A 247,528-nucleotide genomic window follows, 5' to 3' on the forward strand; every position below is an offset into this window, starting at 1 on the left:
TTGTGGCACCTTCAAAGCTTTCAAACTTTAGGCTGCAGCCCTGTATATATTGACCTAAAAGTAAGTTTCGCTGAATTGAAAGGGGCTATCATCTGAGTAATTATGTACAGGACAACATTGTTTTAGCATAAGATTTAATGAACTGGAGTCCATTTAATCAGATCTATGAAGTGAAGTCTTCAGTTGGCAGGTATATATGCATATGGGTGCAAAGAAAAATATGTAGTTTTAAAGATATCACAAGATTCTCTTGTTTTTACTGCAACACCTGAGCTGGTTCACACATCATGCTTGCCAAACTATAGCTTAGCACAAACATGCAAGTATGAGGGTTTCTGGAGAGGAGATGGCCACTGGGCTCCTCCCCTGGTCCTGCTACTTATGCGCCGCTACCGCAAGCTAAGCATGGTTTGCCTTAGCACGTGACGTCCAAATCCAGGTTAATGGTTGGTCTCCTCCAGCAAGGAGGATGGCACATTAAGCCAAACCATGACTTGGCTAACGGCAGCAGCCAGACCAGAGAAGGAGCAGAGCAGACAGGATCTTTTCCTCTCCAAGAGCCTTCAGGTTCATGCATTTGCGCTAAGCCGTAGTTTAGCACTGCCAGGACTCTTAGCATAGAGTAGCTGGAGGATAGGTGCTTAGAGGCCAGAGAAAGAACTGTGCATGGAGGGGGTCTACCATTTGCCGTTCTTTAGGCTTCCTGAGAAATTATCCTAATCAAATGTGCTGTGGCCTGGAACTGTGTGTGTGTGTATATGTGGACAGCAGCAGACACAGACTAAGGAAGTTCCATTAACCTTGGTGCCTTAACCCGAGGTGCCACTGTAATGGTTTTATTGTGCATTTCTGTAACATTTGTTGTTTTAGTTTTCTGTACACCCCACTTAAGTAAAATTTTGTATATTAATCGGTGTACAAACAGTCAAAGTATATAAAGTGCTGCTGAGCCTCTCCTGCTGTTTCTGCCATGGGAACATTGCTAAATCATGAAAAAACACAGCAAATAACCCTTTCAACATTGAATTTACTGCCTAGCCAACAGAGAGACATTTAAGGTTCATAGCACAAAACTAATGTAAAGAAATGGGTTAAAAATAAATAAATGTAGCCTCACATTTAAAATGAAAAACACAACAGCTTACCATCAGGCAGAGTTCACTGATGAGGGAAGCACCTCGGGCAGCAGCAGCCCTCAGCCACTCCTTTCAGTAGGAAGATAGAGCTGTGTTTGGGGAGTACTGCACTCCCTAAACTAGCCTTCAGGTGTCTTGGAGGATGCTATCCTGTTGCTGGTGTTGGAGTAAGATTCAGCTGCCAGCTGGGATGGAGAGAAGCAGCAAAGGGCTTTTGGCAATAAGGAAAGTGAGAGGAATATGTAGTGTTGGATAACACTTGCTTTGACACAAGTCTAGCCTCCCCACAAATTGGAGTGAATGCTCATTAAATGGCAAACACCATCTAAACTCCCTCCAAACAAATCAGAAAGAATGCTCAATGAACAGGTTGTCTGGCAGCACCCTCTGTTCAACATTTCAATGAGGCTGGACCCAGGAATTCACATTTGGCACACTGTGCCTGAGAAAAGTTCATTCTCTCCAGAACTATGACTCAGCAATGGCGTGATTCACATACAGGACGCAATTCAAAATCATACCACCTTTCTTTCACAATGGAGAGCCTGGCACCAGCTTCCTAGCAGTCAAGGCCAGGTTAATGCTGGACAGTAGTAACCTGGAAGTTAGGAAAGTTCATTGACATCTTCTTAGCAGCGCTTCATAGCAGAGTGCTATACTAGGAGTTCTTAAACTGTGATCCACGGACCGCCAGTGGTCTGTGAGCCTCATTCAGCTGGTCTACAGTGTGTCTGTGTATTTGTGGTTGAAGACTGGAGATGGCGCATCCATTGCATTAAAATATTCATGTTGATTTAGAGTTGTATTTGACTTGCTTCTTATATTTCTTATCTTATATTGCAATTTGAATTTCATGGGACACAATGACATACAATAAAAGAAGTATCCAGCACAGAACATAACAATTGCTGTGGAAAGGCAGAACAATAGTTAAGGGGTCTGCCAAGTCCCTTAGTAAATTTCAAGTCGTCTGTGGTGGCAACAGTGGGGAGTTTGAGGAACACGGACCTGTACTTTGGCATGGAGTGATCCCCTCCTTGTCTTCTTGAACTACAAGAGCTGCCAGCTGCCAGTCTCCAACTTTCAGTTTCCAGAGGAATTGTCTGTTCATCTTTCGAAGTGATATATGTCACCTGTGCCCTTCTGCTTTCTGCACAGACAAGCAGGTCAGGGATTGGGCACCTGTGGTGTGGTGAACAGAAAAAAACAAGCCACTGACTGAGCCCACCAAGATCTTTGCACATTCCCCTCCAAGTTCTGTCCTGAAGCCAGCTCACATCTGGATATGGGAAAGGGCTCCTTCTCTACCCACTCTAATGTGACAAAGAAACAACCCATATGGCGATGCCAAAGCCTTTATTGCATCTGGAACAGATGAGATCATAAAAAAGCAAAGGCATGGGTAGGATTGCCAAGTCGTCTCTTGGACATTGATTTGACAGGCAGCAGAAGAGTAGTTGCCGTCTCCCTCAAGTCACCAGGAGCAGGTTAGGAACCCTTTTCACAGTATAGCTGTCTGACATGGAGCATACAAGGGTGCAGAGCTTGCCTGGAGCAAGCAGGTCAACAGCAACAGCAGGGAGCTTAGGGCAAATGCACACCATACATTTAAAGCACATCCAAGCTCATGACTTCCCCCAAAGAATCCTGGGAATTGTAGTCTGTTAAGGGTATCAGGAATCATAGCTCTTTGGAGGAACTCTAGTTCCCAGTATTCTTTGGGGGAAGTGATGTGCTTTAAGTATGCATTGCATGTACTTTAAATGTATGGTGTGGAACTGCCCATTGTCACTGTTGCTGGTCAGTTTCTTGGGGAGAGGGATTGATAGTTAAACCACTCTGAACTGTAGCTCTGTGAGAGAAATAAGGGTCTCCCAACAGCTCTCTGCACCATTAATAAACTACAGTTGCCAGGATTATTTGTAGGAAGCCTCCTTGACTGTTTACAGTGGCATGATACTCTTTTGAATGTATAGTGCAGACGGGGCCCTGCTTGAGGTATTGAGTGACATCACATTCTAAGCTCTGCTGTCATAGAAGGAAGTGGGCACAGTTAAAAAATAAAATAAAATCCCCTCCCACTGACTTCCATGGGAAGGAAATTACATACCCCATCTCTTTACATGTTTCAAAGTTGTGCAGTCAGTGTGAATGTGTTGTTGCAATGAAGGATGTGACATAACTGCATTATGCCCATGACGCACTCACATCCCCACCCGGGTTCTGCTTGCTCTGTTGCTGTTACTTCACCAGTAGAATATCTATGCCAGCAAGAGGGCTTTTTGTTGTTGCTGCTGGAATACCACAAGAGTTCCATTGGCATATTATTATTATTTATTAGTAGTAGTAATAGTAGTACCCTTCCCATCTGACTTGATTGCCCCAGCCATTCTGGGCGGCTTCTAGCATATATAAAAACATAGTAAAGCATTAAACCTTAAAAAGCTTTCCTATACAGGGCTGCCTTCTGCCAGCAGTGTCTTTCTACTGGCATAGCTCTGTCTCTACCAGCAGAGTAGCACTTATGCTACTTCCCTAAGGCAGGTCAGCCCACATTAACTGTAGCATAACATTGTGCCTTTACACCATAAACCTAAAACCATTATGTGGTAGTTCATTCCACTTAAATAAATGGGTCCTCTTCCAAAGTAAATATATTTAGGCTCAGAGTGCCATTCTCTTTTTAGCAAATGAGAAGCTTTTGCCTGGAGATAACCTTACTATGTTCAGCCAAACACCTTGGCTAAAATAAGCCTTGCCTAATATCACACTACATTTTGTAATAAGCTGGCTGCAAATTATTAACAGGGAAATAACTTGTCCTGGGATTACACTTACATGTTTTTTTCTTGTTTGTTTCATATTTTTCTTCCAGGAGTTAAGACAATTTAATCTAGAAAAGAGATTTCTGTCTGGTCTGATGTTTTTAGCTCTTTTTTCTTGTTGCTGCTGCTGATGGCTGTTCACTGTTTATTATAGCTGTAAGCTACAATAGCATGGATCATGAATTGTCTTCATAATTTTTTGCATATCATTTGTGAGAATTGCAGAATATACAAGTCACTGGGTCACCCCTTCCTGTTAACTCCTTCCTTTACCTGTTAATTGTGATGCTGCAGATTCCCAAAGCACCAATCCTGATTAATTCACTGTGCACTTTACAAATCAACATATGCCAAAAGAGAGAGGACCCTGCCATGATTGATTTTTTTTTTAGGCAGGGTAGTTGCACCATCTACTCTCCATCATCTGCCAGGAACTGGGCACAACTAGAAATACCCCAGCAAGTCACTGACTCACTGGCTGACCTGCTTATCACTCTCTGTACAGTATTTGAAACAGGGAGAGTAACCCCATTGTTTTCCTTCAGCTCCTCCTGTGTGTTTAGCAAACCCAATGACCACATACACTCTTTGATCCTATCCTAAGACAAAGACAGTTGCCGCAGCTCTCAACATCTTCCTAGCAGGCCACCAGGATGGGCAAAGTCAGATTCCCTGATAAACTTTGATATATTAACACACTGTAGATCATCTGCCACCTGCTGGAGCAATTAGATCTCAGCATGTAATGGTAGAGGATTTGCATAATCATCTACTGAATTTCTTACCCTTCATCATAAGGTCCAAGGGCAGGTTACAACAGATACAAGTATTAAAATTAGTTAGAAGAATGATCAGAAGATAAGGTAAGTCCCAAAATATGTTTATTTCAAGTGCCAAAGGTCAGGGCGAAAAGGTATGTCCTCTACATGTGGCAGAAGCTGTACCATGTTGATGCTAGACACATGTCTGTAGGGAGGGAATTCCACAATTTAGGGGCTGCCACAGAGAAAGTCCTCTCTTTGGACACTATTCCCCACACTTCAGAGGGTGAAGAAACTCTCAAGAAAACTCATTGTGCTAATCTTAACACCCGAGAGTGTTGGGAGAAACAGAGGAGGTCTTCCAAGCTTAAGCAGTGTGTGTTATGATTTACATTCATTATTCTCTTTCTTCATAAAAGTGACCTAAAACAACTTACAAGCACAACAACAATTTAAAAATGCTCCCTTACTTTGATCCTGTATATTCAAGTTCCTTTCTAACACTGTGTGGTGTGTAAGCACATGCCAAGAATAAATTTTGGTAGTGGATGCTGAGAGTATGAGATAGGGAAATTTCCATCACAAACATTTCAGCCAGACTCTCCCACTCATCACCACCTCAGCCCAAATTAGCTGCATGTTCGCTCAACATTCAAGCAGCAGCCCTACACAATTTGTCAGTCTAGGTGCAGATTCAGCCAAGTCAACTTGACATAGGATCTGTACACAGTGCTATACCTGTAAAGCACATTTGAAGCTCATTCTTTACCTCAAAGAATTCTGGGCACTGTAGTTCACCTCTTACAATTGCCAGCAACCCTTTAACAAACTACAGTGCCCAGAATTCTTTGAAGTAAAGAATGAGCTTCAAATGTGCTTTGAAAGGTGTGCGTACACAGCTCTAGTCATGGGTTCTCCTCATAACCTTGCTCACACATTCACTGAGTGTGGGGAGGCACTATACTGACAGTGCCCTAAGTGAGATGGTCTGTAACCATGGCAATGTGTATTCCACAGCTCACAGATCTGGCATGCATATTTGACTTCCTGAAAATTGTACGTGCATTTATTTCTGCAGTCTGCTGTCAGAGGAATTGTTTATCATACATTTTCTGTATGGGTAGCAGTTTTTCCCCCCAAAGACATTATTTTGGAGTTAGACATTGTTGCAGAAACCTAAAATGACGTCTGAATGCGGAAATTTATGTAGCAAGCACATTTGGGTTTCTTTGGTACAACACGAGCATTTATTAAGAGCAAATAGTGTTTGTGATGAGGGCGTTTAAATGCTGAAGGAGTTCTTATCAGATTTGTCCACCCTTTTTATATTCCTAACTCTCATACAGACTCTTTGCAAGAGTTTAGGAATGTTTCTGTGTTTTGAAAGCCAAGCTTTATTGGTCTATGAGGACTAGAAAGAAATGTACTTGGAGCTTCTTAGAAGAAAGTTCGCAAGGAATGAACAAAATTACATAATAACTACTGAAATTAGCAACACTTTGTAAGACTGTTGCATGAAAATATTTCCTGCGCTTCAGTTATATTACAGTGAAGTAGACTTGTCTAGCAGGCAGGGCTACCCAGTCCCTGAAGGCATTTTGAAATTGACTGTAAAGTATGCAATGCATCACGTAGGAGCAGAAGGAAGCCAAGTTGTGTGACAAAGGACTGGGCATTAGTCAAAATAGTGGTGTGACAAGGGAACTGTCAGGGACTGGACAGAGGAGGAGTGGTGAAGATTGCCTCCCCAGCCTGAACCTTCCAGAGAAGAGGGAGACAGTTCAGAATTACAACAGTGGTTTGCAGGAGATAGCTCCGAGGCAGATGAAGGACAAAGTTGGGAAATAATGGGAGAGGCGGAGGAGGCAGAGCCAGAGCAGCTGGCTGACACGTTATCACTAGAAAGCATTCCAGACCCCCCCCCCTTCTTCCAGAACCTGGCAGCATTGAAAGTAGGAGAGCAAATGGCTTGGAGACAAATGACCCTAAGCGGCCACCGTAAGGTGGGTGGTGCTGTTGACGATTGAGGAAGTGGAGAGAAGGGGGGGTGGAGATTTACTCGGAGCAACACCATTATTCCAAGAGGCTGCATTTCTAAGCCTCTCTGTGTGAATATTGAATAAAAGACATTGGTAAGAAGTTCCCCTGTCTTATCTATTCCTGGCAGCCTACCGTGGGGGGATCGGATTCCCTGATTCCTGACAGGAGCAGAGTTATTGAGGTCTTGTTGTTGGCACCCATCTGTCTTGGGAGACAATGGAGGAGTGCACTTTTGGGGGTGGAGTCAGACTGTCAGAAGGTTATAGCGCCTGTTGTGGCTGTAGAGACCGATACAGGAGAGACATGTTTTGTTGCAGCTGGAGCAGATGAAGGTCTCCAGTTGTGCTGCTGCAGATACACCATGGCATTTTCTCCCAACAGTCATTCCTCCTCTGGTCACCACTATGGCTGCACAACTGATGGCCTCTGTCTCCAGGCAACTGTCGTCGTCTGCAAGGGATTCCCAGCCTTCACGTCACATTTGCAGACTGTGGAAGTCTTATATACTTGATGGGGTTCCCTTTACTGCAGTACCCAGACTCTTGATTCTTGTTTTTTGGGATGGGAATCAAGTTTTTAAGGGCTGGATTTAGATTTGTGAGTGTCACATTCAAATCCCATCTCAGAAAATGTTTAGGTGACCCTAGACAAATCATTGTTCCTCTGCTTAGCCTTCCTTGTAGTGAGGATACAATGTGGGGGATGAACCATAGTTGCTAGGATTCACTGAAGTGTATTTTAAATGTATGGTTTTTGCACAGCCAAAGGTAATAAATACAGAACACTTTAAAAAGAAAAGATTTGGCTTTGCTAAGGATGTTATGCTGGCAACCTCATGTGAACCTTGATGTTCTTGAACTGGCAAAAGTTACTTCTTCTTGTCAGCCTTTGCGGTTTCTCTTTCTCTGCCCCCACCTCCCCAGCTCAGAAAAGTCTGGACATAACATAAGAATAGACTGCTGGATCAGGTCAACTGTCTACCTAGTCCAGCATCCTGTTCTCACAGAGGCCATCCAGATGCCTATGGGAAAAAAGCAAGCAGGACCTGAGCGCAAGAGAACTCTCCCCTCCTCTGGTTTCCTCCAGCTGGTATTCAGAAGCATTGCGGCTTCCAAAACTCTGCTGCAGAACTTTGCTGTAGCTGCCTGCACTCTGCGCCTTGCTGTCAACAGTGGTTTAGGGCTGATCACATCCTTCTGTTCAGTATAGACTGAAATGGCTGAGAGCATTGCTCAGGACAGGACCTTGTCACTTAATGTGGCTGTCAGACGCCAGCAGCTGCATTCACATAAGGCACCTTTGAGAGCTTAATAGAAGGAAGGGAGGGGGAGCTTCCCCAGGACTGAAATAGCCTGTGTGATGCACCTGAGGACTTCTACAAACTAAAGAATTAGATGCAGAGATGTTACTCCTTTGAATTGGAGATGAGAAGAAAAGTGCAGCACAAGTTTGAGTGAGTTGAGGAATAAAAGATCAAGGGAACTGGAAGGAATTCAGACTGACATCGGCAAATGCTTGACATGACTCCACAGTTGGGAACTATTGAAAGGCCAAGCTGAGCCTCTATGAGATGGTATCAATTTACTGCTTGGACAGTGAAGATGAAAGGACACTGTCAAGGTTAGTTAAGTGAAATAGACTTGTGTTTCCATTGTCTCTTCTGGTAAGTTTCCGCTCTTGTACGTGTGGAAGCATGTAAGAAAAATCAAGGGAGCTTCTTGTGAGCCTTCTTGTGAGTGGGAGCATCTAGATCCGCCTTTCTCAACCTTGGGTGCCCAGATGTTATTGAACTACAACTCCCATCATCCCTGACCACTGGTCCTGCTAGGCTGGGATGATGGGAGCTGTAGTCTAACAACATCTGGGGACCCAATGTTGAGAAAGGCTGATCTGTATCAAAGCAGAATAGCAATGCACAGTGAAGCTGAGTGGGGTGGCTGGGTTCTTGTTTCCTGTGGATACTAGAGGAAACATCACACCCAACAGCTTCTGGAGGGCAACAACATTGATAATCCCTGAAGCCAGCTGGGGCTGGTGGAAGTCCTACAACATCTGGCAGACACCACATTGGCTATCCTTGCTCCATACCAATGGCATAAATACAGCCTTCCTTCTTAACTGAACTGCTGTCCAATGTAATTACTGTAATGTATTCCTTCCACACATCCATCCCAATGGCATGAACGTGGTGCACAAAAGATTTCAAAACAAAGGCAATAGATGGAAACACAAAGAGACAGTGAAGTGTCTGTCAACCTGACTTGCCTTTCCGATTACTCCTTCCTGCCAACTTCCTGAGTGGGTGCATGAACTCTCTTTGCCCAAAATGCTGAGGGAGGATAATGTTATGGCTGGGGGGGTCATGTGGCCCCCAAGTAGCTTGACCAAGGAGAGCCTCACTTTATTTATTTTTTTGCTTAGGTACCCAAAGGAATGATAAATAATGCTGGTTTCCTGATTTTAACCTTTCATTTGGCTGACCGTTGTTTCTCTGTGTGTAGAAGATAAAACTTTCAGCAGGATTGCAGGCAGGGCTTTCATATGGTCGTCCTTTTTGCAGGACTGAGGGTCAATGGAAACAGCCTAATGCAGAGCTGAAGAGAAGAGGAAGAAGAGTTTGGATTTGATATCTGCTTTATCACTTACCCGAAAGAGTCTCAAAGCGGCTAACATTCTCCTTTCCCTTCCTCCCCCACAACAAACACTCTGTGAGGTGAGTGGGGCTGAGAGACTTCAAAGAAGTGTGACTGGCCCAAGGTCACCCAGCAGCTGCATGTGGAGGAGTAGGGATGCGAACCTGGTTCACCAGATTACGAGACTACCACTCTTAACCACTACACCACACTGGCTCTACATGCTTAACTCTTCCCCTCTAAGTCATTCTGCTCTTCCATTAGTTTTAGATCTTTTTTTTCTGGACTCCAGAACCCAGGTGGGAGAAAGTGGCTTTGGGGAGACATTGGCAGATAGGAAGAAGGGGGTGTGGGAAGGGCCCAAGGTCCGTGCAAACGCATCTGTGTTGCAGACATCCACACTGTGCACATAGATTCCAGTCTGCAGTGCAAACCTGAGCATCATCTGTAGGGCTGTTGGACTCCCCCAGGGCTGACCTGAAGTCTCCAAATTTGCCTGGCCACTACCAAGTGACAGGGAGAGGGCTTAAATTTCCCACTGGGAAGGGTGCCTCTTAAATTTGGATTTATTTATTAGGGGGACTGCATACAGCTTTGGGCCCTGAAATCCCAGGGTCTGGGATGCTCTTGACCTGGCAGCCATAGACATAATAGAATCATATAATTGTAGAGTAGGAAGGGGTCCCAAGGGTCATCTAGAATCCCTGGCAGATGGCCATCCAACTTCTGTGTGAAAATCTCAGATGAAGGAGTCCGCGTTCCATATGGCAGCCCTTAACATATTTGAAGATGGCTATCATATCACCTCTCTTGTCTTCTCTCCTCCAGGCTAGATGTACCCAACTCCCTCAACCGTTCCTCACAAAGATAGAAGTGGGGCTAGTTAGCATGGCTCCTTCACACATTTCATCTTCACGATTGATCCTTCTGAAGAAAGCTTTTGTTGGCTTTGCTGTAAAGCTGTCAGTCTTAAGAATCTGGACTGAACACAGCATCATCACCTAACTCTCTTGCTTCTTTCTGTTCTGAAGTAATCAGCTACCAGAATGTAGCTTTTTGACCAGACACACTTTCTGTAGAAGTGCACAGAGGAGAAGTTTGTATAGGAATGGCATGGTCAACAGAAAAAGTGGGGGTTTACTGCCCTCTGTTGGAGAAACACAGATTCTGCAGGAAGGCAAAGTATTTGACGAATTGGCTTAAATGCAAGCTCTTCAACAGGGGTCCCCCAACTAAGGCTCGCGGGCCAGATAAGGCCCGAGGGACATGTTTATCCATCCCGCGGTGACCCCCGCTACCGCCGCCCACTCTTACCGGCGCTGTACTGCGCGGCTGCCCACTTCCGGGTCGGAGGAGCACCGGAAATCGCTTGTGCACATGTGCAAGCGTTATTTCCATTGCACATCCAGGTTGGAGAAGGCCTGTGCACATGCATACAAGCTATTTCTGGTGCTCCTCCGACCCAGAAGTGCGCCGTAAATAGTGTGTGCGCACGCGTATGGGCACATGCTCCCCCACCCTCTGGCCCGCCGCGCGTTCGATGCTGGAGACACTGGCCAGAGTTTGCTGATCACTGCTCTTCAACCTGATGACGAAATGGCTCTTCAACCTGATGCTTAAATCACCTTTGAGCCTCTCTTATGCTATTCTTATCTGATTGGTGTTTTTAGAACACTAAGGAAAATTCTTCTGGCAGAGGTTTGACAGGCATCCTCACTTCTGACTTGCAGGCATCTCTTGAAAACTTTTTTATGTCAACAGGCCTTTGCGGCTGTTTACAAGTTTCATGAGTAGGCAATCATTTTAATGATTGTTCTGTACTGATTTTCTTTCTTTCAGAGTTCTTATATTGCTTCACAAATTTATGAGAGGAAAGTATATAAATACCTTTATAAATCAATAAAGATACTATAGTGTTATGAAGTACCAGTAATATTTATAAATGCTTAAAAATAAATACAACCAGATCCTGTTATTATTTGTTATTATATGTTTTTATGCTTCTGTTTTATGTTGTACACCACTTAGAGATTTAAAAAAAATATTAAGCAGTTTATGTTAGGATATTTCCGTTCCATATAAATGCAGCTTTTGCTAGGATAGTCTGCACCTGAGAAGTATGGCCCAAAGAGACCATATAAGATTTTCCATTTCAGTATAGTAACTCAGGGCTTATCCATACCATCACTTGCTGTGGATAGTAAGCTTCTTATACTGACATTAATTTTGTGTCACAATGTCAGGCTGTGTTCACTGTGGGGCTTGGTACTATACACAGCTAACTTGTGCCTTGCAACAATTTTATACTCCACCACAGAGCACAGAAAGCCTTGACAAACCCTAGTTTGTCACCTAGTTTGCAGAGCCTAAGGCAGAGTGGCTGGGGCAACTCAGAAACATGGGCGGGGTATATATAATAAAATTATTATTATAACCTGTTTGAAGGAAGGTTGCTTATGCTGGCTGAACGCCAGGGGGCAGTGCAGAATTAGAAATTTGTTTCACATACGTCCTTTCAGATGGGATTTTAAGAACAGGCAGCAAGCATGTAATTAGCATTTTCACTGGACAGCTTTGTGACTGTGCTTACTTTATTCCTGGCCAATCCTCACGAATGACACAAAAGAAATACATAACCAGTGACTCAGAGGAAGTTTCAAGCTATAAGCTGGTGATTTAGTAAAGTACAACCATAGAGTGCTGTTCATTAGGATAGTGCTGCTGCTTGCTGATATACAAGGTTGTGTGGGGCAGCAGCCCCCTCATTCCACATGCAGAATCTGACCAGGCTGCATATACCTCATATTCTTCATATACCTGAGGAAAGAAAGCTAGCTTACGGGGCTCTGAAAGGGCAGGGGTATATATTATTATTATTATTAATAATAATAATAATAATAATAATAATTTATTTATACCCCCAGTTTCCAACAGAATATTAAAATACAGTAGTCTGTTAAACATTATAAACTTCCCTAAACAGGGCTGCCTTCAGATGTCTTGTAAAAGTCTGGTAATTGTTTTTCTCTTTGACACCTAGTGGGAGGGTGTTCCACAGGAACTTGGCTTCTTGCAGCGAGGGAACCGCCAGAAGGCCCTTGGCACTGGACCTCAGTGTCTGGGCAGAACAATGGGGGTGGAGTCGGTCCTTCAGGTATACTGGACTGAGGCTGTTTAGGGCTTTAAAGGTCAGCACCAACACTTTGAATTGTGCTCGGAAACCTACTGGGAGCCAGTTTAATCTCATAGAATAATAGAGTTGGAGGGAACTGTGAGGACCATCTTGTCCAGCACCCTGCAATGCAGGAATATGCAGCTGTCCTTTGCGGAGATTGAACCTGCGCTGCTGGCATTTGCCACCTGAGGTATCCACCTCCCTCGGTCTAGTACAGGAGTGGGGAACCTCAGGCTCAGGGGCCTAGTGTCCTCCCAGGCCCTCCCCAGCCCCACTCACTTCCCCCAGGAATGGTCCTTCACACCTCCCAAGGGTGTTTGTGCCTTGCTGGGATGTGTATTTAAACTCTGATCATCCCTCTTGGATGGAGGATAGGGAGGTGTGTGTGTGTAGAACATAGCCTACAGAACAAGGGCAAAAAATTACATTTGTTGCTCCTCCCATCTTTGCATCTGGCCCTTCTATGGCATGTGACCGAGAAGCGAATGCGCCTCTTCTTGGGCTGGGAAAGGTTCCCCAAACTTGAGCTGATGGCAGGGCATCCCTGTGTGGCAACTGTTTATATCTTAGTTATGCAGTTCACATTGAACAGATGTATTAGCCGTAAGCAGAATCTTGCTGTCCCTAAATATACACACAGGTTTTGGGTCAGATGCAAAATTGCAGCTTTCACTTATGGCAAACAATTCAAACGATCTGTTTGCCACGAGCAACAACATCAAAAAAAAGCCACGTCTTCTGCCAGTTGCTTCATATGTCATCTGTGCAGAAATGCTCACCCTTTCAAGTATGTAATTTTATATTATATTTTGGCCTTTAGGTTATGTCAAGGTCACATTTCAAGCTTTATTCTGTATCAGCGCTTCCTAGGAAAAAAAACTCCCATTAGGTCACAGTTCAGCAGAAAACAGTAGCTGTTCTGAGATTTAAACCCAAAGTTTATCTGGACATCTATATTTGGTTTAAATATACAAACAGGGTAAGACTTAGTCTTTTGCCACACCAAGCAACTGCCGCACATAAGCATCTAATATTCTTTGTAATATCACATAGAATGATTTGTTTATGTGATTGTTTTGGATACTAAATGAATCTTTGATGAGATTATTATACCACTGCAAAGATTATGAAGGGCTTTGAAACAAACTCACATCCTAAAAAGCCTTCATGAATAAAATAAATATTAACTTGGCACTGAAAAAGTAACAGAGGCAAAGATGAGTGAGCTCTCTGAGGAATGAGTTCCAAAGGTGGGAAATTACAATAGAAAAGGCCCTGTCCCGGATAATTCCCTGCAGCTACAAGGATCCACTCAGGGTCCTGTAATGTGGCTCTTGGCAGGTTTGCGTAGGAAATGATGGTCCTTGATATAAAAACTGTTAGGACTTTGAAGGTTATAATCAATAACTTGGCCAGGCAACAGATTGGAAGTGAGTGAAGCTATTCCAAGGCTTCTGAGATGTGTTCCATTTGTCTGGTCCCAGTTAGCAATCTAATACAGTAGGAAGAATAACTCTTGGTTCCTGTGCACTCTGACACAGATGGCTGTAGGACATGACCCGAGTTTTCCTCTCCCTCTTAACCCCCTTTTCCTTTTGTGTTGTGGCTTTTAGATGGTTAGCTTTCAGGCATGGATTTCATTTCCCTTGCTCTTACATAAGCCACTCTTGTGAGCCTTTTCTCCTGAGAAGCATTAAAAAATGCTTTAAATCACACACACACACACACACACACACAGAGACACAGAGAGACAGACATATATACACACAGAGTGACAACCAGACTCCCATATCTTCATTCTAGAATATTCCTCTGTCCTCTCTAGTCTAGTATAAGTCATGGAATGGACTATCTGTGATTACTGGCTTGGGCCAAGGAACAGATCTGCTGACACAAACTTTGCACTCCCCATTTATGGCAAATGTGTCTCCTGACCCATTGACAAAGAGAACTAAAAATCTGCATGCCATTTCTTAGCCCCCCCACTAACTGGTGCACAAACAACATACATCATCATCATCATCATTAGCTCTTGCTGATCAAGCCAGAAGAGTCCCATTTGCCATAAACTGAGTCAGGAACAGCTGTCAGATTGCAGGGAAAGAAAAAGAAAAAGAGCTGGGGTGGGAAGAAAGAAAGAGAAAGAGAAAGAGAAAGAGAGGAAAGGAAAGGAGAGGAAAGGAGAGGAGAGGAAAGGAAAGGAGAGGAGAGGAGAGGAGAGGAGAGGAGAGGAGAGGAAAGGAAAGGAAAGGAAAGGAAAGGAAAGGAAAGGAAAGGAAAGGAAAGGAAAGGAAAGGAAAGGAAAGGAAAAGGAAAAGGGGAAGGGGAAGGAAAAGGAAAAGGAAAAGGAAAAGGAAGAATTGTACACAGTGGTGACTAGTGCTGGTGGAGACTGGAAGGGTAGAAGGCGAGGAGGTGGTGCCAGAGCCAATGACAGTGGTACCTCTGGTTAAGAACTTAATTCATTCCGGAGGTCCGTTCTTAACCTGAAACTGTTCTTAACCTGAAGCACTACTTTAGCTAATGGGGCCTCCCTCTGCCGCCGCGCTGCCGGAGCACGATTTCTGTTCTCATCCTGAAGCAAAGTTCTTAACCCAAGGTACTATTTCTGGGTTAGCGGAGTCTGTAACCTGAAGCGTATGTAACCTGAAGCATATGTAACCTGAGGTACCACTGTAAACTAATTTTAGTTTTGTCCCTCTCATACTTCCTGCTGAGTTACGCAGGGGCAACACTGAGTCTGGAGAGGAGGAAGCTGACAGGCAGTGCCACGCCCTGAACTGCTTGCAAATAGGGCAGCAGGCTGGTGGGAGGTGGTGGACGGAAGGCTGAGTTAGTGGGGCAACGATGGGCCTCCACCAGCTGCATGTCCCAGGCCTGTACTCTTGCTCTCCTGTACCATGCTGTGCTAAAACCTCACAATTATTCTGGCCACCCTAACCTAACCCCTGTCAAAATATAGCAGGTGAAACAAGGCAGCTGTTGGGTATAAAGGCCCCCTCATTATTCTGCACCCCTTTGCTCTTCTTCTGGCTGTCCAGTCCAGTTCCAGCTCCAGTTCCTCAGGCTGGCCTACCCTGCACCTCTCTTTTGGATTGTTTTCTCCTCCGCTGCCTGCTCGCCATCGCCTTTTCAGCTCTGTCAGGTTCCCCACATTTGTTTTCATTGCAGCTGAATCCAAAACAATCACCTCTGTTTCTATGGAAACAGATTTGGTGGCTTCTATGGAAACAGGAGCAAAGGAGAAATGGAAGGGGTTGGGGGGGCGGGAGAGCTGAAAATCCCTGTAGAGTTGTGGCTTTTAGAATTGCGCCCACCCACTGCTAATGCAGCCGCCTGAATGAATTGATAGAGAGGTGTTGCTGCTTCCCTAACAATAATCTTAACAATAATCTGCGGCGCCTGGCCCAGTTGTGTGGGGATAGCGAAGCCCCTACAGCCTCCCTCCCAGCGGCTTCATGTGTGACTTGCCGATACGGGGCTTCCCCTGCATTTCCCCTGGTGGAAATACTGTCCCACTGCCAAATTACCCACCACAAACTCTTACAATATACTACTGGTCAGAGGCAGGAGCTACTCCCTTCTATTGTTTATCTAGGTATTCCTCTCAAAGGGATGCTCTCACCATTCACTGGCCATACCAGGCTAGGAGGCAAGTGACAACCCTTTTGGGTGGACTGAATTTGCTTTTTTGGACTTCAGTGCTGTATGGGGATTTAAGATGACACACACCATATATTTAAAGCAGATTTAAATCCCCTTACTTTCCCCCAAAGACTCCTGGGAACTGTAGCTGTGAGGAGTAAACTACAGTTGCCCCAATTTTTTGGAGAAAGTCATGCGCTTTAAATGTATCGTGCATACCAGGGCTTGCTGCTGCTTTTTAAAAAGGAATTTTCATGTAAATTCTGTAGAACTTGCATCATTTTTTATTGTCATGTGAAAAACTCCCATTAAACAGGAACTTTCTTACTGGGATGTTCCCTTTTTAAGTTTGCTTGAACACTTCTCAGCATGTTCAGCATTTTAGCCATTGTCTTGCTACTCTGAAGAGCTTTTGTTCATTAAAAATAAACAATTCTACCCATTCATAGTTCTTCCTGTGGAGTAATCCTCATCTATAGTCAAACTGTTCTATTTTGCAACTGCTGCATTAGTGATTTAGATTAGATACAAGTACTGTATGTGCATCTTCCTCTGGGTTGGGGGTGAATATACTTTACTTGTACTAATCATCTATATTGGAAGCAGCAGCCCAGGGCACTGGTGGAAATTCCTTCCCCGGATCCAGTTTCTAAATTGTTCCAATTAAAATAAACTATCTAGTGTTTGGCCACTCCGCCTCCCAGCACAATGCTGAGATTAAGGACCTATACAAATTTTGCCCGGAGAGCAGGGATATAATAAGTAGTCCAATGGCAAAACAATCCTGCTTGGATTATTGAAAGGCCCTCTGTGTGGGGCAGCCCTTGCCCATAAGCTGCAGCCGGTGCCAATTTCTTTGGCTCACCTTTTAAGCTGAACAGAGCAAAGAACAGAGTGGCACCCGCCCTGTGGAACGCCCTCCCACCAGATGTCAAAGAGAAAAATAACTACCAAACTTTTAGAAGACATCTGAAGGCAGCCCTGTTTAGGGAAGCTTTTAATGTTTAATAGGTTATTGTATTTTAGTGTTTTGTTGGAAGCCACTCAAAGTGGCTGGGGAAACCTAGCCAGATGGGCGGGGTATAAATAATAAATTATTACTATTATTACTTATTCAACTTTACAGAGGACAGTCCTCTATCTGAAGTGGTGTCCAGTCCACATTAGGTTTACAAGAAACACAGGAAGGGAAAGCGGGGTCTTAAAGTTGCCCATCAGCATTTAGCAGCAGGATGGCAGACTTGTGTGCCACCCACGGAGAGGCATTGTATCTCTACTTAAATTATAGTAATTATTTCCGAATTTACATCTAACTTATGAATGAACTTATTCAAATCAGTACCATCTTTTTGATAGGCAAGCGGTTGCCCTAGGATACCATGTTCCTCCATATTTCGCCTTAAAGAGCCATCTTTCACATACAGTGGTGCCCCGCAAGACGAATGCCTCGCAAGACGAAAAGCCCGCAAGACGAAAGGGTTTTTCGGTTTTTGCGACGCTTCGCTAGACGATTTTCCCTATGGGCTTGCATTGCAAGACAAAAGCCCATAGGGAAATCTCGGGGACCGCCAGCATTTTAAAAGCCCCCGGGACAGCGGAGGACTTTTCCGCTGTCCGGGGCGATCTTAAAATGCTGGCGGGCGGCAGCGAAGGCTTCGCTGCCGCCCGCCAGCATTTTAAGATCGCCCCGGGACAGCGGAAAAGTCTCCGCTGTCCCGGGAAGGCAGGCGGGGGGGGGGAAGCAAAGACTTTCGCCCCCGCCAGCCTTCAGAAGAGGTCTGGGGACAGACTGTCCCCAGACCTGGTCTGAAGGCGGTTCGGTTTCCATAGGAACGCATTAATTGATTTTTAATGCATTCCTATGGGAAACCGTGCTTCGCAAGACGAAAAACTCGCAAGACGAAAAGACTTGCGGAACGAATTAATTTCGTCTTGCGAGGCACCACTGTATTCCTTACCATGCACTGAGGTCCACTGAGGAGACTCCACTTTGGATTCCAGCTTTCGAGGTTGCACTGCTGAATGTTGGAAGCAGAGCCTTTTCCATGTTTGCATCCACACTATGGAGCTCCTTGCTCAGCAAGAGCAGTCTGGCCACCACCCTGTTCTTTTTGCTGGCAAACGAAGAGCAGCTGAGTCCATTCTTTGCACCCATCTTGCAACAGATGCAGAGAGCCAGGAGCAAAGTGACTATATGCAGCAGATGTGCTTACCTTTTATTTTTCTCCTTTGTTATCTGGAAAGAATACAAACTACCTATGAACCCCATGTGTGCTGCCTTGGAGGAAGGAAAGGATCAGACTCCAACCATTTTTAAAGAACTGGGAGGTAGGATGCAAGATTGTTATATGTAGTTGCTCCCAGCCACAGCAGCAGCTCATTATTTCCTACTTCGCTAGTAGACTGAGAGCAGTGCTAAAGCAATTTTTCTCCTACTACTCCATGCACATATTTTGTAAACCAGAAATGGTGAGATTTGTTGCAACATTTCTTAGCACATATTTCTTTTTAGAAAAGCATAGTTTGCTGTTCCAAATGCTTAAAGTGCTAATAAAACATTGATATATAATTTAAAAACAGCTTCACTGCAGGAAAATTTGCCTGTTTGTTGGTTTAGTGAATTTGGCCCTGTACTGTGCCTACCTATATGTTTACATTTTCTCTATAGCTTTGTTTGCCATAGAACAACACTGGTGAAGAGACCTAAGTGAGTCCTTCTGAATCACAGAGGATGTCTCTAAAAAATAATGTATGTGTGGGACTCCATATAACAGTTACTACAGCAGTGATATTTCCTGGGTATTCTACCTCTTTCTTTCATGTATGAGTGATAGAATCCTAAAGGTACCACAATGACACCAGATGTCAGACCTGAGGTTGAAAGCAACAACATAATGACTACTGAAGTAAAATGACAAAATGGAGACAGGTTTTTTTTAATAGAGTTTTTTTTAATGGCTCTTTCAACAGATTTTAGACTCTCATTTTCTACAACAATTCAGTGTAAAACGCCCCGAGACCATTTACAAGTGTTTGAGAACTTGGAGTTGTTTTGTTTTGTTTTTTTAAAAATCCAGCTTGTGGACATTGAAGAAATTGACCAGACAGGAGAAATTCAACCTAAAGACTGGAGAAACAGCCTCCCACAGAAACCCTTTGCCAAAACAATGGTCAAGACATGCCCCAATCCAAAGTGAATATTTACAATCCTCTTGGCAAGCGAAGGCATTAGTTGACTGGGCACATGGTTGCCATCTTCACACAAAGCTAGGTCAGAACCTAACAAGAAGGTGCAACTACCAGGAGGGCCAATTTGAATCTCTGGACTATAGCAGCATGGATCACAGCAATAGTGGAAATGGTTTCTCTTCCAGACTGAAGAGCTAGAATTTTGGAGGTGGCATCCAGACACCGTGCAAACAATGGAACTCACTACCACAAAGTGTAATGATGGCCACTAATTTGGAGGCCCTTCTTATTGTGAATTTGTGAGTATTTGTGCTCATGGTACTATCAACCAGGTAGAGGGAGCTCTGGTACAGCTTTAAAAGGGGATTAAACCGATCTAAGACTATTAACAGCTACCAGTACTGCAGGAAGGATGCTTCAGAATACCAGTGCCTGGGAACATGAGTAGGGGAGAGTTATTGTGTCCATGTCCTGCTTGCAGACTTCCCACAAGCAGACTGTTAGGCCTTTGGTCTGATCCAGCAGATCTTAGCTGGGAATCATTAAGAAACCATAAGCATGAGCTGCATCCTACGCTTAACAGCACAAACAACCCAATTGTTTCCAGAATGTTAGATTAGGTGTCCTCTTTTTAAAGAAAACAACTCTAACAGGAGCTGGAAGGGACTGAAGACACGTTTGATTTTTTGTTAAGAGACGCATGTGTATGCCCTTCTTACTTGATGGGGCATGTTTTTTCTCCTTGGACATGTGCCCCTAGTACAAAATGTAAAATATCAGCTATTTTGTGCTAGCACTGATGACATATTTTGGGAGTGTGGCTTTCCAGGAAGAAATGGCTGCCTCCTACACCGGAATATGGACAAAGGATAATTTACAGAGTGGTGCAATGCATAACAAGACAACCCTTTGTGCAGTGGGAGTGTGCAATAAATGCTTCCCCTATTGCACAGCACAGGGGGTGCCTGATATGGATGACTGTTAAATCTAGCCTGCAGTGTAATGAAAGTGGCGTGCTATTTTGATCAGGGCTTTTTTTGAGCTGAAGCCAGGAAATCAGGAAAAGAAGAGAAATTAAGAACTTGGAAGGGAGGGAATTGCCTGCTATTCAAAGCTGTCGGAGGAGTGATGGGAAATATGGAATAGTACTATTACAGGCTAATTTTAGAGAGAAACTGTATCCCTGGAATAACAGAAATGTGTAAGATCTGAAATACGAAGAGGGAAATGGAGGGGTGCACACATGGACAAAAGGAAATGATAAGTGTGTGTTTGTGTGTGTTCACTACCAATGAAACTGAAGGAGCACAATCACCAGCATCACAGAGCAGAAAAGAGATGGTGGACCAAATAAGAAATGCAGAAAGAAGAGATACAAGAGCATCTGAATATGAACAAGGGGACTAGTATAAGTTGGGAAAAAATCAGGGAGCAATGTGGGACTGGGGAAGCCAGGGTTAAGGCAGAAGGACAGTGGAAAAGCGCAGAAGGGAAACGGAGATACAGAAGTTGTGTGCACGGAAGATGCCCAGAGAAAAAAGCAGGATAGAAGTGTTGAAAGCAGTAAAGAGCCTTGGAGGGGTATTTTGAAGGATAAAGAGAGGAAAGATGGGAGGAACCACAAGAATGTGAGAAAGATAAATGACTCAAGGAGAGTTGAGATGCTTTGTGGAAAGTGACTGATAAATGAAATGAACAACAAGACAGACAAAAAAGAAAGGCATTTGAGGAAGGGTTGGGAATGTACTCAGGGAGGGAGCAGATGGAAGACAAGGGCAAGGGGGTGAGACAATTCAGGACTGCCAGGGCCTCTGGACTGAAATTAAATTAAATTAAATTGAGGAGCATGAAAGCATGTGATGGGCAGAGGGAAATTGGGATGAGAACAAGGAGACAGGGAAGCACAAAGTGAATGACTGGTGAACGCTGTGAAAGAAAGAGGCATAAAAGCCATGCACTGTATGCAATGCAGAAGTTGAAGTCAAAACAATGAGAAGAAATGATCAAGTGCAAGGAGGGAGTAATGGAATTGTTGAAAGAGATGAGGAAGCACAACATGCTCTCTGAAAATGTGGAGCAAGCAAGCAAGCAAGCAAGCAAGCAAGCAAGCGTCAAAGGTGTTGTCAGACTCTGGAATACAACTGGGAGTAGTGATGCTTGAATAATTTGGTGGTTCTGAAATCAAAAGACAACTCAGCTTATCTGCACCAATATGCAGATTGGAATGTGGTCTGCTTTGGATTCTACACCTTTACCAAATTCCACAAGGTGCTCCTCTGCCTGGCTTTGCACATTATTTTTAACTGGTAATGGGCACTTGGAGTAGCTAGAAAACATGGCTCTGGCTGTACGTGTTGAAAATGGAGCAGCAAATGTCCCTGGGAGAATGGGGATAGGATGGTGTGCTATCCTTTCCAGGGAGACTGTTAAGGAGGAAAAAGCATGACAGCACTCATGGACCCATTGTGCAAAACAAAAAATGGCTACCCCTATGGTAGTAGCCATGTTTTCCCTCATACCATCTCCCTGGGAGGAATAACTTCTTATTATGTACCATTGCTCCCAGGGACACTTGTAGCTCAGTTTTCAATGTGTATGGCACGAGTTGCTCTGGGTGGCTATGACCTGTTTAAAAAGGAGCAAAATGAGCAAAAATCAGCCCTTGGACTAATTCATTGATGATAGATAGATAGATGATAGATGATAGATAGATAGATGATAGATAGATATAGATAGATAGATAGATGATAGATAGATAGATAGATGATAGATAGATAGATAGATAGATAGATAGATAGATAGATGATAGATAGATAGATAGATAGATAGATAGATAGATAGATAGATAGATGATAGACGATAGATAGATAGTAGATAGATAGATGATAGATAGATAGATGATAGATAGATAGATGATAGATAGATAGATAGATAGATAGATAGATAGATAGATAGATAGATAGATGATAGATAGATAGATGATGATAGATGATAGATAGATAGATGATAGATAGATAGATAGATAGATAGATGATAGATAGATAGATAGATGATAGAGATAGATAGATAGATAGATGATAGATAGATAGATAGATAGATAGATAGATAGATAGATAGATAGATGATAGATAGATAGAATTGGTGCAGATTTTTGGAAGGGTTGGGGATCCACCATCTGGAAACTGGATGGAGCAGATTTACAGGTGTATTCATGAAAGAAACACAAACCAATTAGGAATGATTCAACCTTCTAGGGAACAATGATTTTAAAGCCAAGGACCATGATTGGTGGTCAAGCAATAATGGATGGAAGGCATATGAGGTGGAAGAAAATGCTAAATAAAAAGTTGCAAAGAAGAACAAAGGGCTGAAGAAAAGAGAAGCAGCGACAGAAAAAGAAAGATGAATGGTAAGACAATGGAGCAAGTGGTGATTAGCAGGAAGAAAAAGAAGAGGGGGTGGATCCAGGACCAATTCAGGAAGATACAGAGGGAAGAATGTGATACATAACATACGAGGATTAAAATAATAAAATTGGAACATTGAAATGTGCATGTGAAATAAAAATTAGACATATACATTGCTGGGGACTACAGAGCTCTGTTCACACTGCTGAATTTGCCCCTGCAGTTGTGTGCTAAAAATGCAGCCACAATCAGAGAGTCAGTTTACATGTACATGGATCGTGTGGTGAAATTTAGTGATTTGAATCAGCCCTGAGACAGCACAGTGGTGCTTATGGTGGAGATGAGGAGTGCCAATGGGACTTCATGCCAAGGAACATAAAACATTAGGGAAGTGGAAGAGGGCTACAGCAACCTTTGCCAACCAGGTGTTTTGGACTATAACTTCCTCCACCCACAGCCATGCTGGCTAGGGGGAAGATAGGAGCTGAAAACATCTGGAGGGCACCAGGTTGGCAAAGGCTGAGTGAGAGGAAGGCAAATAAAGATTAAATGATCAAGCGAAAGAAGAGAAGCAACATCAAGAATGGAAGGAAAGCTCCACTGCAAACAAGGAAGTGAAAACAAAGGAAGAGGCACCTGCCAAATCAGAGTGGGTACAAGCAAAACCTTGCAAGAAAAGGTCAACAGAACAGATGAGGCCAAGACTCAGTGCTTGGTAATGCAACGAAGGCAAAAGGGGGAAAAAAGTGTTTGAAAATCTGTGAAGGGATATTGCAAAATCCAAGGGAATGGGACCTGGTTGAAACACGATGACAACACATTAAAGACGACAACACAAGAGTTTACCCATGTGGCATTCCACTAGACAGACATCACTGTTTAAACAGGGACACCAGTCACTTAGGCATTTAGCATAGGTAAGATGTAAACCCGGGCCATGGATCCCTGGCACACACCTGAAAGGGGCAGTAAAAGCTGTCATATCATGGCACTAGCAGTATGCAGTGTTGTGTGCATCAGTTTGTCTTGAAAAGATGCCAGAAACGTGTTTCAACTGGGTATGAATAGGAAAGTGAACAGGGTAAGAGGAGAAATGCCTCTCCTTAAAAGTCTAGTCTGAAAGCTAGGATAGACTCTTGTTTCCACTTGAGGCTCTAGGAATTCTTCCCTTACACGACAAACCCCCTTGCCTTTATTCTTTTTAGGGAATGGGAATGGAGATGGTTGTAACAGGAGTTTGGCCATAGCCTGACCACTTCTAAGCTCTAAGGTGGCAACATGATAAAGTGTGAGCACCTGTTGTCACTTGACTCCCTTTTATTAGGCGAGAGGGGAGGATTTCCCTATAAAAGCCAGACAGCTGCAAGTGCTCCATGTTCTACCAGCAGGAGGCACAAAGCTTAGGGTATGGTCTGCTTGTGGTTAGCTATATTTAGGACCAGCGTTCAACAGTAGTGCCATGATGAAATTCCAGGGGAGAAAAAACCCACCCAATGTCAGTAGGTCACCTAGATGCACACCCACCCGACTGATTAATAGTATTGTAATATGGAAAAGTTCCTCTTCTTCTAGTTTTGTATGTGATTATTGTGCCCTTCAGTACACACACTGGTCTTCTTATCGCACCGTTCAGTGCTACGTACATGAGTAGCAGTGAGCTCCTCCCCGGCTGCAGTTGCCTAAGGAGACTGAAAGCTTTCCTTTTCATTGTCAACAAACTGTGGTTGTTCTGTCCGAACCTGGACAAACCGTGCCTCACGTTAGTTATGATTTAGGGAAATAAGCTGTCTTCAAACCACAGTTACCTATCCTAGCTTGTTTCCCTACATCACAGTTAACACAAACCACAGTTCTCAGTTCAGACATAATGAGTAATGTTGGTTAGCTAAAAATGAAAGTGAAAGTTTTCTGTCTCCTCCACGGGAGAGGAAGCAGGAGCCCTTGAGCCTGAGACTCGCTGCTGTTTATGGGCACAGTGCTGAACTATGGTTTAGTAGTAGCCACTTCCTGTGATCTCTGTTCGAATTGGTTTTGTTGTGCTTCAAAAATCCGGCGAACCCATTTTACTATGGCAGGATGGGAAAGGGGGCAGATAAGTGTGCATAATACAGGCATCTATGGCCCTTTCAGACTTGGGAAATTTATTGTGTGTACTCGGCCCCAGACTGTTGAAGCGGCAAAGTCCTCACACAATTAATTTATTGCCTCAGTCTCATATGGGAAGCTGCTTATGTGTAAAGAGTTGTAGTGGTGATGACTTAAGAAGCCTTCAACACTCCGCTCTTTCTAAGGTGCCATTTATTTTTCCTTTTACTCACAAGAGACCAGCTGGATCAGACAAACCAGTGCTGTTTCCCACAGTTTCTAAACCAGTGCTGTTTCCCACAGTGGCTAGCCAGGTAATTATGGGATGCCCATAAGCAGGGGGTGAAGGCAACAGCTCCCCCCTCCCATTTCCTTTCAGCAACTGGTATTCAGTGACATAGTGGTATTCAGTGGTATTCACTGAACTGGTATTCAGTGACATAGTGCATCTACACATGGGCGTTCCATTATGGCTAACGGTCACTGATATAAAGATCCCCATTCACAAATTCATTTACCGGTAATTGCCTTTTGAAGTTAAACAGTGGCCATCAGCACACACTGGGACAGAGAATTCCATATAATAATTGTGTGTAGGGTGGAGATGTTTTGTTTTCACCTGTGAGTTGGGCTGGGGGGGGGGGTTGCAGAGTGAGCAAAAGAGGTGACAGAACAGATGAAAAGAGTTGGCAGGTACCTGTGGGAAGACTGCCCCAGTTTGGGAAGAAATGGTTGCAAACCAGCTTTCTAGCAGAAGCAAGAGAAAATGGCAAGCAGAGCTTTTTCAGACAGACCCCTGACCCCCTCCTCCCCTACTGACATGGGCAAATGAAAAATTGTATGTAAAGTGCCCCCCCCCAAAAAAAAACAGACAGTTGCAATTTTTTGCAGAGTTGCGGGAGAAGGAACTCAAATCTTTCACTGTGGATTTTGCTGCTCTGCCCAAAATGCCCCAAGTTGCTTCATCCTTATGGTGCTCCAGATACTCATTTATCCTTGTATATATACATCTGGAACTGCTCATGAGGAAAAGCAAGGAGGCAGTTCTGAGCAGGAAGACAGCTGAAATGGAAAGGGTTAAGTATCTCTCCCATTTATTTGACACTCAGAATTGCAGCCTCCTGAGGATCCTTTCTATAAGAATTATTTTTTTCTTGCATCTATATGCCACCTTTCACCCATCATCAGACACCCCTCCCAGGGTGGCATACATACATGGGGGTTTGGAGATGGTCACCCATCCATGCACTGACCACATCCAGACCTGCTTAGTTTCAGCAAGATTGTGGCCTCAGCTGCCTTCAGACCATACACAAGTGCTCTGTTGCACACAACTCAGTTCAAAGTCATTGCGCATGCACAGAGCTAGGATCCCTGCAGGAAGCATGAGAGCAAGGGGTGAGGGACAGAGATTTCAGCATGAATTGAACTGGCAATAACTAATAATCCAGCTGTACATTAAGCGCTGCAGGATTTTGCATGGGCTGAGAGCACACATGGGATGCATGGGAATGGAGTAAGGCCAAGACCCTCAGCTATGCACAGATTTTCTTGGAGACAGGGGGGGACTAGAAAATAGGACGGGACCAACTTAACCAGTTGTGAGCATAGGAAACTTAGTAGTTGAATTAGCTCCTGTAAAAATTGGATAGCGCAATTTTTACAACAGCCAATCCCCCTAGTTTCTGCTGAGATTCCTTCAAAGCTGTGGATCAGATTGCACCCTCTGTCCACATCTCAGGATGTGCTCAGTCACAAGCCTTCCACACCAACCTTGCCAAGGTGAAGCCCAACTGCTGTGGGCATGGAGACATGTTGCTGATTGGAGCATTATTGGCAAAGGGGCCGCTGCATGTTTTCTCTTGCCTGGGGGCAAGAGCTGCTACTTGCTAATGACAAAGTGTCTCAGGATCCATAAACTCCAATACTCAAGAAATATCCAGCACAGTTATTTACAGAGTAAGACAAACTTTTAAGAATATACAAATAATTAAAAGGCATTTTTGTCAAAATGGGGGTGGGGGTGGGAATCACAATCCAAAAAGTAGAAGATTCTTTTTAAAAAAGGAGTTCCCAATGAAAATGCTAAAAACCATCTCAAAAGGAAGTATTTACACCAGGAGTTAGCAAGCATGTTTTAACCCCCACTCCCTGCCCACCCCGTTTTACAAACTCATGCAAGGAATAGAAAGGGGCTGCCCCAGAAAATCCTGCCCAGCCCTGAGCCGGACAAGCTGCCAGTGTCTGCTTTGCATTTCTGCTCTATTGATGAGAATAGACCCAGCTTCTGCCCAGCTCTGCATGTGGAAGATAGCAAGAGCAAGGCAGACCATCTCCGTTCCCCTGGCACAGTAAGGCGCTTGGTGGTGACGGCACAGCCTAGTTGCTACAAGCTCTGTGTTTGCTAGTGGTAACAAACACTCACACAGTTGGATGGAGACAGAGAACAAGGCCACAGATGTGATATTTGCATGGATCTTGCTGGCCTGCCAAAACGAAGCAGCTCAGCCACCTAGGAACAGGCTGCAGCAGTTCACAGGAATCAATGCTAAATCGGCTGTGCTGAATAAGTAACCTTCTGAGCCCACAGCCCTGAGTCCCACATTATTGGGGGTGGGGGAGCTATAATGTGCTTGTTGCAGCTCCTGCCTGAGTCCATTCCTTGTGTATTTTGCCCCAATGTCTTTCATTAGCTGCACGCTATTTTGATTTTGACTTGCAGTGCTTACCAAGAGTCAATCCTCATGTCACTTTAAATGTGCTTGCCTACAGAAGCAGTAATGCCTTGGGATTCAGATTCCCTGCAATTTCGTCTCAAAGGGAATGTGGAAGGCCCTTGCACTTCTGCAAGTGAATGCCGTTCAAGTAATGCAGGAACTGGCTTCAAGAGAATCCTGTACCTGGCAATGTGGTGCTGACCCTTTTTTTCCTTTGCTCTGCCAAGGCAGTGTTAGCAGCCTGTCCGTTAAGCCAAGCAAGTATATCCAGGCAATTACCAGCATACAGGTTCTTAGGCTGGGAATGTCTGGCCGCATTCCGCAGAGTTGCTTCCAGCCTCCTCCAGGCCCCTGAAATAATTTTTCACCAGCTCCATATTAGACGTCAGGGCTGATTTTCTCCCCTGAGAATGAGCTAAGTATCCCCGTGAAACACAATCAGCAGATCCACAGACTGTCATACAAGGACAGTGCCCCCGGCTTTGCACCTGCAATCTCATAATCCAATAGGTATTTTTATTTTAGCTCATCTTCTGCCTGCATCACCTAGCTCCCTGCTCCCAAATTTAGAGAACAGCAGTATTTAAAGAAACTCTTTCGGAGATCAAGGATTTAAAGTTACATTGGTTTCTCTGTCCCTTGGCCAGTGCTCAACATAGCCTGTTGCTGCGTCAAAACAGGAAGCAGAGAGATGCTTTCAATGAGCCTTTGCCAGGATTTAGTTTAACATCACTAGCTAATACATTCTGAAGGTGTCCAAAGCACAGGAAAAAAGTATACTAAACTGATCAGTTGGCTGCAGGGAATACCAAAGCTTCTGTTATGTAGCTCTGATGTTGTTTTGCTTTTCCTGCTTTTAATGCAAACAGAGACATCTTGGAGAGCAACGCTATGGGGAGTGAAACTGTTATGTCTCCCTTCGGCTGCAATCCTATGTGCGCATCTTTGAAAGCAAGCACAAAGAACTCAGGTGGATGAAGTTGCAGGTCCAACTGAAGCATCTCTGTTGCTAAAAATAGCAACATGGGGTAGAATTCAATACAGCACAATGGAGGTCACTCCATCAGCACAAGCATTTATTGCCCGACAGAATGATCTCCGCTTTCCTCCCGTCGTACACTGCACTGACCTTGCAGAGCAGATCTGGAGGAAGGCATGGGGGGGGGGAGAAGAGCAGGGAGAAGCCCCCATGTGCTAGTGGGAGTCCTTGCACTGACTTCCGGTGGCGGAATGGGCTAGCTGAATCCAACCCATGGACCTTTAATAACAAACATAATAGACGTGCACTTCAGGACAAGGAAGGCTGCAGGAGGATCAGGTGCCCATCACTTGACGAGAAAGCAAGCAGAAGTTTTCTGTAGAGTAAGAGGCACTCAAGACATGATTCCTAGAGGAATCATTCATTCCTCAAATACCATTTTATGAATGGCTTCTTGGTCTCTTTCAGCTAATGTTTTTGTAAAGAAACAATAGAGCTTACAATTGAAGAAGATTCAGTGGAAGGACCAAGGCAGATTGACTACGATGTGTTAATGATAAGTGAGCTGCAAATATTTGAGACCAATCAGAAAGAGTCCTCGTTGGGAATGGGGAGAGACTGCAACAGCAAAACCTCTCAGTTCTAGATCATATGAGGGCCACTCTAGGCCTTAAAGCAAGGGTGTGCATGAAAGTATATGAGAAATGGGATGAGTGGTCTTAGTTAATTCTGAGAAGCAGAGGATAAGGGGCTGAGCTGGATCTCCAGGTGCCAGGGTGAAGTCACCCTGTTCTGCCCAGACCTTTGCCCCTCTCCATGCCTTGGAGAAGCAGAATAATAGTAGGCAAAAATAAGCAAATATAGTCAGCAGAATTTATTCACTGCAAAATTCAGCTTAGCTTGGTGCAGAATTTAGAAGGGAAAAAAAATAGCACAAAGTACACCAAGCCATTATGGTCTCTTCAATTGTAAACATGTCAAAAGTTTACAAAAAATAAAATAAACAATATTTTTCCTCTTTTGCAAGTTATTTTAAATAATATGATGTCACAGACATTTACATTGCTGCATTACTAATTAGCTACATAATGAATTGAACTTCTGAATTTTATCACACATATGACAAAAACCTAAATCTCAAATTAAAAATACAAATTTAAAATTATGACTTGCAAGGTATCAATTGAAAGTCAGCCAAAATGCATGCAGGTTTCAGAAGATTTGTTTTTTAAAAAAACGTTGCCTGCTTGCAAAGATTTGTGGGTTTAAGAAGCTTCATGTTCATTTCAGCTTTCCAAGCCTCTTTTTTAATCTCACCGATAGAGGTGGCTGTGATAATCTTCTCTGCAGACTATAAGGATGACCTGCTGTTTTAGAATTATAACAACAAAAAACTGACCCACTGAGCTTCTGATATGGATCAGTCAGGTTCTACTGCACCTCTAAAGAATATTCCTCCCAAATCCTCTCTGAAGGCTGATGTATATTTTTAAACAAAAACTAAAAGCCACATAGTACACAGCCCTTCCATGTGATTATACCACTTCACGAGTGGGTGACGTGGCTTGTTTAAACAATTGCTCACATCATGTGTCCTGTCTGTGGAAAGCAGACATGTCAGAGGTAGAGTGTGTTCTAGCTGATTATTCTGCCTGACATTCAAGTTTTCTACCGGCAGGGAGATTTGAGTTGCTTTTTCTCTTTTACATGGACAACCACTCTAACTTCTGATCCCCCAGCTGCATTCTCAAGTGGTACAGTTCCTGAAGAGCCAGCTCTCTCTGGAAGGGTACTTCCAAGGAAGCCAGGGCTTGCTCTCGCATATTGTCCTACCTTTCAGATCACATCCCTGCAGAAGTGTGACCTGCAAAGAGTTGCAATACACAGAAATCTGTGCTACTGAACCTGGAGGTGGGGAGCAGCAAAACCTGCCTGCTCCCCAAATCCCTCAGCAAAGCAGAAGAGTCAATGAAAAGAGAGATCCTTTGCTGGAGCCCTGAAAGTTGTTTGTATGAGCAGATAATGCACTGCACTGGATGCTGGAGGATCCCCATTAATACCTTTTCTCTAGAACAGGGTTGACTCACAGGAACTAGCAACCATCAAAATATTTAGTAGAGCACTGGCAGCAACCATTGGAGAGTGTGACATAGGAGAAGCTCTGCCCTGAGATATGCAGCAGGCACACAACCCCCTGCCTCCCGTGGAACTTGGAATGTTCTGCAGCACTGAAAAGATGGTACCTCTTCTACCCATTCACTGTCTCATCTGTATTTTCATTCTATGGGCTCTGTTAAACTATTATTACAGAGGCAAGTTGATCACAAAGGGTTTTGAGATTTCCAGTTGAAAAACAAGCAACAGCAAATGACAGAAGCAACTCTCCTTAGGAATAGCTACAGATACCCATTGTATGGGGTACGGAGAAATGGAAACAGACTGGAATTGTAGACATGGAGGACTCAGCATACCCTTTCTGTGAACTCCTGGTGCTCAACTGCACCACAGCAGCCAAGCACAGAGGCTGATACAAAGCAACAATTGTTCTGAGCCATGGAGATGGCATCAGAGGCCTGAAGAAGAAAAAGACCAGGTCTACTGATGCATTTGAGTAATCATGGGAAGTTTTATGCACGTGGACAGGAAGGCAACACAGACCATGCTTGCACGGCTGTTTCCCACAGGTCAGGTGCAGGAGAACCGGTAGTGCGAAACCGTACTCTTTGTTTTATCAAGAGTGTCAGCACTCTGAATAGACCATACTGTGCACCACAGGGCAGGCTGGGCGCATGGCCCAGTGCTGGTATTTTATGCTGGGCACACCTGGGAAAAACTATCCATGCAAATATGGTTGCAGAGCAAATCCAGGGCTTTTCCAATCTACTTGTACACAACGGCCCGGAGCACTTATGCTATGGTGGCATTTCCTGGTGGCAATTTTGCTAGCACCCTCCCCCCGCCCTCTTTCTCTGTACACCATATTGAATGCCTCGTTCTGGGGAAATCCTATAGTACAGCTGTTCTGAGAGGAGTTCTTAAGGCTTTGAAACCAGCTGTCTAGTGTTTCCTGAAGGACTGCTGTTTTCCTTCCCCACCCCTAGACCAAGGCAGGGAGGGCCAAGCAGCTTTGTTGATACTGCACTCCCTAATCCCTCACTGTGATGCCTTTTTCACAAAGAAGAGAGATGCATCTCCTCAAACTGGCGACACACACACTCTCTCTCTCTCACACACACACACCCGATGCCATGGAAACAGCATAGACTGCTTCACAAGACTCTGGCAACGTCCAGCTCTTGTAGGTCATGTTCCCACTGAGAGGGGGGAGGGACAGAAAGGTTTCCAGTGACCGAGAAACCACACCTCTAGCAAGACTCTCCCACTCTGTCCCCTGCCCACGTAGCACAGCCTCTGTGCTGCCGGTATCCCTGTTGAGCTAAGGTGAGACAGGAGATGCATGGTGTCACCCTGGGTATCTAAGAGCAGAGCCCCTCATCTGCAGCTGGCTCAGAAGTAGCTAGTCCCAGAGGTGCCGGAGGGACTGGCAGTTCCAGCGCATAGGTTGCTCTTCCATCAGCACAGCAGCAAGCGCAGCCCTCTCACTCACTCAGAGGCCCTGCTTTCTCTTCTACCCGGCTGCTGTCAGAAGGGTGCAGCTTGCACCTGGAAGGGGAGTGGCGGACAGCTGAGCGTGACGGCCGAGCAAAACAGGAAGTCAGCGACTGGGAGCTGCAATCACAGGCTACGTCCTGCAAAGAGAGACAGAAGGAAAGGGTAGCGTGTGAAAAAGGATGGGCAACTTGAGATCTGTCGCAGGGTGGCGGTTAAAGGACCTTGTTCAAATCTTGCCCCAGCAAGAAACTCCCTACATGGCCTTGTTAAGGTATACCATTATGTTCTGACCCACCCCCTGCAACCAATCTGCAATATGGAGATGATAATGCAGTAGGACTTCACAGGGATGATATAAAGATAATGTATTTGAAGCATGACGAATAGCTGAAATGCATCATTAAAAGCCTAGCAACAGGTGAAGTGCTGTTTTTAACTAAATAGTTTTGGACCAGGTTATCGCCTTCTCCCACACATACCTGCTTAGAGTTCCCCCTCAGAATGACGTGAGGCAGGTAATTACCAGGGAGAGGGTCTTTTTGGTAGTGGCACCCTAGTTATGGAACAGAGAGGTTTGCCACTGGGATTTTTCTAGAGCAAGACATTTCTGATTACCTGTGCCTTGTGTAAGCTGGGCTGACACAGCCCAACCCTCTGGAACATGGCACACACAGGAAGAGGAGAAAGCAGGGAAGTTCCACTTGCCAAACCTGACCCCTTGTCTCTTTAAGCGCTTAGTGGCGGCCAAAGCAATATACGATGGTGGTTGTTGACATCCTTGCTTCTGGCCCTTGAAGTTTGCAGTGGATAGGAGATAATGCTATGCTACATTTCAGCTCACAGAAGGGCTGGAGGCAGGGGCAGGTTAGCGGTGGGGAAACTTTTGGTTGGAACAACTGATGTAAATTATACTTTTGTACAGCAGGCTAGTTTCTAAACATATACACACCATCCTTTATCCAGGCAGCCAAAAGGGGTAATCAGAGTTCAGATACTTTTTAACCAGGCAGAAACACTTGGGGTGTGAAGAAGGGTCAGCAAGGGGTATATTCTGGTTCTGAGAGCCAGGTAGAGAGATTTGGTCCCCAGGCCTGAAGTCTCCCACCCCTGTCTTAAAGCAAGCAAGCACTACCTCATTGGCAATAATAGCAGAGATGATGTCTGGCTCCTTTAAGGCTCTGTCCTTGCCACCTTGGCCTGGGATGGACAGCTTTGGTTCCTCGCTGCAGCTCTGCTTCAAGGGCTTTTTGTCAAGGACCTTGGGGGCGTTTTCAGACAGCTGGAGCACAACTGAGGAGGAATGCTCCGGCTTCTTGCTGCTGCTGCTGCTGCTGCTGTTGTCTCCTCCTACCAGGTCTTTCTTCTCTGGAGCCAAAGTGGGGCTCTGAGTTCTGCCACACACATTCCGGAAAAACTCCTGCACTATCCCGTACTTAGGAGTTTCTGGCTTGGCTTTGCTTTCCTGGCATCCTGGCTTCCAAATGGACTCTGTGCTCCCAGAATGCTCCACAACATTGAACAAGCTAGACAGGCCATCATTAATGTTGCTGAGAACTGGGCTGTCTCTGGTGGTGGTGGAACGAGCCCAGGCTGAGCCATTCTGTTTTGTCTGATGAAGGTTCCACAGGCTTCGGTCCTTGGAGTTGTCCAGCTTAGAAGATGATCTTCTTTGGAGTTTCGGAGAGCCGTACTTGGGGGAGCAACAGGGCCGTTCGATCCTGGAGTGGACTTTGTCCAGAGAGGTCGAGATCTGCTTGCTGCGAACGGATATAAGGGAGGAGCTTCGTGGGGACCAGCTCTTGCTGCTGTGTATGCTGCCCCTGGGCATGTCTGTCTGCAGACCGATGCTGACAGACTGGGTAGTCTGGGTACCAACACTGGCCAATCCCACTGTCTGGCTGGAAGTGCTCTTAACCTTTCTCTCCAGGGAGCTGGAGCGGATAGCTTGCCGGACGCAGTTGGTGATCTCCTTCATGTCATCACTCATGTTGCCAGAGATCTCAAGGTCATGCAGGGAAGGCGGAAATCTGGGCACAGGGGCCACAGCTTTCTCGCTAACAGTACTGCTGTCAAGCAGCTCTCGGTGCTGCTTGGAGAAGTTGCACAGCCACCGGCTGTACATGTTTTCGGAGCTGTCCGATTCTTCCTTAGGCTTGGCCATGGTGAACAGGAAGCCAGGCTCAACCATTATCTTCCCGTCTCTCTTGTGGACTAGGGGCGATTCCAACCTACGTACCACCGGTGGGCTATAATATATGCGGATCCCAGTCTTGTCGGGAGCAGTGTAGCTTCTCTGCACATGTTTCTGGGCCTGATCCTGCACAGAGAAGCTGCTTGTCTGGGTGAAGTTGCATGACGAGACATCCAGCTTCTCTGTGGTCAGGCTCTCTGGCGTGGGTTGCTCACTATTCAGATAGGCACAGTTATTGGGGGCAAACCCTGCAGGGTCCTTCAAAGTGTCAGGCAACACCTGTGTAGCTGGAGAGCCCTTTTTGCTGCGGACGTTGTCTGTGATGACGGGACTGGTTTTGCCAGGAAGATAAGGAGAACAATCAAGCAAACTTTCAAATTCAGACATTGAGGAGACTGACTTGGTCCTGGATAGAAAAGAGAAGGGAGCAAGCACATTTATTAGGGAAGGTGTCTTATATCTACTTTCCTGCTTCATGGTTCCTACACAGATGATGGCCAATTCTCCTATTATTTTCCAAGTCATCTCTTAAGATGACCAAGAAAGCAAGAAAAATAGGATGGAAGGCATGCCTTCAATAATGTCAGAATGGACAGAAGATAGATGGATGCTTGCAGACCTGCCTTTCAAATTTTACGTTCCAAACTTCCAATTGGACATTCTGACATTACAAAGGCTAATGTCTTCTGCCATTCCCCACTATCTCCATTATCCCCTAAGTTATGAGTAGGGTAAATAATGTTGGGAAATGACCCCCAGATCCATAATTGATGCATGTGCGGAAAAGGCTGTACATTGCTAAAACAGAAGTGAGAGTAACTGTGGTGAGTTCATTGCATTCACATTAATGCTACCTAATCCAGTTTCATACACACACACACACACACACACACACACACACACACTTACATGGAGTGTGATTCTTTGCACAGAGTTTTAGTCCTAGGCTCTTACTGCCTCTGAGTGTCGTGACTCCACACAGAGAGAGCACTTCTCTTGCAGTAGAATTGCTGTGAAGCTCAACAGAAGGTCCCACTTCCCACTCCAGTATTGTCCAATACAGTGTGAAAAGGGAAACAATTCACTTTGCACTAAGAATCTCCTAAAAGAATCTATGGGGTACTCTTCTGCTCAGGCTCACTAGGAATTTTTGCCTGGTAGGAAAGGAGGACCTTTTTCTGCCTCCCCACTTCCAGCCACTCTCTGAAGACTAGAGAAGGGACTCTCATAAGAAGAGCAGGGGGGCGAGCAGGGGGGCGGGCAGGGGAAGTATGGCTTTGGTGTTGTTGTTTTTTGCAGTCTTCAAATGAGGCCTAGACCATGTGAAAAATGAACATAAGGTTTTAGTTGCAGTTCATTCATTTTCAGCTTTGTATTCTTGTTATAAAAAAGCACACCTAGACACTCCATTGTGGTGCCTATAACCTATGTTTAAGGTGCCATTTAGCTCCTAGCTTTCATATCTCAGTTTTTAACACTGCTGACTGGGGCTGATGGACATTGGGAGCCTAACAACATCTGGGTGGCCACAAAATCCCTACCCCTGTCCTAAATAATCACCTACAGGGAACACAAGGAAGACAGGTGGGGGGAAATAATAGCATACAGTTATTAAAAGGCAATACCATTATCAAGGTAACATGTTTTGTGTTTTCAACAAGGGAGTAGAATAAAAGCATGATAAGAAATATGAGCATGCACACCATCAAGTTCTGTCCCTGAAAGATGCAACGAGGGTCAAATAGTTCCATGGTAATATGCATTTTGTGTATTTACACTTGCTGAAGGCAGAGGTATGGAAGCTGGTAAATTATACAGATAGGCTCGCATGCAAACAACCAAGCAGTCTATATTTTCTGCCCCAATGTGGCATCAGGTATTGCCAGCTACCAATTTTGCACAGAGAAGGAAAACATGTTACCGCACCCCATGGCCTCAATGTGCTTTTCTCACCAATCGTTAAGCTTGAGTATGGCTAGAGGAGTCGGCTGACTGTTTTCCAGATGGTGAAGAGTTGAAGGAAGAAGCAAAACTTAGAAGCTGCACACATCTCACCTTTTTAAGTTGCTTCCTTTCATGTCTGTTTCGGAAACAGTTTCTTTGTCGGTGATTTTCTCATTGAGAGTCTGAAAGGAACATTAGAGAGGCCTTTTATCATCAGTAGCAGGCCTAGAGAAGCTTAGCTAAAGGGGGCAGAGGGGTCAGCTTCCCAGAGGAATGTAAGGCTTCACTTTGAACTTAAGCAGCAAAAAAGTGTTCTGTGGGGATTTCCCCTAAATTTCAGAATTCAGTGCGATGTCAAGAGCTCAGTCAAAATGCTCATTGCTCTAGGTCATGGGTAGACAAACTAAGGCCCAGGGGCCGGATCCAGCCCAATCACCTTCTAAATCCAGCCTGCGGACAGTCTGGGAATTAGTGTGTTTTTACATGAGTAGAATGTGTCCTTTTATTTAAAATGCATCTCTGCTTTATTTATGGGGCATAGGAATTCGTTCATTTTTATTTATTTTTCAAAATATAGTCTGGCCCCCCACAAGGTCTGAGGGACAGTGGAGTGGCCCCCTGCTGAACAAGTTTGCTGACCCCTGCTCTAGGTGTTACAGTTTTCATAGACATGCACTTCAAAGTTAGCTGAAATCTGAAGTGCTATTAAGAGATCAAAAATAGCAATCATGACCAATTCTCGGATGTTTTAATGCATGCAGGTAAATTCAACAGATGCAGCATTCCTCAGCACAAAGGTGTAGAGATGGAAATAGCTGACCCTGTTGAATTTCTGTCTGTCACACAGCCCCTCTCAGGAAACACATTCCTAATATTCTCACCATAAGTAATAAGAGACATGTAACCTATTTAGTGAATGCCTTGCTGAACCAGGAGAAGGTATAGCTAATCCTGTGTCCAAAGAAGAAGAAGAGGAGTTTGGATTTAATATCCTGCTTTATCACTACCTGAAGGAGTCTCAAAGCGGCTAACATTCTCCTTTCCCTTCCTCCCCCACAACAAACACTCTGTGAGGTGAGTGGGGCTGAGAGACTTCAGAGAAGTATGACTATCCCAAGGTCACCCAGCAGCTGCATGTGGAGGAGCGGAGACACGAACCTGGTTCACCAGATTACGAGTCTACCACTCTTAACCACTACACCACACAGCCAACCATAGGCATCTGGAATGCTCACAAGTATCAAATGTGATCATTCCCTTATAATTTGTCCCCAGCATAATTCTACAGCTTCCATTCACCTTTCTGGGGCAAGGTTTTAGTTCACACCCAACACATGTCATCTCTGCCTGAATTTTACAGGTTAGGACAAAGCCGTTCCTGTCCAGCTTACCTCTTTCCAGCTACTGCCATGCTTCTCCATTTCAGAGTTTTTCAAAGCCCAGAGGTCAGCTCCCTTCTGCAACTGAAAGACAAAGCAATTCTAGTGCTGGGCCTGCACATGAGCCAATTTGTCCTCTATGTGGCATTGCAGTGGACAATAACCATTTTTTTGTTCAGTTTCTAATGAGTGCACTGCAAAGTTCAGCCCCTGCAGGGACATCCCACTGGCATCACAGTACTCGGGGGATACTGGGTATTCCTTGCAGCACCCACATATTTCTGGCAGAGACACTGTTTCAAAAAATCAATCACTAATAGAGAAACTGGAGCTTGGGGGCAGATGTGTTGCTTAGGATCCATTTTGATAGAGGGTCAGGCTGGGGATGAGTCAATGAAACATTAACTGCTGGCAAAGGAATGTGTTCAGTGTGCCACTGGGGGACAGACGGATCTATTCCACTGTTGCAGATCACGCAAAATCTACAGGGGAGATGATAGAGGTCTTGGTTTTATTTAGGTGCCTCATTTGTAGCCTACTGATGTCCAAGACACACATGCATCTACAGTAACATAGCTGGTTCACAATTCATGAACCTTGATTTCTCTGCATGGTTTGGGGTGGGATATGTGGTGGTGGAGGGAAGACGGGGCTTTTGTGTCTTTAACAGCTGTGAGGCAGGCAGAAATGCAACAGGTCAAGTCTCTTCTAGTCTGGAAATTATGGGGAAAGCTTAATATGATGACACTCTGGCTGACAGTCAGCTTATTAATTGTGTGTGGATCCCGATTTATCTTTTGACCCTGTACCCCATCTGCAAAAGAGGAGATAAAATTGCATATAATGCCAAGTGCAGTCAGATTATATGCAAATTTATCTTCTTATATAAGGTTGTATCAAATGTTAGTCCTACTCAGCATCACCCAGTAGAATTTTGTTGGAACCTGGAAACAGAAAATCATGTTGGCAGCTCTGCACAAGAGGGGGTTATGTGTACCCCGCTAGCGTGTGTGCTGCATGCAAGCACATGCATGTATTCATGGGAACAAGGAAGCCTAGGGGATAAGCATTTGTTGGCCATCATCAGTATCCTGATTCATATTATTATTATGCTTTTATCCTGCCCTTCCTCCATGATGCTCAGAAAGCATACAGAGTTGTCCTTCTCCCAAACACCTTGAGAAATAGGCTAGTGATAGTGATTGGCTGGAAGTCACCCAGGGAGTTCCGTGGCTGGGCAGGGATTTAAATCCAGGACTGGACTCGATCACAACAATCTGCATCTATACCCACACTTATGCTCATGCAGGGACATCCATTGCTGCCAGCCTATATTGATTCTGCTAAGGGAATGCACATTATATTCACACTTGCCGAAATTCTCGCTGAGACTTTGGAGGGCGAGTTGCACCCACACAATGTATTCCGTTCTCACCTGATTTATTTTGTTCTGCAACTCCTTCACTTGCTGCTCTGCCTGCTGCCGTTCATCCTTGAATCGGTCCAGGAGCTCCAGCTTCTCCTGGTCCCAGTTCTTCTCGCTGATCTGCAGCTGCTTGGTCAGGTCCATGACGGCGCTGTACGACTCAGCCAGGAGGTGCTGGTGCTCCTCCCTCTCCCTCTTCAGAGCTGTCTTCCAATCAGAGAGCGCTCGCTCTGTCAAGCCTTTCCCAGGCTTGGATTCCAGCTGTGCGGGACAAAGGGAGTGTCTGTGTCAAGGAACCCAATTAAATCAAAAGCCGCAGCTTCCTTGCCTTTGTCTAAGATTGGTTATGGGAGACTGTTTGGCTTGCTGTGCTGGAAAGGTGGACAGGTTCAATGAAATATATTCATGGTAGAATTACTGGTTAGGAATTGGAGCACTTCATATCCTTTCTCCCTCACAGAGGTACAGTTCTCAGTGTGGATTAACAAGCAATCCCTCTTCACAGGGAACTCTGGGAACTGTATCTTTATTTTAAGGAAGTGTGGTGGGGAAGAAACAGGCAGTGGAGGAAAGGAGATTAGGGCAGCAGGTAACCATGGTGCTGGCAACTTGGGGCAATCCACGGCTACGTTTGACAGCTCTGTGCAGCCAGAATTGGGAGACTGGCCAGCCCCATGATCTCCAGCTTCATCTTTGACAGCCTCCTGGACTGCACAGCTAGCTATCAATTGCAGCCAGAGACTGTGTAGCTGGCCAGCCCCATGATCTGCAGTGACTGCTCAAGTGAAGTGCAAGTTCCAATCTGACTCTGGGTAAGCCTCAAGAGGCACTGTGCTTGCCTTTAATTCGGATTGTTCTCATTCAAGCAGTGGTTCTTGCATTTCTGCGCACCGCTGCTTTAAATAATTACCTATTTCTAGCAGGACTTAATACTAATACGCATGAGTCTGGGACCCAATGAGAGAGCTATAAAGGTCAGCTTTTTAGATGTTGCACATCATTAGTCTGCTTGCAGGAGTATGAACTGGGCTTCAGCCCTTTTTATGGAAGGAGTTACTCAGTTTTCTCAGGGATCAACACATAGCTGATGCAGCAACCAGCTGTCTGGAAACAAGGAGATAATGGACAAGGTTCCATAACATCAAGGAATGACTCCCATAACAAATGGAGATCAAGGCCGGAGAACTGTTGGAGGAATAGTTTGTTCCCATAACATACTAACCGTAAACTGCCACAAACAGAAAGCAAATTATGATATTCCCCTTTTGAATATGATAGATTAATTGCTATTGCTGATGCAGAAGAAATAGAGGATTGTGTATGATGAGCTTAAAAAAATGTTTAAGTATAACTTTATGAAAAATACAGAAGCTTTTCTACTAGGGATAACGGGCACAGGTATAGCAAGAGAAGATCAGAAAATATTCCTCTATGCCACAGGAGCGGCAAGGATCCTAACTGCTAAAAACTGGAAAAAAGAAACTGTGCCAACAAAAAAGGAAAGGCAAGATAAACTGTTAGAGTATATTGAACTGGCCAGATTAACAGGCAATTAGAGATCACACTAGACTAGAGTTTCAAAAAGCATAAGGAAAATGCAGAGAGTACTTCACAAAACAGTGCCCTAAAATACATACCTGGACTTGTTTCGATTATGTTATGTCTGCAGGAGACTTTGTGGATATTTAAGTTATAATTAGAAAAATCTTAATAATTATTAATAAAGGAAACAATTTATAAGAAGTAAATAAGGAGGCCAGATACAGGATAAAGGAAGTCTTTTATTTGTTTGTATTGTTGTATGTTATTGCTCACTGTATGTTATGTTCACGTTTAATAAAGGTGGATTTGTGTGTTGGGCGGTGGGGGTTTGTGGTATGTTGTAAATAAAATTGCAATAAAAATGAAGCTCACCGGAGAAGAAATAGAGGATAGTGTTAAATCCTATTAGAGCTTCTTATTTGCTTGATGTTTTGGGAGACACTGCAAAGGCCGATAATACTTCCAGGACTCTAGATGTCTCTGGAAATACCTACGGTCTCTGGAGGATTCACCAGCTACAGTGCTAAATCCTACTGAAAACCTCCATGAATTAGCTCCCTCGTTTATCTGTATGTAACAGTGACCATGAGCATGACTACCACACTCCTTCAATTCCACTTAAAACATTGTGCAAAAGAGACTGCTGCTTCTGAAGTGTGGTGTGTTAATAATGGCAGTAAAACATTTCTATAGTGGTAGACATCTCCATGGGTAATATGCTTTTCAGAGGTAGAAAAAAGGAGGAAGAAACATGAAATCTGAAATTGTTTACGGAACAGAATAGCTCACAGCAATCGTAGAATCTTTAGATGAAACATGCTACTCAAACATACTGATATCAATTAGGACATGGCTAGTACAAGGGTGTTTCATTTGTGGATCTAAATATAGTCAATAAAAGCCACACTGCCCAGCAAACTGCAAAAGCCACACTGCCCAGCAAACTGCCACTTCTGAAAGGGGAAGCGTGAACTATAGCAAGGAAGAGCCAGCATCAAGGGACTTCCAAAGCAGACACAGAGACAAATGCCTTGGGAATGATTGGCTCAACAGTGCAATCAATTCCCTTCTGAGCAGGCCAGGCCCCCAAATCAAGATGCTCAGCAAGTGAGCTCTTGTAATCAGCTTACAAACAGAATACCGGTGTTGTGGTCACCCAGGAGTCAGAGACTCTCCAACAGTCTTTCCTTGTATATGATGGACAGAAGGTGAGTCGGCAGCCTCTGCCAAAACTGCTTTCGGGTGTCCAGTAACAAGCTAACTGCATGCTGATGCCAAGGAAGTTGGTTACATAACTGCTGCCTGGGAGATTAGCATTAAGGGCAATGAGAATCCTTGGGGTTAACACTTTGCATACTACCCATTGTGCCAGCTGTGTGAGATCAGAGGCAAGCATGACGTACTAGGTGTGCAAGTTAAATGCATGTCCCAACAAAATAAAGGCCACAGCACTGCACTTCCAGAGAACAGCAAGCTCATTCTAGGAGCCCCCTTTCTCAGGCCCGCAGGCACTTGACAGCTCAGACAGCTGAATAGGAAATGATTATTCTAATCAGATAATAATTGGACATGTTTGCTGCATTTATGCATAGCAGCAGTTCAGTGCAGATGCCATTCTGGGTGAGTAAACAGATAATGGGCATCTGGGGGAATCCATGGAAGATCTAATAATGGCATCTCCAGAGCAAAGTACCAGCAAGTGGGTTATTACTTGAGACTTCATTATTATAACCCTAATGTGTCTTCATGCAGCTGCTGAAATGAGGCTGTAATAAAAAGAAAGTAGCATCAATTTACAAGGGCTCAACCATGAGCTGCCACCTCATTGTATAAGTAAGTGGAGAGATTATGACAATGAAGGACTAATGCGTCAGCAGCTCTATTCCTTATCCCCACCCCCACCCACCACTTGCCTATTCAACGGCAGAACAAGGGTGCAGAGGAGCCACACTAGGAACAAGAAATGCTCCTGGATTTGCAGAATGGATACGCAGTGGTATCTTGGTTACAGCACTACTTTTATCTTCTAATGCTATGCTGGAAAACCTGTGGCTCTCCTGGTGTTGTACCTAGACAATGGAAAGGAATGGTAGTAGCTGAAATCCAACATCTGGAGGACCATACATTCCCCATCTCTGTTCTAAGGACTCACCCAGGCAGCAGTTTCTACATTTCTTGGGCACTTTTTCTGCCCTAGAATAATACCATGCTTAGCATAGGGAGTCAGCTGTGCACACTGTACAACCTGAGCTCCTATTGAAAGCGCATCCTGTCCAATGCCAGTGCAAGACGAAGTGTTCCACATAGCTCTGTTGCAGAGGGATAGCATTCCCAAGGCTCTGCATCAGTTCCATTTGGACATGCCCTAGAAAACTATTCTAGTAGGTGCAGTATCTGTTTTATCACAACATTTATCAATTGTCTGGGCACACTGAATTTGTTTCTGGTAACTGCTCCTTATTTGCCAACTTATAGTCCATTAACAAACTTTGCTATCTGGATGAAAAGCCAAATACATGAGTAGAGGGCTCAGGCGGTGCAGTCTAAACACTTTTATGTGCTTGCAAAAATTACCTCCCCCAACTCCCTGCCCAAATTCCTCAAACTATTCAATGTGTAGCATGTGAATTGCTAGCAACCTAAAAAGCAGGAATCTCCCAGAAGCAGAAGCTGGCATGTGTTCACTACATATAAGGCTACCTGGGGAAGAAGTGGGTCAGATTTGTTAGGCTGGGGGAAAACTGGGAGCCCGCTGCCTGCTCTCCTCCAATACAATAAGTGTCTATGTCTGTTTTCTACTCTGAGGAAGTTGTGGCAGGTCTCTACTTGTATTTGTTCGGCTAATACTTCAAATAGATAAGCTGTGCATTATCTCTGATCTGTGTGAACAGTTATTCATGCAAACCATCAACTCATGAGTAATTTTTTGTGGTTGCATTTTTTGTCAGTGTCCATTTTTAATGCTGTGCTTTAGATTGTTGTAAGCTAGCCTTAGGGTGAATGATTAGTAATACTAGTACCCCAGAAAGTTCCCAATCAGAGACTGATCAAGACCTTCAATTAATCAGCCATGCTGGTGAGAAGGAAATCCCAGCTCATGGCAGCTCCTCCTTCTATGTCATGATGAGAGAGTGAGGTTCTTTGGTATTAGTGCACAAATAAGAATGGATTCAGCCTCATTTTAACAACTGCATCTCATTCCATGTTGGGGGGAGCATGGAATGAGTTTGGCAATGAAAATATACAAATCTATAATTTGAATAGGAGTGTGTGTGTGTGATATTTTGGCAAGGCCTGCCCATCAAGGTCTATAGAATTGACTCTTGTTTGGATTGTTCACTGCTGTTCCATGAGCCTTACACTTCCTTAGTAATGTAACTCAAATGTGCTTCCTAGGCTTTGTTGGAAGGGGTGAATCACACCTATAGTAATATCCTGCTCAGGAGCATGTTCCACTTCTCTCAGTGCTGCAAACCACACGTTTCTCAGTTCAGCTTGACCAGAGCAATCAGTATTGATCCCTACAACCCTGAACACGGACAAAATTTCTATCAATTGCCTCTGAACAAACCTATTTCCCCAAAGACCCTGGGTAAGGTACACATAATGCTGCGTATCTTTCCTTTCATCTCAGTCAAAGCAGGGAGGGAGGGGAATCAATAAAATGCATGAATAAAGCCAGCTTCAATTGCTGCCATTAAGATTCTGGTGATGTTAGTAATAGAAGCTAAAATAGAAACAGCTTAAGAGCTGCACCCAAATTCTTCATGTGGTGCTGATCACTTGGCTGGCTATAAGATGAGTATTTATAGACAAGAGCGATTGATGCTGGAAGGCAAGGTGGGGCCAAGCATGTGCCTTCCTTAAGGGGAAAGCCCACAAAGCAGATATTTCTATGACAATGGAATGGCCCTTTGCCCACCTAAGAAGACAGATCATCAATAATAAGCCCAGTCATCACCAGGAATCTTGTGAGATCAATTATCTTGATGCAAGCTTTGAGTATATTCCAAAAGGCAACTAAAAGTGGAATTGGTTGGTTTGAAGACAAGGAATACACCCAGCATGCCTATCCTTTTAACTCAGTGGTTCCACCACTTTCTTCCCCATGAACCATTTGAAAAATGCTGAGCCTTGGCAGACCACTTAATGATTATTCTGCCTTCTATAGCAATTGTGATGCACAGTGCTAAATGTGATATGATATTTAATTGTATTTTTGTTGCTTCTTTTTATATATTGAATTCAAATTGTAATGCAATAAAATGCAATATAAGAAATGAAAGAAGTGCTGAATATACAATTAAAAATCTGTATGAATTATCATTTATTTATTCAATTTATATCTCCTCCTTCCTCCCAAAGGAGCCTGGCCAACAATATTTAATGCAATGGATGTGTTGTCTCTTGTCTTCAACCACAAATCCTTAGACCTAAGTGAAACTCACAGACCACTGGTGGTTTACAGGCCACAGTTCGGACTGCAGCCTCTGGAATCAGTTTCAAGTCTGGCAGTGTGTGTTGTAGATTATGGTCCTCCCTCCCCCCCCCCATCTTGAAGCAGAGAATGTGTCATTCTTCTAGCATTTCAAAGTAAGCAGCACACTAAGATAACCATATAGCACCATTATACCGAAGTGTTGCAGGGAGGAAGATAAAAGTGTCTTCTGTTGGAGCATTTCCTTTCCACATTTTATGTTAACCTGAACGATCCACTTAATCTGTGTTCACAGAAAGCAGAGTATCCTATCATTTTGACTTCACACTTCACTTCTCAGCTGACTATTTTGCATCAGCGGTATTCTTAAATTTGGGCTGCTTTTATCCTCCAGTTCCCTTGGAATCCACAGTAAGACAGTAAGACAGAAGAGCTGTTTGAAGGAAGAGTCACTCGAAAACCAGCTAGAAGAGGATTCACACTTGCTCCAGCTGACTAAGAGCAACAAAACAGGAAGTGGGGGGGGTTAGGGGGAGGGACAAAGGCTCACTGGAACTCCCAGGTCCATCCAGGCAGGACACATGAGTTGCTTTTTTCCTTAAGATTGGGCCTAGCTCAGATGTGTCAGATCTTGTTCAGAAATTAAGCATTTGAACATTCTTTTCAATAGAATTTTGAAACTCTCTTTAAAAACAATAGCGCAGGATAGCAACATAAGGACAAAAGCAAACAGGGGCTTTGGAAAAAGGAACCAGAGGATCACATCCAATGGTTGCATTTAGGCTTTGCTGGAGGACTTTAGGAGATTACAAAGCCCCAAACTCAACAACAGGTTGTTATTTTTTTTATAAAAAAAATCAAGGTTTTGTTTCCCCCTTTGCAGAAAGATTAATGGGATTTCACTCACATTCTACTAGAAAGGTACCAGATTTAAAGCAGGAGAGAACAGAATGGCACTGTTCTTATGAGGACAGAGTCTTTGCCAGTGCTGTTCTGCATCTATGGGTAAAAAACCGGAAGTGTTATATGCACAGCAAGATGTGAATTTGTGCTTGGGTTGAGTTATTTCTGGGTGACGGAAGTGGAAGGGGAGATGACTCAACCCTTCTCCAAGACTGATGATGTTACTGTTGATTTTAGCCACAAAACCAGCCAGGAGGCAGACACATTTTTCTCACTTCCGTCCTTCCAAGCTCCTCCAAGCTCAACACACATGTTATTTAGAAAGCTGCTGAATAAGCAACTCAAAGCATTAATGCTGGGCATGCACCTACATGACTGTGAATACACTTGAGACAGAAGATGTGCTCTGTGATGTCAGGGTGACAGATCTCCAGACGTTAACTCCAGACATCAACTCCAAGGCACATTAAAGAAAAAGGTTCTTCGATGTGGAGAGGTAGCTGTCATACTATCAAAATATTGATGTGTTGGTGTTTTCCTATCCTAGAGGGGAAATCTTATCCAGCTTACGGACATGGAGTTCAGGAACAACCAGAACACAAGAAAGCAGAAACAGAGCAGCGAAAGTGCAGAAGAGAAGGAGAGAGTCTCCTGCCTCCTCCCTTCTTTCTTACTGACAGACCACTGGACCTCTGGTAGCAAAGAGGGGCGTGAGAAATAAGGGCCCTAGAGCAATGTCCTTGTATACTTTTCTTCTGAAGAATAATTCTTATAACAACTAGAGTGGACAGCTGGCAATGCCACATGCTCCCATAGTTATTATATGACCCTTAACCTGCCTAACAGATCAGGGTTTAAAAGACAAGCACACTGGGGATAGTGGTATTGCTAGAGCCCAACTCACATAAGCCAAAGCTGCTATACTGTATATGTTGTTGCCAAACTGCCCCAAGGGTGCAATTATGTGCTGAATGCAATGTGCGACCCAGCGCATACCTGGATACAAATGCAACTTCCAGTATCTGTTGTCATGACAACTTGAAAAAGTGCCACCAAGATCATGAAAAATAGCACCGCAGTGCTGTTCATGCGCTACATCTGCCGTGTGGTTATAGGATTGTGCACACATGAGGACAACACAGGTTACACTCTATGGACAACCCCTAGGCTGTATGGAACAGGCCACTGTGTTAACAGGAGGGAGGGTGGGAGGGAAGAGGACAAAGGATGCCCAGATGCTGCCATGCTGCTTGTGAGCGGACAGACTCTTCTTAGTTGATGCGGAGGCAGCCTAGGAAAGCCACAGGATCTGCTAAGGAAACCCTCCTCATGAGTCAGCTGTATGTGTAAAGGCATAATGCCAAAGGCAAGGTTTGCAGCTGCTTCTTTGTACATATCTGAAGGCTCCCTCGTGCATCAACCAAGAAATGAGAACACATGGAAGGAAAGCCCGTGGGCTGGCTTACAGCTTCCTCTGAAGGGAGCTCTTGGTCAGAAGCACTGTCACTCAGCCATTTCTGCAGCAGGCTCCCACACAGCTACAGTCAGGAAGCTTGAGTTTTATTACCTCTTTGCAAGAACACACTCTAGGGCAGAGTGCCAGATTATGTTAATCCTGGCTGGCAAAAAGGCTTTTCTTGCATAATATACTAGATATAGCAGAAAGAAAAAAATATATAAATACAAAAGCAGCAGAACACCCTGATCCATTTCTGGACGCATCTCATGTACGTACCACCTAGATACAACACTGTCCTCCCAGTGGTTCCATTGGGATAACAATGGAGTATGAAAATGGTTCATAATTGGGTCTCAGAAACAATGGATCTTTTTTGTTAGCCAAGCCCAATTCCAAATCACAAGCTGTGGGACCCATTCCCACTTTATCAAAACATGCCCTGAGTTTGGGTATTCCACTTCACCATAAAGCATCACTTATTTCACTCCCGATGGCCCCAAAATCATCAGAAATGACTGAAGATCTCAATACAGTGACAGAACTCTCATGAAACAGGCTGATCCAAACATAATGCCAAATGATGGCATAATAGGGCTTATGTGCTTCCTCATCCATTTATGAACCCCTGATGGCCCCCATCACTCTTGGTCAGACATGCCATTGTTTCCTGTTACATATGAATCGGCAAACTATGGTTTGCACTTGCCCACCCCTTGCCAAACCTAAATGAAGCTCATGATTTGAAGCATGCAAGGTAGCACAGAGAATGTGAGCTGCTACCTGTTTAGAGTGAAGATAAAATTTATGCAGTTTGAGAGAGTAAAAATGTGATGTTTGGATATCTGACCTGTGCGATGAGACACTTGAGCTCAGTTCTCTCCATTTCCCAGGTCGCCTTAGCCTTGGCAAACTGTTGCTGCAGCTCGTTCATGCCTCTTCTCTCTTCGCGCAACTCTGTGCACAGCTCCTTCAAGGTCACCTTCATGTCTGATAGGGTCTTGATATACTCATTGGCCTGCTAGAAATACAAAAAATGCATAATGAAGTACCAGGTTCTAGACAACGGCCATCACTTTTCAGAATCCTTATGCAGTCAAAAGGAGAGGGGGTTTGAAGGAGAAGCATGCACTCTAAAGGCAAGGAGAATAATAGAATTGCAGAGCTGGAAGGAACACCAAGGGTCATCTAGTCTAACCCCCTGCAAGACAGCCCATGTGTAATAGGGTGCTGGACTAAGACTGGAGAGACCCAAGTTCAAATCCACACTCAACATTCTGAAGGGCCAATCACAATCTCTCTGCCCAACCTGTTTGGCAGGATTGCTATTAAAAAAAGCAGTGGGAGGGGGCCTGCTTCTTGGGGGAAGGGTCAGATATAAATGATAGTGAAGTGAAAGTAATAAATGCAATAAGGAAGCTCATTAACTGATTTAAAAAAACAACAAAAAACTGAATTTAAACTATGCCACTTCTCTCAGAGTTGGGAGTTCATAGGAAAAGTAGTTTAGGGTGAGCAAAAGCAGACATCTGTGCCCTGCCCAGCCTCAAAGTACTTCTCTGTGGTTTGTGGGGATTGGTTAAAAAGCAGGAGAAATAAGCAGCCCAGGTTAAACTGAGCTGAGTAACAAAGTAGTTACTGAATCAGCAGCCAGAAAAATGCTGGTGAAGAACATCTTCCCTGGATCTAATGAATATCTAAGACTTTTTGCACACATGGGCATTGGCAAAAAAATTTCCGGGGGGGGGGCAAGAGTAAATACTCCAAACAAACAAAACAGAGTGGACATCAGAGAACAGTTCTAGCATTTATGGTGGCTGAAGAGTGTGGCACGGTCTGGATAGACATGCCTTCTAAGCAACTTGTGCTCCAGCTTTACCCCTCCGTTGGTTCTCAGTGGGTACCACTGATGTCCATCTAAGGGTTCTTTAATTAATTAATTGCACTGCTGCTACAATCAGCTTCACAGAATGAGCCCCTCTTCGTCAGGGAGTGCACCACTTGTTGCCCTCATCCCTCCTCCTCTGGGGTGGAGAGAGTGTGAGGTACAAGAGAGGGGAAATTATCCTGGACGGTAAAAAAAAAAAAAAAAAAAAGTTGCACAAACCGCCTCCCCTTCTTTGGTGCTCCATGCAAACCAAAGGATTACTTAGGGTCTAAGTCTCAGGAACAGACATAGGAAGCTGTCTTCTATGCAGGCCTTTGGGGAGCATCCAATAAAGTCGCTGTGCGAGCGGAATGATTTGCACAACAGAACTTCCCCTCCTTCTATTCTCCCCAAGCACCGCCTCCCAGATCTGCACAGGTCTGCACCTCCAAATCTGGGTGGGGTGCAAAAGGTACCTGGGAAGAGCAGAGGGATAGGAACTCCTGTTACACAGACAGAAGTTGTTCCACCAGCACAACTTGGTTGGACTCAGCCCACACTATTTGTCCTCCTATCCCAGAACTGTCTTCTGTGACTGGCAGAATTCCAGGGTCTCGGGAAATGAGAGGTCTTGCTACCACTTGCTACCTGATCCTTTTAATGGGAGATGCCACGGATCTTCAGCTGCCACGGAGTTACAGGCCTAAGTGCTCTTTGTGGGGAACTTTCTTCACTGCATACCAAGCAGGAAGAAAATTCCCCCAGCTGGGCACCTCATCACATCTCACCGAGTCCTGAGACCAGGTATCTCTGATACACATCTTGTTATCTGCTTGCTGCTGGGGGTTCAGCTCCTCCTCTTCAATTAGCAGGTACAGTTCTTTCATGCTGTTCACCTGGAAAGCACAGGGCAGGGCAAGTAGTGAGTGGAAGGCTTCAGGGGCTGCATCCTAGTGCTTTGTGCATAGAAAAGGACCCAACAGTAGTAGCCTGACCTACTGGATCCTTTAAACAGAGGTAACAGGTTTAGGATGATTAACAATGAGATAAAGGATACAGACTGTAACAAGATAGGAATGTGCACCCTTGAGAGATGCTTCTGTGTCACATCAACACAGTGACTTTCAACAGCATTCTCCTCTTTGTGCTTCTGTCTCAGGTACCTTTCTGCACATCTGTGCCTAGCAGAACCGTCTGTTGGATTCCATGCTAGCCTAGTTTGCCAAGAGGTTGTTGTTCCCAAGTCTTCAATCACTAAATTTATGAAAATATGCCTTGCGAGTCACTTCTCTTAGAGCAATTTAATCTGTGACACTAAAAAGTGCATTTATGCCTCTCTTGTGATTCTCCGTTTCACTTATAAATGTAGTTTATGCAGCAGAGGAGAAACTGAACAAACAGAGAGACAATGTAGAGACTTCATATTTCTGTGAAGAACCTCACTTTTTCATGAATAATCTAAAACAAAGTGCATTGAAGCCTCATGAGTGAAACTGCCTTGTATTTCAGCAGCCGACTTTCACCAAGCTGAACTTTATTCACAGTTGAGAAAGCAGCTTACATGCTAAAGGCGAGATAGCAGTTCTTGAGAAGGTCATGTGGAAGACAGGAAACAACTGATAAATTGGAGCTGATATGAGCCTCATTCTTGGCAAGTTTTGATAGAGCCCAAAGAGAGAAGCCAGGATACTACCCATTGCTATCTAGGAGACATAATATGTAGTCTAAGAGTGGCTAACCTGTGGCTTCCAGATGTTGTTGGACTCCACCTCCCATATGGCCCAGCAGTAGCCAATGGTCAAAGAATTTGGGAGTTATAATACCGCAACATCTGGAGGGACACAAATTAGCCACCTGTGATGTAGTTCATCCACACTATTATTGCAGCCTCATTCACTCTGTTTCTTTCCCTTCTCTTTGTAAGTGATACAGCAAAAATACATGGGTTGTGGCTATCTATGCAATTTATTCAAGTGTAGAAAAACAAACTCAAAACAATTAATAGAAGCAAAAACACATGATTAAAACAAAAGGTCAGAATTATCTGCTATAATGTCAGAAGTATACTTTTGACTAGTCAGCAGAGAAGCTCATGCTCAAAGCCTGCCATACCTCTAAGAAGTCATTGCCCTCATTTTGTAGGATCTTTCCCTGCCTCCAATGCTTCAGAAACCACTTGAGCTTCATAAAAAGGAGCAAGAAATTTTGCTTGAACTGCTGGGATTCCTGCACCAGAAGGTTCTTCTCCTGGCTCCAGAACTTTTGCTCCAGTCTCCTCTGTAGGTTCAGGCTCTGCAGCTCAAATTCTCGCCTCAAGAGGGCCTTCTGGTGATCTTCCTTCAGCTGACAGAGGATGGGAAGAGATGGAAAGTAGGTTTGTTATATGGAGTGAAGTAACAGGGTGAGTACACCAAAATAATCAAGGATTGCTGAGCAAAGAAACTCCCAAGTCTGGAGACACAGGCATTCACATCCTTTATAAAAGAATTTTCACAAGTTCACTTTAGCTGCTCAGTTTTGGGGCTATGACTAGTTTTAGGGGGGGAATGGGTATTTTGGAAAGGACCAGGATGGTAGCAGACAGAGAAAGGATAGAAGCACCATTGGTTTATGAGCATATGTCGGGGGTTACATAAATGAAAAACCACAAAGATGGCTTCTGGGCTAGGACATAGTCATCATCATCATCATCATCCCCATCTCAAACTTCCAACTCAGTAAATGTCTTGAGCTTTCCACTGACACTTCAAATGCTTCCCAAAATTTCTGCAGCTAGAAATCCCAGAATTCTGGGCTTGTTACTTTTGTGTTTATCAACTGTATTTCCCAGGCAGCTGCAATTCATGTCTGTTGCCTAAATACAATACTCACAGGTAAAATACACCCAGAGGTCGGACTAATAATTCCCATGAATGGCCTTTTGCCACAATATTTTACTGGCACGTTGCTGTGGCTGATGCATCTGGGCAAATAGCTAAGTTCCAGACTTGACTAGAGGATTCTAGTGATTGCCACTCATCACTCAGAACAAAGTGGGCAAGAGAAGAAGAAGAACCTTGCTGAATCAGGTTGAAGGTCCATCTAGTCCAGCACTCTTATTTTCACCTTGGCTAAACAGATGCCTATGGGAAGCAGAACCTCAGGACAACAGCACTCTCTCCACCTGGGATCCCCAGCAACAGAAGTATTTAGTCTCCAAGAGTGGAAGCAGAACACAGACTTCATGCCTAGTAACCATTAATAACTCAATTTGGATTTCTCTAGCAGTATTTTAAGCTAATCCAAATTGACAGCCATCACTATAACCCACAGAAGCAAATTCCACGATTTAACTATGTGGGCTGTGCGAAGAAGTACTTTCTTTTGTCTGTTCTGAATCTTCCAACATCCAGCTTCCAAGTTTGAGAGAGATTTGAGAGACAGAAGAGGTCTCACAAAGAATGGCTATCTTTATATGGAAGCTAGGGAACCCATAGCTGACTCCACCAATTCTGCTTGGCTGCTAGAGGACTGACGAGTTCAGGTTTGTTTTCAGAGCGTGCTTGTTATGGATAATGTACTCTCAGCATGCTGAGGGGTCATATGGAAGCATTTGCCTCTTTCCTGGCAGCCAAACAAGGTAGCAGCTGCTTTGGGCTTTCATACAATGCTGCACTAGGATGTGCCTGAAGTAATGGGAGGGATTAAGCCCTGTGCCTTTAGTCCCTCCTGTACTCTTGTTGCATGTCTCATCTTCCAGCCTGGAGAGTGGCTCCAGGCAAATCTCACTGACCTGGCAGATTTTCTGGGTGAAGTTCTCTGCTTCCTCTTTCCTCAGTTGCCTCTCCTGGGAGAGCTGTTCTTGTAGGCCCCTCAAGCTCTCATTAGCCTCTGAAAGGACCAGTTGCAATTCTTTGATCTGTGGGGAATAGTTTAATCAAAGCCAACAACAGTCAGGTAGGTCATCCTTGCAAAAACTAATCTCTCCATGTCTTTTCTTTAAAAAAAAACATTTTTATTAAAGGCCCATGGAAAAACAGCCAACTTCTTACAGGGAGTGACCTTAGCCTGTATGTAACATCCTGTTGTCATGGTGAGGAACCTCCAATCTGTAGGTCAAATTCAGCCCATTAGGCTATTTCCCCAGTCTCCAGCCATGTCCACCTGTTTCTCACTTGTCATGTAGGTAACACAAGATTTGTATATGGGCCATGCCATTCTTTTTTCCATCCACATGAAATGTGTTGATCTAGTATTTCTGCAGTCAACTTATTCTCCCTGGAGTTTCCAGCCTTCTTGCCTCCCCTTGGGAACATAATCACATACTTTGACACCTACCTCAGACACATAGGAGTCCTTCTCCTCTGGTTGATATGACTTGTAGCTCCTGTCAAGTTCCATGTTGGGATCCACATCCATGGTGGCGGTGCTGTTGCTGCTGCTACTGCGGTAGAGATCAGAGGTCCTGCTCTCCGTGATGTCCCAGTCGGGGGGCTCCCTAAAGTCAGACTGCTGCATGCATGGGCAAGTTAATGAGAACAAACCAAAAGAGCAGAAAAGAAAAGAAAAAACAAACAAAACAATGGGTCTCAGGAACAATAAGAGCTACAAGACAACAAAAAGGATGAAGAGGAGGAGGAACTTCACTACCATGGCAGAAGACAAAGTGGTAAACAAAAGGAGACACAAAATGAGCAGACACGTGGGCTGGATTGTTTGGGAAGGGGGGAAAAGAGAGAGAGGGAAAAAATGTGCAAACACCAGTTATGGTGCCATGCAGTGCCTGGGGTGGGACTAGTTGAGGGAGGAAGGGGGGGCAGGAGCATGCACAAAAATAGAACTCTGAAAAACTGGAGTGTGCTTCAGGAGGTTGCAACCCTTCCCCAGGTCCCCTTCCCTTTCTTAGGTCTTACCTTAGATCAGAAGCAGCCATAGGAAATGGCAGCAGCATGTACCTGGCCTCCTGGAAACAGCAGCAGTACCGTTTACCAGAAAGGATGAACTGGAAGGGAGCCTGGTACTGTGTGGGCACATTGGTGGCATCAATGCGGTGCTGTTGCCGATGCAGCCCATACAATGCCACTACCTGCAAGCAGTAGCAATTCAATTGCCAGGAGGCCAGGTGTGCAGTGATGCTCCACTAGCTGCTGTTGTCCTAGACCAATCTTCTCCAACTTAGTGTCCCCCAGATGATGATGGACTGCAGCTGGTACTAAATAATTCTTCAGCAGCAGCTGTAATGTGGTTTCCACTTCTCAAAGCAATCTTCCTCCTGCCTCATGCACACTCCACTAAACCAGAGTCCTACCTTGTCACTAGCCACAGTTCCATGCAGTGAGCCAGTTGTTAGTTATCATTTCAGAAAAGAGAGGCAGAAAAGGGAAGTTACATTAACAGGGCCAGGTTCTGAATTGTTAAAGCAGGAGAAAACAGCATGGGCAAATAAAGCAATAATCACTGCCAGGGAGTCACTGTTGACGTCTCAGGAAAAGCCTCACCTGGAATTCAGAGCCATGAACTTTCTGCAGAGCCTCTTTTGTGGAATCCTGGGAGCTGGCGCTTGGCAAGGAGTCCTTCTGGTCTTTCAGGTGGTCTCCAATGTAGTCCACCTTCCTCATGAAGGTGTTTAGTTCTTGCTGAAGGACCCCAAGCCTCATCAAAATGGCACTGATCAGCTTAGAGTCAGTCATACTCTCATTATCCATGGCTTCGCTCAGCACCAGCTCTGCACAGTCGTTGTCCATGCAGAGCTTGAGACTGGAGGTGAAGCCATTGGCATCAGAGATCAGGACATCAATGGCTTTGCTGACAAGCGCAGCCTGGTCCCTGATGTCAAGGAGGGTCTCAAAGTCCTTGGACTTGAGAAGCCTGCAGGGGCTGCTTTCATGCGACTTGCTAAAGCCGTTGCCAGGTGCTCTCTCCTTGGCATCATTCTCTCCCCCAATGGGCACCTCTCTCCAAAGCGACGTTGGGATGCACTGGGCAGAGTCACCAGCCTCAGCATCTGTCTCCAGCATGGGTCGAGTGGTCTGGCAGGAAGCAAGGTCACAGCGCTGCAAGTTGGAGAGAAGGACACGGTTCTCATACTGGAGCTTCTTAACCTTGCCACTTAGCTCACTGATTTGGACCTTGGCCGTGGCCAGTTCTTCTTGGGAGGTCTCACTAATCACTGAGCAGCTGTCCTCAGACAGAGTGATGTCCAGGTCATGGTCTGACTTGTACTTATTGAGCTCATTCATGAGGAGCTTGTTCTGCTCCTCCAACTCCATCAGCGAGCGCCTCAGCAATTCTGCCTCCTCCTCCACAAACTGCAAGTGCCGCCTGAGCTCCACCACACTGTCCCCAGAGTCCCCGCAGTTTGTCATGGAGAAGGCAAACCGGATGTCTTGCCCTAAGAGTTCTTTGTCTCCTTGGCCCCTCATGTCTTCCATCTCTGCTCTCAGCCCTCGGTTCTCAACCTCAAGCTCTACTATCCTCCGGCTCAAGATGTTGGCTTCTTCCTCTACAAGCTTCAGGTGGACTTTTAGCTCTGCCTCTCTGGAATGAGGGGAGTCAGCCAGTTCCTCTATGGAGAGGGAGCTCTCCAGGTCCCCATACAAGGATCTGTACTTCGTCAGCTCCTCCTTCATACTGTCGTTCTCTTTGGCTAACTTGGTCAGTTTCTTGCACATCAGAGCAGATTCCTCCTTAGCAAAATGCAATTGACACTTGAGGTCTGCGCTGTCCTCCTAGCATAAAAGAAAGGTACAAACGGTGCAAGCATTACTAAAAATGACACTTTCGGCAGGATGCTCTGTGCAAAACAGATTATCCCTGAGACTAACCTTTATTATGGCATGATGGTTAAAACTAACAATCCACATACTTGAACTTTGTAACATCTACATCCATGTCACACAGGCAAGCCAAGATGAAGCAAAATCTGCTGGCCATTTTGTTTGTTTCCGGTGATTAACCTCTTTATCTCAATGATCCTGGAATATTGTCTTGCTTCCCTTTTGCCTGAGTGGAGGAAAGTTTCGTAGACCTTATGCTAGGGGTAGCCTATGTGTTGCCTGGCAGATTTAGCTGGACTACAATTCCCATCATCCTTGACCGCTGGTTGTGCTAGCTAGGGCTGAAGGGAATTGGAGTCCAAGAACAACAGGAGGGCACCATGTTGGCTAGCCCTGCCCAATACGGAATCAGTTCCTTTTACTGTGGTATCAGTTTTACTACCTTTGAAATATACATGTGAGCCTTCCTACACACACTGCAGATTGATTGTTTCCAGATACCCTAAGAGTTTGACACTCCCTGCATTAGCTAGTCTGGTCCCTTCTGCCCCCAAGGTAGTCCCCTCAGGAACTTTCTGACACAAGTGGCAACAGTTTATAGAAAATAGTGTGTTTCCCTTGCCATTCCAGTCCTCAAGGGCAGAATGGTCACACTTTTCAATTTCTATAAACTTGTCCTTTGGGCTACATTCTGTAGAATATAAACAGAATGAACAAATCTAGTAAGAGAACAGCTTTGCCCTGGGTCCACAGTGCTGCACATCTCTAAGTTAGCTTAAACTCTGACACACAAAGACTGCATTTTTAGGCTGTACAATTTACATCTATGATCTGTGGTACTGTTTTCAAGAAAAAATAAAATAAGGCTTATTTTGTCTGTGGATTAAAAGTGCCAGCTCAAACACAAGGGGTTTTTTATTGGTATGGCTCCGAACAAAGAAAGCCTTGTCACAGAACTCCTTAAGTATTTGGTCTTTCCTGAAGTTCAATAACTGAGGGGAGATGAGAGGGGAATAAGATTGGGCCCCCAACTCCAAAATTGGGGTAGAGAAGACTTGTCACTCCCCAAGTAGATCACCCTGCCTCATATTACTATCATGTGAAAATGCATATGCTGTGTACTCCCATGTGTGTGAACAAAGCCCCACTATGCTCAGCTGAACTTATTGCTAGTTTGGAGTTTGGGGCTACAATTTTAAACAGATCCTTAAAAGAGCCCAGCTGTCTAAGACGAACACTAGCCAAAGGAACAACACTCCCACAAGGAGAAGAGAGATTCGTCTCTCCCATAATTTTGAAAATTTGAATCTTATACAGATGAAGATTCTGCACTTAACCCAGAATGAAGAGGGGTGGTTTGCTAGGGAAAGAGAGACAGTCAGTCTGATGGACCAATCTGAATAATTTTAAACATATACCTTTGATATATTCACCAACAAAATACTAAAAGAAATACACTCTCCACCCAAAATTAAAGAACTGATCAGCTATTAAAAGCAACAATTGTATACATACAAAGAGAAATACTATAAATGAGCCTCAAATGCTCCAGAATCACCCACATTCTAGATAATCTATTTTGCATGTGATATTTCCAGAGCTGTACTACTAATTTTTAATGGACTATATTGGGCTCTGAGGGGGTGTAGTACAGGACTTTGAGAACCAGAGATGATCTGAAGCAGATACAATGTATCATTTTCCATATCATTATATTATCTCCTGTCCCCCAAACTGCAAATGAACTGATCCATCACTGTCTACAACACACAGTAGTTTCTTCCTACCCCCTTCTTAATTTTCCTTTCCTTAAGATTTCAGTAATTGCCCCAAGAGTCACACTAAATATGTTGTGTGTGATCTGTGATTGGATCTCCCAATGCCTTTTTGTTTTCCTAAAATAAGCCACAGGGGATTATTTGGATTTGGACAATTGCACTTGGGGTGGGGGAATTGAGAGTTTAACACTTTGGCCATCAACTGTTTCCCCAAGGGGAATCCTTCCTCTCCAAGCTGCAATTAGCTGCAAAGAAAAAGAAAAATCTCTATGCACCCTTCAGAACTAACAACCAGTTTGGCGAAGGTTCAGTAGTGGAAAGGTTTAGTCGTGCTCCAGGTTTCAAGAGAAGGAAAAAATTCTAAGGAGTCAACTTGCAATTGGTTACTGATTTAGCAAACAGAAGAGAGCTGAGCAAATTCCAAAGTATCTAATTCTCCATCTAGCCTAGCGTCATCTTCAAGTCTCCCACCAAATGCTTATGTTCACATGATCACAAAAAACATGATGCATTTAGTACTCAGTGGCAAAGTCAGGACAGCCTGTTCAATACATTTTTTTAATGCATGTTTGAATCAACTCTAAGATTATGTAGGACCGCTGGGGGCGGGTTGAAGTGGGTAAGGTTAAGGAAACAGAACCCTTTTGACCTTTCTGGGTCTTACGAGGGCTTGCTCCTAAATAAACCCCACAGATGAAACCAAGGCACGGTTTTTGTATGTGTGAATTCACCTCGAAGGCGGAGCAACGCGCTGAAACAGAGGAAAACATTTCCCTTTTGAAAGGCCCCATGACATGGCAGGGAAGGAGGAAGTCAGCTTTTACAGTTGGGAGTGTGTTTCTGGCTCATTCCAAAAACAGAGCCAAATAACTGTGACTAAAGCCCTGTCTACACATTGCTAACGGTTGAATCTGTTCTCTTCCCTACAAGAGCAGAGAGAAATCCCCGCTCTGCTCTCACAGATCTCCCAACGCCTCCCCCCGCCCCACAACCCCCGCCCTCCAAACCGTTAGGAAATACTATACTGTTTGGAGACTTATTTGCTCAAATTCCCTGTGGAACTCTGAGGATTTGAATTTTCCCCTCAAGGAATATTACCTCATAAGAAATGACTGTTTGGTTATAAAATTAGTTCATTTCCTGTTTCCATAGCTCACTGAGGGAGAGAAAAAGCTGCCAAGTTCCTCCCCAGAAAAGAAACTCTCCACCAGGCACTCAATGCCTCCTTTCCAGATGGCCAATACAGTGTGAACATTCAGTTGCAACAGTCAGGCCTGACATTGCATCAGCCACAGTTGAAAAAGGCAGCTATTATTAACTCTCTAGAATGTCCTGCATTGTTGTCCTTGCGCATGCAAAAAATTCACTGCACCAGATCCAGGCACAGAAAAATCTCACATGAAAGAGAAGAGAAGACAGTGACTGTTTATCGTTTGATGCATTCATGTGAGCATTCATGCTGCTTTGGAATTCTAAGCACAGCCTCCACACCAAGGTTCAATGGAAACCCTGCACAGCAAAGTAACTTACAAAACTTAATGCTTTTGGAGCCTGGTTTTCAAATGCTTGAACATCCCTCAAGGGGTTCAAATGTGAAGAAGACTTCAGGCTGAGGCCATATGGATATGGGCATTGTAGCTCTAGTGCTCCCAGTTTGGAGATTTAATACCAAATCAGGGAGCCTGCCCGGCAACGATGAATTTTACTACTACTACTACTACTACTACTAGTAGTAGTAGCCTCCTTCAGCCATACAGATTTGAAGAGATGAGCAGGTGAATTGACTTACTCCTCTTAAATGCCTTATATGAAAAATCCGTTTTGAAAGGAACTAATTTTCTTCTGAATGTGGGACTCAGAATGCACTGTGGAAGTAAAACAGTAACAGTCATGGAAAGCTTTGCTTTTGATTAGGTGATTAAGTGCAGGGGATCTAGGAATCTACACAGTTATGACTGTACATGGAATACGGCTTCTTTGGTAGTGGGAGGAAAAGACCTGTTGTACAGTGGTGCCCCGCAAGACGAACGCCTCGCAAGACGAAAAACCCGCTAGACGAAAGGGTTTTCCGTTTTGGAGGCGCTTCGTAAAACGAATTCCCCTATGGGGTTGCTTCGCAAGACAAAAAAAATCTTGCATCCCCCCGCGGGTTTTTTTTTGGCTTTTTTCGCCCTTTTCTTAAGCTGCTAAGCCGCTTATCAGCTGTTCCGCTGATAAGCCGCTTAACAGCTGATCGCTGGAAGCCGCTTGACAGCTGTAGCGCTAATCCGCTAAGCTGTCAATGGGCTTGCTTCGCAAGACAAAAAAACCGCTATACGAAGAGCCTCACGGAACGGATTAATTTCGTCTTGCGAGGCACCACTGTATATGTATTAAACTGTTCCTTCTAACAACAGCTGCTATCTGTTTACCAGGATCTATTTACCCCACCCTTCTTGAACATTTATCTCAAGGAAGTTTACAATACAATTTAAAATCCAAAACAAACAACATGAAAGATATCCTATAAAACTCAGGAGTCCAAAAAGAAGGTATGAGTCAAATGGACAAAGCACAAATTTAATCCTGGTCCCAATCCCATTCTCCACTCTTCTATATATATATCCATATCTTCAACAATACTTCTTCATGCCTCCCATCCCTTTCCCTCTTTTTTGGATTTAAAGAAACAGACCACGTGCAATTTGGCAAACTGCATAAAGCATTTAAATGGAGGTGATTTTTGAACACTGGCCATATTTGTGTTATTTATTCAAAGAGCATTTTTTTGACATAGAAATCCAAGCACATCTACACGGAAAGTTTAGCTACAATATTTTACTTGTACTCAACAACTGCTAATCTATCAGCCTGGAGCCACCAATTAAACATATGACCACCAGGCATTTGCACAGAGAAGGTAGATGGACCTTGTAATTTTCTGCTAAGATTCTTTTTCATTTCACACAAATCATATATTTATATGTAGCTAGATGTTTTGCCAAAAAAGGGGGTTGTGCGGAGCATGCTTGCAAAAATGTGTGTGTGTGTGTGTGTGTGTGTACATAATAGTCTTATTCATATATTTAAGTGCAGCAGACCAATATAGGTGAACAGGAAGTCTAAGAACTCTCAGGAAGAGTGAGGAGACTGGGAATTCAAACAGACTCAGATTACAGTGTATAAACTTTCTCCTAGGACGCTACATCCTCCCTACAGATAATTATTCTCTTTGCCTGATAATAGAAGTGTGAGAAAAGGGAAAGCACTGATGCAACACGGACTAGATCATCTTTCCAGATGTTCAGATAGTACTTCTTATAACTGTACAAATGGAGGATCTTCAAAAGGACTGCTTCAAACACTGTAAATTCCCACATGGAAAGCACTTCATATGCATTGCCTAATATTTAAGCTCTGCTAAAATACCATTAATAAAACTCACCCATCAACCCACACCCAGTTCAGAACTCTTCCTAGTGTGTGGTGGAGGCTAATGATTATGACCCTATCCTTTCATCAACATTTATGGTATATAAAGCTGCAGTGTATATTACAGGACAAACCTTGGTCTTTGTTATACCAGCATTTGAGGGAGACATGCCTATAATTATTCCTGTGAAGATGATAAGTCTACCACTCCTTCAATCTATCATGTGCTATAAGCATGCATAGGTGCTATTGTTCCTTAAAGGTATCTGGACAAAAGCATGAATATACTTGCCAGATCACTGTTAACTGGCCAAAATGAGGAATGTGTGAAGTTTCAGCAGAACCATGCGTATTTCCCCTAGTTATTTGTGTAACAAATGGTTGTATTCTGAATACAATTTTAATTTTGGTTTCAATTCGGGCTTCGAGAGGGGCAGGAACTCAATTTAAAAATTACCAATGCAACGCAGTGGACTGGAATTCATTCCAGCTTTGTTTTATTCTGTCACCAAGCTATTTCCTTTGCATCTCTGCTTCTTTCTAATGCCACCCCCCTGGCATTATTACAGGGGATTTGGATAATGTATTCCAGATATTCCACTGCTACTCAGGGTCAACCAACGCAATGCAGAGCTTTTAACCACTAGAATCCAAGAATCGAATGCAAAGGCAATTTTAAAATAAAAATATAAATTGCCAGCCTGTTCTTCTACCTGATTAAAATGTGGTCAGTACCTTTCCGTATAAAAAAAACAAATTGCACAAGCACAGAAACAAAAATGCCACTGGTGCACAGTTTCAACATCAGCTTTTATCCTTTGCATCATGGTACCAGCTGCACTTGAGGGCATATAGGATAACCTTTCACTTTTCAGAAAGTAAAAATATTTATTTGCCAGAGCTTGTTGCAACTGGTAAATTTGCCGAAGCAGGTGGACATGCTGGAACGTTTGAAAATTCAAAGGCCTGTTGCCTATTCCTCTTACAGCGCACACCTCTGCATGAACCCTAACAGCTAAAAGTGGCATCTTTTGCAAGAGAAACAAGGCAGGGCTCTCTGCTTTGCTTGCCTACAAAATAAAAAATAAAAGATCCCGAACTTGCGCTGCATACCAGCATGGTGGGTCCACTACCCAGGCCTCTATGGTGAGAAAATAATTAGGGGAAATGGTCAGTTCTATCCCCTCCTTATCTTGAAAAAAAGATATTTGCCCAACTTTCTTGCTAGGGGGAATAGGGCTGGCTCCCTATGCCAGGTTATGTACACAATAAGCTGAATATACCTAGTCCAGGGAGATACATTCCAGCAGCTGGTGTTAAGACAACTAACGTTTGCTAAGGCAAACACATTCCACATATCTGTTCCTCAAGAATTGAAGACCAGCCCAAATGCACATTTTGAAGTAGCCAGATGCTAAGTCAGCTCACTGTTGCACATAGACCATTACCTACTGGTCTATTACTCAGACTAGCTGTGGCTCTCCAGGTTATGATCATTCTCAGCCCTGCTAGCAATGTTCCTTTTCACTAGAGGTGCCAGGGATGGAACTTGGGACGCTCTTTATGCAAAGTGTGTTGTTCTGTCAGTGAGCTGCAGGGTCTCCCTTGATGGGGTTAAGAGAAAGAGAATGTCGTCCTCAGGTACAAGGTGAAGCAACTACACGAGTGCCCAGCAGTTCAGCCCTTATGGCAGCGCATTTTGCAAGCTGCTTTGCAGGAAGGTGTTAGGTACCTGGACAGATGACTTCTTGTCTGTCTTCCCAAGAGAACGTGCTCCTCTTTTCTTCAGAGAATTCTGAAACAGAAGAGGTAATGCAAAGGATAGTTATTTACTGAATTTATTTCCAGCAAAGTTTCACAATACGTTGCACACATTGATCAAAATAATTTTTACGTGATGAATCTGTTAAAGAGGCAATGCGTTTAAGTAATATGAGCCCTTCATTAATGAAATATTGTGAATTATATGGATATTTAATCAAAGTATTCATTTTCATAACTTCATCACTATATCCTACCATATTGTCTTTTATTACAACCCATATATTTCTTTGTTCTTCAGGACTTATCAAAACCATACCAAGCAATATATTATAGAAAGAGTCTGCATTTCCACAAATTTATTCTATTTTAGGCCCATTTCTCTTGAGCTTATATAGTATTTTGACATTAAAGCCAAATCCTAAAGTTTGTTGATCCAGTCGCCAGCTGGGAGTACTTTTAGGGGCTTTCCTTTTTTAAAAACATTTTTACTCCCAGAATCATATGAGTTTAATTCTGTATGTTTTGTATTTATTGAATGACACATATAATTTAGCAACAAAATTAATGGTGCTGTATTATATTGTAATGTCTCAGATATTAACTTTGTAATAATCTTTCAACACACACAAAAATGGAATTAAAAAAACTAGAAAACGAGCTGAGGCGCTATTAACAGGCACAAGTCCTTAACATATTCCTCCTCCTTTTCTATCACCGTGAGTAGGGGCATTATCCTTCACCCACAAACTTCTGTAGAAACTGACATGGCTGGAGTCTGTAACGGTCTGAGATTCCACTCCCCCACCCTTAAAAAAAGAGAGAGAGAGTATTTTTGCCCAACAGCAATAGTATGCATAATACAGTGCTGCTTCGGTTTTCGAACATCTCAGTTGATGAATATTTCTGTTTTGAACGCACCTCGGAAGTCAAACATGCCACGCGGCTTCCGCTGAGTATGAGATCCTGGGGCCTAGCTGTCGGCTGTTGAGTTTTCGGTTTTCGAATGTTTCAGAACTCAAATGGTCTTCCAGAATGGATTACATTCGAAAACCGAGGTACCACTGTAGTACTTAACTTTTAAAAAGGAAACTGACAAGACATTTCCTAAGACTGGCAAGGCTTCACTAAACTTTGACCATTTCATGAGAATCCAAGCAGAAAGAGTGAAGGAATTCAGTATAAGTGAAGCTGAGAAGGCTTTTCTTGAGGCTTGCCACTTTCAATGGAGCCCAGTGAGATTGGGCCAGTGAAGGAAATGGCCATGCGACTGAAAAGTATGGTAATGCAGTGTATATCTCGTTGCGTGTTGAGTCCCACAATACCACCCCAAAAAAATTCACACTTCACACATAATTTTTTGTTTAAGGTTTTTGGCATAATTTTGGTCACAACTTTATTAAAATACAAAAATGGTGAGTGGTTGCTTAGACATTGGTTATGACTATCTGTCCTTGCCCTCCAGGACAGAGCTGGCCCTTCCGGACACCAGCGGAAGCCAGCGTGGGAAACAAGTATTGGGTGAGAAAATGTGGCTGAGACACAGACCATCACCTCTCACCCTCATGTTCCGGTGGGGCTTGCACGGCCCAAGTCCGATGCCAGGGACAAGGACGAAAAGAATGGCAAGCCCCTGGATTCCTTTAACGGAATTCCCTTCGCATCATTTGGAGGGGTAGGCACTTACCCCTCCAAGCACCAATTTAACCAATGCCTAACCGCCAACCTTACAAGTTGTGACGATTTGCTACGTAGTAGGCAAAAACCAAATGGCACCAGCCAATCAGCCAAATGGCAAAATTCCTACCAGGCCCCCGCACCAAGGCGAACGACCCCATGACAGGCATAGCAAGGTCAAGATCAAGAAAAAACCACCCTATTAAAGGGAGGGAGGGCAGGTGATCCGATGCAAAACGGCCAAGAGGACGTTCCAACGTCTGGCCCCTGTATTTAAAGACTCTGACCCCTCCTCCAAATTGGCAACAATCAAAACTCCCCAGCAACCCAAGTTAACCACTTAAAGGCTTGGGTTCCTTTCCAAATTTGCCTAATCACTGCAGGGTGGTTTGTTTCCCCAACCGCAACACGTGCTCTCTGTTAGGGAGAACACGCTTTATTAACAATCACCAGTCACATCGCAACAGCATTTAATCTGAATCTAGTTTTAAGGAAGGTTGCACTGGCATCTGGAGTAGGAAAGCACAGCGCACCTTCTGCATAAACTGGAGTAGGTGTGGACCACAGGGCTGGACCATAATGGTAGAAGTGGAACAATTGCACCAAAGCCTATGTCTGTCTGCAAGGGGCCATCTTGCCTCCATTTACTCACTGCTATTGCAACCACTGTCTGCCTCGCCACCTCTGTCTGTTGTGGTATGCAAATATGTATAATAAAACTAACAAATTATTTTAATTCAGTATGGGTTTTGGGTTTTTTTAAGTTCCTGCACTCCTTTGGGGGATGGGAGGGACCCTTTCTGAAAACTGCACCTTGGTCTTCCCCATCACCTTAATCCAACCTTGGCTGTTATGCTTTTCCAGCTTTAAATGTCACAACTTGCATTCAGGTGTGCTATGCATTAATAGAAGCCAGTGGATGAGGGTGGGTGGGATATTCCCAAGTGATAATTAAAGCTCTTGGAAATCCATGTGTGACTTTTGTTGAAAACTGTCATTTTGATCTGGGGAGGCACAATTCCTGCGCGCAAAGCCAGAAGAGCAGCGTACACAAATGACTCTAGCTTTCCTGACAAAATTGGAAAATAGAAGCCACTTCATATGGGAATCGACACATCTCTATAGCTAAGTGGTGTCGTCTGACATTTGGAGAGCAGCAGAAACACATCCTACATACAAACGCAAAGGAAAGGAAAGCACTGTAGAGAATAAGGTGCCATATCTGAGATATCAAAGGTCGAGATTTCTTTATAAAGGGCTAGAAAGCTTTGAAGATTCTTGATCATATGGGCACAGCCTGGCTATTCATAGTCTAGACATGTGCTTTCAAGCTGGATAAAAGAATAACAGTGCAAGGTCCAATGAAAAAAAGATTACATCTTAATCACCTGGGCTGAAGCTTTACAGAAAAACTACCTTTGCAAGGCTCAGACAAAAAGCAAGCAGTTGATTATAACCCTATATTTCCAAGTCACTATGCTCCCCACAAGCTAGGGTCTCCTCCCTTCTATTTGCACGTTAAACCACTTTTGGGGGGGTTGAATTAATGCCCCAGTAGCCTAGTAATCATTGGAATGCCTTATTCGCCAGGTAGTTAACAAACCAGATTAAGTCTTCCAACAAAACAAGACATAGAAGTATTCAGAGATTCTATTCACTCTCCCAGTAGAACACTGAATTGGGAGATGACAATGAAGCCATCAATTTAGAACCCAACTGTTGTGTTCACATTATGTTGTATAGGAATTGGTAACATCCAGTGATGAAAGCTATCATTATTCTGTGCCAAGCAAGTAGCAGGGGGCACACTGGGTTGTTCAATGTTCAGAATTCCTCTGATTATCTGATGCTGGGAATAAACAACAGCAGAGCTGCTTGCCTTCATACCCTGCCTTGTCTGATTCAGCAAGATAACATGTATGTCCAGATTCCAAAGGAACAAGGATCGTACAATTTTAAAGTGGCTTTAGAAATTGGCTGTGCTTGATTCAGAACTTCCTCTCCCTCCTCCTTTTGTCAGGAGCTGCTAGGATCTGTGGGGTGGCTGCCCCATATAGTGAACCACTGGAATCAGAGGTTGCAGCCTTTTTGGAAAAGAACCAGAGAGAAACAGCACATTCCTTCGCTTGTTCTTCAGTCCTGACTTCTGACTTGCTCTATGTCTATGGCTTCTTACTTGACTTGCCCTCACACTGGTGCCCACAGCCCAGCCCTGGCATCCTCATAACAGATGACAGCACAATCCTAACCAGGTCTACTCAAACATAAGCCCTAATAGGGTTGTAGTCAAGTAAGTGGGTTCAGTGTATCAGCCTATCTGCCACCCTTTGTGTCAGAGAAAAAGAAGCCTATGTGGTCACAGGGGATACCACATTTGTCTTGGGAGTGTGGAGACCTGGGCTTAAATTCCAGCTCAGCCAGGGATTCATTGGGCAGAAAGAGGTACGCTGCCATCACCAAGCCTCATTCCCCCACCGGCAAGTCTGAAATAAAACACAAATTTGCTGTTATAATGCCATGGAGAATAGGGCTATCAATGACTGCTATCTTCTAACTCTGCTTTTGGAGGTATGTCTCTGGATGCCAAGTCACTGGGAATCGTAAGCAGGAAGAGTGCTGCTCTGCTCCGTTCCTTCTTGCAGGTTTCTCACAGGCACCTGGTTAACCACTGTGAGAACAGGATGCTAGATAGGTCATTGGCCTGATCCAGCACAGCTCTCCTTATAAGACATCTGATCCCCTCAAATTTATTCTATTACTAGGTAAGACTATAGCTTTTTGCCGGGCCAGCTTTTGAAGCTCCAAATCTCGTAAATACTTGCCAATAAAAGGTTTCTCCCTGCCTAATTTATGTCTCTCTTCTGCCTCCTAACAAGGACCTCCTCACTCCGCAGGAGAGATGGAATGCAGCCAGTGCTATTGAAAAGCTCGCTATAATGAAAAGCTGGTCTGCCTCTCCCACCCTCTAATACTCCCACAAAGCGTTCAGTAAACCAAGCAGGGAGATACGCATCAATAAAAGTCATAACACGGGTCAGAATGATGCCCCTTGGACGCCATTCTGTCCACATATAGTGAGCCAAAAATATTCAAAAACTGGTGCTACAGCTCCATAGCCAAGAAATGCAGCTGTGAAATGTGAGCCGCTGCTTGTGCCAACGCTCAGAGATCCAGGCCACTCCTATTAAGGACAAACCTATTCTTCAAAAGCCACAGCTTCTCTCAGTGGCTTGGCACACCCTAGACAGCAAGATGGAGGTCCAAGGGAGGGATATGGAGACAGCAGCACCCGAACGGTGCTGCTTGATCCCATCTCCAGTAGAAATCCAACACATTTGCACCACAGCAGTAAATGATCCCTGATGAGGTTGGTGAGCCAGCCATTCCAGCTCCCACCCTTCCACACAAGCCAAAAAAAGAACAAGCCAGTGATGAATTTCACCAAGGCCAAGAACACACACCCAGCAAGCTGCCTGTGAGATAGAGGCTAGCTGGCTCTGTTTGCCGGACGGACAGATTTGGGGGATCCCTTCTGCAGCAGTCTAGAATTCATTGTAGTGCTTTAGCACTTCCAGCCTCCACAGACTATGGCAACCCATTCTGGTGGTCTCCACTCAGAGCTACAGGTATTTTGTAATTATGCAGTGGTCATATATTTCTGTAAACTGCCTTGAATGGTTGTTTTTGTGTTTGTGTGTGTGTGTGTGTGTGTGTGTGTGTGTGTGTGTTTACAACCAGCAGTGTATAAATTATTTGAAATAAGTAATAAATAAATGCATGTTTTTATGGTTTATTTATTGGACAAAGGACCCAGCATTCTGAATACCGAGCTCTGAAAAGCTGAAGAGTGTACGAATAATGCACAGGGTAGTAGAATAAAGGGTCAGAGGATTTCCAGTGGTTGGGGTGTGTGTGTGTGGGTGGGTGTGTCTTTAATGACCTTCACCATGATTACCAAAAGCACAACGATGCAAACAAGTGATCATGTGCAAGGATGCAATTTTTAAAAAAAAATTAAAAAGCAAGAGAGAAATGTGCAAAATGCAAAATAAATTGCAGAACGAAGTTGGGGGTTTTTTGCACAGGACATGGCTCACTATGAGTCAGGAGTCCAATGTTTGTTTTATCACTGAATATGTACAAGTGCAGAACAAATAGCTGGTTTTCCACAATGAGTGAGGGGTGTAAGAAAGGGAAATGCCCCCCCATTTTTCCAGGGGAACTTCCTGTCGATGGACATGCTGCATCAGCAGTGCAGGACAATATAATAGTTATAGTCACTCTGTCATCACAACAAGCAATTCCCATGACCAGCATTGCGTTGCCGAGTTGGCTGCCACCAACATAAGCCAGACTGGATCTGGCTGGTTTTATAACTGCTTTGGCTGCCCTGCTGTTTTCAATGCCCCCCCTTTTCTTTGCTGCAGTTTCTGCACATTCGATAGCAAACGCTAACAAATGTGATTAAATGTGACTGCTACCATGTTGATGCAACCAGACACACACATAAGCTCCCTTTCAGACCCCTCCAGGCTCCAGCATAAACAAGTCTTTCTGAATCCCTCCCCCCTGCAAGACAAATGAAGCCACAGGTGCAAACAGTGCGCGTGACAATTAATTGGCCTTTCCAACACTTATCCAATTATCAGAGATGCTCCCTCCAGCTGGAGAATAATCAGCACATAATCCCCTTAGGAGCAAGCCCCCTCCCACTGCTCAGAAGCCTTCCAGGGGTAGTTTGTGCATGCCCATAGCTGTCAACTTTTCCCTTTTCTTGCAAGGAATCCTATTTGGAATAAGGGGATTTCCCTTTGAAAAAGGGAAACATTGACAACTATGTGCATGCCTGAGTGCCATTCTGTAGGTTTAACAGGCAACTGCAAAAGACAATGGATGGGATAACTGAAGCTGCACTGCAGGCAATAGACCCTAAACTGATTGTTCTCCGGAGTCTCCACCTCAAACATGTATTGAAGAAATGCAACTGCTCCAAGTTTGCACCTAGCTGGTTTCTTCTTAGAGCAGACTAGAATGGTGGTGCACTTGGAGCCATTGCCAAGGATGATGGTATAAATAGGCTGCTGAAAGGTGTGAATATCCTAAGGGAAGCCAGCTGGATTTCATCGACAGCCATCACCCAAATATTTGTGCTGCCTGCACTTTAAAAAAATGTAAGCGATTCAATGCTGAGTCCCTAAGCCTAGAAGAAGCAGCTTCCCCTCCCCACCCACCAGCATTTGAAAAAGGAAGCTGCCTTACCTGCCCACTGAAAAAGGAATGCATTAAAAAGTAACAGGTTTGCAAAAATTTAAAAGGGACCCAAATAAATGATCAACCTTTGGTTAAGTTGATAAAAATATGACAAACTGACCCCTTCATGCAATACACATGTGGAGGGGGCTGCTTGTGTCTTAATGAACTTGTTTCCGATGACACGCAAGAATCTTGGGACAGCTGCATATTGTGACAGGTCACTGAAAAATTGCAAAACATAGTAGCTGCAGAAAATCCAGGAGAAAGTATACCATTTTTTTGGAAAGAACAACAGGAGCGAGAATGTTTATCGCCAAAGACTGGAAGGGAGAGAAAACCCCAACGAAGGAGGAATGGCAGATAAAATTGTTTGATTATTTGGAACTTGCAAAAATGACAGAAACAATCAGGAATCAAACAAACCAAAAGTTTATAAAGGAATGTGAGTGTATTTTAAAAAACATTGTTCCCAACTAAAATCTTTAGTATGCTTGGATTAATTTTTGCAGATTACATGATTAATAAATAATGTATTGGATATAACATAGATTATGATAAAGAAGACAGTAAAAGGGGAGGGGGAGAAAAAAGGGGGGAAAGACCTGAAGTGAGGTAGATGGAAGTCACCTGTAAAAAGTAGAAGAATATTTAGTCAAGATTTAAGATCCTGAAAACATATGGTGTTGAAGATTTTCATTAAGTATGGGTGTTTCTTCATGATCTTTTTTCTGTGTATTTTGTGTATCTTGTGTTGTTTTGAAGATGAATTAAATACTTGTAATATATAATGAAACTAATAAAAAGCATTGTTTGTTTGTTTGTCTGTTTGTTTTGCAAAACAGGGATTCTGTGATTAGATATTAAGTCAAATGCCTCTTGGCAAGGAAGAAAACAGAAGGTGAAATTGGTGCTTGGGCTTGAATCCTGCCAAGTCCCCAGCAGGCTAGGGATCGGCTCCCTTCTCCCTCCATTGAAAGACATAGCAGCTAGATGATGCAAAGTAATCTCTTCGTCTTCCCAGGAGGTGCCAGTTCTTGAGTGCGAAACCCAACTTATATAGAGCTAGTCTTACAGTGCATTAATAACAAGGAAATATGTAGTCAGTGGAGACAGCTGCACAGCTGGTTGGAGCCAATGGAGACAGCTAGTTGGTCACCACTTAGACCAGCAGTTCTCAACCTGTGGGTCCCAGATGTCGTTGGACTACAACTGCCATCATCCCTGAGCTCTGGCCTTGCTAGCTAGGGGTGATGGGAGTTGTAGTTCAACACCATTTGGGGATCCACAGTTTGAGAAAGGCTGTCTTAGACCATGGGTAGGCAAACAAAGGCCTGAGAGCTGGATCAGGCCCAATCGCCTTCTAAATCCAGCCCGCGAATGGTCCAAGAATCAGTATTTTTACATGAACATAATGTGTCCTTTTATTTAAAATGCATCTCTGGGTTATTTGTGGGGCCTGCTTGGTGTTTTTACATGAGTAGAATGTGCCCTTTTATTTAAAACGTTATTTGTGGGGCATAGGAATTCGTTCATTATTTTTTTCAAAATGTAGTCTGCCCCCCCCCACAAGATCTGAGGGACAGTGGACCGGCCCCCTGCTGAAAAAGTTTGCTGACCCCTGTCTTAAACAAAAGCACTGCCTTTCATAAATTTGGGGGTTTAGGAAGTGAAGGTGGGGAAAGGATCTAGATGGAGCATAGAGACTTACAATTTTGCCTGCACAGACACTGGTAATTCAGAATGAACGGTTTCAGAATCAACTGCTTTCAACCCCCAGATGCAATCCCAGCATGTGCACACAAGGAAGCAGTTGACAAGACACAGAACTGTAAATACATGGTTAAGAGGCGCTAACCAACAGCAGGCAGGAAAAGGCAATTCACCCACAGCACCAGCACATCCTTACAAAAATGGAGCTCTGTGGGAGAAATGGGTATTATCAGCATCCTGGTCTGTCAACTATGGAACACTCATCCTAGAATACAAAATGGATTCTAAAGGTGCAAGATATACAGTTCTGCTCCGGAATGCCACAGAATCAATAGCCTTCTCTCCAAGATATAAATTCTCAGTGTGGGATATAATACTCCTAGCATTGTGGCTGCTAACTAAGAACTATGAAACTTAACACAACACTCCGGCGAAAGCCCAGCAGCATTATAAAGCTCCACTTTACTCCACCTGATCCTAAGGAGGCATCAGATGTTCAGCAGCAATTTGGATTTTGAGATCTTCCTCCTCTTGCCTTGCTCTTCCAGTTTCCTGGCTTTGCTTCAGCCACAATGCTTAGGAGTACAGTTATACCTTGGGATAAATACACTTCAGGATAAGTATTTTCGGGCTGCGCTCCGCGGCGACCCGGAAGTAACAAGAGTGTGTTACTTCCGGGTTTTGCCTCTTGCGCATGCGCAGACGGTCAAAATGACGTCAGGCGCATGTGTGGAAGCGGCAAAACGCGACCCGCGCAGTCGCGTCTTACGTTCTGTTCAGGGTGCGAATGGGGCTCCGGAACGGATCCCGTTCACATCAGATGCTTTTTAAACAAGACCACACACCATTCCAGAGCTATAGCAGTGCCTTGGGGAACCTACTGAAGAGCTTTCCAACGTGATCCAGAAAGCCAACAAGTTCTATTCTCATTTTTCAAGATATATTCCAGGGATGGAAGAAGAGGAAGGCATGGCAGCAGAAAGAAAAACTGGGCTGCAATGTGTTCCAGTCCTTCACTTTCACAACGAAGCTGCTACTACACTCTCTCCCTCCCTCCCTCTGTGTGTGTATTAGTGTACACACACACACCATCCAAGTCATCTGTATGCAACACCAACTGTTCGGGTTTCTGTGTACACACATCATGTGACTCCAGTCTGGCATGCTGGCCACAGGACAACCCTCTCCTCGCCTTCATCACCCATCTCACACTGACAGCTACTGCACTTCTTTTCACTTGCTATTCAGATCATGCACACAGACTGCTCAGAAACCAATCTCATGCCCATTAGTACTGCCTGCTGTGTGGATGGGCAGACAGGCTGCCTAGAGAACAATAGGCAAAGAGAAAAGCTGCAAGTCCTATCCAATATTGTTACGGAGGGCTGAGGCTTCTAAGCTGCCCCTGTGGCCATTTGCTCTGCTCTGAAATTTGTCCTAGGCATTACTGCAGGGATTTACAGGTCCACTTGTACCCACTAACATTTCTCCATACAGCTGTGCAAGTGGATACAGAACTTCAGGAACAAAAAATTTAAAGTGTAGGAAAGGGGTTCCAGCAGCCTGTCACCATGGCTGTGGTCAAGGAAACGGCTGTGTGTTCCCTATGCACACACCAGCCTTTCTTCATACCCACATTTATAATTGCATATTGGAAATTGTCAATAAGAGCCTGTTGCAAGTCTGTTAGCCATTCACATGATTAGGGACAAACCCCCATGTATCTGCAAGGAGAATTGAAGACTGAGAGAAGGCAAGATGCCGCAGTAGAACCAAACTGCCCACTAGCAGCAATTCTAAGTCAGGGCAAAGAACTATTATTATTAATAATAATAATAATAATAAAATTTATATACTGCCCTATACCCACAGGTCTTAGGGCAGTTCACAGGATAAAATCACAATATAAAAACACAAAATACATAATCAAAATAAAAACAAGAACAACCCAATAACCCCCTGCAATTAATGAGGGAGGGAAAATAGAATTTCACACACACACACACACACACACACACACAATATCTGTAATAAAAACATATAAAAATAAGCACCCATCAGGTATCATCAAGGAGCAGTTTAATAGATCAATTTAACTGTCTTTCAAATCAAAACATTTTAGCCATTGGGTTTTTTCCAATTGCAATGATTCAAAGATGGTCTTTGATCCAGTGGATCAAAGCCTACAACATGCAGAAGGGCTGGCTGGGCATTTGCTATGTATTAGTTTTATTTGCTAGAAGATTTAAGTTCACACAGAAACAGCACTGTAAGTGCAACTGAGTACTGCTCCGGAAGGGTTTAGTTTTATAGAAAAAAGGTAATACCAGGGTATGTCAACTTTGGGCTAAAAAACCTCATCATTGTATTTTTTAATGCAGAATGAATCAGGATAGTAAAGCAAGGGAGTTTGCCTGGCCTGACTCCAACTAGGGTAATTCCATGTTGCAGACACTTAACTCTTGCTGTGACTGCAACTGGAAACCAGATTCCTTTTGGCCTACTGCCCTGACCTCACACACAGTTCCATTCTACACCACATTTTTGGCAACCTTGTGAGCACCAAGAACTGGTTGCTCTCCCTTAAGATAATCCTGTAGGGAGCTATTGAACATGTATGCTTTGTCAGCTTTGCTACCTAGCACTTCAGCAAGCCCCAACTATTTTATGTTACACTGCCACTTTCCTGCAGTGAAGTGCCTAAATACAGCATCATTAGAACTATACAGCATAGTGGTACCAGAAGACCGTTATGCTGAGAGACCAGAAACAGAACCTGATGCCAAGGAAATCGTTAGTAGTCTGAGATCCATTCATCTACACTTCCATGACCCCATTTGACTGCAAGTCATCAAATGGATATGAGAAGTGCCTAAACTATACAGTACATAGTTTCTCTTGGAGGAAGCAAGGACATGGCACATTCCAGCTGCTAGCAGCAAACACAAGAACCCAAAGGGCAGACTGAAAAAGATAAGACCACAATGTGTTTTAAATGGCTAGCCTAAAGCTATTGATCACCATCAACCACGGGTCAATACTCCATTTTGCTTTGTTCTTCCTCGACTTTGTAGGAAAGGTTGACTATACGTAGTTCTCTTTTACTGCTTGCATTTGATTTCCCAGAATTGAAATTACAGCTTCCATTCAATTCCAATGATTCATAATGTAGAGTCCAAGAGAAGCCTTCCCTTCCTAAAGAACCTCAGCTTCAATCATCTGGCTAGGATGCAACTAGGGGATATGGTACCACTCTTATTTGGAGGACAGTTCCCAGAACATGATGCTGGAGAACTGACTCTTGGCTGCATGGCCACTAGCCTATGGTGTTCCTTGAGGCTTCCTTTTGCTTCTGTTGCTGTTTAATATCCACATTAAAACACTAGCAGAGTTATCTGTGGATTTGGGGTTGGGTGCCATCAGCATCTCACTTTTTCAGCAGATACCAGGGAGGTGGTAGAAGTTCTGAAATGTTGTTTGAGCGTAGTTGCAGGCTGGATGTGAGCAAATGTGTTATCCGGACAAGATGGAAGTGCTGTTGTTTAATAGGAAGACTAGTTCAGGATTAGGTGTACAGCCCATTCTGGATGGAGTTGCACTCTGCTTGAAGAGTCAGGATCAGAGTTTGAGGGTGCTCCTTCATCTGGCATTGCCCATAGGACATTTAGCTGGAATGTAAACCCAGGGGTAAGCATCACCTATGTTACTCCACTCACTTCTGCCTCTTTTCATCACTGGTAATGTGGCCCCAGAAGAAGAAGAAGAAGAGTTTGGATTTGATATCCCGCTTTATCACTTCCCGAAGGAGTCTCAAAGCGGCTAACATTCTCCTTTCCCTTCCTCCCCTACAACAAACACTCTGTGAGGTGAGTGGGGCCGAGAGACTTCAACAAAGTGTGACTGGCCCAAGGTCACCCAGCAGCTGCATGTGGAGGAGCGGAGACGCAAACCCGGTTCCCCAGATAACGAGTCCACCGCTCTTAACCACTACACCACACTGGCTCTCAGAAGATTGCCTGTTAGAAAATGTGACTCTAAGGCTGGAAGAAACACAAAATACCCCTGTCCTAGGCACTCACAGATAGCGACTGCAGCAACTTTGTACATCTTTGGCTAGTGCCCCAGCCCTTTCCTGGAGATCAGCTACACATACCTTGGTCACACTCACATTAGATTACTGTAATGTGCTCCACATGAAATGGCCCATTGAAAGTGTATTAAGGAGAGAAATAAAAGAAAAGGGGGGGGGAGCCAAAGATACAAATCTTTGTACTGTGCCGGTAGATGTGTGCAAATTTGGAGAAACAGCCTTAGGGAGCCTTAACAAGCAAGCAACTTGATGGTCATCCAAGTTCATGTCTTTTGCATGTTTCATCCACTTCCCAACACATGTTTAGAACACAACTTACTAGTAGCAAAGAGGTAAGCAGGAGACCTGGGAAGATGCAATGTTGTAGATTCTATATGCCTTGAGCAAGTCACTTCTCCTCAGTCTAAGCTAACTCGTGGGCTTGCTGTGAAGCTGGAACACTGATCAAAGCTCCTTGGGAGAAAAGAGAAGATAGAAATGCAATCCCTTAGGATAGTACTTACCTCCCGTAGCTTATCCATCTCATTTTGCAGCACCTGCTTAGCCAACTCACTCTCAATGAGCCGTTGGCGCAAGTCCTCATTCTCATCCTCCAGCTTGATCCGTTTTTTCTCCACTGTCTCCAGTTCATTATGGAGCCTCACAGAGACATCTTTGGCTACCTATAAACACAGCAAAAAGTAATATGAGATTTGGTCCTCAGATCTGATGATGCACAAGTTAATATTACCAGCACTACTGACATTGGGCTTTAGATTCTATTTTGATCAGGGCTATATATCCCACCTGAATGTCCCTCTTCCAAAATCCTCACTGGCATTTAGCTTTCCCGATCTATTTAGAAAGAAACAGATTTTCTTCCAAAATGCATGCTAACATTCAAAATTGCTTAAGTAGGAGCTACGGCTTGCAGCGTTAAATTGTAGCTAAGCATTTTGCACAGATTTCATTTTTAATCCTTTAATTCAAGTTGTACCAGCCCCGTGCTTCAGGCTGCCGCCCCAAGCCTCGCGGGCCCGGCGGGACCTCCCGCCGGGGTTGCAAGGCTTGCGGATAGCTTCCTGAAGCCTGGAGAGCTAGAGGCATCGGTGCGCACCGACCCCTCTCACTCTCCAGGCTTCAGCAAAAGCCTGCATTCGCCCCATAGGATGCACACACATTTCCCCTTCATTTTTGGAGGGGGAAAAGTGCGTCCTATGGGGCGAAAAATACGGTACACATCTTGCCATCTTTGCACAAAAACCAGAAGTATGGAGAAAACCACATCCTCTTGACTCCCTCTTCATTGTAGTAAACGATGCACCTCTTGTTATTCAGCGGCATTATGGTGTATGCTTTGCTGCACAGCCCCCCCAAAATCAGAACTTTCACAAAAGTTCTATGTCCTTATGCCCATGATCTTATGCCCAATGGTGCTTTGAATGCCAGCTTCTCTGTTTACAGAAGAGGGAATAACTGTCACATACAAGACTGAGATACCAGTCACTTCTGAGTTTGTTCGCTGCGATGGCTGGCAAGTTTTAGGTGCACATCAGCAAGTTTCAGAAACTGTACAAAATGAGAATTAAAGGAATCTAGACACATTTAGATGCACCAAGGTCACCACCTAATAATTCTCTGTGAATCCACAGGCATAGAAGGGGGAACAAGTTGGTGGTGCTACATTATCCTCTCTGAGCTTTCCCCATTGAACCAGGATAGTTTTTTTTTTAATGTATTGAACTGAAGAGCATAAATCAAATATTATAGTTACAAACAGGTTCACTAATGTCAATATTAATGGTGCAATGGGTAGTCTAGCAATTACAGTAGCACCAGCCATACCTCCTACTGTTATGTGAGGATATAAAAAAACCCCGTAATTCTCTATCATGGGTGCAGAAACATCAAATAGGCTTTGCCACTGGCACTTAGACATGTCAAACTCAGATTGTACGACCAAAGTATAGCCAGGAAGAGCATTGAGGAGGGAAAGTGTAAGTCAAATGCCAAAGCTGTAAAATGGGAAAGAACACAATTCATGTGAATCCGTTGACCAGACTGAATAATACTGAACCTAAACTATCTGAGACTCAGGATTCAGACTTTCAAACGAAAATGTCAAAAATGGGGCATGGTAGAGCTTTACTGTCTGTTCCATGGAACAATCATGGAACACTGAATTACTCTTAATATGGGGCATATCTCTTAATGCATCTGTAGACACAGGAAGTAGTTCCACAGTCCTGATGACCCTTATGTTCCAAACATTTTCCAGCAAATCCCAAGCAATGAATTCTGGTCCCCAGGGACCCTCTGGGCTTGACCTCTTCTGCAATAAAGCTCTCACAAAATGGCTTTATCTGATAATTAGGGTCATAGGTAGTCCTTTATCACAGTCCAAGGAAAGAGGAGAGGTTCTTCACTGGGAAGGAGGAAATTAACTTTACAAAAAAAATGAACTTTTGTGGGGGGCGGGGGAAGCAACCGAAAGACCAGATGGCAAGACATCAATATCTAATTTCAAGACCCTCCGCAGTGTGTGATCCCAAATAAAATAGGGGTACCCTGTATGGAAACTCTAGGAAGCACCACTGAGCCTATATAAAACTTTAGACTGTATGCAGCCAAACCTGCAAACATAAGTGGGTTTTCCAGCTGCGAGTTGAGTTCTGCTTTCCACACACCCACACAGCCTTCACCCATTATAAACACATAGCTTCCAATGAATGTTGATTGCCTCCTCCTCTTTTTTAAAAAAATATTTTTTCTTTATATTTTCATTTTACAATAAACACAAAACACAAATTTGAATTATTCCACATCATATTTCAACTCCCCTCCCCCCTTTCAGAGGTTTCTTACACTTATACTGTTTTTTACTGCATTTTTGAGACTGACACAAGGGCTAGCCAATCAGTACTGTGCAAAGAACAAGTCTCTGCTGAGCTCAATCCGAGTGGGGTTTTTTTTGGGGGGGGGGGGAACGCGTATTGAAAATGTTACATGTCCCCAAAAAGAAATGAGAGTCTTTCCACAGCAAGCTTACAGTTAAAATTGCATACACCTCTATACACACTTAATACTGGCACTACCTCACTGTACAGAGGACCTCCTTTGTTTCTTTTGCGTGATGGTAAAGAAACTGCAAAGGTTAGAGAAGGCCATTGCATTTATATTCAAGTGTCAGGAGGGGGAACTTCGGTTGACATGTGCAGACAGGGCTTTCTCCCTGCTAGACAGGAAACTGGCATGGGTTTTACACCACAAAGATGTGAAGGGCAAAGGACAGAAACCAAAGGCATTACCAGGGCAATAGTGATGGACAGGGCAGGTTGGAGAGGCAGAATGCTACAATGGATTACGGAAAAAAGCATGCAGTGACCTACAGTGCACAGCTGATGCTAGAAAAGTCACCCTGTGTTCCACATTTTGTACTTATTTATACAAGTCCCCAGTTGCATCCTGACTATGGGAACTGAAAACTGAGCTAGGAAAGAGGCAAATGGTAGGACAGCTACTAGCATGGAATCAGCTTAGCCAGAGGCTCCAGCAACACCATCAAGGTTGGGGGGGGGGGGAGTTCCAGTTATTTCCTGCTCCTGCAAGGAAAACACTTGATCATAGCAAATGGTAAGGCAACCAGGAGGCAGCTGTTACAGGGTTCAGGGAAGGAGCAGAGCGAGAAAAATGCACCGTGACAAGCATATGGCAACTATCACACTACATCTAGCTCAGAAGAGGGCCAGTCCATGCAATGACCTCTTTGGAAGAAACTACAATGGAGGCTCGGGTTGCGAATGTGATCCATGCGGGAGGCACGTTCACAACCTGCAGCGTTCACAACCCGCAGCGTCATGTCTGCGTAAAGCGCAATTTAGTGCTTCTGCGCATGTGTGAGCACTGAAACCCAGAAGTAACCCGTTCCACTCCTTCCGGGTTCAGCGTGGTGTGCAACCCGAAAATGCGCAACTTGAGGCATCTGTAACCCGAGGTATGACTGTAAAGGGTGAATGGCTAAATCAGGGGTCAGCAAACGTTTTCAGCAAGGGGCTGGTCCACTGTCCCTCAGACCTTGTGGGGGGCTGGACTATATTGGGGGGGGAGAAAAATTCCTATGCCCCACAAATAACCCACAGATGCATTTTAAATAAAAGGACACATTCTACTCATGTAAAAACACGCTGATTCCCGGACCATCCGAGGGCTGGATTTAGCAGGCGATTGGGCCGGATCTGGCCCCCTGGCCTCAGTTTGCCTACCCATGGGCTAAATAAACACTACATTTTGAAAACACAACCTTCTTCTTTGGAAATGCGACATATATTCCTACAACATGTATCAGCTCATGAATCGATAGCTATGGCTATCAAAAGTTATAACATCCCTAATATCCTCATTATGATGTGATGATGCAGCCGAGATTAAATATGCTAGTACTGTATATCACTAATTATGGCTATCTAATGTATAAATACAAATGGTGGTGTAATTAACATCTGGAATGTGAACGTGTTTTCTTAATTGTTATTTTTTTTAAAAAAAAAATTAAAGTGTGAACATGGTTTTAACATTTCAATGTATTTTCACACTTAAACATCTTTTGTTACATATTATAATGTTGTTTTTTGTAACTTTTCTATGTTTCCAATTAAGGAAATCAGCCCCCAGGCATCATACTCGATGAACACAGCATGCATGGAACTCAGGGGTGGGGAACCTGTAGTCCTCCAGATGTTGCTGGGACTCCCATCAGTCCCAGCCCACATAGCCAACTGGCAGCAGTGATGGGAGCTACAGACAAGCAACATCTGGAAAGCTGTAGGTTCCCCATCCCTGATAAAACTGGACATCATGCACTATAGTGGGGGAGCATGTGTCCCTTGACCTGTCTCCATATGGCTCTAAACCCAATTTCATAAGGTTGCTGCAGCCCTCTGGCAAGAGCAATCTGTTTCTCCCCAGACAGCCTGCTGAGGGAGCAAAGGGGTGCCCCTTGTCACCTTTTAACTCAGTATAAGGTAGCTCTATATTACATAATTGGGAGGGTGTTGGCCTGAGACTGAGAAAACCCATTTCAAGAGCTAAACATTTGGACACCTGGGATGTTTTTCTGCCTCCAGGGGTCTAGGCTGTGCTCCTAGTCCTCATTCATAAGCTCTGGAATGACTAATAGTTTGCATGCAGAAGGTCAAAGATCAAACCTTGACATCTCCAGTTAAAAAGGTTCAAGTAGCAGGTGATGGGGAAAAGACCCTCTGCCTGATACCCCAGAGAGCCATTCACAGTCAGAGGAGACCATACTAGACCAGATGGATCACTGATGGTCTGTCTCAGTACCATGTGGCTTCATATAGTCAAACCTATGTTCAAATACTTTGAAGAACCATGTGTTAAAAAAAACTACAAGGTGTGGAACAAGATGTTATCATTCCCCACACCAAGACAGAAACCCTAACTGAGTGGGGGTGGGGCATGGAGCAAGGGACTCTCCGTGGCATTTGCAGCCTGACTGGCTCCTGCTAGCTAGCAGGGAAAAAATGGAAGGCAGTTTTCCCAACTATGTTGGCTGCACCAACTCACAACATGCGCCCAAATCAGGTCCCTCACCAGGAACTGGACTGGCTTTGGATCCAGAGGAGCCATTGCTCTGCTTCCACCCTATCATTGAAACACCCCCATTGGGGAGTTTTATTCCAGCTACTGCTGGCAGGAACACCAATGGCAGCAAATACTCCTCCATCATTTCCGTGGGCACAGAAAGGGCCTCCATGGTGGCCACGTTCCCCTGCCGGTGGTGTCAATTTCTAATCCCTGCCAGCAGTATGGATCAATGGTTAGGATTGCCCCACTCATTCCAGAGTATCAAAGCCTCTTCTCAAAGCTATGGTGAGATAAATACTATGGGGCAGAACGCATGGTAGGGAGCTGTTTGGACCAGAACTGCTGGCCCTTTATAAAGAAATGGGTTGCGTCCATAAGTAGACCCACTGAAATTAAGGAGCATGAGTAACCTAGGTCCATTGATTACAATGAGTCTACTCTGAGTAGAACTTAGTTGGCTGCAACCCAAAACCTGCAGCCTTTACAGTGATCAGGCAGTAACACCTGCCTTGCTTTGGCCTATTTGCATAGATAAGCTTCTAAGGACATGTTCCCTGCAGTTCTCTCTTTTCGAACTAGCTGAGTTGTGGCATACAGGTTAAATCCTCAGCTTGCATTCCTCAGGTTGCTAATTTACATCCTACTGCAGACTCGGATATTGGCATATGGAACTCAGCATTGCCAGCAGCCCCAATAATGGCAGCTGGAAATTTTCAAATGCCCAAAGCTCTAATCAACAATACTGAGCAAAGCAGTATTGCCCCTTGGGATCGTAACAGGGAGGACAGTAGTGTTTAGTAGGGCAGGATATCTGCTACCTCATTCCAGTGCATGTATCATGATGAGAATATATTCTGTTGGACCCCAGCAGGTCCAGGTGGTAGCTACATTTACTTTTAAACAACTGCACAAGCATATCCTCTTAATTACAGAGCAGTTAGCGAGGGATGCTTGGGTGGAGATTGTCATCCGTCACTTGTGGCAGGCTTCATTTCCAGAAACTGCCATTTTCTGGAGCTTGGGGCACTTGGCAGCAGGTTCAGTTCTTTGTTTAAAAGCTTCCATTTGGCTCAATCCCAGGCTTTGCTGAGCTGGGATAAAAGGTACTGCAACAATGAAAAAGCGTTTTGTAGCTGAAGAAGAACAGCATTCCAGTGTAAGTGGAGAGGCTGCTCTCACTGAGTCATGACCAAATACAAGCACAGGTGCTGCTACAGAAAGAGTTACAAGCAAAGGCTGCTCCCGCAGGGAAATGACCAGCAGTGCTGGGCATTGATTGCCCTTCTCTCCTTGGATGGGTAGGTTCAAAAACACCTATTTTGTTAATTAAAATTGCTCAACAGTTGATTGCACAGAGAGAGCTGCATACTTTGCCTGCCATGTCTATGCAAGTAAAAAAACTACCTCTACATTTTATTACTATTTTCTCTTTTCTCCCCCAGTCAACTAGAAAGGGGGACCATGCACAGAGTCTGGGACTTCTGCCCAGTTGAAGGGCTTGCCCATGTGGATTGACAGCACAAGGGTTGCTTCTCAAATTGCCAGCTCTGTAGGGCCATGAGATGGCCAACTTCTCACACAGCATACTGCCAGGGAACCTGCCTTCCTTCACTCACTGTGAGCCCAGAGGATAAAAGACCACAGAATATGTGACCAGAATAAGCAGGGAGATGATAATTGTACCAGCTAAATGCCTCCTGTTTACAAATCTATGCACCACAACAGGGGAACTCACACAGAGGCCCCGTGGAAGGGCCAGTGGCACAACTAACTCTGCAGGTGAACTTGCAGATTCATTTTTAATTGGAAAGGGGGAGAACAAAGTACCGGTATTTTCAAAGAATCGAATTCTACTGCTTAGACAGTAATAAGGCTAGCCAGTGCTATTTGCTTAGGATGTTCATCCAAGTCGCCCCTGGAGAATGTCCAAAAGGTTGGAGCTCTGGAGCTAACATTTCTGCTTTTGTTAATCATGGGGGAAATCCCCCCCCCCGCAAAGAGCACAACCTTCCCAGCATTTTCTTCCCTCATCCACACCATGCCAGTCGCCGTCGACATGCCTAAACATTTTACAGACTCCCTCATCCTGCCCTTTGGTACCCCAGCTGCTTGGGCTTCCGCTCCCTGTCGAATGCAACCCAAGAGTCACATCCCTTTGAGTCAATGTTCCAGGGGCCTTGTGACAGTGGTGGGTGGGGCCAGAGGCAAAAGTGGGAGGAGCAACAGATGTAAATGTACAGCAGGCTGGTTTCTACACACACTCACAAACCTCTCTCTATCCTCCATCCAGGCAGGGGAGAGGCATTATCAGAGTTCAAGGACACATCAGGAAAAAACACTCAAGGAGAATATGAAGTGCATCCAGTGAATGGTATGGCTGGGGGGGGGGGAGTACAGTGTAGGGAGAGGCTCAAGGAACAGATACAGAAGCTTGAAGGACTGTATTTGGCCCCCAGACCTGAGGTTCCTCAGCCCTGGCCTATGCCATTAGGCAATGCAGCTTTGTTCAAAGGGCCACAGCAATGGAACAGGCCTTGGAGGCAGCAAGAAAGGAGGCATTCCTCCAGCAGATTGTGTTACTGCGCAATGCCAATAAAGTGCCATGCCTAAGCAGCATATGCACCACCCAGCTGGCCTGTGCAATCATCAAGAGCTAGCTAAGGCCCTTGGGCAGCTCAGGGAAGGGGCTCAGCCTCTTTGGTCAGCTGCTTAGTTCCCATGACTGTAAACTGAGCTGACAAGAAAGCATATCCTTATCACTAACCCTTCCCAGGTCTGCACATCACAAGAAGCCTGGTGTCTGTGCAATGGAAAAGGGAGTGAAGTAGAAGCAGAAGTACAGCAAAAAGTCCAGCTGCTGCTAAAAATATGCCACATTGTTTGGGGAGCCCAGGTTTAAAGGGATATGCAGCTATGACAATGCACACAAAGGTTGCGTGTGATATGCGATGAGCCAGATTGTAATAACAGCATGAGGAATTGGAGCAGGGTTAACCCACAGTCCTGATCAGAATCCTGATGGGAGCTTGCCTCCCAGTACAGATAAATAGCAGTCAAGTCCAATCAGGAAAACAGCAGGAATAAAATGGAAACGGGGGGGGGGGGATCCCCTCTCCTACCATGCCATGGCCCCAATCTGGCTCAGGAGCCCCTGTGCTGGTTATTTGTTCAACAAAGACCAATTACACAGCAAATGTCACATCTAGCTTGGTCTTAAGTTCTATGAAGGAAGTATGAGATAAAGGTGCAGGATTCTATAGATCCCAACACTAGCTCTGTTCTCCAAAGCAAAGAGATGGGTTTTCTCTCCATTTCAGCCTGCACTTTGTGTAATGCAACACCAGCTTAAACCTGGCTCTCTACAGGATTGGTCAACTCAACATTATACAGTAAACTCGACAGCAATTAAAAGCTAAAAGGGGCCCACTCCTCAAAGGAATCATTTCAAGCAGAGCAAGCTGCAGTCCACTCTCACCACCAAGGCCTGAACTAGAAAGAACTTACGCAGAATTGCATATGTGCAGGACCGTCAAAAACAGCAAAAAACCAACAAACCACAGGTAATTCAAATTCTGCAAGAAAATGATCAATTCCGTGACATCTATGCAAATTAGCAATCACTTGCATATAGTTGCTTACTTTGCATATTCTATTCTGCTTCTATTGGTCATACGAGAATAGAGCCATGGCGGGTAATGAAACCCTGGCCTTTCTCTCCCCCACCTCCTTGACTTCTGAGATTTTACTTAGCATTGCCCACACACTTTCATGCCTATCTTCACAGTCACAAGGGCCAGAAATATGCTTCTTTCAAAAGCTGAGATTCTCAGGATACTTAATTCTGAACCCAATGGAAATTTCAATGTATGCACAGTAAAATTATGGAAGCGTTAAAATACATAAGACTTGATCTGCTGCTGCCTCTTACTCGCATCCAAAAGGGCATGTAGATGAATTGACTCCACTCTACTACAACTCAAATCTCTGTTTGTCTTTACTTGCCATTATCTTGCCCTTATTGACTTAGTAAGAGGTGGACTACGTTTGTGCAAAGGAATCCAAGCCTCGTGGTTTCCTCTGGGAAATTGCTACCGTGCCCAACAGCAGCATTTCACAAATCTTCCAAGTTCTCCTCTAGGTCAGTATGGCAACAGATCCATTTTCAAGCAAGTCATATCTAAGCAGTTATTTTTGCAAAACATAACTTAAATGCACACCAAATAGAGCCTGCACCCCAGCACTGGCTGAACACATGCTTCGCATGTAGAAGAGCAAAAGTTCAATCCCTAATACCTCCAAGTTAAAGGATTTTTGGTATCTGAGCCAGGAAATGCCTCTGCCCAAGACCCTGGAGAGATACCAGTAGTGAAAATAAACAGCACAATGGACCAATAATCTGAAATAGGACAAAGCAGGTTTTTTAAAATCCCAGGACCATTCAAATGTCTTCTCTCTTGTAACTGCAGGCTTACCTTGACATCTTGTTCAAGGCCGTGGATGAGCTCTCCATCCACCTGGCCAGTCTGTGCCACACGAAGGCTGCGCCGCTCTGCCTTTCGCAGACGGTATTGCAAGATGCGGCAGGTTTTACTGGCTTGGTCCAGTTGCTGCCGGAGCTCCTGTAGCTGGTAGACATCCTCTTCCATGTAGACGTCTCTCATCTCCAGCATCTCAGCCCGCAATTCCTCAATCTCATCCTAAGGAAGAAAAGTACAATGGTCAAAGAATGAACAGGACAAGCGTTACAAAGCTTGCATGTAACGGACATAAGAAAAGAATATGACAAGGGAGTGAGGAGGGCAGTTAATACCTATGTGTTTATATATTCTACACTGTTTCTCCACTATAAAAAGTGCTGAGGCAGCTTGCTAGCTTGCTTGCTTGCTTGCTGTATTTACTTACTTACTTACTTACTTACCAACCAACCACATTAAGAATCCTAAAACAAACTACTGTATGATCCAACAGAACAGCAGGGTCCTTCTACAAAGCTATTTCTTATGATGTAAAACCAGTAGATTAATGAACAAAAACAATACCCCTCACAGTTTAAAAGGCCATAGATGGTTTAATTAGCTAAAGGCCTGATTATAAATATGGTAAGTAGATAGATAAAATGTGGGTTGGGAGGTTTCAATGGTGAATCGATTTTTAAAACCCCTATTCTGAAGGGGCAAGAGAAAGAGTTAATAAGAAGAACTGCAGTTCCCTCCAACCCAAACTACCAGGGATGTGGACAGTGCTTTGCCCTGGACTTCTATATAGCAGTAAATTATTCTTATACTATTATTAGAATAGTATTCTACTGGTTTACTGTTACTTCATTTTCATCTATTTATAAGGGTGGGGGGAAAATAAGTGATTTGTGAATGCTTTAAAACAATTACCTGCATTGAAGTAACCAATGCCGTCCTGACATGGGACTGTGAACATGTCAGAAAATGTTTCCACTGCAGCACTAAGAAAAATTCCTCCACGTGTCTGCACTACATAATTCAGAACATTTAGGCACCAAGCAACGGCTGAGATTAACAGCTAAAAAGCCACCATTTACAGGCAAAATGGGGGTTGGGGTTGGGGGGGGGGAACTCCCTGTGTAAGACCACCCAGAACTAGAGTGCAGCCAAGCAATGCCAATCCAACTAATTAGCCCTAGGAGATTAGAAGCAAAGGCACTGAGTGCATAACATGCAACTCTAGGATAAAAGACTGCACAGCAAGAGGAAAGCTACAAAGCACCAGTCACAAGGCCCAAGAGCTGTCTCCCTGAGAAATTGTCCTTATATCTGCAGCAGCATCCTTACTTCTGACTTTATAACAACAATAATGTCAAAAGGGCTTCTGTCCTTTCCGGAGCTCCTGGTTCCCCAAATTAATAGGAAGTCTCAACTGCTCTGTCCCAGCTAGTAGACTATAAACCTTGGCTCCAAAATGGCTGCTAAAAGTCATTAACAGCCATGATAAAAAAAATACATGACAAATCAGAAAATATATATTGTGCTGTAGAGAGGAAAGACTTTTCCTTATGGATCACAAAGTTATTTCCTTCCTCTGTCTGCCCCTGAGTATCTTACCTGCAATGCTCAAGATCATGAATTTTTCTTGGAACTCATCTTATGATAAGAAATGGGTTTAATATATTGTACAGCTGCTTATCACACACATAATTGTTTTTTTTTTTTAAATCAAGTCCCATGACATGCTATATAATCGTCAAAGAGAAACTGTTAACTCTTCAGTACAATGGTATACGTGCCTACTTCAAAAGTAAATCTCTTTTCATTTATTGGGGCTTACTCCTAGGTAAGTGGTTACAGGATGGCAGCAGAGACATTGGTTTAGGATATGCACTTGGGAAAACAGTGTTCTTATGCCTTTGATAGCTCTTCCTCCACAGTCAGGACCACCAAGACATAGCTGATTTCCCATGAGACTGTCAGGGTTGGTGGGAGAGAGGAAATTAGCAATGACTGTACTCTCTAATCTGCTATGTCATGTCCCCCAATAGCCATTTTGTGTTATTCCATAGTCCCATGGCGGCCATTTTGTGACTGGCGCCCTCAAAATGCCAGTCCCTCAAAATTCAAAATGTGCCCACTGGTCTTAAAAGGTTGCTGATCCCTATTCTATTTTATTGTATTACTTTTTTTTTTCTTTTGCCACGCCTGCTCCTGCATTATTCTGATGGTGGTGCTCAAACTAGAGATTTACTAACACATAAACAGAAACTTGTGATGACTAGCCATCAACTCCACAACTGTTATGTTAATAAATTTCCAGAAGTCTGCACCCTGAAGCAGTGAAAAGAGAAGGGCTTGGGAAAATAGTCACTTCCCCAAGAAGGTGGTGTTTACTAGTATGGTTAAGAGCTCCAACGGAATTCAAAAGATACCAAACAGCAACTTGAATGCCACTGACATAAACTCAAACAATGAGCAATAGCTCAGTGGCAGAACTTTGCATACAAAAGGTCACAAGCTGAATCCCCAGCATCTTCATCCTGAAGAGAAACTGCCAGTGAGCAAAGACGGTATTGAACTAGATGTACCAATGGCCTGGCTTAGTATGAGACAGTTTCCTATGTCCCTTTGGAGTACTATACTCAGCCATTATACCCTTTCCAGGCCACAGGAATATGCTGAAGCACATCCATGAGAGATGTGGCATTGGGCAGTGGCATCCAAGAGTATAGAAACATCAAGGAGCAGAATAGGAAACATTTCTCCAGTAACTGTGTTTCCAGAGTCAGAGCCAATTGCCACAAAGTTGTACTTCCCTGATCCTGGAAAACCCAGAAGATCCACCCAAAGAATTATATAAACAAAATCAGTGAGGCAGAGAACATGGGTGCATGCCATGGCCTCATGGGAGCCTTTCCAAGTGTTCTGGAATGGAATGGGAAGCAGAACACCCCTGTGAAAGAGCAGCCTGTGAGTAGCTAAAAGTAGGTTTGCTTCTGTCAAAGTAATATGAAATAAAAGCTTCAGAATACTTCAGCAGCTCTAGTGCACTAAGTTCTTTCAGTTCAGATTTAGTCAAAAATGCTACCAGTATGCAGTGTCCTGGGCAGTGATGCATCTGGTATAGCTAATAATGGATCTATTCTTCCAGAAGTGGACTGGCTCCAGGCTGCATCTGATACCAAGAATGCTTCGAAAGGCAAAAGAGCCTGAATTCCTAGCTTGCCAAGAGTCATGGTCAGGGCTCTTCCTCCTCAAGGAAATAGGCCTTGGAGCCTAATTTGCCCTCAGAATTAGCCTATAATATCCCTACCTCCCCAGGCGGGTGTCCCAGCACCAGAAGAGCCCATGACGGCAGTGGCCTGAAGAGGTCCCATTACTTTCCTCAGACTCTAAGCACTACAAGCTTAGAAACCTCAGCCTTGCCCATGCCACTCCTAAATACCTCCTAAAACTGGTTGGAACCCTTGAAAAGTAAGAGGCTTCATTCATCAGCAGTGGGGCTAGCTGGTGAGAGGGAGATTTAATTCTGGTTCAGTCTGGGTTTACTGGTTGTTGTAGCAACACCGAAGCCTGCCTTGCCTGACTTCCAGTATATAGGTGCTACTTGGACCCATCCAGGATGCTAACCACTATGCTTGTTTGCCTTTTGGACTGTGGCCTCTGCTTTGCTTAACTTCAATTAGCAAGACCTACCCTCTTGCTCTATCTGACTCTTGCCCAATCTGACTTTGCTTCCTGGGTCCTGAACTGGTACTGGTACTGGTGAGCAATATGCAGCCTGACGTCCCCTAGGAGCACACAGTCCTACTTGGCCAAAAGGCTTTCTCCTGACTGCCTGGGACAGGAAATCCAGTTGCCTTAGTACCCAGAATATAGCCAAACATTTTAATACATAACTTTCAACTGAGGCCTGTTCACAGTGGGTTGTATTCATTATCTAGGGACAACATGGGCCATATGCAGGGGGTGGGGAGAAGAGAGGAGAACTCCCATTGCACAGGCTTCCTCTAGTGTAATGGGTCGATCAAATGCAGCTCAGTGTGTGTGCATATACACATTTTAAAGCACGTGGGGAAAACCTCCAGCCCAGAGCAGACACCACATCTGCATATTCATAAACTAGTCAGGGACTTCTGACTATGTTTTTATGGCTTTCTTTAATATTGTCCTATCTGTGAACAACTGCCTACTAAAAAATACAGTGGTACCTTGGGTTACAGACACTTCAGGTTATAGACTCCACTAACCCAGAAATAGTAACTCAGGTTAAGAACTTTGCTTCAGGTTGAGAACAGAAATTGTGTGGCGGTGGCACAAAGCCCCTTTAGCTAAAGTGGTACCTCAGGTTAAGAACAGTTTCAGGTTAAGAACGGACCTCCAGAATTAAGTTCTTAACCCAAGGTACTACTATACTGGTTTGAAGGATTCTATTCTGTGGTTTCACCATCAATTCCCTAAGTGGTTTTCAGAGCACCATTTCATTAAAAATTGACCAGACTGACCACATGTTGGTGCAGAGGTAAACAAAGCTCCCTTAGGAGTAGGTTCAGAAGTCACATTTTTGAAAAGTCACACTACCCCAGCCTGCACAACTCTACCCTTTTCCACAATAAATGCCTCATGAATGCAACAGGATATTTAGTGGGAGCTCCCAGGATCCCTACAAGGAGTCCTGGTACCCAGTGAGAATCTACACATACATAGCTTCACCAAAAGAAAGGTTTACCAAATCTCTCGAATAAATTTACTCTTCTTTATGCAAGTATGGCACTATCAAAGCAGGCTTGAGACAGTTTGGGGCATAAAGTGAAATAACCAAATGACACCCCCCCCCACACACACACTATTTAGCACTGTCACACTCCACCACAAAATCCTCACTTTGGACGGAAATCACTTTGAAATGAACGGGAGCTGCACAAGAGCTCTGGCTCATTTCAGTGAGGCTTGCAGAGACTATTGTTGACAATCAGTCACCTCACCATGGCCTCATCCTGGGCCATGAGCTGAATTATGAAGATGGTCCCTGTAAAGAATGAACTCTGTTAAGTGTCTAAGCATACACTCCATCAGCTGGTTCAAGAATTCATCTCCTTTCATATACACAACTAAACCTACTGCCTCCCAGGAGTGACATACTTCAACCAGTTCAGCAAAACTAGCACATCACCTTCCCTCATGAGGATCAACCATTAGAACATAAAACAGACCTGACAGCCTGGAAGAATAACTGTGAAAACTCCAGTGTCAGAGGGGAATGCGCTGAACACAAAGAGCCTAGAGCGAGGGCACTTGAGAGAGAAAGGACTTATTTCTATAAATACTTTACAGGGAGATAAAGAGGAAACTGTGGGTGGGTATAGGATTCTCCTCAGTAGGTGGGAGGAACACCTAAACCAAAACAATGTTGTTCAGCTATAGGGGGGAAACTCCTTTCTTCCTATTGGACAGATGTATGATGAATAAGCTGTGAAGACACAGCATTTTATTCAGAAGACACAACATGAAGAAACCTGACTTGCTCCAGTTGTCTCTGGACTGCAACTAAGAAAAATGAATGGGACTTGATTTAGAGGTCCAACCAAGTAGTTTACTCAAGCCAAAATAAATTTTGATTGGGTATTTGTTGACCCAAACTTAAACCACACACCTTATAAGCAGATCAAACCTATTCCTATGAATTTTCAGTACTTGGCTTTAGAAAATAATAATAATAATAATAATAATAATAATAATAATAATAATAATAATAATATTTTTTTTTTATACCCCGGCCATCTGGTTGGGTTTCTCCAGCCACTCTGGGCAGCTCCCAACAGATTAAAAACAGTATAAAACTTCAAACATTAAAAACTTCCCTAAACAGGGCTGCCTAAAAGTCAGGTAGTTGTTTATTTCCTTGACATCTGATGGGAGGGCATTCCACAGGGCAGGCACCGTCACCAAGAAGGCCCCCTGCCTGGTTTCCTGTAACCTCACATCTTGCAGTGAGGGAACCGCCAGAAGTCCCTCGGAGCTAGACCTCAGTGTCCAGGCTGAACAATGGGGGTGGAGACGCTCTTTCAGGTATACTGGCCGAGGCTTTAGGGCTTAAAGGTCAGCACCAACACTTTGAATTGTGCTTGGAAACATATTGAGAGTCAATGTAGATCTTTCAGGACCGATGTTATATGGCCTCCACAGTCACAAACTCACTGTTAAGACCGTTTTCATGGAAGACAATCTTACTCGGCTATGAGTGATTGCCAAAGAAAGAAGACTTCAAGGGGTGCACTTTTATCTATGGATCAGGGTCTGAACTATACCCCCCCCCAAAAAAAAACTATCACCCAGTTACACCACTAGGTATGTCTATGAAGGGAAATTTTCTCCCCTCAAAATGCACAAAGCAAGAACTATTTAGAAAGCTAATATCAATATAGTAACAATTTTCTTCCAGCTGACCAACACACCAGCTTGCCACTCTACCCCCAATCCAACAACACAGCAATGGGTTTATTCTGTATCATGTTCCATTTAGAACCATCTCCAGATGGCACAGACCCAGTCAAGTGACCTGGTCCTATAGAGCCTGCAGCCTGGACACTGAGGTCTAGCTGCAGCCTGGCAGAGCATCAGATTTGATGGCTCATGTAGATAAAAGGAAATGAAAATCCAAAATCACTTCCACATACTGGTATCACAAAATAAGACCAGATGGTACATGGGATAGTCTATATTGTAAGCTAAGGGATGGTATTAACTCCCTCTTGCTTGTGCTCTCCCCAGCCCCTTTGCCTATTGCTAGTAGCAACAGGGAATGTTGCTCATACCCTGGGGTTCAAGCCATCTGTTGCTCCCTGTTTCACTGGCAGTAGCTCTCCTACAAGAGGGCTGAGCTCTCCTAGCCACTTCTGGCTGGCCACATTCCCTACACCCCCTGGGAGACCTTCAGGCTTTTTGTCCATTTGAATTTGGAGAGTGAGAGCAGGTAGATAATTCTCCTTTAGCACTTCATGGATCAGTGGTTTATCTGCTTATGATGATCCACACAGGAAAGCCAATCACAGAATGGCACCCATTAGGAAGCCTTCCTATTGAGCAAAGCAAAGAGGGTACACAAACAATGGCTTTGAAAACCTGCCTCCCGGCCAGCATGTCACATCCAATGATGAAATGAGGCATTATGTTCAAGGGCACCAGAGGATTCAGAGTTCTCTGCAATATCCTAGCAAACTGCCATCACAGAACACTCTTCCTCACCCGACTCATTTTAAATTAAGATATGAAAAGGAACGAGAAATCTACCTGAAAGCAGCATCCCAAACTAGTTAAAGGCACACACACACAAACATACCAGTTCCACGTGCATATCTCATATTGTTAATCACCACTGGATAACTTATTTAGTTAAGGCATTAGTACCATTCAGCAAGAAGGGACGCGGGTGGTGCTGTGGGTTAAACCACAGAGCCTAGGACTTGCCGATCAGAAGGCTGGCGGTTCGAATCCCATGACGGGGTGAGCTCCCGTTGCTCAGTCCCTGCTCCTGCCAACCTAGCAGTTCAAAAGCACGTAGATAAATAGGTACCGCTCTGGCGGGAAGGTAAACGGCGTTTCCGTGCACTGTTCTGGTTCGCCAGAAGTGGCTTAATCATGCTGGCCACATGACCCAGAAGCTGTACTCCGGCTCCCTTGGCCAATAAAGTGAGATGAGCGCTGCAACCCCAGAGTCGGTCACGACTGGACCTAATGGTCAGGGGTCCCTTTACCCTTTACCTTTACCATTCAGCAAAACCATTAGTGCCATTCAGCAAGTACTATTCAGGGCAACAAACCATTAAAAAGTTAGACCAGGCTACTGTGGACAACAGTCTACTTGGAAGGCCTGGCAGGAAAGGTCAGCAACGCAGACTGATATATATTGGATTCCATGCCCTAGCAGGGGAACACTACCAATCAGAAACACAGCAAAATAATGCCACTTTCCTATAGCTTTCTCCTAGTTCACTGGGCGTTTTCTAGTTAAGTGGCCCTGGATTATGGCTCCAAGCAGTGAGTTCTAATAGGAATTATCAGCAGCTCTGGGGGCATGTTCAATCTCCCTAGCAGTACAGCAGCAGCCCCATGGCCAGGCTCCCCAAACTCGGCCCTCCAGATGTTTTGGGACTACAGTTCCCATCATCCCTGACCACTGGTCCTGTTAGCTAGGGATGATGGGAGTTGTAGTCCCAAAACATCTGGAGGGCCAAGTTTGGGGATCGAGTAGCAGGAAGCACAGCAGAAACAGAGATATTGGCCTCCAAAGCTGAAACTGTCAACTTTAAAATCGTACGACCACTTCCTAGCTTGTATTCAACAGCAGGGGATCTTGATTAGTGTGGTTGGGCAGACACATAAATAGAAAAGAATGCACATTTGGATCAGAGAATTCCAGGGGGCAGGATGTCCAAGCACACAGTGTGAGTGGTGTCCATTGTTGAAAAACACTTCAGAAAGAAGATTGCTTCTGAAAAGAAACCTACATTGTCTGGGCATCACTGCTATTGCACAAAGCCTCTCTCAGCAAAAATGCCTTGCATGAACCATGATCAGGTTTCAATCGGCAAGTATAATTAAAGGCCATACTGTCTGTAATGATGCTTACCTTCCTTTGAAAGACACTATTATAAATGATACTTATATCAAAGCAGAGTCTGGTACTGTAAAAAACAAAAACAAAAAACCCCACACTAATAAGCAGAGCAATTCAACTCATCATTCTAGAAGCCTCAGCATCAAAGCATTGCACCCAGGTATTTATTTCTAGGGAGGAAGTGGGTGGAGAAAGCTCTGTTCGGACAGCTGCAATGAACAACAAAAGAGGGGAGGAAATTGTTACTGGGCAGAGTTCAGCCTGAACATGCAAAGAGAACACCAGAAGCCAGACAAACCTCAAAAAGAGCCAGGACTATAGCAAAAAACAAAAACAAAAAACCCCTGTCAAACGATTAGTTAAAACGGGTTGCCTGAGCAATAAGATAGGGACATAGGAATCTGCCTTCTACTAAGCCAGAGTATTGGTTCATCTAGCTACACTGGCAACTGTTCTCCAAGGATTCAGGGAGAAGTCTAGGAGTGCAACTGTTAAAGACTATGTAGGTAGCCAGAAATAAGAGGACTTTTTTTTCAGCTGTGCACACCCAGTTGTGCAACTACCTCCCCTTCATCATATCAAGTCTTGCTGGTGGCAAAACGTGGAGGCCCAAGAACAGTCTGGAGAACTGCATCTGTTACAAGGTGCCATTTAATCAAATTAAAATTTCCACCAGGTCAAATCCGTTAAAGGAAAGCAACTCTGCTGCATTTTAGTAGGTGATATTTTTGTAGCCCGTTGCCCAGTTTTTATGAAATGGAAGAATCTTAAAAGTATAATACTGTACACATGCAAGTAGTCAGACGTGGAGCGGTAGTCACGTAATCTGGGGAACCGGGTTCGAGTCTCCGCTCCTCCACATGCAGCTGCTGGGTGACCTTGGGCCAGTCACACTTCTTTGAAGTCTCTCAGCCCCACTCACCTCACAGAGTGTTTGTTGTGGGGGAGGAAGGGAAAGGAGATTGTTAGCCGCTTTGAGACTCCTGAAGGGGAGTGAAAGGCGGGATATCAAATCCAAACTCTTCTTCTTCTTCTAATGAGGAACATACACAGCAGACAAAGAAGACTTGTTTTGGAAAAGGTAACAAAGTATTTGGTGAGCAAATAAGACATATTGACTGGATCTGCATTTTGGAGGCTTATATGAACAGTTATTGTAAACTGGAATGGATGCCGAAGAACTCAAAACCCTCGCAGCTAAATATCAATTTGAGTAGAGGTGTCTAGGACAAGGGCTAACCTTGGTTCAAAATGTATTCTTGCTTCTCAGTGAAAAGTGGGAATATTCGGCTTTCAAATAGAACAGGAATGCAGAACCTGTGATCCTCCAGACGTTGTTGAACTCCCAACACCCGTCAGCATGACAAATAGTTAGGGATGATGGAAGTTGTAGCCCAACAACATCTGGCTGCCACAGGTTTCCCATTTCTGCTGTAAAGTATACTGTTCACTTGCAGCCTTCATTAACCATAAAAAATACCAGCCTACAATTAGATACAAATTTATTCCAGTAACTGTAGTTTCATTTGCAGCTGCTATGGAACAAGGACTTGAGTTCATATTTGTATACAACATCCGACGCAGCTGTACAATACCACTAGTAATTTCCCTTTGAATGGTGACTGTATGCTTACATGTACACTATTTTAGGACGGTGGGTGGCATAAGGAATGGTACATGGAGTAGCAGTTGAATACGGATAAAGGATGCTTGTATGCAGAAGGCTAATGACTTCATATACTAGCAATGCCAGAATGAGTCTTATATCTATTGCTAACACCTACTGTTCTGCATACCATTGCCCTTCAATGATACATTGGAAGGGGACAAAAAATGCAAACCACCCTCAGTATAACTCCTAAGACTGGTGCTTTCTCCAGTTAAATCAAGAGTCCACCAACAATCTCAACATGTGTTAGGGGAGACCCAAGAAAATCTCTAATAAACAAAAAATATTTTTTAAAAATGTGTTTGGGGAAAGGAGAAGGGACTTTTTAAATGGCGGCACCACTATTGTTGTTTGTTTACAATTTTACCAAGAACATTTTCTCAACAGAATTGCTTTCAACACCATTATAAAAAAGGACCACAGTAAGGCTGAATTTCTATATCCACTAAACAGAAGTAAACATTATAAATTCAGTGGCACTTATTTCTGAGTAGCACTCCAAGACATTAAAAAAAAACACAACAAAAACAGTTCGTTCAAACTATATAACTTCCTCTAAAAGAAGTATGTCAAAGCCTGACATCAGAATTCAGAAAATAATAATAATAATAATAATAATAATAATAATAATAATAATAATAATACTCTCCAGATGAACTTTTCTTAGACATATATCTGCTTCCTCACATTGATTTCTATGATCTACAGACCCTTGGTAACCTAGTTGCCCTCCTCTTCACACCTTCCAGCTTTTCAATATCATTCTTAAGTAGGGGTGCCCAGAACTGGACATGGTACTCCATGGGTGGTCTGACCAAGGCAGAGAATAGAGGGGTGCCACCTATGGGAAGCCCACACGCAGGACCTAAGTGCAATAGTCATCTCCCACTTGTGATCCCCATCAACTGGTATTCAGAGGTATACAGCCACCCACAGTGGAGGTAAAGCATAGGCATCATGACTGGTAGCCTTACTCCCAATGGATCTGTCTAACCCTCTTTCAAAGCCATCCAAGTTGGCGGCCATCCACTTTCTCCACTCCACGAATAATTTTATACATCTCTGTCATGTTCCCCTGACTCACTTTTTTTCTAAACTTAAAACTGATTACTTGTGGCTGTCCTGAATCTCAGGCATGAGTCTCTCTCAGTCCTGTATCCTGAGATCCTTTTAGGTGGAGATGCCAAGGATTGGATTTTGGACCCTATGAACATGAAGCTTATGCTCTAATGCTCAACCATGGCTCCCAATTGCAAAGAAAAAATTCAGAAGTACTTCAATTCTGCCTGTCTCATATTTTTAGCACCCAGTATTTTATTCTCAAATGAGATTAAGTGATACTTCTCACTGCGCCCTATGCAGAGAGCAGCAAATTTATTCAAGAACCTTATTGCCATTAACAATTGCTGCTTAACCCTTAAGAAACATTTATAGCAAGACTTCCTTATTTAAGAGTTTACAGCAGAAACTCACATATTGGTGTTGCAAACTGGTATAGTTAATAGTAGTTTAATATGTAAAAATACCTTTAGGGGCATGCATCCATGAATACTGCAGTAGGGATTATCAATCTACTAATTAGATCCTGAAACAGCTGTATACAAGAGACCTACCCAGAATCCTGAGTCCTTCTCCACTAGACAAAGCTTGTTTTGCCCTAGCATGTGCTGCCAAGGGGTCAATAGAAGGACACACTAGGAAGGGTTAGTACAGCAGCCTTAGATTGACTGTGAGATTGGGTGCGATCCAAAATGCCAATAATAAATCCATCAACCTGTCTACAACCCCAGCTAGACAGCCCTATAATTCTAATCTGTAAATCTCTACATCCAATACACTTTTTGGCAAATAAATGGACCACAATAAACTCTATATGCACAAGCTATTTGGAGAGAAATGGACAGGAGCAAAGGAAGTAGGTAAGTTCTACAAACATCAATTGGGCTACAATATCTGGTTTGCATCAACAGCTGCTGCCCCAGTATATATGCCACAACGTTGTTAAGCAACAGACAAGCAACAATATTCTAAAACCCCAGAAATCTACCTGCTTCTAAAAGAGAGCTATTACCGGTATTTGTGACTAGTTAACAGTGCTTTTTTCAGGGGGTACTCAAGGGTACACAATACTGGCACTGCTTTTGGGGGGAGAGGTTAAAAAATGTGACACTTACTGCAACAACTTTGTGATGAGTACCAGCACCTATTTTTCTAGAAGAAAAGCACTGCCAGTTAAGAACAACACTGCATTGAATGGGCTAATAAATAAACCAGTCCTAAATATCCTGAACCATGACAAGGTTTAGACTGAGAAGCAGCCTAGATAGAATCTGACTCTGAGGAGGAACCAGCCAGATCAGAAGAGCCAGAGACCCCAGCAGCAGAAGTGCTGAACCCAGACCCAAACTCTATTGCAGAGTCAATGCCTCAACCTGAAGCCTGCTGAACCGGAATGATCCCTGAACTACCCCCTTCAGTTTCTAACACTAGGAAGAAGTGATCTCGGCTACTCACTGTTTCAATAAATGCTTCTGTTCTCCATAATCTGAAACCCTCTCTTTTGATTCAAATGAATTGATTTTGGTCTTAATCAGAAAGTATTTTGTACTGATGTTAAATTGCCTATTACATCCATAATGTCAGTGAAAATTACATATACCTAGTAACATTAAGGAAACACTGAGAAGTAACTATAGTATTGTTGAATAATCTTGTACGGTTCTCCCCCCTCACCACCACAAGTCAGTATTAATTCAGGGAGCCCCCATTTTGAAAAACATGGAAGCTGGAATGCTGCATTGATCTGACCTAGAATGGCAAGGGCTGAACTCATATTCTTATGATCTCGCACTGCAACATGGAAATTGGTATCAAGGGATAACAAGCGAACATTTCCTTAGAGATTAAAGGGAACAAAAGCAGCAGTTTTCAATTAACTGCCAGCCACAGACTGACAGAAGGAACAGTACTGTAATTCACGCAAAGATAAGAAAAGACTTCCACAGGGAAGTCTTAAGATGGGCCACCATATGACTGCAGTAGTTTTAGGGTCTCCGGGTTAGGTGGATTAATGTGATGAAGTGAAAAAAGACTCTTTTCCCAAACAGCAACAGCTACAAAGGACTTTATGACCTATGAAACAACAAGGATGCAGCTTAGTGGCAGCACACATGCTTTATATGCAAATGTCCCAGGCTGAATCTGAGGGAGGGGGGAGACCCTGCTTGAAACCCAGGAAAGCTACTACTGTCAGTGTAGACAATACTGAATTAGCAGAAATACGAACTGACTCAGTATAAAGAATATAGACCACCTTTATTCAATTTTACCACCACAGATTTGTTTTTCCAATCCAATCCTATGCAGCAGTTTCCAAGTTGAGTCTGTCTCCCATCTCCAGAAATGTAATCCAATGTGTAAACTACAACAACTACTTTGGGCTTTGTCTAAAAAGAGCTCAACAATTTTGAGGTCTTCCTAAAAGGTTTTTTACTTTTTGAAATATGGTAACCCTACAATAACACTGTGCCCACATCTTGCCAACAAAACAGCAGACAGCTCAGAAGTTATACAGTGGTACCTCAGGTTACAGACGCTTCAGGTTACAGACACTTCAGGTTAGACTCCGCTAACCCAGAAATAGTACCTCCAGAACGAATTAAGTTCTTAACCTGAGGTACCACTGTAATGAGAAGGAGCAGCGGTGGGGGAGGGGAGAGATGGGAGGAAATCATGTCACAGATTTACACCTTCCTGTATAAATTAACAACCAAACAACCACAAGCTTTCAAGCAATGCTACTGCAAATATGCTCTATCTGAAAACTAAAAGGTGCCACAAGTTGCTTTTCTTATTACATGCTGCATTAGGGACACAAATAACTCACATGTTATTAGTTTTTTGCACCAATGCAATGAGAAGCAATGCAAACTGATGAGAAAATTCTAAAACGCAACTTTCCAGATTGTTTATAGAAGTGGTAGTTCTAACTGCGGCTCACACTTTCTGAATCACCTATCATGCCTTCTGGGCTCCACAGCTCCATTATTATTAAAATTAAGAGGAAAAGCAAGCATAAATTAGGAGCTTAGAGTTTATGAGATTCTTGCAGTGCAGCTCTCCATGGATTAAAGGTTGGATATACATAAATAATATAAGAAAGCACTGGCTGTTTGAGGACCAACATTTCCTCTTGCTGGCTTCTGGCGTATATCCCTACCACACTTGGGGAAGACAGAAAAAGCAAAGCAGACTCATAGCCAAGTTTTGCTTTTTTTACTAAGAAGGGAGGGTTGAGGGAAAGGCATGAGGTGATCAACGTTAATGTGGGGTGTATGAAGACAAAGCAAGCAGGAAAAGCCTGAATCGGAAGATGAGCAGAAGGCCAGTTGGGACCCCCTGGGCTAAGGCCACTCCGAATCCCATCTGTCAGTTATCTAAGGCATATGCCTATTTTGAAACGTGATTGGCTTGGAAGATTTCTCCTCCCCTTGCTGCAAATGGAATCTCCAGTGCCATTCTTTGTCTTCACATCCCTCTGCAGCTGCCAGCATATCACATCTCACATTTTCCATTCTGCTGAACAGGGACTCGGAGCTCTTGTTCCCCCCACACTGGGATGACAAGGCGGTGGCTCGTGGCTGGCTGCTGTGCTTCTTAAAGGGATAGTGCCTCTCAAGCATGAAAATGTTCCAGTCTCCTTTTCTTAACAGGTCTTTGAAGCCAGAAAGGAAAAGGAGAAGCAGGTGGCTGGTCCTTGCATGTCTATTCTACTAGTCAAATGGAGTAGCTTGCTCATCCCTTATCAGTATAACTCCTCAGAAACAGGAAGGAAAACTTCAGCTACAGAGCTTAGACAGAGCTTCCACACACGACTAAACTGTGCTCCTCGGATCAATAGAATTGAAGCAAACATATAGAGATATATGGAGACAGACGTTTCTGACAAGCTTGTGCCCCCAAAACATACAACTAAAAATCCAGCAACGGATTTAGACGCGAGAAAGAACAAGGGCTAGTCTTTGAAACCAAAACCCACTGAGTAATCTTGACTTTGTCCACATTTTTGCAGCTTGGGTTTGGAGAAGGAAAATAATAATGATAATCACTTTTTTGCCAAAGTTAAAATGTACATAATCTGAAGTTGCATTATTATTCCCTTTTCTTCTTCTGGAAATAGCAGGCCCCAGGGCAGGTGATCAGTATCAAGAATTTTATGTATTTTTTAAGTCAACAGTTTCTTCTCCTCCTGCAATCCAGGCAAAAACTGCTCCCACCCATGATCACTGAAAGCTGCTATTAACTCCATGAGGGAATCTTCACTCACCTCACTATACTCAGAGGTTGACACCAGCGAAAAGCTTAAGAGTTCAGTTGTTTAAAAAGCAGCCTGAAAAATGTTTACACTAACCATCCTTTCCTATAAAAAGTTCTCTAAAGAGAAGCAACTGCAGGCAGAATTCCACATTATAGGCAACGTCTGCAGTGATAGCACAAGTCGGGGTGGGAAGGGTGGTGTCTTTGCACTAGAACTCCAGGGTTCTGTGAATAATGGTGCATGCACATTCATGCTACTCACTTGCAATATAAGGAAGCGCAGAGCAAGGGAGACCATACATTTTCAAACCCCTACTGCAAACCAATCAAGAGTGAACTCGTAACAGTTTCCTCCTAGAGAAACATGTTTTTAAAATAAACATTGTATCCAAAAAAGAAATAATTGTTGTGCTTAAATGTTCTCAAACACAAGCAGCTTTTTGTGATCTGAAAGAGTTTTTTTTAAAAATCACAGGGATTGTTATATATTTTCATTTATATACAGTATTTAGTAAGAGCCATTGCAAAAGCAAAGTGCTTGGGCTTTGGAAATATTTCATAAGCCCCAGATAATAAGTTGGACATGACAGGGTGATTTATCAAAAGCATTAATGGGGGGATGACCTTTAAAGGCAAGAAAATTCACCTCCAGCCCTCCCTCTGTCTTGCAGACAGCAGCTTACCAACCACATCCCAGGAGCTTTTTCACTTTCTTTGAAACAACCAAGCAATATTCTTCATTTTGCTTACTTTCCTTTTCAGTTTACAGAGGAGCATTTCTGTCCATCTGGGGCTTCCGACCAGCTGGAAGAGGCAGCATAATAATGCTTAGGTCTTTGGAAAATTAGCTAAACCTACAATTCTGAAACTAGGTTTCTCCAAAAATGAAGATGGAAAGGAATAATCAGACAGCATATGCTTTTTGGTAGGCTACTACTCATTCCCTCGCCTTGGAGTCAACCAGGGACTAATTTCCCAATACCAGGTGTAAGTCATAAGAATAGGTTCCAAGGAATAATTTTTTTGCTCATGGGTCCCCCTGTGTAAACAGTTTAGAACTACTGTACCATTTCACTACTATGACTTCAGAAACACTTGACTATGCATGAGAACTCAAAACTAAGCAACTAAACAGAAGAGACTGTCCATTACTTTGAATGAACTACGCAACAAAATACATATAAGCTTCTAGCCCTTGTTGCATTAGTTCACATAGAGACAATCTGCAGCTCAAGAGCCACATGTGGCCTGCAACACAACTGATTGGTGCTGGAAACAGCTGAAGCCTATAAGAATCAGCACTCAGCTGTTTCCAGCACCAATCAGTAGGGAAACAAGAGGTGGTGCAGGATGAGATCCAGATAACTAGCACTGGGAAAAGCTGATGAGGCCACTCATTAGCTCTCTCCACAGCCGTTTCCAATGCCAATCAGCTACACAATGGGATGTATAAGTTCCTCCCAGTTGAAGGGGATGGAAAGCGTTGAGGACTATCCTAATCTGCATAATCCTCAACTGTTCCCAGCACCAATCAGCAGAGGGAGGGAGGGGGGGAACAGGAGGAGACATGATGGGATCTCAACTCTGTGTGCCTCTATGTATGAGTGAGTGTGTAATAATGAAGCTTGGAGGCTGTGTATAGTGTGTGTGGGTGGAGAAATTTACTCAACAACAACAAAGGCATCCCCACACACTGACACCATGCAGCCCTTGAGCAGTAAGTGACAAAAAAATTGCCCGCCCCATAAGACAGGAGGAGACATGATGGGATCTCAACTCTGTGTGCCTCTATGTTCTGCATACTAAGATTAGATGCAGCTGCAATGGTGCTCAGAATATCCTCAAGGAAGGAGTACACTCCAAGTAACAGCAGGTTTCAGATGAAAGTGGAGTGTGTGTGCTTTTAAAAAAGGGCAGATGCATTATTTTTACAGCTATTAAATATTCCAAAATTCTATCTTTCTTAGTGCCCCAGGTGGCATAAATACTTACTGGCATCACCACCATACTTATTGTCTTTACTAGGAAATCCTATCTAGGCCTTGCTGCTCATCAGATTTGTATAGTTGTGGCTACCTAGACCAGGGGGCAGCAAACTTTTTCAGCAGGGGGCCGGTCCACTGTCCCTCAGACCTTGTGGGGGGCCAGACTATTTTTTTGGGGGGGGATGAACGAATTCCTATGCCCCACAAATAACCCAGAGATGCATTTTAAATAAAAGGACACATTCTACTCATATAAAAACACGCTGATTCCCTGACCATCTGCGGGCCGGATTGAGAAGGTGATTGGGCCAGATCCGGCCCCCAGGCCTTAGTTTGCCTACCCATGACCTAGACACTGCCCCAGATTTACTATTGCATCTGAATTGTGCATAGATGCCTCATAAAATTCACTTCTCAACAATTTATCATGGGGGGGAAACACTGCAGCATTCTCATCCAGTTTGCACGAAATCAAACACTAAAACTATGTCCACCTTTGTTCTGTGCCATCAAGTCTCCACCCCACAAGTCAAGAGATCTGCCTCTAATTCCATACCCACCAAGCAATCCCTTCACAAAAGGTATACTGGACAGCTAAGACAGCAACCTGCAAAACAGCTATAGAGGATGGATATATAATACTGTGTTTACCATATACACGAGAAAGGGTGAATGGGGGAAATAAATGACTTGGGAAATCTGTTCCCTCAAATGAGGGCAGCACTGTCAAGTGAATCCTAAGTATGGTAAGTGGATAGAGGCTCCAGTCTAAGCTTTGTTGCTGCAACAAACAGGATCACATCTGTATACAACACTGGAGCAGATGACAGGCTACAATTCAACTAACTTTTGAGTCTGTTTTTAATTCTTTGTAAGGTCAGCTTTGAGTGCCAAGACTGGCAGCTCAAGCATACTTGACTTGGAAATGCTAGCCTTCCTGAAAGTAAATCTAATAGTTTGTATTCATCCAGATCTCTTGAGATGTTAGACAGGGGGGAAAACCATTGTGACACTTTGTATTGCCATACAGTATTTTAAGACTACTGTGAATTGAACGTGCGGTCTTTGTACTACTCTGTTTTTATGCTCAAGTAAATTTGAGAAGCTTATCTTGATCATGTCAATTAATCAAATAGAAACTGAGATTTTGCAAATAGGTCTGCTTTGAAGTAGAAGATCAGCTCTTGCAAAGTTTGTCTTTCTTATCTTAGTCACCAATCATATTACCAAAATAAATATTTATAGAGAAAAAATAATTTAGCTGAAATTGACTAGAGTGAAAACAAACTACAAGGTGATAAGTTTCAAAAGCTGATAAAATCAACCCTTACAGTAGCAGATGTATCGCCAAACATGTAGAAATGCCAAGTCTCGAACAACAATGAGTGTGTGAAGTGCATGCTTAATTATATCAAACTAAAATCAAGTGAGACTTAAGCTGCAATCCTATACTCCATTAAACCCTATGGGACTTAGTTTTAAGTAGACATGTATAGAACTGCAGTGTTCTGCTACAGTCCTAAGCACATTTACTGGAAAGAAACTTCAGTTAAACTCCTTAGAATTTACTTTTAAGGAATCATATATAGGATTGCCCTGTTAATCATGCCCACAGTTTTTAGAATAAATGTCCTTGTGTATTTCTAATTAGCATGGCATGTTATTACATTACCATGGCAACTTTGAATCTGCACAGCCGTTTTATATCAGAATACTAAGAAGGGCCAGTCTAAATTAAGTCTTGACTTCCTGCCAGTTTCCCCTTTGCTTAGAAGGGAAGAAAATTACCAACTACTTTATTTGGCTTTGTATGAACTGACTCTACATAAGCAGTCCCCAGCCCTATAGCTCAGAAGTTCACCAGCCTCTGAAATCAGAATGAGCTGCACGCATATAGAATGTGTGGGTGTGATGGGTATACACTATAAGCCTGTGTAATTCTAGCGTAAAAAATATTCAGATCCATAGCTTCCAAATAAAAGCAGGGAGAACATAGTGGTAGCCTTGAGGCAGAGAAAGGGCATCCATGAACTAAGAGTGTCAGAACTGCAAGGGGCAAATCAGGACCCAATCTTTGTATGCTGGAACTTCTAACGTGGCTGTCCCTTGAATCCTGCCACCGGGTGTAGTTGCCTAATCCTATGGAAAAGCTGAGTGTGGGTGGTGTTCAACTATGTTTTACATAGCATAAGCCCACTGAAATTAATCAACATGGCTATGTTAAGTTCATTAATTCCAATGGGTCTTCTCAGGGTAAAGCTTAATTTAATATCACCCCCAATGTTGTGGCAATAACATACTTTCAACAGGTCTCTAAGGTGCTACTGGACAAATTATTTATTTATTTATTATGTTTTCAACAGTTAGAATGCAGATAATAATTGAAAGGAAAGTGAAGTCAGGTGTTTTGTATTTAAACCATCAAAACAACCCTTGTTCTACTCCTCCCTTGCCCCCCCCCAAAGGTAAGGTTGACCTGAACAGGCACAGCACTTGTTTAATGACAAGGAATGCCTGTAGGAAAAATAGGAGCCAACACTTACCGGTACTTGAACACAGTGGTTAGAAATCAAGCACATTGCAAACCCAGGACACAGATTGAAAGTATATGGGGGTAGGAATGAGCAACACAGTAATTAAATGGGGGAGGGCTGAGTCACCAAGTGGGTCAGTAAGGGCTCGCAGCCATGGATGTTGCAAAAGATGACTTTCTCAGGTGCGATATGCCACACATGGATGCATGCCCACCGAATGCCGGATTCCACTGCTGGCTCTTCTAGCTAAAAGAGTGGAGAACAACTGTTCTGAAGGGCAAGAACGAGACCTGGGTAGATAAAGCATCCCCCAGAAAAATGGTTGCACAACCATCTTCTATACCTAATGATTTTTTTCCTAGCTAGTTTTATATAAATCAGATTAGACCAGCATATTGGTTGCTTTTTTCCAAATACTATATAATATAATCTTACACTTAAGGGACTCTTGCTCTCCACCCTGCCAGACCTCTCAGAGGCACTAAGAGCCTGTGCTTCAGCCAGCAACCTAATCCACTATCTGAGCTGGTTGTTATATGCAGCCATTCAATAAACACCTACTACCGTTGCCATGCCAACATCATCCTGCAAAATAAACCCATCACTGCTCAGTAGTACTACCAAGAGAAGCAAGGCAAAAGCTGAGCTTGGCAACAGCCCAAAGACTCCTGCACTCCCTACCATTCCAGAAACCACAGGGATACATGTCAAGCAATATTCTTACATTATCCAAACACTACTGAAACAATTCCTTCAAGTCACTCTATGGGCACATCTGCAAAGTAGCTTTCCATGCTATTAATTTAGCTAAAAACCAGAAGCATGGAAAACATCCTCCAAGAAAGCAGGTACATTTTCCTCACTTTGAAGATGGAAAATGCACTGACATTGTAGAATGCATGACTGATGCAAATGTCTGACAGATCAGCCCATCTGCACATGGACAGCCAAGAATATTAGAGAATGCTGAAGTTTCAACAACAACAACAACATGTGGATGTACGGTAGAGTCCAGAAGCATACTAAAAGTGCTTCTAAAACTTTTTCAGGGCCCATCCACATGGAAATTTCTAAGTCTTTATAGAGCTGTATAAATATACTGCATCTTTCTGGGTGGGGAAGAGGAGCACACCCAACAGGACCAAGTGTGTGTCTGAGACTAAATAAACCCTGCAAAAACTTAATTACCTCCAAAATGGGAAATTCTGATACATAGAGAGGAATACAAATGCTGCCCCTCATCGGGACATCTGTTTGCCAGATTGGGAATTTCAAAACTACTAAGTATTATGGAACTGAGAGGTGCACCATCAAGTGTAATTAAGAAGAGAACCACACATTGCAATAGAAACATGGGGTTCACAATTCACTCATCATGCTATTGTAGGAGGGCATTCACAATACAGAATTGGCAAGTGGAAAGAGAGCGTGCTTGCAGGAGAGAATCACTGGTTCTTCCCTGCAAATAACCCCCAGCTCCCACAAGGATCAAACACTGTCTTCCCTACCAGTCAATTTTTCCATACAAATCCCTCCACTCCCTGGTCATTTTTCACCAATTTTTGTCCAGACAGGTTCTGAAATCAGAAGTAAGCTTAGCAAAAAAAGGAAGATGGGAAAATGTCTCCAGTGGGTATTTACAAAGAAAGATCTGCAGACATGTGAGTGGTTAAAACATCCCTTTTCACCATTTCTCCCCAGGAAATGCCATATACACCAGGCATTTGCAAATGTAGATTTGGGAACATATCTGTCAAAGGATGTACTTCAACACATTCACCTGGCTTCTGCACAACTCTGTGTCCTAGCTGTCATAACCAGTAACACTCATCATACAGATTCTACACAGACCCTCTATGCTACAGCCAGGCATTCCTAGAAACACCCAGTAATGCAGCGGAAACTCTTCAGCAATCAGGGGCTGTGCTTTACATTACAACTTGGATATGGAGTCACCACAGGGAAGTAGTCTCCCATGATAAAATAACCTGCAACCAGCCCTAAGATATTGCACATAGCTCCTGGAAGTATTTGCTTAATTAGGCCCCAAAGTCTGCCTTCCTTCCTGATGTGGCTAAGACTTGTGTTAGAGAGTCAAGCTATTTATTACAAGAGCATGATGCTGACAACTATGAATTTGATTCTGGCAGCAAAGAATTTCAAATAAATGCTGGGATGTGAGGAATTAGCTTTGATTTCAAGATAGAAGATATCTTCCTCTAAGGATATGTAAGTTCTGTTTGATGAGATGAAGAATATTTCTCCTTGGGGCTTTATGATGCTATACAATACCTCCTTTAGGAATGAGAGGCATCAGTACTAACATGGCTTTCTCTGATACCAGAGAAGGTCTTAATGTCACTAGGAGGCATCTGGTTCTACATATGTTGGGGCTCTGTTGTGCTAGAAGGTGATGCAAAGCCTCAGTTACATATGACCAAGGGGCAGCTATTCCATTTGATTCTAGAGTAGAGAAGTAATTGACACTATGGAGTGCCTGCTCCAAGGAACTGATGCTGGGCTGGGGGAGGAACTGCCCCATGAGGCAGAGGAATGCCAATTACAAGGAGCTTTAGAAAGCCAGCAGGTGCTGCCTCTGAAGATGTGGGCATGTTCCACATAACCAGCATCCTGCAGATGCTGGGCGGTGGAGATAATCTTTCATTACAGAGCGCCAGTTCCAAGGAAGCATTCTGAAATTCTGGGTGGCAACAGGTCTTGCCTAAGGTCACAGTACATCTGGCACGCAAGATTTGTTACAAAGGGGGCATTAATCCTACCACACAGCAAGATGGAGAAGCCTTTTTCGGTAATGCAATGCAAGGCACAGAGGAGAAGGCAAGAAATGATCTCCCTGTGGTACACAGCAAGACGTTTGCTGTTTTTAGGAACACATGAAGCTGTTTTATGCACCTTCGGCATGCAGACCAGGGCTGCAGGGAGATGTCATGTTTGAGGATGCGCAACATGTTCCACAGGGATAACGGCCTGCAAGCTTAAAATATGTCTTCCCTGTGCAGGGGAGTGTCAATGTTTCGCTTTGCTGAAAAACACCTGTTTAATTTAAAATTTAGTTAAGGAGGGGTCCTCCTTTTGGGGGAGGGAGAGGAGGGGCGTGTCTTATTTTCGGAGGAGGACACGCCTGCCCCTCCTGCGTCCGCTTGGTGCCCGTTCCCTTGTCCCACGAGGCTCGGAGATTGGGGTCGGGGAGGGGATCTGTTGCACGATGCTGCTATGGGGAAACCGGCGGGTGTTTTGTGGGGAAGCGCAGCTCCCGAGAGCTCGTTCTCTCCCCGCCGAGCTGCCCTGAAGCGAACCCAGCGCCCCTCACCTTGAGATAGTCGTTCTCGGAGCGCAGTTCCTCCAGCTCCCGGGCGACGCCCGCGTCCAGCAGCTCCTCGGTGAGGTCGGAGAAGGCCAGCGAGGCGCTGAGAGGCAGGCGGCTGCTGGCCAGCGAGGCGGCCGTCGACGGGTCCTCGGGCAGCGGGGACGCGCCGTCGGCGGAGGCGCTGGCGGGCTGGGCCGGGGCGCTGCTGCTCGGGGGCGACTCGGTGTCGCTGCCGCCGCCGCTCAGCCCGCCCAGCTCCAGCAGCGACAGCAGCTTGGCCTCCTCCGAGGCGCTGCAGTCCGACACCTCCGAGCTGCTGTCCGTGAGGGCGAGCGGCAGCTGAGGGCGCGACGACCCTTTGGCGGAGCCGCCGGAGGTCGCGGCCCCCTCGCCCCCCGCCGCGGCCAGGCGGTTCCGCCCCTTCACTCGGGCCCCGGCGCGGCCTGCCGAGCCCTTCCCGACGCCCCTGGCCCCCGCCGGCGGCGTGGCCTTGCCCTTCTTGTCGCCGCGGCCATCCTTGGCGCCCCCAGCCCGCCGCGAGTGCCCGCCCCCCGCGCCCGGCTTCCCGGAGGAGAACGAGGCGGGCGAGCCCGGGTGGCTGCCGCGACGGCTCTTGGCCAGCGACCAGCCGGGGACATCCTTGGGTCTGGCCGGGGACGGCGCTCGCTGGAGCTTCTTCTTCTCGGGAGGCGGCGGCGGCGGCGCCGGAGCCGAGGCGAGGGGCTGGCTGGACTCCGCCTCAGCCGGCGCTGCCATCCCCGGCGGGCTGTAGGCGCGCTGCCGGTTCCTCACTGGGCGCCCCGGAGCGCTCTGGGGCCACAGTCGCTTATCATCCTCGCGCCCGAGGAAACCCGCTCCGTCTTCTCTCCTGAGCTGCGCGCTCCCCGGACAGGTCTCTCCGGAGCGAAACAGGGTCAGCTTGGCCGCTAAACCGCTGCTGCCGCCACGCCGCGACGGTGCTTCCTTCGCCGAAAGCAGCAGCAGCAACAAGCTCCTCCGCCTGCCTCCCCTCCTCTGCTTTCTCCGCCCAGCCGCTAAGCCGGTGACGCGCGCGCGGTCTGGGAACAAAAGGCGGAGAGAGGCGCCCGAGGGGGGCGCTCGGATCCTCGAGGCAACAGCGACCTCCTCCTCCGGACGGCTGAGCGCCGAGGCAGTTTTCTCCCCTCTGTGGGTGGAAAACAGAGAGAGAGAGAGAGAAATATGGCGTGCCGGCCTGTTTCGTCTTTCTCCCGGGATCCTGCAGACTGGGCAGAAGCGGTACAAGCAGAGCTCTCAGCCCTTAGCTTTTATTTTACACCGGGGTTCAGCCCTGGAGGAACATGCAGGGGAATGAGTGCTTCTGAGCACACGCAGAGTACATTCGCTTCACTACAGTGGCGCTTCGTATTGTATCTGGGATTAAGAGGCACGCCTTCCTTCCAGACTGCAGGATTTGTAGTTTCCGGATATGCCTGAGCGCCCCCGACACATCTGTATTTTTAACAAACTACTAGGCTGGAAAATGCTGCTCCCTTTCCATTGGCTTAGCTACCCCCCCCCCCGTCAAGTAAAAATAAATAGAAATAATTAACTGACCAGTTGTGTCACAGATAACTCGGTTTTGGGGGGCCCCCACATAATACCCCCAAAATAAATTTTGGCAACACCCATGTCCCCATCTCTGCAAACCCCGCTAGATTTTTTTCCTATAGAAAACCAAAGGACCAGCAGCTTGGAAATATCTCGGATCTGGCCCATCATTGCAAAAAAATCAGGAAATAGCCCTGCAATTGTTGCATTCGGGAGAACGGAGAAGAGGCAGACCCTGCAGGTGAACCACAGAACAGATGGGGGAGGGAGAGAAGACATGAGTAATTTAATACGGTTTGCCTTTGTTTCTGCGGAAGCAGCCTTTATGACAGATTTTCTTTCGCTTCTGAAAGTAGTAGCTTGCAAAGTAAGGGGAAAGAAGCAACCAGCCACATCAGAACTGGCTTCTAAACTCTTTTCATATCCAAGTCTCCATGCTTCGCACATTTCTTCCTATGTCCTGCTGTGGTGTTGTTGTTGTTTTTAGTCGTGTCCGACTCTTCGTGACCCCATGGACCGGAGAACGCCAGGCACTCCTGTCCTCCACTGCCTCCCGCAGTTTGGTCAGACTCATGCTGGTAGCTTCGAGAACACTGTCCAACCATCTCGTCCTCTGTTGTCCCCTTCTCCTTGTGCCCTCAATCTTTCCCAACATCAGGATCTTTTCCAGGGAGTCTTCTCTTCTCATGAGGTGGCCAAAGTATTGGAGCCTCAGCTTCAGGATCTGTCCTTCCAGTGAGCACTCAGGGCTGATTTCCTTAAGAATGGATAGGTTTGTTCTTCTTGCAGTCCATGGGACTCTCAAGAGTCTCCTCCAGCATCATAATTCAAAAGCATCAATTCAAAAGCATCCTGCTGTGTTACCACTGTGTAAATAAATCTGCCTCCTGGGCTTTCCTAAGCTAGACTTCCATCAAACTGAACACGTGTGTGTGTGCGTGCGCATTATTATACTACAAATCCAAATATATATTTTTTTCAAATAGTTCAAAGGCCAACTACACCACTGTAGGACCCTTCAAGATGAACTTCTTAAACCATCTTCCACCCACCCTCTTGCTCATGTGTTGCACCCACTATGCTACACACAGTATTTCTTCCTGAAAGCATCTAATCAGGGGTCCAAAGATGCTCTCAGAATCACTCCTCGGTAAAGAACTTTGCACATGCTCTAAAAGTCAAGACTTTGCTCAAGCAGATGATATATACATAGCTAAATTAGACTGACTTTGATTATTTTATATATTTATAGTATTTATAAAAAAAATAGATACCACTGTATCATAAAAAATTATCACAGTGGTTTGCAACAATATCAAAACACTTTCCCTTTCCCCACTTTTATCCTTTGATATTTGACTTCATTTTCTCTCTACAACCTTCCCCATGGGAGAGGAGTCCTTTATTGTGTGGCTCAGACATGTCTCAAGAAGAGAGCCAATGTGACTGTGGCATAGAAGTTAAACTCGCAGTGTTTCTCGAACTTCGGTTCCCAGCTGTTGTTGGACTACAACTCCCATCATCCCTAGCTAGTAGCAGTGTTGTTGTTGAGAATAAAACAGAGGAGTAGAAACCACTTACACTGCTTTGAGCTCCTTAGAAAAAAGGCAGGGTATAAACATTAAGTCCCTACTGTAGCACAGTGTCACCTTGTCCTATGCCAGCTCCAGACTGCCATTATTGGTTGCATGCACACTGACACTCCTTTTCTCTTCTTGATGGGATTTACTTTGATTTATCTTCAATGCAGGCCAGATGTTCAAGCTGAACACTCTTGCCAACTATATTGCTTTTATTTAAATCTGTAAAGTGTTAATTTATGATGATGATGATTCTACATCAGCCAGCCTCTTGATAATTAAGCAGCTAATCAAGACTAGCATTATCTACAAACTACTTGGAATAATCTGAAGAGAGTTGCATTATTCTGCAGTTAGTAGGCTGGCTATCAGAAATATAGCCTTTCTGTTTATCTACAATGGCTGTAATGCCGGAGTTTTTTTATGCTATGGAATACTATTTATATCCATTATTATTACAGTCAGTTGCCAAAGGTGCATTCCTTCAGCTTGTTTGGATAAAGCCTCTCTGGTTCCCTTCCAAACACAATCAATCCAGCTTAGGGTTCTTCCCTTACTTTCTATATATAGCCTTAACTGAATCTGAATATTATCCTGGCTTCATCCTACAGCTTTAACCTCTTCCTTGTCTGAGTTTTGGAGTTTCATGTATACCAGCAGTTCTTTTTTGGTGTTGTTGCTGATGCTGCTGTCGTTCCATTTCTAAGAAAGTGCAGTCCATGATGATCTCATCTTTGTGAGAAAACTCCCATAAAATATTGGGTTAAAAATTAAGTTATGCAAAACTCCCTTATAGAGAATCGTAGCTTAAAAACTGGCTTGTTCTTATTATTTACATTTATACCCTACCTTTCCTTCACAAAGCTAGAGGAAGCATACACAAGTAGCTCAAGCTGCCTTCCATTCAGGCACTGACCAGACCCAACTCTGCTTAACTTCAGTGATGCCGTTGCATCAGATTATTTCTGCAGGCCAAACTAGATGTGACACCGTTCATATAATTAGTACTTGGAATGAATTGCTTTTTGAAAGTAAATCACAGGTGCAAGGATCCCAATCCGGAGTAGGACCATAGTATGCAGGTAGGGTTTTTGGTTTTTTGTTTTATACCTTCTGCCCCCTGCTGCAGTTCTGATCCAGATTGCCAGCCCACCATATTCCTGATTTGCATTGTGAATACAGCTGCCATTTAAAGGAATAAGAGTTTTCACCCCAAATGCAAATAGCAGGCACAAAATCCAGACGGGCTGCAGCAGGGGCAAAGAGTTTAACAAAACCCACTTCCCCACATCAGAGTTCAGATGGGAGACCCCATGCCTACAATTAGCTTTTTCAAAAAATTATTTTGCACACACTAGTTGAGGGCTGCCCATGTTTAAATCCCAACTCATCTGTGAAGTTCACTAGATGACTTGAGACCAGTCACTAACTCTCAGCCTAATCTAATTCGCAGGGCTGTTGTGAGGGGAAGGGGAAGCCTCGATGTGTCATCTTGAAGCCCTTGGAAGAAATATGAGATGGTGGTGATCTTGACATCAATTGTGTTAAACAGGACAGCAGGGATGGTCCATCCCTTTAAAAACACAACACGGGGGTGGGGGGGCTTAGCAGAACTCGCATGTGATGCATAACTTCCAAAGCATAGGGGTTCATTCTTCAGCTCTACAGTGTGCACAGAATATGAGGTTCATTATCCTATTACAAAACTCCTAACAGCCAGACAAAGCAGTCTCTTGGACTTGCAACCTTCCAGGCCTGACTTAAGGTAAATTGATGTAAACACAGTGCTTTGCAAAACAGCAAAAACAACTGTGGCAAGGGCATTTATCGAGTCTATGTATGACTATGATTCAGATTACTTGCAAGCCAGAGTTATTCTAACCATTCAGGGATGGGACACTTGTTGCCTTCCAGTTGCCACTTGTGGCCTTCCAGACTCCAACCCCCATCAGCCCCAGTTGCCATGGTCAGGGTGATGAGAATTGTAGTGCAACACCATCTGGAGGGCCCTATCTTGATTTAATTCATGGAAGTGCTAAGAGTAGATTTAAAAACAAACAAACCCAAAGACTCCTGTGACAAAGGCTAACAAATTTCTCGCAGCATAAGCTCTTGTAGACAGGAGCCTACTTCATCAGACAGTGAAGATAATAGAGAGAGATCTTGTGGGGGTGGGACATTTTGCAAGATGAGATTAAAAGACGAGCAAATACAGGAAAGCAGAGATACCATACAAGTCAGTCAATTCAAATTAGTTGACATTAAGAAGCCCACAGACAGGCAGACTCAACCCTTTGCTGGGTTGAAAGATAAAACTCTTTGTTGTTTCTGCTGCAAAAGACAGACATGGCTTCCCTTTTGGGAAAAGAAGATAGCATGCCCCTTAAAAAAAACCAAAAAAAAAAAACACCAGCCTGGATTGTAGCACTTCATTCCTTTGGACATTTCTCATTCTGCTTAAATTATTCAACTTCCACTTTTCTGAAATATATTTTTGTACTTCTGTGCCATGCAAATCCCCAGCCTCACCCTCCTCTTTCCACCTTACAAGAGCATGAATTTAAGCCAGTGGTGGTCATTTGATGCAAGATGTGCAGTCTGATCCTACACATCTGCACCAAGATGTCAAGTCCTATTGAGAGCAATCACGAGACTACCCAAATTAGAAGTGCACTTAAATTATGTACCAGGCAACTATGAATCTTGATTTTCAATAAATAATAAAAGGAGTTGGAGGAGCGCAATTCTCACTGTGAAGGCAGCATGGCAAGGGGAGGTTTATCACTTCATTCTCCACTGAGATCTGAATGGGGACTGCCCCCCTCTGGATGGCTGTTAGCCTCAGAAGAAGTAAAATTCCCCTTTGAAATAGGATTGCAGCCTTCACCGTGCAGCCGTGAGTTCCGCAGGCTTAGGTGGGACAGTCAAACAAGACTACAGCCAAGATATTGAAGCAAACCAGCAGCCAGGAGGCCTGATCTTTATTGTTGCAACAATGACTCCAAACTACAACATAGAAAGAAGCAAAGTTGCAGGGAAACAGGCAGAAGGCCTTCTCGGTTGTGGCACCCTCCCTGTGAAACGCCCTCCCTTCAGATGTCAAGGAGAGAAAGAACTACCGTACATAACTTTTAGAAGACAGTTGAAGGCAGTTTTGTATTGAGAAGTTTTAAATGTTTGATGTTTTACTATGTTTTATATGTTTTCGCCCAGAGTAGCTGGGGAAAACCAGCCAGATACATGTCATTCAAACTGACACAACCTTCCAAAATGGGCAGTTATGCAATAAGATGGCAAATGGGGAAATTATAACTATGATGAGGTCAGAAGCCTTTAGTTTTAGCCTTATGGACTAAAATATCAAAGTATCTATTCTTCAATGTAATGTTGCACACCATCCCAATTCTCTGAGCAGTGTGAGATTCCAGGAGGTTCCAGGTGCTTACCAAGGGTTTGTTTTCCTTGGAATGAGGGGCAATGGTGTTATTTATGAAAAATGGTTTATTTACACATGTACATAACCTGAGCCTACGATGAAGGGGCTCACAGCATTAACACCCCAGAAGGTCTTGCTCCTCCCATCGCCACAGCCTTGGATTCAAGCAGAAATCGATCATGACTCTCACTCTCTGGCTTCTGCCTGCTTCTAGTTCAGCTCATACACACAACTCTAGCTTTTGTCTTTCTTACTACCAGCCAGGTGAGGGAGGGGAGCCCAGCCATTTGCCCTCTGGCACAGAGCAGTATCCTTTCTTAGGGTCCATTTCCAAGAAACTGGCCTGGCTGCTTCAACAACTGAATCCTCCACCAGATCTCAACCCTTAATAGATCCAGGGGATTAGAAGGGACTCAAGGCCTTATATACCCTAACCCCACCACAACTCACAATAATATCTCTCTCTCTCTCTCTCTCTCTCTCTCTCACACACACACACACACACACCTTTTTATTTCTCTCTGAAACACTTTATAGTCCTAATTTGTCTCAAATCTACATATTGCCGTGCATCTTAACATTTTTACTTCCCTGCCTCTTTTCCGGATGCTTTGTCCTTTGAGAGAAAAAATATTATAATAGGGAACAGTATTACAGATGGTCCTTTGTCTCTGTTTTATTCTGGTTTGTATCTTCTTTGCATCTGTAGGCAATGGTATCTACTAAACTTGTACTTCCACTGAGTATCCCATGCTTACTGCTTTCCCTAAGGCTTTGCTCATTTGTGTATATGCACAATTTGTAGCTGTTTCCAATTTACCTTGCCTGATGATTACCAGGAAACACAGCTCTTCAAACTTTGCTGTTATTTTCCATCAGGCCTTTTGCTTCTCCTTCAGCCTCTGCAGCGACCAACCCTGGTAAACTGAGGACTCAGGCTTACTCAATGCCCTCTGCAGGAATACGGTATTTCCTGGTAGCATCAGTCCAGAGTCAATCAATGATGCTCACTTTCCACATTTTGATACAAGTGAAATAATGCGCATTACCATCAGCAGTGGCGTAGCGTGGGGGGTGCAGGGGGGGCCAACCGCACCGGGCACAACATCTGGGGATTAGGGTTAGGGGGCACAAATCCACGGGTTAGGGGGCGCAAATTACTTGCCTTGCCCCGGGTGCTGACTACCCACGCTATGCCACTGACCATCAGAGCACTTACTTGCACTCCATCTGAAATTACCTGTCAATACTCGGACCCTGTCCACTTTTCACTATCCCAAAATTTCTCTACTTCAGAAAAAGGACCCCAAGCTTATGAACCTAGCCTCATCAGAATCCAACCATTGGTTCTGTTTGCACTGGTAAATTCAAAAAGATATCTAAGCAATACTCAGCCAGAGTTCAATGTTTCTATGAAATTCATCTCAACAAGAATTTACAGTGTGGACACAAATACAGCGTCTCTTCCACTAGAAAAGCATTTAAACATTTACTTGGGGATAAATCTGCTGCTGCTTTTGTCCGTGTGTTCTCTGTTTGGCTGTCCTCCTGCGTCGGTAGTTTGTAGCTCTGTGTCTCATAAAATGTTACATTATCAGCGTGTAAATCAAAGCTGGCATTCAGCGCATCTCAGGAAGTCATGTGACTTGAACACAGCAGCTGCAGGCACAGCATGCTAAAGCAATCAATGGGGCTGTCTACTCCACCATTATATTGTGTCAGAAGCCCTGGCAGCGAGGCAGTTGTCTCTCTGTACGGCTGCAAATTGATTTGAAGCCATAGTTTAAATCTGACCAAAACAGTAGTTTTGCCACAAAACTAAAATATTGGCCTGTCTGGGATGGTGGGAATTATGGGCCCAGCAACATCTGGAGGGCCACAGGTTTCCCAGCCAAACAAGTGCACCAAACAAATGCCCATTTATTGTGAAAAGAAGTGTCCATAATAAAACAGCCTTGCAAGCTACACCTGCTCAAATTCCCTTTTCTACACAATTAGTAATCAATAGATATACCATTTAATTACTACAGTAGCTTCTAAACCAGGCATAGGCAAACTCTGGCCCTCCAGATGTTTGGGACTACAACTCCCATAATCCCTAGCTAACAGGAACAGTGGTCTGGGATGATGGGGATTGTAGTCCCAAACATCTGGAGGGCCAGAGTTTGCCTATCCTGTTCTAAACTATTAAAGAAGCAGGAGTCCTGCTCTATTTTTCAGCTGGCCCCCTTATATATAGTCTCCTAGGCACTGCTGCCAGGGACACGGGTGGCGCTGTGGTCTAAACCACAGAGCCTAGGGCTTGCCGATCAGAAGGTCGGCGGTTCGAATCCCCGCGATGGGGTGAGCTCCCGTTGCTCGGTCCCAGCTCCTGCCCACCTAGCAGTTTGAAAGCACGTCAAAGTGCAAGTAGATAAATAGGTACCGCTCCAGCGGGAAGATAAACGGAGTTTCCATGTGCTGCTTTGGTTTGCCAGAAGCGCCTTGGTCATGCTGGCCACATGACCCAGAAGCTGTCTGCGGACAAACGCCGGCTCCCTCGGCCTATAGAGCGAAATGAGTGTGCAACCCCAGAGTCGTCCGCAACTGGACCTAACAGTCAGGGGTGCCTTTACCTTTAACTAGGCACTGCTTCCAGAGCTACAAAAGCCTAGAAGAACTTCAGAACTTTTTACATATAGTGACTAGATGATGAATGAATCTGTCAATTTCTGTTCTTCCCATATTCTCATTTTTCCATCTTAAATTGAGTTGTCCACTTCTTCACTTTAGTTTGTGCTATTTTTAAAGTCCTCATGGAAATTTACCAGCATTTTAACATGAATATTGCAAAAATTTGGAGAAGTGCACATTTTGAAGGATGGCTGTGTTTGTATATTGTTCAGGAAATTGTGAATCAGGGAGGCTCACCTTTAAGTGAAACACCTGTAAAGTTAATATTCATCTATGTTCTTGTCAGGTCCTGATTGTGCTCTATGATGTCATGCTCTCTTTTCATGGATGCCTATGACAACAGATATGAACGATGGGATGGGATCTTGATGCTCCCCAATTCAGCTAGCAGGATGGGCTCATACAGTCATGACATCCATTCAGGACCAAACAAGAAGTGATGTTAAATGTGCCAATGGGGAATTTTCTCCCTCTCCCTCCTGCCAAAGCAAACACCAGCTTCGGAGGAACGGTATTCCTCAGGACTACAGCAATGGAGAAAAGGGTTAAATTCTCTCTCTACACACCTGTGCTGATACCCTTAATAATGAGCCCCAGCCGATACAATGTGCATTTTGAACACCTGCACTAAAAAGCTAATGCATATTATCATGTGTAGTGCGGCCCTTAAGAGTTCATGGTTGAACAGAGAAACTGGGAAAGCTAATTTCCTGAGAGCCCAAATTATTGTTTGGATGGAAAGAGCTCCTTGAAGGCCACACAATTATTAGCAGCAACATGGGGGAGATCAGTGTTAAAGGTGAAGAGGGGTCATGGCTTAGGGAAGGCTACACTTAGAAGGATTTGCCACTGGCTCCAAACCAGCAGGTAGATATATGAGCCTGCATTTCCTCTGCAACTTGCCCAAATGATTGCAGGGTCTCCCTCCGTTCAGGCATAAAAAGTGAGCAAAAGGGAATGAGGGCAGCGGCCTCTCGAATGGTGTCAGTATCAGTCCTCCAGCACAATTAGGTGTCTGTTCAATGAATTTGAGCAACCAATTAATGCCACAATCAATTTTGTCCTCAAAAGCAGCAAGCGAGGCAGAAGAAAACGATGGGCAGTGAGGGCAACGTTCAGCCGTTTGCAAACTCTCTCTCACTCTCTCTGTCAGCTTGTGAAATTGGCAGAAGGCAGCGGGGCTCACAGAGGGATTTGAGAACAAAGTGAGGAAAGGAGAGCTGCCAGATGCCTGCCAATTTCAAGGATGGTGCAGTATCCCAAGAACAGCATCATCGCCCAACAGAACATAATGTGCAGCTTTTGCTTTAGAACACTACAAGCCCATAGTGAGGCTGGGAATGTTGATTTGGCAATTCTGGACTAGATACACAATTTGCAGGTAGTATTTCCAAGGGGAGCTTTCTCTCTAATCCAGACCAAGGTTGCCCTCTCCCCAGCCAATTGGTCATTTCTGTTACACTTAGGCCAAGGAGTGGGGTTGAGTTAGGCATACATAACCACAATAAGAGAACTAATGCCAAACACCAGTCCTAAAGGTCATTTAAAATATAATAATAAAATGAAGACAGGAGTGCCTGGCGTGCTCTGGTCCATGGGGTCACGAAGAGTCGGACACGACTAACCGACTAAACAACAACAACCTGTAAAAAAAAAATATGATCCTCAACATCAACAAAAAATCAATCACCTAGGGAAATAAAAAAATCTCACTGGCCAACTCAAGAAAATGCCTCCTGACCTCTTCAAAGTGCCTGGAGGGTTTTTTTGAGCAAGACATGATAGCAATTCAGTCATAAGCCATGTGTGCTAGTGGGATAGGGGGCAGATGTGAGAGGATTGTGTAGAAGACAGAATTTGTATTTCTGAACAGTTCAAACACTGTTTATTTCCTTTTACGTACATACCTTACAAATTCAAGACATCTGCTTGTCCTGAAAGCAATGTTTCTTTATTCATGACTGCCGTGGCAAAATTAAGACAGCTGACAACTCTAATTGAATGAAGGATGCCTCTCTGGTGGTGGAAAGAGTACTTCTCAACAGCATCTCACCCATTATTCCAGGGCAGCGCTTTGCCTTTGCCATCTGCTGAAGGGCTAAAGAGTTCTCCCTCAGAAGTTGCCCATTTACCACCTCCTGTAAATGTAGTGAAGACCTGCTGTGCAAGTGGTTGAAGACAAACAACATTTTAAGAGCAAGAAGCACTTTTCAGGGGCAACAAATCTGCAATAGATCCGGGGCCAGCCCAACCATGAGGCAAGGAGAGGTGACTGCCTCAGGTGGCAGGATTCACAGGGACAGCAGATTGCAACATCAATCTTCCTTCACCCCTTGTTCTTGATATAAACCTTTCCTCACCCCTTCTTCCCTGGCGGGGAGTGGGGCACAATTTTGGGGTCTACTTCAGGTGCCAAAATGTCTGAATAGATCTATTGATCCATTGATTCTAGAATAAATTGTCATGTGCACAAAGCCTACGCTGCAATGTGAGGCTTGCACTCTAAGTGATGAAGCCAGTGTTACTGCTCTAAAGCTTTGTGAATATCTTTGCCCTTATGCTGCAAGAACATAGCAGCAAGTCAGCACCTCACAAACGATCAGGTGTTCCAAAGTGCTTCTTAAAGTCAGCATGGTGCTGCTCCTGCCATGCATACTCAGCACCACCCCATGTGAGTGGCTGGGAGAGGTGTTGCTGAACGGAATATTTCGTGATCTTGACCTAATCACATTGGCCAAGAGATCACCAATAGCTCCAAGCTTTCTTAACCTGTCTGCAGAAATTAAAATTTCTTTTCAAGCTTTGCCACACATGGAAAATGCCAGGGTGAGAAGAGGCACTTGGAATGCTCTGTTCAGTTCTGATATCTGCGCCGCAAAAAGGGCATATTGCAGAGCTGGAAATGTTTCTGAAAAGAGCAACAAAATTGAACTCACCTATGCGGAAAATTGCAGAGCTTGGTGTAGGAAAAAAAGAGGACATGACAGAGGTGCATGGAATTATGCATGGTGTGCAGATAGTGGATAGAGGAATTTTTAGGCCTTCTCCTCTCATAATGCTAGAATCTGGGGTCTCCCAACAGAGCCAAATGTTGAAAGATTTACAGCTGACAAAAGGAAGAACAGCACACAGCTAAAGTATAGAATTGGGTCCCACAAAATGTAGTAATGGCCACCAACTTGGATGACTTAAAAAGACTGGACAATTAAATGGAGGATAAGACTGTTAGTGGTTACTAGCCATCATGGCTATGTACTATCTCCATTATCATAGGTAATATGCCTCTGAATACCAGTCACTGGAAGTAAAACTGAGGAAAATGCTGTTGTGCTCATGTCCTGCTTGTGGTCTTCACATAGGCATCTGGTTAGCTACTGTGAGAACAGGATGCTGGGCCAGATGGACCTTTCATCTCATACAGCAGGAATCTTGTGTTCTTAACTCTTCTCTCCTACACACACATACACCAGACAGAGTCCAGTAAAGTCTGAGGATGTTTAATGGCCATAGCTTGTTTAGTGTTTGTTGGGAGGGAAATGGAAAATTATGGTGTGGAACTGTGGATGAAGGTATGGTTGACAGGTTGGAATCCTAAACAGGAGCACTCTACACTGCAACATTTTGCTGCAAGTCCCACTTTTAAAATAATATTGTCAACCACAATTGTTTCACATACATTTCAGCGACCAATGGTTCTCTGCTCTAAAAAATCAGAGACAACCTGGGTCCAGCAGCTAAGGCACCCAGTATGCCAGCATGCAGGCTTAAGTGGAATTTAGCCCAGTTCCACTAGCTCAGGTCTCCATTTTATACTTAATTCCAATACATTTGGGGAGCTTTGAGAGATAGAAAGGATTCATGCTCCAACCTGACCTCAGCAATTGCAGAACCTCTGCACAGCTTGCAGATCAATAAGAGCAGCCCACACCTCGCACAATATTTCCTTTCTGTGCTAGCAGATGGGAATTCACTTCAAAGGCAGATAGGTTAGGCAAAACACTCCGCTTTCAGCAGAGATCATCATGGCTTCAGAGGTCGTATACAGCTGTATACTGCTCAACACAGCTCTCTGTCAATCGGCAGCAGTAATCAAGGGCAGGCAGAAGCAAACCAAGAAAGGGGATTGGCTGATATAATGCAGCCCGCCCCCTGATATTCAGCAACTTGGTAAAATATTATTCAAGTCTCTGTTTGCATTGTTGTCTTTTAAGTGAAAAAAGCAGCCAGCAATGGCTTTGCATTATATGTTCCAGGAGGAAGAAAGGATCACTGTGTTGCTTGTTCCTATCTCAGACCCTTTGTTTTGGCAGGCCGACGGCTGTGTACTCCCCAGTACTTATCACAGAAATGAGACGTAGTCAACATTTTCCTCTGCAGCTTCATCTGAAATTTCCTTAGGGCACAGTTGCATGGAAGGCTCTGTTCCTTCCAGTTCTGTACTTTCATAGCAGGTATGATGCAGACTAAGGTATGCTGCAAGTTTTCTACATCTGTCATGCAGATGTGGAGAGCAGGGATCAAAGCAGAAGAACAGAAGAAGAGGCCTCCCTGCTGGATTAGACCAAAGGCCAATCCTGTTCAGCATCCAGCTTCCCACAGTGGCTGACCAGATGCTGGCGGGAAGCCCACAAGAAGGACATGACTTGCTCCTGCTGTTGTTGCTCCTGTGACTGGCATACAGAGGCATGTATGATCCCAGAGGTAAGTTATAGCCATAAGGATTATCAGCCACTGATGAGAATATGCAATCCCAGAAGAATGTCCCTTTGCGATCACACCCTTACATTAATGGTAATTACACATGGGACAGGGGAGGGGAATTTGTTCACATTTAAAAGCAAGGTTACCTAATTCACACTTTATGAAACAATATGTAAAGCAAAGCCCAGCCATCTGGAATTTGCACTTCTACAAGATGTGGCAAACTGTGAGTTCTTCAGCCAAGTAATGTGAACAAAGATGCATATAACAGTGAGGGGGGAAATGCAAAAATGCATTATATTAGGTGCAGTTGCTTTTCAAAAATGTGTATATTAAGAAAAATTGTGTACAATAATGTCTATATTAGGAGAAATTTGCCCAAAACTCTTGATTAATTTTCTTGAGGGTTTTTTAAATTGTAAACTGATGTGGAAATGTGGAGAACAGAACTTAAAATTGGAAAAATCGGAAACTGAAAGAAACTGAAATTGGCAGAGTCTCCTATTCCTAGGAAGTCAGCTCTCGAACACGAGGAATTAGGAACCTATGTACTAGCAGTGCCACAGAGAAGGGATCTAATATGAACGAACCAAATCTAACAAAATACAAATTTGGCCTCTCACCAAATACAAATGATGTAACCACATTTTTCCTATTTGGACCTAGCCATGGAATGATGTAGTTGGCCACTCTTGAATAGTCCTCAAACAACAAAGTTCACTCCCACTCATTTGTGGGACTGTCACCCAGGCCAAGTGGCAGGGAACATATGACATTCCAAGGAGCCTGCTGGATTACGCCAATGATCCATCAAGTCCAGCATCCTCCTTTCACAGTGGCCAACCAGATGCCTATGGGAAAGCTGCAAGCAGGATCTGAGCACAAGAGCACTCTGCCCTCCTGTGGTTTCCAGGAAGCGGTACCCAGAAGTATTACTGCTTCCAGCTGTGGAGGCAGAGCATAGCCATCATGGCTAGTAGCCATCTAGATAGCTTTATCTTCCATTAATTTTTCCAATCCGCTTTTAAAGCCATCTATGTTAGTAGCCATCAAAGCCTCCATAGTTTAACTGTGGACCGCCAAGAATCCAAGAAGCAAATCCACTGCTCAAAGAACTGGAAATGTGTTGACTGGTAGCATCAGTAGTTAGAAACCAGGGCCATTTTATTTATTCATTTTGAAATATTTATATACCACTTTATATTTTTAAAAGTATCCAAAGTGGTGAGCAAGAGAAAATAATAAAACACAACAAAGACAATTAATATGAAACATTAAAACAGCAATACATAAATAATCCAATGTGGGCAACAAACAAAATTTGTCCAACAAGTCCATAGATTCAGAAAACTTATTCAATCTCATCCCGAGATCTAAAAACTCCTTCTCATCTACATCCAGGAGCACCATTAACTGCACAGACCCAGGTGAATCAGGTAGCAAAGCAACTCTGAACTCCTATTCAAAGAAACTGTCATCTCTGCATGCACAACAGCTGTCTCCAGTGTAACACTTCAGCTTCACCGCAGCTTATGCTTTCAAATCAGATGGGAATTGGTTTGAGAGAAACCCCATCAAGCAGCAGCATTTCTCAAGAAACTACAGGATAAGTAAGGGCTGAGGCTAACATTATATATACCTGGCTCCAAACACCAGCAATGGGAGCACACTGGAGCCCAAGTAAATAGTAATGTGTCCACAGCTTCAGAAAAGAAAGAATCTGGTAAGGGTCCTGCATGGATTATTTTGAAGGGAAAATATGTCATTTTTAATATATGGGCACCCTTCATAACTGATCCTGCATACATACATTTTGTACATAGAAATTGGTTCCTGAGTAACAAATGCATCTATGAAGTGGTCCTTCATATTGTATTATTCTTAGTCCTGATTCTGCCATATGAATTCTGTAGGGCATTTTCTACTCCAGATTTAGGATGCAAGTCTAACTCCACTTAGCTGGGAGTAAGTCTCATTAAATTTTATAGAACTTACTACTGCACAGACATCCTTGGCTCAATATAGTTGGCATAATTGCTCTATATGCAAGGATATGTATAGCATCAGATTTAGGTCAACTCATCATCTGATCCAATGCTACCTAACATTTCTCCTGGCAAGGAAGAGAATATGGAGTCTGGAGATCTGTATCCTTTCCCCATATGAACATATAAGGGGCTCCGGATAAACCAGCATTAATAAGTGGAAGTGAATTTGGGAGTCCTAAAAAAAGGAATCTCATTTTCATTGCCATATGGTTGGCATATCCCCACTCTTCCCTTGGCCTTGCCTAACATCCTATAATTGTCTATTTGAATCCCATTTAAACACCTACTGGGACCTATCCAAAGAAGTGTCAGTGATATGCTGGAGATGCTGGGAAGATTTGTAGATGCTTGAGTAGCCAAGAGAGGAAGTCAGCATTCAGATGAAAAAGAAGGGGAGGAATGGTCTTGCACAGATCATTTAACAGATGCAAAATCTATAGAAAATTCCATTGAGAGCTGGTTAGAGCTTGATCATGCTTGAATGGCACCCTGGCTGCAGTGATGGGGAGGGGAGGAATCTGTTGCCCCTGGAGAAACTGAGGAACTGCTGCTAGTATATCATTGCAGTTGTTATATCTGCAAGAAGAGCCGCTCCAAGCAGTATGATTCAATAAACAGGGATTCAACACTAGCGGGCAGCTTTCTGGGGATTCTGATGAAAAGCTGTGAACTTAAGTACCTCTGCTGAGCTGCTGGAGGTTTGGTAACTATCCAGTCTGTCTGCTGCTGGGCCAGACTTGCTTATGTTTGCAGCAGCTGCTGATGTTACCCTAAGGCAGCAATGAGACAGACACACACACAGCACTCACTGGTTAGCTTTTCCCACTATCTACATCATCTTCATTTCATTCAGTCTCTCCTCCCAGGCTGATGGCTGATAAGCTTTCACACATTAACAGTAAAAGCGAATGCTGTTAATAGAGGATAGAAAACAAAAAGTAAGATACATTCTGCAAGTGCTGGCTTTGCATTCACAGTGCAAGCAGTTTTAAGCAACTGCTTATTTAAAACTCCAATCCTATGCATGGCCATTTAGAAGCAAGTCCCAATGAGTTCATTAAGGTTTACCTACTCCCAGGGAAGTGAGTCTAGGATTCTTTGGTTCTGTAGAGGCCAAACCTAGTTAGTATTAATGAGGTCATGTGCTTAACAGCTCTAGTGTGGTGCTGCTGAGAAGTAGTAGAGAGGAAGATGGAGGATGGGACTCTAAAAATCCCACACTTATAGTCTGTAAGTAACTTCTTAAGGGCCAAGTGTTCCGTTATCCTGCCCTAACAGAAACCTCTGGACCCATTTGCCATTCCTAAGTGGCTAAGCATCTTTGCAAAGACTTGGAGTCAAAGGAATTCTAAACTGATGTTGAGAGAACAAGGGTTGAAATTCACACAGAAACAAATAGAAACACAAAAATATGCCCAAACCCGTATCAATGCCTGTATGTATTAATAAGCATGCACATAAGCTAGGGTTGCCATATTTCAAACAGTGAAAATCCAAACAGAAAAGTTGTTGAGCTTTGGAACAACCTATAGTAAGTGTTCCTAGAAGAAATTTAAAGATTTGGAGAAGTGGCAGGTTTTAAAATAAACACAGAAAAGACTAAAATGTTGGTTGAAAACATGGACGACTAGTCAAAAAAGGCTTCAGAAATGGCGAGTGGCCCCTGACCCCAAGGTTTCCTAGTCTTCATCTAGATCAGGGGTTAGCAAGGTTTATCTTGCCTGGGCTGGACCTGTCCTGCGGAGATCCCTCTGTGGGCCAGATTGCGAGCGCACCCCCGCAACTTTCGGCATCTGCGTGCGCAGACGCAATTTTCGGCACTACGGAAATGAGTCCCTGCGCTGTGCTGCGCCAGTTTAGCACACACACAAGTGGGAAGCTCAGTTCGGGGGTTGCTCGTGGGCCAGTCAAACGACCTCCACAGGCCACTTCCGGCCCATGGGCCTTAGGCTGCTGACCCCTGATTTAGATCCATCCAATTCTGACTTCAGGGCATGCTTTGGGAACCTAAACTGAATTGGTCAAACTAAGAGACAATTGCCACCTTTTGAAGACTCTTGAACATCCCAGCAGTATTTGGTACCATTGATTGTAGCCTGTCTGTTGGGACTGGAGACACTGTGTTATAGTGATTCCACTCCTATCCACCAGGCAGGTTCCAGCAAGTGTGCTGGGGATTGCTGCTACCCTGCATGGGACGTATCCTGCAACATTCCATCTTGTGTGCCATGCAGTCGACATGAGACCACAGGAAGAGTTGTAAGAAGATATGGAATTTTGTGTCACCAGCGGGGAGGGCAGATTACACAAAATTATGTTTCCTTTTCCTTACAATTTAGTAAAATCTCAACTTAGTACAGTGGTACCTTTACTTATGGACGTGATCCGTTCAGGGGTGCCGTTCATACCCTGAAAAGTCCATAAGTAGAGCGCCACTTGTGTGCGTGATGCAATAGAGCACTCCTGCGCATGCACGAAGCGCACAGAATGCTTCTCCGTGTGCGGCAAAACCCGGAAGTATACACTTCCGAGTTTGCTGTATTCGCAACCCGAAAATCCGCAACATGAACTAATGCAACTAGAGGTATGACTGTAATGGGCAGAACAAAGACAAAAAAACCCGAGGTAGTACCAGTCCTACTGCCTTTAGATTACCAAGGGAGTCTTTGCTTGGAGGACCCTTGCCACTCAAATTTTGGCAAGAAGCTATATGGAGCAGGGACTTCTCAGTGGTGGTGTCTTTGCTGTGCAACTCCCTACATAGGGAGGTCTGTTTGGCTGACTCCCTTTTATCTTTCAGAAATTGTGCCCCATATGTTGTTCTTTGTCAGAAAAGCTACTGCATATGGTGAGCCAATTTTTGCTGTCGCTTGTTGGGGTCTCTTTTGTATGTGTGTGTTATTATTGTTTCATTTTCATGTTTTCGTTTTAGATATATTATTATTTGTATTTGGAAACCAATGCATGAATCCCTTGGGTTAGTCAGCAGGGTATTAAATGTTGGAAATACATCTCTTTTCTTTCCCACTGCCCCCAGCCCTCCATTACACTTTAGTTTATTATGAAGAGATAAAAACAGAACTGGAAGCGGCAGCCTGCAATCCTATTATTGCCCCCATAGTGACACTCTAACTTGGGTACACTAAATCCTTTTCTCCTACCCCAGGATGCTTATTACTAGGCTGGCCTGCTTCTCCGCAACAGAGCTATTGCCATGGAAACCATCAGAGGCTCAAGGGTGCCTGGCTAAGGCAATAAATGATTTAACTATTGCGCTGTGTGATGCTGGGACAATGGCAAAAGAACATTCTATGCAGGAGGGTTGTTGAAGGGACTTGCCTTATAGAGCCTTCCCTGATGGCCTTTCAGGTTCCTTGGTAGCATGAGACATGATTCAGTGATGCTGTGCTATACCTACACATGGGATTTGCTGCAGCCCACCTTATACCAACTTTTGGACACCAATCCCAAATTTAGGGTGACCATGTGTCCCATTTTACAGACCGTCATACTGACAGGTTATCGAGTCCCAGTCCAGTTTAAAGAAGGGAGAGCAAAGGGGGCCCTAAAGCTGCCCCTTAACAGTTAGCAGCTGGATAGCAGACTGAGCAGGTGCCCAGGTCACCTGGTCACAGTCTACCCCACTGTAGTGAGATGTACTGTATTTCTCTTTAAATCATAGCAATCATTTCTAAATGTGCATCTATACATATAAATGAGCAAATTTCATGCTAATGTTGGCCCTCTTTCAGATCATGCATTTCCTTGTTTTTGGTGATTTGGCTACCCTTCCTCAATTGCAAATAATCAGCCTCTTTACCAGGCATAGGCACCACCAGCAGGAAAATGCAGCACTTACATGGATACTCCATGAAACACAAGAGATCCACATGGAAACTGCTTTGTGAACCACAATGGCCACACTTGCACACAGAGTGCTTCCATATGACAATCATAGCACACATCCCTCACCTCAACACAAACATAAACAGAATGATACTCAAAAGTGCAGCCTTGGTTTGGACCCACAGCGTGCCCTTAATTTTTTAAACTGTGCCTATCCAGTGAAAAACAGTCTAAACAATGGTTTCTCCATCAAGGTTGTGTATATGTTTTGTGCATGATCACCAATTTTGCAGGTTTTATAGACTGTGGGCCTGGGGCTGAACAGCTGGTTCTCACTCAGCCCATGATACTAGCAGTTGGCAATTGTCAGGCAGCAGTGACAAAGGTCTCTGAGGCTATAGCAAGGGCCTAAGCAGCTGAATTTGCTTAGCCCATGATAGAGGTAGGTCTCCATTTGGAAGGGTCACTACTCCTTGAGCCATATATATCTTGCCCTGGCAAAAAAAGTCAACCAATCATATTCCAATAAATGTTTCATGTGTCTAGTTTGGAAAGAATCACAGTGAATATACTGAAAAAACATGCTATATTAAATATCTTCCTTTAAGGGATGGGGGAGAAATTCAATGCAGTTCTCTTTAAAGGTGAAGTTTTCTAATCTACACTTTCTGAAACAATATGAGAATTATAATATAGCCATTCTTCAAAATTTCTCCAAATTTTTCAATACAATTCTCCAGCTATGTAATGTCTACAAAAATGCATATCCTAAGGTAAAGTATCCATAAAGATGTTTATTACATTACTGAAAATAATATACAAAATGCATTATTTTATAAATTATATAAAATATAACAAATTAGGAGGGAAATGCACTAAAATACTGGTGAATTTTCATGAGGATTTTTTAATAAAATAATTTGCAAACTGGTTTGGAAATGTGGAGAATTGAACTTTGGGGAAATGAGAAATGGAGAGGAACTGAAATTAACAGATTCATTCATTCCCAGTTCCTATTCGTAGGCAGTTGATAGCAGCTTCTTATCCTCTGCTCATTCTTTACATGCTGCCTCATGATTATGGAAATTGAGTCTTTCCATAAAACAACCAAAGCATGGTTTAGTCTTCTGCAAAGGGGACAAAAGATGACTAATGCATAATCAATAGGGCATCGTAGTACCACAAACTATTTATATTCCGATGTTTTCAGCACATAAGGCAGTGAATGGCACCAGCAATAAGCTAAACATTCAACAAAGCATGAAAATTAATAAAGATTCATAACCTTGAATTCAACCCAATGGAGGCAACAAACACAAAAGGGAATTAGAGCCAAGGTTCAGTGCCAAGAAGACTGTCTGATTTACCAGCACAAAAGGCAAATAGGAGCCAAGATTACAAGTAGCCAAGTAAACTAACTGTGGAAGAATGAAACAGGGTCAGGCAGTAGTTCAGTGCATGCAGTATATTGCTCTCAGTAAGAAGTTTAAGTATGCCCTGGGAGCTTTAGTCTCCAGGAAGGCCACTGGAGCGGCCATGGGTGTCTCTCCCCAGGTATAGCTGAAGGGAGAAAAAGCCCTCTGTTAACAAAGACTTGCAAACCTTAAATAGTTGCCTGCTAAACCCAAGTCCACTGGTATGGGACCCCGCCACCCCCACTCACAAGCTGACAACAGAAGAGGGAATTTTGGCAGATGCAGCTTATCATTAGAGTCAGTATGCCCTATACTGGCACAGAGGCAGAATCTCAAGTAGGGATTGGGAATTTGTGGCCTTCTAGTTGTTATTGGACCAGTATCATTTTGACCAAACTGCGGGAGGCAGTGGAAGACAGGAGTGCCTGGCGTGCTCTGGTCCACGGGGTCACGAAGAGTCGGACACGACTAAACAACTAAACAACAACAACAAAAGTTGTTATTGGACTACAGTTCCCACAATTCCTCACCATAGGCCAGGGTTAGGATCTGGAAGTTAGGATCAGGGAGATCCAGGTCAAAATCCCTGCACATCCCAGAAGTTGATTGCATGATCCTGACCTGTTACTCTTTCTTAGCCTAGCCCTTCTAGCAAGGTTGTAATGCAAGTAAAATGGGGTCAGACTATGAACTGTCCTGCGATCATTGGGTGAATGATGGGATAACAATGATGCAGGAATGAGTAAAGTGACACCAGTTAAAATTCGCTTTTCTATACAGCTGTTACTGGTGCAGAAGCCGTGCCCTCCTTTGCCTCTCATCGCCCTATTACAAGGGGGAAGATGTCATTAATTCTCCTCCCTTGTACATAACTGACAGAACAAAGTGTCCATTGTGATTCCCAGACAGAATGAAGTCTGACTCAGAGCCAAACAAAACATTGCACGCAAACGGGTATAACAAAATCCTGACAGCCGTTCTAAGAAAAAGCAGATTCAGAAGAGGATCATTAGACCAAGAAAGTAGAAGGCAGAGGGGTGATCAAGTACAACCCTTTCCCCTCCTGCTTGTTTCAGAAATAGTGCTTCAGGTTAAGAACTTTGCTTCAGGATAAGAACATAAATCATGCTCCAGCGGCGTAGCAGCAGCAGAAGGCCTCATTAGATAAAGTGGTGCTTCAGGTTAAGAACAGTTTCAGGTTAAGAACGGACCTCCGGAATGAATTAAGTACTTAACCCAAGGTACCACTGTATTGTACAACAGGCCTAGATGAAGGTGCATATTTGGGATGCAAGTAGCTTGAGAAAGACCAACACAAGAGAAAGGAGAACAGATCCACTCACTGACAATCTCACCAGACAATAAGGAAAAAGTAAGAAAGCTGTTTAGAGGAAGAGTATTCTACACAGATCTACAATAATAATCCATTTTGTCCATCTGTTGGCAGCCCTATAACATAGAATTCCTGTTGCTGAAGAACTATATCCAGCTCCTCCTATGGGGGAAGCATGAAATGAGAAAAAAACAACACAATTGCTGCGTTAATATGGGAAAGGGTTTAGTAAGCTCCAGTTTATGACTTGCTTTGCTAACAAATCTTGAGATGTCATAAGAACATAAGAAGAGCCCAGCTAGATCAGATGAAAGGCCCATTTAGCTCATCATTCAGTTCTCACAGTGGCCAGCCTGATACCTATGGGAAGCTCATAAGCATGATGCCTCCCAATTGGCTGCCGGGGTCCTGTCAAGAAGCATTAGGTCAGGATTTTGATTAGATTAAGCATGCTTCATTGATGTGTCCAGAGAGCTACAGGGTTCTGTAGTTGCTTAGAGTTGCATAAAGCTGGGTGTACCAATCCTTATGCAAATATCATACTGGTGAATGATGCTTGATAAAGTCCAGGACCCCCCTCTCTCCTCACAACTCTCCTAAAAAGATACAGCATCATCATGAGTATCTGACATTAAATCAAGTGTTCCCAAACATTTCTACTAAATAAAACACCAACCTATAGTGCATAAAATAAAGAAGCTGCCTTATACTGAGTCACACCTTTGGGCCATCTAGCTTATTGTTGTCTGCAATTGTCAACAGTGGCCCTCCCAGATTTCAAATGGGACATTCCCAGTCCTAAGTGAAGATGCTGGAGATTGAACCTGAGACCTTCTGCACGCAAAACAGATGCTCTATTACTAAGCTATGGCCCTTCTCCTAAACCCAGCCCTTTAGCTACTTGAAGAATGGATGCTACCAAGATAGTAGTACAGAGGCAAGACTGTTCATGAATGATGCATCTGAACAATGTGGTAAAGTCTGTGTTAGGTGTTATGGTCAAGATCAGGCATAGGCAAACTCGGCCCTCCAGATGTTTTGGGACTACAACTCCCATCACCCCTAGCTAATAGGACCAGTAGTCAGGGATGATAGGAATTGTAGTCCCAAATCATCTGGAGGGCTGAGTTTGCCTATGCCTGGTCAAGATCCAGAATAAGACACTCCACAATAAATTAGTGAAGGGATGGGTAATCTGTGGTCCACCAGATGTCATTGGACTTCAATTCTCATCAGCCTGGAACGCTGAGCACGCCTTAGGCACCAAGCGACCCAGCAGGAGGAGGAGGTGGCAAGGAGCCCCAGCCAGCCACTGCCATGACCTCACTTGTAAAAGGAAACTTGCAGATGGGAACCCGATTAAGGAGGCTTCCACACACACACAGAAAAGGTGACAAACGCGGAATAACCTCAACCCGGTGGATCAGTAAGGACTGGTCTCTTGGAAAGGGACTGGGGGGGGCAGCCCGCTTGGATCACTTGCTAGGGTGGAGGGTGTGCGTAATTTTTTTATTATTATTTTTTTAGTCTGGAAGGAAAGAGAGGGGCCACTGCCTTTTCAAGTTTCCAGCTGCTGAATGCCTCATTTGTTGGTATAGAGAGATTTTGTTTCAAGACCATTGAAACTGAAACATGTCATAATCATAATAATATTATTATAGAGATAGGAATTAGAGGAGAGATAAAGTTAAATTTTGTTACTATCAAATTAATCAACTAAAAAAATTACAGCTAGCTGGCTATTCAAAAAATTAATAAATTAATTGAGGGCAAGTAATTTTTTTAAAAATGGAACTTATTGGGCTGCATTGCAGCCGTTAAAATGACTACTCTTCCCAAGTTCTTATTTTTATTTCAAGGCTCTCTATATCAATTCTTTAATCCCAATTACAGAAATGGCCGGTGCTAATTAAAATTTTATTTTAGATAGTAAGTGGAATAGAACAACCCTCCAAACTTTGTATCACCCAAGGGACAAAGGAGGGATAGAAGTGCCTTATGTTAAGTTAAGCAACGGTGCCTTAAGTTTTATTATGATGCCTTTCTGCTTAGACAAAAAATGCATATTATTAATAAGTCGCTAGAGATCCTGCGAGTTCAAATGGAATCTTATAAAACAACAACTGTCAAATATTGACAAGATCAAAAGGGAGCAATGGGAAACCCTTGTTTCAGTGGCTGCATGCCAATGGAACTCTGCCTTAAGTGAAAGCCAATTAGTCCAATTGTTGCTGGCCAAATTACACTTTGCTCCAAATGTCCAGACAACAACAAAAGCCTTTTTGGGAAACCACTTATAGGCCTTAGAGGATATGAATTTTGTTAAATAAATAAATAAACAAACCTACAACCATTTCATGTAACTGTTAAATAACTTGGGAGACAGAAGAGATTGCTGAAGATCCTCATAGCCCCAAAGCTGTAGTGCTACTTTCCCTGAGTTCTACTTTAACCCATCCCTACATCCTGAGCTTTTTTTTCAAAAGGACACCTCCATGGATTGTGGCAAAAGCCATTTAGAGATCTGAGAGAGCCAGGGTTCTGGCTTTTGCCCTGCTTCCATTTGCCTCTGACTCTGCCCAACACTGGCATGTGACCCTTGGAAGGTTCCCCAGAAGGAAAGGCAGACCTTGTGCTGAAAAGGGTGCCCTGCAACAATTTTACAGTGTCTCCCTGATTGGTATCAATACGGATGAAGGGTGAGCTACACATCAACAAGCACACACATAAATCACTGCTGAAGTGCACCTCCAATTGTGCACAGATAATGTTGTTGTTTCCCCAGCCTGTTACTGTTAGTTACAGACTACCTGTGATGTCACAAAAACACATGACAGCTGAATGGATATAAAGGTGGGCCTTTTCCTCTTCTCCAACAGAAGACAGAGGGCAACAGCTGTGACATTCAGAATTGCCCAGCCTTCTTCCACCTGGAGAAGGAGAATTGGCAGATGGACAGAGGTGTTCATCTGGCTGTGGGATGCCATGGAGCATTAATAAGGCAAGTTCACTTGCTGAGAGGGATGTGGCTTGAAGGCAGCTGATACCCATGGTCAGAAGCTGGCTGACATCTGGCGATGGGCTTAATGGAAGCTGGCAAATGTTTTTATCTTCCTTAGTAAATGCTTTTTTTCTAACTGGGGAAAAAGAACATATACCTTCAGTCTTTCAAACTTGCTGTGACCTAGATAGCAGTGCATCTTTCTTAAAACAGGGAAAAAAGTCAGTGAGCCATGGATTTCTGAATTGTGAAGAGCTCAATAAGCAAAATTCAAGCCTCCCAAATGAAATTTGGAAGTAGGTGGATATCTGCAGATTGAAGCCAAAGAACAAATATTAATGAAGAGTGAATGATAAGTGAATGTGTCCGTTGGTGTTTATCATGGATGTTGGCTAGCATATGCATGCCTATGTGTATGGGAGGTTTTAATTGTGGAAGAGGCAAATGGTGTCAGTAGCTACATGAATGTGATGTGTAAAAGGAAATTGGTGGATATTCATGAACAGCTGAGAGCTCTGGAAGTTGGCAAGCTGAAGTTAGCTGATGAAGTATCCAGGCTGAAGTCAGTGGAGGTGCCTGGTAGGTCTATCACAGGCTAAACATTATGATTTAGTGATACACCACAATGTCTGAAACATGGAACTATGTAGGGTGGCGGGATGAAGATCGGGCAAAGGAGCGGTCTTTGGAGATCGCACAGGTGGGGGCTGAAGATCAGGCAAAGGAGCGATCTTTGGAGATCGCACAGGTGAGGGCTGAAGATCGGGCAAAGGAGCAGTCATGGAAATTAATAGGTACATGTTATGTGCACTGCGGATTCCTCCTCTCTGAGGCAGGCAAACCCTCGTGTTTGGAGGGTGAACTTTTCCCATTCCTCCCTAGACAGAGGGAGAAGAAGCAGCCCAGCTGCAACTGCTGCATCGGGTAGAGAGAGAGAGAGAGACACTGTGGTTATGGGGATGCGCCAAGGCTAGGAGTGGGACCGTTCTGCTATCGGAGGGGGAAATGAGCTGAAAGCAAAGGCAGCCACCAGCCTCCAGAGGGTTCGCAATTATACCACCCCCTGGAATTCTGAAGGTTGTGCTTCACAATACATCGCCAGCTCAATTATTTTGAAACTGTTCTTATGATGTGGTCTACAAACTGGTGTTGGATGATGCATCAACACATCACACAGCCTTGGTGCCTGGGTGATGCTGTTGAATGGTACCTATCCCCCTCATTGTCTCTGCCCCCCCCCAGGATGTCTGAAGTTTCTTCAGACCAACTGGGAAAGCAATGAAGAGAACTGTAGCACTTAAGCAAGCTCGCTTATATCTCTAAACAAATGTCTTCCTAAATATATCTAGCTGTAGTGTTCATTCTATCTTTTTCTTCCAAGACAGTTTATGTGAGCAGTACACATGAAAGATGGGCTGGGTGAGAAATAATAAACAGGAACACATTGACGATGGAGAGCAGGAAGTCAACTCAATGAGGAAATTGTACTAAATTTGATGTCATTTGGTACTGATTTGTTAAAAAATTGGAAAACTAATAAAAATTATCTGGCAAAAAAGAAAAATAATAAATCAGTAGTGAGTTGCCCCGCAATGGTCAGGCCAGGGGAGGTTGTGCTGGTGCTTCTCCAGCTGTTGCCATTGGCTGCAGGCTGCCTGGGATGTCACAAAAGGACATGGGGGCTGAGGAGAAAGAGGTAGTTATTTGTGGCAGGGTGGAGGGAGTGAAGAGCCTTGGTGATTCAGGGGAAGTTGAAGGAGGGCCAGCTGGAGACAAGGAAAGGAAACCTGTGTTGGTTCCCTACTAGTTGAGTTGCCAACTTTTCCCTCCCTTTTTTACATAGCTGTCAAAAAAGTCACAACTGACTTTGTCAGAAAAGTCAGATGTCCGCCCAATAAACTTTTGAGGATCCACAGGGTTTGAAAAGCTCTCTGAGCTATAATATTTCTTATAGGTCTAGTAAAGGTAAAGATACATTAGGATCAACAGATGTTATTGTGCCAATTTTCAGTTGGCATAATAACAGCAGTAGTTCTGGAACTCAGAGCATACCCAGCTCTTTAAAAATCAACAGCACTTAAGAAATCCAAGAAGGATGAGTCATTTTCCATTGAAATAAGCTCAGGTAAGGACTCGCCTTTTCCAACTGCCGCATGTGAATTGTTGGGTCGGGCCAGGAAAGTGGTCCAGTACCTTGAGGAATCAGACAATGAGTTATTCTGAACTGACAGCACCTTGTTCAAAAATAGGATGTCAGTCTTTTGATGGGTGCAAAGTTTTAACATTATGTTTGTCCCTGTAAGTATTTGATATTTTTAACTTCCTTAATAAAATTTTGTCTACCTTAATATATGCTTTTTTCTAACTGGGAAAAAAGAACATATACCTTCAGTCTTTCAAACCTGCTGTGACCTAGATAACAGTGAATCTTTTTTAAAAAAGAAAAGAAGTCAGTGAGCCATGGATTTCTGAAGGAGAAATCTCTGTCTACATCAGAGTCTAATTTTGCAATGCTGACAATAACGCTTGATGGGATAGGTAGAGAGATGTAGATGCAACATGCCTCATCAGACAGCCGTAACCTACATTTAAAAAATGTTTTAGAACATTTGGGTCACTCTGCAAGCATATACGAATACTAGGTTACTACAGTTACAATATGCTTCCCTTTCTCTTACCCTAGCAACATTTATGCCTAGCAACAAGGCTGCATGTGTTACTACTACTGATTCTGCACGCACTTCACTCCATCATGGCAACATCTGTGCCTAGCAACAAGGCTACACATTCTCTGCGAATGCTGGTGAATGGCAGGCTATTTTGGAGCCAATCTTGTTCTTTGGAATGCTATGCTTTAGAGGTGACCTCTATAGTTCAGCCCACATAGTTTCCTCACTTATTTATTATCAGCCTGTTCCAGTTCCACTACTATGTCTGAAACAGATAGCGCATAAGATGCAAGGCATCTTCTTTGATATAGTCCTAGGGCATAGCCTGAAAGTACCTGATGCAGAATTTTTAATAAATCGAAGCTGGTCTAGATCTGATCAGTATCTGGATGAGAATCAACATAAGAATATGATATAAGAAGAGTCCTGTTGGATCAGACCAAAGGCTCATCTAGATCAGCATCCTGTTCTCACAGCATGCCAATGGGGTGCCTGTGAGAAGGACCTGAAAGCAACACTGCTCCCTTCACTTGTGATTCCCAGCAACTGGTATTCTGCTTCCAAAGGTAGAAGAACAGAGTCATTGTGCTTTCAAAGCAGGTGCTCTGCCACTGAGTGTATGCCTCTCCCCCTCTTCCCAAATTCTCAGAAGACCCTCTGATTTTACACTGCCTTTCCCACTTGCCGGATGTAAACAAATATAATGAGGCTTAGAATGCCCCATTTTTAGTGTATATTGAAATTTTTATGCCTCCAGTTCTATAGGGAATAAGAACATGTAATTAGAGATGTTATCATCATGTCTGTACAAAAGGCAGCAAAGATAAGGTTACATAGGGAACTGTAATGCTGTCATTCATTTCCAAATTTGTTTTAAATGCCTTTTGTCACAGATCCAGAGAATGATCTAGTTGAGCAAACTTGCTTCTCACACAGGTCCGCATACAAACAGGAGTCAGCTGACTTGTTGCTACCTCCCCCTTGCTACATGTGCTGGCTGGGACCTATGGGAGTTGTAGTCCAAAACATTTGGAGGCACCAAGATGGTGTAGGCTAGTTTACACTGACAGCCGCTTTCCAGGGTTTTGGACAGGGGACATTCCCAACCGTACCTGGGGATGGCAGCAACAAAACCTGGGATGTTCTGCCTGCAAAGGAGGTGCTGTACCCCTGAACTATGATGCTTGCCCACTTATTTTACAGAAGGAGATGTAAAATCAAGCATATAAGAACATGAACCACTAAACAATACACACAAAAAAAGATAAAACTCTGGTGCACAGCCCATTTCGATGAATATTCACTTGGAAATAAATCCAGAGAAGATTACTTCTGAGTTAACATGCAGCCTTATTGTTCATAAATGCAACATTTGGGCAAGGTGTTTTTATTACAATTCAAATATCAAGTTATGAACGGCGATGGGCGAATGTCCGTGTTCTGTTTCTCTCCATTTCTCATTTTTCCAATCTTAAATTCAGTTCTCCACATCAAATTCTTTTTTTAAAAAAAGGACTCATGAAAATTCATCAGTATTTTAGTGCAAATTTCTCATAATAGCCACACATTTGTATGCAATTTGGCTTAAGACACATGTTTTTACTAGGCAATTTTCCTAATGGATTATGCATGTTGTTTTCAATAATAAATGCATTTAATACACATTTTACCATAATAAATATATGCACATTTGTGCACATTACTTGACCAGAGAACTGCACTGCATAATTCAAAGATGTGCCAGTTTCAAAGGATGGCCTTGTTTCAGTTTGTCTATTTTTCAAGAGAGTGTGAATTAGGTAGGTACACCTTTCAATGAGAAATGAATCAAATGTTTACCCAATCCCTTGTTATGGATTCATGTTCAATCAAGTGCTTTAGCAAAAGAACAAAGAAAGCCTGCAACACTAAAGATGGGAGCTGGGTAGTGTGACTGAATTTCTGGGTGCTTAAAAATAACAGTTAACAACACCAGAGAGGTCTGCTTCAACTGTTTGTGGTGGTTTTTCTTTATTATTCTGCAGCAAGGTGTTTTATGTATGTGAACAATGCCATGTGTCCACTTATCCTCTCACCCAGAGGTTTGAAGGATGAGGAGGCACTTCTGGGACAAAATTAGACTTTTTATTTAATTACACTCAATGAGGGGTTTAAGCTTGATGGTTACAAATGAGAGGCACAATACTTAGTTTCAGGCAAACACACTTTACATTTTGAATTTAGCCTCAAGATACTGTAGACTATTTCCACCCAGCATGGCTATTAGTATTACTACACCAGCAACACTTTCCCAGTCCTTTCTAATATTTTTACTTTTCCCTAAGTGAATTAAACTGGGTTGCCCTGGCTAGCTAACCCTAATTCCTGTCAGGAAGGGTCCCTTTCTCCTCATGTTCCCCATGCTTTTCCAAGCCCTAACTGATCCCCATCTGACAGTTTAACTGCAAAGTTCTACTTTTTTAAATCACCTCTTCTCCCTGACTGGCTGGTGTCCTAACCAGTTCTGATTGGTCCCTGGGTCACCAGGAGGCTGATCCAGGGCCTGACAATCATGCAGAGATTCTGCTCTACCTAATATTTGTCTTTGTGTTCTCCAGAAGCATGAGGCAGATCGCCCCCACCTTGCTGTCCTCTCTAAGCAGTGCCAGCTCCAGTTTTAGACTCTAATTTGCAGTATACACTTAAAACAGTATCAAACCACTTTAAGCAGCCAAAGTTTCATCCAAAGATTCCTGGGAACTATAGTTTGTTAAGGGTTGTAACAAGGCCCTCTATTCCTCCTCACAGACACTTTACAAACTAGAATTCCCAGGATTTAGTTAGGGTTCCTGCGTTGCAGGGGTTGGACTAAATGGCCTTTGGGGTTCCTTGTAATTCTGTGATTCTTGGACGAAAGCCATTATTGTTTAAAGTTGAATTTATTTTAAACATATGGGGGCCTCATCTGCGCTCTCCCTGTGGGTCTAGTCTGTACAATAATCCAGATGGGGAGTGTAGGGCAAGTGAAGGAACCTGTTCTATTTCCCCATTTTTGTCATTGCTTCCATTTTCAGAAAAGTGAACAGGCAAAAACAACAAGAAGGAGCAACTACAGGGTCAGGAGATTCTGGAGGTTGGCAGAGAGTCTCCTGCAGGTGTGTGTGGCCTTGGCAGATGCCCAACAATGCTACCCCTAATGTATCCAAGGAAACCACACTCAAGTATTGCTAATCACCTCTTGAATCAAGTGTTTTTAAGCCAATGAAATCAATTGTAGGGTCACAATAGACATGATTACTTTGTTAGCTCTGGGGTGTTTGATTTTAGTAAGTAAATAAAGGGGGAAGGGGCTGAGCCAGATTGGCATGGAACATGGCACAGGGGGAGAGGGGGTCTCCATAGTCCAAACTGTAAACAGTTAGCCTTTTGCCTGCTCTTCAGACTATGAGAAAACTATACATTTGGTTTTGGTTTTTAGACTCTGTGCTGCTTTAGGTGCCTTTGGGTGTGGTGAATGAACTAGAACATTCAAAATAAAGACATTTTCACCACAGGCTTCCCTAGCAATATACAGTAGCTGTTCTTTTATTAAATTTTACTCCTGTTTTGAATGATACCATCATATATTTTAAGGAGGGAGGACTTCAGGGCAGAATACAAGTCTCCCGAGAAAGCCTGAGGCTTGGCATATCTGTTTTTAAACACAAATCAACTTCTTCCTCTGTTTATATGTAAGATAGCAACACCTATCTTGCTGACATTAGTTAAGCAGATGCCAACCAGTGGGGACATTTGGAATTTTGAGAAAGTGTCATGGGCACCAGTCACAAAATGGCTTCTGTGAGGGTTTGTGGCATAACATAAAATGGCAACTGTGTGGCTGTGGCATGGCACAGCAAAGCACAACATGGCTGCCACATCTTAAAGAGCAGAAAAAGAGACAGAAACAGAAAATTCAGTGAGGAAAAAGCCACCTACATCAGTCACCACCACACTTGCTCACAGAAAAAAACCTCTTTACAGCACTCCTCTGTGCAGAAGGGAGTAAGATGTCCAATCCTAACATCCACTGAAGTATAGGTACATTTAAGGGGATGTATTCAGTGTGGAAGAGGCCACTGAACCAGAAGAGCAATCTGTCTCTTGTATATTGTGGATTTGTAAGGGTATATTATTTACTGAGAACTTTTTTGGGGTGCCGTAGGAGGTACTGACAGGCACACTGGCACCCACAGGCACCAAGTTGGCAACTCCTGCATTAGTTCATAGACAGAGGCAGAAACATGTTTCAGCTTTAGAAAACTAGAAGTACGAAATGTCACAATAGTTTACTGGTTATGTCACTCTCCCCACTTTCTTTTACTGAAAATTACATCAGTGCACTTACTTAGTGCAATCCTATGAATCCTAGAGGTAAGTTCCACTGAGTTCAATGAAGGTTTTGCCCCAAGTCAATGTGCATAAAATTGCAGCCTTGGGCAAGTGTGTGCAATGTGCAACAGGATAGCAAGATAACAGAGAGCTTGGGGGTGCAACATAGGCTACTATTTAATTTCTGGGGTTAAAGTTTGTATTGGGTCACAATTCCAACAATGGAGGCTGAATTAATGCTCATGCATAGCAATAGGAGTTAAAGGGTCTCCCTCGTTTCAATATTCCCCCTAAGGACATTTGTGCTTCTAACACTCCAAATAACAAGCTGGCTGAAAAGGCTGGACACTCCCAGTAAATTACACAGGGCAGCACACACATTCTTTCCCTGGCCTGGAGCCCGGCTACTTGCTCGGACAAGCCAGGCCAGAGATGCTAATCAGTGTTTTGCTAGGAAACCTTCTGCTTCCCCAAAAGTAAAGTGGAACTAGCACACTCTTTAAATGGCTGTACAGGCCCAGAAGGGCTGTGACATCCTGTTTCTTTTCCTGTTCGTATCTGTCTGTGATTGCATGTCTGTATCCAAAGCATAATTAAAGATTATAGAGACCCTATGCTGAACAATATTTAATCAATGATATGTTTTTCCTACATATATTTTTAAGAACCTATGAAATTTCTCCATAACTTGGGGATGAGGCCCTTGATTTTTCACTGTGTTGTTATAAGAATTTTAAGGTCTCAAATATAGAATAAATATTCATAAATGCACACATATCTAAATATATGAACCACGTGTCTGAAATAGTATGGGAGAGCAATCCTGAAGCCATTTTGAGTCTCCCAGTGACCTAAAATATTCCTCTGCAGTAAGGGAGGCAAATGGGCAAAGCCTTCTTATTGCCTTTTTGCTTGCAGTTCCTGTCTTAAGGGCATATTTGTGCACGAATAGGGTGACCTGGACTCAGGAGCTAAAGTACAGTATTAACCATCACAAAAGAATGGCCAGACTGCCCAGGTAATGCAATCAGTATCCCTGCAGGCAGAATTCCTGTTGTAGACCGTCTCCTTCTGTGATGTACGTATGATAGGGGTTGTGGGTGGGTCTTGGGCTACAGGGTGGGCAATTTCCAAAGTCTATATAAGGGCTTGCACATCATTGTTCAGGGTTCTCCTCCCTCCTGTGTGTGTGAGTGGGGACCCTGTTGCAACAGTTCCTTTAATAACGATCAGGATTACTAGCCACTTTGCTTCTCAATATACTCTGCTTTGGCCACCTCATGAGAAGAGAAGACTCCCTGGGAAAGACCCTGATGTTGGGAAAGATGGAGGGCACAAGGAGAAGGGGACGACAGAGGACGAGATGGCTGGACAGTGTTCGCGAAGCTACCAGCATGAGTTTGGCCAAACTGCGGGAGGCAGTGGAAGACAGGAGTGCCTGGCGTGCTCTGGTCTATGGGGTCACGAAGGGTAGGACACGACTAAACAACAACATACTCTGCTTGGCCTCTGTTACTTTCTCTTACCGATAGGTAAGCCACTTAAGGATTCTATACAGGCTCTGGAATACCCCATAAGGGAAAGGGAGCATTTTTTCCCTTATAACAGTGTGATAAGAAGGGAAAGGAGGGTATGATGCAAGCTACAGGACTTACAGAAGTGTTGGGCACTGGCGGAGGAAGGCGGGTGCGGGGAGTGCGGTGTGCACTGGGTGTCAGCTGTGAGGTTGGGTGACATTGCCGTGCCACCCACCCACACCCCGCTCGTTGCGCAGGCGGCGCCCCCAGACACTCGCTGCGTGGGCTGTGGGCCACTAGAGACAATGCTGCCATGGGCAGCTAGCAGACCCACCCGATGCTCGCCGTGCGGGCAGCTAGTCCTGTCCCTGCAGGCCGGCTAGCCCCCCCCCCCCCGCACCACTACGGGTGCCGGGGCAGGTAGCTCCGCCCCTGGTGTTGGGTTCTCAGACGCTATTAGACTAACTCTTATCATTCCTGACCATTAACTAAACTGCCTGGGGATTATGGGAGTTGTAGTCCAGCAACATTTGGGGACCATAGGTTAAAGAACACCACTGTAGAGCAAATGATTGATGATGGTTCAGTCTTCACACCCCACTTCATGCACACAAAACATTGACCATATTTTTACCCCCAGAGCTGCAACAGCTCTAACTTATTAAATCTAATCTTATTCTCTCTATTTTTTTATGCAGAACCCTTATTTAATGTGCCCCCATCTCTGCTTCACCTTTATCAAGACAGTTGCTGCTTAGACTGCAATATGCCACCATCCTCCTTGCCTGTTCTAATGTGAGCAGCTGGTGCTGGTTAACATGGTTATCTATCATGGAGGCCCCATATAAGTATTCCTGGACCAATGCCTAATTTATATTGTTTCCAGTTCTTTGGCTTTAAATCTCATGTTTCCATCATTTTACCGTTAGAGAAAGAGCCATTTTTTAAATTGGTCCCTGTTTTAACTGGAGTTGTTTAAATACAATGGACTACTTGTTGGCTATTTGCAGACCACGCATCACAAGGAACTCAAAGATAACTTTAAGAAGGTTTGAATAACAAAAACAAAAACCGCTTTTACATTAAATATATCAACAAGCATGACCCAACCACCAACCCATCCCCCAGGGTACTGAGAGCGCTAGGTGCTGCTCTTTATATACTATACCTAATTGCTGACACAGCTTAATTAACACAACTTAACAGCACCTGCTATACTGTTTCACAGCTGTAAACCTGGGTCTCGTTATTTGCTCTGGCCCTTAAAGACATACACATCTTATGGAACAATAATGAACCTTCAAATTTAAAGAGACCATTCAACACTACTTCCCTGAAATAAGCCATGTTTCCTAAATGCTGCTCTGGTTCTCTTCTCCTCCCAGCACAGTAGCATTGCCACAACACCCATTGCACATCCTACAGTAGTACTTTAATAGTGCATCACTGTGGGGTAGGAGCATGTGAGTGCTCTCTCTACAGGAATCCCAATTTTCCAAAGATTCTGCAATAGCAGCAAAATGACCTTTCTTGGGACAAAACTGCATAAATAAGCTCTCCCGCTGACACACTTCTCGGCTCACTCCAACTTTGCAAGGCAATTATTTGGAGTTACAACAGAGCAAGGAAATTCTAAGGCTCTAAACCCTGTGTGGCTCTTCATCTGGCAACCTTGGACATATCCCCATACCAGTGCTTTTTTTCCCTTTAAAAATGTTTTGGGGTACTCTCATTTTCCTACTCATATTGAAATACTGCCCCTCAGTGAGGCCAAACTTAGATTGACAACATATTTAGGGGTATGCAAACCCCTGCGTCCCCCCAGAAAAAAGCACTGCTCCTAAGTAAGGTTCTTGGTCCCTGATCTTCTGGACGACTTAATATGCATGATATGCCATTGTATTAACTTATAAGCTGTTCATTAAGAAAGTGTGTATCTATAGCACTGTATGCTTTTCCAGACCAAAATAAAAATAAAAATCCAAATGAAAATGTCAAGCAGTACCATTCATAACTGAGGTTATGCCATATGTGCAGCACCTACACTCCACAACTTGGCCATGCGACACACCTGAGCACAGTCCAGCCCCAGTTAAAACACTTTGAAGTTGTACTGAATTCATTAGAAGAGACAGAGACACACAGAGACAGACAGACAGAAAGAGAGCATGTTTTTAACTCTCTTCTATTGAAACCATGTGGGGCTTCAACTTAACTTTCCCCCGAATCAACCCCATAATGCAGAACGTTGGAATAAATGGTTCACTACATGGCTTGATGAAAAAATAATTGCTTTACTATTGGCCAGAGAAAAAACAGCTGCAGGGAGTTTTCTTCCACTCTGCCAGAAAAAAATTCAGCTCCAACTGCCAGTTTCCATGGAACTGCAAGAGGCAAGGGGGAAAGCCCATCAGCCTCTGGCACCAACCAGAGAGCCAAGGACCACCAGATTGTTACACTGCTTCTACCCAAATGACAACACAAATAAAGTGAAAATCAGCTTGGGTATGGCACATCTCACTATTTCCTTCTGGTTAGGGCTGGGGGGGACATTTGATTCAGATCACATTTAAAAGCGGAACTACATAACTTGCACTTTTCAAAAGTATGTGCTAACTGGAACACACTCATCCTTTGAAATCAGCCTTGGCCCTGCGGACAGTAGTCATGATGAGCTCCTGAACTTCAAAAAAGCAGCAGTACATTCAATGATATCAATTATAGGGTAGAATGCGACTAGATTCAGAGGATTTTCAGCTGTGAGCCATTGAGTCTCTTCCATGCTCTTTATGTGAAGAAGAAAAAGCCAAAGAAAGACATTTGTAATGCAAATGAGCAACACAGCCAATATAAACATTGGCTTTAAGCAAAGCAAGTACTCTGATGCAAGCTGTACAAAATTCCTATAAAAACAATGAAGAGTCTTGTGGCCCCTTACACACAAACACTTATTCGGGCATAACCTTTCATGGACTAGAATCCATTTCATTGGATGCAAGACTCTAGTCCATGAAAAATTATGACATAATAAGTGTGCTGGTCTTCAAGGTGCTGGAAACTTGTTGTTTCGCTGCAGCAGCCTAACAGTCTCAGAATGCAACTAAATTGTTTCTTATGCTGCCATCTAGTGACTGGTTGAAATAAAGACTTGCCCTACACACATTCAGATAAATAAGATTCAAATAAGATGGTAAAGTGCTGGGACAGTAAAGTTTCAAGATGATAGAGAATAAGTTGATTGCAGGGGGTGTGGGCAGTATTACTACTACTACTGCTAGATTTATATTCCACATTTTCTCAAAGGAGTTCGCAGTGGTGTACACACTTCTACAACAACCCAGTGAGGTAGGTTAGGCAGAGAGATAGTGACTGACCCATAGTTACCCACTAGGCTTCAAGGTTGAGGGGAGATTTGAACCCTGGTCTCCCAAGTCAGAGTCCAGGACTCTAACCACTACACCACACTGGCTCTCACGCTGAGAAGGTATAGCCTACTCTATCACCTCAGGATTCTACCATCTCATTCTACTGCAAGTGATAAATCAGGTCAAGTCAGATTATGTAGCATAAGTCAATCTTTGGGATAAATCAGGCCTAAGTCTACCACTGTCTGAGGGTTGCTACTTCACATGCTATTTTTCAAACCATACATGTTCAACCCAAATGCAGAGTGCTGGCGCAACAGATGTGTGAATGCAAAGATGTTTATCATATAGGCGTTCATGAGGAAATCTGGATTAGCTGTGACAGCTTGCTAATTGTAGAGTTACTGCCCATCTGGTTTTGTCATACCATACTGTACGAAATTGACAAGATGTTGCCCCTAAAACCTCATGCAAGATGTTATTAAAATTTGCCTTTGATTCTTGATAGCGTGAATCCTGGCATATCTATCCATATGCATGTGTGTACAAATACACACTGTGGATTGTATCTTGTGAACTGCCCTGAGATCTTTTGATGATGGGCAGTGTATAAATCAATCAATCAATCAAATAAATAAATTTCCTATGGGTAATATCCAGCTAAGTCTTACTCAAGAGCACAACAAACCCCTAGAAACTGATTGACTTAAGTAACCTTCCAAGTCCATGAATTTCAACAGGTCTACTCTGAGTATGTCTAACATTTGCATGCAGAATATATTTAGGTGATGCTGTTAACAAAATTAATCTTGATTAAGATATGGAATACACTTGTGTGTTGATGATTTTTCTGGAGTGTTGCTACGAATTATAAGCATTTTAATTCACAAAACTCACCACATTATTTTATCTCACACTGCATCAGCTATCCAGAAAGATTGGATTATACAAACACAGACTTTATAGCAATTCATAAAACACACAGCACATAGGCAGCTTGCTGTTGCCACTGTGGTCACCAATCATTGAATTTCAGTACAAATTTACACTCCAGCGGGTAAAATTTTAACAAGTGGTGAGGTCCACACAGACTCAAGGAGGTATCTGAAATTAATTGACAGCACAAGCCTACACCTGTCTACTCAGAAGACAGACCCATTGAATTCAAGGAGGCTTACTCCAGGATAAATGAGTAGAGAACTGCAGCCAAAATGTTTTATTGATTCACAGTGGTAACTACAGAAATGATAGCATGAACTTCAACGATTACATAAAAGAAAATCCATCAAGGCAGGGCAGTGTAATAAACAAAGCTGCACAGTATGAATAAAAGAACAATAATAATCAAGATGGTGCAGTGTGAATGAAAGAACAAAAGCAATTTGAATTAGAATGATGGACAAAGCAACTACTAAAGTAATACATAATAAATTACAAGGACCTACATTGCAGCTTCTTAATACCCATTTAATTTTAAAAGCGTTCTAAATTCGCTGAGCTTGTGGCCTCAGTTCCAAGAAGGAGATCACAAGCCCTTCTTAGGCTCTAGAGATACCAGGCTGCAAACCAGCGTCTGCTTTCTCCGAATTGGCCTTGCGGCCACAACAATTAACTTATTTTTTCTACTTGTTTTTCCTCATTGCACCATCCGTTGCTTTGTGTAACATCTTACCTGATGAAGAGTTCTGGAGAGCTGAAGAGCTAAGCACATTTTTGTGACTTTGGGGCTGGTCCTAATAAAGAATTGCCCAACTGTAGGCCTTTAGCTCAGTGGTGGAGCATTCGCTTTGCATGCAGAAGGATCCAGATTCAATCCCTGGCATCTCCAGGTAGGGCTGGGAGAGAGCCCTGTCTGAAATCCTGAAGAGCCACTGCCAGTCAGTGTAGACAATACTGAATCAGATGGACAAATGGTCAGACTCAGTGTAAGGCAGCTACCTATGTAGCTACCGTATGTTTGCTTGAGCTGGGGATGATGGGAGTTGTAGACCAACAACATCTGGAGACCCAAGGTTGAAGAACACTGTCCTAGCACATGGGGAAGGTTGTAGCCACATGTGCGCCTGTCACGGTTAGCTGTGCCCGCACACCATGAAAGTACACAGGCTGTGCACATACAGTGAACAAGAGTCAACTAAGGAGTCACATCAGTGGAAGCCCTGCCCTTCTACTTGAACAATGGATCCTCTCCATCTTCTCTCTTAAAATTGGCTCTGCTGGGGGTTGGAAGAATTCCCAGAACAACACTCAGTGGGGGAGGAGGGATCATTACATTCGGCCAGCCAAAATGTTATATTGAATCCTTAATGTTATATTGATTCTCTCCTCATAAATGTGAAGCACATGCCTTTCCCTGCTATCCTGAGAACTGTGGGCTACCCTTCACAGAGCTACAATTCCCAGCATCCTTCGCAAACTACAGTTCCCAGGATTCTTGGGGGGAAAGCCATAAATTATTATTATTTAAGAATAAATTATTATTATTTAAGCAGCTATCCTATTTTTAAAAGACATCTGAAGGCAGCCCTGTTTAGGGAAGTTTTTAATATTTAATGCTGTATTGTTTTTAACTTTGACTAAACTGTGGGAGGCAGTAGAAGACAGAAGTGCCTGGCGTGCTCTGGTCCATGGGGTCACGAAGAGTCGGACATGACTAAACGACTAAACAACAACATTGTTTTTAACATTTGATTAGGAGCCGCTCAGAGTGGCTGGGGAAACCCAGCCAGATTGGCGGGGTATGAATAATAAATTATTATTATTATAAAAACATTAAATTTAAAGCATTTAAAGTTGTATTTACTGCTGTAACCCACCCCAGAACCTTAGGGTGAAGGGTGGATAATCAATCAATCAATCAATCAATCAATCAAGTGCTTTAAATGGTGTGTAGGAATCCTTAATCAAATAAGATAAAGAAACAAATGCAGATTCTTGGCTTCGAATTTGGGTTACCTTAGCGCAAGTTATTTGTTGCCCTTAGCATAAGCATATACTGTATGTGAGTTTGTATCCAAGCCGAATGACTGTATATTTTGAAAGTGACCTTGAAGCACTCCCCTACCCAAGGCATACAAATGTTGTTGTGTCCAGGCAAACAACTGCTGTCTCTGTAGACTGAGAATCTCCCAGGTGAGCTCTCTGCACACCTGCACCTGGAAGTGAGTCAGCAGGAACAGAGGCTGCAGCTGGATCCCAGAGAATCCTAGACTCTGTGCCCTGGAATAGAAACATCACAGGGAACCTCCTGGCAACTGTGCACAGCCCAGACTCCCTGCAGCCTGAAAGTTTAGCTGGTGCTCTGGTTACTGCATTTTCTTGGACGCTAGCAGCAGAAGGTTGAATAAGGGCAAAAGTAAAGGATCATCGCTCAGAGGTAAACAGCCACCAAGCAGGAACCAGGCTGTCAAGCCAAGGATCAATGTTGGGAGGCAGAACCAGAGAACAAGCCAAGAGTCAGACATGGTAAAGCAATGGTGGGGAACCTGTTGTTCTCCAGAGTCCTGGACAAAGACCTTTCTCAGCTTTTCTATCTAACCACCCATTATGTGCCTTGTGTGTTCACAACACCTTATAGGTTTGAAGCAATAGAAAGACCTTGGACAGTTTCCCAGAAAGGTACACGTGCATCTCTTACTGTGTACAGTGGTACCTCGGGTTACAGACACTTCAGGTTACATACGCTTCAGGTTACAGACTCCTCTAACCCAGAAATAGTACCTCAGGTTAAGAACTTTGCTTCAGGATGAGAACAGAAATCGTGCTCCGGTGGCACAGCGGCAGCGAGAGACCCCATTAGCTAAAGTGGTGCTTCAGGTTAAGAACAGTTTCAGGTTAAGAACAGACCTCTGCAACAAATTAAGTTATTAACCCGAGGTACCACTGTATTATAAAATGGGATGGTAAATGACCATAGTCATTACTACAATCTGTCACATGCTTTATCATCCTTATCTTCATCTCCACAACAGGTAGACCCTAAGTATATATACATTCTTAGCTCATCTCTTTCCACAGGCTGACAAAAAAATTACAACATGTTTAAAACCAAAATAGAATAATAAACTGTAAAAGCACACACAACAAACACACGCCCAAAAAAAGCAAGTAAAAACTCATGTTATCCTTCCTATCTGTCAGACACACCCCATGTGGAAAACCCTTTGTTTGTGTATATTTTTTCTTACATAAGTTTCTATGAATTAGTTGTTCCATGTGTTGCTGCTATGTCTAGATGTGCACAATATTCTGTAGATTAAAATGCATTATGAACCTGTTCTGTTTCTAGCAAATTGGAAGTCACTGCTAAGATGGTGTAACTAATATCTATGTCCTTGAATCCTTACCTTCCAGCAGCGTCAAAGAATGCATTTTAGGGTACCCAGCAAAGCTATACCGACTCTTCGGGTGGGCAGATGCAAAAGAGGACCACAGAAGCAACACACTCCAAAGCAGGTGTTGGAAGATTCAGGACAGATCACAGGAAGTATTTCTTCAAAGAGCACATAGTTATGCTTTTGGAACCCACAGGAGGCAGTGATGGTCCTCAACTTAGATGTATTTGAAAGACGATTAGACAAATTCATTGAGGTTAAGCCTATCAGATGGCTACTAGCCAGGACGGATATGCTCTGCAACTGTGGCTTGAGCCTATAGTGCTTCTGAATGCCATTTGCTAGAAACCACAGGACGGGGATGGCACTCCTGTGCTCAGGTTCGGCTTGCTGGTTTCCCACAAGGCATCTGGTTGGCCACTGTAAGAACAAGATGCTGGAATAGTTGGGCCTGGCCTGGTCCAGTAGACTTGTCTAATGTTATCCTGCACAATGTTTAATGGTTGTGTAGTTTGCAAGGGAGATATAGTTTGCACAAGCAACACCTGTAGAAACTGCATCTTCTGCTCATCTGTTGAAGGTGTTCTCTGGCTATCCTAGGCACCCTGCACCCTGTATTTCCATCACTTTTCCCTATGATCCACTCCACTTGTCTCCATAGAGAAAGTAAGATTCCCGCTAGCTACCGAATGCAAAAGTGGACAGGGCAAGAAGCACAGCTGCCATAGCTTTGCTTAATGCTTCAAAGCATTTAAAGGCATATAGGCACCATCTCTGCCTGGGAACTTCAACAATGAGAGGAGGAGGAGTGTGTGTGTGGCACCGACAAACTTGCCTGATTTATTTATTTCTTAGAAAGAAGGGCTTTATTTTTGTGTGTGTGTATATTCCTGGTCTTGAATGAGACTGGCCATGGTCATTTGCTCCATCACAACAACAAGCTTAACAATTTGCGGCCTGATTTACTCAATGAACATCTGCGTTATCATCTACAGATGAGTGATAACTTACTTCAGCCACAAGGGGTGGGTTAGAAGGAAGAAAAGTAGTGTCAGAAAGTTTACAGGCAACACATGCATTGCAACATCATTGTTACAAATAGCAACACTTGCAGCAACCTGACTGTTGATCCCAAAATAATGGGACCCATTGGCTCAAGATGGATGTGTTGAACTTGTACCCCGTGAGTGGCAGATGAGCAACTGGTCCGCTGGCACAGATTGAGAGAGTTGACAAGGAAAGTGGACTGGATAGAACCAGGTATGTGTTCACAGTCCATATGAACTTTGTGGCTATTCAGAGCTGTATTTCCAGAGCAGTATTGTTAGTGATGCTTCCCTGAGATTTGCAGGGGATTCCTCAACACCTCTGCTTTAAGCAAGGCAACAACAGAACAGCTGCTTTATATGGGACCTACCCAGCTGTGCTTTGTTAGACGTCTCCCCACAGAACCCTCTTCAGGTAAATGTGAGTATCTTGTAAATAAGTCATTTCAGCCGAGTGCATTTGAGTTTTACCAACCTTCTTACAATAAGATGGAACTGTGTAGCTGTGCCGTCTCTGGGGTGGGGGTATAGGTGAAATGGAAAAGAAAAATCAGATCTTTGGAAGAAAAGTTTCTACAGGAGGAAGGAAGGTGTGCTGGGAACAGTGGCTATCCTCTGAAAAAAATAAACATGCTCCTACATGTGCTTGGAGCATCTCAGGTTGGCATAAAAATCAGTCGTGCAGATAAACCCACAAAAGTTACTAGCTTGCAAAACAGTAGTAATAAATGCTGACCTCGTAAGAGGCTAGTAGCCTGAGTTTCTTTGGTGGCTGTAGAACAGGCAGCATGGAAATGAAGCCCACATTATCTTAGCAGGCTAGTCCTAAAAAGAAAATAAAAAAGCATTCTACCAAGTGAACTGGTGGAGGCAGGACAAAGTGACCCATAGCAACCACCCCAGCCTCCACCAACTCACAATATTTTCATGCTGGCTGTGAAAAGGGTACTTCCTGTTTCTACATTACAAGTCTGGGAACCAAGCTGTTTCAGAGGCAGGCTACTGTAGTGGTCCTTCTTTCTTACACCACTTCACTCACTCACCTGCATGGACTTCTTGGTCGCCTGTAGCTAGCAGGTAAGTTTGTTTGTTTTGTTCATTTTATTTTTATCCTGCCCTTCATCTATCAAGAACTCTGAGTAGTTTGCAACAGCCAAATCCACAAAAACCTAAAACCATAATCACAGCATTATGAATGTAGAATTTACATGTGTTTTATTTATTTTTAGATAGTGTTGAGTCTAATCTTTTAAATAAATACCTTTTAAAACTTTTGCTATTGCTCATTTTAATGTTTTTATATTGTTGATAAACTGCATAGAGTTTGGGGTTGTGTTTTTACATTCAAGCAGTTTACATTTTGTTAAATAAAATCAATAAAAACCCGGTGAAGGCCAGGGAGAATAAATATTAATAGTGGCTGTGGTAGTAGTACTAATGCCTAAACTTTAAGTTATCTCCCCAAAGCCTGAATGAATAAAAACAACTAAAACTGGTAATCAAAATATTTCCCATGAGAGTAATAGCCACACTTCCCAAGGCAGGGCAACATGCAGAAGGGCAACAGCTCATTGGTGGAGCATCAGTAGAGTTCTCTGATCGCTCCATCTCAAGGATAACATAGAGCTGCAAAAGTTGTAGAAAAAGGGAAACCAGCATGATATAGGGGCTGAAGGACTTTCCTTGCCACAAATAGCCAAAACATATGGGGCTTTTTAATTCAGGGAAAAAGACAACATGAGGAGAGCATATAATTTTATAAGAATGATGCATGGTTTGGCATAGTGAGGGAAGTCTACTGCCTTCAAGCTCTGCTTATGGTCTAACTGGAAGCAATTGGCTAGCTGCTGTTGGAAGGAGGGGGCTGATCTGATCAGTCTAGTAGGGCTCATTTGATGTTCTTATGATGATCTCCTGTGTAAAATTTTAGCACACTTGAGAATGATACTGTGTGTAGATAAGTGAATTTTAGGGGATGTGGCTTACAAACTCTCTCCCATGCCTTTGATCCCACAAGGCAGTGATTCCCATGACTCATAAAGCCTGTTAATTTGCATGTTACCATGGTTTCTTTTGCATGTCACTTCTACAGTAGCTAATCTTCTAGGAGTTGACAAGCTGCATCTCCTGATGTTGGGGGAGCAGGACCATTCTCGAGTGTAGCCTGCAGTGGGGCAGTTAGGTAATTTTAGACTCTTACTCTGCCGCCACCCCAGCCTTTAGATGGTGGTGTGGTTTCCTGCACTTCCTTTCAATGTGATAAACTGCCCCTGCTGAGTTTGAGAACCTTCATGTTCATTCGGCTGAGTGGGAGCCGTGGACATCTGCTCAGAAATCCTGCCATAGTGACACCCATGGCACCTTGCCAGATATTCCTGGGTTAAATGCTTGTGTGGAACACATTTTATTTTAGAGAGCAACTCTGTCATAAGTTGAAGGGTCCAAGACCAATCCAAGACTTCTCATGTCTTCCCATATACTCAGATGCTCCTGAACAGCATCCTTGCTCAACTTCTTCACAAAGAACCACAGTGGCTAATGAAAAACAAGGGTTAAGAAGATTCAGTATCCTTGTAAACTATGGAAAAAGGATGGGGAACTTCATGCCAAGAGGCCAAACACAGTCCTCCAGACCTTTGGGACTCTACCCAGGCCACTACACTGATTCAGTGTAATGCTTTTTGGACCTCTTGAGCCCCATAATTTGCATGCTGCAGAGCTCCAGTGTGCAATTTCATTTCCCATACTTGTTATGTAGCAATAAAGGACAGTTGTGTTTGAACAGCCTGCCCCCTCCTGATTTGTTTTCCTGCTACCCCAACACATCACTTTCCTTAAATGGTTTTGCTTGACTCAAATGTGTTCTGCCTTCTTCTGATAATACTTCTTGTTTGCTTGGTTGGAGATTACAGAAGAGTATAGGAAAATGTCAGGAAATCAGGAAAACATCAATAACTATCTGCGAGCAACAGGTCAATAATTCAGCATAGCAGCTAGGACTTGCTACATACATTACTAAGGTTCTGACTAGGTCTCACTGACCTATGGAAGGAACCACACCCAAGGAAGGCAGTTTCTATTACAGACCAGGCCTGATTCTTAAAGAGACAGGATACACTCAACATACACCTGTTATTAATCAACTCGAGTTCTCCTCAGAGCTATAGTTTATGAAGAGCCAATTTCTCTAGGACTTTTATCTGTGAAGCCATAGAACAGAGGTGGACAATCTGAGTTCTCCAGGTGTTTTGGGGTTACAGCTCTCTTCAGCTCCAGCCAGCATGAGCAGTGGTCAGGAATGATGAGAGTTTACTCCAAGATCTGCCAGTCTGCTATGGGTTAAGTTCAAGGATTTCTTACTAATATATAAAGTCTTATAACCCTCAGGACCAAGCATATAATTGTGGTGGTTGTTGTTCTGCAGAAGGGTCTCTGCTTGAAGCCCCTATATTATCACAAGCCTGTTCCACAGCTTCTCAGAGCAGCATTCTTAAGGTGGCTGCCCCTATTTTGTAGAACACCATCCCAGTTGAGAATGAGATGACAGGCACCCACTGTTTGTAGTTTCTGGAAACAATTTCATTTTGACAAGTTTTTCTGAATGGATGGGATGAAAAAGATTAGGTCTCTGGCCTTGCATCCTTTATATGTATTATTTTAAAACCAATCTTCATATTTTTTGGGTATTGTTTTCAAACCTATTTTGGTTGTTTCTATTGTATAATTACAAATCGCCTTTAAATTTATATGAATGGTGAGACATTAATAAACTAATAAGAGCAATTATCTGGAGGGCCAGAAGTTCCCTCGGCAGTGCTACAGAACACTAGATAACTGGAAAAGGCTGTGTGCCACAGGATTTCATAGTGAGATCTCAGGTGACAATAGCTGTATAGCAATAGAAGAACCTGCTTACTGAGAGAGAATAAAGTACATGCTGTTTATGAATGAGGGTGTGTTCTCCACAGGCAATTGGCAGACACCTGCTCTCCCCTCTCTGACTCGCTGCCAGGAAACGGCACGGCTGTCGTGGTCGTGCTTTGGATGATCACAGAAAACATGAAAACTCCACGCTGTCGCTACACTCGTCTGGTATGTACAGCAGTCCTTGCTTCTTGGGTCGGGATAGGGAAGGAATAGAGGAGGGAGTTGCTCCAAAGGGCAGGGCAAGAACAAATGGGTGCAAACTGCAGGGCATAAAGTTCATTTCAACTAAACGTTAGCAGAAGCTTCCTAGTGGTAAGAGCTAACAGTTGAGCAGACTGCCTCAGGAGGTGGTCTCCTACCATGGAGGCTGGATGGTCATATTGTAGGGAAGCAAGACAGATTGAACAAGAGGTTAGACGAGATGACCTCCAAGATCCCTTCCAGGTCTAGAACTCTAGGAAGTGAAACTGCAAGCCATCCTCACTGTACTATGTCCCCCTCCCCACATTTGTGTCTTTCTGAAACCATCTGGCATCATGGGAGTTTAGTGCTACTGGGTTCCTAGGTCCAAAAAGATATACATATATCCTAATGGAAAACGGAAACACTGGTCAGTCAACCTCAAAACCAGGCAGCACAGAAATATGTTTGTTTCAGTAGACAATGTGTTACTGAGGAATTTAAATTCCCTCCCTCCTTTCTTTTGGTGCAGAGCATCATTCTTCTATTTCAGATGTTTGGGCTGAGAGTGCCATTGTTTATGTGGTCAAGATAGTGCTACCAGGCAATCCCAGGCAGAATCATTCCATACCGTTTGTGCAAAGGAGATTTAATTGATTAGGAGATTAATTTGATGAAAAAGCATCATGTTTGGTGGAGCTTGCCATCACCTTGATTTTGCCTTCAACCTCAAGTTTTGCTTTTAAGCTCAGCTCCTCGGGCTATTTGGTAGACAGTTTTTAATATTCACGTCCTTGAAGTGACTTAAGCAAATATATATTCAGATGGGTGGCAAGCCCAAAAGAAAGGAAGGTAGCAGGAAAGTAGGATTTCTACAGAAGTGGGTGGTATATTTCCACAACTAGGTTGGTGCTGCAGATAAGGGAAAGTATGTGTAATTGAGGAAGCACAAGGGAAATTTATATTGATAAAAGTGAAGCAGAGGACAAAGAGCAGTGCTGATACCGGGCTTTGTGGTTTTTGCCCAATGCATTGCATTTTCATACTGAGATGGGTGTGTTGCTGTTATTATTTGGCCCAGAAAGGGTATCTACAAACATATCCCACCATTATCTTCCTACACCCTCATCTTCAGTCTGAGTAAGGGCAATAGAAGCAAATAGGGATAACTTACCCGATAATCTTCAGATTGATTTTAAAAGCATAGTTTTTGCTTCTGTGCAGATGAGATACGATAGCATATACACATGCTAATAGGATTTTGAGGCCTCTCTACATGTGTTTCTAGGACAGTAGCTTGAGTACACAGATGTCGTGCAGGATCATTGTACTTTTATGATCTACACACAGAATTTATTTCCTGGACATTAGTACAGTACAGTGGTACCTCGAGTTACATACACTTCAGGTTACATACGCTTCAGGTTACAGACTCCGCTAACCCAGAAATAGTACCTCGGATTAAGAACTTTGCTTCAGGATGAGAACAGAAATTGTGCTCCGGCGGTGCAGCGACAGGCCCCATTAGCTAAAGTGGTGCTTCAGGTTAAGAACAGTTTCAGGTTAAGAAGGGACCTCCGGAAAGAATTAAGTTCTTAACCCAAGGTACCACTGTATTGGCTATGTAGGACCTTGATAATGTGCAGCAGCCCTCAAGCGAACCACTTTTTACTAAAAGCTGGGAAGAAGGCTCACCCCTCCTGAAAAGGGATAGAAAGATCTGCCAGTTCTGATTCTCATTTTTCCAATCTTACATTCATTTTTCTGAATTTTTCAGCAGTTTGAGGGGGGTTTGGGGGTTTTTTTTAATCCTCACAGAAATTCAGCAGCATTTTAATGTGAATTTCTGCTAATGATCAATTTATTAAATGCAGTTTTTACTAATGTACACATTTCTGTAAGCAAGTTTCCTTAATAAAATGCATCGTTACATGCTATTCTATTATCTTTGTTTTTATTTTATTTTTTGCACACTTCCCCTTAATATATGCATTTTTGTAAACATTGTTTGGTTGGTGTACTGCAAAATTCTGAAGGATGATTTTGTTTCAGGTTGCATATTGTTTTGGAAAGTACAAATTTCATAAATTCAGCTTTAAATGTGTACTGAATCTAGTTTCTTCTCTTGCAATCGCAATATTTAATGTCGGAGGAGGAGGAATTGCACAGCAAAGAGCAAACCGTCATTTTACTATGGTGTATTTTCATTAACAGAGTCAAGGCTCCACATTTACATAGTTGACAATTGCAGGGTAGCTCTAAGACATTTCTGAGTTGCTTTCTGACCTGCCCTAGAGATGCACTTAATAGAGCTTTGAATCAAGAATGGAGAACTTGTAGACCTCCAGATGTTGTTGGACTGCAATTCTCATTATCTCTGGCCATGCTGTCTGAAAGGAGCTGGAGTCCAACAACATCTGGACTGCTAAGGCTTTAAATGAATCACTCTACCCTTTTTCTAGTCTCACCCTCTGAAACAAAGGGTGAAGGGGAGGAGTGGGCTCAGGCTGGTTCATTAAACTGATGTTCCCGAGATTAAAATATTGCTTTATTGTGGCCTACATACTGCTGTGCTATTAATTATAAGACAAAGCTTTTAGCAGTCCCATGAGACTAGAGGGAAGGGTAGACTGATTGCCTTCTGTAATTCACTTTGCTTTATCTTTTTGCCATTGTAGTTCTCTCTGAGGAGTATCCTTCTAGTGACGCAACAGACTACATACTGGGGAAGCTTCTGCAACTTAGTTGTTGCCTTATTCATTTCCCATTTAACAGTCTGTGTCCTTTTATCAGCCCAACCTTCTAGAAGAAGCCCTGTCTTCAGAACCTGAGGAGTCTACTGAACCAGAGAACCCAGTCTGGACAAGCACAGAATTTCATGAGCCTGTGCTAAATGGGCAAAGCAACATCCTACACATAGAAGAAATCCAAAAGGTGAGCACCCTTCATACTGTGACTCAGCAAATGAGTGCTGCTATCACAGTGACTCCCCTGGATGAGCCCTTTGCCCTTATACATCACTTCCACACATTGTCCTTAGCTAAGGCACACATTATGGAGTATTGCTGACCTCTGTTAACCGGGAAATCAAGCTTTTGGCAGGAATGAAGCAGGAAGGTCTGCTGAAGCAATGTCTCTACAAGGGCCACGAGACCCTTGGCCCCATTTACAAGGAAAAAGTGCAAAGAAGTGGAATTCTCCAGGACAGTCTCAAAAACGTTATTTCCACAGGCTTAATATTCACTTATGTGAATGCAAAGATTGTAAGGTAAAAGGTAAAGGGACCCCTGACCATTAGGTCCCGTCGTGACCGACTCTGGGGTTGCGGCGCTCATCTCGCTTTATTGGCAGAGGGAGCTGGTGTACAGCTTCCGGGTCATGTGGCCAGCATGACTCAGCTGCATCTGGCAAACGCCGTTTACCTTCCTGCTGGAGCGGTACCTATTTATCTACTTGCACTTTGATGTGCTGTTGAACTGCTAGGTTGACAGGAGCAGGGACTGAGCAACAGGAGCTCACCCCGTCGTGGGGATTCGAACCACCAACCTTCTGATCGGCAAGTCCTAGGCTCTGTGGTTTAACCCACAGCACCACCCACGTCCCATACAAAGATTGTAGATGGGGTCAATAACTTAGGGCAGTGGTTCCCAATTAGTTAAGGACTGTGGGCCCCTTGTTTTTCAAAAGCCAAGCCATGGGCCCCCTACTTTTGAAAATGTTTTTTATGTGATTGGTGCCACCATATGCTCCAACATATCCCAACGCAAAACTGGGATGTGCGCCTTCTGGGCAGTACTCCTGTGTGAGTTACATGACCCATGCGAGAGCATGGGCCCCCAAAATGGGATGTCCTGGACGGTTGATGGGTATGTGCCATGGCTCCACTTGATGGGTTACATGGACCCCCTGGGGTTCGCAGACCACCAGTGGAAACCACTGACTTAGGGTGTATGACCTGTGACCTGAACTACTAAGCAGAAGATATACTGCTGAGCTAGTGCAGGTGTGGTAAACCTTTAGCCCTCCAGATGCTACTAAACTACAACTCCCATTATCTTTGACCATTGGGCCTGCTTGGTGGGTCTGATGGGAGTTGTAGTACAGCAACATTTGGAGGGCCAAAGGTTCCCCACAGATCTACTGGAATAACTTAAGATACATTCCTATGTTGGATAGGTTTAAGGCAAGGATGTGAACTTTGTGAACTTTGTCCAGAGGTTGACGGACTCCCATTCCCCCCTGCCAGTATGGCCAATGGGTAGGGATGATGAGACATGCAGTCCAATAACATATTAAAGGCCTCAGGGTAGAGAGAGGTAAGGAAAGAAGTGACCTTGTGTATGTGATACCTTTTAGCTTGCACCACACCTCCCTCTACGAGTGACTGGACACCCATGGAACCTCATCTACTGTACAGCAAGGGATGGATTTAGCCTGAAGACTATGTACCGAAGCATGAGTGATTTAGCCTCTCCAGTGTTGTTGATTATCAGAGACACTGAAGGCCAGGTAAGCTTTGAAACAGGCCAGACTTATCAAATCTAGCAGAGGGGGGCTGTCTGGTTGGGTTCAGTTCGCAGCCTACTCTAAATGGCCTTCCTGTTACTTGCAAGTTACAACACATCTCTCTTGCATCCTTTTCAGATATTTGGAGCCTTTTCTTCTACAGCCATCCATGTCAGCAGCTGCTTCTACGGCAATGGAGAAACATTTCTCTTTTCCTTCACCCCACAACTTAAGGTGACTGAAGGGATATCATCCCCCAAGTATGAAGGTTATCGGTGTGTGTTAACAGTATCTGGAGTTATTACCAATTATACAAATGTTGCCTGTCACTGATTTGCCACAGGCTTAAAGTGGTATACCTACAAAGTTTCCAGTATGCACCATTTGGCAATTGGTCTAGTACAGGGATGTCCAACCAGTAGATCGTGATCTACCGGTAGATCCCCGTTTGATCCTGGTAGATCATGGGATCCTTATCATGTACAAAATGTTACAGGGAAAAAGCTGAAAAACTCTGTGCAATCCTCCCCCTAAAAAGCTCAACAGCTCTAGGCAATCCACCCACCCCCCACATGCTCCTCCCCCCTCCAATGACAATGGGTCACTGACAATAAAATAATGACAATAAAATCACTGCCAGTTTTTTATACTGGGAGTAGATAAGTCTCTTGGGAGCTGGACATGCCTGGTCTAATAAATCAGCCTTCTTCCATCCTTCTTTTTATCCTGGCCTTTGATAGAGATAGACATTTATAGGACCAACCCTATTCTTACTATAAATGGTTTTACTTGCAACGGGGACATGCTTGTTTAAAGTTACCCGAGATCTGAAATGGGGCATTAACAGTCAAGGTGCTACTTCAATTGTTTTTTACACACACACACACACACACACACACACACACACACACAAAATTCAGTTATAATAAAACATGGAAGATCAACACAAAAGATGCTGGACTGCAAGCAACCATTTGACAATACTGTGTGGATTCTCCAATATATATATATATATATAGAGAGAGAGAGAGAGAGAGAGAGAGTATGAAAAGATGACTATTCCAGAAACAAGGGTGAGCGTGGAAGTCACAATTAAAACACATGGTAGGAAGTGGTAAGCGACCCCTACCAATAAATACTACCAATAAATTCTACTGAACTCAATGAGACTTACACCAGAGCCAATATGCAGACAATTGCCCTGATAGGGAGCTTGTGTATTACGTTGCAATTCTGGCTTCTCATTTTACTTCTGAGTCAAACTTCACAAGTCTGCAAGAGTTTAAGGGGTGGGGTGCTGACACAACATTCAAAATGCTGCCAACTGAACAAGAATATAAAGGTTTCAAGTAAGCATTGGAAAACAAAATAATGATTGTTTTCTCTAGTTGTACAGCTGTGTCTTTTATTCCCAAGATGCTTCTCTCAACCATGTTTTTTCTCTCCTTACTCTCCAGGTATTTAAGTGGACAGGTAAAAACACCTTCTTCATGAAAGGAGATGCAGACTCCCTAGCAATTGGTGGAGGCAGGTATGTGACTGTGAAAGATGTTAGTGGGTGGAAATGGATTTGTTGTGAAGGGAAGGGGTGCTGCAATGCAGTCCCAGTCAGATTATTACCTTTTGAGGATGGTCTCGCCGTCAGCAGCTCTTTATGGAGCCTGGGTCCCTCTGCTACTGAATCAGTGGTACAAGTAAAACAAATGCCATCACAGTTCATCTAGAACAGGTTATTCTTCAGAATGTGAGTCACGGTAAAAAGTATTTTTACTTTTTTCTCTTTTAAATTTACCACTATCCACCCCTCACTTATTTCTAGGTTTCATGACATCAAACTGAAGATTCCTCTCTCCTGTACTTCTTCAGTCATTATGATTTGAGATACCGATTACAAAAAGCCCAGTGGTATTTTTGTGTGTGTCCTTTGAGTGGACATAGCTGTCTAGCTTTATTTAGTACACATTATCATCTTGCTCTGCGTCAAGATCTTCCAAGTTACTGTGGACTCTTTTGTATACATGTTGGAAAAAGATGGTTAATCATTGCAGTGGAAAACCAGTTTGGCTGTATATAGTTCCAAAGCATCTAAATGTATAAATAGAGACTGTGGCAAAATGGTGAGCTCATTGTAAACCCTTTCAGAGCAGGGGAAAGAATTTGAGTAGAAAGGAAGCAATGAGCCCTCTAATCTGGCTCTCACTACAACCCTTCTTCAATCAGCCCAGGCAGCAGAAAGCATGTGCATGTGAGATACCTACAGAGCTGTTGACTCAAATGAGCCAAACCACACTGTATTTCTTATGGATCAGAAGCTTCTTGTGTTCCTCATTCTGCAGAAAGTTAATGCCATGTTTTGCCTTTCCCCTTATTTGCAGCGGCAAATTTGGATTGTGGCTAGATGGAGACCTGAACCATGGAGGAAGTCAGCCCTGCGAGACATTCAACAATGAGACATTATCTCCCAAAGAGGAATTCCTCATCCGAGACCTGGAAGTTTGGGCACTTTCCTAACCCAAAGTGTGTGTGTGGGGGGGGAGAACAAGTCCCCTTCTGCACTGACACTGCAAGTGCCATGGGAACAGGGCTTGGCCAGTCGTCCTGTGGGGGCAGCTTTTCAAATCCCCTTCAATGAACATAAACTTGCTGTAGAGACTCCCTCTGTCTCCGTAAATTGGGATGGAAAAGATGCTGGATTAACCCAGCAATTTCCTCATCTCTCTCTCACCCAACATTAGCAATTTTGCTCCCGACTATCCCGCTTATAGAAAGATGAGCTAAGGATTTTCAGTTAAGCTCGCCTTTTTTTACTTCAGGGCAGGTGAAGATCTTGCTAACAGTCATCTTCAGAACTGGTAAGCTATGCGAATATTGGTGGCTGCTTGCCAGGGAAGGATGACCCAAGAGACACTTCACAGCCTTGCCAAATGGCAGACCAGGCAGTAAGCTCCTTGCCCTCCTCCTCGGTTCTCACAGCTCTTGCTAGTGATAGAATTACTTCATATAAGCATTAGAATGCAAGAACTCTGGAGGTGCTTTCAAGTGCACCTTTATCATGTGGTTTGAGAAGGCCCATCTCTTTGATGCTCAGCAAAGTACCACACAGGTACTGAAGCTAAACACTGAATGGCCTAGTTAGCCACACAGGTACAGCCCACATTGTCATCCTCTGGAGTTAGTACACTTTCCTCAAACCACCCACTAATTTGGCAACAGGAAGCTTTCCACAAAGCTAGTCTTGGCCTCCTAAGTAGCGTTCTACCAATGACATTCAACTCCTGAATGGGCAATTTGCAGGGTTAAAAGAAGTTTCCCCAAATGAGATTTTCCCTTCATAATAGTGTATTTCATATACAAAGGTTTGTTGAGCAGTAACCAGTCTACTTTTCCCTCCTTACCCACAATTTAGCGGACTGTGGCTATGGGGGATTTAAGTCTTTCCCTGTTTGGGGGTTTGTGGGGAAGCGCTTTATACACAATATTTTGTTTTCATAGCACTTTATACACAATATTTTGTTTTCGGAAAATGGCATCTACTTCATGTCCTAGCTAATATGTTTTGTTCATCAACATGTACAGGCCTCTTTGTCACTTATTGGTTACTTTATGTGACATCCCTGACCTCATTTTGTAAATAGATTCATTTTTTTCTTAACTTTTTTAAAAAAGAGGCCAACTGATATATTATTCCAATATAGAAGCCCGCAGAACCTTTAAAAACTAATCAGGTAAAAACACTTGTGCAAAGCCATACACAACTATTTTATTCCAGATGTGTTCACACATGCATGCTGAGACTGAGCAATCAATCGACAACTTGAATGTATTAAACAGCCATAGATAACTCACCTCAGACAAAGCTTAATCGGTTTGGGCGTACTGCTTTTCTATGCAATCTGTGCACATTTCATCTAGGAATAATTCAATGCAATGTTCATGCGCGTATAAATCAGCTCACTTTAATTTTATCATTTAAGAGCTTCTCTTGGTTCTAGAGACTGATGTCGCTTATCCATTTTATAGGGACAGGATATTTAAACTGTTCAGATCCAGCATCAGTAACACACTTTGAATAATCTGTTTGTAATGTCATCTAGAGATGCCCTTAGATACTCCTCTGGTTAGATATATGATCCAGCAATTCTTTTAACATTGCTTTGAAATAGCTGCCTAATGATTTTTAGTCAATATATGAACAATACGATTTTTCGATAGTGTTAAACGTATAATTAATTATAAAGCAAACAAACCAATCCTTAGATTTCCTCATTAGAGACTGGGCATTGTACACTTCAAGGTCATGTGACGTCTAGTCAAGGACTACAATCTGTCCAAATTGTTTTGTGCTATGCTGAGGTCTAGTAGCATAAATAAAAACCTTTAACAGATGGGAATGTCAGGGGTGTGAGAGAAATGTGGTGTGAAATACTTTAGAAGCATTAGGTATGTAAGGAAGGGGTGGAGTAGAGGCGGCCTTATGTTTGCCTTTTAAGCACATAATGAAGACATAAGCCTTTCTGAACATGTACCTTTCCTACCTCTCAGCCTAGAAATCCTGAAAGCCGTGATCCTAAGAGAACTAGATACATCTTACATAGTTGCAAGTACTCTTTCAATAAAGAACACTGGAAACTGTAGTTCTGTAAAAGTCACAACAAACATGTTTTAAAGCAGCTTAAAGTTCTGGTGCAGATGTACTCTCAATCACTGTGATGCCTCTGACTCAATTTCCTGGCTCTTCAGCAGAAGCTATCCAACTGTTTTCGAAGCTCCCTCCCATCTCCTAACATTAAAAAGTCACAACCCTTCCAAGTGCATTATTTGACAGAACAAAATTCAAAATATAGCACAAAATCTGAAATACAGGAAGTAGGGCTGTCAGGGGCAGATTCCTAAGACATCACTGTGGCAAGCAAAGGAAACCAACTGTGCCTACTGCCGGTCCCAATAAATGAACTGGGATAAATTGCCCATTGATATTGTAACTACAGAGTTCCAGATTTGCTCAAGTTTGAATTTTACTTTACTGAAATTGGCTCTTTGTAACACATTGAAAAGTCCAGTCAAGTTCTGAACATATTAGGTATTGGCCATTAGGGGTCTTTAAGGTGTTTTATTACTCAGCTGATATGCACAGGAGAAAAGATTAGTATACAGGCACACAAAATATATAATTATAACCAGTCTGACAACTGAATATAGCTTTGGAGAAAATAGCTCTATGTATGTTACCTTAACCCATTTTTATGAAGCAATTTAATGTCAAAACAAAGGCTCAGAATGCAAGCAGCTCCCTTTTAATCCAATCTTACAGAGCTCAAACAACTGAGCCACTGAGTTTGAGGTCTCTTCTTGCATAATCTAGTCTAGATGTTTTTGGGACTCCCAATTCAGATCAGCACCAGATATGGCAAACAGTTACAGTTGCAAATAGCAGTTGCAGTTCACTGATATCTGGAAGGTCACAGGTTAGCTACGCCTTACTCTGACTGCAGCACTAGAAATGTTGGATATTTCTGAACAGCTCTCTGCTCGTGTGAAAGCGTGTTGGGTGAAAGTGTGTTCTGGTGAAATAGTTCTAGATTCAGGTGCCATGTGCTGGGAGTAAATTCAACAGAGCACCTGATAATGCCCTAAATGTTTAATTTTTCAGCCCTAAGTTTTAAGAGAACTCCAAGACGCAACTTCATTTTAAATACTGGCATGGATCCAACATTCCTTTGAGCAGAACTATCCTGCTGGTGAAGGGAGTGGGATTCAACTCCCCCTGCAATGGCCCTGTAAATCTGCACAGTACAGAAAGAGACACTGGGGTGTTGATGGTAAAAGTGGCTTTCCAGCTTCCTACAGTAGATACTTTTGCTGTAGTCCCTTCTGCAACGAGGAGCCTTTCTCTCTGTCCCAATTCATAGTTCTTAAATGTTGTATATATTTCTTATGAGCCTTAGGTGTGTTAAGTGAAGCTTCAGAAACTCTCTGTTCTCACATTTAGCAGCACACTTCTCACACACAAACCCATTTTCTGTCAGCATAAAGTGCCACATCATAAAACTGTTTCTCAAAAAAAAAAAATTTAAGGAACAATATATACTATTCCATACAAAGACAACAAATCTGTGGAAATATGAGAGATTAAAAATACATTCAAGTCGGTCTGAAACATAACAGGCAAAACTCCCTAGTCTGAAATTTGCTTCCGATTCTTAACAGCTGTTTGCCTCTCTATACAAACTAGCTCATTTCCTCTCTACCTAGTGCTTAATGGCTAGGATACATTCAATAATTGGTTGTTTTGGTACTGCAAGTATTTTGTTGGATTATATAAAAGGTAAGCATTGAAGTTAAAAAAGTAACTTTATAAAATAGTATATCCTTGATTGTGCCAAGGCATGTTTAGCTCTAAATGAACATATACTGACTCTATCATGATTTGAGGGAATGGCAGCTAAAAAGGACAGTAGGGTAACCACTTTTATCACAAACAGAAGATAGGCAAATGGCATAGGCTTGTCCCCTTTTCCCACAATAGGTTACATATATAACATTTATCATAGTAGAGATCTTAAGAAAATGAAAGAAGTTTTGAAATAGAAAGGCAGCTTTTGTGGTTTTCCCCAAAAACTTTTGAGCTTTATCCAACTAAGTTGTACTCAGAGCAAACACACTGAAATTAATGGAGCTATATTAGCCATGTCCATTAATTTCAGCAGTTCTATTCTGAGTAGGACTAACATTGGATACAACCTGCTTTTGAAAGTTGACCTTTCTTCACCGGCACACATTTGAATTAACAAAATAAGAACATTGCCGGTCATCAAATGTCCATGTGAAATCTACAACAAATGGAATTTTAACTCATCTGAGCTAAGACTGGCATTTTCCACTAATGCTTTTCTTTCCACGTTTCCATGTTTTTATAGCACAACCTTGTTGTACACACCAGAATCAATCAACAGAAAAGTTGTTCTAGTCCTTAAAAAGTGACTTTTTGGGCTTTGGAGAACTGTTTTTCTTTGAATCATGCTTTTCGTCATCTTTGTCTACATTCCAGTCTGCTTTCATTGGTGTAAGTTCAGGGGCAACAATATCACCATCCTATCAAAGCATCAAAATGAAGAAAAGTTCAGTTGTGCACTGGAAATTAACAGTCAATACATTCTGTCATCTTCTTGGCAAGTGGAGCAAGAGACTCATTGGAGCCTTTTTACACATCATATTACAAGAAAAACATTCTTGCACTGCCCTTTCCCACTGTCAGCAAAGGGTAATGGGTGACTCATGCTGTACCCCATTTATTTGTGGTAGTCCCCTCTAAACAAATTTTATGTACTCATCATTTGCAAGGAACTTAATAAACAGATACAAAACTTCTAGTTAGTGGTAGTATTACAGTTGTTTTAGAATGTAAACCATAAAGGCTAGATGGTCCTCCAATGAGATTTCTGAGATTTTTAGAATTCTCAAATCCCTTGTGTTCATAATGTGCAGAAGTAATAAGGGGTTGGTGATAGAGGAGACTATGGAAGAATGAACAGGTGATGAACAAAAGGAATACAGAGGATGAGATAGATCTGAATCTCATAGCTCAGTTGGTTAGAGGGTTAGAGTGTGGTGCTGAGAACGCCAAAGTTGCAGGTTCAATCACCGTATGGAATAGCTGCATATTACTGCATTGGACTAGATGATACTCAGGGTCCCTTACAACTCTACAATTATATGATTCTACATTGAGATGCACCTTCTAAATGTTAAACCTTTCTTACCTGTGGTTTAGTGAAATTGTTGACTATACACCACTGAACGAAATATTTTCTAGCATCACAGATAGTGTCTTCATCTGCTGTCTTACAATAAACCCTGATTTGCTGCTCTTCAAATTTTTCTGGTAGGAGCTTTGAAACCTTAAGACAGAAGGAAAAGGATGTCACATACACTTAAATTTATCACCTTGTCAGAAAATGCTTCAACAAATTTCTCAGCAGCACCATTCAGTTACAAGAATGTTTGCACAGGGGAATTTTACCTTAAAACCACTTGCATTCAATGACCACTTACATAGCAGGTGATATTAGAACTCTGTTGCTACTATTGCCATGCAATTCTGTAGTTATTTTCACATGTATTCAGATACTCTTTAAAAAGCTATTGTAATAAAACAGGCAGAAACACCCCACTCCCAACCTTACTTACTTGTTCTTTAGAAATTCTGAATGCCTTATTGAGGTCAGACTTGCAGTAGAAACGCACATTATTGACAGGGTTCTTCTTTTTCATTCCATAATCCATGTTGATAACCTTCACAAAGGCAAGTCAAAAATAAAAATGTACTAAAGTGCATTGTAGGCACCTACAAATCAAAATCATTTAAAATGAACATTTAAAGAGATCATTCTTACGTCAACAATAAAGTCTTCAGGCTTTAATCCAGGCTTGTGAGATAATGTACTGGGCTGGGACTTGGCAATTTCTTCAGCCATCTTACTACACCGTTCCTGCAGGGTATAAAACCTTTTACTTTTTTGTGTATTTGAATCACTGTATTTGAATCATACTCTCAGAAACTGATGAACCAGATCCATGATTAATTTTCAAAATAATTTTCTCTCTCATGCATTGTACAATGTGACAAATAAGGTATTTGATATCACCATACCATGACCATCAGTAGTGATGACTTTTAATGTTGCTTCTCTTCAGGCAGACTAAGGCAAAATTAGTTATCCATTAGAGAGAAAGGAAAGAAGGTTGCAACATTTTATTATTGTTGAGAAATGTTCAATGTTTTGCCATGCTTTTATTATGTTGAAAGCCAAAGTAGCTGGGGCAACCCAGTCAGATGACCGGGGTGCAGGTAAGAATTTATTATTACTATTGTTGTTGTTATCCAACAAGTTGATGCAAACTATTGTAAAAACCTAGTAACTCTATTGAAGCTCTTGTACTTAATGCTTAATCCAGGCGTTACCAACCTAGCACCCATGAAAACCATTTCTGGCGACCCAACACACCTATGAGCTTTACTGAAGAAGGGGCCTGTCTGTGGCCTTTATATTGATTGCTCTGTTGTGCAGTGCTGTTTCTGAAGTTAAAAGAGCATGCCTGTTTCCGCTCTGCAAATACAATCCTATGTCTACTCTTTGGAGGGAATGTTGAGGATATATGGAGGAAGATAAAAAGTTGCTAGCCTGTGCATTTTGAGACAAAGGTGGCCTAGAGAGGAGAGGAAGAGTGGTAGCTACCACTCCCTTTATTGCCCAGAAAGCCAATTTGTTTCAGGATTCAGGCGAGGGGAAGGAACAGTGTGGATGCCTTCCTCACTCACTTCATGCAGGATGCCCATGTGATAGGGAAGGACAGGGAAGGACAGGCTTTTCCCAGCCTCCAGTGGACTTTTTCAGCAGGAGTGGGAGCAGGAGAGAAATGCAACAAGGATGTTGCCCTCAGTTGCATCATGACTAGTCAGCTTGTGCTGGCAAAGAAGGTGTGGGCTTTTCCAAAGGTTCTTTTCAGTCTAGAAGGTGGTAGTTGTTTCTGCATTGTGGCGTGGCTGGAGAGAGAAGTGACAGAGATGGCCTCCCCAGGCACTTCATGGACCGTGCACCTGCTCAGGCAGGCTTCTGCAAGGCTTTTGCGGCAAGATAGGGGAGTAGGGGAGAGATTAGTGATCTGTGAGGGATACTGAGAGAGAGTATGTAAAGAGACACTATGGAGAGACGTGGTCTGAATAGAGATATTAGATTCTTGTCTCATTACATATGCCAAATCTATTTTTGGTCATCTGCATACTATCCCTTGCTTTTTCCTGTAGGACTAATTGCAGTCGTTAACAGTCGTCAACAGGTTTACCATACCCATTGAGTCAATCACCCATCTCCTACTACCCTTCTGAGAAAAAACCCATCCCACCCTCCCACTATATATAAGAGTCTGGTGACTTCTGTTTCAGTGTATCTGAAGAAGTGTGCATGCACACAAGAGTTTATACCCAGATCAAGTTTAGTTGGTCTCTAAGGTGCTACTGGACATTTTTTTTTTAATTTTTTAATGTAGAGAGATAGAAGCCAGAGGTAAGCAAATTGGTACTGAAAAAACCAAGCAGTACATTACTCTATGATCACACTTAACAAGTTGGCAGAGTGAACAAACCAATGTAACTTGAGAAACTGTGCCCACCTTCGTAATTTCCGTGCCCTCTGGGGGCTGAGTCTGTCCCAGGTACTTATACAGGTCACGCCGTTCTATTTTACATAAAATTTCCCGAGCTTCTTCGAGCTCTTTCTCATCAGAATGAAGAATCCTTAAGAAGATTTCATCTGCCAGTATTAAACAAATGAAGTCATTAAAGCCAGCTTTTCTTTTGCATAATTGAAACATGTATTCTCTGTCAGAATTTAAGAAATGTTTTTTATGTTATTATAATCGTAGTCAGCTGGAAATGATCTTTTACATATCTGCAAAACAAAACTTACAAGACCATATTCAATTCAACAGTCAGATGGAAAAAACCAAGATTCTACTGTGTCTCAACAGGGTTAAGATAGAGTTCTGTGGGTCTCTTCTCTATCTGCTTTGGCAGTAAACGAAAGGCACCGGAAGGTAACATTTTTGAAAAATGATTATATCCTCAAACAAATCAAAGCCCAACAACCTCAAAGTAGTTTATGGTAAAATGTGCATAAAATGAAACCAAATCAGGAAATAACATTTAAAAAAACACACCAAAAGGATCCACTCATAAACCAAAAGAGCACAAAGGAAAGCAGCCCTAACATAGTCATAACAAGAAGAGTCTGTTTTTTGAGCTGAAGACCTTCCTAAACAACCAGGTTTCGTGCAATGTCTATACACAGCAGTAAAGAAGAGCACAACTAGAAGCATCTGACTCTACTTTACTAGTAAATAAAACTTCAATTACCACACAACTGGGATTGGGATGGTGAGAAGGAGTCAAGGGCAAAAGGCTTGACTTTCAAACAAGCATTTCCCAAGGCTCTGTGAAAACTGGCAGGTCCAGTGTAAGGGTTGGCAAGATTGGGCACCTCTCAAGGACACCCCCACCCCACTAACAATAACCTCCTGCTTGTTCATCTGCCTCTTGCTTCAACATGGAGGAGATGAACAAGGAGCGTCTCCACCCCCACTGTTCAGTCCAGACAGCTAGCAATGATGAGGCAGAGGAGCTGCTGCCATCATTGGAGTGAAGGGACATACCTACTGAGGTAGAGGGGTACATTGAGGGCATCTTGTCCAAGAACCACCAAGAACCTGGGCTCAGCACTTGTAACCAGAAATCTATACATCCCTCATAGCTTCGTTTCCGTTCCTCCATTGCTTTCTGTTTTGTCCTGCCTTCTTCCTCCACCACCAATTTGTGCAACAAATCTTTCACTTCTACACAGTCACATTGGCTCCAAGATTCTCACTGCTCCTGGCTAAGCCCTGGACTCTCTAGCCCAGGGGTCAGCAAACTTTTTTCACAGGGGTCCTGTCCACTGTCTCTCAGCCCTTGTGGAGGGCAGGACTACATTTTTTAAAAAATGAATTCCTATGCACAATGTGAGGGGGGCAAGTAGTCCCCCCCCTTTCTTGGTTTGCCACCTGCCTCGTTCGCCGAAAGGCTGGCGGAAGAGGCGCAAAATGGGCTTCCTCCCAGCCTAGAGAAAGAAGGCTTACGTTCCCAGGGGCTGCCACCACCACTGCTGCTGCTGCTTCTCGTGAAGCGGGTAGGCAGAGCAAGCTTGTCCGCTCCGCTCTCTGGTCCACACGAGCACCAGGGTGGCAGCAGCGAGAGGAAGAGGCCGAGAAGCGGCAGCTCTGCCAATTAAACGCCGCACCTGGTTTACCTCAGCGCAGTACCGGGATGTCTCTGCCAATCAGAGCCACCGTCGCTCGGCCTCTTCCTCCCGTCACCATCACCAGGAGTCTCAGTTTCGCAGCGGGTTCTGGCTTCATGGCACGGGCCGGATTTAGGACGCAGGTAGGCCTGATCTGGCCCGGGGACCTTAGTTTGCCGATCCCTGCTCTAGCCCAAGTCAACCGCCATTTTGGTTTCAGTTTTGAGTCAGCACCATCTAATACATACCCTACCAAGATTTTTACAGGAGTAATAGATCAATAAAAGAATTTGCATGAACAGTTATATATCAATCTATTCAAATTAAACGAAGCTGATAAGCTCCTTAATGGCTTACAGAGGGGTAAAAAGAGACAGGGAAAAGGAGGAAAATTTTATTTTTCTCTTTCACGAACCACCCCTTAAATAATTTTAAAACTGGGAGAGGGGAAAGTTTGGCCATAGGGGAACAAATCCGTTTCTTATACTATAAAATAAATAATTACTTCTTCAGACCTGGTGACACAAACACTTCACTTCCTTCATATGCACACAGCAGAATATATAATTCATTTACATAAAGCAATGCACTATATTTCATTTAAATGCCATAACAAAATGGTACCCTGACAGAAATACTTCCTAAATTGATGCAATTAGAATTTAGGTGTCAGTCCAATAAGCCCATACCTGTTAGCTTAGTGTAGGCTTCCATGTCTTCTCGTGCTGTAGCGATATTGTACTCTTCCCCTCCAGAGCCCTTTATGATGATATGTGGGTTAGCTTTCAAAAGGGCATCTGTAATCCTGATATGAAACATGCAACACAAATGAGGAAGAATCCATAATTTCAATATTAACTCCACATCAAAGATTTCACAATGGCTTTGGAAATTTGGAAATAATTTTCCAAATTAAGATGGCTAAAAAAATATATACAAAAACACCAAAGTTGATAAAAAAATTAAACCATATAACTTTTTCTAGTCATCAAAATCCACTTTGAAAAACGACTAAGGAGAAGGACAGCGACATTCAACACTCCAGAACTAGGGCTACAAGCTTTAATTGATCAATTGGTTAATATTAATTTTTTAAAACTAATTAAATTCAAATTGGTTGAATTAAAACACACCCCTAAATAAATCAGGCAACACTTCTTTAAAAAATATTTGTAGCTGGCAAGCACCATTGTAGAAGAAGCATTCCTCCTTCAGTCATACATTATTAAAATGAATTAATATGCAAGCTCATACAAATGTAATTAATCTACTAATGTAAGAATGGCTAGGATTTATTTGGTTACTGCCCTGTCTAGGGCATATCAACATGCACTTACTTACATAGTTTCAATGATGTTGCTAATTTTATGTTGGTAGGCTCTGCGGTGCAGGCAATTCCGTGTGTGGAACATGTCATACAAATTTCCAACCTCCTAAAGTCCAAGATAAAAACAGTCTTTTATTCATCTTTTATATTAAAACCACAGTTCCAAGACTTATGAAACATTCAGGGCAGGTACTTCACAAAATGTTTGTTTTTGTTTTATGTATGACTGTTGTAAACCACTGTGATGTTCTTTATGAATAGTGGTCTATGTTGTTATAAATAAATAAAACTTGCTGGCAACAAACTTTTGCTCCTTTCACTTAATGGTCAGGGATACATGAAACAGTCTCTCCCATAAATGCTCATATTATTGCCCGAGAGTGGGTAGCAGGGATTCAAGGGCAATTTTACAGAAATAGAAGATAGCCTGAAAATATTTTATTTTTTAGAAAAAGCATTTACTATCTGGTATCAAGAGCCTTCCCAAGTACAACCCTATGTGTATAACCTTAGAAGTAAATTGCACCAAATTTAATGAGCCCGGTAGCCAGGTGAGAGTGTATACGACTGCAGCCTTAATCTGCCAATTCTACTTTAATTCCTCAAATTGGATGTTTGTTGCTGAACAACTAGGGATAAAATAAAAAAAGGTTCCAGGACATAGAAATAATTAGACCCTTCTAAATAATCCATGCACAAGAAATATAAAAATGTATTCCAGAACACTAGAGTAATCATTTTTGCAATTAAGATTACTTTCTGCTTATGTGGAGAGGCCTCATGGGGGCTCCTTGAAAGTGGAGCAGTGCATGAAACACAGGATCCTTGAGATAAGATGATTCCTTGCATGCATGAGAGCAGAATGCTCATAAGTTGGTGAATACTTTCCTTGCTACTGTACTGAGCTTTGCCTTCTACAACCTTGTAACTGAAACAATTTTGTGTGGTTACATTTCCTGTTTCTTCCGCTTAATGAAAATACAGTAATCCCTTATCTTACGCACACATATAGCCAGCCAACCCTTGGAGCTGCCTTGCAGCAAGCGGGTGAGAGACAGCATCCCCAGGATTCAAAGAGCCAGTGTGTCGAACAGGCCTTGCCCAGCAACCAAGGCCAAGACTTTAAAAGCTCATTTTGTGCTGGGCCGTTTGGGTTACCAGGTTTGAAAAGAGCTCTTAGGCTCTCTGTCTAACTTGCCGGGCAAGGCCTGTTCGACATGCCAGCTCTGGAAGATTATGCATGCTCGTCTGAGATCTCGCAGGAAGTCAGATTATCTCGTGAGAGCGCCCCAGAATCTTCCACAGCCTGTGTGCTGAGTGCGCCTTGCTCAGCAAACAAAGCATATCTTAAAAGCTCATTTTGCGATGGGCAACGCTAAGCAGACCCGGAGTGAAGAGAGCTTTTAAGCACTCTGCCTTGCTTGTGACTTGACTTGCATAGACCAGGGAGCACAGTGGTAGAGCAACCAAATGCATGAGGACTTGCAAGAATCTGGGAGCTTGTGTGGGGTTTTTTTTGAATCTTTATGATTTTCTGTGACCATTGGGCCACTCTGCTGTTGTTTTTAAAAAATTCTGGATTTGAATTTCTGTGTGGTGGGTGCCTGGGGGAACAGTTGGGGAGAGGTTTGCAAGAATCTGGGAGCTTGTGTGGTTTTGCATAGACCAGGGAGCACAGTGGTAGAGCAACCAAATGCATAAGGATTAATGCTGGAACTAGAGAGAATAGACTACGACGATTTGTACCTGGCTTCCATGATAACCCAAACCTTCCCTACCCACTTTCTCTAAATATAGTCATGATGGCTATATTAACTCTATTATCAGAAGTAGTATGCCTCTAAAAACCAGTCTCTGCATATGACAAGCAGGAGAATGTTGTTCTGCTCATGTTCTCTTTGTGGGCTTCCCACAGGCATCTGGCTGGCTATGGCAAGAATGTAAGGTTGAATTCAACATACTTTTAGTCTGATCCAGCAGGATTCTTTTTATGTTCTAATTTATGGCCCTTAAACACCAACTCCAACCCATCACCACATGGTCAACCATATGCTATAGTAAGCCTATATACTCCGTGCATGTAGTGCGGCTGGTTGAGATGAAAGGTAATGGCTTGGCCAATACCCCATGCTCCCAAAATTCAGTTTTTTCCTCAAACTTTCTGTTCTCAAACAGCAGAGAGAACATATATTGCACTGTCTCCTATTCACTTGGAGGTGCACTTCTCAATTTATGCAGCACTAGCAGACTGCAAGTTTATCTCCATCTGGACTCATTATACCCACAGTCATAAAGCTCACTGGGTGGCTTTGTGTAAACATTAGCTTTCAGGTTAATTTGCCTCTCAACACTGAGTGACAGCAAAATGAGACGGTGTTTCCCTGAGCTCCCTGAAAGGGGGGGGGATAGAAGAACAAAAAAGAGTTTTTCAAGCTGCCAACACTATTTTACTTGGCATTCTCTACTTTCCTCAAGAAAGCTTACCTTGTCACGGGTACAAATATGCTTCTTTCCCTCAAATTCACAGACACGAGCAAATTTAATGAAGCGTACATAATCAAAGTTGTTCTGGATTCCAAGATGGTGACAATCCCTAAATATATTCCAGAAACAGGCAGGAGGTAAGGTCATTCAATTACAAATTGAGAAGTTGCATGGACCAAGGAAGGGGGGGACATTTTAAAATTAGGGGGAGGGATCAGGAAGATGGCTTCTCTGGGGACCTCATATTTAAATAATGTAAAAGGACTCTCAGGGGATTCTTTGAGACTCTATATTTTTCAGATTCCCAAAATATAGATATATAATCTCCAGACAAACTTCCATAATAGAAACTGCAATTATCTTCAGATGAATTGTGGTTTAGCATGAACCTGAGGCTGCTTTGCTCCTCCCAGGCTGTTCTACTGCACTAAGCCATAGTTTGGCTCAGAATTCTCCTGGAAAAACCAAGGGTCTTAAACCAGAGAACGAAGTGACAGCTCACTGGAAAGAGTTAAAACACACGCCTGCATGACACACTAAGCCAGGCCATGGCTTAGCTCAGCACAGCAGCAGAACTAGAGAAGAGCGAAGAGCTGCCATCTCCTCCCTCGGAACCCCAACACTCAGCCATGGTTTGGTTTAAAGTGATGTATGAAATGGGACACTGTTTAGTTCGAAAAATATTGCTAAATGTTATTTAAACTGCTTAAGATAGTGAAAATCTCCAAGTGGTTTCCATAAAAACCACAAAAATACAAACATGTGATAAAAACAGAACACAGCTGTATTTCACAAATAAAACTGAGCAAGTCTACAAAACAAAAAAATTAAAAACTAAGAGTCAGACAGAGTCCAGGAAAACATAGGCAATGTGTTCTTAAAAGTTGTTTAAGGGCCATTATGATCTCTACCTCATGAATTGCCCAAAGCAGAGTATTCCAGAGAGTGGTTGCTATCTGCAACAAGGATTACTTCTTCTCCTCATTCAGAAACAGTTGCAAGTTTGTAAACCTACTGAAGTTGGTAGTGGGCACAACAAGCCACTGAGGTCACTTGAGTCTCTAGTGACAGCAATGGATCTAGGAGCACCCCTAGACTACAACCCTCAGAGGGAATGCAAACCCATCAGAACTGCTGAACAGCCCATCCATAGGGTTTCCATCCAGTCTTCATCTAGCCAAGGCACTGGTTTAAAACATGCATGACTTCTCTTGGTTCATATGTTACAGAAAAACAGCTGGGTATCATCAGCATATGGTGCTGCCTTCCCCCAAATCTTGTAGAGGTCACCCCAGCAGCTGCAAATAGATACTGAATTTATTTATAAAAAATATTCATATGCCCTGCATCAAAAAAATATATCACAGTGGCTTACAACAACACAATACCATAGAATAAATTCATAGAAAGTACATGGAGTACATGTGCACAGAGAAATACCTGAGCTAGGTATCTCTCTATATGAGAGGTGGGGGACCTGGGCCCTCCAGGTGTTGCTGAACCATCCCCAACCATTGGCCATCCTGGCTGAGGTTGATGGGAGCTAGAATACAACACCTGGTGTTCCACAGGTTCCTCATTCATAGTCTATATCCTGCTCATACTGTATACATGGCTCTCTCACTTAGATTTTTTTTCCAAGTATTTTTATTAGTTTTCAATATAACAAAATACAGGGTTAACCAACAAGCATAGTTTATATGGTATGACACCATACAGTATTTAAAGATAAAGAGTTTTTAATGATAAGATAGATATTCCATTTAACTTGGACCAATAGGATATTCCATTAATTGGTTTGTCTATAGGTAAAATATTCCCAATATTGTTTATCTATAAAATAAATCTTTCAAATGCTTTAAAATGAGCAAAGTCCATACCTGGCAAAGTAATCCCATTTATCAACATCGATGCCACTTGTTTTGTTGGCCACTATCTCATAAAGAAAGCCTTTTTCTTCAGGTCGCCCACGGTAAGGCCACTGGAGAAAGGGGTGGAAATACCCAAAATGCAAAGAATACATTACAATAAAGCAATCTACTCTGAGCACCAAACTGGCAAGGAAGCAGGGTTCTAAGAACTCTTTGCACATGCTGGAACAGATTAATTGATACCTGGCAATACTTTACTAATAAGAGATAAAAATTAGTGGAACTAATAATCACAACCTAGTTTTGTGATGGAAACAACCTTGGCTAGCCAGGTAATTAACTTACAGTGGAATATGAATGCAAGGAGCACAGCCCTATTGGTTCTCCTGAACTGTTGACCATGGTATTCTTATCAGTCAATTGTCTGGTTTGGGTCTACGTAGTACTACTCCTTCCTGGACAACTGGTTTCAATCAGATTGGCAAGCACACGGAACAGGACATTGTTGGCCACAGCAGCACATTTAGGAAATTCAATTCCATGTGATATTAGGCAAACTCCAGCTTTATATTTTGAATCCGACCCTGGAAACCCATTTTCTCCTCAGTCACTTTTAACAGTTAATTTGAACTGGGCTGCAAAAACAGTATTACTATTTGATTTATAGTGTGCTTGCTTTTGTAGTGGCTTTTAAAGATGATTAAAAAGTTTGGCTGTTTTTAACATATTCTGCATTGTTTTGGTGGCTACCATTTTTATACTTGTACATCACTTTGTGAAGTTAACTCTTTAAAAGTTGTTCACAGAAAAATATTTATTGAATAAAAATTCACTTTTATCCAAATATCAGGATAAGCAAATGAAGAGCCTGCAAGGTGACCTCTTACTGTGTCACTTGCAAATATTCCCTTCATCCAAAAGGAAGTTAGATGCACCTCTGTCTTTTGCAAGCTTACTCAGCAATACTTGTATCTGCACAGACATGCAAAGAATTGCATGAAGTATGAAGCAGCTCAGATCATTCTTTGATCTACCCTAACGCATAACGATTCTCCATAGCTCATGCAGAAGCAATAACCAGCTCTGCTGCCGTGCATTTTTTAACTGGAAATGGTAGAACAGTGTGGAACCTTCTGAACACAAAGCATATGCTTTGCTGATGAACTATGGCCCCTCTTCCAAGATCTATAAAAAGCTCAACAACCAATGGTTAAAAAAAAATAATGAATCTCCCACATGCAACACCTGTCAATTTTCCTTCAAAAAAGATAATGCTATTAATCATTATATTCCATTAAATTGCACAGTATTTACAAAGCAGAAGACTTACTGAACTACTGTTGTTTTCAGTCTTAATGGGTCCTGCTATCTGCTCTTTGATAAAGTCTATATCTTCATCTGGCTTGAGACCATAATACTTCAAGACTGGTCTTAGATCATTGGAATCAATCAAGTGTTCAAACATCTTAACAGAAGCATCTTCATGCTGCAAAAAAGGAAGTTTTTATTATTATTAATCACAGCATATGCTGTCGAAACAAGCCATCATAACTGTATACAAAAACATTAAGACAACATTACGCCATGGTTTAATGTCAGGTGGATGAGCCTGAAGCAAAGCATTGTGTGTGTGTGTGTGTGTGCTCCTGCTCCCCTCACAGAAGCTTGAACAGAGTTCATTTTCACTTCTGCAAAATCCCAGCTTAATGTCAGATTTTATCCAGGGATTCTGGTTTAAAACAAAATATTTAAAGTGCCATAAAAAGCAAATTTAACTAGCTTGTTAAACAAGCCAGAGTTCCTTTAAATCAGGTTCCCTCATTCAAGCATAATGCTGGATCTCCCACTGCTGCAATAGCAAACAAATACCAGCAGGGGGGAGAAGAGTTGTTTCCTAGTTTCACATTCTTGCTGCAGCTCAGCTGCTGAAATCACTAATTCCTGATAAGCAATGGAATGTTCAATAACCTGAGATGGCTGAAAATAGAAAGGTACTTAGAACAGCAAACGAAGCAGAGAAGCCACTGAAAGAAGACCCTAGAAAGGTTAATGGAACATAATCTCTGTGAGAAGAAAGGACTGAGAAAATTCAAAGAATTGTGGGGTTGAAGGAACCCCAAGGGCCATCTAGTCCAACTTCTTGCAAAGCAGGTAAACAATCACCGACAGATGGTCATCCAACCTGTTTAGAAACCTCCAATGAACTTCACCACTTTCTGAGTGAGTCCATTCCATGTTTAGTCAGAATCTTCTTTCTTGTAATTTGAATCAAATGGTTCAGGTCCGACCCGCTAAAGCAACAGAAATCAAGCTTGCTCCATGTCCCAGGTGACAGCTATTCAGTTAATTGAAGATGGCTATCATACTGTCTCTCAGTCTCCTCTTCTCCAGGCTAAACATACCCAACTCCCTCAACCCCCAGAACTGGACACAGTGCTCCAGGTGGGCTCTGACTAAGGCAGAAGAGAGTGGTAAACAGTAGGAATTTTAGTGACTATATTTCACCAATATGGTAACTTTTTTTAAAAAAACAAAAAAACTTCAGAAAATGTCTGGGTACTTTGACTATAAAACACTATAATTGTTAAATGTGGTTAACATATTTTTAGGCAAGGCAGCTTTCCCTTTAAAAAAGAAAGCAGTAATGACTGGTTGCATACCCACCTTCCATGCAGTTCCTGGACAAACACGAGGGATGAACCTTCCATCATACATGTGTGAAAATGGTCCATGACCTGAAAGTAAGAATTATGCAGTTCATCTTTACCTAGCATGCATCAATCACTTCATTAATATATTTGGGAAGTGGCTTACCCAAATCATGACAAAGACCAGCAATCTGGACACACAAAATATCCCTTTGGTTGATGTCCAACTCTGGTTGTCGCTTCTGCAGTGCCCGGATCAAACGGCCTGCTAGATAGCCGACCCTGTTGCAAGAAGGCAAAAGGTTCAGCTCTCCAGTTCTTGAATTTTAGGGTTATAAATAAAATAAAAACTTGCCCCACATTATATATTGTGAAATACCACTAAACCTACTTAGCTTGTGAACTGCAAACCTATAGAGCAAGGCTGATCCAAGGACCACATTGCTGGTCAGCCACATCTCCAAGGCCCACGTGCCAGTGATGGCTTTGACCAAGGTATGCACACATACCACACACAATCACCCACATTCACTTGACATACAGGACATAGCACACATTTTCATGCTCTCACACATGTAGTCCAAAACTCAAACATACACTCACACACAAACACGCATGTATAAATGTGCACACATACAAAATCAGCATTCCCAGCACTAGGGTAGAATGACCATAAAGGCTGCTTTTTTACTCTGCAGAGAAGGATCTGTGGAAGTTAAAAGGCAGCCTTTCCCCACCCCCACCAGCACTGGAGTGGGGGGTGGGTGAAGCTGCTTTGTACTCTTAAAAGGCAGGCTGTGGTCCATCTCTGATTTCAGTGCTGTGATGCTTAGTGCTAAGACTGGAGAAAAAAAATCTCTTCGGCTGAAATTGCTTAAAATAAACTAGGGGAGGAAATGCAACTAAACTCCCTCTATTACTATGACTTCAAATTTCATACGATGCCTTAATTTTTTTTTTTTTTAAAGGTTCCAGTCACATCAGCCGGCCTCTCTATCCACCAACAAAGTCTATTCTTAGGAAAGCAAGCAAGCAAGAACACAGCCCTATTGTCAAAGCAAATAGCATTTCTTTTCATCCATGAGTTTTAGTGGGAAAACTCAGTGTCAGGAAATCTGCTTACTTAGTTGAGTTTGGGTTTGGTGAGCCTACATCCTCACGAAACCAAATATAGAACACACCAGCATATGAGATGAAGGGTACTTCTAACTTTTACATATATGTTAGATGTAAATCTCCTTTAATGGAAGTTAAGTATGTTACCGGGAAATTGGAAGGGGGGGTGAGAGACCCTCCCCCCCCCACACACACAAGGCAGAGACAAAAGAGTCTCCGCTGCACATTACCAAACCATTCACTCACACACATTTCCCTGCCTTTCACCTGTCAAACCAAATCCCTTAGTGTCAAGAGAAAACAGCAACATATCTGCAAAGGTATTGCATCTGCAAGGGAAGCTCAGCTCAGGAGCCTTTGACTCACCACTGAGTGACATGTCTCCAACAAAGGAAAACAGGGAAAGTGTCAATACCAAATGTAGCAATTCACTGATAAATGTATCTATGTACTAGCTCAATGGGAAAACTTTCAAAATTCATAAGAAATCACTTGTTGTATCAATCTTCTCAGTTCCAATGGCTTTTAGGACCCAGGGAAGTGAGGTATAAGGGGAAGGGTGAGAGAGCCCACCATAAGAGTCTGCAGGGCCTTCCCAAGCAGTCATGACTGATATTCTGCCCCAGGAGTGTCAGACAAACAATCATCTCAATCACAATGCCTAACCACCCCATAGTGGAATTAAGCCTGGTCAAGACAAAGGTGTGTATTTGACTTGACTCAGGGACCTGGAAACTGTAAATACTTTCCTTTGTACTGTGATGGAGTAAGTGTGAAAGACTATATTTGAGTGACAGGGGCATGCCTGGATCTCAGGTTCTGAGACCACACCTTTTCTGTGACATATCTATGATGTCTTAGTGATGCATCCCAAGATGTATTATGAAAACCTTTGAAATACTGATGTAACCCACTGATCGAGGCTTCCGGCTGCTTCATCTTTGTAGTAGTTTATTGCAACAATAATTGGCTGCTATTTGGCTTCTATGTCCCGCTTTGAAGTCTCTTGCTTGTGACCCTGACCTGAACCTAAGAGAGTCACGGTTAGGTGATTGTGGGGTGCTCCAAGGACTCCCTGTTACAAGTAACAGTGCTTTTGTTTTACGATAGATTACTATGGAATTCAATGAAACTGCAATTACTTATGTTCAGAGGCACAACCAGTCTGCAGTAACCTGAGTGGTGGCATATACCAGTTCAAAAAAACCAGAGATCTGCAAAAAGAACGTGTGCCTTACCCAAGGGAATGCTCAAAACGGTTGTGCGATGCTCCTGGGAAAACATAATAAGTGCCACCCAATTGTTTGATGTATCTTAGACGCTGAAATTGAGGTGTGTCAATGATCCGAACAAGAAGAGGATGCATTTCAATATGACCATGAATCGGGTCATTAAACACCTGGAAGATGTAAAACAAAATGTAAAACTATTGCAGATATATGAAAAGCACCAGAAGAAAACACTTTAACTTTCACTTGCTTTCGCTATACTCAAAAGTTAGAACAATCACTGGATAACAAAAAGCATATATGGCTGCCCCTGTATGCCAAGATGAGCTCCAGCAGATTTAGCGGCAAGACCAACAGGTCCAACAGTCAAGAAGGTGGATACTGCACATGTTGTAGAGGGAAGTGAGGGGCAGATGGACCTCATCAACCTGGGAAGGTAGTTGATCTAGGAGGAGGAAACCCGACCCCAATCCTCCACTGCCTTGAGGTATATCTTTGGGAGAAGAAAAGACTAAGGAGTAAATCCTACTCAAATCCAGAGTGGAACCCCTAAGACGGTTGGATGGCGCCTTGTATGCATCCTTCTGGCAACTCCTACAGCCAAGCAGGTGCCAAATGTATTGCTCTGCTTTCCTTTGGACCACATTAGTGAGGCTGCGAGTGGGATCTTGGCATCCAAGGACCTCCATGTATACTGTCCAAGCTTGTGTCCTGGAGAGGTCACTTTGATGCTGCTAACACAGCCATTCACCCCTGGAGGCACACTCCACTGTCTCTTGAGACAGACTGATGCCACCAATATGGCTGCCATAAAACAAAAGCTTTTAGTTCCTTAACTGACTGCCAAGTAGCATACGCAGATAAAATAGATGTTGAGAACATGAAATGTGATAAGAAGTTTGTCCAGATTCAGATAATTTGTTTCAGAAAAAAAACATACATTTGTTCTTTGAGCTAAGCTATAAACAAAAAACAAAAACATTGGAGAATTTCTGATCAAGCAAAACGTGTTTCCCCCCTCAAATCAATTGACTGACCTACCTATTCCAAACCCTCCCAATCTAGATTCCCCAAACCCAACTCCACAGATGGCAGAGAAAACTACATTCCTTTATCTTCTCACACAAAAAACCAAGAATAAGCCCCAAATACCTGCACCTCCCTACCTCAGAAGGAGGATGGGGAATCCCCAACATAGAAGCATATTACAGTGCCAACCAAATACGCCATATAACCCCATATATACTAGATACACCTAGAGAGGGACACAATTGAAAATACCTGCACCACAGAACCCCCACTCCTCCCAAACAAACTAAGGAAAATTCGCACAACACTTAACAGGTACACACAGACCATGCTCAAAGTATGGAAAACAGAAATAGGCAAACTATCCCCAACCCCATCCACACTAATTCCCCTGGCATACCACCCATTATTTCATCACACAGCACAAAACCTCCAGATAAAAACCTGGCAAACCAAAGGCTTTTATCGTCCAATAGACTTCTATAAAAATAACAAACCTCTGTCAACACAAGAAATACAAGACAAACTAGAAGACACCCTGTAGTGAAGTTGGAAAATCTTGGAATGTCAAATGCTGGATCACGCAGGAGTGAGGCATTGTGGGAGATAAAACTGTGGCCTTCTGGGGAATGGGTGTCTGGTCTCTTTAAACGTAAAACTCCCTGTCTCTAGAGGTGTGAGTCAATTACATCTTGACTCTAGGCAGGATGAGATGTTATCTGATTTGTAGACCCTGGCACAGCTGAGGGCCTGATTGTGGATTGGGTTGTAAAAAGGTAAAGGAGGCTATCAAGCAATTTACAACTTGGGAGCCTGGTATGCGTAAGAGTAAGAGATGCCTGGGAATGGAGGGACAGCCTTTTGATCTCAAGGTCTCTGAGGCTAAACAAAGTTCAGCTGTGCCAGTCTCCTGACAATCAGAAGATATAGTCTCATCATACAGCCATTGGTAAATTGGTAATTAACCTAAATAAATTATTGGTCCCTAACCTGTCCTCCACGTGGGTTTTCAAGGATAAAGGATTTGGGAATAGACCTAACATTGCTTTCAGATTAATGCAAATGCTTCTCTCACCTTCATTATGTCAACATGCCTTTGTCCCAGTTTGCTCAGACAATTCAGAAGGTTCTGTCTCACTCCGGTCCTGAAAGTTATCAAGTATAAGTTAAGCTGACCGTTCCATATTTTATTAAATAATGTAGTGGATGCTAATATTAAGTTAATTGCTATTGTTCAGTGCAAACATTTTTTAAAGTTTTCAGTAAAAGATCTTCAAAAGATCTGAAACCAAATACTCTTAAAATCTACCAATTCCATGAAGATTTATTCAGATGTCAAACTGTAGTGGTTTTAAAACATACTTTCTCCAAACTATAATCTGTACCCAATATTTGCCAATGTGGTACAAAAGAAGATGACTATACACCATTTACATGTACAGGCTCCATTATTTGTGCATCTGTTTCTGCACACACAGTCACCAACATATATTTGCTTCATTACTTTGATGGTGGTTTTCTCTAGGAAAGCTCAACTAAACAACATGCAAAGGTAAACCTTGCTTAATGAGACTGGGCAAACATGCAGGCTCCTGCAGAGAACCTCACAATTTCTTTACTCCTTCCCAGTCCTTTTTGCTGTTGTACCACAATGAGCTAAGCAAAGATTTTGCTTAGCATGTAATCCAAACCAGGGCTCATGGTTAACCTCTCACCAGCAACAACAATTACCGTAATTTTCGCTCTATAACACGCACATTTTTTCTCCTAAAAAGTAAGGGGAAATGTCTGTGTGTGTTATTGAGCGAATGTGTGGTCCCCTGGAGCTGACTGTCCAGAGAGGCTGCTGCTTTCCTGCATTCTGCCTCAGGGTCTTACTGCCCACCCTCTTCGGTTGCTGTGTTTGCTCAAACACAACAAAGAGCAGTTAGCCAGCTGCACACCCCTCTCGTGCTCTTTGTCCCTTCTGTGTTTCTTCTTCCCTCACCACTTAAAACGTGGTTACAAAGCACGGATCCACATGGATCCTCAGGATCTTTGCATTGGGTCACCCCAAATTCATCATCAGATCACATAGCATGTTCATGGCTACAGCCTGCATCAAAAAAATCACGCATCCACTGTTGCCTGGGGCTGCAATGGTGCAAAAACGTGGTTACAAAGCATGGATCCACATGGATCCTCAGGATCTTTGCATTGGGTCACCCCAAATTCACCATCAGATCACATAGCATGTCCATGGCTACAGCCTGCACCAAAAAAATCACACACCCACTGTTGCCTGGGGCCACAATGGTGCAAAAACGTGGTTACAAAGCACAGATCCTCATGGATTCTCAGGATTTTTGCATTGGGCTACCCCAAACTCACCGTCAAATCACATGTCTGTGGCCACAGCATGAAGCACAAAAATGATACATCCACTGTTTCATTCAGATATTTTTTTCTTGTTTTCCTCCTCTAAAAACTATGTGCGTGTTATGGTCAGGTGCGTGTTATAGAGCGAAAAATACAGTAGTTAGGGAGTAGAAAGGCTAACCATGCACCCTGATCTGGATTACATGCTAAGCAAAATTTTGACTTACGACAACATGGCAACAAAAAGAATTTTGGAGAAGAAAGTGGCTATAAGCAGCTCTCTGGAAGCCTGTGCCATCTCACTAAGCCAAGGTTTGCCTTAGCATGTTATGAAGTGCCATAAATCTGTCTGGAAGGGGTGCATTTCTGCATCGTAAACAACAAATATGTTTGATTACCAAAAACTGCACAATATTCCAGTAGCCCTCTGTGTAAAAAGGTGTTTTTCATAAATTGTGTATGAATAAATTGTGTTATGGTAATATTAAAGGTATTCTTTCAATACAGTTTTAGTGACATCTGTCAAGTGTGAGATCGCAGAGAAGAAAAGTAACATCCATTGTTATGATGATTAATGTTGCAATAATTATGTAACACAATATGGCAAGTTCAAGTTCTGTTTCAGTTTCTTGATTTCCTTAAAATGCTTTATATACTGGCTTGGTTTGCATGTCACATTAAATCTTCATTACAACAGAACTGCAGATTAATGTGAACCACTGTTGAAATCGAGGCGGTTTCACTCCTCCTCTGCTGATAAAAGATCAGGGTCACTAATCTATATTTCTTTAGCAAATGTACAAAGCTCAAGGTATGCACTAAATATAGCAATGAACCATTTAGGAATTAGAAACACAAGCAGTCCAATCCTATGTATGACTATTCAGAAGTATGTCCCACTAAATTCAATGGGACTTACTCCCAGGGAAGTAAATATAGTTTCCCTTACCCAATTCCCATTTTTTCAAGTTCTGATTCAGTGAGGTAAAGGAAAGATGAACCAGCAATTTTTTTTCCTGAGGAAGTAAGGAGACAACAATTAGCTTATTCCGTTACTCTTAACATTTATATTTCTGAAATTCCTGATAATTCAAAATTCTCTGGGCAGATGAAAAATGAAAATCACTAGAAAAATAAGGAACATTAAGAAACTATGCTATTCTGAATTCTTGGACCCAGAGATGTCTTACATGAATAGAAAGACAGCTTAGAATGAAGCACCATTGAATTTTCCTGTTTTCCCTATCCAGCTGCAGCCCACTGTGCATCACACACTGTACCAGAAAATTACTCCCTTCATGGGAGGTTTTTAAGCAGAGGTTGGAGGGCCATATGTCATGGATGCTTTAGTTGAGATTCCAGCATTACAGAGGGTTGGACTAGATGACCCTACAGTTATATCTAACATGTTATAGAATCATATAATCAATAGAAGCCATATTTGGTATTACTTGGAGGACATGCTTCCCTCCTTAGACAAATGGGGGCAGGGGGGTGTTCTGTAACCACCACTAGGTAAGAGTAGGTAAAGTGGCTGCTTTGATGCTGTAACTAATATAATCTAAATTTATTTTAGTTTTTTTATTTAAGAACTATAACACTCTTCTTTATTTCTGATTTCTGCTTTACAGGAGACCCATGAGTTCCAATTAGTACTCATTTGGTGCCGGGTATAAATCTAATAAATAAATCATCATCATGCTCAGATCATAGAATTGTAGAGTTGGAAGGAATTCTGAGGGTCATCTAGTCCAACTGCCTGCAATGCAGGAATAAGCCAGTATTCATTCATACTTTCACATGAAGAGTCACCAGAATTTCTTTTCTGCAAGTATGCTTTGGTGCAACCTGGAATATTTTGCACTGGGCATAAGCTAACTAACCTAATTAGCCTCCTAAAAACATAATAACAATAATAAATAGTTTACAGTTATACCCAAATTAAAATTAACTGCCAACCCCAACTAAACATTTAACCAACATCAACCTGACAAAAAGAAAAAAGAGGAACCAAAATTAGAATTGTTAAAAATACAGTGGTGCCTCGCAAGACGAAATTAATCCGTTCAGTGAGGCTCTTTGTATAGCGGTTTTTTCGTCTTGCGAAGCAAGCCCATTGACAACTTAGCGGATTAGCGCTATTAGCGGTTTAGCGGCTTTTAGCTGCTTATCAGCTGATAAGCTGCTTAGCTGGTTAGAAAAAGGGGGAGAAAAGGGGGGGAAACGCAGGAACTCGCAAGACATTTTCGTCTTGCGAAGCAAGCCCATAGGGAAATTCGTTTTGCGAAGCGCCTCCAAAACGGAAAACCCTTTCGTCTAGCGGGTTTTCCGTCTTGCTAGGCGTTCGTCTTGCGGGGCACCACTGTATTTTAAAACATTTTAGCCAGTTGCCCCAACCCAAAAGTGCATGCATGAAAAGTAATGTAGGCGATTTTTAGATCTGGGTAAACGAATGACCTGACTTCTAGCTTTGATGATGTTGCGTCCTGATGGCACATGCTTTGGTGATCCTCTGATACATACTTGGTGCATGTATCTTTCCCCCACTAGAATATGTGCCTCCAATGTTATTTCCTTATTCTTTGAGAACATTACAAGGAGAGACAGAACATATCAATGCTGGTTAATGCACAAAGGATCCTGCACTGCCAATGGACAGCTAAAGATGGGTCATTAAGGGAACAAAGCAGAGCAGGGGCTCTGTGCCAGAGGGCAAACAGGTGGGTCTACCTCCCTGTTGAAAAGACAAAAGGCCAGAGTAGAGTTATTTGAGTCAGACTGGGGTGGCCTGCAATCCTTTTTAACTAAAAGTCTTGTTTGAGAAAGAAGCGATCCTCCTTTGGAAGGAAGGGCAGCATATAAATCAAATAAATAAATACAACCCAAGTTAAAAGGAAAAGGGGATTTAAGGCAGCAACCCTAAACACACCTATCAGGGAGTGAATCCCACTGAGCTCACTAGACCTTACTCCCGTGTAGACTGCGCTGCAAATGACTCTTAAGACACAGCCCTTTTAAAATGTGGGTTTTTTGGGGGGGCAGTTATTGGGTTGTCGTTTTTATTTTTATTACGTATTTTGTAGTTTTAAATCTTGATTTTATTCTGTGAATTGTCCCGAGACCCCTGGGTATAGGGCGGTATATAAATTCAATTATTAATAATAACAATAACAATAACAACAACAATAATAATACTGTAACCCTATGGCCATTACTCCTCAGAACGAATAGCCTTTCCCCTTTGGGAACTTACGCCAAGACGAACCTCTGGAGCACCGGGAGAGCAAGTCTCCCCAGGGCGAGCATATATATATATATTTATTTGCGTCGGCCCCCTAGTCGACCTGCGAGGAAAGTTCAGAGATCATTCCTATTTTCCTTTTTCCTAGAGGAAATCAAAGCAGCAGCCACGACTAGCCAAGCCCGCCCTCAGGCGACGGAGCCCGTTATGCCCCGGCTCTGCAATTCACTTCATAACCGCCTCTCCTCACGGGGTCAGGAAGCGGGAAACTCTCGAGGGAGGAAACGGCGGCAGCGGCAGCGTCGCCTCAGCCGGGCGCCCCCTTTAAGGCCCTTCGAAGTTGAAATTCCCGGCGCAACGAGGCTGCGCAGGCGAAGCGGCTCTCCGGTCCCGCTCGTCCCGCCTCCCGTCCCGCTTACCTCGGAAGCAGCGCAGCAACTCCGGGTCTTCGAAACCGCTGCTTCGCAGGAAATCGCACACCTGCTCGATGCCCCAGTCCCGCGGGTGACTCCCGCAGGGATCCGGGGCGCGGCAGACGGAGACGCGCTTCTCCGGCGTGTGGAAGCCGTCGCCCGGGCTGGCGGGCCGGGGCCGCTTGAAGGCTCCTTCCCCGTTCCCGCTCGACATCGCCCTCAGCTTCCAGGCAGGGACACCGCGCAGCAGCAGCAGCCTGATCGGGAGAAACGAGAGACTGAGCAACCACCCGGCCTTGCCTTCTCATACAGCAAGACGCCTCCCGCCAGGGCCGGGGGTCACGTGACGGCAGTCCTCCAGTCAAGGCGGCCTGCGTGGCTTGCGGCTTCTGTGCCTACTATGCTGGGTGGTTCTGTGTTTTTTTTTTGGAGGGGGAGAGAGAGAGAGAGAGAGTTCAAGGGGCTGGTTGGAGGTGAGGCTGATAAGCCAGATCCCCTCAGCAGAGCTGGAGTTTTAGGGAAAGGCGTGAGGGGGCAAAACATGGGATTTAAAGCTCAGGGATGGGGAACCTGTGGTTGGTCCCCATCCCATAGCTGTCAACGTTTTCCTTTTTTTGAGGGAAATTCCCTTATTCCGAATAGGATTCCTCGCAAGAAAAGGGAAAAGTTGACAGCTATGCCCCATCCAGCATGGCCAGTAGCTGCAGACCTTTGGAGGGAATCTTATTCCCCATCCGTGGCTGGAGCTCCTACCATTTGCGCAATCCACACCATATCTGCCGGTAACCAGTGCCGGATTTACATATAAGCTAAACAAGCTATAGCTTAGGACCCCACTCTTGGGGCCCCCCAAAAAAGGAAACAAAAACTGGATGTACATTTCCAAAATATAAGATAATTGTATTTCAGTTCAATGCATATTTTGTTATGTGCAAATGGCTTTAGATACCTATTAGGTCCAAAAATTACCATATAGTATATATTCAACACAAAAACTCCCAACAATTTATTGTTGACAAAGGACAGCTGGACGTATAAAGGGCCCCATTTCCTTCAGTAACTTACAGGCCCTGCCCGTAACTAAACTCTTCCAGGGAAATGTTTCTTATTTAGTGTTAAATATGTTGCCTTTCTTTCTATGAAGCAATTTTAACTTAATGCATTATAAGGCCAGTATGTTCTAATAAAAGTATTGCTAACGTTCTGTCGTATCTAATACATAATGTTCTAAATGTTACGAGAGTTTATCTTGGAGCTCCCTCCCAGCAGCAATTCTCTCCCCCCCCCCCCAATAAACTAGGCTTTTCATTAGGGTTTCAGGCCTGAGGAGAGGTGACAACCCTACCCAGCAGACAGTCAGAGGAAGCTGGAATAGGCACAGAGAAGGGAAGGCCACACAGCTTTTTCTCCATCTCTCAATTATCTCCCCTTATCACACTTTTCAGATGGCTCATTTCCCCAGAAGTTAAGAGGAGGAAGGACCAGAGAAATGAAGCTGCTATGGAAAGAGACAAGGGGATATAAACAAGGGTGGAATGGATGGATGGAGAAAGGAATGATGACAATCCTAAACTACTACTTCTCTTTCTCCTCATTGTACCCTACAATAGTTCACAACTGGGTCATAAATATTACTGGCATTGCACTCTTGTTCAGCTTCAGAACACCCAATGTTTCCTTTTGAATCCCATATATTTAAAAATACGAATTTCCATTGATGCAAAAATACATTTGGAGATCTTCAACTTTGGAAACATTTTTACAAATCTGCCTAATGGAACAAGTTAAACCGGCTCTTTAAGAACATAAAAAGAGCACTGCTCTAGTCCAGCATCCTATTCTCATAGTTGACAACCAGATGCCCAGGGTTCAAAAGCAGTTTTCTGTCAGTTGTTTAAAGAAGGGAGGGAACAGTAATAAAGACTGGATACACCTAAATTCTTGGGTTCTAGCCACAACATAGCAGAGTCTGTATGGACATGTACACCAGACAATTTTGCCCAGATTTTCAGGAAACTGAAATGTAGGGAAAATTGTCCAGGAGAAATGAAACTCAAAAGTACTGGCCTGGGAAAGAGATAATAAATACCAGAATTACTTGAAGAATTAAACTTTCATTCAATGTTTAATCATCAAAGTTGAGAGGGATAAATTCCCTCCACCCAGCCCCATGACTTACCGTACTTAATTACTGCTTTTCTTACAGATTTTATGGGCTCCAAGCAACTTTGGTGGATTGACTGGTATGGCCATACAGATGGATGGGTCAAAGTAATATATTCAGGAGCCTTGACAAGAGACACTGCAAGTATATTGTGATGTAAATAATTCGGAATCAAATGTACTGCTATATATTTTTGGGGCCAGTGTCTGTGAGTGCAAGTCACCCATAAATCCTGGAATTAGTAAAAATTAGAAACAATCAAGGTTTGATTAAACTGTGCCAAACACAAAAAAACCCTGCTGGATTTGGTTTAGGAGCCAGGCCAGCTCAGCAGAACTAGCTGGATGGGGGCCATTGGAAAAACAATAGCTGATGATGCCAGACATTGACTCATCAAGGAAGCCATCAAGAGAGTGAAGATGTACTGGACAAGGAGGGGTGGAGCCCCTCATCTAGCTGTGGGCAGAAACCAAAGGGGTTTAGGATTTCATGATGGGTGACATAGGCTGGGGGGGAAACAGAGATTTCCCCCCCTCCCACTGGGTTAGCAGTGATGGGCAGCGGGGCAAGGGGGCAGAGCACCATGTGGGATAGTTGGGACAAGCAGTAAAGGTAAAGGTACCCCTGCCCGTACGGGCCAGTCTTGACAGACTCTGGAGTTGTGCGCCCATCTCACTTAAGAGGCCAGGGGCCAGCGCTGTCCGGAGACACTTCCGGGTCACGTGGCCAGCGTGACATCGCTGCTCTGGCGAGCCAGAGCTGCACACGGAAACGTCGTTTACCTTCCCGCCAGTAAGTGGTCCCTATTTATCTACTTGCACCCGGAGGTGCTTTCGAACTGCTAGGTTGGCAGGCGCTGGGACCGAGCAACGGGAGCGCACCCCGCCGCAGGGATTCGAACCGCCGACCTTTCGATCGGCAAGCCCTAGGCGCTGAGGCTTTTACCCACAGCGCCACCCGCGTCCCTTCGTTACAAGCAGTAACAAAGACACAAAACATGGCTTATTTCTCTTGCAGACCCAAGCCTGCTGCTCCTATGAGAAAAGCAAAGGACCCTCTTGGGTGTGATGGTGGGATTTTCCTTTATCCAAGTTCAGGTTCATAAAGACACCACGGTCACTGTTGTGCCTCATTGTCCAAGAGGAAACATAAGCATGCCTGCAACCCCTGGAATCTTGTATGGCTTGTGGAGATTTGGGTGGCATGTAACAGTACATAAAGCTAAATTCTCCCTTGGGGGTGAGTGGAGCTTTACCCTGAAAGGCTGTGCGTATTATTTATTTCAAATAAATACATTCATGAATTGTTCTAAACCACAGTCCCAGATGAGGGCTCTGGGAAATTGTTGGGTGCAGGAATACCAAAGAAGGTGGCCCAAAACACCAGAGTGATCAGTTCTGGTGCTTTATTAAAAAAGGTAAAGACTTACAGCCTGTCAGCAACCTTTGCCAGACCTGGGACAGACTTCTTAGCAAGGAGATGGCTTGTCTGCTCCCAAGCAAATATGCATATATTCTTTATACAGTGGTACCTTGGTTTTCGAACATTTCAGAAGTTGGAACATTTCCATTTTCAAACGCCAAAAACCCGAAAGTAACTGCTTTGGTTTTTAAACACTTTTATTAGCACTCTGAATTTGAACAAAATTTATAATCCTCATAAAAAACTGGCATTCATTTCCTCTTTCCTTTGCTACTACTTTGAGTTTCGTTTCTCCTAAGCAGAAAGTGAAAGCTTTCAGTTTCTTGGAAGTGTTTTGTCCGACTTTGCATTGTATTCTGTGGCTAGGATCCAGAATACTACTTTAGGTAAGCCTTAGGGCAGTGGTTCCCAATTATCTAATTACTGAGGACCTACTATTTTTCAGAAGATAAGTGGTTATATCAACTCTTGAATTGACCCTGTTCCTTATAAAAGATTCTCTCCCTATCTAATCTTAGGAAAACTGTTCACTTGTATCTTTCTTTAAAGATCATTTCTCTAGGAACTTTCACTCTTTAGTCTAAGGAACTCTCATTCAAACTATCTTAAGATCTGCTAAAAGGGTTCTGGATAAAGTTGGGTACTTTTATTTTCCTCTTCCTTAGTATACACGTGTGTGCTTGCATGATAGGAGCATAGCTTGTGTTTCCTTCCCCAGTTGTGTCTGTGTACATAAGTATGTATGTCTCTCTCTGGTAGTACAAATTTTGCTATGAACCCTATATTTTAGAGGATTGGACTAGGTGATGCCAGGGTTCCTTCCAACTCTCCCACTTTTATGACTATGTGGAAGGCAATGTGTCTGCAAGCATTGGAGGGTAATTTTTAAGTTCTGGTGTATGGTGATGGGTTGAAGTTCAGCCCAGCTTTGCTTTTTGGTGCAGAAAGATGGAAAGATTGTTTTTTAGAGTTTAGAATAAAGAGTTTTAAAGGGTGAGAGGTGAAAGCCGTGATGTTTTTGAAGCAGAACTGGTGATAACAAGCATTTGAGTGATTATCTAACAGTTTTTACCATTTTGTCTATTATTTAAAAATCAGACTTCAAAGTCTATTCAAAGTTTAAGCACATACAAATTCATAATCAAGCAGAATGAGCCTTGACCATCCCTGTAAATAAAGGGCAGAAAATTTTGTCTGCAAATGGTAGGGCTGAAATGACTGAGAATGTTAAAGATCTTATTATGAATTCTGACTCTGGCCATTTTTACCCATACATAAGGGAGTGGGTGATTGTTCCGCGAATGACCAGAGGGGGAGCACACAAAATAATGATAGCCCACATTTTTAATAGAGACCTGCACCCCAATTTCCTGTACATAAAGGAGGCGGTGCTCCCAAATTCCCTTTGCCTGGGGTACAGGTATACTTATTTGGTGAAAGAAGCATGATCCCTTAGAACTGAGTTAACAGAAATTTATTTTGACCAACTTCTATTGCTGGTGTTGGTAAAAACTTGAATTGCTGAGTTTCTCTTCTCGTTTTAAATCTAACCCTATTTTAAAATATACTCCTTACCCTTCCCTTCCTTTATTCAAATGGTAATATGGCCAAATATGCAACATTTTTAATGGTATAAAATATTTGCTGAAACATGAACTTTGCACATGCACAGAGGCTATGTCAGCTTAAAAGAGAGGAGGGGGAGAGAGGGGGATAGAAAAAAGGAGGTTTGGAGAGAAAGCAGACTGCAGGGAGACATTTATTCAAATTTCTTTATGAACAACTTGGAACCATTGAGGGAAATCACCCTTATGTGTCCTTTGCTCCAGGGTCCACTTAAGGAAAACACTTTGAGTTCCTGTCTTGAGTAGTTTCCCCCCCCAAAGGGATTTACCGTATTTTTCGCCCCATAGGTTGCACCGGCCCATAGGGCGCACCTAGTTTTTTTTGGGGGGGATAAAGAAAAAAAATTATTTCCCCCCCAGGCGCAGAGCTGGGGAAGCCCGAGCTTCCCCCGACCCGAGCCCCCAGAACAGGCTGCTATCCGCAAGCCTAGGGAGCCTGGCGGGAAGTCGCGCCAGGCTCCCCCGGCTTGCGGAGAACTGCGCGAAGCCTGGAAAGCAAGAGGGGTCGATGTGCACCGACCCCTCTCCCTCTCCAGGCTTCAGCGAAAGCCTGCATTCGCCCCATAGGATGCACACACGTTTCCCCTTCATTTTTGGAGGGGAAAAAGTGCGTCCTATAGGGCGAAAAATACGGTAAATGAATTTTATAACAGGTTTTGTTTTGTGTGTATATGCCTATGCATTTTAGGAACAGCATTTCCTGACAGATTTCACTTGAAAAAAATTCCCCTTTCAACAGGATATGTGAACCTCTAAGAAGACTCAACCCCATTTACAAAGTGTTTGTCCCTTATTTTCTCCCACAGTACAAATAATAATAATGGGGGGATACAAACAGTAATTTAAATATTCTATATCCGAGGTTCTCAGAAAAGTAATTGCATTTGTATTAGTGGCTTTGAAACTTTTAAAGTTACAAATAACAAATAATCTGTTTTCATTTATTAAATCAGTTTTTCCATTATGAAATTAATGGAATTATGAAATTAATCTAAGCACAACCAAGTATTGTTTTGGAACTGTATTTTGTCAGGTACCGCACTGCTTTTGCAGGATACAGATCCTTCTGTAACTCTGCAGGTGGCGAGATTCCTGAATGCGGTTATCTCACACACAAAAACCACCAAAAAACAACAACAACAAAAACTAATCGGACAGTTATGATGAGAGTGCATGACGGATCTCGTCTCCAGTTCTCCTTTTTCTGTGAACCGTCCCTTGGATCTTTCTGGGCCCCAAGCTGTTATTTGTCACTGCTCAATGACCCACCCTTGCATCGTGTTCCCCTTCTGTTGTTAGATGCATTGGTCTTTATGCTTATGTGCTTTTTGTTCGTACATACTTTATGGGCTAATAGCCGTATAAATAAAGAATTTGTCAGGTAGTTTTTAAGCAAACCCATTCTCTTTTACCCTGTTTGCCTGAGTATTTATTATTAGTTCTGTCATTGTGGCTAGTTTGAGGTACTTGCACAACTTTAAATTGCCATTAATCTTTTTTTGGTATTAACCCATTTTCCAATATTTTGCTATTAACATTCTAGCCGATGTTGTCACATCAAGAAACACTATTTTATTTTCATTTCGGATGCTCATTGTTAGAATGCCAAAATAGATAAGTGTAGAGTTTGTTTTAGCATTTATTTATTTTTGGTTCCTCATAGGTCATGTCCTTTTTTCTTTTCTTTTTTACTTTGGAGACATATCCATCACGTGTGGAATAAGGTTCCTTCATTTTGTTGCATCTCCAAAACTTATTGCTGATATTTATTTATTCTGACTGATTTAGATGGGATCAGGTACTATATGTAAGTCATTCTCATGAAGTTCTGTTTTATCAGATAGCACATGGTGAATTTTAAGCCTTTTCCCATTGCTTTCCCATTTTTCAGTCTAGTAGTAATCTGTGTGGTTTTGATAATATCTTTGTATTATTTAATAATAATTCTTTTCTAAATCTGATGTCTTTGTGTCAAGTCCGTTTTCATCTGGAATTTTTTTTTTAGCTGGTAATCTAAATTTTTGTTTTCTTTTTAAATGTTCACCTTTCTTGTATTTCTACCCTTTTCTTCCTGTATATGTGGAGTAACTAAGTGAAGGAAAGCAAACAAACTTAGCAGATAATAACAATAATTATATGGAAATGTAATATTAATAATAAAATAAATAAAATGCTTAACACGCTAAGATTTTATTATTTGCAGCTTCCCAAGATAACTCAAGGAGATTTTTTTGTGTGGCTTTTGCCCCTTCCTTTTCTAACTGTGTCTTTAAGTCCCTAAAAACCCCTGCCCCCTTATAGGATATTACTGCTACAGATGTTAATGCAGACCCAATGATGGAAAACCCTCAGCCCAACTCCTCCTGACTACAAGGCTATTTATTACCTGCAGCAACAACAACAAAAGACACCAGAGTGGCCACAGCTATCTCTTTCAAAGGATATAGACTGACGGGGGAATGGGGCTGACAAAGGGGGGAAAGTTGAACTGCAAGGACATTCTCTCACTTTTAAACCTCAAGACTGTGCTCCAGGACTGAAAAGATATGTAAAAGATCACAATTGCCTCAAGATATGTGACTGATATTTAATGATTTTGTTGTGTATTATGTGTTATTATGTAGGAATATTGAAATATGTTTGATAGTGTGTTATTTCCACAAAGGGGGCCCCCAATTTTTGTGTGTAATTGTTTTTATGTTTAATGTATAGTGTCTTATTGCTTACACCCCAATGGAGGATTCTCATGCATTTTATGCTTTCTAATAGATCAGGCATAGATATTGCATAGTCCAATATTTAGATTAGATCAATTTATGATCACATTTCCTTGTCCCACCTGGCACTCTACCAACCTTCCCTACATAGGCGCCGACTCCATGGGGCTTGAGGGGGCCCGAGCCCCCTCAAAAATTCGTTTGGGGGGGCTCCGCCCCCCCAATAATCTCCGGCGCCCCTCCAGCAGAGCGCCATCGCCGCCCCTCCCCCAGCCCAAAATGCACAGGGAGGGGCGGGCTGCATGCCTCCTGCCCTCCCTCCCGAGCAAAGGTAAAGGTAAAGGTACCCCTGCCCGTACGGGCCAGTCTTGCCAGACTCTGGGGTTGTGCGCCCATCTCACTCAAGAGGCCAGGGGCCAGCGCTGTCCGAAGACACTTCCGGGTCACGTGGCCAGCGTGACATCGCTGCTCTGGCGAGCCAGAGCTGCACACGGAAACGCCGTTTACCTTCCCGCTAGAAAGCGGTCCCTATTTATCTACTTGCACCCGAGGGTGCTTTCGAACTGCTAGGTTGGCAGGCGCTGGGACCGAGCAGCGGGAGCGCACCCCGCCGCGGGGATTCGAACCGCCAACCTTTCGATCGGCAAGCCCTAGGCGCTGAGGCTTTAACCCACAGCGCCACCCGTGTCCCGCATCTCCCGAGCAAAAGCTCCACCCAATTTCCTTTGGAGCTGATTAATAGGCGCAGCACGCTCTCCCCTATTCGCTCACGAGGAGGCGGCGCCACTTTATTTGCATATTCATGAGCTTATTTATTATTCATGAGCTTTCCCGGGCCCCCCCAATATTTTTTATAAGTCCGCGTCCCTGCTTCCCTACCCATTTCAAAATGTGTTTTAACTCGTTTTACCAAGGAGAAGCTTCAGGGTCCATGAAAACACCAGATACATGAAGGTATATATGCCTTGATTTCGCTGGAATAATCCCTTATAGAGTTAAACTGACTAATTTGGACAAGTGCCCTTTTTAAAGTATGGTTTTGTTTTAACATTGGTTTAGAATGTGTTAACCATGAAACTAAATAAATTCTAATTGGGCTCAGTTCTGATTGGGCATGTATCCCAGGTGCACTGAACTTTCTCTGGTCCCCTTAGAACAACTGAGCAACTTTCCTAGAGTGCAAGACAATAATAATAAAAATGCAATCCCATAGAAAGGCAAAGGCAAAGACATCTCTCTCACTAAATGTCCAAACCTATGCCAGGGACAAGGCGACATGGTCAAGATGAAAGCCCTAAGGGGATTCACCAGGAGGTGCTGCTGTGGGTATGTTGGAGGTGTGAGTCCAGAGAACTAACTTTGACACTTGGGAACACACAAAAAAGCAGAAACAAAACAAACTGCATTTTTCAGTCATTGGTGGACCTTCCTGCTAAATGTAAAGCATAGACCACTATGGAGAAAATGTTTCTCCCAAATTGCTAGAATGCCACAAGCAATTTAGTAACAAAATGCAACGTGTGTTATTTTTATGTGATATCCTATGTTCAGCTATGTGCACTGCTACACTTGCAAATAGCCTTAAGGGGCCTGACATGCAAGACTTTTCAGATTTATACAAAGGCATCCATTTCCAACATACTACGTTAACATTTTGTGGGGCAAAGAATTTTTTAAAGAAAAAATTATAGCCCCAAAGGGGGGGTTGATAAAATAAAATAAAAATAAAGATACACACACAAATGTACAAAGCAAACACGTACATAAATAAATAAACCAAATGTCTGAAGCAGCACCAGAAAACAGCCATTAAGCCATTTTGGCTCCCAAACTGACCAAATGTTTTCTCTGCAAAGGAAAATGGAAAAGCCTACCCCATTGTCTTTTCCTTCACAAATCCTGTCTTACGGGTATATACAGGAACTAAGTACGCACTCAGATTTCTGGTAAACATACTCAGATTTCTGTTGTAGACCACCCCTTTCTGTGATGTAGGTATGATGTGTCGGGGGTGTGTGTGTTGAGCTACACCCCTTCTGTGATGTATGTATGATGTTTCTGGGGGTGGTCTTGGACTCCAGGGCAGGCAATTTAAAATGTCTATATAAGGGCAGGCACACCTGGGTTCTGAGTTCTCCTCCTCCTCCTCCTCCTCCTGCATGTTAAGGGGGCACCCTGTTGCAACAATTCAATAAAGATCAGGGGTTTTATTACTCAGCTGATATGCACAGGAAAAAAGATTAATATACAGGCACACAAAATATATAATTCTAATTCTAACCAGTCTGACAATTGAATATAGCTCTATGCACGTTACCTTAACCCGTTTTTATGAAGCAATTTAATGTCAAAACGAAAGCTCAGGATGCCAGCAGCTCCCTTTTAATCCCATTTTACGGAGCTCAAACAATTGAGCCACTGAGTTTGAGGTCTCTTCTTGCATGGTCTAGTCTAGATGTTTTTGGGACTCCCAATTCACATCAGCACCAGATATGGCAAACAGTCAGGGATTATAGCAGTTGCAGTTCACTGATATCTGGAAGGTCACAGGTTAGCTACCCATACTCTGACTGCAGCACTAGAAATGTTGGATATTTCTGAACAGCTCTCTGCTCGTGTGAAAGCGTGTTGTGTGAAAGTGTGTTCTGGTGAAATAATTCTAGATTCAGGTGCTGTGTGCTGGAAGTAAATTCAACAGAGCACCTGACAATGCCCCAAATGTTTAATTTTTCAGCCCTAAGTTTTAAGAGAACTCCATGACGCAACTTCATTTTAAATACTGGCATGGATCCAAGATTCCTTTGAGCAGAACTATCCTGCTGGTGAAGGGAGTGGGATTCAACTCCCCCCTGCAATGGTCCTGTAAATCTGCTCAGTACAGAAAGAAACACTGGGGTGTTGATGGTGAAAGTGGCTTTCCAGCTTCCTACAGCAGGTACCTTTGCTGTAGTCCCTTCTGCAACGAGGAGCCATTCTGTTTGCAGAAGGACATCTCTCTATCCTAATCTATAGTTCTTAAATGGTGTATACATTTCTTCTGAGCCTTAGGTTTGTTAAATGAAGCTTCAGAAACTCTGTTCTCACATTTAGCAGCACACTTCTCACACACAAACCCATTTTCTGTCAGCATAAAGTGCCACATCATAAAACTGTGTTTCTCCCCCCAAAAAATTTTAAGGAACAATATATACTATTCCATACAAAGTCAACAAATCTGTGAAAATATGAGAGATTAAAAATACATTCAAGTCGGTCTGAAACATAACAGGCAAAACTCCCTGGTCTGAAATTTGCTTCTGATTCTTAACAGCTATTTGCCTCTATACAAACCAGCTCATTTCCTCTTTACCTAGTCCTTAATGGCTAGGATACATTCAATAATTGGTTGTTTTGGTACTGTGAGTATTTTGTTGGATTATATAAAAGGTAAGCATTGAAGTTAAAAAAGTAACTTTATAAAATAGTATATCCTTGATTGTGCCAAGGCATATTTAGCTCTAAATGAACATATACTGACTATCATGATTTGAGGGGATGGCAGCTAAAAAGAACAGTAGGATAAGCACTTTTATCATAAACAGAAGATAGGCAAATAGCATAGGCTTGTCCCTTCTTTTATGTTTTCCCCCAAAAGCTTTTGAATTTTATCCAACTAAGTTGTACTCAGAGCAAACTCACTGAAATTAATGGAGCTATATTAGCCATGTCCATTAATTTCAGCGGTTCTACTCTTAGTAGGACTTACATTGGATACAACCTATTGTATTTTAATACTTTGTTGGAAGCTGCCCAGAGTGGCTGGGGAAACCCAGCCAGATGGGCGGGGTATGACTTAATTATTATTATTATTACAACCTGTTTTTATAAGTAGACCTTTCTTCACCGGCACATATTTATTTTTTTCAATACATTTTTATTAATTTTCCAATATAATCATACAATTTTATCCAAATTTAACAAATTTTAACAAAATACTCTTTTTGGTCTTCCTTCAGCTTTTCTGGTAATCATCCATATTTACCGTTCAATACACATTCCTTTAATTGCATTGCCATTTGTCTTCCCTCCCTTTTCTATTTCCTTTCAACAATACCTCTTAAAGTTTTACAGTGCTTCTTGAAACCCCACTAGCGTTGTTTGCACCTCACATATATTTTTCAGATAATCTACGAATTTTCCCCAATCCTCAATGAACTTTTGGTTTCGGGCATATCTTATTTTCCCAGTCAATTTATCCAGTTCTGCATAGTCAGTCAGTTTCATTCTCCATTCTTGAATCGTCGGTATTTCCTCTTGTTTCCATTTCTGGGCCACTAAAATTCTTGCTGCCGTAACTGCATACTGGAAGAATTTACAGTCTTTTCTTCTTATTTCTTTTCCTGTAATCCCTAAAAGAAAAGCTTCTGGTTTATTAACAAAAGTGTATTTTAACATCTTTTTCAATTCATTATATATTGCTTCCCAGAAATTCTTTACTTTCTTACATTCCCACCACATATGGTAAAACGTTCCCTCTTTTTCTTTACATTTCCAACACTTATTACATGTTTTATACATTTTTGCCAATTTTGCCGGTGTAATGTACCATCTATAAAACATTTTCATTACATTTTCCTTCAACCCCATGCATGAAGTAAATTTTAGATTTTCCTTCCATAATTTTTCCCAATCTTCAAATTGAATATTACATCCAAAGTCTTTGGCCCACTGTATCATTACCGATTTAACCTCTTCGTCTTTCGTAAAGCATTCTAACAATATCTTATACATTTTTGACAGAGCTTTATATTCATTATTTATTATCTCTGTTTGGAACTTTGAATCTTTTTCTGCAAATCCACTTTCCTTTATGTCTTTTTTAAGCATTTAATTTACCTGGAAATAATGCAACCTTCACCGGCACACATTTAGATTAACAAAATAAGAACATTGCAGGTCATCAAAATGTCCATGTGAAATCTACAACAAATTGAATTTTAACTCATTTGAGCTAAGACTGACATTTTCCACTACTACTTTTCTTTCTACGTTTACATTTTTTTATAACACAACCTTCTTATACAAACCATAATCAAACGACAGATATTAAAGCTGTTCAAGGCAATACAAGTCTCCTTCTGGCCTTTGAATCATGCTTTTTATCATCTCTGCGTACATTGCAGTCTGCTTTCATTGCTGGTGTAAGTTCAGGGGCAACAGTATCACCATCCTATCAAAGCATCAAAATGAAGAGAAGTTCAGTTGTGCACTGGAAATTAACAGTCAATACATTCTGTCATCTTCTTGGCAAGTGGAGCAAGACACTCATTGGAGCCTTTTTACACATCACATTACAAGAAAAACATTCTTGCGCTGCCTTTTCCCACTGTCAGGAAAGGGTAATGGTGGACTCATGCTGTACCCCATTGATTTGTGGCAGTCGCCTCTCAACAAATTTTATGTACTCATCATTTGCAAGGAACTTAATAAACAGATACAAAACTTCTAGTTAGTGGTAATATTACAGTTGTTTTAGAAGGTAAACCATAAAGGCTAGATGGTCCTCCAACGAGATTTCTGAGATTTTTAGAATTCTCAAATCCCTTGTGTTCATAATGTGCAGAAGTAATAATGGGTTAGTGATAGAGGAGACTATGGAAGAATGAACAGGTGATGAACAAAAGGAATACAGAGAATGAGGAGGTAGATCTGAATCTCATAGCTCAGTTGGTTAGAGTATACTGCTGAGAACGCCAAAGTTGCAGGTTCAATCCCTGTATGGAATAGCTGCATATTACTGCATTGGACTAGATGATACTCAGGGTCCCTTACAAATCTACAATTCTATGATTCTACATTGAGATGCACCTTCTAAATGTTAAACCTTTCTTACCTGTGATTTAGTGAGACTTTTACACCACTGATCGAAATATTTTTTAGCATCACAGATAGTGTCTTCATCCGCTGTCTTACAATAAACCCTGATTTGCTGCTCTTCAAATTTTTCTGGTAGGAGCTGTGAAACCTTAAGACAGAAGGAAAAAGAAGTCACATACACTTAATTTTATCACCTTGTCAGAAAAAGCTTCAACAAATTTCTCAGCAACACCATTCAGTTACAAGAATGTTTGCACAGGGGAATTTTACCTTAAAACCACTTGCATTCAATGGCCACTTACATAGCAGGTGATATTAGAAGTCTGTTGCTACTATTGCCATGCAATTCTGTAGTCATTTTCACAGGTATTCAGATACTCTTTAGAAAGCTATCATAATAAAACAGGCAGAAACTCCTCCCCCCCCCCGCCCGCACCACCTTACTTACTTGTTCTTTAGAAATTCTGAATGCCTCCTCGCAGTTAGACTTTGAGTAGAAACACACGTTATTGACAGGGTTCTTCTTTTTCATTCCATAATCCATGTTGATAACCTTCACAGAGGCAAGTCAAAAATAAAAATGTACTAAAGTGCATTGTAGGCACATATGTTAAGAAATCAAAATTATTTAAAATGAACATTTAAAGAGATCATTCTTACATCAACAATAAAGTCTTCAGGCTTTAATCCAGGCTTGTGAGATAATGTACTGGGCTGGGACTTGGCAATTTCTTCAGCCATCTTACTACGCCATTCCTGCAGGGTATAAAACCTTTTACTTTTTTGTGTATTTGAATCACTGTATTGGAATCATACACTCAGAAACTTTTGAACCAGACTCATGATTAATTTTCAAAATATTTTCTCTCTCACGCACTGTACAATGTGACAAATAAGGTATTTGATATCACCATGACAATCAGTAGTGATGACTTTTAATGCTATCATAGCTTCTCTACAGGCAGACTAAGGCAAAATTAGTTATCCATTAGAGAGAAAGGAAAGAAGGTTGGAACATTTTATTATTATTGAGAAATGTTCAATGTTTTGCCATGCTTTTATTATGTTGAAAGCCAAAGTAGCTGGGGCAACCCAGTCAGATGATCGGGGTACAGGTACAAATTTATGATTACTATTGCTGTTGTTATCCAACAAGTTGATGCAAACTATTGTAAAAACCTAGTAACTCTTGTACTTAATGCTTAATCCAGGGGTTACCAACCTAGCACCCATGAAAACCACTTCTGGCGACCCAACACACCTATGAGCTTTACTGAAGAAGGGGCCTGTCTGTGGCCTTTATATTGATTGCTCTGTTGTGCAGTGCTGTTTCTGAAGTTAAAAGAGCATGCCTGTTTCCGCTCTGCAAATACAATCCTGTGTCTACTCTTTGGAGGGAATGTTGAGGATATATGGAGGAAGATAAAAAGTTGCTAGCCTGTGCATTTTGAGACAAAGGTGGCCTGGAGAGGAGAGGAAGAGTGGTAGCTACCACTCCCTTTATTGTCCAGAAAGACAATTTGTTTCAGGATTCAGGGGAGGGGGAGGAACAGTGCGGATGCCTTCCTCACTCACTTCATGCAGGATGCCCATGTGATAGGGAAGGACAGGCAAGAACAGCCTTTTCCCAGCCTCCAGTGGACTTTTTCAGCAGCTTGGACGTGGGAGCAGGAGAGAAATGCAACAAGGATGTTGCCCTCAGTTGCATCATGACTAGTCAGCTTGTGCTGGCAAAGAAGGTGTGGGCTTTTCCAAAGGTTCTTTTCGGTCTAGAAAGTGGTAGATGTTGTTTCTGCATTGTGGCGTGGCTGGAGAGAGAAGTGACAGAGATGGCCTCCCCGGGCACTTCATGGACCATGCACCTGCTCAGGCAGGCTTTTGCAAGGCATTTGCGGCAAGATAGGGGAACAGGGGAGAGATTAGTGATCTGTGAAGGACAGAGAGAGAGAGAGAGAGAGAGAGAGAGAGAGAGAGAGAGAGATATTGTCAGGGAACTGCCATCCAAAGAACCGGAGGTGCAAAGGCTCATTGAGGTTGAGAGAGAAGTAGCAGCGGAAGAGGGAACCAGTAGAGGGCGAGCAAGAACTCCAAGGGAAAGTGAGTCGGAGGGATGGCTCAGAGACGCTTCCAGCGAAAACAGTGGGGAGGTCTCAGGACCTCCTATAGGGACACCCACTCCTCGCCGGAAACTGTCACGCCGAGAGTCCAGAAGACGTGTTTCCGTTAAAGAGCTTTTATGTTGGAAACGATTCCGAAAGCAACCACTTTCGGATTCTACTAGCGATTGACGCAGCCATGCTGGAGGGGCTCCGTCACAGGCAGAGGTTTGAAAACCTGATCAAACTCTGAGGGACTTGCATTTTACGCACAAGCAGCTCATCATCCCATCACAGCAATCCGAAAGTCTCCGAAAGCCAGCTTGTGCAGGGAGAGGCATCATGAGCAACCCAGCCGGAACCGGAGGAGCAGGAGCAGCTGGAGGGGGTCCAAGCCTGGAAGAAAGGTACAGGGCGTTGGAGATCCAGCTGGCGCTGCAAACGGCGAGGCTTGAGGAGAGGAGGGCTCAGGATGCAGAAAAGGGAAAGGAGAAAACCACCCCGCTCGCCAGAAAGGTGCCAGGATTGGTGCAGAAATTCGGGGGGGATCCCAGGAACTATCATGCCTTTAGAACAGAGATGCAATACGCTCTCAACCTGCAGTTTGATGACTTCCCCGACGAGGAATCGCGAGTGGCTTTTGTAATTGGCCATCTCGAATCGGGGGCGAAGGACTGGGTTAGACCCCTGATGGCAGCGAATAATGAGATCCTAAAGGACACGAGGAAGTTTTTTCGTGCCATGGACCTGATGTTTTCCAGCGACATTGAGCAGGGGGTGGTGCGAAGGCAGTTAATGGCTTGCCAGCAGGGAAGCCGATCTGTCCGTGAGTACTGGACTGAGTTTACTATGCTGATTCATAAATTGGGGTGGGACCTATCGGCGGAACCCATCCAGATGCTTTTCGAAGAGGGGCTTTCTTCGGCCGTCAAAGATGAACTTTCCCGGGGGCCCAGGGCGGAGTCTATGGATCAGCTGACCAAATCTGCGCTGTCCATAGGAGCGCGCCAGGAGGCGAGGGCTTTGGAAAAGCGGGAAGGGAAAGGAGACCGTTGGAGGGAGCTCCGCATTCCAGACATTCCAGAGCCACCTTTCCCGCCGGCAGAGCCGATGGAAGTTGGAACAGCGCGGGCGCGCGCAGTTTCAAATCCCAGTGAAGGGCGGAAGAAGGAGGGAAAGAGCGCCAAGAGATGTTATCTCTGCCAACAGCCAGGGCACTTTGCCAGAGTCTGCCCACAAAGAAAGGAATGGCAAGGGATGGCAGGAGCTGTTGGGGAAAAGGAAGAGGAAAGCAAGGAGCAAGTAAAAGCCAACGCCTGGCTGCCACCGTCGGGGCACAGCAGCCAGGCCAAAGAGCAGTGAAAGTGCCCACGCCGGAACCTCCCAGACCTGCTTTAGTGATAGAGGTGTTACTAGAACTGCCAAATGGACACCCACTAAAGATCAAGGCGCTTTTGGATTCAGGCAGCTCCTGTAATTTCATGAGTAAGGAGTTTGCAGCTGAGCACCAGATACAGACCATCCCTTTAAGTAACCCCTTGCAGGTGACTACGATTGACGGCAGAGAGCTGTTGGGGGGAGAAGTTAGCCAACAGACTGTCCCGATGATAATGAGGGTGGCAAGGCACACCGAACGGATAGCGTTTAATGTGGCCACCTTGGGAGGAGCTCCCATCATTTTGGGGATGAGCTGGCTGGCGCTACACGATCCGCTAGTGGGCTGGCATCAGAGGGTGGTCTCCTTTGGGTCAGCGCATTGCCTAGAACACTGCAAGGAGGGGAAGGTTCCGGGAGGAGCCAGAGTCACCCTAGCCGGGATGGAAGTAATGGACAAAGGGAAGGTGCCCCCGCAATACGCAGATCTGAGCAACGTATTCAGCGAAAGGGAAGCAGACAAACTGCCACCGCATAGACCCTTTGACTGTCAAATCAACCTACTCCCTGGGGCCCAACTCCCAGTGGGCAAGCTGTACGCCATGTCAGACAGGGAGATGCAGGAGCTGAGGGAGTTCATTGACAAAAACCTGAAGCGAGGTTTCATCAGAGAGTCCCGAGCGGTGGGGGGCAGCCCAGTGTTTTTTGTGGACAAAAAACACACAGATAAGCCGAGACTTGTGTGTGACTTTAGGGCCCTGAATGCAGTGTCGGAACCCCTGGCTTTCCCTATGCCCCGAATTGATGACATTTTGACCAGGGTAAGGAAGGGAAAGATTTTTACAAAGCTGGACCTGCGGGGGGCGTACAATCTGATACGCATAAGGAAGGGGGATGAATGGAAGACCACCATGTTCACCCCTTTGGGAGCCTTTGAATACCTCGTTATGCCCTTCGGTCTACAAGGAGGCTCCGCGTGCTTTCAAGCTTTTATTAACCACGTTCTGGGACCTTTGCTCTACAAGAATTGTGTGGCCTTTTTAGACGACGTGTTGGTGTATTCGGAAGATGAGGAGCAGCATGTGAGGGACGTTCGAGAAGTGTTGGGCAGGCTGCAAGCCAACCAGCTGTGGGTGAAACTGGAGAAGTGCCAGTTTCATACCAAGGAGGTGGAATTCCTGGGGTACCGCTTGTCAGACAAGGGATTGGCCATGGATCCAGGCAAGGTCCAAGCGGTACTGGAATGGAAGACACCGAAGACCAAGAAGGATGTGCAAAGATTCTTGGGGTTTGGGAACTTTTATCGGAAGTTCATCAAGAACTTTGCCCACTTGACGGCGCCCATCACCGACTGCCTCAGCAGCAAGAAGAAATTTGTTTGGACGGCAGAGGCGGAGCGAGCATTTGAAGAACTGAAAAGGGCTTTCGCCTCGGAAGAACAACTTCTGCATGTGGATTTACGAAAACCCATGAGAGTGGAAACCGATGCATCCGACCGGGCGGTAGGGGCGGTACTTCTTCAACCGGGGAGGAGTACGTCGGAGTGGAGACCGTGTGCCTTCTTCTCGCGGAAGCTGAATAAATCCGAGAGGAACTACACGGTGTATGACAGGGAACTACTTGCCATTCACGAAGCGTTCCGGAGGTGGAGACATTTATTAATTGGGGCACAACACAAGGTGCAAGTGTGCACCGACCACAAGAATTTAGAGTATTGGAGAACAGCTCGAGTGCTCAACCAACGACAAGTGAGATGGGCACAGGAATTCTCCAAATTCCACTTTGAAATTTGTTATGTGCCAGGCCCAGAAAACGTCAGGGCGGACGCGCTCTCACGCAAACCAGAGTATTGGGAAGGGGAGGGGGCGATCGAAGAGAGACATGTCATCCCTGAGGACCGCTGGGTGTGTGGGGCGGCGCTGGTGGGGCAACGAGAACTGGTAGAGGAAACGGAAAATGATGAATATGCCCAGGATAAGCTCAGAGGTCTCAGGGGGGAGGGCGAGAGCCCCGGAGGTTTTGAGGAAAGAAATGGGGCATTGTATTACAAAGGGGCACTGTATATACCCGAAGGTGAATTGAGGGGGAGAGTACTCAAGCAGTTGCACGATAGCCCCACGGCGGGACATTTTGGGCAACACAAGACCATGTGGTTGGTTACCAGGGAATTTTGGTGGCCCAAGGTGAGGGAAGATGTAAGGGAGTATGTAAGAGGGTGTGACCAATGTCAGCGAGCCAAAGGGGAAAGAAGGGCGCCGGCAGGGTTATTAGAACCATTACCCACACCAGAACGGCCTTGGGAAGCGGTATCAATAGATTTTATGACGGATCTGCCGAAGTCCAAGGGGAAAACAGCCATCATGGTAGTAGTAGACCTGTTAACTAAGATGTGCCACTTTGTAGCATGCTCACATGCAGTCACAGCGGAAGAAACAGCGAAGTTGTTTGTAGAACACATCTTTAGGTTGCACGGGGCTCCCTTGAGGGTGATCTCAGACCGCGGCAAACAATTTACTTCCAGGTTCTGGAGGAAGCTCATGAGCTTGCTGCACGTGGAAGTCAATTTTTCAACTGCCCGGCACCCTGAAACCAACGGGCAGGCGGAAAGAGCAAATGGCATACTTCAACAATATCTGAGGTGTTATGTCAATGACAGAGAGAACGATTGGGTCGAAAAGTTGGCGCTGGCAGAATTTGCCTACAATAATGCGGAGAATGTGTCCACAGGGATGAGCCCCTTTTTGGCTAATTACGGGTGTCACCCCAGGGCATTTCCAGGGGAAGGAGGGGAGAGATGGAGCGTCCCAGCGGCTGAACATTTTGTAGAAGAGATGGAAGCGATCCATCATCAGCTCCAGCTCAACTTAGAAAGGGCCAAGGCACAATATAAGAAGCAGGCAGACAAGAACAGAAGGGAAGGTGAAACCATAAGGGTGGGGGATCAAGTGTGGCTGTCAACCCAAGGGTTGCCGTTCAAAGGGGGTTGTAAGAAATTGAGGCCCAGAAGATTGGGACCCTTTGAGGTCATTCAGCAGGTCAACCCGGTGGCTTTCAAACTCCGGTTACCCAACCACATGAAATTGCACCCAGTGTTCCACAGGTCGTTACTGTCACCATACAGGGGGGGACGTGAAGGGGAGCACGTCAGGGGACCAGCCTTGGAAGAGAGGGAACGCCGCAACCATGTAGCGGAAATCCTCGATTCCAGGTGGAAGGGAAATCAGGTGGAGTATTTGGTGGCGTGGGAAGGGGAACCGGAGTCAGAAAACACCTGGGTGATTGCAGAGGAAGTCAATGACGAGGTTTTAACAGAAACGTTCCACCAAAGATTCCCGAGGAAACCTCAGCCAGTAGCAAGGTTTAGGAGGGAGTATTTCGGCACCACCGACGAGGAAGAGGAACTGGAAGGGTTCGCGGAGTCGGAGTTGGAAGAGGGAGTGGACTCCGATGACGAAGAGTACCGAGAGACCAGGGACAGCAACAAGTGGAGGGAAGTGTTCGAGACTTCGGAAGATGAGGGAGGTTCTTTCAGGGGTTTTACCTCCTCACCGCCCGTAGGGGAGGAGACGGGAGGGGGTGAAGGGGGCCCTGGAGGGGAGGTGGATGTCAGGGAACTGCCATCCAAAGAACCGGAGGTGCAAAGGCTCATTGAGGTTGAGAGAGAAGTAGCAGCGGAAGAGGGAACCAGTAGAGGGCGAGCAAGAACTCCAAGGGAAAGTGAGTCGGAGGGATGGCTCAGAGACGCTTCCAGCGAAAACAGTGGGGAGGTCTCAGGACCTCCTATAGGGACACCCACTCCTCGCCGGAAACTGTCACGCCGAGAGTCCAGAAGACGTGTTTCCGTTAAAGAGCTTTTATGTTGGAAACGATTCCGAAAGCAACCACTTTCGGACTCTACTAGCGATTGACGCAGCCATGCTGGAGGGGCTCCGTCACAGGCAGAGGTTTGAAAACCTGATCAAACTCTGAGGGACTTGCATTTTACGCACAAGCAGCTCATCATCCCATCACAGATATGTTATGTGTGTGTGTGTTTGTGTATAAAGAGAGATATAGAAGCCAGAGATAAGCAAATTGGTACTGAAAAAATCAGTACTTAACAAGTACTTAACCACACTTAACAAGCTAGCAGGGTTAACTAACCAATGTAATTTGAGAAACTGTGCCCACCTTCGTAATTTCCTTGCCCTCTGGGGGCTGAGTCTCTCCCAGGTACTTATACAGGTCACGCCGCTCTATTTTACATAAAATTTCCCGTGCTTCTTCGAGGTTGGGCTCATCAGAATGAAGAATTCTTAAGAACATCTCATCTGCCAGTATTAAACAAATCAAGTCATTAAAGCCAGCTTTTCTTTTGCATAATTGAAACATGTATTATGTGTCAGAATTTAAGAAATGTTTTTTATGCTATTATAATGGTAGTCAGCTGGAAATGATCTTTTACATATCTGCAAAATGAAACTCGCAAGACCATATTCAATTCAACAGTCAGATTCTGCTGTGTCTCAACAGGGTTAAGATATAGTTCTGTGGGTCTCTTCTGTAACTGCTTTGGCAGTAAATGAAAGGCACCAGAAGGTAACATTTTTGAAAAATTATATCCTCAAACAAATCAAAGCCCAACAACCTCAAAGTAGCTTATGGTAAAATGTGCATAAAATGAAACCAAATCAGGAAATAACACTTTAAAACTGTGGTTTAGACCACAGCGCCACCCACGTCCCACTTTACAAGTAAATAACACTTTAATTACCACACAACTGGGATTAGAAAGGTGAGAAGGGTCAAGGGCAAAAGGCTGGACTTTCAAACAAGCATTTCCCAAGGCTCTGTGAAAACTGGCATGTCCAGTGTAAGGGTTGGCAAGATTGGGCACCTCTCAATGACACACCCCCCCCGACAATTTCCTGCTTGTTCATCTGCGTCTTGCTCCAAAGTGGAAGAGATGAACAAGGAGCATCTCCACTCCCATCGTTCAGCGCAGACACTGAGGTCCGGCGCTGAGGGCCTTCTGGAGGTTCCCTCCTTGCGAGAAGTGAGGTTACAGGGAGCCAGGCAGAGGGCCTTCTCGGTGGTGGCACCCACCCTGTGGAATGCCCTCCCATCAGATGTCAAGGAAATAAACAACTAACTGACTTTTAGAAGGCATCTGAAGGCAGCCCTGTTTAGGGAAGTGTTTAATGTTTGATCCTTTATTGTGTTTTTAGTCCTCTGTTAGATGCTGCACAGAGTGGCTGGGGAAAGCCAGCACCCAGCCAGATGGAAGGGAATTTATTTATTTATTTATTTATCTATCTATCTTGTTCTTGTTCTTGTTCTTATTATTACAACGGTGGGAAGAAAGAGTAGTAGTAACTGCCACGGCCTGCTTGCTCATTGGTTTCCTCTGGCCAGCAAACAGGCAGCTAGCAATGATGAGGCAGAGGAGCAGCTGCCATCACTGGAGTAAAGGGACATACTTACTGAGGTAGAGGGGTACATTGAGGGCATCTTGTCCAAGAACCACCAAAAACCTGGGCTCAGCACTAGTAACCAGAAATCTACACATCCCTCATAGCTTCCTTTCCCTTTCTCCATTGCTTTCTGTTTTATCCTGCCTTCTCTCCTCCTCCTCCTCCTCCTCCTCTGCTTATACTCAGTCACATTGGCTCCAAGATTCTCACTAGCCCGAGACAACAGCAGTACTGTTGGTTTCAGTTCTGAATCAACACCATCCAATACACACCCATCCTAACAAGATTTTACAGGAGCAATAAATCAAAAAAAGAATTTGCATAAGTGGTCATATATCAACCTATTCAAATTAAACAAAGTTGATAAGCTCCTAAACGGCTTACAGAGGGGTAAAGAGAGAGGCAGGGAAAAAGAGGAGGCAATTTTTATTTTTCTCTTTCACAAACCACCCCTTTAATAATTTAAACTAGGAGAGGGGGAAGTTTGGAAAATGTGTGGCCATAGGCCTCACTCTTGATAGTTCTGCCACTTGCTTCCCTTCAGCATAATTCCCAACTCTGGAAAGTGAAAGCTCACTTCTACGTGCTGCTTTCTCTTGTGCACAAGCTCAGTCCTTGATCCCCTCCAGGGTTTTTTTTGGGGGGGGAGGTGGGGGCAGGACTGCAATCCTATAAACATACATAGATAGAGGGTTTTTTTGGCATGCATCAGAGGCCTGTACCATCTGTAGGGATTTCCTTTAGCCATCCTTTATACTCATCTTCTACACACAGAATGTGCAATTTATAAATAGGGAGAGAAATGCTGCAAGTTTGCAATACCTAATCCTAGTTTTCTGGAGAGATGTTAAGCAGGGAACAAATCTGTTTCTTATACTATAAATAAATTATTACTTCTTCAAACCTAGTGACAGAAAGACTTCACTTCCTTCATATGCATACAGCAGAATATATACAGTGGTGCCCTGCAAGACGAACGCCTCGCAAGACGAAAAACCCGCTAGACGAAAGGGTTTTTCCGTTTTGGAGGCGCTTCGCAAAACGAATTTCCCTATGGGCTTGCTTCGCAAGAAGAAAGCCCATAGGGAAATCTCCGGGGACCTCTTTTAAATGCTAGCGGTGGGGAGCAAAGCCTTTCCCCCCCCCCTCCGGCCTTCAGAAGAGGTCCAGGAAGGCCGGCGGGGGCCGAAAGGCTTTGCTCCGCACCGCCAGCATTTTAAAAGCAGTCCGGGATAGCAGGGAAGCGCTTCCCGCTATCCCGGATGGCTTTTGAAGGCAGGCGGGGGGGAGCAAAGACTTTTGCCCCCCGCCCGCCTTCGGAAGAGGTCCTGGACCTCTTCCGACTGTCCCGGGGCGATTTAAAAGCCTCCGGACGGCTTTTGAAGGCAGGCGGGGGGGAGCAAAGACTTTCGCCCCCCTCCGGCCTTCAGAAGAGGTCGGGGGACAGACTGTCCCCGGACCTGGTCTGAAGGCGGTTTCCATAGGAACGCATTAATTGATTTTTAATGCATTCCTATGGGAAACCGTGCTTCGCTGTTAGAGACTTCAGAATATAGACCAGAATGGAAAATTCCAGGCAGCAATATTTTTAAAAGAGGTTTTATTGACTTTGGTTTAATTTGTCAGACAAATAAAGCAAAGGGGTGCATTCAGGAAAAATGAGAGAATGCCCACGAACACCAGGGGCAGACAGTTTTTATCCCCTCAGGCAAAACAATGGTTCAACCCCCCTGACCCACCCCTTAATCATTCCCATCTCAACCAATTAAAGAATTGATGATGGCCTTTCGGTTCCAAGTTGCATTATCCACTAGGTGGCGCTGCAAGTTTAAAATCTATCTGACCTAAATGCTGTTTCCCGAAAATGCTCCGCCCCCCCCATTTCTCAGGAAAGGGGTCTTGTGGTTTTAACAGGTTCAGGTGTAAGTCTTCTTTTAGAACTTTGTGGTGGGCTATATCCTGAGCAAACGGACAGTTTCTCAGAAAGAGCTCAACCACTAGCAAAAATCCCCTGGCCGCATCCTCTTGCAAAGAGCAGGGGCAAGCAGGGGAGCGAGAGATGTCTTTTTAGCTTTTAGTTTGCTTTCTAAGATGGCTTTCAGCTTATAAAATGGCTCCAGCCTGGCTCTCCAAAGTGGACCCAGGTGGACCCCTTCATCGCAAGACGAAAAACTCGCAAGACGAAAAGACTTGCGGAACAAATTAATTTCGTCTTGCGAGGCACCACTGTAACTCTTTTACATAATGCAATGCACAATGTTTCATTTAAGTGCCATAACAACATGGTACTCTGAGAGAAATGCTTCCTAAATTGATGCAATTAGAATTTAGGTGTCAGTCCAATAAGCCCATACCTGTTAGCTTAGTGTAGGCTTCCATGTCTTCTCGTGCTGTAGCGATATTGTATGTATTCCCTTTAGAGCCCTTTATGCTGATATATGGGTTAGCTTTCAAAAAGGCATCTGTAATCCTGATATGAAACATGCAACACAAATGAGGAAGAATCCATAATTTCAATATTAACTCCAGATCAAAGATTTCACAATGGCTTTGGAAATTTGGAAAATTATTTCTATGGCTAAAAGAGTAATACCAAAACACCAAAGTTGATAAAAAAATTAAACCATATAACTTTTTCTAGCCATCAAAATCCACTTTGAAAAACGATTAAGGAGAAGGACAGGGACATTCAACAGAGTTTCTCAATGAGACACTCCAGAACTAGGGCTACAACCTTTAATTGATCCATTGCTTAATATTAATTTTTTTAAATTAATTAAATTCAAATTGGTTGAATTAAAATACACCCCTAAATAAATCAGGCAACACTTCTTTAAAAATCATTTGTAGCTGGCAAGCACCATTGTAGAAGAAGCATTCCTCCTTCAGTCATACATTATTAAAATGAATTAATATGCAAGCTCATACAAATGTAATTAATCTACTAACGTAAGATTGGCTAGGATTTATTTGGATACTGCCCTGTCTAGGGCATATCAACATGCACTTACTTACATAATTTCAATGATGTTGCTAATTTTATGTTGGTAGGCTCTGCGGTGCAGGCAAATCCGTGTGTGGAACATCTCATACAAATTTCCAGCCTCCTAAAGTCCAAGATAAAAAGTATTTTATTTATCCTTTATATTAAAACCACAGTTCCAAGACTTGTACTTTAATTCCTCAAATTGGTTGTTTGTTGCTGAACAACTAGGGATAAAATAAAAAAGGTTCCTGGACATAGAAATAATTAGACCCTTCTAAATAATCCATACACAAGAAATATAAAAATGTATTCCAGAACACTAGAGTAATCATTTTTGCAATTAAGATTACTTTCTGCTTATGTGGAGAGGCCTCATGGGGGCTCCTTGAAAGTGGAGCAGTGCATGAAACACAGGATCCTTGAGATTAGATTATTCTTTACATGCATGAGAGCAGAATGCTCATAAGTTGGTGGATGATATCCTTGCTTCTGGACTGAGCGTTGCCTTCTACAAGCTTGTGGGGTTACATTTCCTTTTTGTTCTATTTAATGAAAATACAGTAATCCCTTATCTTATGTACACGTATAGGCAAGCCTTGGAGCTGCCTTGCAGCTAGCAGGTGAGAGACAGCAGGTAGCGGGTGAGAGACACGATTCAGAGATCCAATGTGTCAAACAGGCCTTGCCCAGCAACCAAGGCCAAGACTTTAAAAGCTCATTTTGTGCTGGGCCGTTTTGGTTACCAGGTTTGAAAAGAGCTCTTAAGCTCTCTCTCTTACTTGCTGGGCAAGGCCCGTTCGACATGCCAGCTCTGGAAGATTATGCATGCTTGTGTGAGATCTCGCAGGAAATCAGATTATCTCGTGAGAGCGCCCCAGAACCTTGCACGGCCCGTGTGCTGAGTGGGCCTTGCCCAGCAAACAAAGCATAGCTTAAAAGCTCATTTTGCGATGGGCGACACTAAGCAGACCCGGAGTGAAGAGAGCTTTTAAGCACTCTGCCTTGCTTGTGACTTGACTTGCACAGACCAGGGAGCAAAGTGGAAGAGCAACCAGATGCATGGGGATTAATGCTGGAACTAGAGAGAATAGACTGCAACGATTTGTACCTGCCTTCCATGATAACCCAAACCTTCCCTACCCACTTTCTCTAAACTTATGGTCATGATGACTATATTAACTCTATTATCAGAGGTAGTATGCCTCTAAAAACCAGTCTCTGCGTATGACAAGCAGGAAATGTTGTTCTGCTCATGTCCTTTTTGTGGGCTTTCCACAGGCATCTGGCTGGCTATGGCAAGAACGTAAGGTTGAATTCAACATACTTTAAGTCTGATCCAGCAGGATTCTTTTTATGTTCTAATTTATGGCCCTTAAACACGTGACTCCAACCCATCACCACATGGTCAACCATATGCTATAGTAAGCCTATATACTCCCTACATGTAGTGAGGCTGGTTGAGATGAAAGGTAATGGCTTCGTGCTCCCAAAATTCAGTTTTCCCCTCAAACTTTCTGTTCTCAAACAGCAGAGAAAATCTATATTGCATTGCCTCCTATTCACTTGAAGGTGCACTTCTCAATTTATGCAGCACTAGTAGACTGCTGCAGTGGACGCGGGTGGCGCTGTGGGGAAAACCTCAGTGCCTAGGACTTGCTGATCGCAAGGTCAGCGGTTCGAATCCCCGCGGCGGGGTGAGCTCCCGTCGTCCGGTCCCAGCTCCTGCCCACCTAGCATTTCGAAAGCACCCCTAAGTGCAAGTAGTTAAATAGGTACCGCTTTATAGCGGGAAGGTAAACGGCATTTCCGTGTGCGATGCTGGTGCTGGCTCGCCAGTGCAGCTTCATCACGCTGGCCACGTGACCCGGAAGTGTCTTCGGACGGCGCCGGCTCCCGGCCACTTGAGCGAGATGAGCGCGCAATCCTAGAGTCGGTCACGACTGGCCCGTACGGGCAGGGGTACCTTTACCTTTACCTAGTAGACTGCAAGTTTATCTCCATCTGGACTCATAAGACCCACAGTCATTAAGCTCACTGGGTGGCTTTTTGTAAACATTAGCTTTCAGGTTAATTTGCCTCTCAACACTGAGTGACAACAAAATGAGACGGTGTTTCCCTGAAAAAAGGGGGCGGGGGATAGAAAAACGAAATAGACAAAAATTTGACGGCGAGTTTTTCAAGCTTCCAACATTATTTTAGTTGGCATTCTCTACTTTCCTCAAGAAAGCTTACCTTGTCACGGGTACAAATATGCTTCTTTCCCTCAAATTCACAGACACGAGCAAATGTAATGTAACGTACATGATCAAAGTTGTTTCGGATTCCAAGATGGTGACAATCCCTAAATATATTCCAGAAACAGGCAGGAGGTAAGGTCATTCAATTACGAATTTGGGGGGGGCATTTTAAAATTAGGGGGAGGGATCAGGAAGATGTCTCCACTGGGGACCTCACCTTTAAATAATGTGAAAGGACTCTCAGGGGATTCTTTGAGACTATATATCCAGCAATTTACTCAGTGTATTAATAATTTAAAAATCAATTGCCATAGGATTCTATTTTTTCACATTCCCAAAATACAGATATATAATCTCCAGACACACTTCCATAATAGCAACTGCAATTATCTTCAGACAAATTATGGTTTAGCATGAACCTGTGGCTGCTTTGCTCCTCCCTGGCTGTTCTGCTGCACTAAGCCATAGTTTGGCTTAGAACTCTCCTGGAAAAACCAAGAGCCTTAAACCAGAGAACGAAGTCACTGTTTAGTTTGAAAAATATTGCGAAATGTTATTTAAAGTGCTTAAGATAGTTGTCAGGGAACTGCCATCCAAAGAACCGGAGGTGCAAAGGCTCATTGAGGTTGAGAGAGAAGTAGCAGCGGAAGAGGGAACCAGTAGAGGGCGAGCAAGAACTCCAAGGGAAAGTGAGTCGGAGGGATGGCTCAGAGACGCTTCCAGCGAAAACAGTGGGGAGGTCTCAGGACCTCCTATAGGGACACCCACTCCTCGCCGGAAACTGTCACGCCGAGAGTCCAGAAGACGTGTTTCCGTTAAAGAGCTTTTATGTTGGAAACGATTCCGAAAGCAACCACTTTCGGACTCTACTAGCGATTGACGCAGCCATGCTGGAGGGGCTCCGTCACAGGCAGAGGTTTGAAAACCTGATCAAACTCTGAGGGACTTGCATTTTACGCACAAGCAGCTCATCATCCCATCACAGCAATCCGAAAGTCTCCGAAAGCCAGCTTGTGCAGGGAGAGGCATCATGAGCAACCCAGCCGGAACCGGAGGAGCAGGAGCAGCTGGAGGGGGTCCAAGCCTGGAAGAAAGGTACAGGGCGTTGGAGATCCAGCTGGCGCTGCAAACGGCGAGGCTTGAGGAGAGGAGGGCTCAGGATGCAGAAAAGGGAAAGGAGAAAACCACCCCGCTCGCCAGAAAGGTGCCAGGATTGGTGCAGAAATTCGGGGGGGATCCCAGGAACTATCATGCCTTTAGAACAGAGATGCAATACGCTCTCAACCTGCAGTTTGATGACTTCCCCGACGAGGAATCGCGAGTGGCTTTTGTAATTGGCCATCTCGAATCGGGGGCGAAGGACTGGGTTAGACCCCTGATGGCAGCGAATAATGAGATCCTAAAGGACACGAGGAAGTTTTTTCGTGCCATGGACCTGATGTTTTCCAGCGACATTGAGCAGGGGGTGGTGCGAAGGCAGTTAATGGCTTGCCAGCAGGGAAGCCGATCTGTCCGTGAGTACTGGACTGAGTTTACTATGCTGATTCATAAATTGGGGTGGGACCTATCGGCGGAACCCATCCAGATGCTTTTCGAAGAGGGGCTTTCTTCGGCCGTCAAAGATGAACTTTCCCGGGGGCCCAGGGCGGAGTCTATGGATCAGCTGACCAAATCTGCGCTGTCCATAGGAGCGCGCCAGGAGGCGAGGGCTTTGGAAAAGCGGGAAGGGAAAGGAGACCGTTGGAGGGAGCTCCGCATTCCAGACATTCCAGAGCCACCTTTCCCGCCGGCAGAGCCGATGGAAGTTGGAACAGCGCGGGCGCGCGCAGTTTCAAATCCCAGTGAAGGGCGGAAGAAGGAGGGAAAGAGCGCCAAGAGATGTTATCTCTGCCAACAGCCAGGGCACTTTGCCAGAGTCTGCCCACAAAGAAAGGAATGGCAAGGGATGGCAGGAGCTGTTGGGGAAAAGGAAGAGGAAAGCAAGGAGCAAGTAAAAGCCAACGCCTGGCTGCCACCGTCGGGGCACAGCAGCCAGGCCAAAGAGCAGTGAAAGTGCCCACGCCGGAACCTCCCAGACCTGCTTTAGTGATAGAGGTGTTACTAGAACTGCCAAACGGACACCCACTAAAGATCAAGGCGCTTTTGGATTCAGGCAGCTCCTGTAATTTCATGAGTAAGGAGTTTGCAGCTGAGCACCAGATACAGACCATCCCTTTAAGTAACCCCTTGCAGGTGACTACGATTGACGGCAGAGAGCTGTTGGGGGGAGAAGTTAGCCAACAGACTGTCCCGATGATAATGAGGGTGGCAAGGCACACCGAACGGATAGCGTTTAATGTGGCCACCTTGGGAGGAGCTCCCATCATTTTGGGGATGAGCTGGCTGGCGCTACACGATCCGCTAGTGGGCTGGCATCAGAGGGTGGTCTCCTTTGGGTCAGCGCATTGCCTAGAACACTGCAAGGAGGGGAAGGTTCCGGGAGGAGCCAGAGTCACCCTAGCCGGGATGGAAGTAATGGACAAAGGGAAGGTGCCCCCGCAATACGCAGATCTGAGCAACGTATTCAGCGAAAGGGAAGCAGACAAACTGCCACCGCATAGACCCTTTGACTGTCAAATCAACCTACTCCCTGGGGCCCAACTCCCAGTGGGCAAGCTGTACGCCATGTCAGACAGGGAGATGCAGGAGCTGAGGGAGTTCATTGACAAAAACCTGAAGCGAGGTTTCATCAGAGAGTCCCGAGCGGTGGGGGGCAGCCCAGTGTTTTTTGTGGACAAAAAAAAACACAGATAAGCCGAGACTTGTGTGTGACTTTAGGGCCCTGAATGCAGTGTCGGAACCCCTGGCTTTCCCTATGCCCCGAATTGATGACATTTTGACCAGGGTAAGGAAGGGAAAGATTTTTACAAAGCTGGACCTGCGGGGGGCGTACAATCTGATACGCATAAGGAAGGGGGATGAATGGAAGACCACCATGTTCACCCCTTTGGGAGCCTTTGAATACCTCGTTATGCCCTTCGGTCTACAAGGAGGCTCCGCGTGCTTTCAAGCTTTTATAAACCACGTTCTGGGACCTTTGCTCTACAAGAATTGTGTGGCCTTTTTAGACGACGTGTTGGTGTATTTGGAAGATGAGGAGCAGCATGTGAGGGACGTTCGAGAAGTGTTGGGCAGGCTGCAAGCCAACCAGCTGTGGGTGAAACTGGAGAAGTGCCAGTTTCATACCAAGGAGGTGGAATTCCTGGGGTACCGCTTGTCAGACAAGGGATTGGCCATGGATCCAGGCAAGGTCCAAGCGGTACTGGAATGGAAGACACCGAAGACCAAGAAGGATGTGCAAAGATTCTTGGGGTTTGGGAACTTTTATCGGAAGTTCATCAAGAACTTTGCCCACTTGACGGCGCCCATCACCGACTGCCTCAGCAGCAAGAAGAAATTTGTTTGGACGGCAGAGGCGGAGCGAGCATTTGAAGAACTGAAAAGGGCTTTCGCCTCGGAAGAACAACTTCTGCATGTGGATTTACGAAAACCCATGAGAGTGGAAACCGATGCATCCGACCGGGCGGTAGGGGCGGTACTTCTTCAACCGGGGAGGAGTACGTCGGAGTGGAGACCGTGTGCCTTCTTCTCGCGGAAGCTGAATAAATCCGAGAGGAACTACACGGTGTATGACAGGGAACTACTTGCCATTCACGAAGCGTTCCGGAGGTGGAGACATTTATTAATTGGGGCACAACACAAGGTGCAAGTGTGCACCGACCACAAGAATTTAGAGTATTGGAGAACAGCTCGAGTGCTCAACCAACGACAAGTGAGATGGGCACAGGAATTCTCCAAATTCAACTTCGAAATTTGTTATGTGCCAGGCTCAGAAAACGTCAGGGCGGACGCGCTCTCACGCAAACCAGAGTATTGGGAAGGGGAGGGGGCGATCGAAGAGAGACATGTCATCCCTGAGGACCGCTGGGTGTGTGGGGCGGCGCTGGTGGGGCAACGAGAACTGGTAGAGGAAACGGAAAATGATGAATATGCTCAGGATAAGCTCAGAGGTCTCAGGGGGGAGGGCGAGAGCCCCGGAGGTTTTGAGGAAAGAAATGGGGCATTGTATTACAAAGGGGCACTGTATATACCCGAAGGTGAATTGAGGGGGAGAGTACTCAAGCAGTTGCACGATAGCCCCACGGCGGGACATTTTGGGCAACACAAGACCATGTGGTTGGTTACCAGGGAATTTTGGTGGCCCAAGGTGAGGGAAGATGTAAGGGAGTATGTAAGAGGGTGTGACCAATGCCAGCGAGCCAAAGGGGAAAGAAGGGCGCCGGCAGGGTTATTAGAACCATTACCCACACCAGAACGGCCTTGGGAAGCGGTATCAATAGATTTTATGACGGATCTGCCAAAGTCCAAGGGGAAAACAGCCATCATGGTAGTAGTAGACCTGTTAACTAAGATGTGCCACTTTGTAGCATGCTCACATGCAGTCACAGCGGAAGAAACAGCGAAGTTGTTTGTAGAACACATCTTTAGGTTGCACGGGGCTCCCTTGAGGGTGATCTCAGACCGCGGCAAACAATTTACTTCCAGGTTCTGGAGGAAGCTCATGAGCTTGCTGCACGTGGAAGTCAATTTTTCAACTGCCCGGCACCCTGAAACCAACGGGCAGGCGGAAAGAGCAAATGGCATACTTCAACAATATCTGAGGTGTTATGTCAATGACAGAGAGAACGATTGGGTCGAAAAGTTGGCGCTGGCAGAATTTGCCTACAATAATGCGGAGAATGTGTCCACAGGGATGAGCCCCTTTTTGGCTAATTACGGGTGTCACCCCAGGGCATTTCCAGGGGAAGGAGGGGAGAGATGGAGCGTCCCAGTGGCTGAACATTTTGTAGAAGAGATGGAAGCGATCCATCATCAGCTCCAGCTCAACTTAGAAAGGGCCAAGGCACAATATAAGAAGCAGGCAGACAAGAACAGAAGGGAAGGTGAAACCATAAGGGTGGGGGATCAAGTGTGGCTGTCAACCCAAGGGTTGCCGTTCAAAGGGGGTTGTAAGAAATTGAGGCCCAGAAGATTGGGACCCTTTGAGGTCATTCAGCAGGTCAACCCGGTGGCTTTCAAACTCCGGTTACCCAACCACATGAAATTGCACCCAGTGTTCCACAGGTCGTTACTGTCACCATACAGGGGGGGACGTGAAGGGGAGCACGTCAGGGGACCAGCCTTGGAAGAGAGGGAACGCCGCAACCATGTAGCGGAAATCCTCGATTCCAGGTGGAAGGGAAATCAGGTGGAGTATTTGGTGGCGTGGGAAGGGGAACCGGAGTCAGAAAACACCTGGGTGATTGCAGAGGAAGTCAATGACGAGGTTTTAACAGAAACGTTCCACCAAAGATTCCCGAGGAAACCTCAGCCAGTAGCAAGGTTTAGGAGGGAGTATTTCGGCACCACCGATGAGGAAGAGGAACTGGAAGGGTTCGCGGAGTCGGAGTTGGAAGAGGGAGTGGACTCCGATGACGAAGAGTACCGAGAGACCAGGGACAGCAACAAGTGGAGGGAAGTGTTCGAGACTTCGGAAGATGAGGGAGGTTCTTTCAGGGGTTTTACCTCCTCACCGCCCGTAGGGGAGGAGACGGGAGGGGGTGAAGGGGGCCCTGGAGGGGAGGTGGATGTCAGGGAACTGCCATCCAAAGAACCGGAGGTGCAAAGGCTCATTGAGGTTGAGAGAGAAGTAGCAGCGGAAGAGGGAACCAGTAGAGGGCGAGCAAGAACTCCAAGGGAAAGTGAGTCGGAGGGATGGCTCAGAGACGCTTCCAGCGAAAACAGTGGGGAGGTCTCAGGACCTCCTATAGGGACACCCACTCCTCGCCGGAAACTGTCACGCCGAGAGTCCAGAAGACATGTTTCCGTTAAAGAGCTTTTATGTTGGAAACGATTCCGAAAGCAACCACTTTCAGACTCTACTAGCGATTGACGCAGCCATGCTGGAGGGGCTCCGTCACAGGCAGAGGTTTGAAAACCTGATCAAACTCTGAGGGACTTGCATTTTACGCACAAGCAGCTCATCATCCCATCACAATAGTGAAAATCTCCAAGTGGTTTCCATAAAAACAACAAAAATACAAACATGTGATAAAAACAGAACACAGCTGTATTTCACAAATAAAACTGAGCAGGTTTACGAAGCAAAAAAATTAAAAACGAAGAGTCAGACAGAGTCCAGGAAAACATAGGCAACATGTTCTGAAAAGTTGTTCAAGGGCCATTATGATCTTTACCTCATGAATTGCCCAAAGCAGAGTATTCCAGAGAGTGGTTGCTATCTCCAACAAGGATTGCTTCCTCTCCTCATCCAGAAACAGTTGTAGTTTGTAAATCTACCGAAGTTGGTAGTGGGCACAACAAGCCACTGAGGTCACTTGAGCCTCTAGTGACAGCAATTAATCTAGGAGCACCCCCAGAGAGAATGCAAACCCATCAGAACTGCTGAACAGCCCATCCAGCCCTCATCTAGCACAGGCACCGGTTTAAAATATGCATGACTTCTCTTGGTTCATATGTTACAGAGAAACAGCTGGGTATCATCAGCATATGGTGCTGCCTTGCCCCAAATCTTGTAGAGGTCACCCCCCCCAGCAGCTGCATATAGATACTGAATTTGTTTATAAAAATATTCATATGCCCTGCATCATAAAAATATATCACAGTGGCTTACAACAACACAAGACCATAGAATAAAATAATAGAAAGTACATGGAGTACATGTACACAGACAAATACCTGGGCTAGGTATCTCTCTATATGAGAGGTGGGGGACCTGGGCCCTCCAGATGTTGCTGAACCATCCCCAACCATTGGCCATCCTGGCTGAGGTTGATGGGAGCTGGAGTACAACATCTGGTGTTCCACAGGTTCCTCATTCATAGTCTATATCCTGCTCATACTGTATACATGGCTCTCTCACTTAGAAATATTTTTTCATGTATTTTTATTAGTTTTCAATATAACAAAATACAGAGTTAACCAACATACTTAGCATACGGTTTATATAGTATTTAAAGATAAAGAGTTCTTAATGATAGATATATATCCCATTTACGTTGGACCATTAAGATCTTCCATTAATTGGTTTGTCACTTTATAGGTAAAATATTTCCAGTATTGTTTCTCTATAACAGAAATCTTCCAAACGCTTTAAGATGAGCAAAGTCCATACCTGGCAAAGTAATCCCATTTATCAACATCGATGCCATTTGTTTTGTTGGCCACTATCTCATAAAGAAAGCCTTTTTTTTCAGGTCGCCCACGGTAAGGCCACTGGAGAAAGGGGTGGAAATACCCAAAAGCAAATAATAGATTACAATATAGCAATCTACTCTGAACACCAAACCGGCATGGAAGTAGGGTTCTAAGAACTCTTTGCACATGCTGGAACAGATTAATTGATAAATGCCAATACTTTACTAATAAGAGATAAAAATTGGTGCAGCTAATAATCACAGCCTAGTTTTGTGATGGAAACAACCTTGGCTAGCCAGGTAATTAACTTACACTGGAATATGAATGCAAGGAGCACAGCCCTATTGGTTCTCCTGAACTGTTGACCATGGTATTCTTTTTCAGTCAATAGTCTGGTTTGGGTCTAAGTAGTACTACTCCTTCCTGGACAACTGGTTTCAATCAGATTGGCAAGCACACGGAACAGGACATTGTTGGCCACAGCAGCACATTTAGGAAATTCAATTCCATGTGATATTAGGCAAACTCTAGCTTTATAGTTTGAATCCCATTTTCCCCTCAGTCACTTTTAACAGTTAATTTGAACTAGGCTTCAAAAACAGTATTACTATTTGATTTATAGTGTCCTTGCTTCTGTGGTGGCTTTTAAAGATGATTAAAACGTTTGGCTGTTTTTACCATATTTTGCATTGTTTTGGTGGCTGCCGTTTTTATACTTGTACATCACTCTTTAAAAGATGTTCACAGAAATATATTTATTGAAAAAAGATCTTCATCCAAGATCTTTATTCAATAAATATTTCAGGATAAGCAAATAAAGTGCCTTTTGCTGCTCTCCAACATAAACTGCAGGGTGACCTCTTACTGTGTCACTTGCAAATATTCCCTTCATCCAAAAGGAAGTGAACCATTAGATGCACCTCTGTCTTTTGCAAGCTTACTCAGCAATACTTGTATCTGCACAGACATGCAAAGAATTGCATGAAGTATGAAGCAGCTCAGATCATTCTTTGATCTACCCTAACGCATAACGATTCTCCAAAGCCTCATGCAGAAGCATTAAGCAGCTCTGCTGCCGTGCATTTTTAAACTGGAAATGGTAGAACAGAGTGGAACCTTCTGAACACAAAGAATATGCTTTGCTGGTGAACTATGGCCCCTCTTCCAAGATCTATAAAAAGCTCAACAACCAATGGTTCAAAAAAAATAATGAATCTCCCACATGCAACACCTGTCAATTTCCCGTCAAAAAAGATAATGCTATTAAGCATTATATTCCATTAAAGTGCACAGTATTTACAAAGCAGAAGACTTACTGAACTACTGTTTTTTTCAGTCTTAATGGGTCCTGCTATCTGCTCTTTGATAAAGTCTATATCTTCATCTGGCTTGAGACCATAATACTCCAAGACTAGTCTTAGTTCATTGGAATCAATCAAGTGTTCAAACATCTTAACAGAAGCATCTTCATGCTGCAAAAAAGGAAGTTTTAATTATTATTAATCAAAGCATATGCTGTCAAAACAAACCATCATAACTGTATACAAAAACATTAAGACAACATTACGCCATGGTTTAATGTCAGGTGGATGAGCCTGAAGCAAAGCATTGTGTGTGTGTGTGCTCCTGCTCCCCTCACAGGAGCTTGAACAGAGTTCATTTTCACTTCTGCAAAATCCCAGCTTAATGTCAGATTTTATCCAGGGATTCTGGTTTAAAACAAAATATTTAAAGTGCCATAAAAAGCAAATTTAACTAGCTTGTTAAAGAAGCCAGAGTTTCTTTAAATCAGGTCCCCTCATTCAAGCATAATGCTGGATCTCCCACTGCTGCAGCAGTGGTGGGAGAAGAGTTGTTTCCTAGTTTCACATTCTTTCTGCAGCTCAGCTGCTGAAATCACTAATTCTTGATAAGCAATGGAATGTTCAATAACCTGAGATGGCTGAAAATAGAAAGGTACTTAGAACAGCAAACGAAGCAGAGAGGCCACTGAAAGAAGACACTAGAAAGGTTAATGGAACATAATCTCTGTGAGAAGAAAGGACTGAGAAAATTCAAAGAATAGTGGTGTTGAAGGAACCCCAAGGGCCGTCTAGTCCACCTTCTTGCAAAGCAGGTAAACAATCACCGACAAATGGTCATCCAACCTGTTTATAAACCTCTAATGAACTTCACCACTTTCTGAGTGAGTCCATTCCATGTTTAGTCAGAATCTTCTTTCTTGTAATTTGAATCAAATGGTTCAGGTCCGACCTGCTAAGGCTGAAGCAACAGAAATCAAGCTTGCTCCATGTCCCATGTGACAGCTATTCAGTTAATTGAAGATGGCTATCATACTGTCTCTCAGTCTCCTCTTCGCCAGGCTAAACATACCCAACTCCCTCAACCCCCAAAACTAGACACAGTGCTCCAGGTGGGGTCTGACTAAGGCAGAAGAGAGTGGTAGATAAACAGTAGGAATTTTAGTGACTATATTTCACCAATATGGTAACTTTTTAAAAAAACACAAACAAAAAACTTCAGGAAATGTCTGGGTACTTTGACTATAAAACACTATAATTGTTAAATGTGGTTAACATATTTTTAGGCAAGGCAGCTTTCCCTTTAAAAAAGAAAGCAGTAATAACTGGTTGCATACCCACCTTCCATGCAGTTCCTGGACAAACACGAGGGATGAATCTTTTATCATACATGTGTGAAAATGGTCCATGACCTGAAGGTAAGAATTATGCAATTCATTTGTGTGGCAAACGTTTGTGTGTATGCGTGCGTGCGTACAGATGCACAGACACACATCTTCAGTATATTCTGGTATTTTTTTTAACCATAATAAAACCATTTTGTAATACCAAGCCAGAGACTAAACTTTCAGTCCATTAGACCAGGCTACCCTTTGTGCTTCCCCCAGAGTTTCTAATAACCACACAAAATATATAAAAATAAAATATAAATCATGGAGTAGGTAACATTTTTAAGAATTCTAAGCAAATTCCCACTGGAATATTAGTGTCTCTTATTGGCCCTCAAAAACAGAGAGAGAGGAAGTCAACCTCTGAGGGTAATTTGTTGCAGGACCTGGGTGGTATCACTGAGAAGGCCTTCTCACACATCACCTCAAGCTGGAGATGGAACATGTTCAAAGAGCACATGGCAGTTCAAACAAGAGGATGCTGTTCTGCAAATATCCTAGGATAAAATTCAGTGCCATACTCTTCCAAACATTATATTTGTGCAAGATTCCAGCTAGCCAGAAAGAATGATGCCTCCTTCATGCACTGTTATGGGGGTTCTCCCAACTCCTCCAGAACCAATGCTTTTTTGTGGTGGGGAGATATGTGGGGAAAGAAAGGAGGGGCAGATCTGTTGCACAAGAGGAAGACCTTGAGCAGGCCTTCCACGGACAGGGCTGGTTAGGTTAATCTTGTCCTTAGTTTAGAAACTTAAAAGTTTAAACTAATACTTCACAGCAAAAATCACCTACCCCAAATCCAGCTCCTATCTAAATATTTTAGAATAGCATAGTACTTTTATTTACCTAGCATGCATCAATCACTTCATTAAGATATTTGGGGAGTGGCTTACCCAAATCATGACAAAGACCAGCGATCTGAACACACAAAATATCCCTATGGTTGATGTCCAACTCTGGTTGTCGCTTCTGCAGTGCCTCGATCAAACGGCCTGCTAGATGGCAGACCCTGTTGCAAGAAGGCAAAAGGTTCAGTTCTCCAGTTCTTTGGTTTATAAATAAAATAAAAACTTGCCCCACATTATATATTGTGAAATACCACTAAACATACTCAGCTCGTGAATTGCAAACCTATAGAGCAAGGCTGGTCCAAGGACCACATTGCTGGTCAGCCACATCTCCAAGGCCCACATGCCAGTGATGGCTTTGCCCAATGTATGCACACATACCACCCACAAACACCCACATTCACTTGACATACAGGACATAGCACACATTTTCATTCTCTCACACCTGCAGTCCAAAACTCAAACATACACTCACACACAAACACGCAGGTATAAATGTGCACACATACAAAATCAGCATTCCCAGCACTAGGGTAGAATGACCATAAAGGCTGCTTTTTTACTCTGCAGAGAAGGATCTGTGGAAGTTAAAAGGCAGCCTTTCCCACCCCCACCAGCACTGGAGTGAGGGGGAGCTGCTTTGTACTCTTAAAAGGCAGGCTGTGGTCCATCTCTGATTTCAGTGCTGTGATGCTTAGTGCTAAGACTGGAGAAAAAAACATCTCTTCGGCTGAAATTGCTTAAAATAAGCTAGGGGAGGAAATGCAACTAAACTTCTTCTCTTACTATGCCTGCAAATTTCATAAAATGCTGCCTTAATTTTTTTTAAAGTTACAGTCACTTGGGATGGTAAGGAAGAATTCCACATCAGCAAACCTCTCTATCCGCCAGTGAAGTGCATTCAAAGGAAGGAAGGAAGGAAGGAAGGAAGGAAGGAAGGAAGGAAGGGAGGGAGGAAGGAAGGAAATAGCTCTGTCTAAGCAAATAGCATTTCTTTTCATCCATGAGTTTTAGTGGGAAAACTCAGTGTCGGAAAATCTGCTTATTAGTTGACTTTGGGTTTGGTGAGCCTACAGCCCCATGAAACCAAATATTGAACACACCAGCATATGAGATGAAGGGCACTTCTAACTTTTAAAGATATGGAAGTATGTTACTAGGAAACTGGAAGGGGGGTGAGAGACCTCCTCCCCACCACCACAGGCAGAGACATTAACAAGCCATTCACTCACACACATTTCCCTGCCTTTCACCTGTCAAACGAAATCCTCTAGTGTTAAGAGAAAACAGCAACATACAGTGGTACCTTGGTTTATGAACTTAATCTGTTCTGGAAGTTGTTTCTTAAACTGAAACCGTTCTAAAACCAAGGCGCACTTTCCCTAATGAAGCCTCTATCTATGGACTGGCTCAATGGGCTAACGTTAGAAATTCATAATAAATGAAGTGAGTCTGCAGGGCCTTCCCAATGAGTCATGACTGGTGATATTCTGCCCCAAGGGTTTCAGACAGATAATCATCTCAATCACAATGCCTAACCACCCCATAGTGGGATGAAGCCTCAAGACAAAGGGGTGTATTTGACTTTACTCAGGGACCTGGAAACTGTAAATACTTTCCTTTGTACTGTGTTGGAGTAAGTGTGAAAGACTATATTTGAGTGAAGGGACAGTGATGTATCCCAATATGTATTATGGGAAACATTGAAATACTGATGTAACCCACTGATCAGGAATTCTGGCTGCTTCATCTTTGTAGTACAGTGGTATCTCGGGTTACATACGCTTCAGGTTACAGACTCTGCTAACCCAGAAATAGTGCTTCAGGTTAAGAACTTTGCTTCAGGATGAGAACAGAAATCGTGCTCCGGCGGTGCAGCAGCAGCAGGAGGCCCCATTAGCTAAAGTGGTGCTTCAGGTTAAGAACAGTTTCAGGTTAAGTACGGACCTCAGGAACGAATTAAGTACTTAACCCGAGGTACCACTGTAGTGGAAAGTCTTGTTACAACAATAAAGATCAGGCCTACTGGCTGCTATTTTGCTTCTATGTCCTGCTCTGAAGTCTCTTGCTTGTGACCCCGATCTGAACCTAAGAGATTAAAGGTTAGGCAATTGTGGTGTGCTCCAAGGACTCCCTGTTACAAGTAGCAGGGTTTTTGTTTTACGATAGGTTACTGTGGAATTCAATGAAAATGCAGTTACTCATGTTCAGAGGCACAGCCAGTCTGTAGTAACCTGAGTGGTGGCGTATACCAGTTCAAGAAAACCAGAGATCTGCAAAAAGAACTTGTGCCTTACCCAAGGGAATGTTCAAAACGGTTGTGCGATGCTCCTGGGAAAACATAATAAGTGCCACCCAACTGTTTAATGTATCTTAGACGCTGAAATTGAGGTGTGTCAATGATCTGAACAAGAAGGGGATGCATTTCAATGTGACCATGAATCGGGTCATTAAATACCTGGAAGATGTAAAACAAAATGTAAAACTATTGCAGATGATATATGAAAAGCAGCAGAAGAAAATGCTTTAGCTTTAACTTGCTTTCGCTATACACAAAGCTGGGACAATCACTGGATAACAAAAAGCATATATGGCTACCCCTGTATGCCAAGATGAGCTCCAGCAGATTTAGCGGACAAGACCAATAGGTCCAACAGTCAAGAAGGTGGATACTGCACATGATGTAGAGGGAAGTGAGGGGCAGATGGACCTCATCAACCTGGGAAGGTAGTTGATCTAGGAGAAGGAAAACCGATCCCAATCGAGAAAAAAAGCAGATAGTTCAATACCACCTTCAAAAACAGACCAACATTGCTTTCAGATTAGTGCAAATGCTTCTCTCACCTTCATTATGTCAACATGCCTTTGTCCCAGTTTGCTCAGACAATTCAGAAGCTTCAGTCTCACTCCGGTCCTGAAAGTTATCAAGTATAAGTTGACCATTCCATAGTTTATTAAATAATGTAGTGGACGCTAATATTAAGTTAATTGCTACTGTTCACTGCAAGCATTTTTAAAAGTTTTCAGTAAAAGATCTTCAAAAGATCTGGAACATAATACTCTTAAACTCTACCAATTCCATGGAGATTTATTCAGATGTCAAACTGTAGTGGTTTTAAAACATACTTTCTCCAAGATATAATCTGTGCTCAATATTTGCCAATGTGCTAGAAAAGAAGATGACTATACACCATTTTCATATATAGACTCCATCATTTGTACATCTGTTTCTGCACACACAGTCACCAACATATATTTGCTTCATTAATTTGATGGTGGTTTTGTCTAGGAAAGCTCATTTAAACAACATGCAAAGGTAAACCTTGTTTAATGAGACTGTGCAAAAATGCAGGCTACTGCAGAGAACCTCACAGTTTCTTTACTCCTTCCCAGTCCTTTTTGCTGTTGTACCACGATGACCTAAGGAAAGATTTTGCTTAGATGTAATCCAAACCAGGGCTCATGGTTAACCTCTCACCTAACTAACCACCAGCAAATAGTTAGGGTGTAGAGAGGCTAACCATGCGCCCTGATCTGGATTACACGCTAAGCAAAATTTTGACTTACGACAGCATGGCAGCAAAAAGAATTTTGGAGGAGAAAGTGGCTATAAGCAGCTCTCTGGAAGCCTGTGCCATCTCACTAAACCAAGGTTTGCCTTAGCATGTTATGCAGTGCCATAAATCATTCTGGAAGGGGTGCATTTCTGCATCGTAAACAACAAATATGTTTGATTACCAAAAACTGCACAATATTCCAGTAGCCCTCTGTGTAAAAAGGTGTTTTTCATAAATTGTGTATGAATAAATTGTGTTATGGTAATATTAAAGGTATTCTTTCAATACAGTTTTAGTGACATCTGTCAAGTGTGAGATCGCAGAGAAGAAAAGTAACATCCATTGTTATGATGATTAATGTTGCAATAATTATGTAACACAATATGGCAAGTTCAAGTTCTGTTTCAGTTTCTTGATTTCCTTAAAATGCTTTATATACTGGCTTGGTTTGCATGTCACATTAAATCTTCATTACAACAGAACTGCAGATTAATGTGAACCACTGTTGAAATCGAGGCAGCTTCACTCCTCCTCTGCTGATAAAAGATCAGGGTCACTAATCTATATTTCTTTAGCAAATGTACAAAGCTCAAGGTATGCACTAAATATAGCAATGAACCATTTAGGAATTAGAAACACAAGCAGTCCAATCCTATGTATGACTATTCAGAAGTATGTCCCACTAAATTCAATGGGACTTACTCCCAGGGAAGTAAATATAGGATTGCAGCCAAATTCAAACGTCAATAGATTTAAGTTTCCCTTACCCAATTCCCATTTCTTCAAGTTCTGATTCAGTGAGGTAAAATAAAGTTGAACCAGGAAATTTTTTTCCTGAGGAATTAAGGAGACAACAGTTAGCTTGTTTTGTTACTCTTAACATTTATGTTTCTGAAATTCTTGATAATTCAAAATTCTCAGGGCAGATGACAAATGAAAATCACTAGAAAAATGAGAAAGGTTAAGCAACTATGTTATTCTGAATTATTGAGTCCAAAGAAGTATTTTATGAGTGGAAAGACAGCTTATAATGTAGCACCATTGAATTTTCCTGTTTTCCCTATCCAGCTGCCGCCCACTGTGCATCACACCCTGTGCCAGGCAATTACTCCAATTACAAGGTCGACTTGCCTTCATGGGAAGTTTTTAAGCAGAGGTGGGATGGCCGTCTGTCATGGATGCTTTAATTACCGTATTTTTCGCCCCATAGGTCACACCGCTCCATAGGACACACTTACTTTTTGGGGGAGGGAAATAAAGGGGGGGGAATTATTTTTCCCCCCCCAGGCATGGGGCTGGCGCGGGGGAAGCCCGAGCTTCCCCCGACCCCAGCCCCCAGAACAGGCTGCTGCCTGCAAGCCTTGCGAGCCCGGCGTACAGGGAGGCTTGCGGACATCTGCCGGAAGCACGGAGTGTGCTCCACAGCGCCCCCCGTGCTTCGGGCTGCAGGCTGCCACCCCGAGCCTAGCACGCCCGGCGGGACCTCCCCCCGGGCGAGCGAGGCTTGCGGATAGCTTCCTGAAGCCTGGAGAGCGAGAGGGGTCGGTGCGCACCGACTCCTCTCGCTCTCCAGGCTTCAGCGAAAGCCTGCATTCGCCCCATAGGATGCACACACATTTCCCCTTCATTTTTTTCGTCCTATAGGGCGAAAAATACGGTATGTTTCCTGCATGGCAGGGGATTGGACTAGATGGCCCTACAGCTATATCTAATATGTTATAGAATCATATCATCAGTAGAAGCTTTACAGTGGTACGTCCAGGTGCGGACGGGATACGTTCTGGAGCTCCAGTCGGATCCCAAGGTTTTCACTACTGTAGGTGCCTGTTCTGCGCATGCGCATGGTGCAGTAGAGGGCTTCTGCGCATGCGCGCACGGCAAAACCCAGAAAAAATGCTTCCGGGTTTTCTGCGTGAATATCCCAAAGGATACATAACCAGAGGTGTACGTAAGTAGAGGTACCACTGCATTTGGTATTACTTAGACAAATAGGGGGTAGTGAAAGTTCTGTAACCACCACTAGCCAGTATTCATTCGTACTTTCACATGAAGAGTCGCCAGTATTTCTTTTCTGCAAGTATGCTTTGGTGCAACCTGAAATATTTTGCACTGGGCATAAGGTAACTAACCTAATTAGCCTCCTAATAACATAATAATAATAAACAGTTTACAGTTATACCCAAATTAAAATAACTGCCAACCCCAACTAAACATTTAACCAACCCAACAAAAAGAAAACAGAGGAACCAAAATTAGAACCCTTCAAAATATTTTAAAACATTTTAGCCAGTTGCCCCAACCCAAAAGTGAACACATGAAAAATAATGTGGGAGATTTTTGGATCTGAATAAATGAATGACTTGACTTCTAGCTTTAATGATGTTGCGTCCTGATGGCACATGCTTTGGCGATCCTGATACATACTTGGTGCATTAGAATATGTGCCTCCAATGTTATTTCCTTATTCTTTGAGAACATTACAAGTAGAGACAGAACATATCAATGCTGGTTAATGCACAAAGATTCCTGTACTGCCAATGGGCAGCTAAAGATGGGTCATTAAGGGAGCAAAGCAGAGCAGGGGCTCTGTGCCAGAGGACAAACAGGTGGGTCTACCTCCCTGTTGGAAAGACAAAATGCCAGAGTAGAGTTATTTGAGTCAGACTGGGGTGGCTTGCAATCCTTTTTAACTAAAAGTCTTGTTTGAGAAAAAAGTGCTCCTCCTTTGGAAGGAAGGGCGGCATATACGGTAAATCTAATAAATAACTACAACCCAAGTTAAAAAAAAAGGGGGATTTAAGGCAGCAACCCTAAACACGCTTAGACCTTACTCCCGAGTAGACTGTGCTGCAAATGACTCTTAAGACACAGCCCTTTTAAAATGTGGGGGTTTGGGGGGGGTATTGAGTTGCCGTTTTTGTTTTTATTACGTATTTTGCGGCTTTATATCTTGATTTTATTTTGTGAACTGCTCTGAGTATAGAGTGGTATATAAATTCAATTAATAATAATAAAACAACAACAACCACCCTATGACCATTGACTTCGGAACAAGCCATCCTGCCACGACTAGCCAACCCCAGCCTCAGGCCACGGAGCCCGTTATGCACCGGCTCTGCAATCCGCTTCATAACCTCCTCTCCTCACGGGGTCAGGAAGCGGGAACCGCTCGAGAGGAAACAGAAACAGCAGCAGCAGCAGCAGCGTCGCCTCAGTCAGGCTACAAGGAAGAGGAGGACGACGACGGCGGCTTGAAAGATGACTATAGTCTTCCCGGCGCAACGAGGCTGCGCAGGCGAAGCGGCTCTCCGGTCCCGCTCGTCCCGCCCGCCGCCCCTTACCTCGCAAGTAGCGCACCAACTCCGGGTCTTCGGAGCCGCTCCTTCGCAGGAATTCGCACACCTGCTCGATGCCCCAGTCCCGCGGGTGACTCCCGCAGGGATCCGGGGCGCGCTTCTCCGGCGTGTGGAAGCCGTCGCCCGGGCTGGCGGGCCGGGGCCGCTTGAAGGCTCCTTCCCCGTTCCCGCTCGACATCGCCCTCGGCTTCCAGGCAGGGACACCGGGAGCGAATGAGCGACCCAGCTTTGCCTTATATAGGAGGAAACCTGCCAGGGCCGGGAATCACGTGATGGCAGTCCTCCAGTCAAGGTGGCTTGTGTGGCATGCGGCTTCTGTGTCAATGATGGGTGGTTCTGTGTTGTTGTTTTTTGGAGGGAAGGAGGAAGCTTGAATAGGCACAGAGAAGGGAAGGCCACAGAGCTTTTTCTCCACCTCTCCATCTTCTCCCCTTATCACACTTTTCAGATGGCTTATTTCCCCAGAAGTTGAGAGGAGGAAGAAATGTAGCTGCTATGGAGAGAGATAAACAGGCCTTCAGTAACCCCTTCTCCCAAGATGAGGGGTGTGTGAGCTAGTTAATTCTGGCAGAACAGCTTACTCTCTGATCTTAACCCCTTCATGAATTAACTAGACCTAAAAATGCTGGTTATATAAGGACCTGGGCAAGTGGTTTACTGAGGCCCCAAAGGATGTAATGCAGAGTTCTTTGTTGCCACTTTCATAACACGAAATTTACGTAACCAGAGCATAGCTGTCAACGTTTCCCTTTTTTAAAGGGAAATTCCATTATACCGAATAGGATTCCTCACAAGAAAAGGGAAAAGTTGACAGTGATGAACCGGAGGGTTTCGTAACATGATGTACTACTGTACTTCTCTTTCTCCTCATTGTACCCTACAGTAGTTCACAACTGGGTCATACATATTGCTGGCATTGCACTCTTGTTCAGCTTCAGACCACCCGATGTTTCCTTTTGAATCCTATATATTTAAAAATACCAATTTCCATTGATGCAAAAATACATTTGGAGATCTTCAACTTTGGAAACATTTTTACAAATCTGTCTAATGGAACAAGTTAAAGCAGCTTTTTAAAAACATAAAAAGATCACTGCTGGATCAGGACAAAGGTGGCTCTAATCCAGCATCCTATTTTCATAGTTGACAACCAGATTCCCAGGGTTCAAAAGCAGTTTTCTATCAGTTGTTTAAAGAAGGGAGGGAACAGTGATAAAGACTGGATACACCTAAATTCTCGGGTTCTAGCCACAACATAGCTGAGTCTGTATGGACATGTACACCAGACAATTTTGTTCAGATTTTCAATTGTCCAGGAGAAACGAAACTCAAAGTACTGGCCTGAGAAAGAGATATTAAATACCTGAATTACTTGAAGGATTAAACTTCCATTCAGTGTTTAGTCATCAAAGTTGGGAGGGATAAATTCCCTCCATCCAGCCCCATGACTTACCGTACTTGATTACTGCCTATCTTACAGATTTAATGAGCTCCAAAAAGCAGAACCACACCTGAAAGAAGTGCAGCTGCAATTCCAAAATATTTCCAACATAAATACAAAACAGACTGAGGCAATGGATCTGAGGCAAGAGGTGGAGCCAGGGTGGGGGGAGGTTTAAAGTTTGGGAACAACTTTGGTGGATTGACTGGTATGGCCATACAGATGGATGGGTCAAAGTAATATATTCAGGAGCCTTGACAAGAGACACTGCAAGTAGATTGCAATGTAAATAATTTGGAATCAAATGTACTGCTATATGTTTTTCGGGACAGAGTCTGTGGGTGCAACCTACCCATAAATCCTGGAATTAGTAAAAATTAGAAATAATCAAGCCTTGATTAAACTGTGCCAAACACAAAAAAACCTGCTGGATTTGGTTTAGGAGCCAGGCCAGCTCAGCAGAGCTAGCTGGATGGGGGCCATTGGAAGAACAATAGCTGATGATGGCCAGACATTGACCCATCAAGGAAGCCATCAAGAGAGTGAAGATGTACCAGACAAGGAGGGGTGCAACCCCTCATCTAGCTGTGGGCAGAAACCAAAGGGGTTTAGGATTTCGGGATGGGTAACATAGGCTGGGGGGGGACGGACAACAAATTCCCCCCCACTGGGTTAGCAGTGATGGGCAGCGGGGCAAGGGGGCAGAGCACCATGTAGGATAGTTGGGACAAGCAGTAACAAAGACACAAAACAAGGCTTATTTCTCTTGCAGACCCAAACTTGCTACTCCTATGAGAAAAGCAAGGGACCCTCTTTGGGTGTGATGGTGGGATTTTCCTTTATCCAAGTTCAGGTTCATAAAGACACCACAGTCAATCACTGCTGTGCCTCATTGTCCAAGAGGAAACATAAGCCTGGGGTAAAGCACACCTGCAACCCCTGGAATCTTGTACAGCTCATGGAGATTGGGCTGGCATGTAACAGTACATAAAGCTAAATTCTCCCTGAAAGGCTGTGCGTATTATTTATTTCAAATAAATACATTCATGAATTGTTCCAAACCACAGGCCCAGAGGAGGGCTCTGGGAAATTGTTGGGTGCAGGAATACCAAAGAAGGTGGCCCAAAACACCAGAGTGATCAGTTCTGGTGCTTTATTAAAAAAGGTAAAGACTTACAGCCTGTCAGCAACCTTTGCCAGACCTCGTAGCAAGGAGATGGCTTGTCTGCTCCCAAGCAAGTGTGCATATATTGTTTATACAGTGGTACCTCAGTTTTCGAACATTTCGGAAGTCGGAACATTTCCGTTTTCAAACACCAAAAACCCGAAAGTAACTGCTTTGGTTTTTGAACACTTTTATTAGCACTCTGAATTTGACCAAAATTTATAATCCTCATAAAAAACTGGCATTCATTTCCTCTTTCCTTTGCTACTACTTTGAGTTTCGTTTCTCCTAAGCAGAAAGTAAAAGCTTTCAGTTTCTTGGAAGTGTTTTGTCAGACTTTGCATTGTATTCTGTGGCTAGGATCCAGAGTACTTCTTTAGGTAAGCCTTAGGGCAGTGGTTCCCAATTAGTTAATTACTGAGGACTCCCTATTTTTCGGAAGCCAAGCCACGCCCTCAAAATCTGCTATGGAGGATTAGGGAACTGTTATGTACTGAATTGAATGGTGACTGACCACAAGCCGTTGCTTGGCTTGTTTGCCCCCGAAAAGCAGACCCCCCAAGTGCTGTCTCCTCGCGTCCTCAGGTGGTCAGTTTTCCTTGCCAGCTACCAGTATGCACTGATTCACCGCCCTGGGAAGGCGATGGGCCATGCGGACGCCCTCAGCAGGCTACCACTACCGGAAACAGGCCCCGACCCAGCACCTGCACAAGAGGTTATGAGCCTGGAGCTGCTTCCCGACCGCCCCGTTCAGGCACAAGAAGTTGCACACCATTCCAAGAAAGATAGGATCATCTCCCGGGTCCTGGACTGGGTGTGGAGGGGATGGCCCAGCAGCAGCCCCGGGCCAGAATTCGCCGGCTACACAACCCGCAAACATGAACTGTCAGCCCACAAGGGGTGCCTGTTATGGGGAAGCAGGGTCGTTGTTCCCCAGCCCCTCCACAAAAGGGTCCTCACAGCCCTACACGAGACACACCCAGGGGTAGTAAGAATGAAAGCCCTTGCCAGGAGTTATGTGTGGTGGCCGGGGATCAACGGAGAGATAGAGGCCTGGGCCAAACACTGCCAGGCCTGCCAAGAATCCCGGCCAGATCCCCCAAGGGCCCCAGTCCAGTCCTGGGAGTCCGCCCGAGCACCATGGTCACGCCTGCATGTGGACTTCGCTGGCCCCTTTCAGGGGAAAACATTCTTCATAGTGGTGGACTCCTACACCAAATGGCTGGAAGTCACACTGGTACCGTCCACTTCTACGTCCGCAGCCATCCGGGTACTTCGCAGGCTGTTTGCAACCCACAGGCTCCCTGACACTCTCGTCTCAGACAACGGGACTGCATTTACGTCAGGAGAATTCCAAACCTTCACAGCGCAGAACGCCATCCGCCACATCTGTTCGGCGCCATTCCACCCGGCCACCAATGGCCAAGCAGAACGCATGGTGCGAACCACCAAGGACACCCTCCGCCGCATGACGCAAGGGGATTGGGAGTACCGCCTTGCCACATTCCTTCTAGCACAGCACAGCACCCCCAGCTCAACGACTGGCCGGAGCCCCGCTGAACTACTAATGGGTCGGCGCCTTGCAATCAGATTGGACCGCCTTCACCCCGATAGAGCTCAGGATGAGGTAGGGGTGGGGGAAGGCAGGAACCCCCGGACCTTCGAGGCCCAGGACCCAGTGTACGCAAAGAATTTTGGGGCAGGCCCTGCATGGGTACCCGCCACAGTCACCAGGGTCACTGGCTAAAGGGAAGTTTTCCTTCTGCACATATGTTTTCCCTCTGCACATAACTGTGGCCTTATGGGAAGTCTTGCTATGGGAAGTATTGCTTCTTTTCTCTGGCATTCTGGGAACTCTCGCTTATAATCTTTCCTCTGTTTCTGCACACACTGTACGAACCTGTTCCAAACACCAAGACATTCCCTCCTTGCCCAGTTCATCTTAAGATCATGATGACCTGTTCTCAATGCATAGCTGACCACATCTACGGAACTCGATTGTTATATGTTATGATCAATCATTAGTAATTGTTTTATGCTATATTAATCTTTAGTTACAAATTAATTAGGAGGCTTCATGCCTGTCTAGTCCCAACCTCGTTTCCCAGCCTTTAATCCACCGGTGATTAATGTTCACATGTAATTCCCACCCCTCACATGTAATTCCCCCCTTGTATGTATGTTAACCAATCAGCATTAAGTTTCTTTGTGTTTGTATCAACCAATCAGCGACAAGCACACCTGTGGCAATGTTTGTAATATTCAATAAAAGAGAGTTCCCGGGGCTTTCCCAGCAGACGCCTCTCACATGACACCTACTACTCGTCTCCCGTGATTTTCATTCCTACAACTGGCCCTGTGTCGTACGAGGTGCTAACAGATGGGGGGCAATGCTGGCGCCGCCACTGCGACCAGATACGGCAACGATTCCCGGGAGAAAACCAGGAGGAGGAGGACAGGTCAAAGGAGTCCCAAGGGAACAGTGGGGCAGTGAGGCCCATAGAGCAGCAGGGGCAAGCAGGAGAGGCAGAATCAGTAAATACAGAGAGGACCCGTGAGGCCGAAAGGACACCGGAACCAGAACCACGACTGAGCGAGCAGGGTGCACCAGACCAAACAGCCCCATCACAGCCAGCATCCTTGGAACACGAGCCAGAACCTGAACCCCGGACCAGGGAACACCCCAGGCCGCAACGCACACGTAGGCTGCCGGCATACCTTGAGGACTATGAATGCGACCTCCCGGGCAGGACTGGAACTTAGAGGGTAGGGGTGTTATGTACTGAATTGAATAGGATCCAAACTGCAGCAGTCTGATTGGTCCTAGAACAATAGGATCCAAAAGGCAGCAGTCTGATTGGTCCTAGAACAATAGGATTCAGAATGCAGCAGTCTGAATGGTCTTAGAACAATGCAGCAGTATGATTGGTTGGCAGGAACCACCCAATCATGCTCCAGATAGAAGTGAATCCACAACCTGATTGGCTTACAGTAGAATTCCAGAATTAGCCAATCACGTGCAGCCCATTGTGTAAATAATGTATATAAAGCAGATACTTTGGGGGGACTTTTATTCATTCCTCCTCACCACTATGAGCTGAATAAAGAGCATGAAATCACTTTGCGACTCTGAGTATATTTCAAGAACAGTTTACAAAAAGGCAAATAAGAGTGGGAAATATGTTGTTTTTAATGTTTGCAATTGGTTTAAAAGAGTAAAAGGACAATTCCCTAGATGGCTAAATCCAGGTTCGGGGCAAATACCGTCTTGGTGAGAGAGCCCCAACAGATATTTAATACAGTGGTGCCTCAGGTTAAGAACTTAATTCGTTCTGGAGGTCCATTCTTAACCTGAAACTGTTCTTAACTTGAAGCACCACTTTAGCTAATGGGGCCTCCTGCTGCTGCCGCACCGCCGGAGCACAATTTCTGTTCTCATCCTGAAGCAAAGTTCTTAACCCGAGGTACTATTTCTGAGTTAGCAGAGTCTGTAACCTGAAGTGTCTGTAACCTGAGGTACCACTGTATGCAGTAAAGCATGGGAAAAGATTGTTAGACATTTAAAATATCCCCTTCTAAGTTTCTTTCCATACTTCTCCTTTCTTCCCACAGCATTTTAAAAAAGACCTGTTCGGTAAGTTAAAAATGGTTTGCTTACAAAGTCTTCAAAGGTCAGATTCATGTGCTTTTCCATACAGCAGCAAGAAAACACAAACAGTTTAACTTAGTTTCAAAAATTGGTAAATGTTTCTAAATTATTTGCATAGAAATTATAAGGATAACTTGCTAAAAACATGTGGTCTGGGCTTCCAACAATGAGCCTATACATTTATCTGGTTGGATTCACATGGTGGAAGAAAGTGAACAAAGGCCTTCAGTAACCCCTTCTCCCAAGGTTAGGGATGGAAAGGATGGATGGAGAAAGATGGGTCATGATGGGTGACATAGGCTAGGGGGGGGGGAACAGTACAGAGTTAGATTATTAAATTCACTCTCACAAGAGAGAGGGATGGCTACCAACTTGGATGGCATTAAAAAATTAAACCAATTCATAGCAGGTAAGACTATCACTGGCTACTATCCATGTTGGCTACGTTCTTATCTCCACTGTTGGAGGCATCATGTCTCCATACCAGTTGCTGGGAATCAAAGTGGGCAGAGTGCTGTTACTACCAGGTCCTGGCTCTGGGCATGCCATAGCCATTTGGTTTCCTTTATGAGGATGCTGGACTAGATGAGCCTTTAGTGTGATCAAGCAGGGCTGATTTTATGCAGGGGGGAGGAGAGAGAGGAGAGGTCCCGCTGCAGAAGCAGATCTCTGTGCAATGTTGTTTTCAGTAATGTTACATTCAGATGGTGATCCAGGAAGCTCATTGCCAAATATATCTTGTGCAAAAGATTTCATATTGCAGAACAATATTTCAAAATCTTGTGAAGTAAACAAAAAAGGGTGATGCATGGACACACACACACACACACACACCAGCTCGTTCCCAAGAAGGTTCCCATGCATTTCACAACGCTGAAAAATACTGCATTGCTAACTCATATTCAGCATGTGGTCTACTAAGATCCTATATATTTTTCATATACAATACAGCTGTTGAGTCATGAAGTACACATCCTATATTTCATCTGATTCTTCAGACCTAAATGCAGAACTTTTATCTGTTTTGAAATTCATTTTGTTTGTTTTGATTTAGTTCTCCGTTCTTTCAATATAATCCTGAATATTGCTTCTGTCTTCTAAGGCATTTGCTACTCTGCCCAATTTGCACTGAGTCATTTGCAGATACAATGAGCATCTCTACCACTCCTTTGTCTTAGTTAGGTGTCAACACACATTTTGGTCCTGTGGAGGCAAGTGGAATTTTGAATGTCATGAGCACCACCCTCTTCAATAGCATCCTCTCTCTCTCTCTCTCTCTCCACTCTGCTGGGTCACTACACACCCTCAATAGATAGAAATTCTGCAAGCACTTATCATGAACTCCTGTGCTCCTTTAATGAATCTCTTCAACAGAAATTTGCTTCACCCTAGCTCTATTTCATTTCATCCTGCAGACAGTTAGCCATCCTACCTGCAGCTAAGAGTACAGCCCTTGAAAGTTATGCCCATGATTCAAATCAAAGCACTATCCAAGCATCAGATAAAAAAGTGACACCTCTTCACTCTCAACTAGGAAGTGAAAAATACCGGGTTTTAGTATATGAATGACTAAAAGTAAGAATTGTCCAACTTATGTCACATTAAAATAATGTGCAGAAGGTAATAATGTTCTTTCAACAAATAAAAACCAAGAGGGCATTAAATTTATTTATATAAATTAAATTTATATAAGAGGGCAGTTTTAGGTGTCAAGCAAGCCCCATTCTTATGAGGTGAAACATAAACAGAATGTTGTTGGGATATCCGCCGAGGAGATACAGGTTGATGTTTAATGCTAGGAAATGGGGAAAGGGAAGGTGCTTCAACCTTGGAAAGAAAAATTGCAGAGTTAAATACAGACAGGCATTCTCTAATTTTACAAAAGTAAGATTTAACGGAAGAACACAAGCTCAAAAATGACAACTGTGACGAAGTTTATTTGACCATCTATACAATTTTCTAAACCATGTATGTTTTGTTGTTGTTTAGTCGTTTAGTCGTGTCCGACTCTTCGTGACCCCATGGACCAGAGAACGCCAGGCACCTCTGTCCTCTACTGCCTCCCGCAGTTTGGTCAAACTCATGCTGGTAGCCTCGAAAACACTATCCAACCATCTCGTCCTCTGTCGCCCCCTTCTCCTTGTGCCCTCCATCTTTCCCAACATCAGGGTCTTCTCCAGGGAGTCTTCTCTTCTCATGAGGTGGCCAAAGTACTGGAGCCTCAGCTTCACAACCATGTATGTTACACTCTTAATTTTGAAGGATCTTTTTCAGCCACTGAAGAGATTCCCGAGGCTGCTTCCATAACTTATTCACCAAAAATACCAATTCAACATCAAATAGATACCATTAATTTGATCTTAGGCTTTGAAGAGAATTCTCTGCTACCCAAGACTTGGAGAAACCTGTTGTACAGCAGTTAAGAGGGGAACAATATAACATACACCTCTTTGAATCTCTCTTTAGAATACACATCTAATAACAATTCTATTTAACATACCACATTTGTTATGTATGCATTACTTAAAACTTAGCTTATTTATCATCACAGTAATACTGAAATTTAGGGCTGTTAGGTCTTTTACATACAGTGGAACCTCGAGTTGCGGATGTAATCCATCCCGGAGGCGCGTCAAAGTGTTCGCATTCAGAAGTGCCACGCCTGCGTGTGTGCGCACGCTTTAGGGCTTCTGCACATGCAGCAAAACCTGGAAGTAATCCGTTCTGGTACTTTCAGGTTGCTGTGGGACACAACTTGAAAAGGCGTAACCTGAAGCTGACGCAACATGAGGTATGACTGCTATAATCGGTCCAACAGCACAAGTTTTGCTTGTTTACTTGGAAGGAAGTAACTTAGGTACAACGTCCCCAGTCTTAAGTGGTTGTAGTAAATGTGGATTGAGCCAATGTATATAATGTCAAACCATGTAATGAATTCTGGCCAAATTACCCAACACAGGTGCTCATCTTGCCTTCTTTCATCTTGTAACTGGAGACCGAGGAGACTCTGTGACAAGGAGTGCCTTTCATCAGTTTAGGGTGGTATGCCAGCTCTGGCCTCCTGGACAGAAATAGCCCAACCCATGTTGAGTAGCATCTAGGATTGACTGCTGTCATGCATTTTATATGATGCTTCTGAAGGCTATTTGCTGACTGGGACAGGTTAATGAGAACGTATTTCAACAGCACTGAAAGAACCTTATTGCTTTCTAGACCATTTCCAAACACAATCAAAGTGCTGGTGCACCTGCTCTCATGAAGGCCTGTCTCTGCACTGGGGTCATCAACATTCATGACATTTAGGAATCTTGTAAAAACACATCTCTGCTCCCAGGCCTGTGTTAATGCAGTATAGTATAATTTTAACTCTTCCCAACTACTTTTGTATCATTTTCTTCCTATATTTTCATGTTTTAAAATGTATTCTAAGATTGTTGTACACCCCCTTGATGTTGGTAGTAGTACAGAAGTTTTAATCAAACTGCAATTTTTTGGGGGAAACAAATATCCAGAGATTGCATGAATGGAGACACCTGCATGTGCCTAAAGAGATCCTTAAATTCCAACCTTACAGCACCACTCTCCCATCGCTGACTCATTCACTGGCTGAATCCGTGAGTGGGCCGTTCTTAAACTTTCCCCAGCAAAGCAATTTCTTGACACCCAGTCTGTGCCTCCCCTCTCTGCACGGAAGCTTACTGCGCAAGGAGGGCATGAGTAAGAGAGGACCCCTCTCCTCCCCGCTTTGCCCAGGCAAGGTGTCCTGGCACCGCCTTGCCTCCTCCAAGCCCTGCAGCTCCTCTCCACTGGAGGCGTGGTTACTCACCACCATTGAAGAAGAGCTGCTTCCCACGATCCTTGGAGGCTCTCTATAATCCATTCAGCTTTTCCTCTCTCCCTCCTGAACCGATGGCAGTTGCCTGAGAAGAGGGATAAATTGCCTCCACCCAGCCCCATGACTTACCGTACTTGATTACTGCTTTTCTTACAGATTTCATGGGCTCCAAAAAAGAGAACCACACCTGAAAGAAGTGCTGCTGAAATTCCAAAATATTTCCAACATAAATACAAAACAGACTGAGGCAATGGATCCAAGGCAAGAGGTGGCCCCAGGGTGGGGATTTAAGGTTGGGAACAACTTGGGTGGATTGACTGGTATGGCCATACAGATGGATGGGTCAAGGTACTGTAATATATTCAGGAGCCTTGACAAGAGACACTGCAAGTAGATTGTAATGTAATTCAGAATCAAATGTACTGCAATATATTTTTGGGGCCACTGTCTGTGCAAGTCACCCATAAATCCTGGAACTAGTAAAAATTAGAAACGATCAAGGTTTGATTAAACTGTGCCAAACACAAAAAACCCTGCTGAATTTGGTTTAGGAGCCAGGCCAGCTCAGCAGAGCTAGCTGGATGGGGGCCATTGGAAGAACAATAGCTGATGATGGCCAGACGTTGACCCATCAAGGAAGCCATCAAGAGAGTGAAGTTGTACCAGACAAGGAGGGTTGCAGCCCCTCATCTAGCTGTGGGCAGAAACCAAAGGGGTTTAGGAATTCAGGATGGGTGACATAGGCTGGGAGGGAGACAGTACAGAGTTAGATTATTAAATTCACTCTCACAAGAGAGAGGGATGGCTACCAACTTGGATGGCATTAAAAAATTAAACCAATTCATAGCAGGTAAGACTATCACTGGCTACTATCCATGATGGCTACGTTCTTATCTCCACTGTTGGAGGCACCATGTCTCCATACCAGTTGCTGGGAATCAAAGTGGGCAGAGTGCTGTTACTACCAGGTCCTGGCTCTGGGCATGCCATAGCCATTTGGTTTCCTTTATGAGGATGCTGGACTAGATGAGCCTTTAGTGTGATCCAGCAGGGCTGATATTATGCAGGGGGGAGGAGAGAGAGGAGAGGTCCCGCTGCAGAAGCAGATCTCTGTGTAATGTTGTTTTCAGTAATGTTACATTCAGATGGTGATCCAGGAAGCTCATTGCCAAATATATCTTGTGCAAAAGATTTCATATTGCAGAACAATATTTCAAAATCTTGTGAAGTAAACAAAAAAGGGTGATGCATGGACACACACACACACACACACACACACACACACACACCAGCTCGTTCCCAAGAAGGTTCCCATGCATTTCACAACGCTGAAAAATACTGCATTGCTAACTCATATTCAGCATGTGGTCTACTAAGATCCTATATATTTTTCATATACAATACAGCTGTTGAGCCGTGAAGTACACATCCTATATTTCATCTGATTCTTCAGACCTAAATGCAGAACTTTTATCTGTTTTGAAATTCATTTTGTTTGTTTT

The 247,528-nt window shown here is 43.7% G+C and overlaps 4 protein-coding genes and 2 long non-coding RNA genes across 12 annotated transcripts; 2 read left to right on the forward strand and 4 right to left on the reverse strand.

The window, feature by feature from the left end:
- Nucleotides 1-30,886: 30,886 nt before the first annotated feature.
- On the reverse strand, nt 30,887-109,707 carry MTCL2 (microtubule crosslinking factor 2). Of its 4 annotated transcripts, none has more exons than XM_081915923.1 (15): nt 109,281-109,707; nt 85,841-86,065; nt 76,289-76,447; nt 63,027-63,089; nt 54,828-56,057; nt 53,668-53,838; nt 53,123-53,248; nt 51,463-51,693; nt 50,139-50,246; nt 48,334-48,504; nt 39,154-39,405; nt 37,731-37,802; nt 36,451-36,521; nt 33,337-34,801; nt 30,887-32,341 (listed from the first exon to the last, which is right to left on the reverse strand). In XM_081915923.1, the coding sequence occupies exons 2-15, from the start codon at nt 86,036-86,038 to the stop codon at nt 32,192-32,194; spliced, it is 4,467 nt and encodes a 1,488-aa protein (XP_081772049.1). In that variant the 5' UTR covers nt 86,039-86,065; nt 109,281-109,707; the 3' UTR covers nt 30,887-32,191. The 4 variants fall into 4 exon arrangements, with proteins under 4 accessions (XP_081772049.1, XP_081772050.1, XP_081772051.1 ...); XM_081915924.1 differs by having other exon boundaries at nt 48,334-48,501; nt 53,668-53,841; XM_081915925.1 differs by having other exon boundaries at nt 37,731-37,796; nt 53,668-53,841.
- An 11,770-nt stretch (nt 109,708-121,477) lies between these two features.
- LOC309373212 lies at nt 121,478-136,982 on the forward strand. Its single transcript, XR_014169847.1, has 3 exons — nt 121,478-123,236; nt 134,758-134,879; nt 136,265-136,982. It is a non-coding gene; the product is annotated as an uncharacterized lncRNA (long non-coding RNA).
- Nucleotides 129,258-141,476, reverse strand: LOC309373192. Its single transcript, XR_014169814.1, has 3 exons — nt 139,219-141,476; nt 137,013-137,072; nt 129,258-129,794 (listed from the first exon to the last, which is right to left on the reverse strand). It is a non-coding gene; the product is annotated as an uncharacterized lncRNA (long non-coding RNA).
- A 12,096-nt stretch (nt 141,477-153,572) lies between these two features.
- TLDC2 (TBC/LysM-associated domain containing 2) lies at nt 153,573-163,428 on the forward strand. 3 transcript variants are annotated; one of them, XM_081917341.1, is made up of 7 exons: nt 153,573-154,342; nt 156,129-156,252; nt 159,043-159,201; nt 160,624-160,776; nt 160,912-161,048; nt 162,231-162,304; nt 163,149-163,285. In XM_081917341.1, exons 2-6 carry the CDS (start codon nt 156,205-156,207, stop codon nt 162,265-162,267), a joined length of 534 nt encoding a protein of 177 aa, XP_081773467.1. In that variant the 5' UTR covers nt 153,573-154,342; nt 156,129-156,204; the 3' UTR covers nt 162,268-162,304; nt 163,149-163,285. The 3 variants fall into 3 exon arrangements, with proteins under 3 accessions (XP_081773467.1, XP_081773465.1, XP_081773466.1); XM_081917339.1 differs by having other exon boundaries at nt 153,586-154,342; nt 160,912-161,007; nt 163,149-163,428; XM_081917340.1 differs by having other exon boundaries at nt 153,607-154,342; nt 159,061-159,201; nt 160,912-161,007; nt 163,149-163,428.
- A 2,439-nt stretch (nt 163,429-165,867) lies between these two features.
- SAMHD1 (SAM and HD domain containing deoxynucleoside triphosphate triphosphohydrolase 1) lies at nt 165,868-190,706 on the reverse strand. Of its 2 annotated transcripts, none has more exons than XM_081916889.1 (16): nt 190,327-190,706; nt 187,616-187,682; nt 185,384-185,453; nt 183,289-183,449; nt 181,101-181,216; nt 180,951-181,021; nt 179,617-179,772; nt 178,296-178,396; nt 176,416-176,524; nt 173,946-174,037; nt 173,294-173,409; nt 170,944-171,083; nt 169,167-169,262; nt 168,961-169,065; nt 168,534-168,671; nt 165,868-167,865 (listed from the first exon to the last, which is right to left on the reverse strand). In XM_081916889.1, exons 1-16 carry the CDS (start codon nt 190,532-190,534, stop codon nt 167,737-167,739), a joined length of 1,875 nt encoding a protein of 624 aa, XP_081773015.1. In that variant the 5' UTR covers nt 190,535-190,706; the 3' UTR covers nt 165,868-167,736. The 2 variants fall into 2 exon arrangements, with proteins under 2 accessions (XP_081773015.1, XP_081773016.1); XM_081916890.1 differs by lacking the exon at nt 190,327-190,706 and adding an exon at nt 189,920-190,035.
- Nucleotides 190,707-200,440: 9,734 nt separating this feature from the next.
- LOC309372866 (deoxynucleoside triphosphate triphosphohydrolase SAMHD1-like) lies at nt 200,441-236,129 on the reverse strand. Its single transcript, XM_081916894.1, has 17 exons — nt 235,922-236,129; nt 233,348-233,414; nt 231,868-231,937; nt 231,321-231,481; nt 229,069-229,184; nt 228,129-228,199; nt 226,803-226,958; nt 225,464-225,564; nt 218,246-218,354; nt 216,043-216,134; nt 215,382-215,497; nt 211,745-211,884; nt 204,765-204,860; nt 204,553-204,657; nt 204,121-204,252; nt 203,140-203,457; nt 200,441-202,125 (listed from the first exon to the last, which is right to left on the reverse strand). The coding sequence occupies exons 1-16, from the start codon at nt 236,112-236,114 to the stop codon at nt 203,344-203,346; spliced, it is 1,839 nt and encodes a 612-aa protein (XP_081773020.1). The 5' UTR covers nt 236,115-236,129; the 3' UTR covers nt 200,441-202,125; nt 203,140-203,343.
- Between the last annotated feature and the right edge of the window lie 11,399 nt (nt 236,130-247,528).

The sequence above is a fragment of the Podarcis melisellensis genome, assembly GCF_964234715.1.
Source record: "Podarcis melisellensis genome assembly, chromosome: 6".
In the NCBI taxonomy this organism is placed as follows: Eukaryota; Metazoa; Chordata; class Lepidosauria; order Squamata; family Lacertidae; genus Podarcis; species Podarcis melisellensis.

Bases quoted from the DNA above. Each gene is read 5' to 3' on its own strand.
- LOC309372866 (XM_081916894.1), bottom strand. From the start codon at position 236,114: ATGTCGAGCGGGAACGGGGAAGGAGCCTTCAAGCGGCCCCGGCCCGCC. The intron at 226,959-228,128 runs GTGGGTATGCAA...CCTTTTTTGCAG, and splicing joins GTCCAGGAACTGCATGGAAG to CATGAAGATGCTTCTGTTAA. The intron at 225,565-226,802 runs GTAAGTCTTCTG...CCCTTTCTCCAG, and splicing joins CTGAAAAAAACAGTAGTTCA to TGGCCTTACCGTGGGCGACC.
- SAMHD1 (XM_081916889.1), bottom strand. From the start codon at position 190,534: ATGTCGAGCGGGAACGGGGAAGGAGCCTTCAAGCGGCCCCGGCCCGCC. The intron at 187,683-190,326 runs GTAAGCGGGACG...TTACTTCCTCAG, and splicing joins GTTGCTGCGCTGCTTCCGAG to GAAAAAAAATTGCTGGTTCA. The intron at 173,410-173,945 runs GTAAGTAAGTGC...GTTTCATATCAG, and splicing joins AGCAACATCATTGAAACTAT to GATTACAGATGCCCTTTTGA.
- MTCL2 (XM_081915922.1), bottom strand. From the start codon at position 86,038: ATGCTGGAGATGAGAGACGTCTACATGGAAGAGGATGTCTACCAGCTA. The intron at 51,694-53,122 runs GTCAGTGAGATT...ATCCTCTGTCAG, and splicing joins TCACCCAGAAAATCTGCCAG to CTGAAGGAAGATCACCAGAA. The intron at 32,342-33,336 runs GTAGTGCTTGCT...CTCTCTTTGCAG, and splicing joins CTGCTATTATTGCCAATGAG to GACGTAGCCTGTGATTGCAG.
- TLDC2 (XM_081917339.1), top strand. From the start codon at position 156,205: ATGATCACAGAAAACATGAAAACTCCACGCTGTCGCTACACTCGTCTG. The intron at 159,202-160,623 runs GTGAGCACCCTT...GATACCTTTTAG, and splicing joins ACATAGAAGAAATCCAAAAG to CTTGCACCACACCTCCCTCT. The intron at 161,008-162,230 runs GTGACTGAAGGG...CTTACTCTCCAG, and splicing joins CCTTCACCCCACAACTTAAG to GTATTTAAGTGGACAGGTAA.